Source organism: Natator depressus, chromosome 1 (genome assembly GCF_965152275.1).
Source record: "Natator depressus isolate rNatDep1 chromosome 1, rNatDep2.hap1, whole genome shotgun sequence".
NCBI lineage: Eukaryota > Metazoa > Chordata > Testudines > Cheloniidae > Natator > Natator depressus.
Window position 1 is genome coordinate 242092689 of NC_134234.1, and position 288358 is coordinate 242381046.

Genomic DNA, 288358 nt, shown 5'->3' on the forward strand with positions numbered 1-288358 from the left:
GGGGTCCAGGGCCAGCGGGAGCTGCAGTGCAGGGACGGGGCGGCCTTTGCTGGGGAAGGTCCCAGTGCCGCTGGCTTCCTTCCAGCCCGGCCTCCGCAGCGCTCCAGGGCTGCTGAGCCGCAGCTTGGCGGCTCTTCTCTGCGGCGGGCGGGGGAGGCGCCGTCGGCACCGAGCCCCGCGCCCGGGCAGCCGCCGCAGCCCCTCTGCGCGAGCAGGTGCGATGCGAGCCCCGCTGTGCCCGGAGCGCTGAGCAGCGAGGGCGCGCTAGCCGCCGCCTCCGGGCCCCGGCAGGATGAGCGGAGCGGAGAGCGCTAACTTCAGGCGCATGGCGATCCGGAGGAAATCCAGCCCGACCCTGCACAGCTCGGCCCTGGTCTTTGCTGCCCCCGCTGCAGGAGGCAGGCTCTGCCGGCCGCTGGGAGAGGATGCTCGGGAGGAAGCAGCAGGTAACAACCCGCGCGCGCCTCCCGGTTTTCTTCCCCCCGGCGCTGAGCCTGGCCAGCCCGGCCGCCTGGCTCCCCTCTCCGGCCCGGGGTCTCGCTCCGCACTGACTGGCTGAGCGCGGGAGCGCCTGTCAAACTGCGTACGCTTTGGAGTGGCAGTGTGGGGCCCAGGATACTAGACAAGGGGGTGGGGAGTGAGGTAACCTCTCCTGCGGGACCAACTGCTGTTGGTGAGCGACCCAAGCGTTCCAGTTTACACAGAGCTCTTCGGGTCTGGCTCCAAAGCTTGCCTCTCTCCTCAGTAGAAGCTGGTCCAGGAAAAGATATTACCTCCCCCCCTCCTTCTCTCAGGTTTGGCATGTCTCCTTGATTGCAAGCAGTCTGGGGCAGGGCCTTTTTATTCTGTTTGTACAGTGCCTAGCACAATGGGGTTCAAGATTAGGACTCCAAAGGGCTAGGCCAGGGGTTCTCAAACTGGGGGTTGTGAGGTTATTAGATGGGGGGTTGAGAGCAGTCAGCTTGCACCCCAAAACGCTGCTTTGCATTCAGCATTTATCATGGTGTTAAATATATTAAAAAGTGTTTTTAATTTATAAGGTGAGGGGGTCACACTCAGTCTTGCTATGTGAAAGGAGTCACCAGTACAAAAGTTTGAGAACCACAGGGCTAGGGTAGTACCAATAACTAATAAAAATGGAAACACACAAGCAAAAGCATCTTTCACCGAATAGCAAGACTTCAAAATGGCTCTGACTTTACAGGGACTAATGCATCCCTCCTGGTGCAGCTGGAATTTTGGCCATTGGGTCAATAACATAATACAATAATATCTTTAAATGTTTCTATCGTGTCATAACTAACACTGTTGGGTGTTAATAACTTTTTACTCTGGTTTTGGTGGTGTTTTGCTCTGTTCGGGCAATGAAAGTAGATTAGGTATTTTCTCTCTGGATGTCTCAATCGTTAGCATAAGGATGTTTTGTTTGCTTTTAAAATTCTCTTTGGGGTAAAAAAAAGTCTTAAGTGTTTCTCCCCCTTCACCCCCCCCCCCCCGAAAAAGTGCTTGTTTCTGCAAGAACTAATTTTTGAGGTTCAAAATTGAGTTGTCTGGGCCTTTTAATCCCCAGTGTGTGAGACTTGGCAGGTCCGGGTTAGTGAGTCTGTGCAAAAGTGTCTGGTTTGGAACTGAGAAAAGACTATTGGAAAAAATAGCACAATCATACTACGCAAATATGCTCCATGTGTGCATTCAGTGCTGTCTGACTTTCTAGTGATAATTTTTTATTGGATTCTCTGTTATCTCTGCAGAGCCAACATAGCTATAACAAAATGATCTGGGGATTCTATTTCATCTCATGCCTCCTGAATAGGCTTATTTATTAAATTTCCATCAGTCACACCTGTGCAGTTAAGGGGGGCGGGGGGGCGTTACACAGGTGTCAATTAAGCCTGCAGAACCTTTATTACTGGTGGTGATTTGGGGGGATAGAAGGGAGCCAACTTGGCTCTGAGAGCCCAGTCTGAATGTGCCGGGCTTGCAGGTTGAAAAAAGACTCTTGTATTTTGAGCACATCTGACATGGAAACTGTAGAAGCAGTAAACATGAGACTCCATCCTTGGTGATACTTTTACTATGTCTCGCTTTTCAGAGCACTACTCCTTGGAAGGAAGGAAGGAAAAAACTCACCTGTTGTGGATAAGCAACAAACTCCGTTTGTTAATTTGCTGTTTGACACAAATTCAGGCTTGAAATGCCAGCTGCCACCCCCTAAATTTAAAGCACAGTGTTAAAGGGAAACTGTCAACTCAGATTTGCCTGCACGTGTGAACCTCATACGAACAAACTTTTTATAAAACTCATGATCAGTGACAGTGGCTGCACTGGAATTTTAAGAAGTTGTTTATGAGTAGGTTGATATGATATGCTAGTGCTCTTGCTATTGCTACCAGAGAAGGATATTGTTGGGCGGTTTTGTTCTTGTTTTTTTTTGTTTTTTTTTTTAAAGCCTTTAATCCTCCTCTTTCCGTTTACTTGAAGGATTTTTCATAGGGCTTCTGTAGTGGGAGGGGAATTTTCATATTATGTAGTGTAGTGGAGAGGACTTGAGTAGTAACTCTTCTGCTCCTCCAAATGAGCAGCTAGCTCTGTCCCAGTGGCTGTAGTTTCCTTTGCAGTTTCACTAACCCTCTGCAGTTACCCTCTTTCTCACTACACTCTTGGATTAGTATCCCATCCTTCCCACCAGTTGTTCCTTACACAACATACATAGTATGAAGGAAACACATGAACACAGTAATCATGTTGACTGACTATATACATACAAGGCCTTGCTATACATTCACACACCACTACTCTGGTGGCTTCTGAAACATAAAGGACCATGAGAGCCCCTAGGGAGATCACAAACTATTTGAGAATTAAAATGAGGAGTACTTGTGGCACCTTAGAGACTAACAAATTTATGTGGGCATAAGCTTTCATGGGCTAAAGTCCACTTCATCAGCTGCACTGATTATCGCTGCACTGATTATCACTACAAAAGGTTTTTTTTTCTCCTGCTGATAATAGCCCACCTTAATTAATTTGTCTCATTACAGTTGGTGTGGCAACAACCATTTTTTCATGTTCTCTGTGTGTGTGAGAGAAAATCTCTCTCTGTATATTCCTAGTGTATTTTCCACTGCATGCATGTGATGAAGTGGATTTTAGCCCACGGAAGCTTATGCCCAAATACATTGGTTAGTCTCTAAGGTGCCAAAGTACTCCTCGTGTGGTTTTTTTTTTTCTGATACAGACTAACACGGCTACCACTCTGAAACCTATTTAAGAATTACTGCTTGATTCCTATACGCTGTAATATCATACATAAAAAAACTTTAATTTCTTTTTAATTTCTTGTAATGTTCGATGATTATGGGGATGCTTATGTTTAAAAGGGCTGTATGTTACATCTATAGTGGCCAAATAGGAAGGTCCCTACCCAAAGGAGCTACTCTCCAAATAGACATGGAGAAGTCAAGATGGGGGTGGGAATCAAGAACAATGTGACTAAGTGGTGGTGATCAGCGTTCCTCTTGTAGTCTGTGGGTCTTTCGTTTTCACTTATTACAACATTTCAGTGGGGAGAGGTGGGTTAAGAAGCCTTGTGTTAGAAGCAAGTTTTTACTGGGAGAAATTTGAAGCAGAAGAGGACAGAGTCAAGGTGAATGAGGTCAGAAAGGGAATTACAGGTGTAGGGAACCATACAACTGCTACTCTAACCTACTGCCTCAATCTGCACCTTATGAGTGATGCTGTTAAGATGAATTCATTATACCTTTTCCATGGTGACACTGTGTTGCAGTCGTAGGACATTGTTCACTGCAGCACTGAGTAAATGGAGAAACTGAGTAGTGATGGGGGGGCTAACTTTTTCACTTGAGCAAGAATAATATCAAAATTCAAGGAGAGAATAATAATGCATCAAATATATAGAGCACTTCCTATTCAGGTTACTTCCCAAATGCAGTCCACACAACGTCCTTGTATTAAGGACATCTTCATTTACAGGTAGGGAAATGGAGACACAGGTTACATTGACATACCCAAGGCAACAAAGGATGTTAGACCCTATCCTGCAGTTAGCCACCTATGCAACCACACCAGCGTAAGCCCCTAGATGAAGTCTGTTCTTCCTATGACTGTATCACAAGACCACACCAATTAAATGAACAGCCAGTTTGATTTATTTTCATTATCACTTGGGAAATTTTCTCCTTTTAATCTTGCCCAGGGAAAAGTGACTCAGACTAGCTCCTGTGCTGAAAACATACACTTTAGCCTTCAGGCACAACATAATGCATTGTAAAGCTGGGCGTTGGCATAATGGGAAGGGTGCTAGATCTTGTGCAGTTTATGAAATATAAACTGCACACTGGACCTTGAGGAAGCCTCCCAACCTAACTGCACTCTGTCAGGTATTGTGTGCATTGAATCATAAAAAATATTGAATTATTTGTCTCATGCCAAGCATTTGAAAATGTCAGCTATTTAGGTTACTACAAGGGGTCGGGAGCATTCTCACAACATTCGTAGCATCAGAAGTACTGTGTCTGGGTGTCAGACAAAAGGAAAAACTACCCATGGGCTTGTATGGAAGACTATGAAGAGATTAGAGCAGATTTTAGACTTTTTGTAATCAGCTGGTATTTAAAAGCTCTTCATAAACTAGTAAGTTTTTTGTGTGTGGCTGGTGAGCAGACTCAGGAACTGAAGTTACCACTGTGCACTTAACGTCTCTTGCGCAGACCTGGATGTCAGAATTTGTTCATGTAGGGGACACTGTAGGTTATATCTAGTCTTTGGGAGACATAGACTCTCTAATGTATATAGACAGACAGTAAGTATTCCAGTTCAGTGTTGTGCATGGAAAAACAGCGCCTCTAATAGTCAAGCTCTCCTCCTCCCCGCCCCCCGTAAGGATTGTACTGCACATCAGCATTTAGTGTAAGGTGAAATCCAGATGTGGACTTTTAATACAAGACCTTCCAGCTTCTAGACAAATGTGCTACGAACTAAGCCACAGTAACTCATAATGATATGTTCAATGCCAATCTGATTATATTAAAACTAAAGTGAAACCTGGCTTAAGTGACTACCCAAAGGAACAGTACAAATGATTTGCCTATTCATAGATTCATAGATACTAAGGTCAGAAGGGACCATTACGATCATCTAGTCCAACCTCCTGCACAACGCAGGCCACAGAATCTCACTCATCCGCTCCTGCAAAAAACCTCTCCCTATGTCTGAGCTATTGAAGTCCTCAAATCGTGTCTTAAAGACTTCAAGGAGCAGAGAATCCTCCAGCAAGTGACCCGTGCCCCATGCTACAGAGGAAGGCGAAAAACCTCCAGGGCCTCTTCCAATCTGCCCTGGAGGAAAATTCCTTCCTGACCCCAAATATGGCGATCAGCTATACCCAAGCATATGGGCAAGATTAGAAGTTGACATTTAATGAAAAGCTGAATAAAATTGTACTGGAAACTTAGATTTTAAAGGGGTGGCTGCAAATTGCAGGGCATATGATCTTCACCAGTGGTTCTCAATATTTTTGGGCTCAGAACCCATTTGTAAATGTTGATGGCTGTCAGGACCCAGTAAACAGACCCTGGGGATGCCCAGTATGGTGGCAGGCCCTAGGGGGTGTTTGCAGAGCCCAGTCCACGCTCACCCTGCAGTGGTGGCTTCTGTGGTTCCAGTCCCACATAGCTGGCTGGTCTTGACTCCCTGCTCTGGGTGTTGCAACCTGGTACGTGTGGTTTGCAGCGTCACTCACTCAAATTAGGCCCAGCTGGCCCCCTGGAGCCAATCCCAGCCAGCCCCACTGGACTGGAGCCATGGGACCCTTTGACATGTTCTGGGGACCTAATTTTGGGTCACAGCCTATGTGTTGAGAAACCCTGGCCTGTAGAAGTCTGGTTAATCACAGATTATGAAGAGCATAGCTAAAGGCTTGTCTTCGCTGCAGAGCTAACTTGAGCTAGAACTCTAGTGTTGCTCCTAACTTGAGTTCCAACCACACAAGCAAACATTTAAGTGTAGTGGTGCTTTTCATTTGAGTTGGCTGGCCTATCAGAGGACATAGGCTATGGCTCAAGTTCACAGAACCATCAGCTTCTAATCCAGTCACTCTGTGCAGTCTGAGTGTAATGTGGCTACTCTCAATCAAGGTAGGGTAACTTGAGAGGATTCATTTGAGTGTAGATAACTCAAGACATTGCTCAAAGCACACAGATCAGTGATTGTTTACTGTCATCAATGGCTTTTTCCCTGTCATACATAAATGTGAACTCTTTCCTCTAAAAATTGAATGTGGTGCTTTTTTTGTTTTGGTTTTTCTTTTTTTATTAAGATCTGGTGGGGAGGAGGGCCAATTATGGGTAGCATGTGCTTATTTTGGTTCTCTTCCTCTGAATAAAAAATTACTGGATCACCTCTGCCCCACTTACCTCCCCATGGTATAGGATTGCCTGCCAGGCTCTTACATGTTAGCAGTGTTTAGATCCTGCAGTATCATGTTATATCCCTGTCTTGCTCTTTCAGAGAACTGAGGTGACCTGCATTCCATACAGTATTGCTGCAGAAGGTATTTGCAAAGTCGATTGGAAAAGATTGTGATTTCCCTCTACTGCTGCTGTACCTTGGCTTGTCAAATGGATATGATCTCATGGGATTATTCAAATAATATTTTATGGGCTTTTTTTATATTTGTTACTTTTTGCAGGGGATGAAATAAAGGAGACTTCAGTGACATGCTGTGCAGTGCTTTAAGGAATGTCTGTGTTAAAACAGTGAATCTAATAGAGGCTGAGAGTTCTGAACAAAATAAACCATGCCCTGATTCTCTTTTCTGCCTGTGGAAATGAATAATTACCTTTGGGCATCCGCTCTCCTTGCTCCTGGGTGTAAGTCATCCGCTGCATTACGGTTGATTGGACTGTAGTGATTGAATATCTGATTGCTATTTGATGTGTTCAGGGAAAACAAAAATGAGCATTAGTTAATGCAGACAGCAAGTACAGTACTGTATCTAGACACAGTGGAGACAATTGTGACCTAAATCTTTCCATCTATTGGACTTCTCTGGTATGCATAGGATTTTTCTTTTTTGCTTCTACATGAATTGTCCAACAAATTCTGATAGGTGTAATATCCAGAAAGAAGTTGGGGAGAACAGGGGGAGGTTCTCTTCAAAATATTTTCTCTCCAAAAAAATTTGAAGAACGTACAAGCAATTGTTTTACGGGAAATCATGCTGGAAATTTGGCTATACAATTTCCCAGTCCGCAGTTATTTTGCAGATTATCACATGGACTAAATTCTGCTTGCAGATATACGTGCACATACCTCCCATTGAAGCAACGCAGAGTGTGAAGTTGCGTGAAAATAACAAAAATGCAGAGTTTGGTATCCTAAGTCTTGGTGGTCCTGTCAGCACTATAGGCATCCAACTTTACTTAAAAACATTGACGCTATTGGAACCACCCTGACTGAATTTGATACATAGTCTGTCATTGGTATATTTGGTACAGACGGCTTCTCAAACATTGAGTGTGCATATTTGTTTCCTGTTCGTGTTTTTGTTTTTCAGGATTTAGGACTAAAATAACCAGAAGCTAACAGCAAAACGCTCTTTGGTTGATTAGGTTGTTTTTTTCCAAAAAAGAGAGAGGCCAGATGTGTCCATTATGATCATCTAATCTGACCACCTGCTTCACGCAGGCTGTAAAATTTCTCCTCTCCAACCCATAACGCTAACTTGTAGGAGAAAAAGGATTTGGACCTTAATGAAGTCATTATCAATAAATCAATGACTGGTTAGTAAGAGAGGGAGTTTTGCATCATGTCAAAATAATAAAAATATGCCCATTTAGCCACTTCCTTTAGAATGTTTGGTAGAAGGCAGGAAATAGAGGCAATGGTGGTGGCAGGAGTTCCTGAACTAGCTGCATGCCTACAATGTTGAAACTGGATCATGCACGTAAAACCCTGTTACTCTTAACTAATCCAATGTGCAGGCAACATGAGAAGTTTGGATGTTGCCAAAAAAAAAGTGCATGGTTTGGAAAATAAAAGGAACCTGCTCAGGAAGCATGTTGCTTTTGTGCTGTTACTACTACAGCACAAGTTCCCCAGGTCATTTTGGAAAAAGCAAGCTATTGATGCGAAAGGAATGACTAATTTAGTCTCTAGTCAGTGATGTCCTTTTTCACGTGTTTGTTAACATGAGGTGTTCAAAACTGGTGTTGTCAAACTTATTCATATTGTGGACCTCTTAATAGTGCCTTGTGGAACACCTACCTCTCATTCCTGATCATGGACCACCTCCCCCCTAGCGTCTCAATCAAAATTCTGTTTACGATTATGCAATATTTGTACGCCAATAGGTGCAGGTAAACTTTTTCCTTATCTGTTCCTCCTGGTTAACAAGCATTGGTATAATCATTAATTAATGGTTGACCATTTTACTCACTGGACTCATCATATAACCTAAAACATGCACACAGCTAATGGAGGGATTTGGAAGAGGGAGGGGAAAACGCAGTTCAGCCAAACTTCAAAACCAAAATGAATGGCTCATTTTCCTTGTTTCAGTTATCTAGAGTTCTAGATACCTCTCAACATTTAAGAATGCTAGAAAATTTGAACAATTGATAGTATAATATTTGCATCAAATTATCAATTAAAAATTTTGCAATTAAGGCTTTTTTTCCATGAAGGACATTACTCCCTATTTCACCCATTAGAGGTATGGCCATACTCCCAAAGGTGGAAGTCTATGGTCTGTTCTGCAGTATGTCGGACTAGATGATCATAAATGGTCCCTTCTGCTCTTTAAAATATATGAATCATTCTTTGTCTCCAAAGGGCACATAACAGGGATTCTTCTTGATCATATTTGTCGCTGTTCACATCTGTCTAATTCAAGCACTTATGTACAAACTGGCATACTTCTGACACCTGAAGACAAGAATACTGTTCAGAGTAGGCATGTGTAAAGTTACACTTTGTCAGTAGTTCTAGGGAAACGGAGACAACATGTGAGTAAGCAGAAGAAATTCGAAGAGACTGTTAAATGTCCTCTTGAACTAGCTGTAGGCAAATGGTGTCTGTCTGAGGGCTTGTCTGTATGGAGAGTTAGTGTTTGGCAATCTGGGTCTAAGTCCACAACACTATAGCATGCCGCATGTTAACTGGCCACGTGGACCCTGCTACTATGCGATAAATATGTCAAAGTGTGCTACGGAACTTTTAGTGCGTGGTAGCAAGGACCACACAGCCAGCTAGTGTACAGCAGGCTAAAGTGCTATCAATTTTCACTTCAGCTTGCCACTCACTAACTCTCTGCAGACATGCCCTATCAGAGGAAGTGGCATTTTAAACAGTAGGTGGCTTTAGCAGCATAAACTACTGTTATGTTACTGTACAATACACCCCCATGTTCCACTGGGGCCGGGCTATTCCCTTGTTGATGGCCCTATTTCCGGTACTCTGACCTGGTCTGCCTTCTGCTATAAAATGGGTGTTTTAATCCCATCCAAAGGTTACAGTCAGAAATAGAGTTCATAAAACCAAATGGAATTAATAAATTTTATATATATGGATTGCCCCAAGTGTCAGTTTGTTAAAACAAAAACACTACTTGGGAGCAAGTTTAGCTTAAAAAGAGAGTCTGGCTTCATGTTGCATGAAAAAGGCACATTAGGATGTTTTTGTGGTGGAATAACCTTCTAATCTTTTGTCTGTGCTTAAAATGCCACAGTTCTCTGTGCAGTATGTGACACTTCAGCACGACCCAAGTAAATGACTATGAAGCCAAAAATAGTTCATTAAAGATTGGTTTAATGTGAGTAGGAAATGGATCATTGTGGCTAATGACACTAGCGTAACTGGCATTTGTGGGCCAGTAAGCCACTGTTGCAGAAAGCTAAACTGTTGTAGATTTAAACAAAAGTTCTCTTGAGGTTTAAGGGTAACTGTATTAGGTAGGTTTTTTTCCCCAGTGACATTTTTCAGTTGGGTCCATCTATACCACTTTTATTTTCAAATGGATACGCTTTACATTTCCTTTACTGTTTCATCATACAGCCTGCCACAGAGGTATTTCAGGTCCATCTAGAAGTGCAGAGTCCTTTTCAACTCTAACCAGTTGCATCTGATGAAGTGAGCTGTAGCTCACGAAAGCTTATGCTCAAATAAATTGGTTAGTCTCTAAGGTGCCACTAGTCCTCCTTTTCTTTTTGCAAATACAGACTAACACGGCTGCTACTCTGAAACCAGTCTACCACAGGGTCAGTGGTATTGCAGCCTTCAAAAATCATGAGTGGGACACCAAAATACTGTGAGACTGAATTAAAAAGTTAAGTGTGGGATTCTTTTTATTTGCGTTGTACTGTCTGAGCTTCTAGGAGTCACATTTCCCAGATCATCTCTGCAGCCACGAGGGCTAGAAGTGATCACTTTTAAAATAAGTAACTGAGATTTTCATGTAATAACTAGTATTCCATGAGCTGGGGCTTTAAGAGAAACACCAAAGAGCATGAGACTTGCAATAAAACCTTGAGTTGGCACCAGTGGGTGAGATCATTCCAAGTTTGAATTTTAGTTATGATGCCTATTAATTTAAATATGCCACTACATTAACTTTATTAAAAATGCATTTTGACTTTCTCACTTAATTGCAGCCTTACCTATTTGTATTACATTGACCAGTGTAGTCTTACGAGTTGAAAATGTGTCCACTTAGCTGGTGATAACTAGCAGCCATTAATACAAGAATATTTTAATAAAATAAAGGTTTACAAAGTCTTACCAGTGGTTTAAATCAACAGTTAGCCTTGTAATTATTCTTGCTCCCACCTACTCCCAGATTTGTAAGGGGTAATGCAATAACCATTGTTCCCTATAATTTGATTCCATTCAGAGTACTGCCTATGTACTCAGGCTCCAGTCCTGGAAACACCTGCATACTTAATTTTGAAGTTAATGGGACTGCACACAAGAGTAAAGTTAAACACAAATGTGGATGTTTTCAGGATCAGGACGGGGGTATAAGGAGAGAGTCCAGTGCTAATGTGACAGCCTGAGAACACTGGTGCTCTGTACAAATAGTATCCACTGCTATTTGCCACTTTCAGGGGCTTCCTTGTTTCTATTTCTGCAAAATAACTCTAATTCTAAATTTCCTAAAAGAGATGATCCCTGTCTCATACTGAACATGGGTGGTATCTTTAAAATAAAACTGCAGGAGCACAATAAGAAATATATTTTTAAAATCTGCCTCTCAATGTATTTTGTTGGCTCTTTGGCACAAATAAGATCTGAAGGGCCTAATTTTGCCCTTAATTGACACCTGTGTAACCAAAGATTGCCACTTGAGAAGCTTTAAGTTAAGGGCCACTTTCTGATCTAGTCACACAAGTGACTATGTAATCAAAGTACTTCCCTAGGCTTTTCTCAAGGCTGACATTGTAACATGATGTATGGGAAATGTTGAAAGGGGTAGCCTATTATTCATGGAGCTGAGAACAACTGTGTGTGTATCAGAGAGAACTTCAAAACCAAACAAGCTCTTTTGAAGGTTCTCTAGTTAGCTGCTCATTTCTGAGGATTTTTATTTTTTTCTTCCCTAAAATTAACTATTATAACTTGACTTGCTCAGATTTCTGCTCCCCTTCCCCTAAATAGTTATGGAGATCTACTTTGTTCCTGGTTTAACAGCTGGGACAAATCTATCAGCAGGTGATTGACAGTAATAACTAAATTGTTGCTGCTTTTCTTAATTACCCTCTATTAATTGTGTAACTAATTAGCCCATTGTGGGTTTTTCCTTATCTCTTGTACGATTTGTAGCCAGAAATCCTAGCATAAATCTAGCAATTATTTAAACTCTGAGCCTCAGCTAAAGGCTGAGCTGCTACATTTGGCAGCTACAGATAGCAAATGAATCCTATTAATATTAATTAATTCCATTAATATTTTACCTCTTCAGTATTTCCTGTATGCCACTAATCAGAACCCAGCTTCAGTGAGACTGTTTAGTTTCAAATCATTTTTTTTTTTTTTTTGAAAAAAAAAAATCTGGTACTACAAAATACAGAAAGTTTAAATGACACAGCAAGGTTTTCAGGTCTTGAAGTTTTAAAGTCAGTGATATTCATTTTCCAAAAGAAGTGAATCTAGAAAACACCCAGTGAAAGAAGCTGTACTGGGAAACCTCCTTAGACAACCTTTAAGAGAGTGTCTCAAATGTTTCAAAGGCAATTCTGATTTCCCTTTATTAAGCCAACTCTGTTAAACAGCCTTTTGCCAATCCCTCTCCCCATTGTTCTAATACAGATCTCACCAGATCAGGTTTTTAACAATACAGATAAAACACTTGGTCTTCAGCATACATATAGAGCAACATGCAGTACATGACAATGGAGAGAAGGAGCATTGATCCTCCTTTTTTTTTTTAAGTCATCTTTAATACCTCATACAATCTTTCAGAATTTCTTTGGCAAAATAATCCAGGAGTATGTTCAGTTATGTATGAATATCAGAATAGACTGGTTTCTATCTGAGGTACTCATATGGCTCCCATTATTAATCTAATATCTAAGCACCTTGGAATTTTTTTGTGTATTTATTCTCACCGCACATCTGTGAGGTAGAAGTGCTATTATTCCCATTTTATAGATGAGGAACTGAGACACAGAGGTCACAAGATTATCCAAAGTAACACAGGAAGTTGTCAGTGAGCAGGACTTGAACCCAGGGCTTCCCAGTCCTAGCCCAACTGTTGGAACATCCTTCCAATAAAGCAGAATGGAAGGGTCTTTAAAATTGATTCTGGGAGTATCCCGAGTCACTGGCTTTAGTAGCTTGACACCTGCCATTGCAAGGTCCAGAATATATATTAATTTTACTTTTCCCCCTTTAGTTTACCATAATTTCTTTCAAATGCAATTCAGATTGGAGACAATGAGAAGTGTTAATCCATTTGACATGGTGCATTTGACAAAATAGGCAAATTATCTTCGAAACATGCTATATTCTAGGATCATCAAATCCTTCTCAAGGCACATAGGGTGTGTGACTAGGTACAGTGAAAGCACAATTTGAAAACCCACTGTAAAGAGACATAACGAGCGCCACTGTAAATTCAAATTATGCTGGTCAATTGAGTATTCTCCTCAGGTCTATCATGCATGCTATAAGCTTTTTCATCACACTTCTTGATTGTTGTCCTTTGTCAGTCTGGACATGTTTAGGTGATGCACTACAGGTCAGCAGAAGTCAGAGGTGCTCAATTGCTATTGCATTTTACAAAACTGGCTGCAGAGGAAAATTCAGTTTTCAACTGTAGTCCTTCAGTGTGTGAAATGTATTTGTTTTTGTTGGACCAGCACCAGCAAAACACTTCCCTCTGTGTCCCATCTCTTTCCTTACCTACTCACTAAGGAAGGAGAGAAGAAAACTGGGCAGAAATAGTGGCTACTCGTTTTTGGGTTTTTTTGTTTTTTGCAATAAGTATTATGTAGAACATAAAGCTTGAGTGGGGTAGGCTATCCAAGTGCATGCATGCATATTTTTGGTAGTCCACTATGCTATATACAATGCAATTAGTTCAACTCTGCTCACTAGTTTAAAAACACATGTGACGAAAGAAAACTTAGGTAGGTAGAAGGGGGTGGGTGGGTGTGTGTGTGTGTGTGTACAAAATGCTCAAGGAATTCTTCCCCTTCCATAGCCCCACCTTCCATATACCACACTTGTGTAGCTTCTTTCGGTAGGGGTGGGAATGAAGGGAACCACAATGTCACTGTATGTAAATTTCCTTTAAAGACCCAGCTATTAAAATACATTTTAAAGTTATTTAGCTATAGCCTTGGTGTCTGTTTTTAATTGGATCTGGTGGATTATTAATTTATATATTCAAAGCCCAACTTTGCCCCCTTCACTCATGCTGACTAGTGTCTTACTCTGCCCTGTTTAAATCTGTGGTGCTACTTATGAAGTAAGGTATGAGTAAGTAGCAAAACTGGGCCTTGAACAAACAAATATATTAAATGTGGAAAAACCTCTAAAACATTTGAATAGTTATTGGACCAGCTCTAGTATCAGTACTAGTGTGTGTTTTGGGGGGTGTTGGTACTCTAGTTTGAACAATGTGTGTTGAGCCAAAGAAGTTTCAGCTGCACAATTGTTTGCATTTGCTTGTGCGTGTCTGCCTCTGTAGAGCTAGGATCAGATTTCTGATAAGTGTTCCTTCCAGATAAGGTGAACAGGTGATGGTTAGAAAAGCAGAAGCAGGTTAATGATTTGAAGTGAGCCGCAGACTGCATTCCAGTTGCTTGATGCCAGAAGAGCTCCTCAGCTGGAGGGAGTTTTTCCTAGATATGATGCCTCACACAGAAAGGCCTCTCTCTGAGGGGAGGCTGGTGACCTCTGAAAGCTGGTAAGTACAGCAGACTCATAAATGTATGTTTCTGGAGCTGGTTCATGGCAGATGGTAACAAACTGGCAGTGGCGTGTAGAGTACATGTAGCTACGGGGTGCAGGAGAACCAGACTGTCCACACTGTGGTGTATAGCTACGTGTGTCAGTGAAACCCTCTGGTAGGGGGAGCCAGAGGGGAAAGGCTCTGGTAGCAGGGAGCTGCTGAAGTCTTTCCCTGCTGCCAGAGTCTTCCCCTAGGGTGGTGGGGAAAGATACCGGTGGCAGCTCCCTGCAGCAGGGAAAGGCTTCAGCACTGGGACACTATACAACTAAAAATCACAGTGTAGACTGGGGATGCACTGCTTAGGTGTGTCTTTACTTGCCTAAGCAGTGCCTCAACATCTGTTGTTTATACCCGTGCTAGGCGGTATGCAGTGTATGTACTCTACGTGCTGCTGGAAGTAGTGTGCAGTGTAGATTAACTCTAAAACAAAACTGGCTAGGTAGTGCTTCTTCTGAGGAACCTCTGTTGCTCTCTATCATAGTGAGCGCTACATGCATGTGGTTTTAGTACATGTTAGCAAACCGTGTGTGTATGTATCTGACTGGGTATAGTCCCAACATATATACTAACTTTTATATTTCTTGACTGCACTTTTACATGGGGTTTACTGAGGACCATCATTAAACAGTAATTCATAGGCTAAGGCAGTGGTTCTCCACCAGGAGTCTGGGGCCCCCTGGAGGGCTGCAAGCAGGTTTCAGAGGGTCCACCAAGCAGGGCTGGCATTAGACTTCCTGGGGTTCAGGGCAAAAAGCCAAAGACCCACCACATAGGGCTGAACTCCAGGGCCCTGAACCTCACCCCCAGGGCTAAAACCGAAGCCTGAGGAACTTAGATTTGCAGGACCCAGACAGTTGCCATGCTTGCTACCCTGGAATGCTGGTCCTGGCTTTTATATGCAGAAAAACAGTTGTTGTGGCACATGTGGGCCATGAGGTTTTTATAGCATGTTGGGGGAGGCCTTAGGAAGGAAAAAAGTTGAGAACCTCTGGGCTAAAGTATTTCAGGAGTAATATACTTAACTGAATGAACACACATCTTTTGTTTTGCAAGCTGATAACAAGAGTTTTCTTTATCATGTAAAGTAATACCTGAAGCAAGGTTCCTAAAAGAACAGGGTGTGTGGTGGGTTTTTTTTTGTTGGTGGGGTTTTTTTTGCAAATAAGTAGTAAAGCTGCTGTGCAACAGTTACCTTTACAGGAATATACCCATGTAGGTTAAAACAAAAGACTTGTGATTTGGATTCTTATAAGTGAGTAAGGAAAACCCTGTGTTTTAGTTAAAAACACATTGCTGCAATGAATGAGATTTGACCACATATATTAGTGTTTCTTCTAACTATTATGTATATGCATTTCTTTGTACACTTCATAAAAGGAGCTTTGGTGCTTTTTCTCCCCACCCTAGAGATTATAGGAGTCTTGCTAAAACTAAAATAGAAAATCTCTGTATTTAACAGAAGTGAGTCAGTCTTTCTCCAAAAAGAAAAGGAGTACTTGTGGCACCTTAGAGACTAACAAATTTATTCGAGCATAAGCTTTCGTGAGCTACAGCTCACTTCATCGGATGATCACTTAAGATGAGCTAATACCAGCCGGGGGGGGGCAACCTTTTGTAGTGATGATCAAGGTGGGCCATTTCCAGCAGTTGACAAGAGCGTCTGAGGAAGAGTGGGGGGGGGGGGGGAATAAACAAGGGAAAATAGTTTTACTTTGTGTAATGACCCATCCACTCCCCGTCTCTATTCAAGCCTAAGTTAATTGTATCCAGTTTGTAAATTAATTCCAATTCAGCAGTCTCTCATTGGAGTCTGTTTTTGAAGCTTTTTTTTCTTGAATTGCAACTTTTAGGTCTGTAATCGAGTGACCAAAGAGATTGAAGTGTTCTCTGACTGGTTTTTGAATGTTATAATTCTTGACATCTGATTTGGGTCCATTTATTCTTTTACGTAGAGACTGTCCAGTTTGACCAATGTACATGGCAGAGGGGCATTGCTGGCACATGATGGCATATATCACATTGGTAGATGTGCAGGTGAACAAGCCTCTGATAAGGGCCTAATCACATCAGCCACACTACGATTGTGTCCTCTGAATAGATATGTGGACACAGTCGGCAACGGGCTTTGTTGCAAGGATCGGTTCCTGGGTTAGTGGTTCTGTTGTGTGGCGTGTGGTTGCTGGTGAGTATTTGCTTCAGGTTGGGGGGCTGTCTGTAAGCAAGGGCTGGCCTGTCTCCCAAGATCTGTGAGCATGATGGGGCGTCCTTCAGGATAGGTTGTAGATCCTTGATGATGCGTTGGAGAGGTTTTAGTTGGGGGCTGGCGAGTGGCGTGATGGCGAGTGGCGTTCTGTTATTTTCTTTGTTGGGCCTGTCCTGTAGTAGGTGACTTCTGGGTACTCTTCTGGCTCTGTCAGTCTGTTTCTTCACTTCAGCAGGTGGATACTGTAGTTGTAAGAATACTTGATAAAGATCTTGTAGTTGTAGGTGTCTGTCTCTGAGGGGTTGGAGCAAATGCGATTGTATCGTACAGCTTGGCTGTAGACAATGGATCGTGTGGTGTGGTCTGGGTGAAAGCAGAAAACACCCATTGTTTCATATTCTCTGTGTATATAAATCTCCCCACTGTATTTTCCACTGAATGCATCCGATGAAGTGAGCTGTAGCTCACAAAAACTTATGCTCAAATAAATTTGTTAGTCTCTAAGGTGCCACAAGTACTCCTTTTTGCGAATACAGACTAACACGGCTGCTACTCTGAAACCAGTCTTTCTCCAGCAGTTGAATACAAGCACAAGGGAAGTGTATGTTGTACACAGGCTCTCTTCCCATGACTATAACAAGAGATGCACACAGATCTTACCTACTGAATGTTCCTGAAAAATAAAGAATCCCTCACCCCTCTTAAAGTGAGACTAGAGAGCAGATGAATTAGCTGTAAATTTGCTGGGTAGACACTTCTAGTATTAAGATATCGGGCAGCTTCCAGTTTCTCACCACAAAGGCTGCTTAAATAAGTTGCTGTGCAGCATTTATGGCAGCAGATGGGAATGACTTTTCAGTGTATTGCTCTCGGCAGAGGCAATTCAGTTAAGCAGCTTTAATGGTAATCTTAAAAAATTCTTCATATATAAAACAACAATGGGTCAAACTAATTGCTTGTGTAACTCCACAGACTGAACTTGACCGAATGTGTTGAGCATTTCAATGTGATTAATACCTTCAGCTGTACAATATGTGATTTATAGACATTAATCATCAACTATTGTTCTTCATGTTGTTGCCGGCACCCAGTGCCGAGAGGCAAAACAGCAGCAGGGGTTGGCTCGCTACCCGGTGTGCTTCACCCAATAATCACAACAGGGTGGAGAAGCAGAAAAGTTTATTTGAAGCTTCAAAAAGGTACAGAGAGAATAGAATCTCAAATCCTGCACACAGAGCAGGAAGTTACACAGGCTTTTATACATCCTTTCTTCAGCATTCTTATCCAATAGCAAGCTGCCCTAAGTATCCATATAGCCAGCCAATCCAGTTACCAGCTAGTTCCCTTGTTTTTTGTATAATTTCTTAAACTATACATAAAGCTGCTTTATTCAGCATTTTTTCTTCCATATCTGCCCTGTTTGGTCTTGTTTAGTTTCAGGCAGTCTGACTCTGCAACATATTGCTGCAGATCCTCAGCATAACTGCTGTGAGTGCCTCCAGGCGGGGGGGCCAAGGACACTTGGGCCTAGTATGCAGAGCTGCTGCGAGCACCTCCAGGCGGGGGGGGGGGGGGCGCCAAGGACTCTTGGGCCTAGTGCGAGGGGGCTTCATCGACACTCGTGATCTTCCATCCCCTCGAGTTACCTAGTGGCCATGCCCCAGTGTCCCCAACAATGTCAACAAATAAAGGTAAAGCACAACGTCTCTTTACCATTACTAGCTGGTCTTAAACGTAGATCATTCATGGTTTTCAAATAAATATAAATTGTCCTTTGTTCTAAAATATGTTGTTTGCAGTATTACACATGTATTGGTCCCAGGATATGAGAGACACAAAGTTGGTGAGGTAATATCTTTTACTGGACCTAAATAAAGTGTCATTTTATTTTATTGGACCAACTTCTGTTGATGAGAGACAAGCTTTTGAGCTGCGCAGAGCTCTTCTTCAGGTCTGGGAAAAATACTCAGGGCTTGTCTACGGTACAGGTTGTGTTGATATAACTTATGGTTTGTGAATAAACCACCACCCTGGCACCGACCTAAGCACCAGTGTGGACAGCGCTACGTTGTTGGGAAAGCTTCTCTTGCCGACATAGCTACCTTCTCGTGGGAAGATGGTTTTATTATGCCACCGGGAGATCTCTCTCTTGTCGGCAGAAAGCGTCTTCAACAGACACGCTACAGTGGTGCTGCGCTGTAGTGCTTCTGGTGTAGACTAGCCCTAAGAGTGTCAAAGCTAAATACAAGGTGGAACAGATTGTTTAGCATAAGTGGTTAACACACAATTGCCCTGTTGTTTCAAAGGGAATGAACACATCTGGCACCAGCCACTGTTGGAGGACAGGAAGCTGGGCTGGATGAACCATTGGTCTGACCCAGTATGGCCATTCACAGTGAAGTGGCTCGTTAACACCTCTGCACCTGTTCTGGCATGGTCTGATGCCGCTTTGAGTTGGTGGGTCCTGGTCTGTGCAGAGCTTGCTTCTGATAATGAGTTTGGTGAGGTTGGGAGTTGTCTGAAGGCCAGAAGAGGTGGTTTGGAAAAGATTTATTTCAGGATGACGGGGGGCCCATCATGTATAGGTTGTAGTGTAATGATATCTCATATGGGTTCTTGTGTGGGATGATAAGTGACACCTTAGGGGTGTGCAGTCTGAAGGTTTTTTTTTTAGTATTGCCAACCCCAAATGTTCAAAAACATGAGTCAGGCTCACAAAAAATCACGATTGGTTTTAAAATCATGAGATTATGTAAAAATAGATTTGGTGTTTATTTGCTTCCTGCTTTGAGCCTTTAGGGTACACTGGGGTCACATTTTTGAAGCTTTCTCCACATCCAAGAGGGCTAGAAACTTACCTTTTTTAAAGAATGAAGGCTGAAATCATCAGATACCCATTTGACTCCAGGAGCTGGGGCTTTAAGGAAAACCATAATTATCATGAGACTCATGACAAAATCATGAGAGGTTGCAACACTGTTTCCCCTGCACCCCCAGCCCCATATTGAAGCAGGTTCTCTTGGGGTATTTCGGTGGCCCATTCCATGATGCAATCTAGTTCTCTGGTGAAGTGTCCTTGTTTGGTGTGTATCCTGGACTTGCTCTCCTGAGCATATTCTGTGGATCTGGGTGACTGGCTGCAGATCACAGATCCAGTAACCACCCCCAACACACCAACAAATCTGTTAAGGTAAATCTGGTCATCCATGGTTTTGTTGTATATAGGTGTCTCTAGGCTTCCATCGCTGAAGCTGATCATGGTGTCTAGAAAGTTGATGCTCACGCAGGAGTGTTCTACAGAGATTTATTTTATTACAACAATCTGTAATCCACTAACCCTACCCCTTGTTTTGCCCTATCATGCAGAAGTGTTAACTGGCCACTTCACCTTGAATGATCTACTTATGCTAAACAACCTGTTTCCCCCTTGTATTTAGCTCTGGGTAGCTCAAAAATTTCACCAACAGAAGTTGGTACAGTAAAATAAAATCGCACTTTATTTAGGATTATCTACTTCTTGATGTGCCCAAGTAGTAACATTGTCTTTTTTTACTTTTTTTCCCTCAGTGTTCGCAGTACCACTATGCCTGTGGCAGTGTGAACTGGATTCTGTTCTACTCACTTATCAATTAATTTGTTAGTCAAGTACTGACTTCAGAACCGTTATCTTTGGTGATGGTATAAAAGGAAGATAAGTGTCTCATTCAGATCCCAAATTGAATTTTCATAGCTCACCATTTCAACTTTATCCTATAAATCTAAACTGAGCAACTTTTGATATGGAAGCTAATGAGAATATATATCTGATGTTGTTTTTACAGGCCATTTTCTGGCTACAACTATACTCTAATACTCACTCACCAATACACATTTGAAGGAAAATTTCAAAATAAAAACCCTTCTAGTATAACTCAATAGACAGAATGGTATATGGTGTTTTGACCTGTATTTTAGCTTTGGTCCTAATTTTTCAGAAAAGTCAAGGAGTGTTTCTTGAGTCCTTTAAGGTTGAAAGTATTTCTTTTTCCTCTATGAAAAATAGAGTAACCAGAATATGCTTAGAAAACAGCCCTTTCCTGTAGTGAACAAATTAAATGAATGATGGTATTTACCCTACCTTATAACTTTGGGCTCCTGCATATATGAATTTTCAGTAGTGAATTCCTTGATCTTGAGCAGCTACCTAGTATAGTATAAAGAAAAGGAGTACTAGTGGCACCTTAGAGACTAACCAATTTATTTGAGCATAAGCTTTCGTGAGCTGCAGCTCATTTCATCGTATGCCATCCGATGCTGGCATCCGATGAAGTGAGCTGTAGCTCACGAAAGCTTATGCTGAAATAAAGTGGTTAGTCTAAGGTGCCACTAGTACTCCTTTTCTTTTTGCAAATACAGACTAACACGGCTGCTACTCTGAAACCTAGTATAGTATGAGCAATATAGAAATATTTCTATAAGAATTAAGTATGTATGGAAGGTTTCCCCGTACAATGTATCAACAGAAAGATAACTTGCCCTAGATTGGCAATGAGCTCTTAAATTTGACTTATTTCCTCAATCCATGATTTGATTTTTTTATAACTGTTGGTCAGATGTCACCCTTCTCTAGTGTTGGATTTAGTGAAGAGGAAAACTGGCTTCATACTAATTTTAAAGTCATTTGTTTTTCTGTCTTGATATAGCCGTGTCTGTCTGAGGTTTACCTGTGTGAAAGTGGCACTTTGCAATTTTAGGCATCATGATGACTGGCTGAGAAGATGCATAATTCTTGTCTAGGTGTAATTCCAAACAAATGGATTGTGTAGACCTAGTAGGCAGTTCCAGGCTGACTCAATAAACTCTCTAGGAGCTCAAAAATTGCAGGGGACGTTTCCTACTTTCCTCCCTTCCAGCATAGCCACTCGGCTTTTTAAAACTAGAATGCTGAAGATCATCACCTAGTTTATTCTTATTTTGTAAATACTTTTCTAGTACTAATCATATTCCTAGAAAACAAGTGTGTGCCAAGTGAATCGGAGAAAGTCAAATACAGTTGGAGAAACTATGCTGATAACCCCCCCCCCCCCCCCAATAAAACCCCAACACAACTTTTTTCACCTTGTAGAACTACAGCGGTGAGAGTTATGATTTCTAGACACTGACCTGTGCAATGCCATTTTCATCAGGTGGACGGGAGGCGGGGGAGAGGAATGTCAGTGAAGGCAATACTGAATATTGCTACTAGGGCTAACTACTGTGTTTCTAGCTTGTCATAAAATTTGATTTTTTTTGTATTTGTCACTGATTTTTTTTCTGTGTTCTTTGAGTTCCTGATGTGCAAATGGCATTTTTAGAATGTACTGATTTAGCCATTATTAGGGGAATAAAATTTGTTGGATAAAAAAGTTGTTTTAAATTATTGAGAGGACTATTCGCTTTACGTATCACAATGAAAAAGGGCAGCATTATGATGCATGTGATCATATGAAACAGTATTTGTAACTATGGATGTGTGTATACTTACCTGATCCAAATTTACCTGACCAATATGGTTGCTCCATGTTTTGCACACACTTAGGAATTTCCTTTACTTCATCTTTTTCAGTGTAGTTTTAATGTATCAAAACAAAGTGAATAAAATCACCAGCCACATCTGAGACTGAAGGTCATATGTTCAAGAACATTTAAAAATAGTTTAACATTATTCTAGAGCTCTTCATAATATGTAGTAACACTAAACCTCAGTATTGATAAATGGTAAATCATTTACAAATCTGTGCCAGACACTGGTGGTTGAAAAGAAATAATGTACATAGGCCATGTGATATAGAAGATAATCTAGTTTTATACATATCTAAGCATTCCTGTCCTTTCTTTTGTTCCAACTAAACAAAATATGATTGGGTCAGAAAATTGGAGTCTCGTTATAACTGACCTTTCTTTCTCACCCCCAATAACATTTCTTATGGATAGATTGATTTAGATTTTATAACTAAGCTTACAGTTTTCATAAAATAGCTACAGTCAACAGTTATGGTGCAGGTTGCTGTCCTGATTTCAAAGCCCTGTATAGCATTGGCCCTGTCTACCTAAGAGTGTCCATCTCTCCCCGTGGCCATGGCTGACTGGAACAATGAAGGGAGGGCAACACTCAAGGCTGCATGGCAGAACTTTGACCAAGACTGTGGAACTTGCTGGTAGAAGAAATAAGAGGTTGACCTCTAACCTCACTGCATTCAGAACTAAATGCAAAACTCTTCTCTTCAACCTAGCTTTCCCACAGTAGCCTTCTACACACCTCTGCCCCCACACACCAAAATGGGAAAAACTCCTATACTGTAAGCCAGCAAGAAGGGAGATAATATCTTAATCTTGGTGGTGATATTCACATATGGTGAAGGGTACCTATACAAGACCCCTAGAGAACATCCAGACCACATCACGTGTGATCCATTGTCTACAGCCAAGCCCTAAGATGCAACCGAATTTGCTCCAATCCCTCAGATAGAGACAAACACCTACAAGATCTTTATCAAGCATTCTTTAAAACTACAATACCCACCTGGGGAATTGAGGAAACAGATTGACAGAGCAAGATGGGTACCCAGAAATCGCCTACTACAGGACCGGCCCCACAAGGAAAATAACAGAACACCACTGGCCATCACATAGAGCCCCCAGCTCAAACCTCTCCAGCACATTATTGACGATCTACAACCTATCCTGGAAAACGATCCCTCACTCTCCCAGACCCTGGGAGACAGGCCAGTCCTCACTTACAGACAGCACCCCAACCTGAAGCAAATACTCACCAGCAACTACACACCATACCACAGAAACACTAACCCAGGAACCAATCCCTGTAGCAAACCTTGTTGCCTACTCTGTCCCCATATCTACTCTAGCAACACCATCAGAGGACCCAACCACATCAGCCACACCACCAGAGGCTCATTCACCTGCACATCTACTAATGTGATATATGCCATCATGTGCCAGCAATGCCCCTCTGCCATGTACATCGGCCAAACCACAGTCCCTATGTAAAAGAATAAATGGACATAAATCAGACATCAGGAATGGGAACATACAAAAGCCAGTGGGAGAACACTTCAATCTTCCTGGACATTCTATAACAGATTTGAAAGTAGCTATACTTGAACAAAAACACTTCAGAAACAGACTACAAAGAGACAGACAGCAGAACTAAAATTCATTTGCAAACTTAACACCATTAATTTGGGCTTGAATAGGGACTGGGAGTGGCTGGCTCATTACAGAAGCAGCTTTGCCTCTCCTGGAATTGACACCTCCTCATCTATTGTTGGGAGTGGACTACATCCACCCTGATCGAATTGGCCCTGTCAACACTGGTTCTCCACTTGTGAGAACTCCCTTCATGGGTCAGTATTTGTCTGCATCTGTAATTTTCAGTCCATGCATCTGAAGAAGTGGGTTTTTTACCCACGAAAGCTTATGCTCAAATCTGTTAGTCTTTAAGGTGCCACCAGACTCCTTGTTTTAGAGAGAACATGAAATTCTGTTTTTAAGCTTGAGTCATTAATATCTTTGTAGAAACAGGCATTCTTTGACCTAGTCTTCAATGTCTAAAGCAGAGATTACTGATCTCTGTGGACCACTGGTGTCTAGCAGAGAATAAACTGATTACGTGGTGTCGGCGCCGCCTCCTTCATTTCTAGCTGCCAAATTGCATTCCAAGGAGTTACATATATGTAGCACTTACATTATTTTCTCCATGCTGTAGTTGTAACAGGGATATTTATTTGATCCTGAGTAAAGGGAGAAGAGGTCCAGGGGGCAATCTCTCTATTAAAACATGGGCCACACTATGGGAAATGTTTGAGAACCTCTGGTTCTGAGTTGGGGGGGCTGTTACTCAGAGAATAGTAATGGCAGTTTTCATGTCATTCTGAGAATAATGCAGCTTAAAGAGAAGAGTAAGGTTCTTTCAGGTTCCTGTTAACTACTGGGTGATACAGCAGTTTGGTAGATCAGCACTGTGCAGTGTAGACATAGCCTAAGTGGGTTGGATGGAAAAGGAAACTAGCAAAGATGAACTTGGTAACCTTGTGAAACAATTGGATGAAACCTTTGCGAAATATGGTATGGAAATCAGTGCAGAGAAAACCAAGCTGACAGACACACATGATGGGATCAGCTCACATATCGCTGTCAGTGGACAAGAGCTGGAGACAGTGAAACAGTTCAAGTATTTGGGGGCAATCATCACTGATGAAGGATCCAAGGCAGAAATTCTAGCAAGAACTGCACAAACAGCAACAGTGGCAAAGCTAAAGCCAATTTGGAGGAACATTCATTTTCCTAGAATCCAAATTAAAACTGCTGCTCACGCTGGTCATCTCCATTTTTCTGTGTGCATGCGAGACATGGACCCTTATGGCAGAACTTGAATGGAAAATACAGGTGGTAGAGATGAGAGACTTCCATAAAATCCTGGGCATCTCCTCCTTCGACTACGTCACTAATGAAGAGGTCCGCAACATTATCACCCAATGCGCTGGGTCATATGAAGACACACCCCCCCCCCCACGACTATAAAGAAGCTTAGGCTGAAGTGGTACAGCCATGTAACAGATCATCTGGCCTATCCAAGATCATCTTTCAAGGGACAGTACAGGGGAAGACATGAAGAGGTAGACAGAAGAACAGATGGATTTGTAACGTAACTGTGGACCAGAATGGACTTCAGAGACTCAACCACTGACACACAATCGTCAGGGGTGGAGACAATTGGTTGATTGCTTATCAATGATGGTGCCCCAATGACCAATGCGGTTATGGGAGTGGTGGTGATCTGACAAACTAATCAAAACATGGCTTTAGAGCACTTTGAATTTTGAGTCTATATATTTAGCTACTTAAATGATGAGATTAGTCTTGGATCCTTCTCCAAAGTACAGTTCCTCTGTTAATTACCGATAGCTTTGAATTTAGTTAGTAACATTAAGGCTTTGTCTAAACTGCACTTTCGTTGTTAAAACTTTTGTCTTTCGGAGGATTCCCCCCCCCCCCCCCCCCAAATCCCAAGCAACAAAAGTTTTAATGACAAAAAGCGCCAGTATGGATAGTGCTTCGTCGGTGGGAGAGCTACCGCCCCTCATTGGGGATGGGTTTTATTTTTGTCAGGAGAGCTCTCTCTCCTGTCGACGGAGTGGGTACACTGCATGCTTTACAACGGCAAGGCTTTAGTGGCATGGCTGTGCCACTCTAAGGTGTGCATTGTAGACAAAGCCTAAAGCTCTGGGAAGGAATACTTAAATGATTTCTCTGTCCCAAGTTTTGTCCTCTTGCCCAATTTCCTACTCCAATACCTTAGTGGAGGGTTGATCCTTCCCAAATCAAACTAAGTAAAAGTATTGGCTCCAGTTGTATGGACTGGCCAGCAATAAACTGTCTCAGTAATATGGCTCTCATCCTGAAGAGGACTTGGAACAGTTTGTAATGTGCTATAATATTTTTAATGATTTGAAGAAGGTTTTGGGTTGACAGCTTTTGTAGACTGAAATTCATTATTCATCAACAGCCAGAGACGGTTAGTGCTTCCTACACTGGTGATTTTAATTAAGACTGGAGGTGGTGCAACAGATGGCTTCTCAGATGGACAGATGCTATATGGACTAATAGCAATGCAGTTCGGCAAAGGTCAGAATCTGGTTTCACATACACATATATATGAAAGGTATCAAATATATGTAAACGTGAGTTCATAGGTATGTGATAAGAGTTTGTAATATGTAAAAAAAAGTCTATTTTAATAGTATACCCTTTCCATGTGCAGCTCCGAAAGCTTGCCTCTGAATATGAAAACAAATTACAAAAACCAAAGGCCCGATACTTAATCTTCCTTTAGGCAAATGCTGAAACCTTTCTAGAACAGTCAGAACTGTTTTTGTTTGTTTGTTTGTTTTTTTCCAGATTTTTTTTCCTGTGGCAGCAAAATTGCTTTATTGTACTGTACATACAATGAAGTTAGGACAAACACAACTGAAACAGGAGGAACCCCACAAACCAGAGTGAATCAGAAATAACCTGAAAAGGAAGGCCTCATGAACCTAGAGTTTATTAAAACTTCTCCCTCGTGTACACTGGAAAATTAGGTGGCATGAGTGATCCTATATGAGATTGCCAAACAACTTCTGTCAGACATAACGGCTGGGTTTTTCAAAGGAGCCTAAAGGAGATAGGTGCCCAAATATCACTGAATTCCGGGATGAGACAATTTTGAGGTGGGGGGGGGGGACCAAATGGCTGGGTGCTGTGGGAGATTTTGGGAGAGGGGTTGGAGGGATATAACTGCTTTAAGGAGTCTAAATATCTCTGGGTCCATAAATCCTTATAGCTGTCTGTTTCTTAGCCAAGGTGGTGGTTGTGTGGTGCAATCTCACAGGTGCTTAAGGAGAGGGGAGTATTCTGAGAATCTTTCTTGGTTTGGAGGGCACTAGTGAGGTGGGAGAAAAAATATTTTTGGAGAAGACAACTTCTGCACATGGCGTCTTTGAGAGAGACCTCCCATCCTGGCTGCAGAAAGCCCTCCTAAGTGTCATGTGGAGAATCTGAGCCTCTTGCTTCTTTGAATAAACAATCTTTAGAGCATGTTACCTTTTTTTTGTAAAGCATAAAAGGAACAAAATAGAGACAGACCCCTGTGACGTTCCCCAGGTGTTATCTGGACCGGTGATCTGCTAGGTCACTCCAATCCTTGACTCTGGGAGCCAGCCTTACCCTGTTCTGCTGTGAGAACCCCCACTCCTGGGCTGTTCACGCACAGTCTCTGGCATGTAAGCATTCTCCAGGCTTTAAGTCATGTTCGTGTACCTGGCCATTGCCCATTAGTGACCCCAACAATAGGTGTTTGAAGGGTCTGGGGGAAATCACATAGAAAAGACAAGTACAGATCTGTGTAAACTTTTTGCTTTTGAACTCAAAAGGAGAAGGATATCCACTGGAAGGCCCTCCTCATGGAGGCTGTGCTTTGTCCTGTCTCAGAGCCCTCCCAATCGTACTCCATGACTAGTACTTTGGCATCCGCGCTCAGTGCACTGCTGACACCGAAACCCACCCGGCACGGTTCCCCCTCGCTGGTGCCCAAGAAGCAGGCTGTCCCAGGAGATGCAGACTACCCTTCAGGATCTCCCATTTGAGGGAGCAGGGCTCTTCTCAGAGCTGACCGATGCACAGCTCACAGCCGTAAAGACTCCCGTGCCACCCTCCAGTCCTTGGGCCTGCACACCCTTCAACAGGCTAGAAAGCCATTCCGTCCGCTGTCTCCTCCGCCTTCGTCAAGGTTGTGGAGTGTCCCCCAGTCCTGCTCTTACAGAAAGGAGGAGGTAGACAAGGGGTTTAAGTGACAGAGACCAGGGCAGCCAGAAACGGGCATTTTGAGGATGCGCCCGAGGACAGCACCACAGGCACTGCCCAGAATCCTGCTTTTTCCTCAACCCTCTATGCTCCTTCCGGTCGGCCTGGTTGCGGCTGATCTCAGACCGTTGGGTGCTTGACACTTTTTTTGGGGGGGGGGCCTACACCCTGCAATTTGTGGCTGACCCTCCCTCCCTCCCACCCCTCTTTCCGGTCCCTCTTCAGGGACCCTTCTCACAAGCAACTACTTGTGCAAGAGGTCGAGAACCTCCTGTTCCTGAGGGCAGTGGAGGAGGTCCCTCCAGACATGAGAGGGAAAGGGTTCTTTTGCTTTTGGAATTAGGAAATAACAGGAGTAGGAGGCCTCAGACCCATTCTAGACCTGCGACGCTTCAACAAGTCCCTCAAGAAGTTAAAGTTCTGCATGATCTCCCTAGCTTCCATTATCCCCTCCCTGGATCCTAAGAACTGGTACGCTGCTCTTGACTTAAAGGGCACATTTTTCCTGGGGCACAGGTGTCTATATATTTTTTAATTGAGCCACCACCATTTTCAATTCACAGCACTGCCCTTCAGCCTCTCGTCGGCTCAGAGTGTTTACGAAGTGTATAGTGCCAATGGCCGCTTACCTGAGGCGCAAAGGTATCCGTACCTTGAGGACTGGTTAATAAAAGACCGATCCTGGGATCAGGTACAGAGTCATCTTGTCCTGGTTTGCTCCACCTGTCACGACCTGGGGCTGTTAATAAATGAGGCTAAATCAACTTTAGTCCTGATGCAGTGCATGGAGTTCATTGGAGCAGTACTCGACTCTACTCAGGCCAGGGCTTTCCTCCCCGAGGCCTGGTTCCTGGCCATGGCAGACCTGATCTCGTGTATACAAGATCACCCTCTCACCACCGCTCAGATGTGCCTGCGGTTGTTGGGCCACCTGGCAACCTGTACTTACGTGGTTCGGCATGCGTGACTCCACCCCAGTCTGCTGCAGGCATGGCTGGCATTGGTCTACATCCCCAACAGACACAGCATGGACTGCATACACAAGGTCCCAGACCACATCCTGTCACTTGCATGGTGGCAAAATCCAGCATCAGTGTTAGAGGGAGTTCCATTCGCAGTCCACCCGCTAGCCTCCAATGCTTCAGACCTGGGATCGGTTACCACCTGGGCAATCTCAGCACACAAGGTTTAGTCCCACCTTGATTATTCACTACACATCAATGTCGGGGAGCTCAGAGCAGTCCGCTTGGCCTGCCATGCCTTCCTACCTCACCTAAAAAGCAAGGTGGTCCAGGTCCTGATGGACAGTGCAGCAGCTATGTTCTATATCAACAAGCAAGCCTGGGCCAGGTTGTCTGCCCTTTGCCGAGAAGCCCTCAGGCTATGGGACTTCTGTGTACAACACAACATCTGTCTCGTAGCCACACACACCTCCCCAGCGCCAGGAATACCTTGGCAGATCTCCTCAGCAGGATCTTCTCATCTCACCATGAGTGGTCTCTCCATCTGGAGGTGGTCAGCATCATCTTCCACATGTGGGGGAACTCTCCGGGTGGAGCTGTTTGCATCCAGGCACAACAGGAAATGCCATGTTTTCTGCTCCTTTCAGGGGTCCAACAGAGGTTCTGTCAGATGCTTTTCTGCTCCCGTGATCGGGGGCTCTAATGTTCGCCATTCCCCCAGTTCTGTTGATCCACAGGGTCCTTATGAATTTCAACAGAACAGGGTGAAGGTGATCCTCGTAGTGCTGGCTTGGCCACGCCAGCACTGGTTTGGCACACCGCTGGATCTCATGTCCATTCAGCTACTTGCCCTCCTGCCCCTCTGTCATAGTTGCCAGCAAGAGAGAACTGAAAGAGCGTAGGGTCAGTGGTGCCTGATATACTGATGCATGAGTGCGGCACTCAAGGGGGCGCTGCAGCCGACCCTATGGATACTGGTAAGGCAAAAGTCTCTGACTGTGCCCACAGGCACACATACATCTAGACTGGAATGGACATGAGCAATGCATCTCAAAGAACAACAGTTACGAAAGGTCAGTAACCACTATTTTTTTTTTCCTATTATAGTTGAGGTCTAAGCTGTCCATTCTTCAAATGAAAAGTTTCACCGAAAGTGGCCTCTTTCAATTTAAAAAAAAAAAAAATTGTTCACAAAATAGATTTTGGCATTGTCAGCAATTTCATCATTTGTGGAAAAACTCTGCATTTTTAAAGTTATTGACAATATCAAATGTTTGCAAATAAAAATAAATTTGCAAAACTTCAACAATCCAATAAATGGGTCCAATTTAAACAACTGGAATTGAAAACAAGTTTGAAATTTGGAAACTTATTTGTGGAAGTAGATTATCTTCAACCAGCTTTGCATAACAGCCTATGGAAATTGGAACCAATTTTAGACACCTTAAAAATTTCTTCTAAAAAGGCACTCTTTTCTGCATTGTGATTCGACTTTTCTTTCTGAGGCAGAACTTCAGCATTCCAAAGCTTCTTTGGAATAATTGTATTTTGTCCCACCCTCCAAAAAAGTCGTGCTTGTGACCTACTTACTATAGTTTGTGTTAAGGTTTTGTTTACCTCATGACCTAACTTTGAACAATTGCTACATGAAAATACATCCAAACGTCCTGCTAACCAGGTGTGACATTACCCAGGGTACACTCTGGAGTGATGAAAAGCCGTATCCCCTCAATTCCCAGCCTGGCTTGCCTTTTCACCTTGCTTCGCTGTGAGAGCAACCACTCCTGGTCTGTGCGCTCACAGCCTCCAGAATGTAAATCTCAAGCGGTATAGCTGGGAGAGTGCTGTAGTCCAGCCACTCGTAAATTATATTACAGGGCAACGCTAGCAAACTCCCAGTCCCAGACTTCTCCCAGAAATGTGCGTCTTGTACTACCCAGCACCTGTCTGGCCAATACAAGCTCATATGAAATAGAAAATGGTATGCACAAATCTTGTTATGCCGAATGGAGTTTCCCAAACACACTGGTTTAGATAAATCCACAAAACAAATGTGTTAATTACAGAAAGATTTATAAGTGACTACAAGTAATGAAGCATATAAGTCAGAATTGGTTACAAAGAAATGAACGATAAAATGCAATAACACCTAAGCAAATACAAAGCACAGGTCTCTCTCACCGCATGTTCCATCAGTCTTACAAGCTGAACCTCTTTCGATCAGGATCTTTTCCCCCCAGTCCAATGCTGCTTCCTTTGTTCTTTAGATGTTGATGCAGTTGTGGGTAGAAAGCAAGGAAGATATGATTTGGGGTGTGTGCCCTCTCCTCTTACCACCCTTTCTCTTGTGCAAGAATCATCTCCAGCTGATGTTCAGGAGACAGACCAGCAATGTGACCAGGAACCTTACTTAAGCTGCTTCTTTGTAAAAATGTAGATCTTTTGCCCACACCCTCTTTCCTGCTGAAGAGTAGCCACTTAATCAGGTGATGGTCCCTTTGATCCCATTGACACCTGGCTGAGGCATTGGCTAGCCTTTTGTCTGTGGGGAACTTGTTTGTGACTGCCCTCTGGAACATGTCTTGGTAACATTATAGAATCTTTATATCCTTGCATAAATGTTGCCACACACATTTTACTAGGATAGTAATCATCAAATCACGAGTTTTCAAATGATACTTTGTACAGTATTGTGTAATATGCCCAGAAGTGTGGGTCTATGTACAGGGCTGAGGTGGCTGCAAGGAGGTGCTGCTGTTTTATATAAAAGGCCATGCTGAAAGTTTCCATTTGGGGACATGATCCCCTTATATAATCTGTAAATTGAGAGTGCAAGTTGTTGCAAACCAGGATGTTTTGTTTTCACGTAAAGTTTATAATACTCCTTCCCACACCCTCCAAACAACTGGGAAGATTAGAGCATGTTTACAGCTGTGCAAAACTGAAATTGCTTGTTCAGTATGAATTTGTATTACTTCACCCAACTTGTGCCCTTCCCTCATCCAGAAAATTTTCTACTTTTTGTAAAATTATAGCATACTGGTTATAGGCCCTGAAGTTTTTGAAGAAAAAATGCAAACTTGTGTAAACTTTGAGCAAAGAGATTTGCATTGAATCTTGCCCATTGTTGCTTTGTAAAGAAAAGCAGCCTTTGTGTATCTTGGTGAAACTCTTCTTAGAATTAGCACTATTTTCAATTTTTTAAAAAAAGCCAACAAACAAGAAAACAAGTTTGTTTTTTTTTCTTTTTGGTTTGCTTCACGTTACTGATATTTTATGCACCTGTATGTGTTGCTGCTTTAGAAATGGTCACTTGTTTTTAAAGCAACCATCAGCCGTCAGGGATGGTTTGATGATATTCACGTTTCCCACAGAAATATTAAGCAACCTATAAATACTAGGTAACTAAATGATGGCATAATAATGAAGTACAGTCCAATGATGTAGCTGCTAAAGAAATACATTTAACAAAAGAATAGGCTTTCCATTCACCCAAATGTATGCTAAAATAAGTCCAGTTAAGTAAAATACTAGATAAAAATATGGATATGTTTTATAGTATAACTTGTCTTTGAATGTGTACCTGTCAAAAGCAAATTCTTAGACTACTAGCACTGACATGTTAATGGGAAGGTAGTAATTCTTAGATATTTCAATTGCCAGACTTGACCTATGAAATCAGGATCACAATTAGAGTGCATATGTCAGGTGTTTTACGTGTGATGCATCTCTTTTAATATGTAAATTGCCCACTTGGAAGGGCAGCTGTATGTTAGTAACATTACTGATTTTTAACCATTAGGATTTGAAGAGAAATTCTGAAAGGTTAATAGACACCCTTTATTTGTGTCTGACAATCTTATGACATGATACACTTGAAGTAGAAAAGATTATTTCCCTACACAAAGACCAAAATACGTATTTTAGATTCAGGGAAACGAAAAACAAACATCTGTTAGTGTGTGCGTCTGTCTCTCAGATGCTTTTTTTGAATCCCCTTGCAGCCCTGCCCTCTAGCAGAGAGGACAGGCACTTACTTACATTTAAAGACGCAGGACAGTGAAAAGTTTCGGAGTAGCAGTGAAAAGAGAATCAAAGCAATAGATACTGTAAGTGAAGAGGCTCCCACCCTCCTATTTGTCTTTACTCAAATATGTATGTTCAAAGGGTTTTATTAGTGTGGTGACTTCTTCTGAAAAGTGCAGTGATCTTCCAGTGGCAAGACTGTTTCAGTCTTGGTCTTGGAAGCCACAAAGGAAATGAGACTGCTAGCCCTGTCGGTATGTAGTTGTATGTATGTCCTGCTTTGGGTGTCTCAGTATTCACGGTGTGAACAGGAAGTGAGCTTAGCTAAGTTTAAAAAAAGAGCCATATTTGAGGTTAAACAGCATAAATGAATCCAGCTGTTTCTTAGCAAATGTTCTGTCTGTCTTCACTGGTAAGTTAATCTATTGTTTTGGCAGGATGAAGGTGCTTCAGAATTATAAGAGAACAATTGATCATTTTTCTGAAGGAATATTTGTCATACTATGGTTCTGCAGATGTTTAATGTAGAAAGTTATAATTTTTAACACAATATAAAAGAAATGCTATGTGTATTAACCAAAGTGTGACTAATACTGAGAGTAATTTACTATAAAGTGATTATGGGAGTGACTGCTTTCAGAGTGCTGTGGCCAGTATTTTTAGTTTGAATAACAAATCCATATTTAGGCACAGAATTAAGTGGCCTGATTAGCAGAGGAGCTGAGTGCTCTGAGCTCTTCCGAAAATCTCAGTTCCTCTGAAAATCAGGCTATTTAATTATGTGCCTAAATACAGATTTGGGTGTTCAGGCATATTCTTCTTTTGTTAGATGGCTGGCAATAATCAGATCTTCTAGTCTTATGGCTGCAGATGCATGACTTTAGAGCACAGGTCAAATACTGTACAGTTTTCTTCTTCCATCATGTCTGGAGCGTTACTTTTGTATTAAGATGGGCAAAATCCACTTCCAGGGCAGTAACATCTGAAGGCTGTTGACATTAATGATCCAGTGAAATTGGGAGGTCGAGTGGGAGATAGTAGAGCAGACATTCAATACCTTGTAAGAAAAACCAATGCTTGTGATCTGTCTTTTAAGTGAAAACAAATCAACACTGCAATTACTGTGGTGCCTTTTATTATTGACTCATGACAGCAGCTGCTGTCCAGTTACATAGCTCATCCACCAAGTCACTGGCACACTTGCTGTAGAAGTAAATAATCCGTTTTCCAAAAGCATGGGAAATAATCCAAAATAATTGGAAGCCTTCCTTTGCCATAGGGAGTCTTTCATAATACAAGTGTAGCACCCACGTAATTGGAATACAGATCCTGCTTGAAATCAATATCTATATGAGAGAGTTTAACTATATTTAAATAAACTGCATTTTAAAAATCGTGCCACGTTTATAGGTCATGACAGTATCAAGGGGGGAAAAACCCTTACAATGTTCCTTTTTGAGTCCTCTATTAAATTCATGTCTGGCTTTATACCTGAAGAGAATCTGAGGGAGGAGAGATCTTGATCCCAGTTTCTGCTAGAAAATGAGTATAGGCGTAGTGTTTCTTTTAAGGTGCTTCTAAATATTGTTTAAAGTAAGGGTTGTGTAATGCTGTTGAGGCCTTTGTGGATGTCCATTCCACTCATGCATTTTTCTTTAATTGTGGAATGGTTTAAGAATGTGAAAGAACAGCTTGCAAGATATTTAAAAAAAAAAAAAAAAAGGCTGTTGCTCTGTTTCAGTTCAGAGCAAGATTTGGTGAAATGAAAGGACCATGAATGTATTCCTGGAGGAACACCCGAAGCGTATTTTGCTATAGCATGTTAAATATATTCTCTCCAAAGCAAGTATATTTTTGTATTACCATAAACCAGAAAAGGCAATTCTGACTGTTTAGCACTCTTGCTACATTCATTAGCATGATTGAGCTTATCCTCTGAATTGTTTTCATGACTCTCTTTAATCCTAAGGACACTGTGAACTCCCTAGTTCTGAGTAAGCTCGTCGTATCACTGTATTTCCAGAGCAGTTCACTCCTGGGGGAATTCTGTAGCAAAAAAATTCTGCAACTTTTATTTGTGAAAATAACATACAGTCACTCCAGTTTCAGTTATTTTGGTAACTTATTTCAAAATATCTATCTGTCAGCAAGTATGTCTGTAATAATGCAGACAACAAAAGATTTCCCCCAGGAGTAGAGAGTTAAAGAAATCCCCACAAACCCTTGTTTTTCTGTTATGCTTTTGTTGGGCATCTCCGTCTGAGTGTGTCACATGTGCCAGCTGAGCACATCTTGAGAGAAAACTCTGCCCCTCCAGTCTTTTATTCTATTCTTTTTTTCGCCCTGCCCCTTTAGAGGCTTTCAAATAGGAGGAGGAGCTGGGGGTGCGTGTGTGTGTGTGTGTGTGTGTGTGTGTGTGTGTGTACACAGTTAGGAGGGGGCTGTATGGGGGCCCCGACAACTGCACCCCCCCCCTGCTCCCAAGCCCAGCCATGGGGCCACACACACACACCCCGCCCAGGGATCTAGAGGGAGAAACAGCTTGGTGCTGGTCAGACCAGGCTTGTATGGAGTTTCCTGTGACTTTTTTTTTTTTTTTTTTCAGTGCTGGGCTGTGGAGGGCTGACACTGCCCAGGGCCTTCATCCCTGCTGGGTTGGGCTCACTGTGAGGCTGCAGCCCATACATCGCCTCATTCCTTCAGGAGCTGCCAGGAATCCTCTGGCTCCCCATCTCCCTGCACCTGGCAGTGTCCTCTATTTGTGAGGAAGTTGGGTACTGCCAGGTCCAGCAGCCTCCAGTGGCAACCAACAGCCCATTTCTGCGGGGAGGGGAACGAAATTCTGCACAAAACTAATTCTGTGCAAATTCTGCACTGTGCAGTAGCATAGAATTACCCCAGGAGTAGCAATTGCACTTTAAAAGAAAAAGATTCAACGTCTGCTGGATCCTGGGCCTTTTCATCTGAACCATTACTGACTGTCTCAGCATTTGCAAGCCTAAACTTTGTGTTTATTGCTCCAGTTTTCTGTCTCAGAAAAGGCTTTATTTATTGAAACTAAAATCTTATGACTCAGCACTATGGACCATTGCCACTAAAAATCTTTATATTTTGTTGGAAATGACTTCTGCCATGCTTATGCTGTTTCAGCAGTTGTGAGGTAGGGCACTGATAGGTCACCAAACTTCCTTTCAGTGGGTCTCTGGTAGTACCATGGGGATTGAGAGTCTAACCCTGCCAATGCTTGCTGCTGCGAATACACTTACCCTTGGTAGTCCTCATGTTCAACTCAGCAGCGCTGCTTGTCAGAGCATTTGCACGATTTGACCCAACAAGAAATAAAAGCATTCTGGGAAATATAAGAAAGAGGAACCACTAAAAAGATTTCTGGGGTTAAGCAACTGTCTAATCACTCATCCCCACCCACTCAGTAGAACAGAATTTCCTGCTAATACAGGCACCATTCCATTGATTTCTATGCCACTGAAGTAGGGGACATTAAAAAGATGAGAGGTAGTAATTTGGACTTTCTATCTCTAGGAAGCAATAATAAATTTGTGGTGTTATTAATAGTAGAGAGGGGTCCAACTCTAATGTTGCATCCAAACACCATTGAATCCAAGCCAGAATTGAATTTGGTAGCTCAGGCCCATGTCATCTTGTAAAACTCTTGCTTTTCTCTGGGAAGAATACTTCCAGTATTTAATTTGAAATGAGGCTCAGACTGTGAAGATTCAGTGAGAAAACACCAGTTTTGCATGGCTAAAGAACGAGCCACGTAGTATCTATGTGCTTGTATAGTGTCTGGCAGATAAAAAGCCTTGTTAAATTTAGATTTCCCTGTGTCCATAAGTCATCAGAAGCATTAAAATCTTCTCCTTAGAAGTGACTAAATAGGAGTGAAGAAAAGGAAATGACCTTTAAACAAGACACTTGTGCTATATTAAGGCCCTGTCTACACTGGTAAGTTTCTGCGCAGTAAAGCAGCTTTCTGTGCTGTAACTTGAGGTGTACACGCTGCCAAGCCACTTAGTGCGCAGAAATCGCGCAGATGCAGCGCTGTAAAAAAACCCACCCCAACGAGAGGCGTACAGCTTCCTGTGCCGGGGCTACAGTGCTGCGGTGCCAATGTAGACACCGTAGTTGAACAGAGCGCTGTGATTGGCCTCCGGGAGGTGTCCCACCATGCCTGTTCTCACCTCTCTGGTCATTGGTTTGAACTCTACTGCCCTGCCCTCAAGTGACCAACAGTCATCCCCACCCCATACATTCCTTTGCAAATTTGAAAGTCCCCTTCCTGTTTGCTCGGTGATGCGTGCAGTGGTCTCAGCGCATCTTTCCAGGTGGCCATGCCTGCTCCACGCACCAGGCGATCCCCTGCTTGCAGCAATGCCGAGCTGATGGACCTCTTCAGCATTTGGGGAGAGGAGGCTGTCCAGTCCCAGCTGCGCTCCAGCCACAGGAATTATGATACCTACAGACAGATTTCTAGATGCATGACAGAAAGGGGCCATGACGGAGACACACTGCAGGGCAGGGTCAAAGTGAAGGAGCTGCGGAATGCCTACCACAAGGCGTGGGAGGCAAACCACTGCTCCGGTACTGTTCACACAAGCTGCTGGTTCTACAAAGAGCTGGACGCAATACTCGGTGGCGACCCCACCTCCACTGTAAAGGCCACTGTGGATACTTTGGTGGCTCCCGTTCCAGTCAAGAGTGGACTGAGCCAGGAGGAGCAAACTTGGACGAGGATAGGGAGGGGAAGGGGGGCCCAGAGGCAGAGGATGAGTCGGAGACCAGAGATGCATGCAGCTAGGAGCTCTTTTCTACCCTGGAGGAGGCTAGCCAGTCACAGCAGTCGGAGATTGGCGAAGCACAAACAGGACAGGAGACCCCTGTTAAGTGGATCTGATTTTTGGGAATTGCTGAAGCGAGTTGTTGGGGGCAGGAGGGTTGCAGAAAGCAGGCTTGTCTTCCACTGCATGCATAGTCTGAGTGGCAGAATAGGCTGTTGATTTGATTCCCTCACTTCATGGGAATCTCCCTCAGAGATCGCCAGGAAACTCTTGTGGAGATACTTGGCAATCCACTGCTGCAGGTTCTTTGTCTGAGCTGCTTTGTTTCTTGCCCCATTAACTGTAACTTTCCCACGCCACTGTGCTGTCACTGGGGACGGGGAGACCATTGCTGCATACAGGCTAGCCGTATAGGGCCAGGGCAGAAGCCGTAGTCTTGGAGAAAGACCCTCCTTTGATTCTCCGCTCACCCACATCAGCGAGATATCTTCCGTAATGATCACCTTCTGTGGAAAGTGTGGGGACAAGAATGATTCAGGCCCACCCTACAGTGCTGGCTCTCCACGTGCCCAGTGTACAGCAAGGTCCAGAAATAGTGATTTACCCTGTTCTTGCGGCTACTCACCATTTTGGGGGTCTTGTGGCTTGTGTGCTTGCCTGGAGTCCGCCAGTTAATGACTGGGGTGTGAGTACTGGCTGTGTTTTAAAGCACTGAAGTGTTGTCTATTGCAAACAATACTGCTTCTGTAAAATGTTGCATTTAAACTTCACAGAGCACAGCTTGCTTCTTTGTTAGCAGCAGCAGAATGGTTGCAAAGAATTAGGAAACGTCCAAGAAGAACTAAGGAGGACTTTATGCCTAAGTTTATGATGCACTCTGCCACGGAGAAAAAAGGAATTGAAGGAGTGGCGGGACAGCAAGAAGAGGGACCAAAAGGAAAACGTAGCACGCAAGAATGAAGCCACGGAGCGGCTCTTAACCGTTATGGAGCACCAAGCAGACATGCTCCAGGTGATATGAGCTCTTCAAACCGAGCAGCTCTGCGCCTGCCCTCCCCTGCTGTTGCAACACTCTTTCCTGTGCACCACACCCACCGTCCCCCCCCTCCCCCCCGCCAACATAGTCTTATCAACCTTCTGGCTCCACTCTCTAACCACAGCATTCCACTCCTCACAGACCAGCAGTGTGGACTCCCAATACCTACTGCACTCAACACCCATCCATCTGCAGTTTGGCCCTGCTGAAGTACAGCACCCTCTGCACCGTACTCCAAAGAAGAAGGTTTGGTATGATCCCTGGACATACACAAATCTGTAGCTGTCCCAGGACCCCTCCTCCTCTTGAGACCTTCCATTTCCCCCATTCCTTCCATTCTCCCATCCCCCATATCCCTACCTGCTGATGAATTTTTTCATGGTCCTGCACACTCCTTTGACTCTCTCCTTTGGTGGTTGTCTTTCAATAAAAGAATTGTGTTGGTTTGAAAGCAATCTTTACTCTATTAAGTGAAAGCAAAAAGAGCACTGCAAAGCAGCATACAATTATGTTAAACCCCCGTATTGCATCGTGTGCACCAGTCACCACCTCGCATTGCAAGCACTGCACTCCCGAGCATAGCCACAAACATTAGAGGCAGCAATTTGAAGCTGAAAGCCACAAAGCATCCCTGATCCTTATGGGCCCGCGCTGTGCCCCTCTAATAGCCCTGGTCTCTGGCTGTTCAAACTCAGCCTCCAGGCACTGCACCGCTGCAGTCCAGCCCTGAGTGAAGCTTTCACCCTTCCCTTCACAAATATTATGGAGCATACAGCACATGGCTAAAAGCATAGGAATATTGTCATCAGCCAGGTCCAGCTTCCCACAGAGGCAGCGCCAGTGGGCCTTGAAATGGCCAAAAGCACACTCAACTGTCATTCTGCACTTGCTGAGCTGTGATATTAAGGGGTAGGCAGGGTCTCCCAGGATCACAATGGGCATTTCGACTTCCCCTACGGTGATCTTCTGGTCTGGGAAGAGAGTCCCTGCTTACAGCTTCCTGAACAGGCCAGTGTTCCAAAAGATGCATGTGTCATGCACCTTTCTGGACCAGCCTGCGTTAATGTCTGTGAAATCCCCACGATGATCCACAAGCACCTGGAGAACCATTGAGAAATACCCCTTCTGATTGATGTACTTTGTGGCTAGGTGGTCTGGTGCCAGAACTGGAATATGCGTGCCATCTATTGCCCCTCCACAGTTAAGGAAGCCCATTTGTGCAAAACCATCCACAATGTCACGCACGTTGCCTAGAGTCACGGCCTTTTGGAGCCGGATGCGATTAATGGCCCTGCACACTTCCATCAACACGAGTCCAATAGTTGATTTTCCCACTCCGAACTGGTTAGCGACCAATCGGTAGCAGTCTGGAGTAGCCAGCTTCCACAGTGCAATCACCACATGCTTCTCCAACGAAAGGGCAGCTCTCATTCTCGCGTCCTTGCGCTGCAGGGCTGGGGTGAGCTCCTCACACAGTCCCATGAACGTGGCTTGTCTCATGCAAAAGTTCTGCAGCCACTGCTCATCATCCCAGACGTGCATCACACTGTGATCCCACCACTCAGTGCTTGTTTTCTGAGCCCAAAAGTGGCATTCCACTGTGGTCGGCACCTCCCATGAATGGCACAAGCAATCTCATGTCGTAGCTACTACACGTGGTGAGATCAATGTTGCAATCCTCTTGCCTTTGTGGTTTAAAGAACAACTCCACTGCCACTTCTGACATGTTAGTCAGAGCAAGCGGCATACTGGTCTGCAGTTCGGGATCCATTCCTGCAGCCCGAAGAGACAGGCTGTGCAGTACACAAACTGTTGAAAGATGGCGCTAAATGCGGATGGAAGCACAGAGATTTCTGGGATATGAAGCAATGCATCACGGGGCATTGGGACAGGACCCAGGATGGCCAGCAACCCCCTCCACCTTCCTATAACTGTTAGCAGCAGAAGAGGAAGAGGTGCTCTGTGGGATAGCTGCCCAGAGTGCACCGCTCCAAATACCACTGCAAGTGCTGCAACTGTGAACACGCTATTGCGTAGGCAGCTGATAGTGTGAACGCACAACAGCGGTTTTCCTTCAGCACTCTGAGTGGCGCTGTAACTGCCAGTGCTGTAACTCTGCCAGCATAGATGTGCCATAAGAAATTATTTTTACCACAAAGCGCAAGATGAGTCAATTCTGAACAGGAAATATTCTTGTGGGGGGGTGGGAAGATTTGTTGTTTTTGTTTACCCTCCACCGGAAGAACAATTGCTTAGCAAGAATATACAATTTTTTTGTTGTGCTTACTCTAGTTTCTGTAAACTACAAAGGACCGAGCCAGGCCAAATTTTGTTTCCCTTGTGTAAGTACAGAGTAACAGAGAAAAAACTTTAGCTGACTGCAGAGGATGAGTTTAATCACTGACTCTACAGAAAATGTTGGCTTATGTCGCTCCCCCTATCCCTCACCTTCTACTTACGTGCCAAATATTAAATGGCTTGGTGCAGTCTGGCTACACAGGCAAGTTGAAATGCTCACACCACTTCTATGCCACATTGACTTACACATCTTTAAAAGTCAGTTGTTAGTTCCTAGTGAAAAAGGCAGCTGCTATTTGGGGATTATTTTGAGGACAGTAGGTGGAAAGAGGGAAAAATAATCAGAAATGTTCAGCTTTTGAATTATTCAGTTGTGACCCAGAAGACACTAACAATCTGGGGTCAAATTGTACATCTCACAGGCATTAACTATAGTTTGCAGCAAAATGGGTTATTAAAGGGAAAGGGGAATAAAAGGAGAAAGCAGAGTACTCTACTAAACATAAAGAATGAGCAAAAAGAAAAGGAGTACTAGTGGCACCTTAGAGACTAACCAATTTATTTGAGCATAAGCTTTCGTGAGCTGTAGCTCACGAAAGCTTATGCTCAAATAAATTGGTTAGTCTCTAAGGTGCCACTAGTACTCCTTTTCTTTTTGCGAATACAGACTAACATGGCTGCGACTCTGAAACCTGTCATAAAGAATGAGGAGTCCTTGTGGCACCTTAGAGACTAACAAATTTATTTGGGCATACTGTGAAGGTCCCTGCATCTATAAGGGCCCAGTGGTGCATTCACTGCAGTACCATTCAGGGGCCACCCCTCTGCAATTGTGTGCCTGGTAGGGAAGGGAGTGAGAATGAGCTATCTCATGTGCCACTCCCTCTCTCATGAGGAAATGAAAAGGGTAGAATGGGGAAACTCTGCTCACCAGATTCTGCTTTTCCCTTGTTTCCGGTGGGGTGATCTAAGCTTCCTCTCCCCACACTGAAACTTTTTGTAAACCCAGTGAGCAGAGGTGTGGACAAGGGCAGAGAGGTAGGTGTGGGGGAGCAGAATGTGGATCGATGTGTGTACAGGCGATCCAGGGAGTTTGAGTGGGTATATGGGCAGGGCAGTCAGTACATGAGGGCATACCAAAGGGGGAGAGCCTGGGAGGAAAGAAGACTAGAAAAGAGAGGGCTGAAACTGACTGAGGGCATGGCTACACTTGCGGATGTAGAGCACTGTGAGTTAAACCCGCCTTCGTAGAGCACAGTAGGGAAAGTGCTGTAGTGTGTCCGCACTGGTGCGGCCACATTTGCGGCACTTGCAGTGCATTATGGGCAGCCAGGAGGTATAATCAGTCCGTACCACCTTGCAAGATGTGCGAGATTCCAGCAGGGCTGTTGCAATGTTTTGGGTGGATGGGAAATGTACCGTCATGACTGTCTGCCAGGCCCGATGTGTAGCGCTTGGCAGGCCTGACGGTAAGCATGAAGTCCAAGACTTTGGGCAAGTTTATGCTTTTTTGTTTAAATCCATTCCTGAAATGAAGCAGAAACCCCAGAGAGGGATTTTTGTTTAAACCTGAGCCTCTTGCCACTCAACCCTGGACCTGCACAGAATCCACTCTGTATCTCTGTCGGAGGCTGCATGTGGCCTCAAAATGGCTGCCGCTGATGTGGTGGGGTTGGCGGGCTGGAGGAGATGCTTTGCATGTAAAGAAGCGGTAACTTGAATACGTTAGAGGTGTAACATAGACCAAAATCTGTCTTTATAAATAAAAATACTTGTCAGCAAAGTATGCCTTTGGGTGTGCACTGGACTTCAGGTTTCCAGTCGCCTCAAACAGCCATCAGAGGAGAGAATTTAGTCATTAGCTTGCTTTCTTTTTCTTTGTCTCATTGCACAACAAAAAATAATTTAAAAAGTGCCATGTTGTATCTTAGCTCCCTGTTCCTGTCAAATTTAAAAGATTCTATTGAAAGGATGTGTTAAGTTTTTTTTAAAATGTACCAATTTCTTTAGTGTATTCCAAATGTCTTAATAAAAGATAATTTTGGCCTAAGCTTGAAAATGCACAGCAAGCATTTACACTTTCAAGAGAGACCTTCAAACTTGATCTCCTTTTTTTGGTTTCTATCAGCCTTGCCATATCCCTCTTCTTCATAGCTTGTGCGTTTGTGCACGTGTTAGTCTTTTGATATCTTCAGTAAGTGCATATGTGTATAGTAAATGAAAGAAATGCCTGGTAAACACTTATAAATATAAAAAAAAAAAGCCTATACTTACTTTGTACTGTGTGGATGTCCAAGGCTTTGCTAACCACTTCCTAATGTAGTCTGACCACCTAGCAAAGCAGAAAATAGTAATTACAAACCTCATTTATTTCTATTTGATCTCTTCAGAATAGCTTCATTCATGGCTGTCCCTAGACTTATGCTGTCTCCAAATCATAATTCTTGGGGCTCAAATGAGTTGCATATTCTACAGTGCTAGGAGTTCAGGTAGATGAAAAAGCAAACCACTAGCAGCTCATTAATTTCAAGAAAGGTTACCTTGGTATCTTTTTTTCAGAAGAAAGTGTACACAGCCTGTAGGTTTGTCTGACCGCCAATGAATAGTATCAGCCAGCCTGATCTCTATAGAGTTAGGATGAAGTTCTTATGTTTTGATCATGTCTACTATATTTCTTAGTGACTGAGAGAGGTGCTGTAAAATAATTGTAATAATCATCAACAGCAAAGATCTAGGACCTTGTATGGGCAGAGTCACATGGGGATTTAAGTATTTTTTTCTTCAACCACTGATAAAACGTGTTATATAGACATTAGGATTTCATAGCAACATTTGATGCTAGTGGTCTTGAATTCCTAATGTGACAAGTGGTGTCATTCAGTGAGAGATTTAATAATTTTTTTTCCCTGCCACTCGCTTCCATTCATGCACATGTGCTAGTGGAGGAGATTGAATGGGAAGACTCTTTCAGAACTATTAACCTATAGACTGTTCAGTTGCTTTTAATTAAGAATATAACCAATTGGATGCCTGCTAAAAGTTCATAGGCTGAACTAAGCATTTTGTAAACCATTTTAAAGTTTTAAAATAAAGGACAATGTAGCCATTAGTTTCAAGGGTGTGACTAGATGAAATGTTGCCCACTGTATGCATGGATCTGATGTTCTTTGGTTTCATTACACTTCTCTTCACCCATAAGATGTTCAAGGCAATGCATTTTAAATTCATTATTGCAGGAATCAGGTGTCAGTCATTTGATCTTTGATTTTAACATCTTTAGGTGACTCCTTCTACACTTTCTGGATGCATATGTCAAGTACTCAGAAATAGTGACACTTTTGTCTCTCATATCTTCATTTTTTTTAAAGCAGCCATATGACTCGGAGGCAGAATTTCTGCAATAGATTCCTAAAAGGCAACTTACATTTTTGAGTGTGTGTGTGTGTGTGTGTGTGTGTAATCCACTAATAAACAAATAACTATATTTTATAGGAAATCATCATGCTCTTTTGCAATTTAGTCTCAAATATAGATTTGACTTTACTGTAGACCTAAAATGGTACCAGAGCCACCGCCTATTGCCAACTCTTCTTTCTTATTATTCAGTGGGCTGTCCTGTTCTCATTTATGCCTGTGGGCTGTTTACTTCAACAGGTGTACTATCAGGCCTTACAAGAGTTGGGGTATGTCTACGCTTAAAATGCTATAGCAGCACAGCTGTATCACTGCAGCCCTTGAGGGTACACACTATCTACGCCACCGGGAGGGATTCTCCTGTCAGTGTAGGTAATTCACCTTCCTGAGAGGCAGTAGGTAGGTTGACACAAGAATTCTTCAATCAACTTAGCACTGTCTGCACCAGGGTTTAGATTGGTCTAACTATGTCTGTCAGAGGGGTGGATATTTCGCACCCCTGAGCGACGTAAGGAAGCCAACTTAATTTTCTTGTATAGACCAAGCATAGGCCTGTGCGAGACTCCTTTGTTAAAATTTCCCACAATTGCCATCACCAGTGCAGCTCTAATGGTGATATCAGTGGAGAGAACTCCAGTTGATAGGTGCTGGCAGATGCTAGTTTGTGAGGGGTTAGATGACATAATAGTTTAAACATCAGCCACCAGTGTACACTAGAACTTTCTAATATGAATATCACCAGCAAACTGTTGCTAACAACTTAAAACTTTTGCACGATTTATAGGGATATGTCTGGGGTTTGGGTATAAGAACTGTAGGAACGTAAAGATTTTTTTTTTCCACTCAACTTTTTTTCTTTTAGCAGCAAAGACATTGAGTCATATATCCTGCTTGCTTTACTTGCTTAAATAATTCCAGTGTCTTTTGTTGATTTCACTTGGAATCCTTCCTTGAACAAGACTAGGACTGTGAGCCTTTTATGTGCTGCCGCCTAATGCAAAAGCTCTTCAGAGCATGCACAATAAATAACTGTAAATCATATGACTTGTATTTTCAGTTTGTGGTAGGACTTTCAAGATGCTGCAGGAGTGAAACTGGACGCATGAGCTGATGTTTAGAGAGTCCATGGTATATGTATTGTTGGAGCCTCCAGATTCATGTTTATGGAACACTCTCTGCTCTTTTTTGTTAATCTCTATGTGAAAAGTAACTATTGAACTAGAAGAGGAATATTTCAAAGGTCCAGTAGGCCAGTGCAAGTATTTTTGCACATTATGGAAACATCAAGCTTTTTATGTTCAGGACAGATAATATATGAATTACTTAAAAACAATATTGGTCTTCCTACCATGCTAATTCCCTGCCTAGAGAGTAGTAAATCAACTTTTTTTTTGCAATGAATGAGTCCGATTTTAATAGGGAAACTTAAAAAGTGCCATCTTTATGGCAGTTTCCAACTTTGCTCAATAGGAATGGGTAGTTTGCTTCCCAGCTTATGGCTGCCTCTGCTGCTTAGCCAGAGGCCTTAGCCTAAGAACAGGGCCTCAGACTGTCACACTAAGAGAAGGCCCGTACACCGGCAGACAGTGATTTTGATTCTTTCTTTTATACCTCTATAACTAGCTAAGTGATAAGAATACACCTAAATTCTTAGAGTATAGGCCTTTACAGACAGGCCTGAATATCTATAGCCTAACAGTACTGTGTCCAATTCTGGGCGCCATGCTTTAGGAAAGATGTGGATAAATTAGAGAGAGTCCAGAAGAGAGCAACAGAAATGATAAAAGGTTTTTTTTAAAAAAAAAACTGAGCATATTTAGCCTTGAGAAAGGAAGACTGCAGGGAGACTAAGAACAGCCTTCATATGTTAAGGGCTGTTATAAAGAAGATGGGGCCTAATTGTTCTGTGTCCGAAGGTAGGATAAGACATAATAGGCTTAGTCTTCAGCAAGGAAGATTTAGTTTAGGTATTAGGAAAAAACTTTCTAACTGTAAGAGTAGTTAAGCACTGGAACAGACTTCCGAGGGAGGTTGTGGAATTCCCGTCATTGGAAGCTTTTAAGAACAGGTGGGACAAATACCTGTCAGGAATGGTCAGGGATTACAGAGGGGTCTGGACTTGACCTCTTGATGTTCCTTCCAGCTCTACACTTCTATGATTAGTTTGTTTGTTTGTTTGTTTTTTAAGAAAAAACAAACAAAAAATCCTGTGCAGAATCTAATTCACTGTGTGATAATGGATCGCTAATTACTGTGGAACACCAGGGGCATATGGAGTGTCAATAAGTTACCTTGAATATGTTTTATATTTTTCTCTACTAGAAAGTTCCAAACTTTCAGCTGTATACAAAGGCCTCTGCTGCTGTGAGTTCATGACCTGTGTAATTTACTGTAGCAGGCCACAAAGAGTTCCTGAACTTTCCTGCACATTAGTAAAACGATTAAACTTGGACACTCTACCTTCTTTTAAGTCACCTTTGAGGAAAATTTAGTAATATTCACTCTTGATCTTCCTGCTTTCTTCCCTCTTATTCTCATCAACAAATAAGAAAAAAAATAACGCTCTTCCCTCACTGTCAAAAAATCAGGAAGTTCACACATTTACAAATAGTCTGGTCTTGATCCTCTGACGAGAACAGTTCTTCCTCTTTTTGCACTTTTCCCCTCAACTATCCCAGAGACTGTCATATTATTTGTCTAACTTAGATTGTTAGATCATTCTGGCATGGATGGCATATTCCAATTGTACTTGTATTTGTAAAAGACTATTAGTATAGAGCAATGATACGGGAAGGATTTGTATTACAGTAGATTCCAAACTGAGATCAAGCTCCCATTGAGACAGTGTCTGTCCCAAATTGCTTAAAAGTAATATAGGCCAGACAGATAAAGGAAGTAGTAGTATCTCCATTTTACAGATGGGGAATTGAGGCAGAGCGTGACTTTACTTGCCCAAAGTCACATAGGAAGTGTCAAAGAGGTGGGAACTGAACTCAACGCCTGAGTCCCAATCCTGTCCCTTAACCAGAAGTACATCTTTCTTCTCTAGGAATGGTGTTCTCTCACAAGTTACTTGACCTGAGAAACAAAGATGTTTCTCTGATTCTATTTCAAGCCTGCAGCTCCCAGTCCCCACTTTGGTGTCCGTGCCTCTCAAGCTGGTGACCAAAGATGGAAATTTTTCATTCTTGGATAAATGTTTTTTCTTTTTTCTGTGTAAGTATCCAGGTGCCAAATGAAATGCAACATAATAAAATATTGACATGTACATACTGAAGCCAAAACTTACAAAAGCAGGTATCTTTCAATGGAAGCTGCAGGTTCTCACTTCTGGAAATTGGGCCACTGAGGTGCCTAAATAGGGATTTAGTTGCCTAACTTTGGCAACAGAGTATTACTGCACGGACAATTTTTATTTCTTACAGTTGTGGAAAAGGTTTGTTTTTTTGTTTTTGTTTTTTTTTAAAAGGTCCCTCTGTCCCCCCCTTCAACAATTAAATCTCACCAACAAGAGGTAGACAGATTTAGGAGGCAGCAACACATAAAACAGGTGAATTCCATGGAGAATAAAATAAATTATTGGAAACAGGCAAAACTTTCTTTATTTCTGTGCCATTTGTAGTTGGTTTTTTTTTTTTTTTGATGTAGAGTACAAAAAACTTTAGCAGTAAATATAGTGGTGAGGAAATCGGAGACCTTTTAGTTTGGAATAGATTTTTAATATTTATTCTCCACATGCAGCTTTCTTCAAATGAAAAAGTAAGATGCACTTGTAAACCATGAAATCTGTAAAACGCTGCCAAAAAGGAGAGGGAAAAGTAATGTTTGTCCTACAAAATTATGAGTCAGAGTCATGAGTGTATGTAGCTGTGAGCATGGCAACAACAGGGCCAGCTGTTCCAGGACTTGCTGTAATGGAAAAAACAGGTGACCAAATGGCAGAATTATAATTTCTCTTGCATTGTCCATCCGTACTACTCCTCAAGGGACAGGATCAGAGTCTAGGCCTGGCTCTACACCCATTGCCATAGTAAGGATTGTTTAGAAGGATCAGCCTTCTAGCTAGCAAGCTTTCAAAAAAAATGTTTAAACTAAGAAGTACAAGTGCTTCAGTTTTTCTGAGCCATCTGTGGTACACTTGTTCTATTAGGGTACCTACACCACTGCTAGAATGCCACCAGGGCAGGACTGTACGTGGTTGGTAATACAAATGGAAGGGGCTTTCTTTAAAACCAAAGCAAGCTTCCTATAGTTAAGTTCTTGTCGTTGCTCCAGCTTCGACACATGGATTCCTCTTCTTGCTGCTTTGGTCCAACTTTATCAAAGCTCCACTTTCTTTCTGAACACTTGCTGTTGCTTTTCTTCCTCTTCACTTGGCTTTCAAACTTCTAATTGCCCTGTTACAAAGTAGACAATGGGAGTTAAATTTCTGAGCCACTTCTGGTGGATTGGATGCATTTATATTATTTGAAATCTTGTGTAATCCACTAATACTGTATTCTTACAAGTTCACATTTCTCTTACCGATGATGGGGCAATGGCATATAACTAAAAATATATATAGAAAAATGCTGTTTCCTAAAATGCACTGAACTCTGGCTCTTAGCACATACAGTGTAAGTAGCAGAAACAATTTGACTGTCTTTGGAGAAGAAGCACTTCTACTGTGAAGATAAAAAGGCAAATAGTACAGAAGTCAAACCTCAACATTTTACAGGATGTTTTGCAAAGTGGTTTAGAAGATAAACCTAAATGTGTGGAGTTTTTTCTTCCTTCAGGAGAAAAACTTGAGCATGAGAACCTCTGGCAATTCCCATTTTTTAATTTCCCTCAACCTTATGCCATAGACATTGGTAAATTCTGGCAAAATATGGCTGTTTAACATGGAGTTTTTAGTTTTATTAAATATTGCCTTTATTGAAGGGGGAGAAAAGGCAATTGTGTTCATCTCTAGATGTATTTTATCATATGTGGAGATCCTGGAAGATTCCCCTCTTCTGCTCCCTTTCCCCCCACCTCCCCCCCCCCCCAAAAAAAATCCAACCAACCCACCCACTTAATCGGTCACCTCTTCTAGCCAATGTGCATGAGAGGCTGCTGAAGGAGATAGCAAGGCATTCTGAGTTCTGGTGTCATTGTCCAGGTGATATGTAGCAGTGTTTCACTTCCATCAGATTGTGTTCATGTTGCCTGACCAAAGCTGGGGTGTCAATGAGAACAAATGAGTTGAAGTTTCCTCCAGAAAAGATTGAGATGATGTGGACTAGAGGAGAGATGCTGATTAAATAGCTGGGGTGGTTCCAGCTGCCATTATTGAGGAAGTTTCTTCACATTTCACACATTGGGGATGTTTTGAGATCCCTGACTGTTCCTGGAAACTCAAGTGGAATCAGTAGCCAGAAATTGTGGCTTACTGTTTGCTCTCATGTGCAAATCAAGGCGGGGTCTTAGATTTATAAAGGCCTGAATAGCTTGGGACCTGGATACCTAAGAGGCCAGCTCTGTCCCCATGTTCCACTGTTGCAGCTGAGAGCAGTTTAGATGCTTCAACAAAATGATATAGATATAACTATCTGTGGGCTGGTGGTGTGGTGTTTGCAGTGCAGCGAAAGCCCGCTGGCCCTGTGCCAGCAAGGGAAGCAATTTTCAATCAGTCTGGTATTTAGGGTATGGTGTTGAGCCTGTCTCTTATCAGACTTTAATTGGAAGGGATGTGTGGGCTTTTTTAGGATGGTATTGATTTTGTTTTGAGCAGGCCTGTTACATTTTTCTTAATAAGTCCTATAAAATTCAAAAGGAAATTGTTTATACACCGTATTATTTGTATTGCAGTAGAACCTTGGAGTCCCACTCATGAATCAGAGCCCCATTATGCAAGGTACCCATCAGTTTATATTGGGTATATTTTATATAATTAAATGAGTACTCTCTAGAATATGTTCTGGAGAAACACTGGCAAATGGAAACTCTCTTAGGATGGGTTTCAGAGTAACAGCCATGTTAGTCTGTATTTGCAAAAAGAAAAGGAGTACTTGTGGCACCTTAGACTCAAATTGGTTAGTCTCTAAGGTGCCACAAGTACTCCTTTTCTCTTAGGATGAATTCTAACACTGGTGTGAGTTGAGTTCCCCTGCCCTCTACTGGATGGCATATTGTTTTATAGATTTCTATTCTGGTTCACCTGTTGGACCAAACTCATTTGTTAAAAACTTATTTTGTTGGCGCTCCATCAGTCAGGAGCTTTAAATGCTAAAATGCGATCCATTATTTAGTCTTGCCTTTCAATGCTAGAGATATCTAAGTACACTGTTGTAGTAATGTTCATATCCACTTACACGTAAGGCTAAGATCTCAATGCTTGACCTATGTATTGGACCTGTAATGCTATGTAAATAATTGCATTTAAAAGTAAAACTTACCTAAATGTTGAATAACCTAAACCAAAAGACACTGTCCTCATCCACAATATGTATTTTGAACTCTGCTACGTTTGAGGTTAATTTTTTGCTTATGTGTTGATGAACATTTTGCATGATGGTGGAGGTCCCTGTTGGTGTCATGAAAGACACTGTATTAAATTCAGCCTGGAAAATGGAGGCCAGAACATTCAAACTTGGGTGCCTTAACTTACCCAGCTACATGAGTCTTACATTTTAAAGATGCTGAACCCCCTCTGTAGGGCTGTGGTGGAGACATAACATCCATGTGGGGGGCTGAGGGGCGGTTTAGTGGCTGTATTGAATCATGTGTGACTGAAGTTTTTTTAAACAGATGGAGGGATGATATGGTAAAAAAGTAACCAAAATCTTATACAGTTAGATAATAGAAGTGACACAATAACGGGGAAGGGACAGGAGGAAATTTTGAAAGTGGGAAGGGAGTACACTCCAGATAATTAACGCTGAACGCTGCATAAAATATAGGAGAGAGAAGCAGAATATAGTTGCTCCATCTCTCTCTAACTGGTCCCTGGTGTGCAGTCAGGGTATGACCATAAGAATCAGATGAAAATAAAGAGGAAATCAAGTTGACCTAGAAGGACAGCAGAAAGTGCTCTTGAACAGGTACTGCACAGCAGCCCATTTAAACCACAGGTGTTGTAGCTGGCAGGTTCTTTTGAACACCCAACATATGCTGGCTCAGTGCCTCATTTACAGAACAACTGGGACAAAGGACAAGACTGTGGTAGCCAGCTTTAATATGAGGCTAAGGTGGTTTAGTCATCAAGTCATCACTCTGACAATCTAACTGAAATGAAGCTTCACTGAGAATCTTCAAGTATCAAAACTTGAAATACTTCTGCAGTGGGTAAGCCAACCCTTTCAGTCCTCATCCCCGCCGTAAACCAGTTTTGTTTTTGTTTTTTTAAGGTAAAGTGAAAAGGACTTTTTCCAATAGATTAAGCAGTCCATGTAAAAGGAGATTCCAGATGCAAGAACTTCTTTAACAGAGAAGTGGAAAACACATCTGGGTGAAATAAAAGAAATTATTTCATGCTTACAAATAAAAAGTAGCAATGAAACCAAATGAAAAGAGGACTCTTCAAAAGTAAGTTGAAGGGGAGTTGGAAGAAGAAGACCTAAGAGCTGTGGGAATGTATAACTGACATAAGAATGGACGTATCACCACAGAGAACCTGATATAGGAAAAGAGACATTTCTGGTAATCTGTGTGAAACCCTTACCAAGGACTTGCTTGTCTATATAAATGTTAAAGCTACCACGGCAGACTCAGGCATAGAAAAACTGGCTTGATCAAAGTCAATTGTGGACTGGTGGAAGGGATGGTCTTTGGTTAAGTTACTGGACTGGGAACCTGGGGTCAATTAATGGCTCTGTTTCAGGATTCTGTGTGACCTCAGGCAAGTTATTTAATCTCTGCCTCAGTCTTCTCATCTTTAAAATAGAGACAATATTTCTTTTATCTCTTTTGCTTACTTAGATTGTAAGATTTTTAGGACAAGGGACTGCTAGTATATAAGTGTACAGCACTTAGTACAATTAGGCCCCCATCTTGACTAGGGCCTACAGTTGCTACTGCAATAAACAGCCTCATTGAAGAATAGATCTAAAATTTAGATCTCAGATTCTGTTCTACCTAGGTTATATCATGTCAGTCATTGTAGAATATGAGCTTCTTAAGAACCAATTAATGTAAATTGGTGCAATGAAAATGGATTAGGGAGGGAGCCAAAGATGGATATTGTCTAACAGTACAACCTTAGTTATTTGAATGTCATGAGTGACCTAAAATAAGCGTGAATATAAAGTGTACTATCTGTATAGGAGATGTTGAAGCATTACTTTGTTTCAGATAACTGTGGTATAGCACTGATATTGGTCTGTATGCATTCAGATGGAATCACTCCTCCCTGTTCTTGATGTGAGCAATAACTCTAGCAATGACAGTGATTAAACCAAATTTAACTCAGACAGAAAAGTGTAACAAAGTGTATTTTTAGTGATGTTTTATTATTTATTGTGCCAGACACACTATTGCTCCTTTCAGAACGTAAAATTACCAGGGTGGGATGAAGAAGAATTTACTGTCCATGCTTTAAAAGGCAAAGGGAAGTTTTATAGAACTAAAATGTTGTTTGAAAAAGGCATTATGTATACTGTTTCTTTAAATATGTGGCATGAAGCCTAGAAGAAAGGGGCTGAAGGAGTGTTCTGGATCAAGATTCTCATCAGGGATGACCGAAAGTAGTTTAGTTTTGGGGAATAATAGTGTTTTTGCTTATTCTGACGAATTCCTTGTGTTAGAAGTGACTCATTCTTTTATTCTTTACTATTGTCACATGAGATGCTAGCTAGTAGGAGTTGCAGAAAAAAACAGGAATGCTAATAAATGTCATGTAATAGGCATTCTGTGCAAGCAGATTTCTTGGTGAAGGCACAGAGAAAAATAATTAGATTGTGAATCCATCGTTGACTGACTGGGTTCTTTAGATATAGTACATATTCTTTTTTTGGCATGATGTGTACAAAGGGTAACGTGGTCCAGCTATGCTTTCAGGGACAACTCTTGTTGATCATGGAATGAGTCTTTGGATTTCAGGAAAGCCTCCTGTTTCATAGACCAGTAAACCAACAGGAATCTGCTTAGCTGAGAGAATATGGGAATACTGTCTTGGTTCCTGGTACTTCCTGCTTCCATCCTTTGAGATGGAGGTAACTGTTGGGCATCACCAGATGGAACCACTGCAAATGGTCTTCCTAGTTCTGATTTATCTGAATATATAAGCAGTAAGTTCTTGGAGAACTGCTTATCAGCTAGTTTGCAGTTCTTAGAGACACAGGGTTTCATAAAATCTGTTCACGACTTTCATCTCTTGGTCTATCTCGGTATTGCCAACCCAACAAAATAATGTCCGGTCCTAAAAATATAATCTCGAAATTGTTTAAAAATCAACCCCTCAGACAGAGACAAACACCTACAAGATCTCTATCAAGCGTTCTTACAACTACAATACCCACCTGCTGAAGTGAAGAAACAGATTGACAGAGCCAGAAGAGTACCCAGAAGTTACTTACTACAGGACAGGCCCAACAAAGAAAATAACAGAACGCCACTAGCCATCACCTTCAGCCCCCAACTAAAACCTCTCCAACGCATCATCAAGGATCTACAACCTATCCTGAAGGACGACCCATCGCTCTCACAGATCTTGGGAGACAGGCCAGTCCTTGCTTACAGACAGCCCCCCAACCTGAAGCAAATACTCACCAGCAACCACACGCCACACAACAGAACCACTAACCCAGGAACCTATCCTTGCAACAAAGCCCGTTGCCAACTGTATCCACATCTATTCAGGGGACACCAGCATAGGGCCTAATCACATCAGCCACGCTATCAGAGGCTCATTCACCTGCATATCTACCAATGTGATATATGCCATCATGTGCCAGCAATGCCCCTCTGCCATGTACATTGGCCAAACTGGACAGTCTCTACGTAAAAGAATAAATGGACACAAATCAGACGTCAAGAATTATAACATTCAAAAACCAGGCAGAGAACACTTCAATCTCTCTGGTCACTCGATTACAGACCTAAAAGTGGCAATTCTTCAACAAAAAAAGCTTCAAAAACAGACTCCAACAAGAGACTGCTGAATTGGAATTAATTTGCAAACTGGTTACAATTAACTTAGGCTTGAATAAAGACGACTGGGAGTGGATGGGTCATTACACAAAGTAAAACTATTTCTCCGTGTTTATTTCTTCCCCCCCGCCCCGCTGTTCCTCACAGACGTTCTTGTCAACTGCTGGAAATGGCCCACCTTGATTATCACTACAAAAGGTTCTCCCCTACCCCCCCCCACTCTCCTGCTGGTAATAGCTCACCTTACCTGATCACTCTTGTTACAGTCTGTATGGTAACACCCAATGTTTCATGTTCTCTGTGTATATTAAAATCTCCCCACTGTATTTTCCACTGAATGTATCCAATGAAGTGAGCTGTAGCTCACGAAAGCTTATGCTCAAATAAATTTGTTAGTCTCTAAGGTGCCACAAGTCCTCCTTTTTCTTTTTGCGGATACAGACTAACACGGCTGCTACTCTGAAACCTGTCATTAAAACATATTGTGGCTCTGTTTTTATTTACTTTTTTGATTTCTAAGGTTTTAGCAGGGTCATGTTCTCAAGTTTTTCTCCACAACTGAGAAAAAAATGCATTTTAAATGCAAGCTGAAATTTTCACATAATCACATAGCTCCTGGTATATTATGATCAGTGAAATTGGAATCAGAGGGCCAGTGTTCCCTGGAATGACTGTTAATGATGGGATAACAGTGGAATAGATAATGGAGGGAATTAGGCAGGAAACAACTCGGACATGTGGACAGAATAGACCCCGAGGGGTTAATAAAATTTCACTTGTTCAACTTTAAGCTCCATTCAGCTTCATACTTTGTGAATGAAAAACCAGGAACTGAGGCTTTGAGAAGAATGGCAAACATTGTGAGAGCTGGCACCATTCTGTCTGTTCAAGTTCCTTACCTATGGCTGTTGCCTGTGTAGGTTCTACTCATGAAAGCAAATGTTAGAGTGCCAATGTTTCACAGTGGGGCTTCAAGGAAAGAGCAGGACTGTGTCTGACAGAAGTAGTATGTTACACTGAGTGTTCACTACAGTATGTTAGGTACAATATACAGCTTGCACATGTGGAAATCTATTGAAATGGACGTCCCTTTCCTTATGTAACATGCCTGAACAAATTCTATAAATAGATTTTTACAGACGTTCTATAGAAAGGATAGTCATTTAGAACAATTTCTTTAGAAACCTATTGGTTTCATCTCCGCATAATTCTGTAGGATTGTTCTATAAGGGTTGGCAACTTGGGTGTGTTGGAAGCCTGTGACCTTGAGGGAATGTTAAGTTGAAAGCATGGCTTGCTGGAGGAGCATTTTAGGCCAGCAGATCATTGAATCTTCTGAAAACAATGTTGCAATAACACTACAGCTTTAGTAGAATACTTGGCATTCAAAAGAGGAAAAGAATTGGGAGGTCGCATCAGTGACTGATTGTTTCTGTGTTAGCTTTTTGCAGGAATGAAATACATAATAGAGGATTCAAATACTATTGGTTTTTAGTACAAATTACATAAAAATAAGACACAAGAATGAAACAGTTGAAAATATAGGGCTGTCCTATTTACTGGTCGCAGCTAGTTGCTGAAGGGTAATTTAGCTTGTGTAGACACTGCACCTATTTCTTGGATATAAATTCAATATTTAAAATGTGAGCCTGGAAATGGAAGTAACAAGAGAATAAGCTAATACCCTAACTCAAGTCATCCAAAGAGCCCTAATTGCTTTAAAAACTGCAATACCACTTCTTGTGTATTTTGTAGTCATTTTTCACAAGCAACACTGCATACCAGGCTTTTAAGAAAGGGCAGTATAATCTGTATAGCTGTAATTGGACAGAACTTTTAAGTCAAACAGAACGTAGTTACCAAGATAAATTTGCCCAGGACACTGAGTTGAACTTGTATGAGATCTTCTGTGATGTCTAATAGACAGCTCTTAAGTTGTTGGGTTTTTTTTACAAATCCTTAAAGTATAATTGTTTTTTAATTATAATTCTGCTCCAGTTCCCACCCCTGGATGCTCTTACTGTGTTTTGAAATTTGTAGTATTGCGTATTTCCTGAATCACATCAGTGTCAGTAATGGTTATGAAATTCAGAACTTCCTTTTTTTAAATGCGTCGTTTGTAACTCTCTTTCTGTTGCTAGTTTATAGGCTAAATCCAAAATGTGTAGACTCATTAACAGGTAAATATTTGCGATTAAGGAGAAGTCCAGTTCACATTGCTGGTTGTAGTTTTTTGATGAAAGGCATGGGAGGCTGTAAGTACACTATTTTTAATCAATGCATCTTAAGTATAGTATAGTTCCTTTGTTATATTTAGCTAGCTAAATTTATAGCCTGTATCGCCATAGTATCTGAGCATCCCCCAAGAATTTGAAATGAGAGATATTTCCTCCTTTCCAGCCTTTAGGAAGGCTTGATTAATTTATAGATCTGATTTGTGTGAATGAGGGAAAGAATTAAATAATTTGAGGGAAACATAAGTCATATCTTCTGTATTTGTTGCTGGACGTGATAAGACCTATGTGGTCATTTTTTGCCTTTGGAGAAGTCCATTTCATATTCTAGGTCCCTCTCCCCTGAGACTTGTCTCCCATGCTCACATGTAGCTATTGAGGAGGGAGAGTTCATCTCTCAGGTAGATAAAGCTGCTCCCCCCTCACTTGTTGAGGGCTTTGAACATCAGGTCAGACACACTGAGTTGGATTCTGTGCTCACTGGAGAGTCAGTGCAGTAAGCAGAATGTTGGTGTGTTTTGCAATGTCTCTCTTCATAGCAATGGCAAAATGTTGTAAATATGCTTTGTGCTCAAGTCTTTTATATGAAACTGTTTTCTGCTACCAACATTTGAATGTTCTCTTTCTGCTTCTTCTGTTGCTGGTCGATCTCTGTGGATCACAGGATGAGAAATGGTGTTACCGCCTATATCTGTAGTTAAGGAATGATTGTAGTGCCTCATCTAAGTCTTCTGTTGGCTTCCTTAACAGTGAAGCCCTGTCTGCACTTCAAAGCCTTGCCATTATAGCTATACTGGCAAACCCTCCTACTGCAGACACAGCTAATACTGGCAAAAAAATGCTTTTGCTAATATAGCTTATAACTGTTTCCCAAACAAAACAAGCTAGATCTGCACAAGCTCCTTTTATGCCAATTATAATTACATTTTGCATTTGGGCTTTTGCTAGCATAGCTAAATTTAAAAATAAAAATAAAAAATAGGCTGGCAAAACTTTACATGTAGCCCTACCTGGTCTGAGAAAATGTGACATAGCAGGCTGTCTGGTGATGATGGAACTTAAACTTACACTATAGTAATTTAAAGCATTTGACAACGTAGCGAATTATACAGCTGCATCCACATACAGATGGGTAAAAATACTTTGTTTTCCTTTGACTGGGATAGTGCTTCACTACTGAAGTCAGACTATTGACAATGCTGAAAATGTCTTTCTGAAAAATTGTTTCTTACTAGCAAAAAAATATTTCTTCAGTTTATAATGTACTTCATTTTGTTCTGTGCAATCATTGGAAATGCAAGTAATGCTACTCTTTTTTTTTTTTTTTTTATGGTTTATTTTTTTTCATGTGACAACCCCCCGCCCCACTCCCGGCCAGCCATACACATGAGAACTACTACAGGTTACTTAGTAGGTTAATGGACAAATTATGAAAAATGTAAATTTCCATTTGCCAATTCTGCAAATGCTACCATGCCAATATCTGATTCTTACATGTTTGATGGAAAGACAGGTATTGCAGACCCTCTGGTTCTCACACTCTATTGTAAAGCTCCATGTAAACAACACTTTTTTGATGTATTCAAATCAGCAGAGGGAAATATTCTTTTAAACACAAAAGTAAATAGGGAGATTATTTTTAATGACCTTGTATCTTCAATGCTGTAGTTTCCTAAAGCTATTTATAATATCATGGCAGTATCCAGAGGCCTCACTCAGGATCAAGACTCCATTGTGTATGCATGACACCTAGCACACAGACAGGTGCTACTAAAATGTCTTTTTGCAATCCGAGAACTGCGTGTTCTTCCTTTTTTCTGTAGGGAGATTGCACAGGGGAATATGGAGCCACAGTAGTAACTAAAACTTTGAAATGAGGAAAAATGCTTTGATTGCCTTTCTAGTAACACACACTCTCTCTGTTATCACTTAGAGTGCACGAACAGTACTATACATGGGCTCTCTGAAAGCGAACACTGTGGTGCTGGCAGACCAGGTTCCAGCTTATGCCAGTGCTCCAGGCCTCAGTGAACACACTAATGCATAGCTGGTCTGACCAGTCTAGCTTATCTGTGGGTTAGTATAGTTTAAAATAGATATAAGAATGTGTTCAGTGTTTAGACTTTATGGAATTGCTTGTAGGATGCTGCATGTATTAATCCTACTTTTATAATATCTGTATCCCGTAGTATAAAGTCATATTCAGTGTTTGCATTGTAAACCTCTGCAATTATATAATTTACCAAACAGAAGAAGCATTAATTAAAGTGCTTGTCCAGCACACAAGATGACCCATTGAAGGCAAATGAGGCATTATGTAGCATCAAAGGAGAGGAAACCTTGTTGATTGTATTCCCCTCTCCCTCCAGAAGGGGAGGCCTGGGGATGAACTCATCCCATCAGCTTGGATTCTGGAGTGAAGGGGATAAAAATCCCTGAAAAGGAGAAACTGAGTCTCTTTATGCTGTCTGGACTCTGAGGGGCAAAGATTTGTAAACATAAGTAACAGATCCCCATGCTGCTTGTTATGGCTCAGCCCTAAAGGACGTATACAGCTGCTTATTATAGAAGCTTATATTAGCTTTTTTAAATCTATGACTGTAACTCATTGGTGTATGTATGTTTCCTGTTTTAACCTTGTAAACCTCTAATTTCTTTTGTTAGTTAATAAATCTTTAGTTTATTACAGGATTGGCTACAGGCATGGTCACTGGTTTGAGATCTGAATACACCTGACCTGTAGGAAGTGACTGGTGTTCTGGGACTGGTTGTAACCTGAATATTATTGTGATTTTGGGGGTGAAGTGACCATCTATCACATAGTCCAGCCTGCCTGGGTGGCAAGATAAACTGGAATGCCCAAAGGGACTGTCTGTGACTCCATGGTAAGACTGTTGGAGAGCTTTAGGAGTTAACACTTGTTACTGGTTTGGTGAAATCTTCTTATAGAACATACAGCTAGTTTGGTGTCTCTTCCCTGCTTTTTGACAGTTTGTCCTGAGGTTGGCACTCATGGTTGTGAGCCACTCCAGACAGCATGACAAACACAAGCTGTGAAAATTGACACACATACATGTACATGGAATTTTGAGCATTCATTCATTGGCACAGCTTCTGCTGCTATTAGCAAAACTTAAGATGTTGCTGTTCTTTTCCCCTTTGCCCCTGCCCCCCTTCTCTTGCTCGCTTGGCATTAGAGTTGACAGCTGTGGTCACAGATAAGGAACACTCTGCAGTTGCATGATTAAATATCAGGACCTGGTTTCCTGGATAATAGTACTACTAACTAAGCTAGCACCCACTGAAGGAGCTTCAGGCTAGAGAGTAGCAAGATGGCTTGCAAAATAGTCATGTGCCAATTTGTCAGAAAATTGCTGTGCAAGACCTTCATACCCTTCAGCAGCGCGGAAAGACTTTGTTAGATGTTCATGCACAAAGGCAGTTTTAAGGCCTAGCAACTGGTGGCAAAGAATTGCCAGTAGTACTTTCTGCATCGCTTTCCTCTTATGGCAGCTGGAATTTAGGCCATTGTATGACAGTCTCTCAGGTTTAATGAACAAAGATTTTATGTATATAAACACATACAACCAGCACTGGAAATACTTATAAATAATTTTGTTTTTGTGGTAACTATATTGGTGTTTTCCACATAAGATTCACCATTCTGTTGTAATTAATTTTTATTATGGGGTGTACCTTAGTACAGTGGTTTTCAAACTTTTTTTCTGGGGACCCAGTTGAAGAAAACAATTGATGCCCGTGACTCAATGGACCTGGGAATGAGGGGTTTGTGGTATGGGAGAGGGTTGGGGTGAGGGCTGCAGGGTGGGGCCAGGAATGAGGATTCAGGGTGTGGAAGGGGGTCAGGGCTCTGGGGTGGGGCTGGGGGATGAGGGGATTGGGGTGCAGAAAGGGGTTTCAGGTTCGGGGGGCGGGGTTCAGAGCTGGGGCAGGGGATTGGGGCACAGGGTTCGGGGTGTGGACTTACCTCCGGTGGCTCCTGGTCAGGCTTCCCACCTGTCCTGGCACCGTGGATCGTATTGCTCCCTGGCAGTGGCCAGCAGCAGGTCCGGATCCTAGGTGGAGGCGCCTAAGTACCCCCCCCCAGTTCCCATTGGCCGGTTCCTAGCCAATGGGAGTGTGGAGCCGGTGTTCAGGGTGGGAGCAGCTCACGGAGCCCTGTGGCCCCCCTGTCTAGAAGCCAGACCCACTGCTGGCCGCTTCCTGGGCACAGCACAGTGTCAGAGTAGGTAGGCAGTAGCTTGCCTTAGCTGTGCAGCACTGCCAACAGGACTCTTAATGTCCCGGTTGGCGGTGCTGACCAGAGTGACCCAGTGCCTGACATGCCATAACCCAGTACTGGGTTATGACCCGAACTTTGAAAAACGCTTCCTTAGAACATACACCTACACATTCCTTCTGATCTTCTTAAGGTGATGACTTCACAGTCTCTCTTCAGCAGGGTCACCAACTGGTAGATCACAATCGACTGGTCGATCCTAGAGCCTCTGACGGTCAATTGTGATCTCCGGCCACTAACAGTCCAGCGGTGAGCGGGGTTAAGGCAGGCTCCCTGGCCCCGTGCCACTCCTGGACCTGGAAGTGGCTGGCATGTCCCTGTGGTGGCGTGGCCCCGGGGGGCAGGGAGTCTCCCTGCACTGCTAGAGTCTGCAGGCACCACCCCCGCAGCTCCCATTGGCCGTGAACAGGGAATTGAGGCCAAAGGGAGCTGTTGGGGTGGTGCCTGCAGAGAGGAGCAGTGCACTGAGCCACATGCCCCCACGCCCAAGGAGCCGCAGGGACATGCCAGCCGCTTCTGGTAGCGGCGCAGGGCCGGGGTAGGCAGGGAGCCTGCCTTTAGCCCTGCTGACCAGGAGCTACCCAAGGTGAGCGCTGCCCAGCGGGAACCCGCACCCCAACCCTCTGCCCCAGCCCTGAGCCCCCTCCTGGAGCCAGCACCCCTGTGCCAGTCCTGAACCTGCATCCCAACACTCTGCCCTAGCCTGGAGCCCCCTCCTGCACCCAAACTCCCTCCCACAGCTTGGACCTGACACCCCCTCCTGCACCCCACTCCCACACTCAAGTCCTTGGCCCCAGCCCAGAGCCCGAACCCCTACCCCAGCTCGGTGAAAGTGAGTGAGGATGGGGGAGAGAGTGACGGATGGAGTGAGCAGGGTGGAGCCTCAGGAAAGGGGCGGGGTAGATCCTGGGTTGCACTTAAATTCAGATAGTTATCTTGTATGTAAAAAGGTTAGAGACCACAGCTCTACAGCGTGGCATAAAAGTGTGTGTGTGTGTGTGACTTGAACTCCTTAGAGCCAGAGAAGAATGGCAGCCCCACAGTTCCCATCCACACTTCTCACTCTCGTCAGCAAAATACTCCAAAACTCCTCAAGAACAGCAGCAATTCCTGTGCATTAATCAGCTGTTACCAATCTCCTCAACTTTCAGTCAGTTAGGGAATCTTTAGCCATTATCTGAGGTGGCTCATGTACTGGAGTTGGAGTGGAAGGATGGTCTAATGATTAGGGCACTAGGCTAAGCCTTGGGAGATCTGAGTGCAGTTACCTGCTCTGTCATAGTCTTCTGTGGGAACTTGGGCGAGTCACTTAGCCTCTTGGTGCCTCAGTTCCCTGTCTGTAAAATGGTGGTGATAGTACCCTACCTCACAGGGGTGTTGGGAGGATAAATACATTAAAGATTGAGGTGTTCAGATAATACAGACCTATATTAGTCTGCCGTATCTTCTTTTCCTTTGCTTTGCCCCTTTAGTTGGGATCAGTGATCCTTGTTCTTCCTCTCCAAAGATTCCTGTTGAGTGAGTCTTCCAAGCTGACGCTGACCTTCTTTGTGTCCTCCTTCAGTGTCTCAAATCACCTTTTTCTGGGTCTTCCTTGTAGTCTTTTTCCTGGGACTACTAGATCTTGTACTCTGACCAGCATATCTCACCTCTCATCTCACATTACCCAGCCATCTCAGTCGATGTTCCCTCAGCTTTTCCGTGATGGGATCTGTGAGGGGTTTGGGCCCTTTGGGGTGTCACCTGATGTGCCTGAGTTTAACCGAGCCTCCCCCTTCCCAATCAGCCTCTTCTGCCAGCCTGTGTTCCCTTTACCTGACCTTGCTGGGTTAGGCTCACAAGCCTCTTCCAGACAAGCACATAGGCAGAGCCACACCTCACTGCAGACACAGACTGAAGTCAGCTCTGTGTGAGAGGTCTCCCCCAGCACTCACGTTCCCACTCCCTTTAAGGGGTACAAACAAAAAGGTTTTATGAAATTTGCCCCCTCCCTCAACGTGGAGGGAAATATGCACAACTTCTTGCCCCCCCATTAGAAATTACATAAACTGGGTTCTATTATAAACAAGCAACAAGTTAATTAACAGCAAAAGGTGAGTTTTTTAAGTGAATATAAGAGATAAGACAGAACAAAGCAGATTATTGAGCAAATAAAACAAAGTACGCAAGCTAAGCTCAATATACTAAAGAAACAGGTTACAAAATGTAATTTCTTACCCTAAATGTTACTTTTAGGCAGGTTGCAAAGTTTCTGTGGTTCAGAATTCCAGTTATCTTTCTTTTCAGATTGGACCCCCTGTCTCAGTCAGGACTCTTTTCCCCCCCCCCCCCCCCCACTTTCCCTTCAGGTGGCTTTAGCAATCTTTCTTCTTGGGCAGACAAGCCATGGAGAGGAGGAGTCCGGTTTGCCTTCCTCCCCACCCTTAAATAGGATTTACATAAGATGGGAATCCTTTGTTTCCCACAGTATCACAGTGTTTGAGTCAGTGGCAGTATGGAGTGTCCGCAGGAAGGCCAGACCTTTTCAGTCCATTGCCCTAGCAGTGGGCGTCACCCAAAGTAGCATAGTTGAAATACAGATACATAGTCAATATTCCTAACTTCAGACACAGAAATGATACAGGCATACAAATTGGATAATTACGTTCAGTAAATTATAACCTTTCCAATGATATCTTATAAGACTCCTCTTGCCTAAAATATATCTGTCGTATTCATATCATAAGCATATTTTCATAAAGAATATGGAGTGAAACGTCACAGGGGCTACTTGCATCACAGCTTGTACCATTTCATTGTCACCTATCAATCCTCCTCTTACCCAGTTCCACCTGAGTATTCTCATTTCGGCAGTGTGAGGTGGTAGTTTCTCTGTTCCTTGCTGGCCAGCATTCTAACCTGCATGCCGTGGCTTTGGAACGGGAATGGATAGGAATTTGCGGAGAGAATTGTCTGAGGTCTACACAGACGTGAGGGAAAATATCAGGTCCAGTTTTGGGCTTCTGAAGCCCATTGTCACTTGTAAAGCATTTCAGCCATCAGTTAACATTGGGAGGCAGTGTGGTCTAATGAACAGGGTACTGCCTAGGTTTTAGTCCCAGCTCTGCCACTGATTGACACCATGGGTAAGCCACTTAGCCTGCCTGTGCCTCCTTCTCCTCCTACCCTTTGTCTATTTCAACTATTTAGACTGTAATCTCTTTGGGGCAGGGATTCTTCTTACATGTTTGTACAGTAGCTACAACAATGGGGCTCCAATCTCTCCAGCAGTCTCTAGGTGCTACCCTAAAACAAATTATTAGCAATAGTTTGGTTTATTTTAATTTATAACTATAGTTTTTTTGTTCTTTTTTTATATAAGCTTAGTTCTTTTATATCAACTTGTATAGCTCAGCAGTGCAGTGAGGATGAAAGGAATTGAGGATCCAGGAATGAAGGGCAGCACTGAGTGGTCTCATGGTGTGTAGCATCATCTGCAGGGAAACTGTAAGATTTATCACAGTGGGTTCCAATAGAGGGCTTCTCATTCTCCTATAGGAATTGCTAATAGGCCTGCAGGATCAGAGCTAGATAGCAGAATATAAGAGCAGTATTGGAGAAGGAGGGGAAAAGGTTGGCTGGTTGGTTTTTCTTTCGCCACCCCCCGCCCCTGTATAGTAAGTCTGTTGAATTGGAAGTTCCCCATGCTTAAGCTGGATCCAGATACTGGGTGGTTTGGCATCAGTTTACAAAAATCCTCTTCCATTTTCCAAAGCACTGTAAAGTATGAATGACAGAGTTTTGGAGGACGAGGCAGTGAAAGGCTGAACTTGTAAACCGATCCCACCCACAAAATATTGGTAAACTGACAGGCATGCTGTCACTAAATAGGGCTCTTATTATTTTGAATGAGAATGGCATGCAATTTAAAGCCTTAATGTATGCCTTCAAGGCTCTTTCTTCTCTGCAGGCAAGACTGCTATCAATTGTTCTTGAAAAACCACTTCCCTGCTCTTCCTGTCCTCAAAATAATGTCACTGAGGATTTTGCTAGGAGAGCTCCATTGGGCCGCTACATGTGTCAATGCAGGTTTCTTGCTAGATGGGTATGGTCAGGTGAGATGAGTAGGTTCAGTTACTACACAGTCCAAAGAGCGTTTTCTAGACTCTCTCCTCTGTTTCATATTCAGACTGCTTGTGGAGAACAGGTAGCTTTTGGCTGCTGAATCAGCTTTAGTCTTGCTGGATGCAGAGACAGAGAACCCAGCAGAGGCTCTAACAACAAAAGCAAGGAATTGCAATATTCTTGTGGAATAAAACCCTAAATTAGGAGATTAGAACATTTTTAGGTAAGGCAAAGCATAGTAGCTCCAGAAAATGCAGCAAGTGTTCCAACAGAGTAGGTATGAAACCTTTTCCAGTGGAAATAAACCATCCTTTAGAAAATTATTCTGGCAATTACTTTTGTTCCATACTAGCATTGACTTAGTTTACCTAACGCTCCTACATTCTTGTATTGTTTTATTAATAAGATTTAAATTTTAATAGCTGTTTTGTTTGCTTGTGACATAATATAAATCTCAATCTATCCAGTGTGGTCTGGAAATTAATTCATTAGAAAAAGACTGAATGAGTGCACTCAACCCTTCTGGAAATTAAGGTGAAGAATAAATCTAGAAGATAATTGTGTCCATAACTGTTGAAAGCTATTTTTAATAGACTTCAAGTTGAGCTTTGTGTGATCTTATTCTTGAGCATTAAACCTACCCAAAATATTAGACATAGACCCCATCAAGGTTAAATCCAGATGAAAGCTTTTGTTGTGGTGCAGTGCCTTGTTTAAATGGCAAAACACCTGCTTAGGCATGCCCAGTAAGTGCTAGAAGCTTATATGTCCCTTCGTTAAGGATTTGCAAGGCTGAAGCACAAAGAGTGATTGTTACCCAATAAGTGGTAGTCACACACTCTACCAATAGCCTTAGGAGAATTGGTTACCATGGAATCCACCATCTGTTCACTCCCCGCTGGAATGTGATTATCCTTACTGTGTTGGGGACTGGCAAAAGCAGGGAAGCGTGTGCTGTCTGCAATTATCTGCAATGGAGTGTGTTAATGGAAGCTTTGAATTAGTAAGCTGGAAGAGCACATAAAGGGATTTTACCAAAACTCTTAATCATCTTTAGCCAAGAGGAGTAAATGCAGCTTTTATAAGGTTAGTACTAAATGCACAATATATATACCTTTTTTTGTAATATTGATGCAATATATGGTTTCGTGATCTAGAGATGAATAACTATTAGTCATTCAGTCTAGCAATTTTTATCAGTAAAGACTGGAAATATTAATGTTCTAAAGATTCTTTTGTCTCATTTTAAGTAGTTGATTTTGGATCTCTGAAGTAGGAAATGAGAATAACAACTAGCCGAATTGGGGCAATTCGTACCTCTTTTCTATGTGAAATACTGTTCATTGCCCCCATTACACATTGAACTAATTGACTGACTGATTTACACATCTTTTAATGTTAGTTGCTTTTTCTTTAAGTGGCTTGTGGTAAGCTTCACGTTGTTCTGTTTTGGAAGGGGGGATTGGGATGGGGGGCATTCAAATGGAGGTACTGGTATAATAGATACATGGTTGTGACTTAGAACATGAAACGGTAGTCGAGTGCAAGATCAATTCCCCCCCCCTTCACTGCCACCCTTAACTCACTGACCGATTAAACGTTTAGAATCTTTATTTCGTAACAGTATGCGGTTCAATTATGCAGTGACTTTGCACGAGTTCTCAGGGTGCTGTGCGTGTGGAAACAATATGACAGTGCTTTCATTGCAGGGTTTCAGTAAAAGCAAGTGTAAAATTAGGGAGACGCACTTTCATTTGTAAGGCTCCTTTCTTCTGTATCCATGGAGTCCTTTTTAAACAGTGTTTTGGTTGTGCTGCCGGAGGTAGGTATAACAAATGCTTGATTTAACATTATTTATATACAATTAAAATTACTGTTGCCTTTATACAAGGGACTTCTTCTAAAAATATGTCTTAAAGCACTATTGTACCAAAAATAGTCATTTAAGATAGTGTCCCTTCTGCAAGGATTTCTGGCCATGTTTTGGGATTTTCTTTTGAAATAAAGTGCTTATGCTGCATGCATTTTACCAAGACTGCCATTTTTATTTTGTATGGGGGAGGGCAGCACTAAAGCCTTTTAATTATGCCATGTCAGTCTTCCTCATTCCACTGATCTGCTGTCTGTGCTCTTGAAATGTCAGTAGGTTGAAAATGACATGGTTAATAAGGTCAACAGCGGGCAAAATAACAGTTTAAAGATGGTGAATTTTTCATCTGGCAGTGTTGTGCATTTTTGTAAAGTCTTGTAGTACTGAACACTTAGTTCTTCTCCCTGGAGCAGTTATGGTGGCAGCGCTATGGTATATGGGTTTGTTATGTAGAACGCACAGTAGCATGACTGCATATGTGCTCTGGAGGTAGGTAGGTAGGCTTAAAGTCCCTTTAAATGCATAAAGGAACAATGCTGTGCTTATACATGGTGGAAGTGGGAGAGTAGTTTTGGTAGGGGCTGTACCACCTTTTGTAATAATTAAATGGTTTTGCTTTTGGACAGATCCCTTCCTCCTTAACAATTAAGTGTTCTGCAATTGAACAGTGTCATTTATCTAGAGCTTGTTTTATTGGACTTGTTCGTGTGTACCACTTGTGTTTCGTACTGTTATATTTGGGTGCTGTTTAAAAGACTGGCTCGTGTAGTTGGAAAGACATGAGACTTTCACCATTAGGACATTATGGACTTGAACCGGGTCAAAACGAATGATCAAAAGTTATGTCAAGGTAATTTTGTGGCTTATGTGAAATGAGTTGTTGGTCCCAGTTCGTTTCCTACGTTTCGTTTCGGTGTCAGTCATAGAATTCACCATCACAGTGGCCAATGAGATAACAACGGTGTAAGTGTAGGCAGAGAGGCCAACAATGGAATGGACTTAAAAGTGGCTTCTTGTGTGATTTTTTTTTTTTTTTTGGCTATATGATTTGCATGGAATCTGTACTGCCACTGCCTGTGTTCTGTTTCCAGCGTAAACAGAGGACTTCACAACTGCCATTCTCTCAGATGCATCTCTGAATTTTAAATGACAGTGATGAACATGGTGTAAATGTCTAAATAGACTTTCAATAAAATATTTTTTTAAAATTGGAATTCATAAAAGAGGCTGCAAAATGTGAATTTTTTTTTTAACTTTGGTCACTGGGTCAGTCTTGATCTGCAGACAGAGGGATTTAAAGACCAGTCAGTAATTAATCCATTAAAGCATCTGGCCATTCATAACAGATTTTTTTTCGTCTTCTGGATGCTACGAATGTTAAAATACGTGGACATTAAAGTAACTGATTCCATAAGAATCAATGTGTTGTGGACAACACATGTAAATGTCCCTGACCTTCTTACTTGATTCAGTGACAAATGAGGGCTACAGCAATGCACAGTCATAAGGGAGACCTATCCTGCAATGCTGGCTGTCTTGGTCAGCAGAGTCCATAGGTTGCACTAAGCCCCTCTGAGGAGGAGTTCCCTAAAGAAGGACTCTGTCGCCCCTCGGAATTCCTCCCTAAAATCTATCCCAGAGCAACACTGCTACCTTTATAGGAGATCTACATGAAGGAAAGATCACCTTTAGTGCATCTTGCCACAACCTCCTTCCCCTCCCCACCCAAAACCGCCACCAACAAAAACTACTCCAGGATGCATTTAATTAGTGAACAAAAAAGACATAACCAACATACTATGGCCAGAAATGTATGTATAGTGTAGGTACTTAATTGAGGCATTTCTTAAGTCTCATTTGCAATATCTCTGTGTATTAAACTATAAAGGAAGCCTGGCATTGAATAATGGGTTTGATTCAATGTAAAGGAGTCTAAAGGGCTTGCCAGCAAACTGACCCAATTGTTTCCCACAAACAGACAAGTCTTTCTGCTTTTTCTTTGACACATTATTCTGGAATGCTGTCTGACATGACTTGGATTTATGCATTGCATCCAGGCTGTTAGCTTGCAGAGTTTGTAAACAAGTTTAGTTTTGATACATTTTTCTACTGTTTACTGATATGTTTTGAATTAAAAAAAACAAAACAAAACCCAGCTTGTGGTTTGCCTCCTTGGGGATGCTCCTTAGCTTCAAGGTTAAAGCTGGCAATCCTCTCTCAACAGTCAGGGTTTTGGAAAGTCATAGTGTCTGTTTACAAGCCACTCTCTTTGCAACTTGTGTGAGATAATGGAAGTCTAGGGATGTTGGATGTGGGAGGAAAAACCTGCTGACATGGTTGTTGCTACTGCTGGTCTATTTGTAAGTCCTCTATATGAAATTACTTGTGCCTTCCATGCCTATTTTTCTTTAAAAATATTGCTGATGTCTGCATTTTCTCCCCTCTCAAATTAGAAATTGCTATACAAGGATTTAGGAAATTTGTGAAATAGCTTAATTTGGTTGAAAGCAAATCAGTGCTCTTGTTGTGATGAGATTTTGCCTAACTACAGCTAAATAGAAGAGACTCGGAGAGTGGCAGTGAAGGATTAAAAGTACACCTATACATTTATAATAGAATTTTTAGTGTTTTACAAGGGATTTGTATTCAGTAGGGAAGAATATAATGCTTTTTACCCTCCATTAGCAACATCTAACTGAAGATTTGGAGGACCTCCAAAATTGCTTTATAAACCAGAATAAATTCTCACAATTTACCTGTGAGGTAAGTAGCCTTCTTCCCATTTTGCACATAGGGAAACAAATACAGAGGGTAAGTGGGTTGGTAAAAGAGGCAGGAATAGAATATTCAAGTGAGAGTATAAAAATGTTGCTTTTTATCATCCAGTTGCTCTGCTATATATAATTAACTAGCAGTTAAATGCAAGATGATACTTAGAATGCCATGAACATGGAACAAAATAGTGTGTTTATTGCATGTAAGAAATGACTGAGCAAACTGGCTACTTGAGTGTTTAAATCAAACAGTCCTAAAACCTGATCTTGGAAACGCTTATGCATGATGGTAATGTGAGTAATCCCTCTTGAGTTCCAAAGGGCTATTCATGTGAGTAAAGTTACTCTCATGCTTAGGATCAGACTGCTAGTTAGTAAGGTGTTTTTAGATTGAGAAACACATTCATAAATCACAGGCACATCAAATAATGTTGTTGACATAGGTGTGTTCAGGCCGGGTCAAGAATTGCATAGGCAATGAAAAATAGTTGCCTGGCTTTTGGTTGGAGCTGGTCAAATTACATTCTCTCAACTGACAATTCAATTTAATTTGGGGTTTTTTGGCTTTAAGAATAGAGACTGATCTCATTAGTACTCTGTATATTTCAGACAAATTGGTTTTCAGACTGTGGGTCATTTGTGAATGGCTTATGAATATTTCATTTTGACTCTTCCCTATTCATGGCATGTATTTGGCTCGTGATACTTCTCCCTGATTGGCCAGCTAGAACTTAGCTGAAGAATGCCAAGTACATTATCAATTTGTGAAACTTCAGGGATTCATGACCATTTTTATGAATTCCTGATGGTTATCTTAATACTTGTAAGTAATAATATGACTCCACAAGTAGCAGCAAATCTAAATTGAGCTGTTTGTTCACAAATCTGTGGTTCATTACTAGACCAGCTTTACTTTTTACACAACTGTCGGGGGAGCTTAACTTTATTACCCAAGGCAAAAACATGCAAGATGGAAATTTTTCATTTCAGATATGATGACTGATGCCATCATATTATAAGCTGCCTTTTAATGACTAGAATTGTGGAAATAATCGAGCTGCAGTAATTGCTGTGCTGGCTATTTTTGCTTCATGCTAGGAGCCTATTCCTGCAAAGGGATGCTACAACATCATACCATAGGGATCATCCTTTAAATGAAAATTTTTCCACAGTTTTTTCTATTAGGAGCCTTTGCTGTAATTTTTAACCTGTTCTCGGCAGTCTATTTAGAGACTTTTCTATACAGTCACTGATGGGCTTTGGACCGTACTTTTTACTGATATCTGTTGTGTTTAAGAAAACAGCACTACACTCTGTTAATGATTTCGTGTAGCAAGTGGACAATCTGTTTTAAACCACATTCTGGATTGCCAAATTCATTTATACTTGTAAGAGTTATGGACAATATGTTTAAACTTGGATGCTGATTAGGCATCCAAATCCATATTTAATTGCCTAAATGAAAGTCCTGATTTTTTTTTTAAAGTAGTGCTGAGTACCCACAATGCTCTCGGACTTCAGTGGAAGTTGTTGGTGCACCACAACTCTGATAATCTGGCTCTTTGGGGTTGTAAGTATGGATTTGAATGCTGAGTTTGAAAATGCTGATTTGTTGTACTCCTGTACAGAAGTTTCCATCCACAGCTGTTACACAAACATCAGTTGCAAAACACTCTGAAGTAGGTATGCAATCTTTTCTCTGTTACAGAAGGGAAAACAAGGCACAGTTTGATTTGCCCAAGGTCATAAGTCTAACAGTCAGCACTAGACCTCAAACACCTGAATCCCAGTCCTGTGCTTGAAGCACTGTATCCTCCTCTGTATATTGAGGTTTTTCATTTTGGTTGACTGGCTTGGCTTTTAGCAACATGAAGTCCATGTACTATCCACTGGAGAACTGTAGGCCATCTTTACTGTTACCAGGCTCTCCATATATTTGTGAGCAGCAGGGTTATCTAAAGAGTTTCTTCAGATGAGTAATAGAAAAGACTAGTCCTCCTCCTACAGGCTGTTAATCATTTTGTAGTAACCTTCTCTTCCAGGGCAGTAATTGCAGATTTGGGGTTTCCCTTGTTAATGTCTCACCCCCCTTGTACTCTAATTCTAAATGCGCTTTAATTGTGTGATATTCAAAAAACCGATCAGGCTTCTGTGCTGGAGGATCTCTTTTCAGTGATACTAAACTTCATAAGCTGCCTACGCTTGCTTTTATATGAAAGTGTAAGTCTGATGGTCCTTTAATCTGCATTCCAGTACTTATGTACTAAATCTTTTCATAACAGAATAGTAGACTAGTAAGTTTCCCAGTTGCTCAGACTGAGTGTCTCAAGCAGAATACCTTATACTGGCTTTCCTTTTTTATTATCATTAATAAATAATTGTGCCTAGTGGATGAAGCTGGGATGGGACCCCATTGTGTTTAGGTACCTATACAAACACATAGTGACGGTCCCTTGCCCCGAAGAATTTACAAAGTAGACAAGAGGGGAAAGTGTGCACAGACAGATGAAGTGACTTGCCCAAGGTACTTCAGCATGTTAGTGGCAGAAGGAGATTTAGAACCCAAATCTCCTAATTTCTGTCCTGTGTCCTACGTATGCTGTCTCGCTTTTATTGTATCTATTACAGTAGAACTTCAGAGTTACGAACACCTCAGGAATGGAGGTTGTTTCAAAAGTTTACAACTGAACACTGACTTAACAGAGCTTTGAAACTTTACTATGCAGAAGAAAAATGCTGCTTTTTACCATCTTAATTTAAACGAAACAAGCACAGAAAGCTTCCTTACCTCATCAAATCTTTTTATAAATTTCCTTTTATTTTTTAGCAGTTTATATTTATCACAATACTCTACTGTATTTGCTCTTTTTTTTTTTTTTTTTTGGGTCTCTGCTGCTGGCTGATTGTGTACTTCCGCTTCCAAATGTGGTGTGCGGTTGACCGGTCAGTTCGTAACTCTAGTGTTTGTAACTCTGAAGCTCTACTGTATTCCTTCTTTTAATAAAGAAACTCCTGATGCTCCTGAAGATGAATAATAATTCAACAAATTTATGTGTTTATATGTAAAATTGCTTGGTGATAGCTCCCGGCCTGGTATTTGATCAGTTTTTAGTATTGGGATTGCCTTGGTTAGGCCTCATACTGGTGAGCTTTCTGGGAGGGGTGTCTTGACATGGTGTGTGTTCAGTACTGTGAATAATATTGCTGAAGTATAGGGGGTTGCTGAGCTATCAAAGGGCTTCATCTGGATGATCTGATACCATCCTTACTTTCTCAAAAGTCCTGTTTTATTACTTAAGACTAATGTAATTGCTCCTTGGAAATTGCATGTTTTAGGTTCTTATGCACCAGTTCTCTTCAATAGCTACTGTATGTGCCATTGCTTGGGGCCATATTCTGGTGTTATGATTGGACACTTACTATAATCCACATGACCCATTTTTGCCCTTTGGTCCTGTTGTGACAATTTTCCGCTTTGTCTGTAAATGACTAAATTTTAATCTACTGCAGAGCAGCTTATCTCTGTAGCTGTGAATGGGTGGTTTATTCTAAAATGTGTCTGGGTAGAGATCTGAGGTTCTCTTAAGAACAGATGTTTGGTAATAACGTGGTGGTCACGTTTAATTCTCTTGTATCTAAAAATGTATTGCTTCATAAATCCTAACACGTGGATATTGTGGTGGTCTGTTCAGGATAAAACATCCACTTTCCTTTGTAGATGCAGGGATCATTGTCTGTCAGTGCTTACTAACAAAAGAAGTTTGTATTACTGCAGTGCTCTTTCTGCCCGCATCCTGATTTTGCTAAATGCTCTTTTTCACCTGGTTCAGAATATGGTCGCTGGCTTCCTGCATGCTGCAATGATTCTTACTTGAGTTCTGATTTTTGCATCAAGCTTTTTGTATAAGATAGCACCAGTACCTCAAACGTGTCTTCAAAGCAGGGGTGGGCAAATTACATGCAGGGCTATGAATGTAGGACTGGGGCAGGGGGTTGGGGTGCAGGATGGAGTTCGGGGTGTGGTGTGCAGGAAGGGTCTCAGGGCAAGAGGTTGGGGCAGAGGAGGGGTGCAGGGTGTACGAGGGGGCTCTGGGAAGATGGGGGGGGTGCACAGTGCGGGAGAGGGCTCAGGGCAGTGGTGCAGGGAGGGGTGTGGAGTGCAGGAGGGGGCTCAGGGCAGGGGGTTGGGGTGCAGGAGGGATGTGGGGTTCGGCAGAGGGATCACAGCAGGGAGCTGGGGTGCGGGGTGCAGGCTCCAGCCTGGCGCAGCTTACCTGGAGCAGCTCCAGGGTGGCAGCGGTGCGCACCGGGGCCAGGGCAGGCTCCCTGCCGTGCAGCCCCTGGGGGAGGGGGGCAGATGGCTCTGAGCGCTGCTCTTGCCTGTGGGTACCTACCCCAAAGCTACCATTGGCTGCAGTTCCCTGTTCCTGGCCCATGAGAGCTTTTGAGGGAGGTACCCCAGGCAAGAGCAGTTCACGGAGCCCTCTGTCCACCCTCCCCCAGGAGCCACAGGGACGTGGTTCTTGACGCTTCTGGGAGCGGCGCGGGGCCCATGGTGCCACAGGGGTGGCAGTCCTGCGGGCCGGATCCAAAGCCCTGATGAGCCGGATCCAGCCTATTAGCCGTAGTTTGCTCACCCCTGCTTCAAAGCCTGCTGACCTTGTTTTACTTTTAGCTTTGCTGGTAAGCACCAGGCCATTAACGGAATATTTGACATTTTCACAAGTTGCAGGGATGCTTTTTCTCAGTACTTTGTGGAGCTAAAACTTTAGCTAGTAGGCCACTTAATCTCCAGTTCCCCTTTGTTTTCTTTTAATTGTAAAATGCCCTCTCATACTTTGCGTGAATTATATTCTATGCAAACTGGAAGATGTTGCTGCAATCTGCTAATGCTGACTAATGCACTTGCATCTTGAGTATGGCTGTTAGAGTAGAGCAATCTATAACCAGTTATGTAATGGACTGAGGTAAAGATAAAGAGGAGAAAAGCAAGCAATTTGTGAAAATCCACTTTATCTAACTAGGTTTTTCAATAAGATACAATAGTATGTTAGTCTGTTGATCATGTTTCAGTTTATTCAGATTCTTCCCATATATTTCAATGCAAATATAGCAAAACCAGTTTATTTAAAATCTATCTAGACAGATGTGGTCCAGCTCGGTTTCAGAAGAGAGTAAAACTTATATCTTTGATTTTGGTAAGAAAGCAAAAAATGAAATTTAAATAAGCATGTAGCTTATAGGAAACATATTTTGTTCAAGTTCCACAGAGCAGGGCCGGCTCTACAGTTTTTGCCACCCCAAGCAGTGGGAAAAAAACTGCCGTCGCGGACAGCAAAAGGAAGAAGCTGCCGCTGATTTGCCACTGCGGCCGGAGGAACTGCCGCCCCTTTCTAACTGCCACCCTAAGCGCCGGCTTGGAATGCTGGTGCCTGGAGCCGGCCCTACCACAGAGCTCCTCAAGTAGATGGCAGCAGAGCGAATGTGAGAAAAGATCATTGATTGCTTCTTTTGTTAAAATAAATGATAAAAAGCCATTATTGAATGGCTGATGTAGGCTTAGATGTAGACGGTAGTAATTTAAAAGAAATTTCAGTGTAATTACTGCTGAAGCTATTTCTGAAAACTGTTTGTGTTTACTTTATTCTTTCCTGTATAAAACAAAAAGCAGGGTGGCCCTGGAAATGTGGTCTTGTACCTTCATCACCACAAGAACTACAAATATAAATGATGTAACAATATTTAGTTTCACATAAAAGTGTTATCTTCTTTCTTTACATGGATTTTACCCTGGACTGTGTCTTATTAACATCCTCTCAACCATTTTTAACTAGATATTTAAATTCAACTGGGGTAGATGGGATGACAGTTGTAGCAATTGTGTATGTTAGGATGGCAAATTCTAGGACCCTGTGTAGAAATGCTGCTGTTTTTGCTCGCTGACTCTGATGCCAGATTATGTGGGTCCTAATAGAGCTAAGCCAGATGAACAAAACAATTTGTACATCTGAGAGAGAAGGCAATAAGGGCATGGACAGACAATAAGTATCTTTAGATATAAGCCCCCTTAAGAACAGTTGAGCTCAGGAAAAACGTAAGATGAGGTGGGGTTTTTTTTAGATTTATTTTTTATGGGGGGTAGAGGAGGAGAGCATTGTGCAGGGTGCTAAGGAAATTGATAGTAAGAGAACATCCTTACCGCAAGGAGTTTAGTTTAATTTAAGACAAAATATTAAATGTGGGCATAAAATTAGAGGAATGATGTTTACATGGATAGGAATATATGTATACTAGCTATATGCAAGCCGCTTTGTTTTTGAGTTGTTCATACACTTTGCTTACCTTATGTTTTGTTAACTCCAGACAACCACTATATTTGGATCAGACTCAGTGTGTACACTGTGTACTCCTGGGTGAATTCTGCGCTACTGTGCAAGCGCAGACTTGATGTCCTCTGCAAATTCTACTCTTTCCCTGAAAAATAATTGATTCATGCGCCCCTCTTGGGCAGCAGTCCCAAACGGGCACATTTGGTTTGGGTGCCGGGGAGACATAAATCACCACCTCGGGGCGCTGGGCTGGGCTGGGCATGTATGTAAGATTCTGTCCCTTTTGCTTGCTATTGCGGCACATCTGGTGCAGAGGGGCACGGCCCCGGGATGTGTTTGGGGCAGGTCCGGCCATTGCACTCTGTCAGGGTCTGGTGCATCCTTACTCAGAGTCCCTGTCCCAGGGTGGTTGGGGGCTGCAGGGTGATCACCCACCTCTGTGCAGGTAGTGGCCCGTGCTCCCCATTGCCAAGCTGGAGCCTCATTTCCATTGTCCTTCTAATCTATTGTCTGCAACAATTTAAATTCTAGACCAATGACTGAGTAGTGGTATGCTGAGTACTACTTAACCATGCCATTCACTAACCTCTAGCTTTAGGGCATTCCTTAAATGTCTCACCTGTTCTGGAGGTAGGCTTTCCCCACTCACCTTCTCAGGGGTTTTTTTTTTTTAAAGAGAAAACATTGCATACTCAAATGAAGCAAATCTAGTGAGGAGAAAGAAAAGGAGTACTTGTGGCACCTTAGAGACTAACCAATTTATTTGAGCATGAGCTTTCGTGAGCTACAACTCACTTCATCGGATGCATACTGTGGAAATTGCAGAAGACATTATATACACAGAGACCATGAAACAATACCTCCTCCCACCCCACTCTCCTGCTGGTAATAGCTTATCTAAAGTGATCATCAAGTTTGGGCCATTTCCAGCACAAATCCAGGTTTTCTCACCCCGCCACCCCCATACACACACAAACTCACTCTCCTGCTGGCAATAGGTCATCCAAACTGACCACTCTCCTTACAATGTGTTTGATAATCAAGGTGGGCCATTTCCAGCATAAATCCAAGTTTAACCAGATCGTCTTGGGGGGTGGGGGTAGGAAAAAACAAGGGGAAATAGGCTACCTTGCATAATGACTTAGCCACTCCCAGTCTCTATTTAAGCCTAAATTAATAGTATCCAATTTGCAAATGAATTCCAATTCAGCAGTTTCTCGCTGGAGTCTGGATTTGAAGTTTTTTTTGTTGTAAGATAGCGACCTTCATGTCTGTGATTGCGTGACCAGAGAGATTGAAGTGTTCTCCGACTGGTTTATGAATGTTATAATTCTTAACATCTGATTTGTGTCCATTTATTCTTTTACGTAGAGACTGTCCAGTTTGACCAATGTACATGGCAGAGGGGCATTGCTGGCACATGATGGCATATATCACATTGGTGGATGTGCAGGTGAACGAGCCTCTGATAGTGTGGCTGATGTTATCAGGCCCTGTGATGGTGTCCCCTGAATAGATATGTGGGCACAGTTGGCAAGGGGCTTTGTTGCAAGGATAGGTTCCTGGGTTAGTGGTTCTGTTGTGTGGTATGTGGTTGTTGGTGAGTATTTGCTTCAGGTTGGGGGGCTGTCTGTAGACAAGGATTGGCCTGTCTCCCAAGATTTGTGAGAGTGCTGGGTCATCCTTCAGGATAGGTTGTAGATCCTTAATAATGCGTTGGAGAGTCATTGTGGTATTATAGTAATACATGGATGCACATTGGATAAATGTCAATATTTGCAATTGTGTCCCAATACTTAGGGCTTGTCTATATTAGAAAAGTTGTACAGTCTTAACTAAATTAATTTGAAATCTGTGTAGTTAAATAGGTGATACCCCCTAATGTAGATGCACTTAAACCCATTTAATCCTTTGTTTAGCATATACTAGTAAACTACTAAATTAAACTAAACTGATTTAAGTGAGGATTAAACAGGTGTAAGTGAATCTACATTAATTGAGAAGTACCACCACCATTAATATCCAAAACCAAAGTTTAAAAATCTTCCTATAACTTGGTTTATATTTAATCAATACGCACTAGTGCTACTAAAATAGAATGGACAAGCATTGTAAATAATAGCTACCTTTTTGGCAAATCAGAAATAAAAACACATAAAAGCATAAGAATGGCCATGCTGGATCTAGCCCCGTATTCCAACAGTGGCCAATGCCAGGTGCTCCAGAGGGAATGAACAGAACAGGTAATCATCAAGTGATCCATCCCCTGTTGCCCATTCCCAGCTTCTGGCAAACAGAGGCAAAAGACACCATTCCTGCCCATCCTTGCTAATAGCCACTAAGGGACCTATCCTCCATTAATTTATCTAGCTCTTTTTGGAACCCTGTTATATTCTTGGCCTTCACAACATCCTCTGGCAAAGAGTTCCACAGGTTGACTGTGGGTTGTGTGAAGAAACACTTCCTTTTGTTTGTTTTTAAACCTGCTGCCTATTAATTTCATTTGGTGATCCCCAGTTCTTGTGTTATGAGAAAGGAGTAAATAACACTTGATTTACTTTCTCCACACCAGTCATGATTTTAGGGACCTCTATTGTATCCCCCCTTAGTTGTCTCTTTTCCAAGCTCAAAACTCCCAGTCTTATTTATCTCCCATCATATGAAAGCTGTTCCATACCCCTAATCATTTTTGTTGCCCTTTTCTGTACCTTTTTCAATTCCAATTTATCTTTTTTTAAGATGGGGTGACAAAATCTGCGTGCAGTATTCAAGATGTGGGCATAGCATGGATTTATATAGAGGCAATATGATATTTTCTGTTGTCTTATATCGAAACAGTTCTCACAATTCTCTGAAATTAGAGTTAGGTTAACGAGGAAGCCTAAGAAATGTTGAGCTATTAACTTTATTAACAAGCAGAAACCACTAATGGTAAAGTCTGCAAGTTAGATAACATTTTAAACCCAAGCTGACAAAGGCGAAGTCTGTCTTTGTTGGAGAGAATTAGCAAACGAACCACAAGTTCCCATTTTTTGTAGACGATGTGAAAATGTTAAAGTAGCGGAAAACACTTTTTGTAGTACTAATAAAACATGTATAGTAAATGTTTCAGGAGTGCTCACTCTGTTTTTTGCGTAACTAGATAAGGAGCCAGTAGTTGATAAGCAAGAATATGTAGCACAATTACTGGCTTTTGTAAAATCAGTAAAACTTGTTTTTTTTTATTTGTACCATGGTAGTGCCCAGGAGCTCCTGTCGTGGACCAGGACTCCATTGTGCTGGGTGCTGTATAAATACAGAACAAAAAGACAGCTCTTTGAGGCAGGGACTAGGTAAACTGTTGTATGCTGCAAATGGCTTTCTCTCTGCAGCACTTAACGAGCTCCATTTGAAAGAAGTTTGGAAGATGTACAAAGTAGCTCCACTCAAAGGTAGTATTAGCTCAGTAACTCTGATGTAATGATTACGGATCCAGTTTGTGCTGTGATACTTTTTTGTTTTATGTGCTTCCTGTGCACTGAACTGCAGCTGAAAAAGCTAACTTCTGTGGGGATTTTTTGTTTTGTCCTTCCTGAAAAGGCCCCATGTACTTGAATCCAAATTCTTTTTTTTCTTCCCTTCCACCCCAAAATATACATGGGGTTTAGGATTTAGAGTTGTAGTTTGGACTTATTTCTAATCAGTAGCACGGTTTTATTATCATAGAATCATAGAACCATAGAATATCGGGGTTGGAAGGGACCTCAGGAGGTCATCTAGCCAACCCCCTGCTCAAAGCAGGACCGATCCCCAATTAAATCATCCCAGCCAGGGCTTTGTCAAGCCTGACCTTAAACTTCTAAGAAAGGAGATTCCACCACCTCCCTAGGTAACGCATTCCAGTGTTTCACCACCCTCCTAGTGAAAAAGTTTTTCCTAATATCCAACCTAAATCTCCCCCACTGCAACTTGAGACCATTACTCCTTGTTCTGTCATCTGCTACCACTGAGAACAGTCTAGAGCCATCCTCTTTGGAACCCCCTTTCAAGTGGTTGAAAGCAGCTATCAAATCTCCCCTCATTCTTCTCTTCCGTAGACTAAGCATCCCCAGTTTCCTCAGCCTCTCCTCATAAGTCATGTGTTCCAGCCCCCTAATCATTTTTGTTGCCCTCCGCTGGACTCTTCCCAATTTTTCCACATCCTTCTTGTAGTGTGGGGCCCAAAACTGGACACAGTACTCCAGATGAGGCCTCACCAGTGTCAAATAGAGGGGAACGATCATGTCCCTCGATCTGCTGGCAATGCCCCTACTTATACGTCCCAAAATGCCATTGGCCTTCTTGGCAACAAGGGCACACTGTTGACTCATATCCAGCTTCTCGTCCACTGTAATCCCTAAGTCCTTTTCTGCAGAACTGCTGCCGAGCCATTTGGTCCCTAGTCTGTAGCAGTGCATGGGATTCTTCCGTCTTAAGTGCAGGACTCTGCACTTGTCCTTGTTGAACCTCATCAGATTTCTTTTGGCCCAATCCTCCAATTTGTCTAGGTCCCTCTGTATCCTATCCCTACCCTCCAGCGTATCTACCACTCCTCCCAGTTTAGTGTCATTATATGTGCTAAGTTCTTAGAAATCAGCTTGAATGGCCATAAAGATTCCCATTTGTATAATTTGGATAGGAACATAGGAATTGTCTTGTTGTCAGTGTTAATATAGTTGAAAATTTGTTACAGTAGTGCCCAGCGGCCAGTGGTCCATCTAATCCATTATTCAGTGGTGGCCAGTACCAGAGGCTTCTGTAAAAAGTTAAAAGAATCCCTGTAAAGGACAAATGTGGAGCAGTCTGCCTCGGGGAAATGTCTAACAGGCTGGTGAAAGGGAACTGAAAGACAACATCATAGATCATCATCTTTTGTTGTTGTTTTTTGCATTACAGATCATACCTAGGACTCTGATATCAGGGCCCTATGGTAAAAAAAAAGTAAAAGACTGCCCATGCCCCAAAGAGCTTACAATGTAAATAGACGACAAAGACAAAGGGTAGGAGAGGAAACCGAGGTTGACCAAGGTTACACAGCAGGTCATTGGCAAAGTTGGGAGGAGAAGCTAGGTCTCCCAACTCACACTCCAGTATCCTGTCCACTGGGTCACAGTACCTTTTTACATGTGAATACCTACCACCAATCCAAATATATTTTTGCTGCTGCCTTATTTTAAAATTGCTCACAGCTTTTATTAATATTACGATTTCATGGGAGTCTATGGTCAGAATGACTGGGGTTTTTTTTTTTTTGTAATTATTGCAGTAAAGTACATTTGGCAGTTACTGAAATCCATTTGTGTGCTTATGTATGCACATACATAACATAGCATGGGTAGATTTCTTAGATACACTTCATGGAGCCTCGAGTACTCTGCTGTATAATCTATTAGATGCCAATTGCTACATTATGCTGCTAGCTTAAAATCTTCCTATATTGGGACCATATTCATTTAAAATATGAATACTGTACCTCTATAATGGTCGAGGTGAATTACAATATTGATGAATGGAGAAGTCATTAAGTTTCACACTGAATCTCCTCACATTCTTCCTTTGATGAACCATGAAAGACATCAGGTTTTCAGTGCTACTGATTGCAGGGTACCCCAAAATTCAACAAAACAATAGTTTTGGCCCATCAGATAAGTTTTTCAACAGGGGCACAATCCTTAGTCATGGTGGGATGTGGGAGGATGCAAAATAATGCCCCCTGTCTACCTCTCCTCCATCAGATCCTGGGAAGAGCTGGTAGCCAGTTCGGCCCCCGCTGTGAATTAGAGCAGCAGTAGGCTTATACCAGCTCCACAAGGGCCAATATATAGGTGAAGACTTCAGAAGCACAGTGTGCTCTGGCCACGCCCTGTTTTGCTCCTAGAATGCTCCAAGGCATGCCCCCTGTGTGCTTGGGGGACTAGGACGAGATGGCATGGAGCCAGCCATGCCTGCCTTCACCAGTTGGGGGTTCCTCTGTGCAAGGGTGTCTCTTTTGGGGGTCAGTTTTAAATCCCCATTAGACGAGCGGAAAGGGGACTTAAGAAAGTGGGGTCTATCCTTGGGGAAACTATCACTCTCAGTGCAGAGCACTGGTGTGTTCAACACTCATAACAGCTCACTCCAGAAGAGAGACAAGCTGCTGCATTTGCCATCTGCTTGGAGCTACAGTTTGGGTTGGGACCTCTCAAGATTTGGTCTATGAAACAAAATCATTGTCTTGCAGCAGCTTGATACTATGGTGCAGTATTCTATGCAAAACTGTTCAGGAGTCTGCAATAATTATTCACACTGTAAATGCACAAAGTCTTAATTCAAGTGAGTCACTGTCAACTGAACTAATTTGTAGTCGATCAGATTACCCTGGGTGTGCATCAATACAGAATTCAAGTACCTATTTTATCCTTCGTTGTGAAACTTCCGTGTAGATTTTGTAATGAACCTCAAAATCATGTGACACATTAACTGCTAGCTTCATCAAAGAGCACCAGTCTACCAGCTCGTTAATTTGGCTTCCTTTTCAATGCTCTTAATTCAGATTAATTTTGGATGTGTCCATAATATTTATTTTCCATGTAACTCCCCTTGTCTCTCCCTCCCCCCCCCCACTTTTTGTGACCTCGCATTTATGTTCACTTAGTGTAAAGAGGTTTAGGCGGCACACTGGGGGATTGCAGCGCTATTATTTTTGCAGTGCAGTGGCTCCGTCTCACACAATGGATTTCGAAAGCTGGCTATTGAAAACTTCAGTAGCTGCAGAGTGTGGCTGGAAGCTCATCTCATGATCAGGGAATCATCGTGAGCATTGAATATCGGTTCCACAAATGACTTGAATGCAATTGCATGATGTGTACGCAATTGTGGAATGTGGCGCACAATGTTTTGTATCTCACGCATTTAGAAAGCTGAAAGCAAAACATGGTTTAGAAGGCTTGCATTTTCTTGTTCAGTTCATTTAGGGGGTAGACTATATCAGCCAGGTGGGCACGTTTTGCACAACATGCCACATCGGTGATCAAGTCTGTGTATGTAGATTCCTTCAAAGTTAAGAACATTTTACATTAGTCTCTCAGCTTATACAAATTTGAGAGAACTTTTCCATGGGGAAAACCAGCATATTTCTGTGTGCAAAAGTAAATTTGAGTGTTCTGCTCCCATTTCCTCACAAAACTGCAAGAAAAGGCAACATTTTAAGGACCATGATTTTTATTAAGTTCACTACCTTTACTGCTCCACCTAACACTAAAGAAAGTTCCTCTGGCAGTGTTTTGGCAACAAGAGCTTCAGTGTAGGAAACAGTGGGTCACCAACACAGCTGGGTTTTGTTCTTTGACCTTGCTTTCAATCCTTCATTTTTGTCAGTCAGAGAGGCTGTCCCATCTGTGCGAACACTAGAACAATTTTTCCAGTGCAGTTCTCCCTCTTCAGGGAAGGTTCTTGTCACCCTTAATATTGCGTCTCCAGTTGTGTGACCTGGCAGCAGTTTGCAAAATAAAAATATCTTATACTATCTCCGTGCATGTACCTGGTGTTAGCCAAGAGTTGAGCATGACCACTGAGATCTGTTGATTCATCAAATTGCAGTGTAAACCTTCTGCTTGATTTGACTCTTTCTTGGAGCAATCTGAATGTCAGCTGACACATCATCAATATAGTAACTTATATTATCTGAAAGGGGAACTTTTGAATTTCATTGACTGCATTTACACCTAATGTTACTTTCACATTTTCTTTTCTGTGATTGTATGCAGCTTTTTTGCCTTCACCACAAGCTCAGCAACCAAGTAGCTTGCATCCAGCACTTAATCAGAAACAGTTACGGTCTTCGGTCGTTTGTACTTGTTTATCATTATGGTCCTTCAAACACTCGATAATTTATTTTTGCTTGTTGGCAAGGGACAGATGTTTGCTTGTAAGGTGTTGTTTTAACTTATTTGGCCCCATGGCATGGCTTGAGAATTTCTTCCCACATAGAAGACATTGTGGAAGAGGGCAAGATGGTTCACCTGTAAATAAAAATCCAAATAGCAAATAACTCCCACAGTAGCGTCGGCTCACCACTTTGACTTTGCTGTGTTCACGTTCCGTTTCATCACTGAAAGTAGATGTCAAGGTGCTGGGCCAGAATCTTTCTTCAAACATTTCTCCATTTTTAAGTCTTCAATTCAAAATTCACCACTGAAACTGAACAGTTGATAAGAAAACACGGCTACCTGTGGTACCATGCAAGCACAAGTTCATTTGAGTGTAGCATGATGCAATGTCTGTCTAACGCACGTACACCCAAAGAGCAACAACTCAAAACGCAATGTGGGTCTGACACTAATTAAAATAAATGAGATTATTTTTCCCCACAAGTGACCATTCCAAAATTTTGTTCGTGCCTGACAGCACAATAGCGTGCCATGGCACACAAGTTGGGAAACACTGTACTAGAGTACAACAGGTCTGCCAAGGACCTACTGGCCCTGGAGACGGCACTCATGTGAGGATCCAGCCATTCGAGAGAGAGCAGAAGAAATGGACTAAAGCCTTTGTGAGGGGTGCAGTGGCACCCAAGTTATATGAGGTGACTACACAAGAATGGTAGGTGATCTGAAGGAACAGGAGATGCGAGCTTACAGAGATCATTAGAATGGAGTAACAGAGAACCATTGAGAGGCAAACTCCACAGGGAGGGAGGAGAGTTTGCTAGACTTACAGACAGGTGACAGGAAGAGAGAAGTCTTTCCCATGTTGGTTGCGTGCTGAGGAGTTCAAACTATCTCAAAGACGCAGTGACCAGCTGGGTCTGTGGTAAAGGCAAGATTCCATCTCAGCTATGTGCTAGTAGCCTGGGGCCAAAAGGACCCGGGGTGAGGTCCTGGGTGTCAATTATTTGTTTTTAATGTTTGTATTAAAATGTTCCTAAAATAGGGAAAATGTATCCTAATTGGTGGAACTGGAGTCGGAGGGCCTGTGTTTCCTGAAGGGACTCTTACTGACATGTCACCAGTGGAACAGGAAATGTGGGGAATTAGGCTAAAAGCAACTCAGGCACATAAACAGAGCGGGCCATGGTATTTAATATAGTTTTATTTAAACTGCAGTTAGCTTCACACTGAAACAAAATAGACTACTCAGGCACAATGGCCATGGAATATACATCTCCTCACCTGTGTGCTGCTTAAAAAAAGATTATCATGTGCATATGTTTTCATATTCATACAGATAAGTGCTACAGTATAATATATGTAATTAAAATGTGAAACTCAATATGAAGCAGGAGAACCATGGTCTAGTGATTTAAAAGCATAGGACTTGGCATCAGGAGATTTGGGTTCTGTTCCTTGGTCTAGCACTGACTTTGTCACTTAACCTCTCTCTTCCTCAGTTTCATCACTTGTAGAACGGCAGAATACAGAACTGAGTCACAGGGTGTTGATGAAGCTTAATTATGACTTGAAGACTGCTTTGAGATGGAAGGCAAGACAGAAGTGCCAAGTATTTTATCAAGATGTGTTTGCATTAACTCTTCCAATTCCTGGAGTGCTGAGGCAGGGCGCATTTTATTTAGCCAGTGGCTTCAATTTGTAGTGATAGTTAAACTAATTCCTGTGGAATTCGTGTACTGTGCATGTCCTTGAACCAACAATATGCTGTTTTATTGGATGTATATTTTATATTTTGAACAATTTCATATGGATAAAATTATCCATTTTAGAAACAGTCTCTCTTAGTTAACCAGTAATGAAAACATTTATTTGAATCAGAGTTAGAGATTTCATTTCATGACACTGTTTTCTATGTAGGTAGAGAACTTTAATCACATTGGTATTATTCTTCAATTCTTTACAGTTCTATAGTGACAATTTTGGGAGAATTTATTTCCCAGTAGCATGATAATTTTGGGGAAAATATTTCCTACTACCATGACAGTTCTGTGATCTTAGCATTGCTAACAAGGAAACTCTGTAGGAAATGTAACTGATGATGCATGGTCCTAAGAAATAGTGTTATCCCAGATGCTTGGTAGGCACATTACTTTGAAGACATTAATGATATAGTTGCATATATTGCCAATATGCTTCTAGTAAAGTCACACCAATATTTTACTATGTTGATTTTCAGTAGCACCATGGTCCAGTTTTATAGTTTGTACCATCCCTGCCTAGAATAAGGAATGCTGAATGTAACCTCAGTTGGAAGACCTGTGGAAATAAGTTAATGAGATGGTCTATTTTGTGGCTGTCTTAAATCCCTTTACCTGCTGTTTAATCATATGGGATAAAACAATTGATCTTTTACTATGTTTTTAAGGCCTGCCATGTATTTTGAAAGTTTTATAAAACCATAATTCAGGCTCAGTTCACTCTTCCAGCAAAATCAGTGCTAATGTCAGGCTGCTACTGAAAGTAAAATAATATCTGCATACAGTTCTTTAACTTCTAATTATCCCTTGGTTTTCCAAAGCTCTTGGCTTTCCATGTGCTATAGAAAATGCTGTTCTGATAGCTAGTAAAATTAAGAAATTTCCCACTATAGAATACTCCTGGGCAGGGCTATCCCAGGCTTGCACATTCTTTGTCATCCATTGCCTTTTGAAGGTCAGACTGCCCTAAAGAAATTTTCTAGGAAAGTAAATTCTCATTGACTCTGAGTAGGGCTGGATTAATCATGCGATTAATTGCACTGTTAAACAATAGTAGAATACCATTTATTTAAATATTTTTGGGTGTTTTTTACATTTTCAAATATATTGATTTCAGTTACAACACAGAATACAAAGTGTACAGTGCTCACTTTATATTTATTATTACAAGTATATGCACTGTAAAAAAACCACAAAATATTTTTTCAATTAACCTAATACAAGTACTATAGTGCAATCTCTTTATCATGAAAGTTGAATTTACAAATGTATAATTATGTAAAAAAACAAAAAAAACTGCATTCAAAAATAAAACAGTCCACTCAGTCCCATGTCTTGTTCCGCTAATTGCTCATACAAACAGGTTTTTGTTTACATTTGAGGGGGATAATGCTGCCCACTTCTTGTTTACAATGTCACCTGAAAGTGAGAACAGACACTCTCATGGCACTGTTGTAGCCGGCGTCGCAAGATATTTACTTGCCAGAAGCGCTAAAGATTCATATGTCCCTTCATGCTTCAACCACTGTGCCAGGGGACATGGGTCCATACTGATGATGGTTTCTGCTCGATAACAGTCCAAAACAGTGCGGATCGACTCATGTTCATTTTCATTATCTGAGTCGGATGCCACCAGCAGAAGGTTGATTTTCTTTTTTGGTGGCTCAGGTTCTGTAGTTTCCACTTCGGAGTGTGCTCTTTTAAGATTTCTGAAAGCATGCTCCACACCTCGTCCCTCTCAGATTTTGGAAGGCGCTTCAGAGTCCTAAACCTTGGGTCGAGTGCTGTAGCTATCTCTAGAAATCTCACATTGGTGCCGCCTTTGCATGTTGTGAAATCTGCAGTGAGAATATTCTTAAAATTAACATGTGCTGGGTCATCATCTGAGACTGCTATAACATGTGATATATGGCAAAATGCGGGTAAAACAGAACAGGGGAAATGGAATTCTCCCCTCCTCCCCCAGGAGTTCAGTCACAAATTTAATTAACGCATTTTTAATGAGCATCATCAGCATGGAAGCATGTCTTTTGGAATGGTGGCTAAAGCATGAACGGGTATACGCATGTTTAGCATATCTGGCACGTAAATACCTTGCAATGCCAGCTACAAAAGTGCCATGCAAATGCCTGTTTTCACTCTCTGGTGACACTGCAAATAAGAAGGCAGCATTATCTCCTGTAAATGTGAACAAACTTGTTTGTCTTAGCGATTGGCTGAACAAGAAGTAGGACTGAGTGGACTTGTATGCTCTGAAGTTTTACATTGTTTTGTTTTTGACTGCAGTTATGTAACAAACAAATCTACATTTGTAAGTTGCACTTTAATACAATCTCTTCGTCTTGAAAGTACTTGTGTGAGGTGAATTGAAAAATACTATTTTGTTTTATTTTTATTACAAATATTTGCACTGTAAAAATGATACACTTTGATTTCAATTATAATACAGAATATAATATATGAAAATGTAGAAAAACATCCAAAATATTTAATAAATTTCAATTGGAATTCTATTGTTTAATAGTGCGATTAAAACTGCGATTAATTTTTTTCTGCTAATCACGTGAGTTAACTGCAATTAATCGACAGCTCTAGCTCTGACATTACTCAGCTGTCCAGTCCCCCCCACCCCCCGGTTACAGTGTCTTTGACAGTCATGTTCTGTACCTTTATCTAATAGGCAGACTGCTAGTCTGTTTTCCTTTCTGACTGTTTAACTGAGCAGATCTCTATATTCTGCATCCCTTTCTCATACTGAAAAGTAGTTTACTATATAGATATATGGCTTATAATGTGCGGGAGTTCAGACTATACTGATGATATCTTTGTCTTTAAAATCAATCACTGTGTATAGTACTTATGACACCATTACCGTATTATCTGAGCACCTTGCCATTTTTAATGTATTTATCCTCAAAACACTACTTTGAGGTAGGGAAGGGCTATTACCCCTATTTTTGAGATGAGGGGCTGAGTCACAGCTGAGCCCAAGATCCAGCCTGAGCTGCAACTTCAAAGCACTGTTTATACAGCTATTTTTAGAGTGCTAGCGCAAGCCACGCTAGCCTGCATCTGTTGACCCAGGCTGGAAGGTTCATTCCCATGGGCCGATACCCTGAGTCATGGTCACACAGGAAGTCTCCAGTGGAACTGATACTGACCCTGGGACTCGCTCAGTCTCGTGCACGCACGCGCGCACACACGCACACCCCCACCCAGCGGGGAAGGGGTTGAGATCACCAGAGCCGGGACATTGTGGGGCGGGCTTGGGCCACATGGACCATTCAGGGGTGAGCAAGGAGCTCTCCTTTCCTGTCTCCACCACACCCACACACGGTGGGGAGGGAAAGTGGGATAGAGCCACCTTTTGGAAAGATTTTTTTTTTCCTTGTTTCATGAGTCTCTGAAAACAAGGCTGAATGTTTGTTTTCCTGTGGAAGGGGCGGAAGGAGGACAGTCAGGCCAAGCAAGGAGTGTGAAGAAGCTGGACACAGGAGGGGTTTTACATAAGTGAAACGGAAAATAAATTGTATTATACTTACAGCAAATTGCTTTTGTGGTGTTTGTTTTTCTTACATCTCTTTTGTCTGCTAAAGGATAGTCCCTTTGGAGGCAGGGGACTGTATTCTATTGTGTTTGTAGGGTCTACCACAATGGGCTCCTGACCCTGGCTGGGGCCTTCAGTCACTATTGAAATCCAGATGAAAAAATGAAGAAATGAACACAGGTTTCCTAGGCCAGCAACCTAACCACTGATCCACCTTTCATCTCTGAATGTGGCACTAAATTTGCAATACGTACTTGGTAGTGTTTGAATTACCTTTCAATTTAATTTCCAGCAGTATTTGTCTGTTTGGGCGGACTTGAGCTTCTCATTTAGAGCCTCAAGGATGGGGAATCACAGCTTCTCCTCTTTGCAGTTCTTCTAATTTTTTTAAATTTTACCCAGTGCTCGCTCCAAGGGTTCATCAATATATTGATATTCTCTAAGATATTTGTAATAGGTTCAAAACCTACTAAACCGGCTGGAGTGGACAGACCTCCATTTGATAGCAGAGGGGTGATCAACCTGTGGCTCTGGAGTCACATGCGGCTCTTCAGAAGTTAATATGCAGCTCCTTGTATAGGCACAGACTCCAGGGCTGGAGCTACAGGTGCCAACTTTCCAGTGTGCCGGAGGGTGCTCACCACTCAACCTCTGATTCTGCCACAGGCCCCGCGCCCACTCCACCCCTTCCCGCCCCCTCCCCTGACCCTGCTATGCCCTCGCTCCTCCCCCTCCATGCCTTCGGCACACCACAAAACAGCTGATCGGGAGGTGCGGGGAGGCGCTGATTGGTGGGGCTGCCGGTGAGCGGGAGGTGTGGGGGGGTGGGGGTGGAGGAGAGCTGATGGGGGGCTGCTGATATATTACTGTGGCTCTTTGGCAATGTACATTGGTAAATTCTGGCTCCTTTTCAGGCTCAGGTTGGCCACCCCTGTGATAGTATGTCTTTCTATCCTGCTGTCACTTGCCCCTAGAAAACACAATTGTTGGGGAGGTGTTAATTTCAAAACAAAGAAACAGTGCAATTTAAAATTATTTTTGAAGGAAACATGGACTCCTATTGTTTGCTGAAATTCAGTTTTCCTGTTTGTTCACCTTGGTGAGAGAGTTAGTGGGATCATCCCTAAACTTTTTGAATTAGAGGAAAACTAGGATTTGAATGGTGAAACCTCAAGGCTGTGTTCCAGTTTCAGATATATACGAATGGGACTTGCATTTGTGCATTCAAAGTCAAAATATGTGCCAAAGATTTTAAAATAACCAAAGCAAAATTGTTATAATTTTTACTGTGTGTTTTGGCAAAACTCTGTCTGCTGACATTACTCAACATCTGTACCAGAAAGGAAATAATTAGTGGCCCAGTTCCAGAGAACTGACTATTCAATGCAAAGATAGTAAGCCAATTATTAATAACTTGATGATAATAGCTTATTTTGCATATATATAGCACCAAGCAGGGCTGTGGGGAATACAAGTTTTAAGGTACTTGCTTCCTTAAAAATGGTGAAAATGTTACTTGTTGGGGATTAGTTACTCTTGGGGTTTTTGGATGTTCAAAATACTAGTTTTTAAAGCAGGTTCCATATCTTTTTGGGATCTAATATTGCATCCGTTATGGAGGCAAAACACCATTTGGACTGGCTTTTAAGTAGTTTCCCTACTAAAATTGCCTATGTGTGGTAATAGGAAATGTTTTTGTAATAAACTGATATTGTAGTGGACCGTGCCTTTTAAATACGCACTTTCATTACGAAGTAGTTCTATCTCTCAAAGCTTGGAGGTGGTTGACAGACAAATTTAGATTCAGATTTGGGAAGCGCAGTTCAACCCCACCATCTGCTTCATAACGCATCCAGATGTGAGGAGAAGATGGGGACTAAAACATATTTCAGAGTGGGGAAAGGGAAATTCACACCAGGATGTACAAGTGAGGATAACTAGTCAGTAGGAGAGGCACTTACCTCTTGTAATGCTGCTACTTTGGGGCTCAGATGCTGGTAAAATTCTTGAGCATGAACTGGGTATTAGATGAAATGTGGTGGTGGTGGTTTGTTTTTTAAATCTCTAACAGTGTATTTGCCATGGTACTGCACAAAACACGCATACAGTGCACTGCATGACCCCAAATGGTTCTGTCTTAAAGTGTAGCAGGATTTCTATGATAGATGAGTAAGGCCTGGTCTACAGTACGTGGTTATTTCAGAATTAGCTGAGTTACTTCGAAATAAAACTGATTCCGTCCACATGACCAAACCAGTTTTTTCGATTTAAAGGGCTCTTTAATCCGATTTCTGTATTCCACCTCAGCAAGTGGAGTAGCGCTAAAATCGAGATGGCAGTTCCGGGTTACAGGTACTGTGGACACAATTCAATGTTATTGGCCTTCGGGAGCTATCCCAGAATGCTCCCTTGTGACCGCTCTGGACAACACTCTCAACTCCGATGCACTAGCCAGGTAGGCAGTAAAAGCCCCAGGAGTTTTTGAATTTCCTGTTTGGTCACCATCAGCACAGGTGACCATCAGCACAGTCCACCATCACAGGCAACCGTGCAGAGTCCACCATCACAAGAGACCACACAGTCCCGGATTCGCAGACGAGCTCCAGCATGGTCCGAGCGGGAGGTAGTGGATCTCATCGCATGTTGGGGAGACGAATCTGTTATGGCAGAACTACGTTCCAAAAAAAGAAATGCAAATACATACGCTAAAGTCTCCAGGGCCATGACGGAAAGAGGCTACTCCAGGGACACAGAGCAGTGTCGTACAAAAATCAAGGAGCTCAGGCAAGTGTACCAAAAAGCCAAGGGAGGTGAACGGGCACTCTGGGTCACAGCCCCATACATGCCGCTTCTACTGTGAGCTGCATGCAATTATGGGGGGTGACGCCACCACTACCCCACCACTGTCTGATACCTGGCAAGGGGGAGTTATTGGAGGACGAAGAGGAGGACAGTGCACAGGCGGCAAGTGGGGAATCCGTTTTTTCCCCCCTAGCCAGGAACTAGTCTTATTGTTGGAGCCAATAGCTTCCCCCCACTCCCAAGGCGGGCTCCTAGACCATGACACTGGAGAAGGCACTTCTGGTGAGGTGAGAGCTTGATCGGAGCCACGCGGTGGGGGGGGGGGGGGAAACCCAGCCACACTTGGTTGTTCGTATTTAGTTTAAAGGGCTCATCTCTGTTCAGAGCCTCATCAGAGCCACGCGGTGGGGGGGGGGGGGGGAAGAGGACGGGGACAGTGTTGTGTGAAGTGATCATCCCAGAGAGCCTGCAGGCCCTCCTTTTATATGGCAAACCCACCAGGCATTGCTTGCTATGGGAAAGGGGAACCAGCAGTTTGAAAGCATTGAAATGAATGCGGAAGAAGCAGAACCCTGCGTGCCCCCTAGGGCTTACCATGGCTGCCTGCAAACTGAATTCTTTTGCCCAGCCGCATGCGGTGGCTTACTTGCTTCTCAACTGTGAGGGCAGCTCTCATTTTGGTGTCTTTGCGCTTCAGGGCAGGGGACAGCAAGTCACAAAGTTTCATGAAAGTGGCCCTACGCATACGAAAGTTTCTCACCCACTGGGAATCATCCCATATCTGCAACACTATGCAGTCCCACCAGTCTGTGCTTGTTTCCCAGGCCCAGAATCAGTGTTCCATGGCATGAACCTGGCCCAACACCACCATGATCTCCCAATCGTCACATGCCATGCTTCTAGGAACGTCTGTCAATGTCCGCATCACTATCGTAATCACGCTATCGTCGCTTCCTCGCCCAGTTTTGCAGGTACTGCACATACTGCTGGATAATGCGCGAGGTATTTACAATGGTCAAAACTGCAGCGGAGATCTGAGCGGGCTCCGTGGCTATGGTGCCTGCACGGGTAATCCTGGAAAAAAGGCGCAAAACGTAGGAGAGCAGAGTGGCAGCAGAAGAGGTGCTGTTCAGTTCACAAAAGCCAAAAAAAGGCAGGAAATGGTTGTCTTCTATAGCTTTCACAGAGGCGGGAGCCCAGGACAGACAACATGGAGAAGTTCGGTAGCACAGCAAGAGCGGAAGAGCAGAGTTGGCGGCGGAAGCTGTGCTGCTTGGTTCATGATGGCTGAGCAGAGTCGGCAGCAGAAGCGTTCGATGAGGAAGAGAGAGTAGATAGTAGAGATTACTTAGGAAGATGAGAGGAAATGTGAGGTGCATCCATAGCAGGAGAGCAGCAGTGCACCATCTGCTGAAAGCAGTATGGCATCTGCACTCCAAAAAGGCTCAAAACGATTGTCTGCCAAAGCTTTCATGAAGGGAGGAGCGACTGATGACACACACCCAGAAACACCCGCGAGAAGGTTTTTGCCCCATCATGCACTGGGAGCTTAACCCAGAATTCCAGTGGGCGGCGGGGACTGCAGGAACTGTGGAATAGCTACCCACAGTGCAGCGCGCCAACATTCAATGCTAGCCTTGGTACTGTGGACGCCCTCCGCCGAATTCACATGCTTTAGTGGGGACACAGAAGATCAAATGTATAAAATCGCTTCCGAAAATTCGAATAGAATTTTGAAATAACTTAGTTATGTAGGCGGCTTTGACTGGTGAGCTCATGGAGGAAAGGAATTTTAAGAAGGAATTTGAATGGAGGTGGTGATACCTTCCACCTTTTAGGGTGAAAGAGAATTCCCAGGTACAGCAAGAAAGCATTAAAGAAAATCTAGAAGAAAGCAGTAAGTCAGGAGTGGGATAAGGATACAAACGGAGTGGTGAAATAAGGGATTTGGACAGGGAATAATAAAAAAATGAGAGCAAAGCTGAACATGATGCAAGTCTAAGATACTATAATTTCTGTGCTCAGGTACTGAAAGAGGAGCTGAGTTTAAAGTATGAACTTTAACTAATTAAACCTGCAACAGAGGTGCTGGAACAATTTGTATAGTGGGGGTGTTGAGAGCCATTGAATCAAACTGTAAACCCCGTATATGATGGAAACCACTTCAAGCCAGGGGGTATGGCAGCACCCCCAGAACCCATAGTTCCAGCACCTATGACCTAAGCTGTCCTGTCAGTTGCTTTTCCTACTATATGCATCTCTTCTGTTCACTTGGTGTGCAAGTTACACCAATTTATACTCACTCGCACCATCTTACATATCACCTTTCAGTCTTCCTGTAGACAGAGGCAGAGGTGTGCCCTGTGAAAAAATTCAGAGCAAAGCAAAAATATGATCTGAACAGCTATTGAAAAGATTACTTCAGCTGTGTGAATTAAATGAAAGCTGCCATGTTCTGGTTCACATTATCCAAATTTACCAAGAACAGACAGTCTGATTTTAATCCATTTTGTTCCTCCTGCCCCAGAATGAAATTCATTCAGGGCTTTTAAGCTTTTTGTTTTTTCAAGCCTGGGGAGTATTTGTTCCTGTCACACCATCTATTTGGGTGAGGAGGGAACAGGGTAAGTTGCATTTATGTATCTATTTTGCTGACCACTTTTAGTCGTGGATACTGTTTGATATGGTCTAAGCAAAATTACACCTGCAACAGGGTAATTGTCCTACAAGGCCAATGGGGCATGAAGGAAAAGGAGAGGGGTTCTTAGCAAACTAGACTTAGGAATCTTCAACAGTTTGTATGTAAATAGTAATTATTCTTTCTAGTTCATCTCTCATGTCTGTACTTTTCTAAGATTTGCATTTACACAATACAAAATTGACTGATTTATCTCTTTACTTATTGTCATAAATATAAAGGGAAGGGTAAACACCTTTAAAATCCCTCCTGGCCAGAAGAAAAACCCTTTCACCTGTAAAGGGTTAAGAAGCTAGGATAACCTCGCTGGCACCTGACCAAAATGACCAATGAGGAGAGAAGATACTTTCAAAGCTGGAGGAGGGGGAGAAACAAAGGCTCTCTCTGTCTGTGTGATGCTTTTGCCAGGAACAGAAAAGGAATGGAGTCTTAAACTTAGTAAGTAATCTAGTTAGATATGCGTTAGATTCTGTTTTGTTTAAATGGCTGATAAAAATAGCTGTGCTGAATGGAATGTATATTCCTGTTTTTGTGTCTTTTTTGTAACTTAAGGTTTTGCCTAGAGGGATTCTCTGTTTTGAATCTGATTACCCTGTAAGGTATTTACCATCCTGATTTTACAGAGGTGATTCTTTTACTTTATTTCTTCAATTAAAATTCTTCTTTTTAAGAACCTGATTGCTTTTTCATTGTTCTTAAGATCCAAGGGTTTGGGTCTGTGTTCACCTATGCAAACTGGTGAGGATTTTTATCAAGCCTTTCCCAGGAAAGGGGGTGTAGGGTGTTTGGGGAGGATTTGGGGGGGAAAGAAGTTTCCACGCGGGCTCTTTCCCTGTTATGTATTCGTTAGACGCTTGGTGGTGGCAGCAATAAAGTCCAAGGGCAAAAGGTAAAATAGTTTGTACCTTGGGGAAGTTTTAACCTAAGCTGGTAAAAATAAGCTTAGGGGGTTTTTCATGCAGGTCCCCACATCTGTACCCTAGAGTTCAGAGAGGGGAAGGAACCTTGACACTTATATTTACCTGCAAGCAGAGTCAGAGGCTGAAGAGAGGTGGTTGAGACAGAGGAGAGCGAAGAGGAAAGCACAGTAGGCCTCTAGTGCTAACAGTGTACTGGCTTCATTCTCTGACCCTGTGCCTTCCTTCAGTATTTGTGGCAAGGACTGTTCCTCAAAAATTGGACTTTTTAGCCACTCACAATGCTCCAGCATGATACAAGTTTTTTTGAGATGCCATCAAAATATGTACCAGGGCACTGCCAAGCACATGGTTTAAGAGCCTTACTATTTTAAAACTGTATTCTTTCCAGTGACCCCATTCTATTACCAGTCTACACCAAAAAGGCCAGCATTTTATGAATACATTATGGAATCTTCTTTGGTTATACCTCTGCTCTGGAGTTCTAATCTTCACGTTTACTGTAGTTCAAAGAAGCAGTTTAAACACACTCTGTTTGCACAATGAAAAGGATATTGGAAACAAAAGTGACTTAGTAACAATGGGAATGCAAGTACCAACCAGAGGAAAGGGCTACTGATTTTATCATTTAACCTTGTTTTTTATACAGTGGTGAAATTAAAACAGTTGTAAAAACTTCCAAAATAGCTGAGGCATTAGATGAAAACCACTTACTGTGTTCCCCTGCGCTTTGCTCCTGCGGTTTGAAGGTTACATAAGTTGATTCCCTTGTTTTTCTATTTACCAGGAATAAAACTGCCTCCAACTGACTCTGTCTCTTCACTTGTTAGTTTTGCTTGCTGCGCTCGCTCTCTCGCTCTCTCCTACACAAAACAGACATGCCGTCAAAGAGGTGGGGCATATTACATGCTATGTCTTTGAACTGTAAACTTTCAGTATATACCGAGCATCTGATTAGAACTCCTCAATGGTCTGCAAAACTTGTAAATGGGGTATATGTGAACCTGTTGTATGATCTGAAACCTGTTATATGATCATTACCATTGTGAAATCGATTACTGGTGCATACAGCAGCATTAGAGTGAATTTGATATCAGCATACTGAAAACCATGTCCTTTGATCTAGGTAAGGCTGGCTTGTTTGGATTTTTGAATTGTTTTTTGTTGATTGTTAGTCTTTTTTAATTTGAGTTGTTGCCTGCGGAATGTGTAAGTGTTTTAGGCCAAAGACAAATGAAAAGCAAAGTTTTATATCTGGTGTCTTAGAAGTATATATATATATATTATAAATTCAGCTGCTTGATTGTGTAATACATTTGGAACATATTTGTTCAACTGACAGATCTGTAGATTTTTTTTTTTTTTCTTGGAGTGTTTGCTTAGTTCATCGTGCAAAAATACTTTTTCTGCTCATCTTGCTACTTTCACCTCAACTCTCAAACAATTGAGTTTGCAGATATTTAAGTGCTTTCTATTTCTGGTTTGCTATTGAGCTGACAGCAACAATTCTGTTTACAGTTGAAAGGTCCCTAGACTATGTTGCTATAAATCAGTATTGTCTGAAATGTTTATTTTCTCAGTGGTTCATGAATTAAGTACACATGGTTAATTTTGGGAGAGACAGGTTTGCTTTGCCAATTAATTCTGTATATGTGGTCTTGCAGTGGCCACTTTCACTTACTCTATGCTTATTTTTCGAACTTGGTTTGCAGTAAGGAGTAGTGTTTTAAAAAAAAAAATTGCATTGTAATTTCAGCCTTGATAAGTGCTTACTGTGCAGGACACACAGTGTAAACATTCTCTGACCCTAAGAGCAAACTAGAATATTTTTTGAAAATGGAATCTAATCCAAAATTAGAGATGAAATAGATTTGTGAGGGGGTACATTGTAAAGCCCATCACCCCTGGCTGTTCTGAAAAGCACAGAACCAGTTGGCAGGGGGTAGGAGAAGTGAGAACTTCTTCTATGTGCTTGGATTTGGGGTTTGATCTGGGGTTTTGATAGCAGTCTGCTGAGGAAGCTTGGGGTGAACTATGCAGCTAACTCTGCAAGACTCCATTCTCTGCAGGTCTGTCCACCCCAACCGCAGTCCTCCCGACTTCAGCTTTTGCTGATGTCAAACTTCTCACAGGTATACTGGGTGACATGTCACCCATATCAAGCAACTCCACTGGCTCCTCGTTCATTTCATGTACCAATGCATGGGCCCAGAGGTTTTTAAAACCATTCTGATTTTGTGTCTTAGCTCAGAGAACTGGTCTCTTATTCCTCTCCTAACTCCCTTAATTCGTGTACTATCTTCTGTGCACCTTTGCACAATCTCACCATGATGGATGCAAGAATTTTTCTCTACATTCTCTCCCCCCTCCCCCCCGCTTTTGTATTTTTATTTCAACTTTGTAACACCACCCTGTTTTGGGGACACAATGTGTGTGAAAGAATATGCTTCATAAAGTTGTATTGTGAAACGTTACTGCAGAAAGGAAGTTGGCAGGATGTGAACAGCTGTGCGTTGGAAGTAAATGATAATGCATATGGTCCTTGTACATAGTATGCATACTTTTTTTGCTTTTTGAGGGGAAAAAATGTCTAGGGTGGTTATTGTGGTCAAATTCTGTTCACATGGTATTAAGAGTACAATTCTTTGTTAGTTGCCATCAGAGTGATGTGCGATAGAACAGAGGTTCTCAAACTGTAATCCACAGACCACTGGTTCAGGTGATCCGCGGATAGTTCCCTCTAAGGTGTGAACCTGGGTGGCCGCACACGAGAGAATGAAGGGCTACCCACCTAATTAGTGGAGTCGCGCAGGCATGGCTCCACTAATGAAGTGCCTGGACCCGGGAGAAGATGCACATGTACAGTGAGGTGGTGGCCTTGGGGGAAATAAGGGGTAGGTGGGAGGGGGCAGTGGGGTGAGAAGAGGGAGTGGGGGGAATTTAGGATGTGCAGGGCTGCGGCGGCCAGAGACAGAGGTGACTTTCCCCAGCTCCGGAGCTGCAGCTGCCAGGGAGAGATCCCCCCCACTCCTTCCCAGCCCCAGCTCAGGGGCTGCTGCAGCGGGCGAGAGAGGGCACATCCATCACATTAGAAAGGTAAGACTACTGATATGAGTTGTGTGCTTTTATTTGTAGAACAAAAAAAGTTAGTTTTTTTTTTTATGTAGCGCTTTTATCCAAAGCGCTTTACAATCGTTAGCTAATGGTTCAAACAACATTTGGAAAGATCATTAAGTAGTCCACCGAGACCCTCAGCAATTTTCAAGTGGCCCGTGAAAAAAAAAATTTGAGAACCACTGCAATAGAACAATTGGTAAAGGGCAGCGCTTGCCTTTTAGTTTATGGAAACTGATCAATATTGGGTGATTAGGCAATTTCACTCAGGTTGTAACCCCTCCAGAAAAGTACTGCTACCTGCAGAGGCTTGCGTATACTAGTTCAAACTGGATTCTCCAGCAACCGACAGACAAAGAAGGGACTTTTGGATAAAAAGCCTGAGTTTAAACTGACTCAGGGTCGTCTTTCTTATCCAGCAAACAGGGCCTTCTGTTCAAGGCCCCCCGCCCCCCCCCCCAAATCCTTTCAGGGAGGAGTTGGAAGGACTTAATCTAGTGAGGCTATATAAGACGGGTGACCTCTAGTAAGCTTTTAGCATGCATATATTTACTATTTTTAATGTTTTCTCTGTAATGCTTTTACCTTAAGAATAAATGTGCTTGCTTATAAAGAGCTGTGTGGTAACTTGTGACTGCTGGCCATTACAGCTGCTCATAACCTTCAAGGAGAAAGCAAAGTGCAGGTGCTGGCCTGTTGGGGATATAACAATGTAGCCAGGCAGAACTGTGCAGCAGCCTGGAAAAACCCTGGTCAGGAGGGAGAGAGATGCGGGTCTCTGCCTAAGAGAGGTGATGTCTGAGAAGCTGTGAACCTAGAATGAGTGCCTTCGAGGGACCACAGTTGCCATTAAATGGTACTGGAGCTTCCAGAAGAACACCAAATATTGTGAGTTGGCAACAATCTTTTGGTTTTAAGTTGCCTTTTTTACCTGGCCTAAGGTTTAGAAGCTTCAATTTGATAAACCGAAGGAGGTTATTTGCAGAAAGAAGGACTTGGGAGATAGGCCACAGTGGATGCTGCATGGGCTCTGGCAAACCCCATACAAAGACGCTTGCCTTCATGAAACACTGGTAACTTTACAAGGAGACTTATTTCAGCGTTGTTTTTTTTCAGTAGCATGGGATTTTGTGGAAAGTTCCTATTCTTTTTTTATTTTAGGAATACTATAAACGCCAGGACAGGAAAGTGATTTAAATCGTCATATGACGCTTCAGCTGTTTTCAGTGTGCAGTGCTTCCAATAAGCAATTAAAGTCTTTTTGCATCAAAAAAACTTAGAAGTATTCCCAGTTTGGGAATTAATCAAGTGATGTGTGCTAATACTAGTTGGTGTAATGAAATAAGTACACTTTTTTTGAGTGGGGGCAGGGAGAGGGGTGAAGGGTTTGGATAATGTAAAAACATTAAACTGTTGACCTTGGTCGTTCTGGATTTCTATTATTACTGTCAACCTGATCGTTTAGTAACATTTTAAGCAGAGTAAATTAGCATTTAATTACACAGAGTAGTTGAAAGAATTGATGCAAATCTGTTCAACCTTCAGTCTGAAGTGAGTATTTGAACAGCAAAACAATATACTCTGGCAGATGAGATTGTTTTAATTTTTCTTTTGAATCCAAGACCATACTTAATGTGACTATGACTTACTTCCTTAATGACGGTCATTATGCTCTGACGATATATGGAGGCCTAAGTTTTCATAGGCAATGTCCGCATAAAAACGTACACCACTGTGGCAAGTTTAGTAGAGGAGAATGACAGGAGACTGCAGGAGGGGTTCCAACTGAACGGTTTCACAGGAAGCCCTAAATTTGCTTAAATCAGCCATTTGAGGCTATTCTTATGGTATTTCCAACCAGGTCAAAAGCAGGAAGTACTGGAATTCTTGTGAAGTTTGCAGCTTGAGTTCTTTATATTTGAGTTGGTGCTGCAGACGTTCCCAGGGAGCTGCTGTTTGTTCTGTGCTGTGTAGATGTTGGCTGTTAATTACTTGGCAGCAAGCTGGGACTACTTAAGTAGCCTGAAAATGGGCTGTGTGCCCCAGAGATGAGAAGAAGCGTGCTAAACAGAGCAGCTGTAGTGCTGCAGAGAGGCAATGCTGGTATTACCTATGTCAGGGGGCAGCGAGCACAGGACTCACAGCCTGCTTCAGTATGCTCTAACAACCGGGATGATTTTCTAAGGTATACTTCCCTTTTTAAAAGGATTTTTTTGGGGGGGGGGGCGGTCTTTCAGCAGTAAGTGTTAGTGTCTGGCCTTTGTTATGGAGTTAGCCCCAGTGGATGGCATTCTAGAATTAAGGCACTGCTTTTAAAACTTCTTTTCAGATTTGAATCCACAGGTCTTAAAGTCATGGTGTTCTTTTTGTGCTTGAGTTAGTGGGGCTACAAGTGGTTATGCCATACACATTCTCCACTTCTGCAATTTGTAAGAAGAATTTAGAAATAAAAGATAGTTCACGCTATTAACAACAGTTTGGGTCAAGTGTTGAGATTTGTTTTCTTTTATGGCTCTTTCTTTTGTGTCTCTTCTATATTTCAAGCAGATTTTATGAGTCTTTTTATATCATATAAAATAAACTGTGAGGTCATTTTCAAGACTTGAAATTTTGTATTTAAATTAATCAAAGGAATAGTCCGTTTTAAAACTTCTTTAATTAGTTTGTTTTTCTCTTCTTGGGGCTAGGTATTTTCTTGCAGCATCCTGTTTCTAAAAATATTACCTAGTAGCACAGAGCCTTCGATCAGTGAAAGATATCTGCATTCATCTTTTAAAATGTATGTAACTATTTTTAAAACAAGACTACTCTTAAGCAACTTGCTTAACTGTACAGATCAATAGCCAGTAAGACTGACGGACCAGAAGGTTACAAAAGACATTAGACAGACACATTAAAAATGTGTTCTAATGCAGCATTTTCATATGAGTAATAAAGGAATGAAGGAATTTGAGTTTATATTTAGCTGTTATTCTTTTTTAGAAAGCCTGTGGCCCAGCGTTTGAAAATCTAAAAATACCATTATTCTATATTAGCTTAAAAAAGGGAATGCAAATACACTAACATTTTCACTGTATTTTAGAACCTCAGCTACAATTGTAACTACAGCTATTTGTATTTCTGTGACATTAAGAACTCTTTTTTTTTTTTAAACTAGTGCTTCTCCAACAGCATTTGGGTGGCCATGTTAGATTTTACTCTGTTACAGAGCATAATTCCATGATAGGTGTCTTGTATATTACTGGTATCTAGGGTTGCCAACTTTCTAATTGTAGAAAACTGAACACCCTTGCCCTGCCCCGCCCCTTCCTCGAGGCCTTGCCCCCCACTCACTCCATTCCTCCTCCCTCTGTCACTTGATCTCCCCCACCCTTGCTCATTTTCACTGGTCTGGGGCAGGGGGTTGGGGTGCAGGAGGGGGTGAGGGCTCCAGCTGGGGGTGTGGGCGCTGGGGATGAGGGGTTTGGGGTGCAGGAGGGGGCTCCAGGCTGGGGCAGGAGTTTGGAGGGAGGGAGGGAGAGCTTTGAATGGGGGTGTGGGCTCTGGGGTGGGGCCAGGGCTGAGGGGTTTGGGGTGCAGGAGGGGGCTCTGGGCTGGGGCTGAGGGGTTTGGGGTGCAGGAGGGGGTTCCGAGGTGGGGCAGGGGGTTGTGGTGTGGGACGGGGTTCAGGGTGTGGGCTCTGGACGGTGAGGACCTCAGGTGGCTCTAACATTTCCCGGGGATGGCAGAAGTCCATGTGGCTCCCAGGAAGTGGTGGCCTGTCCCTCCAGCTCCTAGGCACCCCCACCCCCCCGCCTGCAGGTGCTACCCCTGAGGTCACATTGGCCGCGGTTGCTGGCTAATGGGAGCTGCAGAGGTGGCGCTCAGGGTGGTGCCTGTGTTATGCTTATAAGAAGCACAGAATCTTTTTAAAGGGGATAAGGCAATATGCCTCATTTATTGAGAGTACAATTTAAGCACTGAAATCATCAATGCTTCCATTTGCGTGCGCGCGCACACACACGCACCAGCTGCAGAACCTTGTGTGTATCTTATAGTTACCAGTCCTTAGTATTGCTCGGTCAGTTCCAGTGGCCAGCTGAAACTGCACATGAGGGAGGGGAGCTAGGCCTCTGTCGAATGAACCCAAAGTCCCATGGCAATACACCCTTCTTTTATAGTAATAAATTCCCATACAAGTCTATGTCACACCGGAGCTGTTAATCAAAGGTAGTCAAGGTTGTTCTTAATTAGCATTATTTTGAGTTGTTACTGGGAGGATCCGCAGCTGTTTATCTGTCCCTTTGACTCAACTTCTTATCTTGTCCTTGGGGTGTATGCCTTTGCTTTAGGGTCGTCAATCTGTCAGCTGGGTTATTGATGATAAAGTTGGTGCCTCTTGACTCCTCCACTCCTTTCTTGACCATCCCGCCCAATTGTCCTTTCTCAGTTAATTTTCATACATTCTTCACTCACACCAAACAGTAAATAAGGCAATTACAGCCATAAAACTTCTATCCTTCCAAGAACAAATATTAACACAATCAAAAAATAAACTCAGAACAATGTCTTTTTACTAATTCAAGGCTACAGTTTCTTTTTACTAATTCAAAGGTAGCAAAATGACGTATAGGGCAAAATAAGAAAAATGGAGTACAATTTTACTTGAAACAATTTCTTCCCATTAGGCTTTTGGCCTACACCTGTAGGTGGGGGCAGCATGCAGAGTCCCCTGGCTACCCCTCCGCCTACGAGCTGGAGAGACATGCCGCCACTTCCCAGGAACTGCACAGAGCTAGCCACGGAGCCTGCCTGCCCTGCTGCAGCCAACCAGACTTTTAGCGGCCCAGTCAGCTGTGCTGACCAGAGTTGCCAGGGTCCCTTTGAAAACCAGACACTTGGCAACCCTACTGGTACCCTGAAGAAAATGAACGAAATGGAAGATACACTTAGGGCCTGATTTTGCAGCCCATATTAATGCAAGTAATCCCACTGAGTGTAATGAGTCTGCGTGTGAGAGTAAGGATTCCCTATGTTAAGGATTGCAGAATTGGGCTCTTTAGAAAATGATAAATCAGAACATTTGAGGCCTGATCCAAAGCATACTGAAGTCAGTGGAAAGATTCTCCTTGACTTCACTGGAATCCTGGCTATAAGCATTAAGCAGAATATGTGTGTTTCCAGTGGGAAAAGTGATGTAGAAAGAAGACATTTGCAGAGTTATTCACGTTCCAGAGTAATACCATGAGGATAAAGGGAAAAATCCACTGGGTATCATTACAGAAATGCTTCCTGTTTAATGCCTTCCAGCAGAGGTATATTTTACAATGGAAACTACCATTGATGTGTAGGGAGAGACTTACAAAAGCAACTGAAATTTGACTGGTTTCCTCTTTTCTCCAGTCAAATGTGCAGGAAGCTATAAAAGCCAACAGAGAGCTAGGAGAGAGGAGGAGGAAGAAGAAAAACAGCCCTCAGACACAATACCCCAGTGACTCTCAACCTTTCTGGACTACTGTACTCCTTTCGAGGGTCTGATATGTCTTGTGTACCCCAACTACTAGAAAACTACTTGCTTACAAAATCAGACATAAAATTACAAATGTCACAGCATGCTATTACTGAAAAATTGCTTACTTTCTCATTTTTACCATAATATTATAAAATTAATTGGAATATAAACATTGTACTTACATTTCAGCGTATAGTATGTAGAGCAATATAAACCAGTGATGTAACTAAGAGTGGAAATTTGGGTGGGCCCCGACTTTCAGGCAGACAGGCAATGACAGACTATGCTAGCTCAGCTTCTCCCCTAACGCCACACCCTCTTCCTAGCCCCGGTGCACCCAGACAAAGGGCTACGGTGACCAGGTGTCCAGTTTTTTGACCAGGTGTTCTGGGTGAAAAGTGACCCTGGCAGCTCTGGTTGCACCGCTGACCAGGCCATTAAAAGTCTGGTTGGCGGTCCTGTAGAGCTACGGTCCTGGCTTCACGCTGTGTCTGGGAAGTAGCCAGCAGGACCGGCTCCTAAGTGAGGGGGCCACTGGGCTCCATGCACTGCCTCCGCCCTGAGCACCGGCTCTGCACTCCGTTGGCCAGAAACCGTGGCCAATGTGAGCTGCAGGGGCAGTGCCTGTGGATGAGAGTAACACACACAACTTCCTTCCGCGCCTCTGCCTAGGAGCTGGACCTGCTGGCCGCTTCCGGGGCGCAGCTCAGAGTCAGGACAGGGAGGGGACCTGTCTTAGCCCTCCCACTGTACTGCTGACTGGGAGCTGCTGGAGATAAGCTGGAGCCCCAACCCCCTGCCCCAGCTCTGAGCCCCCTCCTGCACCTCAACCCCCTGCCCCAGCCCCCTCCTGTACCCCAGCCCAGTGAAAAGTGAGTGAAGGTGGGGAAGAGTGAGCCACTGGGGGAGGGGGAATGTAGTGAGCAGGGCCTGGGGGCAGGAGGTGATCAGATTCAGTACCTCCTGTTTGGTCCATGCTGGAGCTTTTTTGCGATTCTGGGACTGCGTAGTCACCTGTGCTGATGAGCTCACCACTCTGGCCAAACAGGAAATGAAATTCAAAAGTTCTCAGGGCTTTTCCTCTGTACATGGCTAGTGCATCTGAGTTGAAAGCGCTGTCCAGAGCAATCGCAATGGAGCACTCTGGGATAGTTCCTGGAGGCCAATACCATCGAATTGCATCCACACTATCCCAAATTTGACCCTGCAATGTCGATTTCAGCGCTAATCCCCTCGTCAGGGAGGAGTACAGAAATGGATTTTAAAAGCCCTTTAAGTCGACAAAAATGGCTTCATAGTGTGGATAGGTGCAGGGTTAAATCGATCTAACGCTGCTAAATTTGACCTGAACTCATAGTGTAGACCAGGGCTAAAAGTTTGCATGATGCACAGTACATCAAGATTCCAGGTTTGGATCAAACACCTGTTGCTGAAAATCTTGATCATGTTGTTGATGCTCCACTCTATCCTTAAAGCTTAATCCTACAATTATTAGGAAGGCAAAACTCTTATTGACCTCTCTGAGAATTTCTGTGTCAAGACTGAATGATTAGACGTGATTATGATCAAGAAAACCTGTTGATTAAATAAGGACATAAGCAATTGATTAATATAGAAAAATACTCGACAGTTCAACTATTTTAAATTCCTCAGCTCAACCTCTTTCTGTGTTTGTGTTTTAGTACAAAATGAGCTGACTTGGTTTGGCAGCCTTCTTTGTATATCTGAGTGACTACTGCAGAAATAATCTTCTGCATATATTGACTCAAATATTTTTAATAAGTTAAATTCTTCTAGGTTTGTGTGGGGTTCAGGGTTGGTTTTTTGAGGGGAGGGGTGTTTGTGTGGGTGTTTTGTTTTTTGTTTGAAGTCCCAAAACTGATTTAAGCCCTTTTGGGGGTTTTCCTCATGATAATGAGGAGGGAATTTTTTTGCTTTTTTCTACATTTATGGAAAAGTATATAAGAGATTAGTAGGGATATTTTGTATTGTTTGAAAGTATTCTATAGAATTTGAGAACTTTATCAGTATTATATAAATTTATAGAATACTTAAAAAAAAGAATAGGATTGACATTTTCTTACATTTTTAAATAAAATTTTAAGGGTAATTTCTATGAACTTCTATAGTCTTTTCTCCATAAAGCTATAATGAAGGCTGCAAAATCAAGAAGCTATTGAAAATTCAACTTGATTAACTGTTATCACAGAGTTGCCACAGATGCCTACTATTTGAAGTATGGGACAAAATACGGCGACACCCATATGTGTTAACTGTTGGCAAAAGTTTACGTTTTAATAGCAACGTCTGTAAATAAAATCTCAGCGTTTCAGCTGTTCTCTTCCAGCGTGAGTTCTACAACAGGTTGTGTGTGCGTACATGCATGTACGCAATCTCCCTTATCCTCCTTTCTGCGTCAAACTTGTGAGCAGGAAGGGTAGTGAAGCTGACTGATCATAAAACACCCTGCCTGGTATCAAGAATTGACCGTCCTTGAAACGGAAAGGTAGTTTGTGGATGTTTGTGTCTCATTCACACCCTTAAACCAAATGCTCTGGTATCTAATTTTAGGCTTACCAGCTTTAAGTATGCTATTAAAATCCGATATTCCTGTTTGTTACATCTATATGTTGCACAACCTCTATTAAAACTGAATACTTGGTACCCTTCTGTTGATGATGCACCAACTGGTCATGCTTGGGTAATTGGGGGAGTAAAACACCAGATAATTATTTCTAGATTAAGTGGGCTGACTTGTGTACCCACTTGTTAAACATTTTGCCTCTCCCAGAAAATACTGGGTAGTAAGTACTCCACATCCAGCTCAGGCTTCAGCTTGAATATTGTTGGTGTGAAAACGAACCTCAGATAAAACAAAACAGTATTTTGGAAATGCACTATTAACATTATCAATAAAGGCGCTAAACATTGTTAGTAAGGAGGAAGCAGTGTAAATGCCTTCTTGCTTCCTCTAAGATGATATATAACAAACCTGGTGAGGATTGATTTATTCCCTGCAGCAAATGATATACAGCAAAAGAAGAGGGAATTAATGTAGCCCAGAGAACATTAGCAGGATGTATAACATACACTTAACCATTGAAAATAATGGTGAGGGAGGGACGGAGGAAGGGAGTGTACTTCTACTGTCTACTGCAACATATGAAACCTCTTTGCTTGTGTCTAGAGAATAGCGTAGTAAAAACTACCAATTTTCACATATCAGAACTAATATTTACTTGAATTTGCTCTTTGGCATATGTTTTGCCAATAAATATCTGTTCCATGCCTAAATTCAACCCTTCAAACATAATCCCAGATGTTTGCCCCAGTGGAAATTTACACAATGCTTTTAGCAAACTAGGTTTTTGCAGAGAAGCAAAACTAGTTTCCTCCTGAATATTCCACCCACTAGTCCTCTGATAGAGGACCTGGTCTATGCTTAAAAATTAGGTGAACCTAGCTGTGTCCCTTAAACTGTGAAAAATGTCACGCCCTGAGTACTGTAATTAGGTTGACCTAACACCTGGTGTAGACCCAAATAGGTTGTTGGAAGAATTCTTTGGTCGACATAGCTACCGTCTCTGAGAGGTGGATTACCTGCATCAACAGAAACCCTCCTTCCATCGGTGGAGGAACTGTTACACTACATTGCTACCCCCGATAGTTGTGCCGCTGTAGTGTAGATCTACCCAGAGAGTTGCTTTTCTCTTATTAACAGCATCATTGACTGCCTACAGCATTTCATCAGTTGCTTACCACTGCAAGCACCACCTTAAGTTAACCTCAGAACTCTGTGCAGAACAGAGTGAGCAGACTTTTTAAAGCATTTACTGTTTGTAACTGACAATTGCTTCAAAATACAAATGTGTAATCAATTTGAGGGCAAGTCAGCAGTTCTTTTCCTGCCCACCCCCAGCTGTTGAATGTGTAGATTCCCTGCCTCTCCCCCTGAGTTTTAGTTAGTTTCAGGTTCAGTTAAACCTGAAAAAGCCCTGTTTGGTTCTAACCATTACTGTTCATGAGCTGGGACTGGCTCTTTCTGGTTTTGCATCAGATGCTTGAAACTTCTCGCCTTCCATGGTTTCATTCCAAAACCAGTGGAAATCCTGCAGTTTCCATTGAATTTTGTCCTTGCTTTGTGGGCTTATTTGAACCCCAAATGTGAATATAGGATCAAATCTATGCATATCAAAGTTGGAGTAAATATACACACCCCAAAAGATCCAGAAGCAACCTCCTTTCTTGCATGTACAATTTAGCGGATGCAGCTGATGGGATTTACATGTCTACCTTATTGTGCTAGTAAATCGGCGACTGTAGTTAGGTGTGTAAATTATATCAAGTAACCCCATGCTTCTTTTTTATTCACAAACCTGCACTTACCAGATGTGAGTCTCAACTGAGGGATCTTCACAGATCAGCCTTATAAAGTTTTGGGAAATGTGCATCCCTATTAATTGTATTAAATAGAATAAAATGTTCATATGACTTTTTCATCCATATTTCTCTTACATCACTTTACAAAGTCGGGTAAGCAATGTTAAGTAACTGCATCTGGCAGATGAGATGTCAGGCTGAAATTTTCAGAAGTGCCCACTGATTTTTGGGAACTTTGCTTTTGGAGTGTCCACTGTGATACATACATCACTTTTTTTTTTTTTACGGGACCTAAGCAGGTAGCCAGGGGTAGAATCTAGGTGTTCTGAGTCCCACTACCTTTTGGGTCACGCTTTCTCACTTAAAAGTATTCAGAATTACCACACGCTCGCATTATGTGCTGTGGCTTGTTCTGGGTTACTGGATTTTCTTACCACAGATCTCACTCTACCAAATGATACCTTCGGGGAAAGACTTGTACCTTATGGAGCAAATCCTTCACCCACTACTGCAGTCCCTGGCAGTTGTAGAACTGGTGCAGTTTTCTTACATTAAGTTAAAGGCAGGATGCTGATGCCTCCTGTGTGCTTAATGAGCTCAGCTCCGTGGAAGCTCTGTATGTCTGTGTGGATCAGAAATTAATCCACTGGATTTCCTTTCCCATGTTGTGAATTCAGTAATCATTAATGTGACTTTTAAAAAAATCTGTACTCTTAAACGGACTTTGAGACTGTAATAGTTTTGCCTCCTGAAAACACTTGGCTTTTTCTTTCATTTGTGACCGAATAAGTCTGTGTCCCTGTGACTTAGTCCAGAGGTTCTCAACCTTTTTCTTTCGGAGGCCCCACAACATGCATTAAAAATTCCATGGCCCACCTGTGCCACAATCACTGGTATTTTGCATATAAAAGCCAGGGCTGGCATTAGAGGGGTCGCAGGCAGGGCAGTTGCCTGGGGCCCCATGTCACAGGGACCTCTGCGAAACTACATTGTTCAGGCTTCAGGCCTGGGTGGCAGGGCTCAGAGCCCTGGGCTTCAGCCCCATGCAGTGGGACTTTGCCTTTCTACCCTGGGCCCCAGCAAGTCTAATGCTGGCCCTGCTTGGCGGCCCCAGAGGGCCCCAGACCTCTAGTTGAGAACCACTGAGTTAGACTACACCCTAAAACATTGCGTGCTGTTGGAGACACGTAGGTGTCTTGAATGGGATTGAAAGTAAAAAAAAAATCTGACCTAAAACCTAATCTTGTTTCAACTTCCTATGTCCTGCCCTACAGAACCACAGATTGAGGATCTGCACCTTGCCAAAATATTTTTTCACTTTCTACAAATGCAAATCAGCCCTGTTTGTTGTTGGCACTTCTAACTGTGACAGATGAAATATGGCTAGATTCTCCTAATTAAAATTTTCTGGAAAATTAGGTTTTGCATCTCCCAGCCTAGAACAGATGGAGGATTCTTTTTAACCTCACTGCAGGTGATAGGCAAAAGTGATTAATAAAATACTCATCAAATTTTATGATGCCTAACCCTCTTTCCTAGTAGTGAGATATATAGATTGTAGAGAGATAAATAAAGATTGGAAAATCCTACCGGGATATGAAGAATGAGAGTGTGTTATTTCACACACTCTCATTCTTGCATATCCTGGTGAGATTTTCCAATCTTTTTCTCTTCCTTTGCCCTGCCCCAATGTATTTACTTTTACCATCCCCAAAGTTATTAGTGTATTAACACTGTACAAGTAACTAGCTATCATTCTGTTGGTACACAACTGAAATTCTGGGAGTTTCATTCAAGATTTGTAAATATTTGATGCAGAGAACAAATTTGCAGGTGTAAACAAATGTTTCGTTTTTCTCCGATTGAAAACAATTGCAATACAAATCTATTGCAGTCCACTAAAATCTGCAGCCTTTTGCAGTATGTTTTATTTCTTGCATGCCTAATAGGATTATAAGTAGCACTTCCGTTGCCTACCAGGCTAAATTAAGTTTGTTTTAAGACACTGGTTTGAAGCCAAAGCTGACAGTTCCTGAGAGTTAATATACATTAGATGTCCCCAGGGCATGACTACTAAACATTGTATAAGGATATCTTATAGCACGGTTTCCTTGCACTACTTCAGTTTTAAGTTCTGGGTACCCTTCATGAAAACAAAGCATAATCTATTAACGATGCCAGGATAAACTACATGTGCTTTTGAAGAAAATAGCACCATAAGCACACCTTTTTGTCAAATGTTTGAAATGGGCCATCCTGATCATCACTACAAAAGGTGGGTTTTTTCCCTCTCTTGCTGATAATAGCCCACCTTAATTAATTGGTTTAATTACAGTTGGTATGGCAACACCCATTTTTTCATGTTCTCTGTGTGTGTGTGTGTGTGTGTGTGTGTATATATATATATATCTATATATATCTATATCTATATATATCTTCCTACTGTATTTTCCACTGCATGCATCCAATGAAGTGGGTTTTAGACCACAAAAGCTTATGCCCAAATAAATTTGTTAGTCTCTAAGGTGCCACAAGTTCTCGTTTTTTTTGTTAAATTTCTAAATAACTTTTAAAACTCCAACAAATATTGTGTTGTAAACAGGACAAATGCTTCTTTATTTTGAATAAAAGATTGTTCATTTGACAGGAATCTCGAACCTAGTCTAGCCCATTCATAAAACCAGCCCCTTGATGGGATGTTTTTTCTGTCTGTGTGTTGTATATGTTGTTTTTTAAATCTTAAATAATTTATTAACCATCAACTTTGCAGTGGAAACCTTTTATGCTAGACTTTCTTTTATTACTTAGCAGCTAGGGTTTAAGAAACAATGATCAAAATTTTCAAACATAAAAGCCTATAATTAAGACCCCTAAAGCTGTATTTAGACCACCTGCCTGCCTTTCAAAAATGCTGCACACCTAACAACTCATACTGACCTCACTAAAGGCTCTTACTTTTGAAAAATTTGACTCAAGGTCTTAAATATCTGATCTAATTTTTCTATTAGATTAGTGGCATTGTAGAAGTAGTTGGTCTTGAAATTCTTACTTAGAATTAAATATTAATTGAAAGTGAGATTGAAAAGGGTGAATAATACTGCTAGCCCATTTGTAATCTCCAATGTGTTTTTGAAAAATTATCTCAACTCTGGTGTTGCATCAAGCTGTCTTTAGGCAAAGAAGATAACATACCTTTTCACGTGTTGGCATAAATCATATCTTATTGGGAGAATCATAGCAGGTTTCTTTTCAGATGCCTATAATAGAATGCTTGGAGAATGAAATAACAGATACAGTTAGATGAGATAAAAGGCAATTTTAACGTTCCTTCTTTATGTACATAACCCATTATCACCAGCATGGGTGATCATATAGGAAAGTTGTTACCTTTAATCAGTCAAATGTCCACTACAGTAGTCTTTATTGAAGTATCTATTTGTCAATCCAGGTAGCTCAGTGTGCTATCTTGGCAAAATCAATATAGAGAAAACCAAAATAGTTGTTTGGTCATTCTATTTGCATATCTAAATCAGTTCACAAAATATTGCTGGATATGAAAGCATTTGGGAGGCTGTCTTTATGTGGCAACGAGTTTTTTAAAACTAGACAATTTCTTTCATTTTACCAAGAGAGAACACACATCTAGTGATTCTATTTATAGACATTTAAATGGAACAATAACTGGAAATGTGAAACCCATTACCCAGGGCTGCCACGATATCATTCATAACTTTTTCTGTGGAAGTGAAATGATAGAACATACTGTGTAGAACATTATATCCCGACTATACTAAGCATTATTCATGCTTGCTTTTTTCTTTTTTTTTTTTTTCCCCCTACAGACAGCAGCACCTGTCCAAAGAGTCTCTTAACTAAATCTTGCTCAGCAAATAGCACAACCTGGCTAGTCAAGCAGAACGTATGCAATGAAGCGGCTCAGGGAATAAATGGAAACGTGCCAGTTAAACAATCCCCACGTTCAGCTTCAAATCCAAAGCCACAAGGTAAGTACAGATGCAAATGCTCTGTTTACATAAGTCATTCTGTGGCTAATTGACCCTGTTTCAAGAGGCAGGCAGCCAGGCTTCCTGGGAGGTGCAGCCTCCATTCCCCTTTGAGATTATTAAATGGTCATCTTGCTCACCTTCATTTACCTTGCAGGTAAATGTCCTTTTCATTGTCTTTGGTTTCACCTTCCTTAATTTACATAGGAGACACAGTCAAGCCAGCAAAACAATAATTTTAGGGTTTAGGCCCAGTATATTACCAGTTTGCATATGACACTTTTAGCTACAGATTACGACAAAGGTGATTTGGGGCAATGAGTGGGTCAGGCTTGATGAGTTATGGTTTGGTGTACCCTCTACCAGTTGGTATTGAGGGGCTCCCTGAGTCTCACGCTAGTTTCCAAAAAGGAGTCCTACATCCCTGAGCTGGAAGGATATGAGCCTATATTTAAGCTAGATGGTGAGTAAAACAGCCCAGCTGAGTAGGAGGAGTTAAGGGGGAATTTCAGGTTCTAGCAGAAATGGGAACCCCTAGGTAGTGAGGTGGGTGGTTGGGTGGGAGAAGAACACTTTATATTGAAGGTATTATTCTTTACTCTTTATTATGCAAATGTGCACATTGAATGGAGGAAGTATATTTCCCTCACTCCCACCACTGAATTACATATTCACTTTGATTTGCCTTCTAAAGATAGCTAAAGAGTAACAAGTAAACATTTTACAAATATGTGAGAAGCAAGAAGACGACCAAAGATAGGGTGGGTCCATTACTTAATGAGGAGGGAAAGACGGTAACAGAAAATGCAGCAGCATCTGAAGTGATAAATGCCTTTTTGGTTTCATTTTTCACCGGAAGGGTTAGCAGTAATCAGATGACTAATATAGAGAACATTAGTGTAAATGGGATAGGATCTGAGGCTTAAAATAAGAGAACAAGTTAAGAATTACTTAGACAAGTCGGCAGGGCCTGAGGAGATACTGAAGGAACTGGCTGAGGAGATTTGAGCCATTTTCTTTGAGAAGTCATGGAGAACAGGAGAGATTCCAGAGGACTGGAAAAAGGTACTGTATTTACCCATCTATTAAAGAGAATAAGGACAACCCAGAGAATTATAGCCCAGTCATAAAGGTGATGGAGCAAATAATCAGTTTGTAAGCACTTAGAAGATATTAAAAAGATAAGAAACAGTCAACATGGATTTATCAAGAACAACTCATGTCAAACCACCTAATATCCTCCTTTAATAGGGTAACAAGCCTTGTGAAGCAGAGGATGGGGTGGGGAAGCAGTACATGTGATATAATCTTGGTTTTAATAAGGTGTTTAATGCTGTCTCACATGACATTCTCATAAGCAAACTTGGGAAATGTAGCCTAAACAAATCTACTATAAAATGAGTGCACAACTGATTGGGAAACTGTATTCAGAAAGTAGTTATCAATGGTTCACAGTCAAGCCGGAAGGTCTCTCAGGAATCTGTCCTGGGTACGATTCTATTCAATATCTCCAAAAATGATTTGGATAATTGCATAGAGAGTACACTTATGAGGTTTGTGGACAATACCAAGCTGGAAGGGGTTGCAAGCACTTTGGAGGACAAGATTAGAATTCAAAATGATTTTGACAAACTGGAGAAATAGTTTGAAATAATGAAGATGAAATTTAATAAGGACAAGTGCAAAGTACTACAATTAAGAAGGAATAATTAATTGCACAAATACAAAATCAGAAATGAATGCCTAGGAAGGTGTATTGCAGGAAAGGATCTGGGTGTTATAATGGATCACAAACTAAATATGAAACAACAATGTATACTGTGGCAAAAAAGTGAGCGTCATTCTGGGATGTATTAGCAGGAATGTTGTAAGCAAGATGCAAGAAATACTGTGTCCAGATCTGGGCTCCACACTTCAGGAAAGATGTGGACAAATTGGAGAAGGTCCAGAGGAGAGCAACCAGAATGATTAAAGGTCTAGAAAACATGACCTGTGAGAAAAGATTGAAAAAATTTGGGTTTGTTTAGTATGCAGAAGAGAAGACGGGGAACATAAGTCTTCAAGTACATAGAAGGTGGTTATAAAGAGGAGGGTACTTCATTGTTCTCCTTAACCGCTGAGAACAGGCCAAGAAGCAATGGAAGGGAGATTTTACGTTAGACATTTGGAAAAACCTCTAACTGTCAGGGTAGTTAAGCAGTGGAACAAATTAGCTAGAGAAGTTGTGGAATCTTTTTTTGTTGGAGGTTTTTAAGCACAGGTCAGACAAACACCTGTTAGGGGTGATCTAGATAATACTTCGTCTTGCCTCGGTGCAGGGGACTGGACTAGATGACCTATCAACGTCCCGTCCAGTCCTACATTTCTATGATTTCATAGCTACAAGTTGAATTAGAATATATAAAACACAAACCATGTTTTTATGTGCGGTGTACATTCCGGTATACAAAAATGTCAGTGCTAAGAATGCTGCTAGTGGGATGTAGAGCTTTTCACCTTGAAGTCATTGGTTAACATTTAGCCCAGGTTGATAGTGACCAAAAGTCATTGCAATCTAAAAATTTTGTCCTCTAAGAAATAAACTGATCTCAATTTACTTCCGAATGGACGTATCCACAGTGCCGGTTGTGACCGCAATTTCTGTGATGATTAGTAACCTTTCTCGGTCTCCACAGAGAAATGAAGAAGTATGGAGACTAATCCTCTCTTCCTAAGATAATACCCATCCAGGTTAGCTTGAGGCACATTGCTGATGTGGCGGAAACTAGCATTGCTATTGCCTGTACTGTGGATAAATGAGGAGGTCACTCTCTAGTGGTGCCACTCCAGCACCTTTCATAAATATCGAATTTGTCTCTCATTTAAGGGAGGAAAAAAATCAGTGGGTGTTGAGGGCAAGTTTTGGTCTATTCAAGAAACATGAACAAAATAAATCTGTGCTATCTGTACATAAAACCTCTGGTAAAAGAACCTTGTTTATAGTGAAGAGCGTATATAAACATTGCTCTGCTTAATAGCCTTTCTGTATTGCCTTAACGTCCTGTTGTAACTTTTCTGAAACCAAGCTAAAAAAAATGTGGGTTTTTTTAGTTATTTTCCCCAAGAACAAAAACACTTAACAAATTAATGGATGAAAAGAAGTAGGAAATCCATAAAAATAGACTGATTTTTTTTTAAAAACACCAATTTGTAGTAACTTATTATAGATTACAAGGCCAACTGTTTATTGGATAACTGTGAACATGACTAATTCAGGTAGTTTTGCAGCTGATACTGCTCCCTCCTCGCTATGAGTCCAATGTGTTTATCTCAGAAGAACCTCCTCCAGACAGGGCCACTTCCAGCAACGTTGTTGCAAGATGAGGAGTACAGATTTGCAGCTAAAAAGCAATAAAGCTATTGCAAATAGTTTTGAGCCTGGTATGTTCAGGGCCTGCTCTGTGTGTCTCCCTCTCTCTGCTCCTCTGAGTGCATTCAGGGTATCAAAATTATCTTAAAGCATTTTGTATTGGGCTTGTCTGTTCATAAAAAAGAAAACAGGCAGAAATGAGGGATGGAATGAGGTGTACCCTCATGAACCAAAACAATCCAAGTGCCTTAAACTGTTTGGGTTGCTCCATTGAGTAGCTGAATTTTTAACAGAATTGTAACTTTAGTTTACAGGTACGGTACACTGTTTTTTCCAATACTAGCAGGAAATGATTTTCAAAAATTGTTTTTTGGGAGGTTGCTTTAGTCTTGCCAACCTTAAATGTCTGTCTTGGATTAAAGGAAATAAGATCTCAGAACTGAATTGCAATGCCAGTTTCTTTGCTGCTGTTAGATTAATCACTAAGTGACATTGATCTAACCTACCAAAGTTTAGGAGAGAGAGATATAACAAGAAGTAAAGATAAAGGCGTGTGTGTGTGTGTAAGTAATCAGCACTGTTTTGGAAATAAAGTGTAGAATGTCCAAGGTCCTACGTATTACCCAAGATTTGGATTTGAAACTAACCCTGGATCCTGAACCTGTCTTTGTTAAGTGTAATTACTTAGTGTCTGTCTGAAAAATAACTTAAATCTTTGGAAATAATCACTCATTACATACCAGTCCTGATGCAGCCAGAGCAAGTGAATAAACTGCTGAACAGAATCCAACATAAAATTCTTTCCCCTCAATTTTGGTTATATTATTTCCTGGCATTTTAAGTAGAACACAAGTTAGTTTGTGTAAGATATTGAGGGTAAAAGGCAGAGTGGATTTGATTTAAATCACTAGTCAGGAAGACTCGATTTAATCATGGTTTTCTACATAAAAGTGCATTCTTGTTGGTTGTTATAACCTTAATACATGTTCTTCACAACTCAGAGATAGATGTAGGTTTCATTTTTAGAAGGTACAACTATACGTTTTTAAGCAGTGATTTATTTTGAAAACTTTTCAAATTAGTTTTACAGTTATATCAGAAAATGAATGATTGTTTGGTTATTTCATTTACCAAAGGTAATTGAAGCAGATGTTTATGAAATCATTGGGAGGTGAACTATCTCCAATTCAACAGGTTAATGATTAATATTTCGAGGATTTTCTTGCCATGCGTATTAGGAGGAGAACACCACCAGATTTTAAAATTGTTTTATTTAACTAAAACAACAACGTTAAGTATTCTGGATTTTTTTCAACACCCAAACATATAATATTTTAACAAGAAAGCATATGTCCCTCAAGTCTTACATTTATCTCCAGACTTCTTCTTCTTGTCCAGATCTATTCCACCCCCAACGATCTTCTATTCATTGAACTTTTTGAAACGTTGCACTCTTTTAGAGAGAGGTAAGGGATTGACTCTGTGTACACAAATTTGCAGAGGTACAATAGAGTTGAGGTCTGTTGTTTCTCACCTCTTATTTATTTATTTAAAAACATTTTTGCTGTTAACAGGCATGTTACCTCTGGAGACACAAATCCACAGTTTGAGAACTGCAAAACTAAGCATCTCTGATGGTATCTTCTAGACTGAGCACTGAGACCCAGTAGATCAGATTATTTAGGTTAATCTTTCTATACAGAAGTCTGTGGAACTCCATAAGATTGGATCCCTAATCTATGAACTATTGGAACTCATTTACAAAACTTTTCTTAAACATTACAGGAATATATGGTCTCATACTACAGAATTAGAATTTATAATCTCTATTCCATGATGAGATATCTTTGAGCTATAGTGTATCTTAATTAAAACTGTCTTTAGATCAGTTTTTCCCTCAAAAAGCATTCTATCAAAAAAAATCCTATTTAAAAATCTGATTTTTTTTTAAATCATTTTTATCCACCCTGGTAAAAGGATAGTTCTTGCTGAAAGGAGTCCTTAGGAAAGAACACACAAACTCAGCAATTCATAGATCAAAATTCAGTCTTTAATGTTGTTGGGCTTTGATTTATTAATTGCTTTGAAAAATTATGAAAAAAGCCCTAAACTGGCTTCTGAAACAGACTGGAAGCCAGTGAAGGGACTTAAGCATGGTCCTGATGTGTTCACGGCAGCCTCCACCATAAAGGAAAGCAGGCAGGCACATTCTGTACCATCTGGAGCCTGCACATCGTCTTCAAATTCAGTTTAAAATAGAGTGAATTACAATAATCCGGCCTGGTGGTGACATGTGCATGGATCACTGAGGTCCTCACGGTCCACAAAGTTCTCTAACCATCCAGAGGTGAAACATGGTGCTCTAGGTCACTGGGACAGAGAGCTGTAGGTAGTTCGGAATTTGCTCCCACTACAGATATGTCTGAGCCCTAGCCTCGGTTCGGCTTCACCATAATCACACACAATGTTACAAAGAGGACAGATGGTCTGTCTCCTGGATGCTAGTGTTCCTCCGCTTGCGTGATCTATCTGACGCAAGTTCTTATTTCATACCTGATGAAATTTAAGTCCTGTTATGTGGCAAACCAAAAAAAAAAAAAAGTTGATTTACTGCATCTCTAATAAGCCGCCTTACAAAGACATCTCAGTACATCTGTAGCTCTGGAGGATGTTCTAACTACAGGTTAGTAGTGGTTTTGGATTCCTCGCTGTCACTGAGCTCTCACATAGCAGCAACTGTGAGTAATGCTTTAATACCATCTCCAGGTGGTGAGGAGACTCTGTCCTTCCCTGATGGCCAAAGACGTGGCCTCAGTTATACATGGTCTCAGCTGGACTACAATACTGCAGTATACCGCAGCATGAAGACTTCCTTGCTTAGGAAACTCCAGCTAGTGCCAAATGCTTCAACACATCTCCTCAGCTATGCAAACTGGGTTGCTCCATTGAGTAGCTGAATTTTTAACAGAATTGTAACTTTAGTTTACAGGTATGGTACACTGTTTTTTCCAATACTAGCAGGAAATGATTTTCAAAAATTGTTTTTTGGGAGGTTGCTTTAGTCTTGCCAACCTTAAATGTCTGTCTTTGATTAAAGGAAATAAGATCTCAGAACTGAATTGCAATGCCAGTTTCTTTGCTGCTGTTAGATTAATCACTAAGTGACATTGATCTAACCTACCAAAGTTTAGGAGAGAGAGAGATGTAACAAGAAGTAAAGATAAAGGGGTGTGTGTGTGTAAGTAATCAGCACTGTTTTTTTTAGTCAAACCTGTCCTCTGCTCTATACATTGGTTTCCCATAGAACTTCAAATAAAGTTCCAGGTCTCTGTCTTTATCTTCAAGATGCTGAATGACTTGGACACAGGAGATCTAAAAGATCTCCTAAAGCTCCAGTGTGGATACCATGGCATTCTTCTGGCAAAACAGAACGTTCCCCAGTAAAGCCAAAACTCATCTTTGCAGGAGACAGTACTCTCTTGGGAGCCCATCCAAGGCTGTGGAATAATTCAGTCACGCAGTTAACTCTGAGAGGTTGGGGTATAGCTGGCCTTTCAACACCCCACTGGGACTTAGTAGATGTCGTAGGCATTCTTGAGCAAAGTGACCCTGCTGGCTGCATATGGCACACCATGTTTCCCTGCCCATCCCAGGGCTTCTGGGAGATGGTTTCCCTCCCTGCTGGGTGTGGGTCTCTGCTTGGGTTCGATCCCTGTCTTCTGATCCCATTCCATCCCTGTTAAGTTTTCTCTCAAAACCAGGATGACTATCCATATCCTGGCCTGCCAGTTTTCCAGCCATCATAACATCTCTAGGATGTTAGGGTAGCGATCAACGGCTCAATGTCTAGTTGACAGTTGGTATCAAGTGGAGTGCCCCCGGGGTCAGTCCTGGGGCTGGTTTTGTTCAACGTCTTTATTAACGATCTGGACAATTGGATAGATTGCACCCTCCACATCTTTGCGGATAATACTAAGATGATGGGAGAGGCTGATATGCTGGAGGGTAGGGATAGGGTCCAGAGTAACCTAGACAAACTGGAGGATTGGGCCAAAAGGAATCTGAGGTTCAACAAGGACAAGTGCAGAGTCGTGCACTTGGGACAGAAGAATCCCATGCACAACTGCAGGCTGGGGATCGACTGGCTAAGCAGCAGTTCTGCAGAAAAGGACCTGGGGATTACATTGGATGAGAAGCTGGATCTGAGTCAACAGTGTGCCCTTGTTGCCAAGAAGGCTAATAGCATAGTGGGCTGTATTAGTAGGAGCATTGCCAACAGACAGAGGGAAGTGATTATTCCCCTCTATTCGGCACTGGTGAGGCCACATCTGGCGTATTGCATCCAGTTATGGGCCCCCCACTACAGAAAGGATGTGGACAAATTGGAGAGAGTCCAGTGGAGGTCAGCGAAAATGATCGGGGGCACATGACTTACGAGGAGAGGCTGAGGGAACTGGGCTTGTTTAGACAGGCCACGGGCAATAACCAAAAAGTCACAGATAGTGACCTGTCTGTGACTTTTACTAAAAATACCTCTAACTAAATCTTACCTGCTGCGGGGGGGCACGGCACCCTGGACTCCGTGACTTGTCAGTTCTAGTGGAACCAGGATTTTGGCTTGACAATATTGCTACCAGCTAGAAGGATGTCTGACCACCTCTGGCCGTGGTTTGTTTAGGAAGGATCTAGAAACTGATTTTCCCCCAAAATGGATGTAGAGTTCAGTGAGGGGAGGAAAAAAAGTTTTTTGCTCCAAACATGCACCACTTGTATTTGCTAAACATAAACTCCATCAACACCAGCAATTTTTATGAATTCTCACAATAGTATTAATTACTTATCAAACTGATTGATTTTCTACAATTGTACAAAGCCCATTACAGTTACTCGATGAAATGCATCACAGGAAATGTTGCTATACATCATTTTAATTGTGGTCTTAAATCCACCCAAACTCCTCTTGTCCTTCCATCTTTTCCCCCAGGGAAATTGGATTGCCCATACTCCGTTATCAGAGGGGTAGTCGTGTTAGTCTGGATCTGTAAAAGCGGCAGAGAGTCCTGTGGCACCTTATAGACTAACCGACGTATTGGAGCATAAGCTTTCGTGGGTGAATACCCACATGCATCTGACGAAGTGGGTATTCACGCACGAAAGCTCATACTCCATTGTGCCCTGCTTCTTCCCAGCCTGTCTGGTTTTTTTAGCTGTCTCATCACTTTTTTTTTTTTTTTTTTTTTTTGAGTTCAGCTAGCTATCTAATTATTCATCTCTGACAATTATCTGACGCTCACTGGCCTAGATCTGCCAGTCCTCCTGAGAACTGCATATGAGAGGGGAGAACGGTAAAGAGAAAACAGTGCTTCATAGCAGCAAGCAGGCAGATGGAACAAACATATTTAATTTCTTTGGCAAGCATCTCATTGTACAAAATGCTGGTGAGAAAATTGTGTTTCACTTGTTCAGTGATTATAATGCAATCCATTTAAAAATATGGCATGTTGAGTTACCCTTCCAGCGCTTATCTCCTCTCCACTGTTCTTAGACTAGTCTATATCCTGGACCATAGACATGTATATTAATAAATATAAATTTTAAGAGCCAAGAACAGTTGCATACCTAAGAAACATCTCATTTCTTACTGTGACCCTCATCCTTCTCCATTGTTCTTTCATACTATTGTTTCATTTATCATCCTTTGATGTTGGTATGATTGAAGTTATAAACTCTTTGGGAAAGGGTTCTGGCTATTTAAATAGATTAAAGTAACATGTACACTCCTATTTGTACTGAAGCTGTCACTAAAGCTACTCCTTGATAGCAAAGTTCTCTACTGGTAGTAGAATTCACTATTTCCTCTCATACACTAATGCAAGGTAGAGATGGAAAAGCTGCTAGGTCAACTGCATCTTTCTGCCAGGGCATGGTTGTTCCTGACAGTACAGTATATATGCAACTTTTACTCCTGGGGGAATTGTACACTACTTCTGCATGCACGGAATTTATATACTCACGGATGTCTTTGCATCCCCGCAGAAAAATGAGCTTCTGACAGGGCAGCAAAGGGAAGCCACAAGATCGATCATGCAGCCCTCCCAAGCAGTATGTGTCAGGTGCCTAGGGCAACCGGCAGAGGTAAATCACCGTGGGACAGGAGGCAGCACTGGCGAAGACCGGGCTGGTGGCTCTTACCCTGCGCCGGGCTCAGCTTCTAGTTCCAGCTGGGCTGCGGAGGACGGGACGCCTAGTGACGTAAATAGAAAGGAGCATAAACACTAACAAATTTAAATGTAATAAGAAAAGCCAAAAAGAAGTTTGAAGAACAGCTAGCCAAAAACTCAAAGGGTAATAATAAAATGTTTAAGTACATCAGAAGCAGGAAGCCTGGTAAACAATCACTGGGGCCCCGGACGGTCGAGATACAAAAGGAGCACTTAAAGACGATAAAGTCATTGTAGAGAAACTAAATGAATTCTTTGCTTCAATCTTCATGGCTGAGGATTTTAGGGAGATTCCCAAACCTGAGCTATCTTTTGTAGGTGACAAATCTGAGGAATTGTCACAGATTGAAGTGTCACTAGAGGAGGTTTTGGAACTAATTGAGAAGCTTAACAGTAACAAGTCACCGGGACCAGATGGCATTCACTCAAGAGTTCTGAAGGAACTCAAATGTGAAATTGCGGAACTATTAACTATGGTTTGTAACCTGACCTTTAAATCAGCTTCTGTACCCAAGGACTGGAAGATAGCTACTGTAACGCCAATATTTAAGAAGGGCTCTAGAGGTAATCCTGGCAATTACAGACCGGTAAGTCTAACGTCCGTACCGGGCAAATTAGTTGAAACAATAGTAAAGAATAAAACTGTCAGACACATAGAAGACCATAAATTGTTGGGCAAAAGTCAACATAGTTTCTGTAAAGGGAGATCATGTCTTACTAATCAGAGTTCTTTGAAGGGGTCAACAAACATGTGGACAAGGGGGATCCAGTGGACATAGTGTACTTAGATGTCCAGAAAGCCTCTGACAAGGTCCCTCACCAAAGGCTCTTACGTAAATTAAGTTGACATGGGATAAGAGGGAAGATCCTTTCATGGATTGATAACTGGTTAAAAGACAGGGAACAAAGGGTAGGAATAAATGGTAAATTTGCAGAATGGAGAGAGGTAACTAGTGGTGGTCCCCAAGGGTCAGTTCTAGGACCAGTCCTATTCAACTTATTCATAAATGATCTGGAGAAAGGGGTAAAGAGTGAGGTGGCAAAGTTTGCAGACGATACTAAACTGCTCAAGATAGTTAAGCAGACTGTGAAGAAATTCAAAAAGATCTCACAAAACTAAGTGATTGGGCAACAAAATGGCAAATGAAATTTAATGTGAATAAATGTAACGGTAATGCACATTGGAAAAAATAACCCCAACTATATACACCTCTACCCCAATATAACGTGGTCCTTGGAGACAAGAAGTCTCACCGCATTATTGGTGAGACCGCATTATATAACACTTGCTTTGGCCCCACCTGTTCCTTGTTCCCTGACAGCCCCATCCCTAATCACCCCCAGGACCCCACCTCCTACCCAACCCCCCCCCCCCCCGCTCCTTGTCCCCTGACTGCTCCGACCCCTATCCACACCCCCGCCCCTGACAGGCACTCACTGGCAGTGGCGGGAAGCGGAGCAACGCGGCCCCAGCCTGTTCCACTCCACACCTCCCAGCCACGGTGCTCCACTTCCTGCCGCTGGTGAGTGCGGGGAGGTTGGGGAAAGGACCCCCCCCCCCGTACTCACCTGCAGTGGGAAGTGGCGCACCGCAGCTGGGAGGTGGCAGAGTGGAGTGGGGTGGGGCCGGGCTGCTCCGCTTCCGTCACTGCCAGTGAGTGCGGGGGGGGGGGGGGCATCCCTTACCCCAAAACCCCTCCCCCCAGCGACACGGCTGGGGCCGGGGCAAGGGAAGCAGAGCGGGCTGCTCCCGGCCCACCGCTAATCCCCTAGGCCACTCTGGGATGGCAGTGTCCCCCCACAGCTCCTGTCTCCCAGACCCTGGGGGGGGGGGGGCGAGCCCCTGACCGCCCCCGAGACCCTCTGCCCCTTATCCAACCCCTCGGCCTGAGCCCTGGCCCAGCACCCTTAACTCAGAGCAGTGTGTCGGAGCTTTACCACGTTGTATGCGAACCCGCGTTATATCGGGTCACGTTATATCTGGGTAGAGGTGTACATACAATATGATGGGGGCTAATTTAGCTACAACTAATCAGGAGAAAGATCTTGGAGTCATCGCGGATAGTTCTCTGAAGACGTCCACACAGTGTGCAGCGGCAGTCAAAAAAGCAAACGGGATGTTAGGAATCATTAAAAAAGGATAGAAAATAAGACTGAGGATATCTTTTTGCCCTTCTATAAATCCGTGGTACGCCCACATCTTGAATACTGCATACAGATGTGGTCCCCTCATCTCAAAAAAGAGATACTGGCATTAGAAAAGGTTCAGAAAAGAGCAACTAAAATGATTAGGGGGTTGGAACTGGTCCCATATGAGGAGAGATTAAAGAGGCTAGGACTTTTCAGCTTGGAAAAGAGGAGACTAAGGGGGGATATGATAGAGGTCTATAAAATCATGAGTGGTGTGGAGAAAGTGAATGAGGAAAAATTATTTACTTGTTCCCATAATATAAGAACTAGGGGCCACCAAATGAAATTAATGGTAGCAGGTTTAAAACAAATAAAAGGAAGTTCTTCTTCACACAGTGCTCAATCAACCTGTTGAACTCCTTGTCTGAGGAGGTTGTGAAGGCTAGGACTGTAACAGGGTTTAAAAGAGAACTGGATAAATTCATGGAGGTTAAGTCCATTAATGGCTATTAGTCAGGATGGGTAAGGAATGGTGTTCCTAGCCTCTGGTTGTCAGAAGGTGGAGATGGATGGCAGGAGCGAGATCACTTGATCATTGCCTGTTAGGTTCACTCCCTCTGGGGCACCTGGCATTGGCTGCTGACGGTAGGGACCTTTGGTCTGACCCAGGATGGCCATTCTTATGTTCTTAAAGAGTTCCTCTTCCCCTGCATGGCATTTGGGGCTGTGTCAGACCCACCCCCAGATTTCTCCCCTGGCTGTTGGAAGCTCTGCAAACTGCCCCCCCCCAATCCCCCATGCTTCTTGCACCTATCACTTCTCAGCTGCGGGGAGGGATCACTGTATAGGGAGCTGCTCCCCCATCTGCCCAACTCCCGTGCATCCACACCCCCCTTCATATCCAGACCCCCCTGCCAAGTCTCTCTCACCCCCACGCCCAGAACCCCCACAATGAGCCCCACTTCCCCTGCACCTGGACCAGCCCAATGAGCCACCCACGCCTGGGTCCCCACCCTACCGACCCCGAACCAGCTGCACATGGATTCCCCCCCCCCTCGGAGCCCCACTATTTTAGATCTGGACCCCAAACACACACACCCAGACCCCCTGCTGAGCCCCAATCACCTTCACCTGGACCCCCCCTGCAGCGTCCCATTACCATTGCACTCACAACCCCCCAACAAGCTCCTGTGCATCTAGATCCTCCACTGAGCTGCCCACACCCAGATTGCCCCACACACAACCATCTTAACCACACCTGGATCCCCCCCATACTAAGTCCCTTCACACTTGGATCCTGCCTTGCTGAGCCTGCCTGCCCACAACTGGTGCACCTGTCATAGAGGGGTAGGGCCCTGGGGTGTTTCTGGGGTAGGCCCGGTCCTTGTGCTGTGTCATGGTTCGGTGCAGCTTCACCTCTGAGTCTGTGTCCCTGTGGGAGCTGCACAGTGATCTCCCACCTCTGTGCAGCCAGTGGCCTGTGCTCCCCAATGCCATGCTGGAACCTCCACGTTTATTTGACAAATAAAATTTGCAGAATTTTGCAGAATTTTAAATGTTTGGGCACAGAATTTTTAATTTTTTGGCACATAATGCCCTCAGGAGTATAACTGTTTTCTTCAACCCAGTCTTTAAATCTTGGGTGATAGGACTTATACTGTTTTCAGTGAGGAACTGTCTCAGGATCCAGCAGTAAGCTTTTATTGATAAGGGCGGGGAGGAGGGGACACTTGATCTGCCTATCCAGGTTGCCCACCTGTGTCTCATAAACTGCCTTAAATGATTGCCCTCCTCTTGATGTCTCCATCATTTAAATAGCTGTGCACACTGATTGTCCTCCAATCTGAGTTGTCCTTCAGCCAAACTATAATTATTTATGACCTAACTCTTCAGTCTTTCCTAAGAATGGAGTCCGTCTCCCTCTTTAATAACTATGTGAATAATTACAATTTGAAGGTCTGATATTCAAGCATAATATATGGAAAATCAATAGAATCACAGGGAAAGGAGTGTGTCCGTGCTGCTGGGGAACTGTGTGGCTTTTAACCATGTACAGTACCATACATCAGTAGCTTCTAGAATGCTTGCTCTTCTTAGTCACAGGTGACACATAGCCCATACTAGTGCCATCTCCTGTCCCCTCTTGGTGGGAGTCTTGTTTTATTGGGTGGATACAGGCTTTCAAGAGCTGATGTGTTTTTAGTGGAAGTGTAATTCAGGAAGTAACAAAATGGCTGCTCTTTAGACTTCCAATCAGAGAGAGAGAGTGTGTGTGTGTGTGTGTGTGTGTGTGTGTGTGTGTGTGTGTGTAAACTTTCTCCTTTTCCACTTCTGATGTTTCAGAGTAGCAGCCGTGTTAGTCTGTATTCGCAAAAAGAAAAGGAGTACTTGTGGCACCTTAGAGACTAACCAATTTATTTGAGCATAAGCTTTCGTGAGCTACAGCTCACTTAATCGGATGCATAAAAGTGGAAAATGCCTCTACCCACAACTGATTTTTGGGGCGTTGTTGCATGTGATTTCCCCTCCCCCTTTCCTTGCCATGCAAAAGCAGGTTTGCTGTTCTTAAATGATCGCAGGAAACAGTCAGGCCAAGTGGAAGCTCTGCCACGCAGATGTGGTGGGTGCTGGTTTCTGATAGGGATAAGATTAGTTTGAAAACTACCAGCAGCTGTGACTCTGAAGGGCAGTGCTTCTCATGCAGCTTGGCCTGCTGCCTCTTGGCTACGGCTGTATAAAACCAGAGCTGATTACTAACAATTCCAGAAACACTTAGCTATTGTAGGGATGAGGGAAAGGGAATGAAAGCTTTCTGAACACAGTAAGCAAATATCACTAACTATTTTAGTGGGAGAAAGGAGGCTAAACTTCACTGTAGAGCTGGGGATGCTGGGGTGGAGACTGAAAAGCCAGGATTTGAGGCAAATTCTAGAAAGCAAAAGGATCCATGTTGGCTCATTTTAGATTAAGAGACTGTACAACAGTTGCTTTATAACTAGCAAACTATCTGTTCTTACTGTTCTCTTCTATGCCCTGCCGTACTGCTGCTGTTGGTTAGTGACCTGTAGTTCCAATGGGAGGTGATAGCAGGGCATTTTCCTCTAGGGACCCATGACTTGGGAGCTCACTTACCCGTCTGGGTCTGCCAATGCCTGATTCTCTCCCCACCCCTCCCCCCCGGCCCCAACTTTCTGGATGTGCTGCAAAGCTTATCCCTTTTTGGGTGTTATGGAAATGGGGTGATCAAAGGGAGGGCCTTGCTGGATTTTTATTCATATCCAAGTTGTTATTTCTATTTTGCTTTGTATTGTGTATTTCAAAGGGTGGGTATTTATAAAGGTTTGTATAAATCTAAATTAGTTTATATATAGGACCATATTGTTAGCCACTGCAAAAGGGCAAAGGTCCAGTGAAGTAAATGGAGCTGCACCTGTTCATGCCAAAAGAAGAGCTCATAGACTTTAGCCTTAGTGCTCAAGGCAATGTCTCTTGGTACCGGACAACCAAAACTGAAACTTTCCTGAAGCAAAGCCCTTCTGATATCAGTTGGTGGGGGAATGGGGGTGTGTGCGTGAGAGATTGAGCACCAAAGTTTTTTGTTCAGAGCTTTTTTTAGCCCCTGCTGGGGAAGGGTAACTGGAATAACCCCTGTGCCCTTCATCACAGCTAGATCTTGGAATTATATTAGTTCTTATTTTGGGTAAAACCACTGGTTATGAGGATCAAAACTGCCGTCCTTTTGATTTCAATAGATTCTATAAAGCAACTTTATTAGATTGTTAAAGTAGCACATTGGCTGGCTTCTATCCAATAACTAACTAGATGTCTGACAGTATACAGTAAATGGTGAAATCTAGTATGAATTGGTAAGAGAACTATTACATTTAGGTGAACTTAAGGAACTTTTCTTGGTGCTCCTGGTATCTTTTTCTATCGGTCGATCTATCTGTCTTCAATTTAGCAATGTTAAGTAACAGTTAATGTGTGGTGGTGGTTTTCTTTCCCCTTACAGTGCCTCCAAAGCCAGTGCATCTGCAGAATTCATTTTTATCCATCACACACCAAACCCCTATGCGGAAAGCTTTACCTACTGCACAACCAAGAATGGAGGAAGTCACACCTACCTCTGCTTCTTGTGTGTCAAAGGAAAAACCCCACAAGGTGTCAGATCTCATCAGTCGTTTTGAAGGAGGCAGGTAAGTCACTTGCTTTCTTTTAAAAGTAAGGGGTAAAGGGCAATGTGTCCTAATTCTTTTAACAACACTCTGTGCAGATTAATGAACTATAACGTATTGCGTAAATGAATGGCCTATGTTGTGAAAGTATAGACTCTGGTATTGCTCTCACTGAAGTCAATGGCAGTCTTGCTACTGATTTAAATAGGAACAGAGTAATGCCTATGATATCTCCCCAGGATTAGCTGCAACACAGTGCTTCTTGCTTTGCAATACATTGTCTAATTGCAGTATTTCATTAAAAGAAAAAGTGTGTTTAAACAAACCTAACTTGTGGTGGTCTACCTAATACTTGTAAATGTTGATTTAGAATATTAATAATTAATAATAGAAACTTAACTTTTTTTTTTTTAGTCCTTGGAGTACACACTTTTTACAAGGTTAGTTTCTCAAGCACAATCTGAAGTGAAATAAATAATTTGCATGATTAAAATATCCTGAAAAATGTTCATAGTTTGGAATAAATATTTAAAATGAAATTGTTCAGGGAACCTTAATTCCTTTTGTGTTTATTAATAAATCTCAATTTATAAAAAGTGGAATCATTTGAAATCTTAATTTTTCTTTTGACTTTTCATGCTGGTTTGCCCTTTCTTACATCATTCCGCATACACAGGAAAACTAAATGGGTCACTTTCACTTACCTGTTTAAGGTCCGTTTCACTTTCTGGTTATAGTGAACTAGAACATTGCTGCTGTTCATTTTACAAAACTGCAGAGTGCAAGCAAATATTTAGAACACTGAAAAATGTCAGCTGTGATGACATTTACTGTCACTAAAACATCCTGTTCACATACCATTTTTTTAATCAAAATGTACATTAAGGGACTAAATGCTCTAAAAGCACACTTTGAAGCAGTGAGAAGAAACCTATTTCTAATACTATAGCAAACTTTTTATATTCATGTCCCAAGAGGTTTCCATGCTCCTGTATACAAATGAAAGGTCAGTTCCTCTACTCAGGATATATGTGTGAACATAAGTTTAAAAGCCGGGTCGGGGGGGATGGAATAACTACCATCAGAAGAGGGAGTAACTTTTTAAGTGAATGTAATCTCAGGTGTTATCTTCATCTTAAAAGGAGATGTATCAAATGAAAACAAACCCCAGGAAGCTCTTTGTTTAAACAATTGGATAAATGGTCATAAATATTCTACGGTGACCTTTCAGAAAGCAGTAAAACCTCAGACTGGGCCAATTCTAGGAGCAGTGAGAGTTGTCTAGTGGGTATATATGGCATTGGCCTTCCAGTACTTCAAGGACATCCGCATTCTGAAGGAACATTTCCTACATGATTGTATGATTTATTATGCATCGCCAGCCCACTAATTTAAGGCCAATGTGCACACATGCATCAGAGGGCAGAATCTGGCCTTCAGGAGGTGGAATGCATCCTAACATACGAGTAGTCCAGTGCTGCAAGAGGAGACTTTTATTTACTAGAAGCCCAAGACTATCACAGGGATGATGAGCTTGATCTATGAAAGGAAAAGGAGTCTCTAACCTATTTGAGATCTCATCTGACTGCTACACTGCCATGACAGCTGTGAATAGGGAAAGGGGAAATGCAGTGTTGGAGGATTTGCAGGAACTCTTTCAGTTTAGGCCCCGCCCGCAGTCTCTGTTTTGTTTTTCCTTTTTATAATTCTCCTGAAGTATCAGTCTCAGAATTCTTTTAACAGTCTGGTATCCTTAGGAAAACAATTCTTACTCTTCCATCTGCTTTAATAGTTATCCAGTTTGGCAGGGACCTACTATGAGGCCTGTTTAACAAAAGAGAGGAAATGTCACAATGGAGCTGCATGATACAGGATGGGTTAACTGACTCTTGTTACCCCACATGATGAATTTTCACCCATCCTTCAAACTGAACTGCTTCATTTTTGGTTAAGGAGGGAAATAAAAGAAATTAAAACATAGCCACTAGGACTTCCTCCCCTCCCAGCTTCTTGAGAAAGAGCTAAGATGATCTCATGCATCTCCTTGATGCTGGAAAAAAAGCCAGGGAACCTTCTAACCACCCTCTAATATCAGGATCTCCTGACTGGGAATTACACGGATAGCATGCTTTGATATCTGTCATCCTCAGGAGGAGGTATGTTGGTTCCATCTTTTGGGGATGTCTGAATGGTTTTGAGAAGTCTGTACTATTTTGGGACCAAAGGGAACTATAAATATTATTATGCTAAAGCCCTATTATTCCCTATTTACAATGTTTGTTCATTTTTACTTATAAACATGGGAATTGCCTGACATGAAGAGATAATTGATCCATCTATCTAGTGTTTAATCCCATACACTAGCCTGTACCTGACTTCTAGAGCAAGACTAATACTCCTTTGAGAAAAAGCCTCCATAACACACCTGCCCAGTTCTGTGTTATATTGTGGGCTGGGGAAAAGAAATTTTTTTTTCATATCCTCAGTTGGCAATGTGCTGCTGCTTTAAAGCAGGAAGACTGACACCCTCTGCCAATCTTTTGTCTTTGTATACCCAAACTGTGCAGTAGTACATTGTGATTGTGAAATACAGTAATAGGTTTTTGTTCGCTTGCACAGCCCAAAAGCTAATAGAAATGGGGAAGAGTTAGAATTATTCTTAACTATATGCAGCAATATAAAAAATATATATATTTTGGCATAAAAAAGCCAAAATGAATTTACAGGAAGTTAACTATATTTTTATAAATGAATGTAGCATAATATGCATTTCACTGACTTTTAAAAAGGGTATCATTTTCACAAAACAAATTGCACTGTGATTTTAATTTGTATACATGCTGAAAAAAACAAACAAACAAAAAACAAAAAACCAACTCACAGAAAACCAACATCCAAATGAAGTGCATTCTTCAAACCACCAATAAACCTGTTGAGTCTGTAATGTGGTTGTAATATTTATTTTAAGGAAGAGTTGTTTGGTTTCTGCTGTTTCTAACCCTTCTAAATTAATCTTGCAGTGGAATTAATGGTCTTCACATATTACAAACAATGCAGCAGGAAGACTGCATCATTTATCACTTTATGCAAAATAGTTTTATCACCACAGTTCTTAAAAAAAAATTGGGGGGGGGGTAAATATGAATTTCTACAGCAACATGCAAGTATTCCTTTTCATCCCAGTGATTTTACACTAATGCAATAAAACCTTTATTTTATAGAGTATCTTTAATGTTAACAGTAGCCCAGAGTAGGAACCCTGAAAGAATACCACTGAAAGACAAAATTCGGGGTACATGCCAGGGACAGATGCATGTTTGGGTCTGACTTGAACTGATGAGGCATGAACAGAAAGGCATCTTTCCTCTTGATAGCGACAAGGATCTGAAAGGGTGGCACTAAATAAGTTGACTGACCTGGGACTGGACTATAAAGATAAGCGTGTAGAGCTATATTAAGAATATAAAGCTTTTACTATATTCTCATATAGTAAGGAAAATGGAAAAATTAAAATGTTTCTTGCACACTTAAGTGTAGCCATGGGAACAGAGGGGTCTATGGACAGAGCATTGGACTGGGGTTTAGGAGATCTGGATTCTATTTCCAGCTCTGCTGCTGGCCTGCTGAGTGACCTTGGACAAGTCACTTCACCTATGTGCCTCCATTTCCCTGTCTGTACAATGGGGATAATACTGACCACTTTTGTAGTGTTCTTTTGAGTTCTACTAGTGAGGAGTGTCATATAAGTTGTTTGTTAACAGGCAGACAATGGACACCATTTTAATTTCTAGGAAGATGTATACTGTTGCCCGTGTGATTTGTTGAATTAAATATGACTTTACACCATGGAAGGCCTATATTAGACATGTTCTGCATAACTGAACATTTCTAATGTTAGCAAATAAAAATAGCTTTGCAGAAGTTTAAAGTTGTGCAGTATAAATGCCCTCTTAAAATTAAACACTTTTTTCTAATGTTGCCCTTAACTCTTTTTTCTTTTTTCTTTTTTTAACCTTTTAGTCCCTCAAGTCCTAGTGATTTGAAGAAAGAAACCTCTGTTTTAAAGGTTGCTAAATCTCAAGGAAGATATGGGTCAGCATCACCTCAGCCAAAACTCCTCTCCCAACACCCACTACAAAAGCAGGGAAATAATACAGATCAAACTCAGGTTGTACAGAAACACAGGGCCAATGGAGTAGTAGCACAAGGCCAGATGGAATTCAAGGACAATAAATTACTGGAACATAGCACCAATACATCCACTCCAGCTTCAGAGATTGCAGTCAACAGTAACTTAGTAAATGGGGAACAAGAAAGCACTACTACAGACTCACTCCAAGCTACAACGGTCTGCACAGGGCAAACTCTTGACTGCTGCAGGACTCCAAGCAGGGACTCACTGTTCCTATCTGAAAATGAAACTGTAGAAACTAATACTAATGTAGAGGAAAAACAGAATGAGGACCTCAATAAGGAAGAGGAGCATGTAGAAGCAAAGGTAAAATTACATTCTGTATTTTTTCCTTGCATACAACTGTGCCTGTGTTTTTCCAGGTGCTTCGAATAAATAAGTTTTTATAGAGCCATTCAAAAAAGAAGATATTTTTGATTTCTCCCCCCCCCCCATTTATTCTTTTAAACTTTGAAAAAATGTGACCAGCTCTGCAAATAAATAAAATCAAATAACCAGAAACCTTTCAACAATAGATTAGCCTTTTAATGAGGCACTTCTGAAAAGGCTGAATACTTTTAACCTGTGGAAATAGACCCAGATTATGTGCTGTGCAGTGGCATTATGTCCCAGTGCACCAAAGCTGGGACTCCTCATAGATCTTGAATATGCAAAATTTGGCAACTCTTCCAAATTGTTTGGTGAAAGAGGTAAGAGAGGGTATTTTTAGAAAAGAACGATAACTGACCTAAACTTGCATGTCTAGTCATGTTTGTGTTTGAGAGAAGGTGGAGGAACAAATGGTTGGAGTGGCAAAAAAACACACACTAACACAGCAGCATCAAGACATCTGGAGACAGAACTGGCTTGTGAGAGCTTAGCTCGAGTATAACCCATTGAACGGATCTAGCAAGACAATGGGAAGCCACTGGGATGTGCCAGTTAGACACCAGGGATGAAGAGATACATTTATCCCTTGTTGAAATCCCATTGAAGTCAGTAGAATTACACTTGGGATAAATCTGAGATTTCCGAGTAGGGACTTCTTTTGTTGTTGTTAAGAGGAAATGAGTGGGTGAAAGTGAATTAGTCTTGGAAAATGTAACTGCAAAAAAAATCACATCCTGCTTCCAAATGCAGATGACTTTTTAGTCCATGAGTCACTGTATTGTAACAAAACCATGACCAGCTAGATTTGTGTGATTGCCACTTTGCTGCACACCAGGGTCACTTGAAACTTCAGGGGAAGAGAGGGAGAGAACCAAGCTCTTGGTCTTGAAACCACAGCCCACTAATACTTGAGGTAAAAGACAATCTCTAGGGTCTGTCAGACAGAATTAGACACACATACTTGAGTGTTGCTATCTGACACACACCTTCCCTCTGTGTGTGTGTGTGTCTCTCTCTCTCTCTCCCTACCTGTCAGTTTGCTATAGGATTATGTATTTTAGCAGTTCATGGGTGGAAGCTTTCGTGATTTTGTACTACTTCTCCCCCCCCCCCCACACACACACACCCTCCCGATGTGTATTTTGTTCCCACAAATTTTGTCATGTGTATTTTCTTTTGGGTTTTCACTTATGGAAGAAACAGCATATCACCGGGCATTTAATTTTGCATAGTTGGTGATCCTGTGTGTGTGCAGGATAAACAGTGCATGGGAAAGGTAGGTCTCAAATTTTCACATATGCACTGTTGAATATCTTAGCCAGTGAATGGGAGGTTATCCTTGTTGCTGATGAAGAGTGTTAGGATCCCATCTGTGCATAGGTCTGATAGGAATCCAAGGTACCTTTGCCCTGCCACACCTTCTATTATATTTCTTTGCTTCCTGTTCTGTGATGCCTGTTTCTTTTTATGTGCATGTCTAGGCCAGTACAATACACTGGACGCTTCTCAGGCAATACAGAATGGGAATCCAAATTATGCAACAGGTGTTGGCAGTATGTACAGGAAAAGGCAGAAATATGAGGCTGCTGGAATCTAAAATACAGGAAGGAACTGGGCAAATGCCTGGAGAAAATGCTAACGAGAGCAATCCCATCTGTGCCTGGTCTTGGCCTCGTGGATAGCCAACAGATGTTATCTGACCTAACTGACCAAAAAGAATAGGTGTAATATTTGAACCAATTATGGCTATTTGCATTACCTTTTGATGCTAGAAGAATAAAGAAGCAGACACAAAGTCAGAATGGTTTAAATCTAGAACAGTAATACCAGCCTTGGAACATTCAACACCCAGTATATTACATTAGAGATGACAGCTGTTTCTGAACTATATATTCATTTGCAATCCAAACAAGACCTTCATTCAGTCCTGGGTGCAGACTTTGGTTACCATCTTCAAGCAACTGCAGAAGCAGATTATGTTGTGAAAAAGAGAATGGAAAAGAAAGCATGTGCAATTTTATTTTTGCCTAATATCCCAACTCAACAGCAAAAAAAAAACAGGACGGTGTAAATGCAATCTAACAATTAGCAATAGCAGTAGATATAAATTGTGGTTCCCAAATTGTGAACTGTGGTTTCTTTGGGGAGCCATGAAGGGGTCGTGAGCAAGCCACAAGTGTTTGGGAACAAATTTTAATCTATATGCCTGTTTTTTTGTTTGTTCCTAATTAGGACACAATTAAATTGGACTCGCAATTAAATTGGACCCCTCTCTATGGGTCTGTCTTATGCTGCTGTTGGTGCTGGGGCAGCATCTGTGTCCTCCACTCCTAGGGCGGGCTCTCAGCAGAGAGACTTCCTGCTGAGGGAAGCAGTCAGTAAGAAGTCTCTCAGCTTAGAGCCCCCTGCTGGAGTAAAGGGCACAGAACGTATGCCTGTAGTGCCCATGGACTCCCCATGGAAGCAAGCGCCCCCAGCCCAGCCCAGGGCTAGAGACTTGGACTAGTGGGCCTTACGCTAGCACTCTAAAAATAGCTGCATAGACAGTGCTTTGAAGTTGTGGCTTGGGCTGGAGCTCCAGGCCCTGAAGTCCCTCCTCCCCCTACTCTTCAAAGCTTGAATCACTGCCCATGGCAATGAACCTCCCAGCCCAACCCACAATGTTTACACAGCTGTTTTTAGCACAGTAGCTTGAGTCCTTCTAGCAAGGGTTGCCAACCCTCCAGGACTATCCTGGAGTCTCCAGGAATTAAAGATTCATCTTTAATTCCAAGTTTGTCATAATGAAACCTCCAGGAATACATCCAACCACAACTGGCAACCCTATCACCAGCCAAGTCTGTCTACTCGGACTGGGGGGTTGCTGTGAGAAGTGTAAACATATCAAGAGAGGCTCCCAGTACTGGTAGCAGCACCAGTGCCAGCAGATAGGGCAAGGAGACTGAGGTGGAGACAGGTGTGTCTTGTCTTGATAATGGAGTGATTTTTGCCAAGTGTTAAGCCTACATGTAAAATATCTTTGACCAAAGAAGGTGATTTTAATAAAGTTCAACAGCAGAGGAAGAAAAGTAGATAACACGATGATAGTTCTATTATATCTGGATATTCATGTCACAGTGTGACTGCAGAACGTCCACAGCTACAACATGTCATTTATTTTCAAGTGTTAGTAACTGAAAGCATGACGCCAAGAGCATTTGGAAACCAACACCTGGAATTCGTGAACAAAAGCCATGATTTTTCCTTCCGAAACTAGAAGAATTAAAGCATTCCCCCCCCCCCAAAGTCATGTCTAAAGAGGCAACTCCTCAGGCATCTTATGTGGCCATGCAGATTACAAAAAGCAAACAAGCACATACCATTGGCAGGACCCGTCTCATTCCAGCAGTAATAGACGTGTAGAATTCTAATTTGAGAAACAAGCAGCCATGACATGAAAAAACCATTCCTTTGTCAAATAACACCTTCCATCGGTGCATTGATGACCTTGCAGAAAACATCCAGGACCAGTTGATAGAACAAATTTAAGAAGAGTCAATATTTGCACTGTAGCTTGATCAACCACAGACGTAGCTAACATGGCTCAACTTCTGTGTTATCTGAGATTTATAAAAGTAAGTGCAATAGTTGAAGGACTTCTTATTTTGCAAAGAAACCCCGACCTGAACAACCAGTGAGGAAATACTCATGATCCTCAGTAAATTCATAGTGGATGAAGGTCTTAACTGGGCTATGTCTGAGGGTGGCTGTGCACGGATGCGGCAGCTGCTATAACTTGAGAGACCATTGGGGTTGCAGCCATGAGTAAAGAAAGTGGCAAGAGCAGCAACATGGAAACTGAATGATTCCTTGCCAAGCTTTGGCATCAAAGAAGTTGCACCCTGAAATACATGAGGCCCTCAACATTGTTGTTAAAATAATGTGTAATCCTGCGCAGTGAACATGTTATTTTAGTATAATGTGCTGAGATGGGTTCTGAGTACATTCCTTTCACAGTAAAGTCAGGTGGTTGTCATGTGGGAAAGTGTTACAACACATCTTTAAATTGCTTGAAAAAAATGAGAATTTTCCCTTGGGAAAACAGATGTTGCAGATTACGTTTGTAAGGGGGGCTTCTTGAGCACATTTGATTGATTTACCTGATGGACATATTTGGCAAATTGAGTGCACAGAACCTAACACTTCAAACTAGGAATACAGATATGCTAGATATGAAAGAGAAAATCAGGGGATTTATGAAAAAGCTTTGTCTTTGGAGATGCTGCATAGAAAAGAGAGTTACTGAGATGTTTCCAGACTTAGAGATGTTATCAGACTTTTTATCTTTTTTAAAAGAGGGAAAGTGATCAAAATTCTAATGAGACCAAATATTAACTCATTTTTTCTGGTTTGTATTCTCATTTTGATGAATACTTTCCTGGAGTTGGACATGAATCTGCAAATACCAATTGGATTTGAAATCTGATCTAGGTAACAGTTGACTCCATTCCAACCTTAGGTATTTCATCTCACAAAAGTCTTAGAATTGTCAAGTAATCACACTGAAGACCAAGTTTTCAAATCCGACAAACCAGGAATTCTGTATTTCTGTTGAAGGAGAGTACAAAGAAGTCAGTGATAAAGCTATGAAAATACTGCTTCCACTTGCTCCCAGTTATCACTCTAAGGCTGAGTTTTAAGCGGTGATTTCTGTGAAAACTAACCATAGAAATGGTTAAAACTTGGAAACTAGCAGATACTCAACCAAATATTGCATAACTATGCAGTTTGTAACGGGCCCAGTCTTCTCACTAAAATCTTATGGTGTCTGACCATGCCAAAAATCCATAAAATCAAATTATAGTTTTAAAAACCCAGATTAGATCAGTGTATATAATTAAACTGTAGACATTTAAAGTCACAGAACTGTTCAGTCTTGTGTCCTTCTTGAATCTAGTGTCAAATACAAAAAATAAAAATTGGCTGTGGCAAATCACCAACTTTTAAGATGGGGTAATGGAGCTGCAGTACTAAAAGCTAGAGAGCCACTATGTAAACTACCAGCTATATTCCTTGCCCAGCAACTTTGATGCTTTGAAATGTATTCCTAAAATTTAAGAAAAGGGAAGGAGGAGAGGGAAATATTCTTGCTTTCTGAATGTATGTATCTAAAGAAGATAAGTAGACCCATTGCTGCAGGGATGGGGCTGAGTTTGAGGCTGGGGACTAATGTGAAGCCAGAGCTCATAATAGAGAGCAAATTCTGAACGCTCTTCTGTTTCTTTTCTCAGTTCTATAGCAGGTAGATCTGACCAAGGCATTATGGAATTACAGGCTGTAAAGGGGTCCAGACAAAACGGTCACTTGACGTGGCAGAGTTGTTCTGTTATTGCTGCGAAAATAATCCTGTGTGGAACTTGTTGAGGTTTAAACACTTTACAGGATGTAAGAAAAAATCAAGAACTGCAAATAACACATGGCAGAAGACCTTTAAAGAGAAGACTTTAAGAAAATTGCCAGTCTTGTGTAATGGGATGTGTTTTTCTAACACAAAGGCTGAATAGTACAAAAATGCCACAGCTGTATGAGAGAACACTCTGGGAGAAGTGTTCCATTAGAACTAACTGAAGACACCCCCTCCCTCCCCCCCCAAAAAAAAAATAAAAAGAAAAGAAACAAGTCTGACTACCCCTTTTGAATGTAATGGAAAATCAGAATATAGACTATTGTGTTCTAGAGAGATTTAAAATCAATTGTGTATTTTCAGTAAACAAAGCATTTGTTTGACATGTGCTTTTAGTGGCAGTGCTACAGGCTGCAATATTATAGACACGCTTAAGTATCCCAGAGTTCATGCACGCTGCAGATGTGATGTGGTGTGCTTTTGGTCCGTGAAGAGGACGGGACAGTTTCTTGTATGATGATCTTTCTGCCCGAAAAGGACATGCCTTTTGCCACACTTGTGAGACAGAGAAAACAGCCCTCCTTTATGCCCTAGGTTCTGTAGCTTTGCCTTCCCTGAAGGGACAGAAGTCAGAGTGTGAACATTGCTACATTTCCCTAGGGAAGAATATTCAAAAGGTCATCCCTTTAGCATTGTGTATAGGGGTGACAGCAGTGTCTAAACTAGTGCGGTCACATCTTCAGGGGTAATGAAATCTGTATACCCTTTCTTGAAGGTGGGTAGATATACAATAAATTTATATTTGTAATATTTGGCAGCTTGAAGGGAAGCTGAAGAGAGAGATGTACTTAGTAAATAAGATGATATAATAATGTTGCCAGCTCTCATGATTTTATCGCAAGACTCATATTATTTGGAGTTTGCCTTAAAGCACCAGCTGCTGGAACCAAGAGATTGCATGAGAACATCAGTCTTCATTTAAATTATATTTCTAGCCCACTTGGTTGCAGAGAAAAGCTTGAAAATGTAGAGTCCGTGTGACTTAAATGCTCAAACAGAAGTCAAATAAAAAGGAACTTCAAATGAATTGTATTTTTAAATCTCGTTATTTCTGGGGCCCAACTAATGATTTTTGAACATGAGTTTGGCAGTACTGATGATATATAAAAATTATACATACTTGATATTTTTCTCCCCACCCTTCATATGTCACTTGTATTAGATTGTAAATTCTTTGAGGCAAGGACTCAGTCTGGAAAGGAAAGAATCATATTCTATATTCCCATACCCTCTTCATGTTTGCTGGCAGAAATGGAAAAGCTTTGTTGGTAAGGGATTGATACTAGTTTACTTCAATCTGCAAATTTCAGTAGAAACTGCCTCAAATAAATTGGGATGTAGTTCATAGAAAAAGTTTGATGTAAACTCACAGGATTTGTAAATCTATTGCAGGATTATGAAAAATGTCTACATACTGCTAATATTTTAAGTATGGAAGTGTAATATGTTTTTTAATCTCTGCAGGCTTTTTTCACATCACAGCTTAATGTCTCAGTTCAGGCAATAACTTAAATGCAAACTATTTGTTTTTTCGTTTTGTATCACCATAAAATTATTCTAAGGGGGAGAAACACTCATAACTTTGTAGTAAGAGGTGTGTACCCAGACCACATAGAATGCATAATTTTAGGCTTCATCTGTAAACTGATCAGTTATTTGCAGTCCTGTCTGATACATGGATTTTGCCAGTTGAGCTGGGTGAAACAGGAAAGGTGTTCTGGTCTGGGTGGCTAAATATTTTGAAAAAGCCAGCTGTTAAAAGACTGAACACAAAAGTTATCTATTCCAAGTTACTGATTGGAATAGATAACTTATAGCAGGATAGGGTTGCCAGGTGTCTGGTTTTCCACTGGAACTCCCGGTCAAAAAGGGACCCTGGCAGCTCCAGTTGGCACCACCAGCCAGGCCGTTGAAAGTCCAGTTGGTGGCACAGCAGGGGCACAGAGCTAAGGCAGCCTCCCTGCGGCTCCTGGAAGCGGCTGCCAGGTCCCTACAGCCCCTAGACGCATGGGCGGCCAGGGAGGCTCTGTGCGCTGCCCCCGCCCCAAGGGACAGCTCTGCAGCTTCAGGGAACAGCAACCAATGGGAGCTGCGGGGGCAGCACCTGTGGGCGTGAGGGCAGCACGTGGAGCCTCCCTGGCCCCCCATGCATTTAGGGGCTGCAGGGACCTGGTGACCTCTTCCCAGGAGTCGCAGTAAGCACCGCCAGGACCTTGCACATTAAACCTTCTCCTGCACCCCAACCCTCTGCCCCAGCCCAGAGTCCCCTCCCGCACCCAAACTCCTTCCCAAAGCCCGCACCCACCCACCCCAACACCTTGTTAATCAACATTTTGGAATCTTGTTGTTTTCATTTAATATTAATATTTTGTGTATAATAGAGAATATTTCTTTTTCTTATGTTCCTTTGTGATATTTCATGTAATAGATGATTTCCTGGAGCTATATCAAGCCGTCAGTTTTTTTTAAATAGACCTCTTTACTGAGGTCAGTGGAAAGTTCCGCTTAACCAAGAAGGCATGCTGTGGCCCTAGTACATTATCTATCTTGCTATTCTTATTTGTTCCATTTTTGTTATTTAAAATGTTAAGTTGTTTGTATACAACTAAAAGAAATCTAATTATAAGTCATTAGTAGTTTGGCACAATACTGATCATAGTCAGAAAAATGTGGTTGTTTTTTTGTTTCGCTTTTTTTTGCAAAATATGCCTTATTTAGAGTATGCAAAACTTCCATGAAATATATAATTGTTTATACATTTTCTTGAAAAATTCAGTATTTTTTCCCACTTTCACTATCTGTTTAACAATTTTCCTAGTTGTGAAGAGAGACACATGTTCTGTCCATATACCTGTACATATCATACTATGGAGACATTGTTATACTTCCATCATTAAGGCTGAGACTTGAATGTAAAGCAGGTCTAAAATCCCTCTTTCATCCTTTAATTAAAGATTTTAGTCATCAGATTCAATACCCTAATTCTTCAGAGCAAAGCTGAATTTCTCATAATTTTTGAGCTAACTCTTTGACACAGGAAACAATTTAAAATAGGCTCCTTCTAAAATTTCCCCTGAGATTCTAAGTTTTTTCCAGGCTCCTATAACTAAACAACCACAGGTTTCAGAGTGGTAGCCGTGTTAGTCTGTGTCAGCAAAAAGAACAAGAAGTTCTTGTGGCAGTTAGGAGACTAACAAATTTATTTGAGCATAAGCTTTCATGGGCTAAAACCTACTTCATCGGATGCATGCAGTGGAAAATACAGTAGGAAGATTATATCTATCTAGATAGATATATACACACACACACAGAGAACATGAAAAAATGGGTGTTGCCATACCCACTATAACAAGAGTGATCAGTTAAGGTGAGCTATTATCAGCAGGAGAAAAAAAACCTTTTGTAGTGATAATCAGGATGGCCCATTTCCAACAGTTGACAAGAAGGTGTGAGTAACAGTAGGGGGAAAAATAAGCATGGGGCCTGTCCTGTAGTAGGTGACTTCTGGGTACTCTTCTGGCTCTGTCAATCTGTTTCTTCACTTCAGCAGGTGGGTATTGTAGTTGTCAGAACACTTGATAGAGATCTTGTAGGTGTTTGTCTCTGTCTGAGGGGTTGGAGCAAATGCGGTTGTAGCAGTGCTAATAAGCGATGGTCACATAAACACCACCCTATACTGGAAACCTACTGACCGCTATGCCTACCTACATGCCTCCAGCTTTCATCCAGACTGCACCACACGATCCATTGTCTACAGCCAAGCTCTGCGATACAACCGCATTTGTTGGAAATGGGCCATCCTGATTATTGCTACAAAAGTTTTTTTTTTTTTTCCTCCTGCTGATAATAGCTCACCTTAACTGATCACTCTCGTTATAGTGGGTATGGCAACACCCATTTTTTCATGTTCTGTGTGTGTGTGTGTGTGTGTGTGTATTTTCCACTGCATGCATCCGATGAAGTGGGTGTTAGCCCACAAAAGCTTATGCTCAAATAAATTTGTTAGTCTCTAAGGTGCCACAAGTACTACTCGTTCTTTAAACAACCACAGTAATCGGAAACTCAACTTCACATCGCTTCATTTTCATAACATACCCACGTTAGGAACATGTTAAAAATATAACCTAAAAGTTATTTTCACTGATTCGTAATAACCAATATTAGATCTGCAAAGAAGATTCACTTCCCCTCTCCTACACTGCCCCATCTAAAAACTTACCTTCACTCATCTCACATGGCCCTAAAATAGTCTGAGACTGGGGAACCCATTTCCTGTGAGCCAAGGCATTGGTATTTCAGGTGTTCTCATTGTGCCATGGTGCATAGAAACTGGGCCAACCACATCAGGTCTTCCAACACAGTGGTTCTCTACCTGGGGTATGCGTACCCCTGGGGGTATGCAGAGGTCTTCCAGGGGGTACATTAACTCATCTAGATATTTGCCTAGTTTTAAAACAGGCTACATAAAAAGCACTAGCCAAGTCAGTACAAACTACATACAGATAATGGCTTGTTTAGATGGCTCTATATACTATACACTGAAATGTAAGTACAATATTTATATTCCAACTAATTTATTTTATAATTATATAGTAAAAATGAAAAACTAAGCAATTTTTCAGTAACAGCGAGCTGTGACCCTTTTCTATTTTTATGCCTGATTTTTGTAAGCAAGTAGTTTTTAAGTGAGGTGTAACTTGGGGGTACGCAAGACCAATCAAACTCCTTGAAGGGTACAGAAGTTTGGAGAGGTTGAGTGTCCCTTCCCTACAGTGTCCATATAAGAAAGTGAGGCTACCCCTACTAAATCGGCCACCACTTCCCACTATTTCAACGAGAGTGAAACCAGGCTGACCTTATGGAAATAGCTGTTGTTTTGTGGTTGGGGGACTAGTCAGGACACCACAAGGAGAAGGAGAATCTGGGGAGCAGAGGAGAGTGAGGACACACATGAGGATGGCAGTGGCAGCAGAAGGCTGAGAATAGCTGAATCGGGGTATAGAGTGGGAGACTAGGAGAAAGCATGGTTGGCGTTTGAGGGCTTGTCTACGTGAGCAAATTTACCAACATAATTCTGGTAAATTTTACTGCTATAGCTACACCAGTATAATTCCACACTTGGACACTCCCATTCTGGAATAAGAGCGCCTTTGTCTAGTTTACCTTATACCATTTCCAAAGCAACATAAAAGCAAATGATATAATTAATGATGGTAAATTAATGATGGTAAATTTCCCCATGTAGACCAGCCCTGAGTGGGGCACAGAGAAGAAAGGGGGGCAGCAGGAGACCGAGGAGGCGTAGGATTCAGGAGCATATTGAGTGGAGATGGGGCAATGTGGGAGCAGGAGAAGATGAGGGGAGGAGGAAATTGGGTGTCCATCTACCACAGGGTCCAGAGAAGAGATTGGAGAGGAGAATGTGGGGTGGAAGAGGGAGGCTGAGGTGGTTCAGAGGAACATAAGAGGTAGGAGAAGACTAAATGAGATGGGAAGATAAAAAGGTTTAGGAAGAGACTAATAGGGATGCAGAGGAAAAGAAGGCAACTGTGGGGGAAATATAAAGGGAAAAGGAGGGAAAATATGGGGGCAGGAGACAGAAGTCAATGGGATAGTGAAGGAAATGGGACAGGAGGAGAGACCAGGGTGGTGATCCAGCAGAGGACCAGAGAGGACAGAATGACAGCTTCTCCACCCCAGGAGTTAGGAGACGGCCCAGAGTGGAAATTGATACACTTGTTTGTGTGTGTTTCAGGTAAAATTTTGGACCTGAAATGCTCTCACCCTTTGGTTTTGGGAAGCTTCCCCTTAAAAGGGAAAAAGCAGATGGCAAACTTTTTTTAAATGTATTTGGCTTAAAAATGGTAGGATTTTTTTTTTAATCTCCCACATTTGAGGTCCCTAACTCATGATAATTTTAATGCTTTGTGTTGGCAATATCAGTTACATTATTTTAACAAGTCTGGTCCCTGCTTGCTTTTTCCTTTAACTAGGTTCTGTAATACATGCAAATAACATGGACCCTGAAAATATGTAGTGAAATGGTTCTTCCCTCAGGTTTGGGGAAACTGCTGGGATTTTGGCGGGAGGGAGGGGCAAATAATTTTTGCAGAAAAACCAAGAATCTTTGTAGCCTGTAAAATCCAAATGTAAGACTTTATCTGTAAATTATCATACTAACCTACAGTATCCTATAGTTGTTTTAAGCTTTTCTGGTCTCTGAGGTGCTTCTGAGTGCATGTAGACAGTAGGAGTGCTATTTTATAAGCTCCAATAATACAGTGGTCATTATATGGTTAAGCAGATTTAATGGAGACTATCTTGTCAAAGCGGCTACTTAAGTCTGAAGGGAGAAGTTTTGGCATGCAGCAATATGGCTGGTGGCAGCCCTGAAGCTTAGGACCAAAGTGTGTTTCAGTTGCTTGCAGATACTAACGTTTACAAGGATGGTAATAGCATTAAAGCTTGGGTGAATACTACAAAATATGAGCCGCTAACGGACTATCAAATAAAAGTGATGTACTTCAGTGTTCTGCAAACGTTTGCAAAGATGTCTGTAGCACGTGTGTGTCTTAGTTGTGAAAATGTGTTTGCTGGAAGATTCGCACCACAAATTACTTATTCAATTCCTCTTCTTAATAAAAGATTTACTCTTACAGCCACATAGTGGAAACAATATCTTGGATGAAATCCTAGCCCCATTAAAGCCAATAACAAAACTCCCATTGACTTCATCGGGCCAGGATTTCACTCCATGTGAATAAGGTGAACAGCCACACAAGTGAATAGTAGAGCTGTTCCAAAATTTTTCCATGGAACGTTTTTCCATTAGAGAATGCCATTTCATCAAAATCAAAATGTTGTGTGGAAATGTTGATTTCATTTTTTTTCCCCCCTGAGGTTGAAATGTTTTGTTTCAAGCCTTTTGTAATGGAGCATTTCAATTTTTCTGTTTCAGAATGACTCCGTTGCAATTCTTTTCTGGTTTTTAATATATCATATTTTTTAAAAATTGAAATTGGAACAAAATGATCTGGAATAATAATTTTTGGAATTTCAGTATGGGGGGGGGGAATTCAGAATTGTGGAATTTCCCATGAAACAGAAAATCCATTTCCTGCGCAGCTCTGGTGAATACTCTTACTGCAGCTAACCTATTATCTGGAATCCATAGCCTGATTGTCTACATAAAATGTTTGTGCAATAATTTTGATTAACTAACAGTCATGCAAAGAACAGTCAGTTTAAACTATATTGGAAACCAAAAAAAGAGCTGAATTCATCTGGCAAAAAATAAGAATTAATTCATCCAGCTCTGAAATGTTAATGGTAATTATCAGGGCACTAGTTGTTCAACTGGGTAGGAACCTGGGGATGGGGAGTATGGAAGGGGTTGGCAAATACCTAGTAATAATAGAAAGCCATCTGCACAAACAGGAAAACTGTTACATGTTTTGTTTGTTCTGCACTGCTACTGATTTTTACTTCCTGGTAAATCCTTTGGGAATTTTATGTCCTTTTGGATTACTTTGTTTGGGGGGGGGGGGGGGAGTTACTAATTTAATGTAGACCTTGAATTGAATTACCCTGAACTATTCAGAAAAAGAATCTTACATTTTTTCAGGAGACAGATGAGGAGAAACGTCATAAAATTGCTGATGAGCTTTTGCATACGGAAAGAGCCTATGTCAGCCGACTTGACCTCTTAGACAAGGTGAATTTTGCTTTAAGAAGTGCTTCATTCTTTTTTTTACTTATACTGCAGTTCATGTGAGCTTTATCTGTTTGTAAAAACCACATTAAGGGATTGTGGGTTTTTGCCTTCTGCTAATCCTCTCAACTAAGCAGTCATTTGCAACAACTACTTCGTTTTGTTTTTAAATAATTTCAATGTTTGCAAAATGTGAGCAATAGAAGTGCAAGGTTCCATAGCAGTGGGACAGCCTAGAAAGAGGAGAGGCTAATTTCACCTCTCTGCTCATTCATTTCTTGGCCTTTGCTGAAACTGCCAACAAGGGTGCCAATGTTTAGTGGCATGTGTTTGATGTAATCACCTGCTCACTAAGCCATTGAACAGTGTCTCTGGGAGAACTTTGGTGTCTACTGATGTTAGCCAGCTTTCAAACAGTGACCTAGAAGAGAAGCATCCCATCTTAAACCTTCTCTTCTCTATTTTTCCATCACATGGTCTACCTAATTTCTATTAAAATGAATGGATACTCATATTCTGTGATGGAAGAATTGAGTGCTTGCACTTTTCACAGCTTCAGACTATATTTGTCATTTCTTAAATGTCAAACTATCTGCAGTTCTCTAATTTTCTTTGAGCCTGACTACTTTCTCATATATATCTACTATACCTAGATATCTCTGATCATGCATTGCTTTGTCAGCTAACCGTGTTTTTCATCTTCATTTCATGTTGATGTTTCCTTGGTCTAGCACATGGGCTTGTAAATCAAGATCAGGTCTGAAAAGTCCTAATAGCTATATTAAACAGCTGGTAGCTGTCAGACTGCTTAGGCATATCAGTTTTGGCTCTCATGAATATGAGAGAAATGATTAACATAGCTGTCTTACATGAACACGTGTTGAAAATAGACCTTTCTTGCAAATAAGAGCATTGTTTTAGGGGCATAAGAAATCACAGTAAAATATTCAAATTTACTTTTAGTCTCTTTTGACTGACATTGTAGAAGTATTTTCACAATCCCAATTTAAGATGAATTTCTCCATGCAAGTTTTTCCAAAATATCAGGCAAAATTCAGAGAAAAGTTTACAGATTGCACCTAAAACTACCAGCATCATGGGGAAAAAAGGAGAATGGTGGAGGCTGTGTTTATATCCCTAAATGTAATTAAAATAATACTTATATAATGTTTATAAGCCCTTCCATGCCTACATTTCTATGATTCTGTAGGTGGTGGGGTTTTTTTAATTCTACTGCTGTAGTACCAAAAGGCACAGATTCAGAATCAGAGCCTTGTTGTGCTAGATGTCTTAAAACACACATGAAGGCACAGCCCCTGTCTCCAAAGCGCTTATATCCTAAAAGGACAAGGGGATCCAATGTACAGACAAAGTGCTCAGGGTGATGGCTGCAAAACATCATGCTGAGCTCAATGTTTTATGAGACAGTGTGGGGCAACAAGGGAGCATCAAGGGGATGAATTAACGAGGACTTTTCAGCTTGGAAAAGAGGAGACTAAGGGGGGATATGATAGAGGTCTATAAAATCATGAGTGGTGTGGAGAAAGTGAATAAGGAAAAGTTATTTACTTGTTCCCATAATATAAGAACTAGGGGCCACCAAATGAAATTAATGGGTAGCAGGTTTAAAACAAATAAAGGGAAGTTCTTCACACAATGCACAGTCAGCCTGTGGAACGCCTTGCCTGAGGAGGTTGTGAAGGCTAGGACTAGAACAGGGTTTAAAAGAGAACTGGATAAATTCATGGAGGTTCAGGCCATTAATGGCTATTAGCCAGGATGGGCAAGGAATGGTGTCCCTAGCCTCTGTCTGTCAGAGGGTGGAGATGGATGGCAGGAGAGAGATCACTTGATCATTACCTGTTCAGTTCACTCCCTCTGGGGCACCTGGCATTGGCCACTGTCGGTAAACAGGATACTGGGCTGGATGGACCTTTGGTCTGACCCAATATGGCCATTCTTATGTTCTTAAGAATACGGAAGTGGGAAAGGAAAGAGGATGTTGAGGGAGAAGCAAAGAAAAGAAGATAGTATGGAGGACTGGAAAGGAGGCCAGAAAGAAAGGCCAGTCAGCTGATAGAAAGAATACCTGTAGTCCAAACTGAAAGAAAGCAAAGTATGATGACATCACTTGCACCCAATGTGTTCTAGAAGTGCCTTATTCCCCAGGGCTTCACTGTTGCTCTGGCTCCTAGAGGGCACATTGGGGTGGGGAGTTCCACTGATATCTGAAGGAGGTGAGGGGAAGTGGGGGGACAATACTTCAATAATTTTGGATGCTCCCACAGTTTAGCAACAACAGTAACCATCTTGAAATGCTTGGGGGGGGGGGAACGGGCGCGTTTGTCTGCTGTGTACCACTTAAAGATAACAGAAATGCACATTGGCCTGTTAACTTTTAAGTCCTTCTCCTCTATTGCAGGTATTCTATGGCAGATTATTGGAGGAAGCTAACAGGGGTTCATTTCCAGCTGAGGTGGTCAATAAAATCTTTTCTAATATTTCATCGATCAATGCCTTCCACAGTAAATTCTTGCTTCCGGAGCTTGAGAAAAGAATGCAAGAATGGTAAGATTGTTTTGAAAGATACTAAGCCTTTTAATAATGGGTCTGAGCTAGCATAGAAATTGTTACATGACAGAGACAGAGGACACTTTACCGTTAAAATGCTCCAAGGAAGTTCTGCTCCTGGGAAAAAGTGTCTGCTGCTCTACTGTTCATCAGGGTTTCGTTTAATAGAGGAATTAAGCATGTCCTTAGCTTAAGCACACGCATTGTCTCAATGAAGTCAATGGGATTACTCACATGTGAAATCTTTAGTTGAATGGGAGCGGTAGCCCTTTAAGATTATATGCTACCCGGTGAGTCTGTTGCCTGAAATACAGGAATTGGTGCAAATGAATGTTTATACAGTTATTATGCAATAACCTGATGCATTAATTTTTATCGTTGCTTTCTACGCTATAATAAAGTAGAATTCCTTTTATTATTACATGTTTTAACTTTATCATTTAGTAATTAACACCTGGTTCTGAATTATTTTTAGGATGATGTTGTCATGGCATTTTTTCAAAGGAAAGTCATGTTAAAAGAGCAAGCCAGGGTGGTATATATGTTAAAATATTGTGTAATGGGCATTTTGTACTCTGGATAAACTTTTTATTTTCCTTCCCTCAGTGCAAATAACTAGAAGTGTGCCTGTGCTGTGATAACACTAGACATAGCGGTTGTCAGCACACACTCAATTTATTTAATTCAACCTAATTCTTCAAAAAAAGTAACATTTTCTATAAAGCAAGGAAATATCATAATTAGATAACACCTAAACAGCATAAAATAAAGTAATGCTTAACATTAGGCTTGGATTCCGTACAATATTAAATACTTTATTATAATGGTGTATATGAGAAATTCATCTTTTTGGATTCATCAGATAAAAAAATCTGATACTAAATGTGAACCCAAATATTAAACTGCTCAATTTTGGGGGAGGGGAAGTACGATTTACTTCAGTAATGCTTTAAAAGCTATAGCATACATAAACTACGTTCTGCCTTAGAGAAAGAGCACAAATTATAGGAGACAGACTACTATGTGTCATATTAGTAAAATACTGTGACAGGATCCCGGAGTACAACCTGGAACTGTGGGACAACTGTTCCCCCTTAACTCTCCAACCTGGGCTGTCTCTCACAAAGTTTTATGCCAGTGACAAACAGCAAACCCTTCTAGGCACTGTGATCACTTAGCCATCATCATGTGGAACCCCACACACACAGCAAAATTGCATGAATGCTCCCAGAGCCACTCATGAATAAGGCTATGATTTAGTCACGGGTTTTTTTAGTAAAAGTCACATACAGGTCAGGAGCAATAAACAGAACTGGCCATGACTTTTACGAAAAATACCCCTAACTAAATCTTAGGTGCTAAGGAATGTGGGGCGGGGGGAGGGCACTCCAGCATGTGGGGAAGATGCTCTGGCAGTCGCTGCTGCTCCTGGGGGCAGGTGGACAGCCCGGGGCCTCCCTGCTGTCGCTGCTGCTCCTCTGGGTTGGAGATGGCCCGGGGCACCCCTGCTGCCACTACTGCTCCTCCGGGGTGGGGGGGGTGGCCCAGGGCTAGCAGGCACAGCTGAGGGTATAGCCTGAGGTAGAGTTTCATTGCAGCCTGGTCCGGCAACCTGCCTGCTTTGCCGTGAGAATGCAGGCTAATCAAGCCCAGGTTCTGTTAGGCCTCCAGTGCTAACCCACAGTTCTACCTAGGCTGTGATTTCTTGTCTACCTCCTTCCTTCCTTCTGCATTGAAGTCACCTACACTGGCTCAGTACTTTAACCCCACATTTTCTCACTCCATTTTTGCTGTGCTTCCAAAGAATTTGAGCAGCGCTAGTCCATGAACGTGTGCTAAGAATCACTTTGTGGCTCGCAGACTGAATTCCTTAGTGATGATCTCATTAGAAGTTCTTGATGCCGAATGCCGTTTGGTTTTGTGTACAAAACAGTCTGCGTTAATAATGAGGAGCTCCGCTTGGAAGTTACTTAAAGTTCTTATGTCACTGACACAGGCAGCAGCTCCATGCCAAGTGAGAGAGAGCATCCTGCAAACAAATTCACGGAAGAGCCCAGGTTAATTCATACTAAGAACCATGGGATATCCCACCAGAAATCCCATCCCAGTTCACTGACTAGTGCAGCACCACTGGGGATACTATTGCACAAGGAGGACTTTGCAGTGGGGATGCACCAGGCTAGGTTAGTCTGGGCTAACGCTGCAGTGAAGCCATACACCCTAAATGGCACTAGAATTATAAGCTCTATGGACTTTGCTGGGTTGTGTTTGGTGGATTAACTAAGACTGTTTTGAACAAAAGGCAGTGAGAACCTGTTTATATTACAGCAGGCATTTAATCCTGGGTAAATGGTGTTCCAGTTGGTCATGACATCTTGAGACTAGGGTTGTTGAATAATCGCAGCTAACTTACACAATTAACTCAAAAAAATTAATTGTGATTAAAAAAAATTAATCTCAATTAATTGCACTGTTAAACAATAGAATACCAATTGAAATGTATTAAATATTTTGGATGTTTTTCTACATTTTCAAATATATTGATTTCTATTATAACACAGAATACAAAGTGTACAGTGCTCACTTTATATAATTTATTACAAATGTTTGCACTGTAAAAATGATAAACAAAAGAAATAGTATTTTTCAGTTCACCTCATACAAATACTGTAGTGCAATCTCTTTATTGTGAAAGTGTAACTTACAAATGTAGATTTTGTTGTTACATAACTGCACTCAAAAACAAAACAATGTAAAGCACAAGAGACTACAAGTCCACTCAGTCCTACTTCTTGTTCAGCCAATCGCTAAGACAAACAAGTTTGTTTACATTTACAGGAGAGAATGCTGCCTGCTTCTTATTTACAATGTCACCTGAAACTGAAACAGGCATTTGCATGGCACTTTTATAGCTGGCGTTTCAAAGTATGTACGTGCCAGATATGCTGAACATTTGTATGCCCCTTCATGCTTCGGCCACCATTCCAGAGGACATGCTGATGATGCTCTTCAAAAAAAAAAAAAAATGTTAATTAAATGTGTGACTGAACTCCTGGGGGGAGAATGGTATGTCTCCAGCTCTGTTTCACCCACATTCTGCCATGTATCTCGTGTTCAGTCTCGGATGATGACCCAAGCACATGTTCGTTTTAAGAACACTTTTACTGCAGATTTGACAAAATGCAAAGAAGGCACGAATGTGAGATTTCTAAAAATAGCTCTAGCACTCGACCCAAGTTTTAAGCCTCTGAAGTGCTGTTCAGAGTCTGAGAGGGACGAGGTGTGGAGCATGCTTTCAGAAGTATTGAAAGAGCAACAATCAGATGCAGAAACTACGGAACCTGAACTACCAAAAAAGAAAATCAACCTTCTGCTGGTGTCATCTGTCTCAGATGATCAAAATGAACATGCAACGGTCCGCTCTGCTCTGGATAGCTGTTGAGCAGAACCTGTCATCAGCATGGACGCATGTCCTCTGGAATGGTGGTTGAAGCATGAAGGGACATATGAATCTTTAGTGCATCTGGCACTTAAATATCTTGCAACGCCGGTGTCAAGGTTCCTTCCCCACTCTGAAATCTAGGGTACAGATGTGGGGACCTGCATGAAAAACCCCCTAAGCTTATTTTTAACAGCTTAGGTTAAAACTTCCCCAAGGTACAAACTATTTTACCTTTTGCCCCTGGACTTTATTGCTGCCACCACCAAGTGTCTAACAAATATATAACAGGGAAAGAGCCCGCGTGGAAACGTCTTCCCACGCAAAATCCTTTCAAACCCTACACCCCCTTTCCTGGGGAAGGGTTGATAAAAATCCTCACCGATTTGCATAGGTGAACACAGACCCAAACCCTTGGATCTTAAGAACAATGAAAAAGCAATCAGGTTCTTAAAAGAAGAATTTTAATTGAAGAAAAAGTAAAAGAATCACCTCTGTAAAATCAGGATGGTAAATACCTTACAGGCTAATCAGATTCAAAACATAGAGAATCCCTCTAGGCAAAACCTTAAGTTACAAAAAGACACAAAAACAGGAATATACATTCCATTCAGCACAACTTATTTTATCAGCCATTTAAACAAAACAGAATCTAACGCTTATCTAACTAGATTGCTTATTAGCCCTTTACAAGAGTTCTGACCTGCATTCCTTTTCTGTTCCCAGCAAAAGCAACACACAGACCGAGAGAGCCTTTTTCTCCCCACCTCCAGCTTTGAGAGTATCTTGTGTCCTCATTGGTCATTTTGGTCAGGTGCCAGCGAGGTTATCCGAGCTTCTTAACCCTTTACAGGTGAAAGGGCTTTTCCTCTGGCCAGGAGGGATTTAAAGGTGTTTATCCTTCCCTTTATATTTATGGCAGCTGGCTACAACAGTGCCATGCAAACACCTGTTCTCACTTTCAGGTGACATTGTAAACAAGAAGCGGGCAGCATTATCTCCTGCAAATTGTAACCAAACTTGTTTGTCTGAGTGATTGGCTGAAGTAGGACTGAGTGGAATTGTAGGCTCTAAAGTTTTACGTTGTGCTCTTAGCCCACTGAAAATGGGTATGGATGAAAATGGGTATGGCTTTGAGTCTATGGTAAATGGATAGATAGCATTGTCACGAGTAAACAAGCATTTTCAAACGGGCATATATTGAGGATAACGTTATGGTTTGGGAACTGGTAACAAGGTTCCGGTAGTTTTGATGAGCCAGCCAACGCACAAATTGTTTGAATCATTTATGGATTGGTTATCTACAGCCATCAGTTCACCGATGGCACTATGCGTTCTGTCATCAGAAGATTCTTCTTTCCAAGCTGCCTCTGCGCTGCATGTTCTTCCAGAGTACTTTGTGCTGTGCCTTATGGATAAGCCCCTGCATTTTCCATTTAAACTGATTTTTACCACACACACAAATCCTGGGTTTTACAAAAAGTATTATTCACTTCCCCCCAGCCCCAATTTTCACTGTACTTTTATATATTCAAGTATATAAAAAATAGCTTGTTTTATTAGGAAAATACAATACATTGCGAGAGATTAAGATATTACAATAATACGTTAATCTGTGTGTATATGCCACGCTGCCTGTTGAAGTAAGGCTGTGTATTAATCTAGAAGATACACACAATAAACAGACACACACGCAAGCTCTTAAGTACGTGCACATCTGAACGTACTGATGAATCTCAACCCACCATGTACATTTTTCAAGCTGTTAGCAGATAACAGTTTAAAGATCTGACACACTAAACGGGACAAAAATGAAAATCTGTATCAGAATACATTTCAGAACACAAGGAAAGTATTCACAAGTTTAAAAAAAACAAAAACCAGGAGAAAAGGATGAAGTTGAGTGTATGCGCTGCTAATGGTGTGGCCCAATTATTAAATGTAAATATTTGTAGGCTAATAGTTCTAAGTCTACAATAGTAAACTTTATTCAAATGGAAAGTTTTATTTGGGGATCAGAGATATATTATTTTCTTAAACTCAGAGGTGGCATTGTGATTTGAGTTCTGTTGTAGTTCTGCAGCAAACCACATTGAATTCCATTAATCTGCTGTACTTTTTCCCCTTTTCTTCCATCCACCCTCCCCCGCCCAATATTTACCCAGAAAAATTAGTAATTTTTTTCCACCAATTTTCACCTTTTGTTTTTGTTGTAATAAATACCAGTACATTCCTGGGAAACATTAAATAAAATAAAAAATGAAAATGAAGGGCCCTACTTATGGAGGGGTTCTGAAGTCATAGTAGACTTTTATTCTTGCCAAGACTTAATGTGCTTGACTTTTTTGGACATCTCTGATATGGCCTAGTGCCCAAGCTTGTAAAAATTGGACACCTTCAGGTCTGGCATTAGAGACAGCCTTGAAAATTTAGTTTCTCTGGAGGGAAAGTGAAATCAGACCACCTTTGGTAAACTAGCAGCTATAGATAAGTAGCCCATTTCATTTGTAGGCTATTTCTTGTTTGGCTCATAAAACTATTGGAACCTTGTTGCAAACTCTGTATGTTTGTGAAAAGGTCAGCACGAAGTGATTTTTCAAATTTTGAAAAGCTGCTAAATGCTACTTGTTTACTGTGGACCTAAAGCAACACGACATTCTTTACTACTTTAAGCTTCTAAGTGACTTAATTTTTTTTTTTCAAAGTATGAAATTTATCATAATTAACTTAAAACTGTCTGATTTTTTTCAATAGTTTCTAGCAATACTGGAATCTTCTCAGTTCTGCATTAATTGGCCTCCTGAGTTTTCACCTCCAGCTGAGAAGTGCAGTGTTGTATAACTTATAATGGCAGCTCAGAGAAATGCCATTCACTAAATGGAAATAATGAAAGAAGAATTAACATTTTATATAGTGCTTTATTCCTTACTTAAGGCCTTTATACATGATCAAGATAGGACACAAAGATTGTTTTCACTTTTGCAGGTCTCCTTTGAAGGTCAGACTGGGATCCTTTATGTAGTAGTATTGAACTTGGAAGATTCATTACTTTATATTTTTTAAATAATATTTTTCCCTCATTCTGTCAGCTAGTTAATACCTTGTCGGCTTTTACTTATTTGCTGTGAAGTTGAGACTCAATCCTCTTGCTCTGCAGGACTGGGACCCCCAGAATTGGAGATATTCTGCAGAAGTTAGCTCCTTTCCTCAAGATGTATGGAGAGTATGTGAAAAACTTTGATAATGCAATGGAACTGGTGAAAATGTGGACTGAGCGGTCACCTCTATTCAAATCCATTATTCAGGACATTCAGGTAATGTAGGAGACTATTTCTTGAAAAGCTACAAAGTAGTGTGTATGTGTCATTTTCTATATTTCTGAAAGACCGTTTTAATTCATTAAATATCCAGTCCCTTAGAAAGACAAGGTAGGTAAGGTAATAATATCTTTTATTGGACCAACTTCTGTTGGTGGAAGGAACAAACTTTCAAGCTACACAGAGCTCTTCCTCAGGTCTGGAGAAGGTAACCAGAGCGTCTGAGCTAAATAAAAGGTGGGACAAGTCTAAGGGGTTCACACACACAGTAGGAGACAACTTCCCACTTCACTTTAAGTAAAGGGTGAGCAGGCAGTAGGGTGTTTTACAAATTGGTTTTATGGCTCATTACAACTGTCTGTGTTAAGTCCATGGTTTTCAGTGTCCAACAGAGTTATGAATTTAAGTTCCCAGGCTTGTCTTTTGAAGCAGTTGTGTAGGTTTCCTATGAGGATGAGCACTGAGAGGTCAGATGTGGAGTGATTGCTTTGCTTTGTGAAAAATATACACCCATGGGTGATAGGTTATTTTTTGTCTGTTATCATTTTTCTATGCGAGTTTGTTTGAGAGTATAGTGATTGTCTGGTTTCACCCATGTAGTTGTTGTTGGAGTCTTTGATGCGCTGGATGAGGTATACCACATGTTGCAATGGGTATGTATAGGAACCATGGATTTTGAAAAGTGTGTTGTGGGGGGTATTGATCATTTTAGCAGTGGAGTTATGTCTGCAGGTTTTGCATCTGTTGTTCTCACAGAGTCTGGTGCTGCTTTGAATTGATGTTTCCTGGTCTGTGGGAAGCTTGCTTCTGATGATGAGCTTGGATAGGCTGGGGGATTGTTTGAAGCCCAGAAGAGGGGGTTGGGAAAGATTTCTTTCAGGATGTGGTTCCCATCAAGTATGCATTGTAATTGTTTGATACCCCTTATGAGTTCCAGTGGGGAGCGTTAGGTGACAAATAGGGCTATGCAGTCAGGGGGATTTTTGTTTTTGTAATGAAGCAGGTTCTCACGGGGTATTTGGGTGGACCATTCCATAACACAATCTATTTTTCTGGTCCCTTAGAAGCAAGTCAGGGTTCCATTTTGTCCTAGTTTTCCTTTTCCTTCCCATATCCTTCCTCTCCAGTGAAACGCATCATCGATCAAAGCATAAATGTTAAAACACGAGGACCAATGAATTTGCTTTATGTCAGTCAAAGATACTAAAAAGGAAATAACTTTTTTTTTTTTTTTTTACAATTACATACTTGCCCATCTCTAAATTCCTAACTTGTCATGTTGGCTGACATGACCTGCAGTTTTCCAAAACACCTGAGTTAGGAAGTACATTTACAATCCTAAAAATTGAGTAATTGAAGGGTATAGAAGCAGTCAGTCATGGAAATGTATCTCTTTGGAAAAGTCTGTAACTTCACCTCTCCAGGGCCCCTTCTTGATTTTTCTGTTAATTATGGATATCATTTCCAGCCTACAGACCAACTAGAAGTTTAGGAAAGGAATAAGACATTCCTGCAGTGTGGTGCAATTTAAGCAGAATGTGTGGCCCTCAGTAAGGGACTTCTTTTGTGTGCTTTAGTCTAATCTACAGTTTACTCCTTTCTAAGGAAATGGAAGTAAACAGACATTATTTTTCTCAAAATAGCTACCCTTGTTTTTACATCATGTATAACTATGTATTGAAAGACAGCATTTGTCATACATGTGTGCCATATTAGAGTCCAGAAGAATATGCCCTGATCTTATGACTTGTCATGGTAAATTCAGTTTCCCTTATTAACTGAATTAGATGTTTAAAATCAGTTATTACAGATGATATTAGAAAAATTAAGTTCAAATGCAATATCATTTGTGGTCCTATTTATGAAATTCTTTCTGCTTGATACAAAGAAAATAAATACAGTGATTCTCCCTGCTTTACAATAATTAACTTTACTTGCTTTTAAAGTCATTGGAAAGAATGTTAATTATTTGATTAGGATTTAGGTCAGTCACACCTTTATATTGTGTTATCACATGCTAAGTTATGGAAAAATATTGTCTGAACTGTGGTATCTAAATATATTTACATTTTCCTAGACACAAAAAGTCTGTGGGAGTTTGACATTGCAACATCATATGCTAGAACCAGTACAACGCATTCCACGCTATGAGATGCTACTAAAGGACTACCTAAGGAAACTGCCTCAAGATTCCCTAGACTGGAAGGATGCTGAAAGTAAGTATTTCATGGATTGTGTGATAACTTCATATAGCAATAAGAAAACAGTAATAAAAGAACCCTATAAATTAAAGCTATCCCAGTAAAAATGAGGTAAAGGAACACTATTTCAGGGAAAATGTTAGTGTAGAGTTGTAAGAGTCTTTGAAAAATGACCCATTTTTTATGTTGATTTCTAGGCTACCATTAGAGCAGTGAAACTTACAATTTGTCCTTCCTGTCATGGAGCACAAAAATTCTACTTTTGTTTCACATGATTTTGCACCCTTTTCTGAAACTATGCCATATGCACAATCCTTAGGAGAAGGCTAGTTTGGCATTTAAGCCCACTTTTGTGTGGCTTTTTATATAGAAATGGTCTTTGCTGAAGAAAAATTTGAAAATGGGATCCATATTTTGTTTTTTTAAAATACATATTTCAGCAATTTTTTTTGTGAAAATAGATTCCATTTTCAAGTTTTATCATTTTTCATGTATAAGTTATGCAAAATAGATCATATTTTTTCTTATTATTCAGAATTGTTGATCAAATAGCTTCTGCAAATAATTCTTGGCCTGGAGCAGTTTCTTAAAAGTATTTGAAATTGGAGCTGTTTTGGTTGGCTCTGTAGATCACACCGCCTGTTTCTGCTCCCTGATTGAAGGAGCCATGATTCTCCGAATCATGTTTTGGGTACAAGTACTCAAGTTCATGAATTTTGAAATTCATGCCACAAACACCCTACAATAATGGATTAAAACTGGCAAGGATTCCTGCTAAGCTTTTCAAGCATCTAATCTGTTAGCTCTAATTTTTATTATATTTTACATTCAATTAAGGCAAAAGTACCCTGTTGGACAAAACACTTGTACCTTACTTTATTGATAATTTTGGGGCTTGAGAAGGTTGATGTTCATATGAAATTTACAAGTATGCCATTCGACCTAGTAGTCTGTGTACTATAGTAAATAACAATGTATTTTCATTTGTTTTTCATTTTCGGTGCCATCTAGAATCCCTGGAAATTATTTCCACAGCAGCCAGTCACTCCAATAGTGCTATACGAAAAATGGTAAGTGGCTTTTGTGGGGTTTTCCCTTTTTTAATCCTCTGTTTTTAGTCTTGTGTATTAAGTAGCATGTACAGCTAGGAAATTCTGTGAATTTTACCAGGTATGTGAAATGCAGATTTTTCAAACAGTGAAACTTGTATACTTTGGTTTCTTTGCTCCAAAATGTTGCTATTTATATTGTCCTTTTTACTGTCAGCTGGAATGCTTGATAAAATATGATATTGTAACTAAAACTCGGGAGTGGGAATTGGGATTTCTGTGTATTATTCCTGGCTGCCAGTAAAAGGTTATACTGGTCACTTAACTTTTCTGTGTTTGTTTCTGCACCTGTAAAATGGAGAAAATACTTATCTCACTCGCAGGGATGTTGTGGTCCATAAACCATTAAATATTTGTAAAATATTTTGGACATGAAATAGCACTCTATAGAAGTACATTTTAAAATACTGGTTAGATAAATTAGATTACTAGAAACAGCTTATGCCCAAATATAAGCTGGTTCTGGCAGTTTATATGGTCGGCTCATATATATTCTTTCAAACTAGCGTTTTTCAGACTCTTACATAAGCTTCAGGTAAACCATTTTACATTGGCAAAATCACTTATTCATAAATGTAGTTTTATTTTAATTGAAAAGGAGAATCTAAAGAAGTTGTTGGAGGTGTATGAGATGTTGGGAGAAGAGGAAGATATTGTCAACCCCTCAAATGAGCTGATAAAAGAAGGACAGATCCTTAAACTTGCTGCTCGTAATACATCCGCCCAAGAACGATACCTTTTCTTAGTAAGTATCAAAACCTGTGTTTGTGTGAGTGATGTTAGGCTTGTTTCAAATTTCATGGAGCTGCCTGAAAGCAAGGGTGAAATCTTCTCTCTATTTAAGTCAATGGGGAAATTTTGCCATTAACTTCACCTGGAGCCGAGATTTTACCCACAACGCTTGCTGAAAAATGACAAAAATCATTTAGAAAAGAATGTTTTAAATAGAATTAAACCAGGGTCCAGTAACACATCTCAGAGTAAATGCAATATTGGTCTTTCTTAGTTGCTATAGCTACCATGGAGGCTAGTCATTTCTATTAATAGAATCTACTACTGTATTTGGGGTGCTTACATTTTGGAAACAAAAGTATTTAAGATTCTATTCTCATTAGATATTATTAGAATAGTATTTTATAGCAGTAGATTTAGCTAATCAAGTGGTCTGATTGAACATGCATGTGTGTTACAGGTATAGTAATTATTAGATGTCCTTCAAAATCCTTGAGTGTGATGTGACCAAATGAGTCACATAGCCTTGTAGGAAACTAGTACCCCGGGAAAGTTCATACCCTCTTTTGAAAAGCTCTCATTGCTTTACCTAATCACATTTCCTTGGTTCACATACTCAGTGCTATCTTTATTTTAGCACTGTTGGACTCCATCAGTGATTCTTCATTAATTCCATTGTGGAATATTTGATATAACTCACTGCTGCCAATATATTAAAATGGCAAATTCAAGCCCTGATTTTTGCCATTTGCTGTATGGGCCATTGGATGCTTCATGCTCTCTGGCTAGTAAAGTATGTAGTTTCTGAGGGACGGACTTCTGCTCACCCTTGTTTCTAGCAGAGGAATAAATGATTAGTAAAAGTCTCTGAATGGGGCTAGACATGATATTAAAATGAGGGACATAAAAAGTTCAGATGTGCCATATCTGTGATATAGACTTCAGTTGACATGAATGTGGCTTAGACCATCAAAGGAATCATATTGAGTCCTTCACCAGCCATTGTATGAAATCCATAATGATGCTTTTCTTGAGAGTGGTTTTAAAGTGTGCTCCAGAGATAAGCAAGCCCCTAGTCAACAGGACTTCTGAAGCACTAAGAAATATTAAAAAGGCCTTAAGTCATCTTAATGTGCTAGACTATGCTTCTATGAAACATCATGTAAAAATATGAGTTTCTGGTTTTAATACTAAGAAAAAACTGTTAACCATTATGGATCTGATTTTAAATCTTCAAAAGCACAAACTCATAGTAGTGGATACCCTCCCTAGGCTGAAATTCTAGGCTGTTAAACAATGATGATTTAAAAGCTACAAATAATAAATGATACTAATAATATCTAGCTCTTATATAGTGCTTTTCTTCAGTAGAAACCAAAGCACTTTACAAAGAAGGTCGATGTCCTCAGCTTGTCCACCTTGGCCTCATATAATTTTTCCCTTCCTTTTGTGGATTTACATAGTCTCAATGTAACTTTGATTTAAAAAAAAAAAAAAAGTACTGTGAAGAAAAAACAGAAATCTAGCATTATATGAGTTGACACAATAGACTGGAAATTCCTTCAGAGTCAATTTGCTGCTCTTCTACTATAAAGATTTTTTTTTAAAAATCTACTTACGCAGTTGTTCAGTGTATTGAAATCGGCTTGGAAAACTCGCAGCAAAAGGCTTACAGTGTTGCTAAACATCACATCCACTCAGTGTATTTGATTATAAACATTATGAAAATTACTGCACATATGCAGTAGCTGGCTTTTAAATGTATCAATTAGTTGTCTTTTAATTTTATTTCTAAATCCTATCCATAGTATCAGTTCTTTCCATTTTTATTTTGTCTGACATTAACAAGCCTAATCACAGTCTCCCTCAAGTTGTTTTTTAAGGTGATAAATGCGATTCATCTCTTAATATTGTACTTGCCTTTCTTTGTTATTGATGTGTCCTTTTTCTTTTCTTTTCTTCTAATAGTTCAACAACATGTTGCTGTATTGTGTACCCAAATTCAGTTTGGTGGGATCCAAGTACTCCGTGCGAACAAGAGTTGGTATTGATGGTATGAAGGTTGTAGAAACACACAATGAAGAGTATCCATGCACTTTCCAGGTGTCTGGAAAAGAGCGAACATTGGAGTTGCAGGCCAGGTAAGAGGTGTGGTCTACTTTCGAAGCATTAAAAAATATATAAAAATAGAGGAGAATTGTGGGACTGGTTGATTTTGGAGAACTGGTAAGGTGATATGGAGCCTTTTATTTGTAAACCTTTAATTTGAAAAATGGCCCAGGTTGGTGGACCTAGAAATTGTCTTCACTGCTGTTCGGCCGTTTTAATAAATTGGTTGCCTAGTTCTGTTTTAGTGGATAAGTTTCCTCTTTTCAGAAATCACCTGCCACATTTAACCCTTGTTGACAGCCTCTGCAGAAAGACCAAGGATTAAACCCGCGTGCAGAAGTGACCTTTCATCCTGAACAGTGGTGTTTGCAGTTCATGATAGAAGCATACTGTCAGGCACTGTAGAAAAGTTTTTGTGGGTTTTTTTGTGCACGTTGTATATGTTCTGTGAATAAACAAAGGCTTCACGGTCATCTGCCTTTTTAGCTTTATGGAAAAATCCTCTATAATTTAAGAGGAATTATAACACTGCTCTCTCTAAAAATGTAACCGATCTGTATAAATTACCTTTAAAAGCTTTAAAATGTAATTGAAAATTATAATCTTGATACAGATTTTTAACTGTCCAATATAATTTGATGGCAGGGATACAATTGTCAATTCTATAGGATGATTCAAAACCCACAGAAAAGTTATTTTGTATTAAATTGTATTAGGACTCTTCCATGAAGGTAAATTTGTCTTTTAATGTTTTGATTCAATAATAGATTATTTTTTATTACATATCCTACTGGTCAGAAATTGTTGTGTGGTGGCAGAAGTAACACCATACAACGTGTCGACTGTATTCCACCTGGAGGCAGCTGCATTTCACATGTGCAAAGCATTTTGTGACTGTGAACAAAATGCAGTTATCAACTATTTTTTATTTTGTTCAACTTCCAGGGTGGTTAGTACTTTCATTAGCACTAAAGTTATTTAGTTTAGGGGGGAAACTTGTCTAGTTTTTGTGAACATTTTAGGGTGTGTTTCATAAAGTTCATTCAAAATTGTGAAGTAATATGTACAAAAATGCCACCCTAAAACTAGATCAGTGAGACTAAAATAATCTTAGTTGATGCATACTTTATTCTTAATGTATCTTATGCATAAATCTCATCCTATAAACTTGTCATAGCTCTGATGAAATGTTTAGTTTGCCCCAGGAATTCCCTTTTCCAGATAATTTTATATATTTATTTTCAGATTACTGCTTGAGTGCATTTTAGTTTTTCAGTCACTTTTTTTTTTAAATAGATAGTAGATCACTTCCTACATGGAGGGATTGCTTGTCTGATATGGGGATTACATACTACTTTTAAAAGTTAGTTGAGTTGTTGGATTAGGGAGAATTATTTTATCTAATTAGAAGATTCATTTTTCCAATATTTACAGATGGTAAAGAATGAGGAACAGGACTCTGTCCTTCTATTTTAGGATTCTAGTTTTATTGCTAGTTGCAGTAATATTACAAAATATATAAGTGTCACTGGAGGCATTCTCACCATAGATGGGTGTGTGATCTCACCTGCATATCCCATCCAGCCGTAGGAAAAATCAAAAGGATTGTGTGAGTGAGAATTCTTTTTGTATGCACCTTACTTCATCAAAGTGAGGGGAGGAAGTGTTAAATGAGTAGCAGAACAAAAAATACTGTGATGCTATTGTAACGCCGACAGACCCTGGTGGGCAGGATTGAACCTGGGACCTCTGGAATTTAGTGAATGAGCCCCTACTGCATAAGCTAAAAGCCAGTTGGCTGTTAGCTAAGGCTGTAGAGCAGACTCATTTCATCTCTCTCTTTAAGTGGTCTCGGTGCCACTAGATGGGACAGAATACCACACCCAGAAGGTGTGTGGGTTACACTATTTCAAGTCTTTTTTTTTTTTCCTGATTCAAAATTCATGGGAAATTGGGTTTGTATTTACCCCATCACTAGATTACGGTAGTGTATTTACTTGGGGTACAAGGCATGTTTTCATAGGATTTGAATTTAGAGGCCTTATTGAGATGCTTTGAAAACAATTAATGTACAAGACACTGGGTGGAAAATGCTTGGCCCTGTTGTCTTCGAAAGACCACCTACGCCAGTGAATAAAAGGGAACATACGGATGCCTGGTTTATGGTGTTAAAACAAAACTTTCCTTTGTTTCTGTTAGATAGTATCACCCTATTATGTCAACCCTTTTTATTTCTGCTCTTGTTTACTTAACTTTAATTTGAGGAAGGGAGCTGCAGGGAAAAGTTGATATACTGATGCAGTTTCTCCCATTTTGGTTCATTTACAGCTATCTTAAATTCACACTGAAATGTGTGTGCTGTTTCTTTTATACATTTGTGCTTTAAGAAAGCTTAATGCTGGAAATGCCATTATTATATATGTTTAATGAGTGCATTTAAGATGATCTTTCACGTAGAACTTAATTCTAGTCCATTAAACTTACCAGACTTCAAACCACGATTCTGATCCATTTTTAACTAGACAGTTTCATGAACCCTACTGTTTTTATAAATGTTGGAATCATTTCAAAGTCTCTGCTTCTTTTGTAAGTTACAGCTTCATTCACCAACTACCATGAGCTAATGTTTCCTAAGCTAGTTTTATACTAATATGTCAATGTTTGTTTTAGTTCTGAACAAGATAAGGAAGAATGGATAAAGGTAAACACATCTACATTTTGACTTTCTTTAATTAAAAAAAAAAAAAAAACCTTTATTTTTGGGCTGTGCCTGTGGTATTTAAGTTGAAATATTAACTTCTGATGAAATCAAATGCTGATCGTAATTAATTCACATTTCTGGTAGTTTTGTTGTTGGCCATTAAGTAGTCTAATTTCAAAGAGTCTATTAAATTTGTATGTTTGAGACCTTTATCCATTGTATTTATAATAGGCTCTTCAGAATACCATAGAAGCTTTTCATCAGAGGAATGAAACCTTCAGAAATGCCATTGCAAAAGAATATGAGGACATGCCCATTGAAGTTTCTGTAAGTTGAGTTACTGTAGCTTTGTACAACTGGTGCCCTTTTTGTCCTTTTCCAGTTACAAATGGCATATTGCTGGAGGGTGTCAGATGCTGCATATTCAGGCTTAGGATTCTTCTAGAAATGGAATTACAAAGTAATCATTTTGCTGGTCAACCATTTCCCTTTATGAGCCAGACCATGCCTTATAAACAATCCTGTTCTTTCTAAAATGAATGATGGAGTGTCCTTTCGGCAATGTGTTACAATCTTTGACTGGATTCTTTGTTAGCTATCTCTTGTGTAGATTTCAAAACATAGCTTGAGCTGTGCTTTGCCATTTCCTTTCCAGAGGAAGAGAATAATTATTTTCTCTACTAAAAATACTGCACAATTGTCCTTCTTTTCCCTCTTCAGAAGGCTGAGCTTGGGAAGAGAGCACCAAGATGGATCCGAGACAATGAAGTAACAATGTGCATGAAATGCAAAGAGCCCTTCAATGCACTGACAAGGAGAAGGCATCATTGTCGAGCATGTGGACATGTAAGTGCAAAGCTACATCTGCTAGCTGGGTGACCAGACTCTAGAACAGATCTAAACAGTTGTTTAGAGTCCCCATCTGGTAGCTGGTTGTTGTTCATGTTACTGCAGCAGAGACTTCAGCTGTGACCTTTGTGGTTTGTAAGTAGCAGCTCTATTAGGTGAGCCAAAAAACGGAGCAGAAGCTGGGAAAAATTTCTTGTAAATTGTTCTTAGCAGAGCTAGGTATCTAAATGTGTAAGATATGCAAAATGCCTGAAATATCAGTCCAGACCAGATCAACTATGACCTATGCACTAACCTTGGGATGCACTATAAATAGAGCAAAACTACCGTGCTTCTTCCCTCATCTCCCAGTAAGTTATTTCTTTCTCCAGTGAGTGATGGTGCAACCCCTGATTTTAATCTTAGTCTCAGAGTTCATCCTGGGTGATGTTGCATAATGTACATTTACATGCCTTTACTGCATTCATAACTTTGCTTTTGTGCTTTGCACTATGCTTCAGGCATTGTCATTAGCTCTTTCTGATTAGCACTAACTCTTTTAGTAGTTTTTGGATTGCTTCCTCCAACTTAGAGGTGCCCAGTTAAACTTAGGATAATTCCTTTTCCTTCCACATGATTGGTGATTCAGGAAATTCTTAATTGACTTCTTTTTGTATTCTCTCTAATGCATGTTCTTCCATTTCATTTTAAAATGTTGTTTCATGGGGATATAAATATATTTTTAAAGGCTAATTCAGGTTGCTGCCAGAAGTCTTTTCTAGAAATGATACTTAATATTGCTCACTTACTTTTCATTAGGGGTTTTGGTTGAAGACCTTGTGATCTAGGTTAGTATGGGTTGGGCCCAACGAAAAACATTTGTTTTGGTGGTATATCAGAGTGCAGAATACATAGTGCCACTTATGTACTATTCCAGTTAGCTACTACAACCATTAAAAAAAAAGTTATTTTCAGTCTCTTCTGTTTTTCATGCTGGGCTTCTTTTTCTCCTCAGAGGAATATTTGCTGCTGAAAAATGTTTACAATAAAAGACTTTCCTCCTACACCTTTTAGGAGTCTAGCTTTCTTGTTTTAGTCTATTTAAAAGAAAAAAGTTCACTGTCGGGGTACAACATGGAACTGTTTCAGTTCTTCCCTTGGTATGTGTTTGTCGTTGTTGTTTCATAACAAACTATGAAGCTGTATGCTTAGATTTCGTAACAAAGTTAAAAGATGTTTGTTTCCGACAAAAGCAACAATTTCTTTTACAAAAAACATGGTATCATTTTATATGTATTGGAGTGTATAGATCAGTGGTTCTCAACCTGTGACCAAATCAGCACACAGCTGCAGCCCATGCTGGGCGATACAGGTAGTATATATATTGTGTGGATGTGGCCCCATGCAACAGAGAGCTGCATGTGCCACCTATAATGGTAAATGGGTTGAGAACCACTGGTATAGAGAATGAAATAGTAAGCGTACCTCTTGAGTGTTTCCTGCAGAAAAAGGACCACAAGACTAAACTGACTGGGGGCGTTTCTGCAGGAGAATTTATCTTATACTCAAGTTGTCCTTAATATTGATGTGAAGATATAAATTTGAAAGCTCTGATTGACCTCGGTGAGATTTAAACATGTGCTTAAGTCAAGCTCATTGTGTAAGCACCCATCCTGAATGTGGGTGATTTCCTGAATCAGGACCTAAATTGTAGAACAGTTAAAAGAATCCTAGTACGCATTTTATTCAGTCCAGCAATTTGAAAGGTAAAAAGCACTCACTTATTCAAGAAATAGTGAAGTATAATTAAAAATTAAGCTTTTCTTTTAAATTACAATTGGTATGATAGCACTGCCAGTGTCAGAAGACAGCACTTACACCTCACTTGATCTACATTTTAGGAGTTTTTAAATTGATCATTAGATTTTGCTGGTAATTTTTCTTAATCTTTTATTTCTTTTTCCTAAGGTGGTTTGCTGGAAATGTTCTGATTATAAAGCTCATCTTGAATATGATGGCAATAAATTGAACAAAGTTTGTAAGGACTGCTATCAGATTATAATGGGTTGCACAGACAGTGAAGAAAAGAAAAAGAAAGGCATCTTGGAGGTATGCTGTTTAAAGAATGAAATACTTGAATCTGTAAAATTCCTGCATGGGCATCTATTGCTACATACAATAAGAATCTGTTGGCTCATCACTAGCTGAAAAGCCCTATGAGCCAGTAAAATTCTGTTTTTTTGTGTGTGTTTTTTTTTTTTTAACCACTTCACAAATAAACAATATTGAAGTTTGGAGCAAGGCCACCCAATCGGATTGCGTACGCCAGTTAGGTAAATCATCGTAGCTGGCTGCAATGGAACTCAGTGAAAGTTACTCTTTACCTCTGAGCCAATCAGATTGAATATGTATCCTCAAAGTTGAATAATTTTTTTTTACTGGACTTCACCATATATATCTTCAGTATGCTAGTTCAAAAACCCCCCAAAATATGCTCTATCTTTGAAATTTGTGGCCAGAATGGAGAGAATTTCAGATATTTCTGATGACATTCAAAATACCCGTAACAAGACTTAGTTTTGATCAATTTATGTAGCAGTAAATCTCTCAATATTAGCAAAAACATATCATGCTGAGATAGATTTCTATTGGGGTGAACATCAAGAGAAACTGACCTAAGATTGATTGTCTGAAAAATTGACTGAGAAATGGTTGCATTCCAATATGACCTTTGAAAATACATTTCTGTTGGATGCTTTCATAAAATTTTGAATGCCAAAAGAGGAGCATAATTGTGATGGGTTGCTGGTAACATTTGGATGACTTCATGGTAGACATGCTAGAAATCAGAAAGATTGTTTCAGATATTAAAGAATCTAGCAACTATCCATTGGTGGAGGTAGATTAAGAGGTAAGGGTGATTCTGCCACCTGCACTTTAAAAATTCTGGAGGGAGCAAGACAGATTGGGCATATTTAAGGGTGGGAGGTTGAATATATATCTAGATACATTTTTATTTTTCATACACCCTCAGGCCCTTATTCAGTTTCTAATCAGGCAAACTCTCATGATCTTCAGCAGACGTTTGTCAGGATTTGGCTGCTCATTAGCACTTTAGAACATCTCTGAGAAACTTCCACAGATTGTTATTAATGGTGTTGTATTTAATTGTTCTGTTTTATGCATTCTTGTCAACATCATGAAAACTTGAATTTTTCTTAAGGAAAATATTTTCCTTCTTACACTTTGTACTATCTCCCCACAGATTGAATCAGCTGAAGTCTCTGGAAACAGTGTCATATGTAGCTTTCTTCAATATATGGAAAAATCAAAGCCTTGGCAGAAAGCTTGGTGTGTTATTCCTAAACATGAAGCTCTCGTGCTATACATGTATGGTGCTCCACAGGTATGTAGCGAGGAAACAGAGTGAAAACAAATAGAAAATCCCTCCCACTCCCCTCACTCCTTTGCCCCTTTGTGGCATCTGGGGAAAAAGACATGTAATGTGAGAATAAGGGGAAATCTGTGTAGGCAGTGGTGTTGTAGCAGTGTCAGTCCCAGGATGTATAGAAAAGGTGTGTGAGGTATCTTTTATTGGACCAACTTCTGTCAGTGAGAGAGACAAACTTTTGAGCTTTCACAGAGCCCTTCTTCAGGTCTGGGAATAGTCAAGGAGTTGTTTTCAGCCTGTATTGTGAACCAGAGCAGCAGGTTTTTATCAGGATTTATTTCTTTTTCCTAGGATGTTAAAGCTTTGGCTACAATTCCACTACTGGGCTATGCAGTAGATGACACTCCAAGAAGTGCTGACCTCCCGCATAGCTTTAAACTGACCCAGTCCAAATCTGTACACAGCTTTGCAGCAGACAGCGAGGAACTGAAACAAAAATGGTTGAAAGTCATCCATTTAGCTGTCAAAGGTGAGACACCAGAATGTCAAAATGAATTGCAGATGAGTTTAGAGGAGCAGCCTGAATCTTCTAAAAAATCCGAATGCTGAAGCTTAAGACCACGTTCTGTTTTAAAATAATCCAGTCAGATTCTTGGTTAATTTTTCTTTGTTCAAGCAAAAGAAGCAAATTCTCCTAATGACTACATGCATCTCTTAGCACTTTATGTTGAAAAGATACTGATCTATTTAGAGATCACTTTCTTATATTTATGTTCTGTCAATGAAGTTAATGTACAGACCCATTCCACAGAATTTTTTTTAAAAAAACATAAATGCCATTAAAAGAACAAAACCTATTAACTTTAGTGTACTTCTTGTTTGTCTCAAAGTAAATTGCATTGTATGATTCACTTGCTATTGGGTTAAAGTTTGCTACTTTAATAAAGAATGTGGATATTTGATGTATCCTTTACATGTTAGGACTTTATCAGTATAAAAGATATACCTCCACATTGCCAAAATAGATCTGTAGTGAAATATACTGGGACAGTTTGGTTTATTGTATCTACTTTATAGAATTACTTACACAATGCTGTACATATGTTATATTCACTTTTTTAATGCAAATTGCTTTTATAATAATTGGCTTTTGTCAGTTTATCAGGAAAAGAATCTAATTGTTTCAGTTTAGAAATTCATTGCTAAAATAAAAGTACAATATATGTACAGTGTTAGAAAAAATTGTACTTGATTTTGCTTCATGACAGTACATAGGTTCTTATTAGTCTATAATTTATTTAAAATAAAGCATGTCTTCTCTTGCAAATTAAGCAGAGGGTTCTGAATTGAAAAAAATCACTCTTTAGTGATTTAACTAATTTACACCTACTGATCTTATTTTTATACATTACGAATTTTTAAAAAATAGCAGTAATTTAAGTGGCATGTAATGGATTTGTGAATTCCAGCTGTGTTTTTAAAAAAGAGTAGTCTTCTCTTTTTTTTTTTTTGGTTCTGTGCCTGTTATCTTTTCAAGGTGCCGGTGCTACCTTTCTAAAATACAGTATGTGCTTTAGCAGTTAACATCCTGATCTTAAATGATCTTCCGGGATCATATTTTTTTTTGCCTTTATGGTCATTGGAACACTTGTACGTGTTTAAAGTGTTTTAACTTTCACAAATACACATATTGCATCAGCTAGTGATAACTAAAAACTATCTGCAAGGATTATACATCATACTGTATGTTAGAGCCTTTTTGTATGAACTCGGCTATAAAGTCTGATCCTGCAATTCTTGACTTGCATGAGTAGTCCTTACTCCTACTGAGTTCACTAGGACTGCTCTTGGGAATAAAGACTTACCTGTGTGAGTCAGGCTTTGACTATTGGGCCCGTGATGAATCTTCATTTCTAATAGTCTTTTATGTAGGGACAAATGACTCTGCTATAATAGGATTCCTCTGTAACATTTTAGATGGACTATAAGTCTTTATAGTGCATATGCAATGCCTGGCTCTCTAATAGAACAAGTTAATCAATTTCTGACTTAAAAAAACCAAATGAAATCTTTTATTTTCTAAAATACAGCAATTAGTTAAGATGGTCCCAAGACACAAAATTCAGATTTAGATAGTCTTCTCAAAAACTCTGGGGGATAGGCACAATCAAAACTCTGGATCCATCTTTACAAATAGATAAAAATCAGTAACTTGAATCAAGATTTACTTTACCCCCAAAATTTATTTTGTCACTCTGACAGACCTTACTTTTTTTTCTTTCTTTTTTTTTATCATTGAGGGTGAAAGATTATCCTTCAGTCAACTGTTGTACTTGGGTATAGTCATTCACCTAATGTCATTTACTTCTGTGCATCCCAAATCTGTCTGTATTGCCCAATACTTAGGGAGACCAGGGTGAGTGTAAGGCAGTCACAGCAAATTCTGTGCTAACTCTTCTGCACCCTCACTGAACTCAGTGGGCCAGATTCTCATCTCAGTTGTACTAGTGTAAATCTGGTGTAACCCTCTGATTTCAGCGGAGTTAGTCCAGATTTTTACCCAAGCAAGATCAGAATCTGGCCTCATAAAGTTGCCCAGGATGTATGTCATTGCAGTGTTTGTCCCTTGGTCTTCACTTAGTTTAGACTGCTCTGCATGTAATTCTGTTCACTACTTTATTTTAATGCAGTATATAATATATAGCTTATTTTATTTAAAAAAAAAATCCTTTGGCAGTGTAAAGAAATTCAAACCACTTCTACAGTTCATAGTATGTCCCTTAAAGTTGGGCCCTCTCATACCCTTAGATTCATGCTGGTGTACAGGGGCAAACTAACGCATGGATCTGCTCATCTCACTCAGAAAGTGCAGGGTGACTTGGCCTCCTCTGTAGTAGCATTGCCTTCTTTCCCCAAATGGTACTGTCTCCTGGGGACATCCAGGCTTAGGGCATGGAAACACATAGGCTGAGCTCTGGCCAGAAAGAACTACCTGGGGGTCAGTATTATATCTTTCCATGACCATTCTCCTCAGTGGAGATCTGCCTTCAAAAGGAGTTCCCAAGGCAACTGCTGATTTCTGAGAGCCTTGTCAGTGCATCTTGAGTAGGGATATCATTGCAAATACCCTGGAAATCATGTAGATTCTGCATGATCCATGAGGTTTCAGGACCTGTTCCATGAATGGACAACTCCCTCACCCACCCAATAGAAAGGAATCATGTAAGGAAAACCTCAGGTTTATTCTCCTTTGTCCCCTCCCACAGGAAGGGATGATCTGGACTGGAAATAATAATAAAGTGCTTCATATTTTCAAAGCACTTCCCAAACATTAACTCAGTCTTCCTTGTGAGGCACATAAGTAGGCAATATTTTCCCAGACAGGGAAAACTGAAGCAAAGAGATTAGGGTCTGACTGTTTTGAGAGAGGCTAAGTACGTGCTACCGCTTCAGTTGGAGTTGTGGACAGTAGTCAGCACCTCTGAAAGACCAAGCCCTAAATGACTTCTTCCAAAATCAGACTCTGAATTAGGGATTAAGCCAGAATCAGAAGTCAGGTGTTCCAGTACCTGGTCCCTTTCTCATTCCTGGTCCATGTTAGCTCATTTTGAGCCATTAAAGTTTGTGTAAATCTGTAATTAGGTTTTTGACCCAATAATTTATTTCACTTTATTATCATAAAACTGTCTGCTCAAAGCCTATTCCCTTCTCAGTCAGCACATAATGGGAGACTCTGAAAAGCAAGAATTATTTGATTGTTGTGTGCATTCTACAAGTATAAACACAGGCCAACCATTCTGGACAAAAAGATATAGACAGTGAAGGAGAGAGGTTGCTTTTCTGGACCCAGTGACAACTCTTCCAAGTATTTTACCCAGTACCTCACAGACTAATCCACATACCCGAATGCGAAAGCTTCTGTTTAATTTTAAGGTATATGTTCTGACTGCAAAGACACAAACTGAAAGTGGTAACTGCTATGCTTTAATTCCCATGACGTTAGAACATCTGAATTATGGAGGAAAAAAATTCTTTCCAACCCAACAGTTTAGATTGTGTCCAAATTTCAGCCCTGAGTGAGTTTTTTAAACCAAGTTCCCTAAAGAAAACATTGACAAATGTTTAATTTTAGTAGCATAAAGAGATGCTACATATGTGTAAGTGACAAATGGGCATTCATTTATTATGTATGTGAATGCCTTAGCTACAGTATTTAAGCTTTGTGACCCCTATATTCGAGAAGTGCTCATTTTAAAATGTTTTATGTGATGGAGGATATTTTTGTGCAATTTAGAGCTTATCAGATATTTGACTACTTACTGTTTTTGTCAGATATAAGGGGGTTTTTCTGTATTCCACTAGAACTATGGCTAATCAAAAAGCTTTAGTCACATTTATTTGGCAAATAATGGTAAAATGGTAAAATTTTACATTATTTTTTCAACATCTTTTTCCTGATGTCTGCAAGCACAGAATCTCATTTGGGTAACCCTTTGCATTATTTTTAATGTGTCTTAAACATTTCTGTACTACTGTTCCTGTCTATTTTATTATGGCTTCATGTAATTACACTTGAACGATTAAAGGCTGTTAAAGCCTGTAGTATCTTGCAGCTTCAACTCTGTTGACTTTGACAGGAGTATTTTTTGTATTTAAATCCAGTTTGACAGGAAAATATTTTTTTGCAAAAAGCAAGCACTGAAAAAGGAAAACATTCCCTTCCCATTGGAGTGGAATGTTGAAAATATGTAAAGTATGTGTGCGCATCATATAATTGCAGCTTTTTACAAAGAGGATCTCAAAGCTCTTTACTAACCTTTAATAAGCCTCATAATACCCTTGTGGGGTTAGAGGTGTATTATTCCTTCCATTTTAATATATGGGGTAAATTGAGGCAGAGAAACTAAATACAGAACACATACCCCAAGCCTGTATAGGTTTTAGAAGAGGTTACAGACAAGGATTCAAACAGGATCTAAGTAGAGTGGTCAAAACTTTGAAACTTGAAAAGATGGGAAAAACTTCAAAAACTTTAAATCTTTTCCCCATTTTTACTATGGCTGTAGTTGGTCAAACTTTTAATTTCAAAAGGAAAACATGGAATTCCAGAAAAAGTGGCCATTTTTTCCACTTTTTTTTTTAACGAGTTCTAGTTCTAAGAACACCTGTTTTCTTACAGGAAGTTTTAAAAATGTTAACTATGGAAATAATTCTAAATAATAAATTTGAGACCCATCCATGAAAGTATGTAGGGACAGATCCTGAGCTGGTGTCAATTGGCATAGCTCCGATGGAGCCTAAACAGCTCTGATGTTTTACATTAGCTCTGTATCTGGCTTGTATTCTCTGAAGGCATGCGCATGACAACCGGGATCGCTCCATCTTTAGATGTGCTGCTGCTACTGCCATTCACCTGGACTCACAGGACCAGAGCCAACTTAAAATTGATTTCAGTGGGAGCTGGATCAAGTTCATAATCCTCTATCACACTATTGCAATCTCCAAAACAACTAACAATGGCGTAGGTGAGACTAAGCAGGTGGAAGTCCTTGAGAACAAATGATTTGTTTTCAGGCAGATAATTCAAATAATAAAGAATGGGGGTGGGCAATACCAACAATTGTATGCGCAGAATCTTCTAATGCTTAAGAAAAAAAAAAATTGGCGAGGTGTGTATGGGTCTAACTCTGTAGTGTACGGTTTGTGATGACTTAAAATGAACTATAAAAAGGAGACCATGTTTTATCCCAGCTGTTATCTACTTCATGGCCATCTTGGTAAGAGGCAGTTAACTTACCAATATGGTTCTGACCAACTGGACTGCAGTGGAATATATTCTTTGGATGGAAATTTACATATGCCAATCAGATTGCTTTTTTTAGTCCTCTCTCCTTTTTATAAAACAATAGGGAAGCTTAATTAACATATATTTTTAAGACAATTATAATAGACTGATGTGATTCAGACAGCATTTTACAATCAAAAGTACACTGTGATTTAAAAATATGAGTAGTCTTTTGACAAAATTGTATATACCTTAAGGGGATAAAAATCAATACATAAGTAGATCTACTTTAGTTGCCTGTTTACTGTTTCCAACTGATTTACAAGCTGAAATTCAGTCTAAGTATTCAGCTAAATATTCAATGTGGTTTTTGTACTGCCTCTTCATTAAATTATTCTCACATTTATTCATGGCATTGTCATCCCCATCCCTCCAAATAAATGTAGATTTTTTTTTCTCGACAAAATGGTAAAAGCAGATGATTTCCATGAATAAAACATGTTTCTGTCAATGTGTGATACTAACCTACTTCAATTTATAGTTTATCCTTGTGGATTCATTAACTATTCATGGTGGCAATGTTCAAGAAAGGGAAGGGAACTCTGTCAAAGCCTCTTTTACACAGAGGTGCCATAATGTTTAGAGGAAGGAGAGCAAGTTTGTTATGCATGGGGAACAATTTGCAATAGAAGAAGGATATTTTACATACAGTAAGATATCTCCTGCTACCACTTAAGCTAATGGGAGTTAGACTGTTTGCTTCAGTGGGAGTTGGATCAGCCCTACAGTGTAATGTCCGCTATACATGCAGTGCATTAGAACCTCTCAATTATGAAAACACTGTGTTCAGTTTAATTTGGAAGAAACTGATTTTTTTTTAATTTAAAAAAACCCAACCCTAATGTTTCAAAGAGGTGTAAATTTTGCTCTGATTTTACACTGAATTGCAAAATTTCAAAAAAGAGGCAAAATTTAAGTTGTGCAAATATAAGTGGCAATTTTTCTGGTCAAGAAATATATGAATGTAAAATATTTGCAGATATTGTATATATTTTCTGTAACATATGTATATTTGGTCATAAAGATGGGAGCTGGTGTATTGTAAAATTAAGCACTTTAAATCCTGTTGAATACTTAGTTTGTATGCTGTAAAATAAAAGCATCATTAAGTACTGTTGACTGTCTTTCCATGATTTATTGCTGTGCTGATAAATGATTTAAAGTACAATGCCTAGCATATAGATGACTGTGGAGAATAAGGGTTTGTCTATATAAGAAACTTGTCATGGCTTAACTTAATATGCGATGTTAAACCAATGCAAAACATCATGTGGATGCTTATTTTAGTTTAAACTAGGCTTATTTCGATTTTGGAAGCTGTAGAAACATAAATTCTGGTTGATATGAAGCTATTTTGAAGTATTACTTCAAAAGGGGTAAACAGTGAGGTGGCAAAGTTTGCAGATGATACAAAATTGCTCAAGATAGTTAAGTCACAGGCAGGGATAGATGATAAGATGGAAAATACTACATTGCCTCTATATAAATCCATGGTACGCCCACATCTTGAATACTGAGTGAAGATGTGGTCGTCCCATCTCAAAAAAGATGTATTAGAATTGGAAAAAGTTCAGAAAAGGGCAACAAAAATGATTAGGGGTATGCAACAGCTGCCATATGAGGAGAGATTAATAAGACTGGGACTTTTCAGCTTGGAAATGGGACGACTAAGGGGGGGCATATGCTAGAGGTCTATAACATCATGACTAGTGTGGAGAAAGTAAACAAGGAAGTGTTATTTACTCCTTCTCATAACACAAGAACTAGGGGTCATCAAATGAAATTAATAGGCTGCAGGTTTAAAATAAACAAAAGGAAGTTGTTGTTTTCCACAGAATGTGCAGTCAACCTGTGGAACTCCTTGCCATAGGATGTTGTGAAGGTCAAGACTTTTACAGGGTTCAAAAAAGAACTAGATATATTCATGGAGGATAGGTCCGTCAATGTCCGTTAGCCAGGATGGGCAGGGATGGTGTCCCTAGCCTCTGTTTGACAAAAGCTGGGAATGGGCGACGGGATGGATCACTTGATGATTACCTGTTCTGTTCATTCTCTCTGGGGCACCTGGCAGTGGCTAATGTTGGAGGACAGGATACTGGGCTAGAAGGACCTTCAGTCTGACCCAGTATGGCCATTCTTAAGTTATGTTATTACTACAAAAACTGTTATCGTGAATGCCATTCCAAAGTGTGGTGGCAAAAGAATAAAAGAGGGTCATCAACTTAATATGTGCAAGCATTGAAATTTAATTTCTCTAGACAATATCACCTACCTAAGCATGGGTATGTCAGGTCAGAGGTCACCTTGGCAATGAAGTCACCTAGCAGAAAGGTTCAGGTCCTTTAATGGAATTGGCATATTTTGGGTATTTTTACTGTAAAAAAATAAATAAAATGGAATTCTGCAGAATTCCATGTGGTCCCTGGAGACCTGGAGGAGGTCTCCTGCATGAGACCACTTATCTCAAGCAAAAGACACTAAGAAATTTAAATTAAACATGCAAAACTCAGTTTAACACCCTGTTGTCATAAAAAATCACTTTCTCCCATTAACAAATATTTTTCTACATATTTGGATTGTGCAAACTATTAGAGTGAACATGGAGAACAATTGATCCCCATCTTCTTTATAACAACCCTTAACATATTTGAAAACTTATCACGTAACCCCTCAGTCGTCTTTCTCAGGACAAAACGTGCCCAGTTTTTTAAAATACTTTTTTAACCTTTCCTCATAGTTCAGGTTTTCTAAACCTTTTATCATTTTTGTGGATCTCCTCTGCACTCTTTCCAGTTTGTCCACATCTTTCCTAAAGCGTGGTACCCAGAAGTGGACACAGTACTCCAGCTTTTGATTGTCCCCATAATTTACAACTTTGCAATAACATGGAAGAAAGTTCTTCCCAGCCCCAAACAGTTAATGCATGATTTACATCTAGAAGATAGAGGGTTTGTTCGTAAATAGTGTAACTGCAGATGGTATTCTTAGTAGTCATATAAACGGGGGGGGTTTACCATTGGGGTATTCAAAGGAAGTTTGAATACCCCACTCAATCACAGCTTGCCACCATGTGAGAAAAAAAACTGGCAGAAGTTAGGGTTGCCAATTTTGGTTGGACCTATTCCTGGAGATTTCATTACATGACATAACCTTTAATTCCTAGAGACTCCAGGACAATCCTGGATGATTGGAGTCACTACAACTCAAGAGAGCCACGGGACAAGAACAGAGGAACAACTTCCTCTCTCCCCATCATCAATCTGCTGTTGATCCATCTTCAAGCTGAACTACAGTGGAGGTCTCACTCTTTTCTCCCTCCACCCTCATCGTGCTCAGCTCTGGGGCAAGATAAGCAGAGCTTCTGAAGGCTGTTGGGCTAACCTAAAGGAGCTCCACCTCAGAACTGAGGGATAGGGCAAAGAGAAGCACCCCCTGCAGCGAGCAACCTGTAGCCCATTGTTTCAACCTAGCCCCTGCAACTCCCCTCAGCCCCCACTCAGCATCTCCACCAGCCCCAAACTAATTACTCAGTATTTGTTCAAACTGAATTTAATCTGCTATTGTGCTGCCCAATGACCGAGCTTTGTTAGGTCTTTCACAATTCTGTTTAAGCCCTCGGACCTCTGTTCAAGGGTTTATAGGCTCCCTCTGCTGAGCATACAGTGTACTTTTGGAACTGAGTCATGAGGATTTTCAGTTTCCGATTGCTCTGACTCCATGTCAAATAGGGCATCTTTACAAATATGTGACCATGACTTGGAACAACAGACACTGATTGCAGTTGTCGTTATTTTTGAGATTCTCGGCAGCTTGACAATTTTCAGAATCAACATTTTAAAATGCAGAACACTCATTGCTGTGATACTGATACAAATGCAGTGATCTGAGGTTGACTAAACATAAAATTATGGTTGGCATATTACAATATTCAACAGATTCCTTCTATAAGTGGTGGCTCTCATTCAAGATCCCAGTAGAAGTTAAATGAATTGTTTGTGGTGAAGGTGGTGGAATATTTTCTGCAAAGGAAAATCACGCCTCCTTAATTTGTTGAATTCTTGGAATGTGTCAGTAAACTAGTAGGTCTTTGCCAAAGTCCCTCATAAGAGGCTACTAAAGAAGCTAAGTAGTCATGGGGTGAGGCAGAGTATTACTGCTGACCAAAAACTGCTAGGAGACCCCCAAAAAAGTAGGATTGAGCAGTCAATTTTCATCTGGGCAAGAGATTAACTGAATGGTGCCTCAAGATTCAGTACTAGAGTGTCATGCTGTCGGGTATGGCTTACAGCTGAAAGTGCCAGTCTCAGGTCAGACTGTTTAAAAAACAGGGCAGATGCCCCAAACTGATGGTGCATTCTATAATTAGATTTCACCAAGCTGGTAATGTGCGCTCCTGGATCACTATATTAGTCTTACCATGGAGCCACAGACAGGCCCTTTAGGCTCTCCAGCCCCTCTTTACCACCTGGACAAACTGGAATTGGTGATGAAAGGTTACTAAAAGCAAAAATCACCTCACATTAGATTTCTCCCAACCCTAAAGGGCTGGTCATTTACCCCAGGTCAATGGATATTCTGGAGCTCACACCAAAAACGAAGCTGACAGCCATTTTCTCTAGTAAACTAATTAAAGGTTCATTGGGTAAGAAAAAGAAATGAGTTATTGAGAGGTGAAAGCAGGTAAAATACATTGACGCGTGAGTCAAAGTTTGTAAGTCCAAAATGATAGCGGAGATGTAGAGTTGCCAACTTTCTAATTGCACAAAATTGAACACCCTTGCTCCGGCCCCGACCCTTCCCCCAGGCCCTGCCCCTTCTCTGAGGCTCTGCCCCCTAGTTCACTCCATGCCCCCCTCTTTCCATCACTTGCTCTCTTCCACCCTCACTTTCACCAGGCTGGGACAGGGGAATGTGGTGCGGAAGAGGGTGAGAGCTCTGGCTGGGAGTGTGGGCTCTGGGGTGGGGCTGGGGTTGAGGGGTTTGGGGTGTGAGAGGGGGCTCTAGGCTGGGGCCAAGGAGGTTGGAGTACGGGAGCGGGCTCAGGGCTGGGGCAGGGGGTTGGAGGGAGTGAAGGGTGTGGGCTTTGGGAGGGAGTTACGGTGTGGGAGGGGGCTCAGGGCTGGGGCAGGGGGTTGGAGTGTGGGAGGGGGTGCAGGGTGTGGGCTCTGGCCGGGTGGCGCTTATCTCAGGCAGCTCCCAGAAGCGGCCGGCATGTCCAGCTCCTAGGCGCATTGGCCAGGGGGCTCTCTGCATTGCCCATACCCGCAGGCGATGCCAATGGGAGCTGCAGAGCAGGTGCTTGGGGTGGGGGCAACGCGTACAGCCCCCGTGGCCGCCCCTGCACCTAGGAGCCGGACATGCCAGCTACTTCTGGGAGCCACGTGGAGCCAGCCTTAGCCCCACTGCGCCGTCTACTAGACTTTCCCTTTTCAACTAGGCATTCTGATTGAAAACCAGATACCTGGCAACTCTACAAAGATGTTGTAATCTGCTAGTGTTCCAGAAGTCTCTCAGGGTTACCTAGAATAGCTCTAGGTATCTCTGTTCAATCACTCAGTATTCCACCCCGTCAGAATCCAGAGATACAAATTGCTCCCTGGATCCATTCTTATAGCTGTCTGCCCTGGGAGGCAATCTGACAAGTGGCTCCAGCATGGGCTTTTCCTCTGATTAAATGCAAACTGGGTCTGTGGATTTCCCATGGTCAAACACAATGATCCATGCTTTGAAGTTAGCATGCTTCTTCATTTACAGTTCTAAGGCTCCAGTCCTGATTGATGGACAATCCAACTACAGATACACAATATGTTTAGTTACAACAATCCAAACAATCTTTCCTCAGTTTCCATGAAGTTTAAACATCAAGTAAATATACCTTTGATCTAGGATTAGCTAATTACAGGGTATCATAGGTGTGCATAGCACATTTCATTAGGGTGTGCATCCAGGGAATTTTATTTATTTTTTTTTTAAAAGTGAACATTTTGCACAGTTTTCCGCACTGAAAAAAAACAGTAACCTAATTAATAATAATAATTAATAAAATCAACTCACAGAATTAATGAAAAATGTGTATATTGTATATGAGATTATTATTTGAGAAATGAAAATGAGCTTGCTTTGGGCTTTTACAAGGCACTTATATCATTTAAACACATTTGGTACCCTGAGTAATGATAACACTTCTTGAAAATCACATAAATAGGGATCTCATGGTCCCCTTCCTTCACCCCATTGCAAAGACGCAGGTGTTATTGCTGGCTGCCTTAGGGCTGCAGCAAACCCTATGGGCAAAACACATGGAAAGAAGAGGATCAATTTATACAGAGGGTTGAAGGGGGACTCCCACAGTGCATTAATTAACACTTAATAAATATATCAAAATTAAATACATTACAGAGATAAGAACCTGTAATGACAACTTTACTTCATGAGAAGCTCCAGAGAAAGAAGACCCAGAGAAAGTACTGGCAGGGGGAATCCCAGGGAGACCAAAGGGGCTGGTAGAGGGAGCAGACAGAGAACAAGGGTAGAGGCAGAGTGGCTGCAGGGTTGGCCCAGTCTTCTGCATCTCCCCTGTGGGTGGCGACACTGATCTCTATCATTGTAAGAGGGAACAATGGAATGGAATGCCCAGAAGAACGAATGACTTGAGGACAATTTCCTGAGGGACCCATACCCTTGCAGAGCTTTTCTAGCTCTGACATTTACATTTCTACATGGTTTGGCCCACAGAAATAAAAATCTGCACATCTTCCGTGTGTTTTTGGACCAATGGAAAAAAACAGTTACAATTCAAGTGACTTTTAAAATGCCCTATGAAACTGAGTTAACAAAATAAATGAGCTTATGAACAACCAGAAAATATACTTCTCAAATGAAGAACTGTAACTGGACTTCTTTGCAAAGAAATTGTAAGTTTTCTTACAAGAAAAGCCACAAACTGTCTGGAAAGGAAGAGTAGATTAAATTACTTGCCTAAGTGAAATTAAATACCCAGAGAATTGCTGGGCCTGTGATGATGATGATGACCGAGGTTTGCTCACCTGTGGCTCCCCCACCCCATGCTGTGGAGGCACAGCCAGGCAGGTCTGCATCTGCAAGCAGGCCCCCTACCTCAGCTGCAGCTCCCATTGGCCTTGGTGGTCAACAGTCTGGGAGCCTCCTGGTCAATGAGCTGGGGACGGGAGGGGGAAGGCAACGGGGGTGATAGTAGGGAGCTTGGGAGCAGGGGAGGCAGGGGGGAGGGGAGTGGTCTCTGGAGGCACAAAGGGGGGGCTCTCTGGAGAGGGGTGATGGGGGCATAGGGGCTGGTGGGGATCTTCCAGGGGGGCAGATGGTTGTGTGGGGGGCGGGAAGGAGTGATGGACAGAGCCAGCTGCAGTCCAGGTCTGGTCTGTGAGGGAAGGGAGTGTTGCTATACCCGCCCCCAAGGAAGCCCCCTCTGTGCTGTGTATTTTATGCCAGCCCCGGAGTACCAATCGCTGCTCCTTTCTCCTGCCCCCAGCTCCATCTGTTTGTCTGCCCCCATAATGCCCCCCCCATCTGTGTCTGACAGTGACAGATGCCTGCTGCTCTCTCTGCCTGCAGCTCCCTACCTACACCGCCCCGCCCCCCCAGCTGGGAACTGGGTCAGCTCTGGGAGGGGGGCCGGAGGTAGCGTGCGGAGCTGCCCTGCCTCTACTGAGACTCTCCGCAGCGCGCAGGGTCGCCGGGGATGGGGGAGCTGCCCCCGAGGGGAGAGTGCCCCATGTTGCCGAACCGTGGAGCATGGGCACCACGGCCCATCTCACCTCCTATGTATCCAACCCACCCTGCTCCCTGTCCCCTGACTGCCCCTGCCCCTTATCCAACCCCTCCGGCCCTCCCTAACCACGAGGCTCCTAGCAGCGTTTGGCTCAGCGCGGAGCCAGACACGCAGCCCTTCCCCCCGCCCTCAGCTCTGCCCTGCATTAGGCTGTGCCTGGGCACACCCCGTGTGCACACCTATGCAGGGTATACACAATGGAACTACATGTAATGAGATAAAAAGAAAAGGAGTACTTGTGGCACCTTAGAGACTAACAAATTTTTGCAGATACAGACTAACACGGCTGCTACTCTGAAACATGTAATGAGATAGGAGACAACAGAATGCAGGTAGGTGAAAACAATACAATCAACATCTCCTTTTGATCTGTTCTAACAAGTGGATTGGCTTGAACACACTCTGACTTTCTTTGATATCTGCATGCAAGTGAATTGCCCTATTGCTCTAGCCTGAGCTAGCAATCTGGGATTTATATATTTATTAAAGATCTGCAAAAACGGTGTGCAGGTGAGTAGAGAAGGTGGCAAAATTTGCAGCTGACCCAAAGTTATTAGATTAATCAGAATTTAAAGAGGACTGAGGAATTTCAGAGACCTGAACAAGCCAACTAGGAGCAGCAGAATGGCAAGTTAAGTTCAGTGTTGACATGCAAAGTAATGCACGCTGGAGGGAAAAATTTGAACTATTCATATACCTTGCAAGATTCTGAGGAAAGGAATTGAGTGTCTTTGTAAACAGGTCAATTCAGACTTCTGCTCAATGTGCAGCTGCAGTCAAAAACCAACAAGATGTAAGGCTGCATAAGGAATGGGATAGAGAATAATATGGAAAATATGATCATGACATTATATAACTTAGTGATACAGTCTCCAGAATGCTGTGTGTAGTACAGGTCACTCTGTCCCAGAAAGAGGATTGCATAACTAAAGGAATTTAAAAAAAGGGTGACAAGAATGCTCAAGGTCATGGAAAAAATCACAGGGAAGAGAGATTGAAAATGCTATTTTCTTTACAAAGGAAATGAATGAGAGGGGACGTGATAAAAGTATATAAAACAATTAATGGTTTGAGAAAATAAATTGGGAATTTATGTTCTCTCTGACTCCTAACATGAGAACAAAGGAACATTTAATGAAATTAAAAGGTGGCAAAATCAAACCCGATGAAAGGAAATACTTTTTCACACAATGCGCATTTAGACACTAGAACACATTGTTACAGGAAGTCATTAAGGACCAGAACTTGGCAACATTAAAACAAAGATTGGACATTTATATGGAAAACAGAAATATCCAGTTATAATTAATTATGATAAAATGTTGGAAGGGATGTTAAACCTCCAGCTCCTGGGAGTAGCAGGGGATCCCAGACCCTCGTAGGGCCATCTGTGCCCAAGTAGGCTGGCCAGCACCACAGATGTCAAGCCAGGCAATGGACCCAGCTAAGGCCCCGACATCTAAGGGCAAGCTAGTTATGGGCCCGTCCTCTAAAGCAGAGAGCATGCCCTGTCTCTGGACCGCTGACATCGATCCCCATCACCATGAACTAGGACCTCAGCACCGTAGCCTCAGTCCTTGGTTAGAAGATCCCAGTCCCTGACACCAAGGTCCCCACCTACAAGGCATGGGACACCTAAATCACAATGCCGATCCCTGTACCCACTGCACCGTCGGGTCTCCCACCGGAGATCACCACAGTGCAGATCACTATTGCTAAGCGGTCTCCCAGGCGTCGATCCCTCCTGGTGTGGGATCATTCCCGGTCGCAGCACCAGTCTCTGGTTCCCCAATACCGCTCTTCGGGCAGCCACTGATCCTCCCCCTCTCCTTACCTGTTGCCGATGAGGGTCAGTCGGCAGACTCAGGCATCTACAGCACCGCCCTAGTCACTGGAAGGGCAATGATCTGAGTCAAAGGGGAAGTTCAGCCCCTCACCTATAAAAGGCGAATCGCCACCGGCGCACGAAACCTGTGCGGCTCCTGCAGTGGCGGCATGGAGGCAGGGACAGTGGCCTCCTCAGTAGCAGTATTGGAACCCATGGGGTGTATCTGTTATGCCGGTCCCATACTTCCACTGTTCCTCCCAGGCCACATCGGACAAACTGCCCCCAGCACAGCTGGCACCACAGTTGGAGCACAGTGCCGAATCTGACATGGTGGTGACACCAATGCCCAAGGAGCCATCCCCAGACAAGCAAGGGAAAGCCGCCCTTCCCCCTGCAGTGCAGTCATCTTCGTCATCTCCAGATGAAGCAGTGGTGGGCCCCTGGCAAACGAGCAGCCCTCCCCAACGACTTCAAGGAGCACCAGGGCCTGCTTACAATGGGGGCTGCCAAGCTGAACTTGGAGGTCAAGAAGCTAGTGGAGGAGTCCAATGACCTCTTATATCATACCCTCCTCCACCCTGGCCCAGGTCATGTTGCCCGTCCACCCAGGGGGCCAAAAAATTGCTGTGTGGCAGACCCCCTCTTCCATTCCATCTACCTCTAAGAAGGCAGAAAAGAAGGACTATGTCCACACGAAGGGATTTGAATACCTGTATACCCATCCTCCTGCGGGGTCCCTGGTCATGTCCGTCGTTAACGAAAGGGACAGGCCAGTAGCACACTGAAAAATGAAGACACCAAGAGGCTGGACTTGTTTGGCAGGAAAATTTATTTCGACAGCCAGCCTGCAATTTCAGGTGTCTAACCATCAGGCCCTGCTAGGCAAGTACAATTTCAACCTGTGGGACTCCATCAGAAAGTTCAAGGAGGGCCTTCCACAGGACCGAGCCCAGGAGTTCGCCACCTTGGTGGATGAGGGCAAAACAGTGGCGAGAGGCACCCTCTAGATGGCCTGGGATGCTATGGACTCTGTGGCCTCTGCGGTGGTCATGAGGCGCAGCTCTTGGGTGCAGTCCTCCAGGCTCTCCCAGGAGATGCAGGATCTCCCATTTGAGGGAGCAGGGTTCTTCTCAGAACTGACCAATGCACGGCTCCATGGACTTAAAGACTCCTGTGCCGCATTCTGTCCCGTGGCCCTACACACACCTAAGCAGGCTAGGAAGCCATTCTGTTCCCCACCTCCGTTGAGGGCCTGGGGTGTCCCCCGGTCCAGCTCCTACAGGAAGAAGGACAGAGACAACGGGTTTAAACAGCAGCTCCTTTCATCCTCCCGTTCCTCTGCCCAGTCTGGCCAAGGCTTCCTCTCCCTCGCCTGAGAGGGAGGGGGGAGAAGCGGAGCAGCGGCGTGTTCAAGGGAGCAGGCGGGAGCGGAGGTGAGCTGGGGTTGGCGGGGGGAGCCGCAGGAAGCAATGGGGGTGGGGAAATGTGGCATGCCCGGGGGAGGAGGCGGGGCCGGGGATTTGGGGAAGGGGTTGGGAAGGGGCGGAGTTAGGGCGGAGCCAGGGGCAGCCAAACATTTTTTTGCTTGGGGCTGCAAAAATCCTAGAGCCAGCCCTGGCTAGGGGAGGCTAGCCCCAGCCGCCCCAGGCCCAGAGTGCCGGGAAGGTGGGTGGCGCGCACAGCGCCAGCCTCCACAGCTCCAGAGCATTGGGAAGGCGGGCAGCGTGCTGCCTCCCCAGCCCCAAACGGAGCACTGGGGGGCTGGAGTAGGAGCCGGACTGAGGCTGCCGCTTGCAGGGAGCCGGGACCATGCCTGGCTGTTTGGGGAGGCACAGCCTCCCCCAGCCTATGCGACCTGCTGCTGGCCATGACATCAGTGTTCCTGCCTGAGAGGAATATGTGAGTGTTAGCATTCTAAGGGTTAATGGATGCCACTTTAGGACAATCACAATGGATTATTGTATCATTATTGGGAATAATACATTCCACTGGGACTTTTCCCCACCAGGTACAGTCATTCAAGCACAATTTTCTGCACTTTACCTTGCATGAGCTTTAACTGCTTCTCTCTTTCATGAATATATTAATTTATGACTAGTTAATTTTTTATTTAAACTTTTGTCGTGAAATATTAGTCATTCCAGCAGCACTGAGATTCCATGTGCTATGGATGTCTCACTTGTGAAAACATAAATGGATAATAAATCCAAATACAGCTGGAAAATGCATCTTACTGACTGGGAATAAGAATTGTGCAGAGAAGATCCCATGCTGATTGAGAAGAGAGGACTTACTCTGCTTTCTTTCCCCTTTTCTGTCTTTACCTTTCTGTCGCCCCTCCATGGTTGGAGGAAATGGGACAGGACTGACCAATTTACCCATAGAATGAATACAAAGCATGATGTCATCCAGCACTTAATTGTCTCAGACTCAGACAAGTGCTGGGGTGTCAGTACTAGAGCTGGCTGAATAGTGGGCTAAAAGTTAACAAAATTCAAAATTCAATTCCATTATTTTCATAACTCTTTCATTTGGTAGTTCTTGAGTGAACACTTGTATTCATGCCATAAAGTCTCAACAAGCCACCTTGTATATCTTCTATAAAACTGTTCTGGAGTGAGGATGTTACAGATAGAAAGAGGACAGGTGAAAAACCCAGTGATTTTAACATAAGCAACCAAGCTGCATAAATATAATGGACTGATCACTTAGCATGAACATCAGTAAGCCTAGGGAATAGGAGTGGGGATGCTCAAGCAACAGAAAGATCCCTTGCCTAGAGACACTTCGAACATGGTTCAGTGCCAGAACATCAAGCCAGTTGGTTTCAGTGTACTGTAGATATTTAGACAGAGATGCTCAGCACTTGGGGACAGTTTCCCTGTGGAACCATTTCTGTGTATAACAGAAGGTCATATGAGCTCCTGCTGGCAGGGATAAAGCCCATCAGATGTGATTTGATCGTCAAGGTGAAATGCAAAAGTTGGCTAGTAGAAGCCAGTTTGGGATGTGATTTGCCAGTAATTACATGCTATGGTCATGACAAAAGAACATTTAATGCAAAGTCTGTGAGCCAATAAATCTGGCTGTTAGCTTTCTTCTTCCCTCATCCATCTGATTTTAAATCTGGGATCCATCTCATTGCCAAATATTGTTGATGCCTTACATAGAGTCTGCTTATCGCTTGTAGTCTTTCTCTCCCCCTGTAAATTTCCCCAGTCCTTTCCTTCATAGTTTCCGGCAGTCTCCGTTTAGCCAGTCCAAATCTAAGTTTTTAAAAATGTTCCAAACCAAGGTGCCATGTGTCAGGACAGCAAGGTAGAGAGATTCCCTCCCTTTTACGGGGTTATTGTGCAAGCAGACAAAAGGCAGCTATGATGTGGTGTTGAGGGGCCATCAGGAAATTTGGTTGCAGACCAGGGTTTATTTTTGGAAGTGGAGTGGAGGGAGACTTTTTTTGAGGGAGTGGAGAGGAATTTTGGCAATAGGGAACACCTACTGGACACTGGGGATAAACAAAGGACATACAGGATTGTGTGTGTTTGTGTGTTGGGGAGACTAAGGGATGGAGGAAACCATAAAATTCCCTAACTCCCAGGAGAGAGACAAAAAAGGGGAGAAGCCAGGAGCCCCCACTTCCCAACAAAAAGCATATAGGAGATGCTGTCTGAAGTGCTGGTGAGTGGGGTAATGACCTGCTGCTCTTCCCTGAAGCCAAGAAGATAATTGCAAGTACAGGGAGACATCTCTTAGGAGAGAGTAGGTTTGTAACTCACTCAATTGCAGGGTGTCACTGTGAGTGCTAATGGTACACCAGTCCCCTAGATGTGTGGTAGCGTTCACTGTGTGTCATGAGTATGGAGGCAAGGCACTAGGTGTTCCTGGCATCAACCTCACAGCCCTTGGCGGGTTCCCATAAACACGTTTTGAGGAATATAGGACTCTTCTGTTAGGGCTGCCAGAAACGAAACTCTGCAAATACCCCATTCTCAATTACTATAAGTTACAATAGAAGATCAACACCCCATTTCTAATCCAGTCCGCAATGAAAGCCCAATACAGGAGGGTAAAAGTAGAAGACTCTTATTGAGGTCTTCTCCACATCATCCCCTTGCTGTGCATGTCCAATTGACCTCATAACTCCTGGTAAAATGGATCTGAGCTGAAGCACTAGATCAGCTTCACTTCTCCTTTGGTGAAGTTTTGGATCTGAATGTGGGAGTTTGGACCCATCTGCACTTTATAAAATGTGGCAAGTTATGAAAATTAATGCTATTAATTTTGTTTCTGTCCATTTACGGTATTTTCATATCCCTTTGGCCACCCTTTTGTCCTGTTTGGATGACCTTGCAGGGTCAATGTCACTGAGCAAGTGTACCAATTTGCCCTCAGGAAAGTTGCTTAGGAGGTAATGCCGATGCACTCATTTTTAATGACTTGTGTTAACAGAGCTCTAGCAAACTTCAGAGTTGTAATTCAACACCTGTGCAGCTGCATCAGTAGTAGCAATGGAAATTATAGCATAGACAGGGCACTTGTGCTTTTACAACAACCAGGTTGTCTCCCATGATTGCATTTCAGAGACATTGTGTACATATTTCTCCAGCATATCTCAGTGCGAGGGTTGGCACTCATCACTCCCCCGGTTGTGTTTTATGCTAATTTGCCATCTCCTTACAGTGACTGCTGAAAATTACTTACAACAATAAATTTAAATGAAAATGCATGCAGCTGAATTGAAAGACAGAGTTAACTTGCACATGCGCAAGACAGGAGTCCCGCAGCATTTTGAGGAACACTTTTTTGGGGGGTGTCTCCTGTGGGCTTTTTTTCACCCATTAATCTCTACATCTGCACCTTGGCGGGGCCAAGGGGGAGCTTTGTGAGTATTGTGAGGAGCCTTTCATGGAGGGAGTGGGGAAGTTGTGTGTAAACCTGGGGGTAGTCAATACACACTGTACAGCTGGAGACGGCCTGGTGGTTTGGTTACCTACTGCAGGGACTTTGGTATTAGTACAGCAGTGGTGCTGGAACAATATTTATAGCAGGGGTGCTGAGGGCAGAAACCCTGTATTGGGGCTGTTACTACTTCAAGCCGGGGGTGCAGGAGCATCCCCAGTTCCGGCACTTCCGTAGTACAGAATCTGTTGTTCTACTAGGCACAATAATTAATGACAATTCAGGGCTGTGGTTTGTTTACTCCGTGGTTGGGGGGGGGCAGAGCGGTCGCTGTGGCTTCTGCGGCACCACTTCCCCCTGCTCCAGGGGCGAGGCTTGGCAGCCTGCTCCGCTTCAGCCTGCCGCCGCCTCTGGGAGTCACTAGAGGGCGCTGCGGGGCGCCTGGCACTACAACTCCCGTCGGGCCTTGCGGCTGCCACCGCCCCGAGGAGGGGCGCGCACAGCCTGCTGGGGCTGGGCTGCGCGCGGGGCCGGCGCCCATGGTGGGTAGTGGCCGAGGGGCAGGGAGAACCGTTGGCTGCCGGGTCCATTCATCGCCGCTGCGTCCCCGCCGTGCCCGGCCGGGCGCCCCGCCGCCGCCATGGAGGCGCTGATCCCCGTGATCAACAAGCTGCAGGACGTCTTCAACGCCGTGGGGGCCGACATCATCCAGCTGCCGCAGATCGTGGTGGTGGGGACGCAGGTGAGCGGGGCCGGGGCCGGGGCCGGGAGCGGGAGGGAGGCGCCCGGGGAGCGCGGGGCGGCAGCCGCCCCTTTGTGAAGGGCACCGGGGGACGCGGGCCTGGGAGGGGCGCTGGCTTCGCGCGGGGCCGGGCCCCGCTCCCGCCTGCTGCCCGAGGGCTCTGCGGGGCCCCTCCGGGGCCTGCCAGCCGGCGCGGGGTGGCCCCTAGGGAGACCCGCCGGCGCCCTTCAGCGCGTGTCCCGCACGGCTGCGCCCAGCGCCCGTCAGTGACTGGCTGCGCCTCAGCCCCGGGGGGCGGGGGAGGCTTGTTCCCTCTTGGGCAGGTGGCCTGAGCGAGGGGGAGGCGTGAAGCGACCGGCTCCAAATGCCCCTGTCCCGCTGAAGGTGACTGCGCTGCCCACGCCAGCATCCTGCCGTGTTGGGCCACCAGCAGGCCCCCGTTTTATTCTGGGCTCGACCTTCCTGACGCTGCTTACGCTGGAAAGGGGGTGTAGTAAGAGAGGGCTGGGAAGGTAACTCCTAACACCGCATCTCTGTGACCCTGGCCCTCTGCTCTCATGTCCAGTCATTTAACATCTCTGGCAGTTACTTGGATTGATTTCTGTTAAATGGCAATTTGGTGCAACTGCTTAAAAACCACAAACCTGTGTTGGTTCAAAATAATTGCAGCAAATGACTGGTTTAGTCTAGCCGTGCTGGTAGGTTTTAAAAACCAAATTGATAGCATATTGTTGTTTAAAGGGATGATCTCAACTTAAATGGTTTCAGAGTAGCAGCCGTGTTATTCTGTATCCACTGAATGCATCCAATGAAGTGAGCTGTCGCTCACGAAAGCTTATGCTCAAATAAATTGGTTTGTCTCTAAGGTGTCACTAGTACTCCTTTTCTTTTTTCTTAACTTAAATGTGACCCATAATTTTTTTTAAACCAAGTTATAAATCCGTAAAAAGGTTTTACCTATCAGTCTGAAAATAGTTCTTAGACAAAGGTTCCTGTGCAGAGTTTGAAACCCAAATGTTGAGCACTAGGACACTGAAAGTAAAATGAATTAAAAGTAGTAGAACTGAATTTTTTTCTGTTGTCTACACTTGGAGAAATGCAGAAAGTAAAGCGCATAAGTAATTACCAACTAAATTAGATTTTTAAAATTCTTTCATTTGTAGTAGTGTAAGGCAGTGTTGTTCTTGTAGCTAAAAAAAAGTTTACCACAGCTACTTAAGGTGACCATATGCCTATGACAATAGCAACTCAAATGGAGATGAGGCAGAGCCTATATATTTTGGCTGCACTTCTGCAGGTGGATCTACATGAACAGATTCTTGAGTCCCCATTGACTTCAGTGGAGCTTTCTGCAGGTACATCAGTCTGTCCACATGGATCCAGCTGCACGACTGGTACATCTCCATAGCAAGCAGGATCCCATGGCAGCAAGTCTGAGCCTGTGTCTATAGACTTGGGCTTGAGCTACGGCATTAAAAATAACTGTGTAGACTTTCAGGTTCAGGCTGGATCTCTGGCTTTGAAGCCGCCTCCCCTCCCTAGGCTTCAGAGCCTGAGTTCCAGCCCAAGTCCTAATGTTTACAGCTATTTTTAGTGTCGTATCATGAGCCTGTTGATCTGGGCTCTGAGATTCACTACTGCAACATTCTGTGTAGAAGTACCCTTTGTTAAAAATTTTGGAAGAAAAAATTTGCTTAAATTTTAGGATTGATGGGTCTTTTTTTTGGTAAGTTATACCAAATCCAACGCAATTTCTGGATACTTGAGGATCAGTTATATTTATATATGGGGCAGATGGGAAATAGAATATCAGTAGCTGAGAAAATTATTTATTCAAGAGAGCTCTATACATTTTGAACTTTGAAATACTTGTACTACAAAAGCAGCTGTATTGCTGAAGCACATGATAGGTCTGCTCTCTAAGCCAGTTAGAATGTAGTGTCAAGAGAAGTACAGGAAGCAGCTGTCATTCTATTTTACCATCATTCATCAGATAGAATAATTATACATCAGTCATTTAGTATAATAGACATAAAATACTTGTAATAGAACACTGTCAAGGGTATATTTCCTGCTCTTAGGGAAAAAGTCTATTTTGCATTTACAGTTAAGTGCCTTACTATTTTTGTAGCAGAAAGGACACCATTATCCTCTGAAAACATTTAATCTCTTCCACTGATATGCTTATTCTTAATGTAAAAGAATTGTAAAACAATAGTTACAGTATTTTTCAGGGTAATTCACTTCCCAAAACGGGTGTAATTGTGGCATTCTTCCATCTGACCCTATGTTTGAAACTTTCCTTGCCTAACTTTGTGTATTTTATTGACATGGCAGTTTAGGGGCAAGAATCTCAAAGGATTAACAACTTTTCCTAGTTTACCATTCATAAATGCGTAGAGCAAATAATGGTCTTAATGTCCTTCTGTACAATGCATGTAATTTGAATAGTCCACTCTTATAAATATTCTGCTTTTATATTCGTAACAGCTCTGTAGTCAATTTCATAATGATCCTACTTACCTTGTAGATAGGGGTCTCATGACACTGTATTAAAGGCCTTTGTAAAGTCTGAATAAATTGTATCCTTCCTAATATTTTAACAGTAAAAATAATCATATTTGTTAGCTCTGATTGCTGTGATGTGAATCTGTGTTGTCTGCCCTCAGTGAAATTATAGCCTTTTGGGTGTGTTCTTGTTTTGTTCCTTTATTAAGGTTGGTTTATGGTTCTACAGATTTCTGGACACTCCTTAAATTTCTTCTTAAATTGTTACATTAGCTTTATTACCTTATTTTAAGTAAATTTTGAAATGAACCTCCTTCAGATTCTCTGTGTAGGCCAGTTACTTCAGAATTTTGTGGTTAAATGCCATGTGGCCCTGGAATTCTTCTAAGATGTCTAATTTCCTATTAGTTTGCTGGCAGATGAAGACTTTCTTTAATATTTTGCCTTTCTTCCTTTTGACTTTTCAAATCTGTTTCTGTATTCTTCACCTGCCTCATTCGTTGTGGAAAACGGACACTGTCAAATGAAAGAGAATTTCTCTATCTACTGTCAGTGAATTGTTCTCATTCTTTCCTTGTGTCTGTTTCTCTCCTTAAATTGCCTTTTTTTTTTATATACATTCTATGTGGACAGGAATATTGTTTTAATCTTCTGTAATTTTAATTTCACACACATCACTTTTGTTCTTCTATATTATAATGGTTCCACTCTTTCTTTGTATATAATATTTCATGCCTTGCTTATGCCTTCTTATCCATGATATATTTTGTGTTTTTCTGCATGCTGTGTGGATTCTATTTATTTCTACAATATTTTTAGCTAGAAATTGCCCATATCCCGTGGGCATGCATTTAATTTATCTTTGAACTCTTTCTATTTCCCCAGTGTGCTCCTTTCTTCCATTGCTTTGTGATTCAACATTTCCTGCATTCCTTGAAAATATGCTCTGCTGAACTTCAGTGTCCTATTTTTTCCCTTTGTAAACACATTTTAGTCCTAATTATAAAATATTTCCTAACTGGGCTTTGGGCACTATTATTCAGATGCCTCTGCCTCTCTAGTCATGTTCTGTGTTACTCCAAACAGTGTGAGAATTGTTCATTTTCCAGTTTTCTCTAGGTATTGCCCAGAGCAGCAATTCTGTGTCATAGTATAGATATTTTGCTAGCATTCTTGCCAGCCTTGGCAAAAGGAGTTGAGAGTTGTTACTAGTGGTTTCTGCCCTTTGAACCCTTCCCATTACACTAATCTTGTGTCACTAATTCTGGTTATTCTGTCATTCCTAGCGGTGAGTATGTGGTTCTATTTCTCCTTTGGTTTTATATGTTAGCTTTCTGCATTATCAAATTTTATGAAAAGGCACAAGCTGGAAATACTGTATAAGCAACACACGCAATACAATAGTGCAATAGCATCCAACCACTCTGATGTCTTCATCTTATATCTGTACTTTGCTCTGTGGTTAAGACTTGTTACTTATAAAACTTTATGATATGGCCTCAACCTAATAGCACAAAACACTACAGTAAAAAGAAAGAAGGCGTAATATTGATTGTTCCCAAAACAATGAGTCTATTTGAATGTATATACATACAAAATACATGTGTGATAGTTATTGCTGTGGTTAATTGCCTACACTACAAAATCAGGTCTGGGTTCAAGAAGCGGTCAAACATGTGGCTCATTATACGCAATGAGAATATTATCATATTTGGCCATCTCAGTAGGGCATTAATCCAAATGGCTATGAATGAGGTAGCTTTACTCTTCCAGGTTATTGTTTGCCTTCTACAGGGGGTTCCTAGAAATCATTGCCTCTCCCATTGATTTAAATAATGACTAGCTTAGTAGTAAACACCATTATACCATTACAGAAATGCATTATGGGCAACCTATGCTATGTGTAAAATTGTGACCTTACCTGTGCATCCCAGGCATGGCTTTGGGATGGTATTTTAGGTGAGGTATTGTAATACTTAGCTGCACATGTGCTCATTAGTAGCACTTCTGAAATTGCCTCTCAGACTTATGTTTGTCTTCTGACTTATTAACTATTGTTTTGTTGCTGTTTTGGGGTTTCCTATTGGAAAGTGCCTAAATGTACTTCCCACTATTTAACATACAGCCTTCCTGCATGGATCTTTCAAAGAGAACGGCTGTTTTATTCTATTAATGGCTGTGAGTGTCACACAGATTTGGGATTGCCTTAAATTTATTTTACTTTCTATTGATTTTCTAATCTTGCTGAGTGGATGTGGTGTGCTTAGTACCCCAATGGTAGAACCATTCTGAATGTCATAATGTGGTATGTCAGGTTCTGCATAACAGCTATCCTGCACATCCACTGTATTCTGTTAGATAAAGTTAAGATTATAATTCTCACAGCAAGATACTGTTGGGGGGAAAAAATGTTTGTGAAGCCAGGTGTATGCTGTCAACCACTGGGATTCAGGGGCAAGTGTACCAGATGTTATATCGGGATATCCTCCTGGAGAGTTGGTACTTGTGCTAGCCATGGTTTAGTTTGTTAAATTTGAGTTCTCCTGCTTAGCTGCTAAGGCCTTGTCTCGACTGGGGATTTATCCCAATTTCAGCTCTCAATTATAAAACAACGTTGTGCTTGCACTGTGTTGGTGTAAACCCCTGCTTTAGATAGGTCAAGCTGCAATTTGTCATTTACCCAGGTTTCAAGCAGGGGTATGCTCCACTTGGGAAAGCTCTGGTTTTCGTGTCTGTAGAAGAGGTTTGCACCTGTGCATCTTCACCAGTGGCTGGCCACAGATGGGATAGAACTGCAAATGCATAATGCAGACAACAACTGGCAAGGAGTGTGCGTTTGTCTCCCCAACTCCTTCCAGACCCGTTAGTTTTTATCTGCTGTTCACTGTGTCTGGTTTTATGTGTAGTTGTCTTTCTTCCTCTCAAGTGTCTCCTCCCTATGGTTCATACCCTGGCTGTTCTGGTGCCTGCTTTGAACAGGAGCAGTGATGTGAAATTGACATTAATTAGCTGTTTATTTTACACTTTCAAGACACTGTGTAATCTACTTCTGATGTAGGTTGGACTGAGGAGTACTTGATGGTATGCTGTTCTTGTGCCTCTCTGGCCCTATCATTAGTTTCTGCAGAATTTTTTTAGGGCCTTTAGGTTTGTGAAGAAAACCTTCAGAATGTGATCAATGCCTCACTGTCTCTCACTGAGTCTGCAGATGGATGAATGAAAGGATAGTTGTAACAGAAGCATGAACTGTGTCCCCTTCATCTAAAGCAGTGCTACTCAAAGTGGTGGTCCGCGGACTAGTGCCAGTCTGCGAGCCATCGGCTGCCAGTCTGCACGCACATTGGAAAAAAAAATTGCCGGTCCCCCACATCAGATAGCTTGAGAAGCACTGAACTAAAGGATTTTAATATTGAAGCCGATGACAGTGTTAACTATTTTACTGCTGATCAGTTTAGTGGATACATCTAGCTAGTTAGTGTGTGTGGGTAGAGCTGAGTATAGATAGACTTGGAAGGATTAGATTTTGATTGGTAAAAGCAAACATCAATTTTCCCACGAATGAATGAAAAGATATTTCCATTGATGATGATAAAAATCTGTGGATAGGCAAGAGAGAAAAATGGTGTTGAGAAGTTTAGAATTGGCTTTAAGGCAGGGTGGATAAAAATCAATGATTTAAAAAAAATCAGATTTTTTTTTATTTAAATCTGATTTTTTTTGATAAAATGCTTTTTGAGGAAAAACCCTATCTAAAGATACGTTATAGCTCAAAGATATCTCATCATGGAATAGGGATTATAAATTCTAATTCTATAGTATGAGACCATATATTCATGTAATGTTTAAGAAAAGTTTTGTAAATGACTTCCAATAGTTCATGGATTAGGGACCCAATCTTATGGGGCTCCACAGGCTTCTGTATAGATTATTTAGATTAATCTTTCTATCTACACAATGGGATTCAGTGCTCAGTCTAGAACAGGGATCGGCAACTTTTCAGAAGTGGTGTGCTGAGTTTTCATTTATTCACTCCAATTTAAGGTTTCGTGTACCAGTAATACATTTTAAAGTTTTTAGAAGGTCTCTTTCTAGAAGTCTATAATATATAACTAAACTATTGTATGTAAAGTAAATAAGGTTTTTAAAATGTTTAAGAAGCTTCATTTAAAATTAAATTAAAATGCAGAGCCCCCCGGTGGCCAGGATCTGGGCAGTGTGAGTGCCACTGCAAATCAGCTCGCATGCTGCCTTTGGCATGAGTGCCATAGGTTGCCTACCCCTGGTCTAAAAGATGCCATCAGAGATGCTTAGTTTTGCAGTTCTCAAACTGGATTTGTCTCTCCAGAAATAACATGCTTGTTAACAGCAAAAATGTTTTAAATAAATAAATATAGAGGTGAGAAATAACAGACCTCAACCCTATTATCCCTCTGCAAATTTTGTGTACACAGATTCAATCCCTTACCTCTTTCTAAAAGTGCAAAGTTTCAAAAAGTTCAGTGAATAGAAGATTGTTGGGGGTGGAATAGATCTGGACAAGGAGTAGAAGTCTGGAGATAAATGTGGGAAGGGAGGGACAGGCAAGAGAAACAAAAGTGAAACTGAGCAGTATATTCCAAAAGTCTTGTCTTTCTGAGTGTAGCCTTCATTGATTTGAGATCTACCATACCATTCTCTCACTAGAAGGGAAGACCTATAATGGCAGCAGGCCGTAAAAGAGACCCAGTTTGGGAATAAGAACCATTCAAGAAATATATGTTTGCTGATGATGTTTTAAAGAAAGTCACACCAGTGAACTGGTAGAAGTCACTTAAGCACTTGGATTCAGAGACTTGAAGTGATGATCTCGCTTTTAATAGCAGTAGCTGCTTCTGCCGGTGTAGAAAGAATATTTTCTTCCTTTGGACTACTTCATTCCAAATTGAGAAATTGTTTGGGTCCTGAAAAAGCAGAAAAGCGTGTTTTTCTTTTCCAGATTATGAACAAACAGGAAAATGAAGGTGAAGACAACTGAGTTAGCTGCAGAAGCCAATATTTTAAGTTTCTCATATTGACCTGGCTGACAGTCGATTGATTTTTTCTTAAATATTTCATTTAACTATTTGAGTTAAAAACAATTTTAACAAAAACCTGATTAAAAGAAAACTTGTATGTGTAACTAAATTCAAAAATTCATATGCTTGTTTTGTTAAAATATGTTTGCTGTTGAAGAAAAAAATCCAGAATACATAACGTTGTTTTTAGTTAAATAAAACAATTTAAATGTCTGTCTGGTGATGTTCTCCTCCTAATACAGCCTGGCAAGAAAATCCTCCAAATATTAATCATTAACCTGTTGAATTGGAGATAGTTCACCTCCCAATGACTTCATAAATATCTGCTTCAGTTACCTTTGGCCAGTGAAGTAACCAAACAATCATTCATTTTCTGATATAGCTGCAAAACTAATCAGAAAAGTTTTCAAAATAAATCACTTAAAAATGTATAGTGTGTACCTTTTAAAAATAAAACCTACATTTATCTCTGAGTTGAAAAGGATATGTATTAAGGTTATAACAATCAACAAGAATGCACTTTTATGTAGAAATCCATGATTAAATTGAGTCTTCCTGACTAGTGATTTAAATCAAATCCACCCTGCTTTAGGGACATTTACTTTTACTCCTGAGGGCATTCTGCGCCAAAAAAATAAAAATTCTGTACACAGTATTTTAAAATTCTGCAAATTTTATTTGTCAAATAAATGTGGAGGCTCCAGCATGGCATTGGGGAGCACAGGCCATTGGCTGCACAGAGGTGGGAGATCACTGTGCATCTCTCCCCCCAGGGGACACGGACTCAGTGGTGAGTCTGCACCCAACCCTGACATAGCATAAGGACCGGGCCTGCCCCAGAAACAACCCAGGTCTCTGCCTCTCTGGGTCAGGTGCACCAGGTGTGGGCAGGCAGGCTGAGCAAGGCAGGATCCAAGTGTGGGGGGGATCCAGGTGTGGATTGAGAGGGTTCTGTTTAGGGCAATCTGGGTGCGGGTGGCTCATTGGGGAATCCAGGTGCGGAGGGGATTGGATGCACAGGAGCTTGTTGAGGGGGAGGAAGGTTCTGGGTGCAATGGCAATGGGACTTCAGGGGGGTCCAGGTAAAGGTGGTTGGAGCTCAGCTCGGGGGAGGGTGTCTGGGTGTTGGGGAGATAGAATTTTGCAAGGGGGTCTGGGTGTGGGGGGTCAGTGTGGGGTCCAGATGCTGGGGGGGTGGGGATACAGGTGCAGCTGGTTGGGGCTCGTTGGGGTGGTCCAGGTTCAGGGGGAGTGGGACTTGGCAGGAGGGTCTAGGTATGAGGGGGTCTGGGTACATGGGGGTTGGGCAGATGGGGGAGCAGCTTCCTGTACAGGGATCCCTCACCCTACAGTTGAGAAATGATGGGTTCAGGGAGCAGGAAGCGGAGGTGGAGGGGGGTTGCAGAGCTTCCTGCAGCTGTGGGGGAAATCTGGAGGTGGGTCTGACCTGGCCCCAGATGCTGTGCAGGGGAAGAGGAAGTCCCATCCTGCCCAGCCAAGACTAGCAGCCGAGCCTGACGCAGGGTAGGAGCCACCAGCCGGGTCTTCCCCAGTCCTGCCTCGTGCCCCAGTGATTTACCTCTGCTGGCTGCCCTGGGCACCCAAAACATACTACTGGGGAGGGTTGCATGACCACTCTTGTGGCTTCCCTTTGTTTCCCTGTCAGAAAGTCATTTTTCTTCAGGGAAGCAAAGAAAACTGCAGGGGATGTAAATTCTGTGTATACGCAGTAGCACAGAATTCCTCCACGCATATACTTTGTATATGTTGACATAGATGTGGACAATTTGTGTTTTAACAGTTATGAAGAGTTAACTTTTTGAACTGCAACATGTCATTATATAATTCTGCCCCCCAATTTCCTGCAACTTATGAAAATTTAAATTGATAAAAATAAAAGCTTAAAACCCATAATTTTGTACAACTGTGAAAGTTTAAAATCAATAAAGTAAAATACTTAAACATTGATATTTTCTGTTGAAATTATTTAAAAAAAAAAAAAAAATTCTGCCAAGCCTAAGTTTAAAGTGCTGCCATTTTTTCATAAGAACATAAGAATGGCCATACTGGATCAGACCAAAGGTCCATCTAGCCCAGTATCCTGTCTTCTGACTGTGCCAATGCCAGGTGCTCCAGAGGGAATGAACAGAACAGGTAATCATCAAGTGATCCATTCCCTGTCACCCATTCTCAGCTTCTGGCAAACAGAAGCTAGGGACACCATCCCTGCCCATCCTGGCTAATAGCCATTGATGGACCTATCCTCCATGAATTTATCTAGTTCTTTTTTGAACCCTGTTATAGTCTTGGCCTTCACAACATCCTCTGGCAAAGAGTTCCACAGGTTGACTATGCGTTGTGTGAAGAAATATTTCCTTTTGTATGTTTTAAAGGTAAAAGCATTTTTTTTGTAGTTTTTCAAAACTGGAATTGTCATCTGTGAAGCTAACAAACCGAAAAGGATTATCACAATGGACTGCTCCACTAAGGATCTTCATGCTGTACCAAAAGCATTGTTAAGATTTCCAACTGCACTAAGAGGCTGTGAAATTTACCTGTCTTGAATGCCTTGCATCAGTTGTGCAAAACTTTTGATTCAAGGTGAGTATCAGAGATACAATACTTGTAACTAACTGGCATCATACCTGGCAGATAGAGGCTAGGGATGCCATCCCTTCCCATCCTGGCTAATGTTAGCCGATGGCCAGGGATGTTTGGTGAGGTGCCAGCTATGCCCGTTTATACCATCCGTGACTTTAACCGCTAGGACGCACTGTCCCTTCGCGGCGGGCAGCCCGGGCTAGGCTGACGGATGCCCCAAGGTCCTAACCACCCGTGACTTTAACTGCTAGAGCTCAGAGCTCCTTCGCAGCGGGCAGTCAACACTGACTGACAGGTGCCCCAATGGCAGCACTCAGAGCCTCTCCACACCCGTGACTTTAACTGCTAGAGCTCAGAGCTCCTTCGCAGCGGGCAGTCAGGATTGACTGACAGGTGCCCCAAGAGTTTGCCCCGTGGAGGCGGCACAACTCAACGCTAGGCTCTTAGTACTCTCACCTAATGGCCAGGCTTTATAGCCAAAATGGCTGAGGTTCTTTAATTGTGTTGGCTGCTTCACAGTAAACCAGAGAAACAAGTCAGGCTTATGCACAAATGGTTACCAAAATTTATTAAACTAGATTCTAATCATGTGGTTACAAAATTGCTAGTGCCTACTTATTTAAATGTAGAGATGTTACACACACAAACAAGTTACAAAACTGAAGCTACAATCCCAAAGAAAGAAAACAAAGTATAGAGCTCTATTTCAAAATATGTGTACACTAAAGATAGGAGATCAGGTGTGGGTGCTTCTTACCCTCCTTGCATCTCTCGATTCCAGCGGTGCCAAGCCAGGATCGGTCACTCAATTCCGCGGAAAGACGAATAAGGGACAAGGCTTAGGGACCCTCTTAGCTGCAGAAGCCTTGGGAGGCTGTCACTTATCTGACCAGCAGATAGATAGTGAAAAGCACTCAAAAATCATGGTGCTGTAGGTCCCCTACTTATACCTCTGTACTCCTTTATTCTCTTTCTCCTTTCTATGCCAAATTGGGGCTGGTCTGTCGGGATGACGCCAGCTCTCGCAAGAGTAGTTCACACTTGCAAGGGAGAGAAACAATAAGTGTCGACTACCGGACATTCCTTTTATTAGGGTAAATATTTTCCCACCTAGGATGTTGGTGTGTGTGCATCATGCTGTTTTAGTAGGGGCTAAGAGCCATGTCTGTCACAGCGCCTCTGCCTGCTGTGAGCCCAATTGTTGTATATGTTCCCAGTGGCACATTGTAGCAGCACACCTGTGCTTCTCTCAGCTTCAAAGGCTGTGCTGGAATTCATGTTAAGTGCCCTGTGGTTTTTGGCTCCCGTGTGTTTCCAGCAATGCTGGTCTGAGGGGGGGCGGCGGCTGTCTGTCTGGCTACAGCTAATAGCCATTGATGGACCTATCCTACAGGAATTTATCTAGTTCTTTTTTTGAACCTTGTTGTAGTCTTGGCGTTCATAACATCCTCTTGCAAGGAGTTCCACAGGTTGGCTGCTTTGTGTGAAGAAATACTTCCTTTTGTTTGATTTAAACGTGCTGCCTATTAATTTCATTTGGTGACCCCTAGTTCTTGGGTTATGAAAAGGAGTAAGTAACACTTCGTTATTTACTTTCTCCACATCAGTCATGATTTTATAGACCTCTATCATATCCCTCCTTGGTCGTCTCTTTTCCAAGCTGAAAAGTCCCAGTCTTATTAATCTCTCCTCAGATGGAAGGTATTCCATACCCCTAATTATTTTTTGCCCTTTTCTGAACCTTTTCCAATTCCAATATATCTTTTTTTGACTACATCTGTTCGCAGTATTCAATGTGTGGGCGTACCATGGATTTATATGGAGGCAATATATTTTCTGTCTTCTTATCTATATCTTTCTTAACAATTCTCAACATTCTGTTCGCTTTTTGAACTTCCACAGCAAATTGAGTGGATGTTTTCAGAGACCTATCCACAATGACTCCAAGATCTTTCTTGAGTGGTAACAGCTAATTTAGACCCCATCATCCTATGTACAGTTGGGATTATGTTTTCCAATGTGCATTACTTTGAATTTATTAACATTGAATTTCATCTGCCATTTTGTTGTCCAGTCACCCTTTGCAGTCTGCTTGGGGCTTAACTATATTGAGTAGTTTCTGCAAATTTTGTCACCTCACTGTTTACCCCTTTTTCCAGATAATTTATGAATATGTTGAATAGGACTGGGCCCACTGCAGACCCCTGGGGGACACCCTATTTACCTCTCTTCATTCTGAAAACTAACTATTCCTACCCTTTGTTTCCTATCTTTTAACCAGTTATCAATCCATGAGAGGACCTTCCCTCTTTTCCACTGACTCCTGCTTGCTGCCAGGGCTCTGTTCACCTTCTGAGTGGCAGAGTGCCTTTTCCAAATACTTGATAAGGTTTTTTTGGTTAATCTGTTTTACCCTGGTGCCTTAATCCTGCCCACACGTAAAAAAAATTGTTTCCAAAAGAGCTGAGGGGGGAAAAAAATCAATTTGACAACCACAAACATACTCTCTAAATCTAGAGAAATCTCTAATGTATCTTAGAAGCTGTTGGAGAAGATTCCTACACATGATGATCACAAGGCACAGGCTTAATGTTGTCAAATGTCTGAATAATAAATCTCTAGCAATGAGTTTTCTTGTTTGGAATTTAGAATCAGTTTGAGACTACAGTAGAATCTCAGAGTTACAAGCATCTTGGGAATGGAGGTTGTTCATAACTCTGAAATGTTCGTAACACTGAACAAAACGTTATGGTTATTTCAAAAGTTTACAACTGAACTGTGAATTTAATATAGCTTTGAAACTTTGTTATGTAGAAGAAAAATGCTGCTTTCCCTTTATTTTTTTTAATAGTTTACGTCTAACAGAGTACTCTACTGTATTTGTTTTGTTTTGGTCTCTGCTACTGCCTGATTGTGTGTTTCCAGTTCCAAATGAGGTGTATGATTGACTGGTCAGTTCACAACTCTGGTGTTTGTAACTCTGAGGTTCTTCTTTAGCTATTTTTAAGATACAAGATGGCTTGGTTTTTTTGCTATATTGCAAAGTGGAATTTTATTGTTTTAAAAAGGTTGAGCACAAATATTGTAATATGTTTATACAGTACTACTTATGAGTATGGAAAGGCCTTCCACTGGAACTTGTTTGAATGGTCAATATCCAACTTCACTGTTTCATGACACGACTTGGAAGAATTGCAGTCAGCTGTAGTACTGAGTTGAAACTCCAGCAAAGCAGAAGAGTATACTGGCTCAATTTGTTGTTATAGAATGTATTTATTGATGAAGGATTTGCAGTTGATACCTTTTTGCTGTATCTCACCTTTCTGCCAAAAATCAGAGGGCTGTGTGTGCATATGCACAGGGGATATAGATATGGGCTACCCCTTCTGAAGCCTGCTTGGAGTGCAGTTCTACTCTAAAAAGGAACTATATGAAAACTCATGAGTCCAGCTTCCTATGTTTTTAAGAGTCCACTCTGCTGCCTTTATTAAATATGCTTTACTCTTGTTAGCCCTGTAGAGTCAATGCAACTTAGGCTTGTCTACACAGCAAAATTGACTGGAATAGCTATTGTGTACTTAGCTATTCTGCAATACCTATTCCATAATAGTTTCCCATGTGCATACTTTATTCCAGAAATATTAATGCACTTCCAAAGTGAAGTAATTATTCTGGAATAACATCCATGTGGGGAGCTGTTCCAGAATAGCTATTGTGTAGCTACTTACTCTACAGTAGCTACCCCAGTCAATTTCCCTATGTAGACAAGTCCTTAGAAAAAGTGAACTAGATTCTATTGCTCCCTATGCATCAGCTATGGAATTGCTTACTAAATTCCGGAATATGGGGCCAAATAGTTACAACTGTGTAAACTGCTGAAAGATGATGGGTTTTACACAGGTGTTACAGAGAGCATAATCTGGCCAGCTGAACTTTTACTACTGTATTTGTGATTGTATGTAAGAAGGAAAGAATGCAGCTTTGCAAATCCCACATGGAATCTCAAAGCAGGGCTGGTAGTTAGTTTTAAGAAAATGTTGAGGAGATGATTCTGTCCTATAGTGAAAGCTTTTGGTATTTCCGAGTTCTCATTGCAGTTATCTCATATTGTAGGGAAAACTCTGATATTGACATCACTGCTTTGCTAAGTCAGGGCTATAATGCCTCTGCTTTGCTCTGTGGTCCTACTTTAAGCCTAAGTTATCTCATGCATCAATTCTGTACCTTTTCCCACTACTGCAGTTGTGTGTAACTCTGCAAAAGACGATGCATTTACAAATTATCCTTATTGAGGATTTGAAATTCCTCAATTGTTGCATTTGACAACTTATCCCTTACTGGAAACACTTTTTAAAATGAGAAACTTTATCTTGGAAGCTACAAAAGGACCTAATGATAAATTTAAAGAGCAACGATCAATTTAAACTGTTGTTTGACAATATCTACAGCTAGTACAAGTTCATTAGTGTTAATGTCTGAAGTGAAATTAGGTGAGGGTGCAGTTCTTGTCTGAAAATGACTGTAAACTGATATTGTAGGGTTTGTTTTTTATGTATCATTAGTTATTGATTGAGAATGTTTTGGTCCGAGAAAAAAGATGTCTTTCTCAGTCCTGCAAACTCATAATGGAATCTGAGTAAACCTGAGTTTATTCCTTCTTATGTAGTCTCACTCATATTAAGATTCTGCAGAAGAAATTCTTCTGAACCACTGCAACCCATCTGTATTGTACAAGTGTGATTTAGGAAAGAATTTGGCCCTATTTGGAACTTATGGTATGGGTACATCTACACAGCAATTGGGAGATGTGATTCCCAGCTCGGATAGACGTATGTGCACTAGCGCTGCTTGAGCTAATGCATAAAAATAGCAGTATGGCCATAGTGGTGTTGTCAGTTGTTGGCTGCATGTATTCTCTCTGTGTGCTGCAATGGGTCTGGCCAGATGGCCCATACAACAGACTTCGATGGAATTGTCCAAGAAGACTACAAACTTGGTTCAGTGGCAAAGGCGCTCCACCAGATTTATTGTTAAGGAAGGACCGTCCTAATGCCCTGGCTCAATGGTTACAGGTACAATAATTAAGGCTACATTTTTTCACGGATATTTTTAGTAAAAGTCATGGACAGGTCATGGGCAATAATGAAAAAATCACGGACGCCCATGACCTGTCCTTGACTTTTACTAAAAATACCTCTCACAAAATGGGTAGCCTGGGCAAGGGTGGTGGGGGCTGGGAGCTCCAGGGTCCCCCTCTGCTGGAGGCTCCAAGTTGTGGGGGACCCCCTGCCACCCACAGCATCCGGAAGCTCTGGGGGTCCCTCTTGCCGCCAGGTCCCCTCTGCTGTCTGCTGTAGATGGGCAGGGAGCAGTGGGGTCCCCTGCCTCCCGTGGTGGCCAGGAGCAGTGGCAGCGTGGAGCTGTGGGGGTCCCCCCTGCCACTCTGCAGGTGGCAGGGGATCCTGCAGCTGGCGCTGGCTGAAGTCTTGGGGGTCTTTGGAAGTCACGGAGTCCATGACTAAATCGCAGCCCTAACAATAATACATGTATGTTTGTTACAATGAACCAGCCCAGTAAGGGCTGTGACTTTCCGCTCCGCCCTCAGCCAAAGACACCTCCTCTGTGACTACTCTTTTATACATTGATACAAACAAGTTACATATTGCCCCTCTGATGTGGTTAGTTACCACCCTTTACATTGTACATGTTGGTTCAATCAAAACATCTTTATCCATCACCTTGTAATCTTTAGGAGGGGTCAGTGTGTCCCCATATCATCTTCGGGGAGTGTATTTACACCATAACTTTGTATCGGGGTGTTCTGGCATGATCTTCTGGAATATGTTTTTGCAAGTGTCCAGCGCCTAGCACTTTTTAGGAGTGTTTTTGCAACACCAGCCGTGTTCTTGCCAAGTTCATGTTCCGGACAGTGAACCTGCAAGCAGGCATGTTTTGTTACAGAGCTCAACTTTTGCTCATAGCCTGACTCTTGCTAACTTTGCATTATATAAGCAGGGCCTTAGGCTTTAAAGGAGGTCTTATGTCTCTGGGCTCTCTTTTTCTACTACAAATGCTATGGGTGGCAGTTTGGGCTAGCAGCCTGAGTATAGGCCCTTCTGACCCCCAGCTACATACTTGGCGGCTTTTGTGAGCTGTCATCCATGCCAGCTTAGCCACACTGCTACTTGTAGGCACTAATGTGAGCAGAACTTGTGTGTGTGTGTGTATATAGGTGTACCCTCAGAGTTAATGTAAATTATCTATGCTCAAGCTAACTCCTCTTGAGTTAACCTGGTTTGAGTGAGAGCATCCATCCTGCAAAATAACACTGGAGCTACACAGAGTGCGGGATGTGAGCTGCTGATGAGTTCTGCTAACTCCAGCTGTGTTCTCTTATCTCCTGGTCAGCCAGCCAACTTGAGGTAAAAACATCATCAGACTCAAGTTACGGATTTTTGTGTGTGGATAGACTTAAGCCAAGAGCTGCCTGTAACTCAATTTAGCAGTGAAGACATCAGTTGTGGATGGACGAAGAGAAATAGAATCAAGCCCCATTTTCTAACTGTTGGCTCTGTAGAGTTGCTTGGGTAGAAAGTAGTTAAAATGTACAAATCAGAAGATATGTCCAAAATTCACAGAGGGAACAGATCTGTGGAATGAGTGCCATATTTATGTAGTTATTTTTCAGAGTGGTTCCACATTCCAATTCAGATTATTTAGGTGTGATTATTTTGGACTTTTTTTCATCATAATGTAACTCCAACTGTGGTTTGCAAATCTGACAACAACAGCATAACTTTTAGTGTGGTTTTTAAGTCTTTCTCAATTTTTGGTAAAATAGCTCTCTCCCAGAGCATGAAGCTCTTATTTTTTAATTTTTTTTTTTTTTAATTAAAGTTTAGGCTGTTGAAATTCTCAGTAACGATTGAAGGTTTTGGCCCTGTATACTTGAGAAGGAGATAAATTCTAAGGTAGAAGTTGTATTCATAAATATTCTCTTTAATGTTCTCTTGCTGTCTGTTTTCTTTAGTGGGGCAGGTAGTGATTTGGTTGTCTTGTCCCATCACATCAATAAAAATCTGTTACTACTTTGCACTTTATAATTTAACGCCTTAGCAAGTCACTTTTTAATCCTATTCTCTTATCCTCCTTTCACTGTGTCCATCTCTCACTGTGGCACCTTAATCTGCTTTTGTAAACAATGATATGGTTAGGTTCATGACCTCCATATCAGTTCTTGACTTTAAACTATTGTTAAAGAAACAGCTTTCTATGCTGAAGATAATGAAGGGTAGCAGCAGTTTATTTTGGGAATAAGACAGTTGTTACCAAATTTTATTTACTATTTTGATTTAAATAGTACCCCCGTGACAGTGTACAAACCCTGCACTGGAAAGGAAGGGGGTAAGCAGCTACTTTGGACCAAGGCAGCCCTGCCCCGCCTCACCTGCAAAGCATGCATGGGCTGGAGGAGGAACTTAAAAGGGGAGCAGATCAGCTCAGTAGCTGGCTGGTGGCGGTGGAGAATTGACCTACATGCTGATCTCTTGGGAAGGAGCACTGCAGGAGCTGCTACTGGCTGTACCACCTTTGCCAAACCCACGGAGAAGGGACTTGCAGCTCTCAGAAGATCTGAGACTTTTTGATTTCAGTTATTTCATATTTTTACTTTATCCATTGGGAAAAGAGGGATTTGGTAGGAAGTGATCCAGGGAGGCGAGACAGCAGTCTAGCACTTTGAGAAGCAGGACTTAGCTTCTTACTACTGGGCCCTGGATTGGAACCCAGTGGAGAGGCTTCCGTAGAGCTAGTGTGTAGCAGGTAGACTTGTCAGTATGCTCAATGATTATTAAATAACTACCATGATGGTGGGTGATAATTTGGGGACTCAATAATTCACTGATTGCCAAAGACCTTTTTAGCTCCCTGTCCTCTATTCTTATCTCCTCAACTGCAAACTACAGAGAAATTGAATAGTGTAGTATGGTTGTATTAAAACAAAACAACTCGCAAAACCAAACCCGTCAATCCAGAATTGTAGTGAATTTAGGTGATGTACCCAGGCCTAGTAAATCTTAGATGTTTAACAAGGTATTTCCTCAAACCTCTGTATATATTTGGGGTCGGGAAGGAATTCTCCTCCAGGCAGATTGGAAGAGGCCCTGGAGGTTTTTTGCCTTCCTCTGTCGCATGGGGCACGGGTCACTTGCTGGAGGATTCTCTGCTCCTTGAAGTCTTTAAACCACGATTTGAAGATTTCAGTAACTCAGACATAGGTGAGAGGTTTTTCGCAGGAGTGGATGGGTGAGATTCTGTGGCCTGCATTGTGCAGGAGGTCGGACTAGATGATCATAATGGTCCCTTCTGACCTTAATATCTATGAATCTATGAATATGATTTTATTGCCGATCTAAGCAGAACTCCTTTGTTACACTTCTACCAACCTCATACACAAGTTCTGCAGAGGGAAATGCCACTCAGATGGAATATAGGATTGTGCAGTCTTAGTGAAAATATTTCTTAACTGCTGTGTTTTGTCAGCTGCTGCTGGTTGATTTTCCTATAGACAAGATGCATCAGGTTTGCAGTCGGTGGAGTTATCTGCCAAAAAGTGTACAAATAGCCTTGCAAAATTCTACTTGGGATACTCATTTTCATGTGTAAGATCCTAGTATATCAATGTAGAAAGGATAAGTACCCAGATCCAAACACCTTTTTTGGTGACACTTGTATGTTTCCATCATGGTGTAGCCAGGAAAATTAACCGTCTACTATACTGTTACTCATTGTAGTATTACTGTGAGATGTTTAAAATAGTCACCTCAAAAGATACAGAGTTGCTTTATAGAAGTTAAAGTACAATTAAGCAACTTTTCAGTTCTTTCCAAAAGGTTGTTGTGAAGATTAACGTTCTTAAAGTGCTTTGAGATCTGTGGATGGAAAGTGCTAAAAAAGTGCAAAATATTTTCTTAAACCCAGTAAGTTTCCCAGGGCCGACTATAGGATTTTTGCTGCCCCAATCAAAAAAATGTTTGACCGCCCCCACTTTTTTTTTTGCCCCTCCCCCCCTCCCAACCCCTTCCCCAAATCCCTGGCCCCGCCTCCTCCCCCGGGCATGCCACATTCCCCCCCATTGCTTCCTGCAGCTCCCCGCAACCCCCCGCCCTCGCTCACCTCTGCTCTGCCTGCTCCCCTGAATGCGCCGCCGCTCTGCTTCTCCCCCCTCCCTCTCAGGTGAGGGAGAGGCAGCGCGTTCAGGGGAGCAGGCGGAGCGGAGGTGAGCGAGGACGGGGGGGGGAGTGCAGGAAGTAATGAGGGGGCAGAAGAACTGCTCCCTGCCCCAGCTCACCTCCACTCCATCACCGCCGCCACCTCTGAGCGCGCCGCCGCTCGGCTTCTCCCCCCTCCCTTCCAGGCTTGCTGCGCGAAAGAACTGTTTGGCGTGCGGCAAGCCTGGGAGGGAGGGGGGAGAAGTGGAGCAGCGGCGGCGCACTCAGGGGAGTAGTCGGAGGCGAGCTGGGGCGGTGGGGGCTGGAATGCCGCCCCAAGAAATGTGCCGCCCCAAGCACCTGCTTGTTCTGCTGGTGCCTAGAGCTGGCCCTGTAAGTTCCTACTTCAAGGTTGGTGAAATAAATGAATACAATCTGTGGAGGCATTTGTTTTCCTTTAAATAAAATATAAAATATTAATATTACAGCATTGCAGTAATGGGTATATAAGAAAGTCACGGATGTGTTTCAATTTTCAGAGCAGTGGAAAGAGTTCAGTGCTGGAAAGTCTTGTGGGGAGGGATCTGCTCCCACGAGGTACTGGAATTGTCACCCGGAGACCCCTTATCCTGCAGCTGGTGCATGTCTCACCAGAGGATCGTCAGAAAACATCTGGAGATGAAAATGGTAAGAGTGATCCAAATGGGATTTTAATCTTCATGTGTTTATGTAGTTCTCCTTAAAAGGAAACACCTCGGGATATTTCTATCCTTTTTGTGCATTCAAACCAAGTGGGAAAAAATCACTTGAACTTTAAAATGTATTTGCACATTTTTTCTTATTCCTTTGAGGCTTATTTTATACATATATTGTGTTGAAAAAACAGCCACTGTAATCCCCTTTTCTACCCATACAACAGAAGCTGCAAAAACTCTGGCAATTAGGAGAATTGGTTCTTTCAATAGCTTTTCTTCTTTAACAGTTTCATATTTGTAGTCTTACCTCTGTTCTCTCCTTTGTATTCAGTGAGCACCTTTGAGAAGAGAGTATTCCAGTATGTGACCGGTAGTGATTGCATAGGGTGTGCAGAGCATTTTTGCTTATGTTCTCTGTTCCTGCTGATAAATAAAACCTCCCCAATAAGTGCATGACTGTGGAGAGGAGTTAAAGAATGTATGTACGCTGGAAAAAATAGTGGGCTGGGGAGTACGAAAACAAGCCTTTATTGGTTTAAACCTTAATTGGAACCTCCAGTGGCTTATTGATATCATTTACTAAGCTGTATTGAGAGATTCTAAGCCATGTGAAAGTAGGATGATTTAGATTATTCTAAATCTCGTCTAGTCTAAAGCGTTAGTCTCTTTTAGCGACTCCTTCTTATCCCTTGGCAGATCAAGCGTGTCACCTCAGTTGCCAGTTGGGAGCTGGAACAGTTTCACTTTGCATTAAGTAATACTTTTGGTCTATGTGAGAATGAGACCACTAGAATTAATCAGTCGTAGCAAAAAATATTTTCATTTGACAGTGGAACCACATACACTTCTGATAGCATGATAAACTTAAATATAAATACTAGAATTGTTAGTTTTCCCTGAATTTAAATAAAGCTCCTTTAAAAACCTTTAGTTCAAAACAGATTCCTGAAAATATTAAATCAAGGCTCTAGAAGTCTGTTACTTGTTATAACACGCAGCACAAGAAACTACTCCACAAGCATGGGCTCTGATATGGATATTAAAATAGAACCACAGAACACATCTGGTTTTTTTTAAAGTATCCATAAAATTTAATTTCACATTGTTTGTGTTTTATCTGCACCTAATGTTTTGGTACCCTTTCAACTGCTTTGACCTCGCACACTGTAGAATGAGATACATGATAATTACTAGTTTGTTTGTCGTAGTCTGCAAGTTTAAGGGTAGAAAAGATGGTTTTTTAGACTAGGACAGATTATTAGGAGTTCGTAGGCATCTCTTCTGTTCTCAATTCTGTTACAAATTTCCTGTGACCTTGGGCTTCAGTCTTTTCAACTATAAAATGGGGATAATGGCACCTACTGCACAGAGATGGTAAGTTAAATAAATATTTATAAAGCCCATTGAGATCTTTGAATGAAAGCCACTACATATGTGCAAAGTGTTATATCTACACTTTTAATTTTCAGAGTAAGGTAGGCTCATCTGATCGGAATGGACAGAGCTTTATGGCTTCTATCAACAAAGTTAAAATTTCTTTACTGAGGTGCAAATAAATTGCACGGATGCTCCAAGAAGCTGGGACAAACTAAAGCAAAATACACAGACGCTTTTCAAAAGATACCTTTCTTTATGTGTAGGGCCCTGCCAAATACAGGGTCCATTTTGGTCAATTTCAAGGTCATAGGATTTTAAAAATAGTAAATTTAATGATTTCAGATATTTAAATCTGAAATTTCACAGTGTTGTAATTGTAGGGATCCTGACTCAAAAAGGAGTTGTTGGGGGGTCGTTGTACTGCTACCCTTACTTATGTGCTGCTGCTGACGGCGGCACTCCCTTCAGAGCTAGGCGGCTGGAGAGCGGTGGCTGCTGGCCAGGAACCCAGCTCTGAAGGCAGAGCTGCCACCGCCAGCAGCAGTGCAGAAGTATGGATGGCATGGTATGGTTTTGCCACTCTCACTTCTGCGCTGCTGCCTTCAGAGCTGGGTCCTCAGTCAGCAGCTGTCCCTCTCTGGCCGCCCAGCTCTGAAGGCAGCAGCACAGAAGTAAGGGTGACGTGATATGGTATTGCTGGCAGGGCACTGCCTTCAGAGTTGGGTACCCAGCCAACAGCTGCTGCTCTCTGGCCATCCAGATCTGAATGCAGCAAAGAAGTAAGGGTGGCAATACCGTGACCCCCCTGCTTCTCCAATAACCTTGCAACCCCCCTGCAACTCCTTTTTGGGTGAGAACCCCCAGTTTGAGAAATGCTGGTCTCCCCCATGAAATTTGGTCTTTTGTGTGCTTTTACTCTCTACTATACAGATTTCATGAGGGGGAGACCGGGTTTCACGGTGTGTGACACATTTTTCATGGGCGTGAATTTGATAGGGCCCTATTTATGTGTGTTAGATATAAGTACACAAACAACTGTCTGTATATAAACCTATATGTAGCTAATTATGATGATCAGATGTGTCTTTTTCATTCCAGCCTCAAGGACTAAAATGACATGAAATAAAGAATAACCATATGAACTTTGTCCTTCCATAGTAGCTGTGACGCATAGTTGTCCTACAATAATTTTAGGGATTTAGAGAATTTTCTTGTTTGGAAAAAATAACTCATTTTACTTTCTTTTGAATATTAACAAAATTATATGCTGCTGAGTTCGGCTGCAGTATTACTGACTGTTTCTTAAATGAGTCAGCATGGTCTGTCTCTCATACAATGTCAAAGCTGTATGCTGTCAGAGGGTCTGTTTTGTTGATATTATAAAGCAAACACTGTTAAGGAGATGAAGTCCAGAGTTCGATCTACATTTAAAAAACAAAAACAAAACACTTTGGCAGATAAATACCCTCTGGAATTAGAATTTTATGTGTAATTTTGTCACCAAACCAAGATTATTAATATGAAGCTGAATGACAACACAGGACAAATACCAGTGAGGGAGAGGAGTGCTTAATCTATTGGACCTCTAGTACTGTTCCATAACAAATGCTATTCTCAGAATTAAATATGTTCCTGCTGACATCATTGTGCTAGTGCGTGTGCAAAATTATGAAAACCATTTTAGCTTTGAAATGTGTGAAAGTTTTGCCAGATGAACTAGGACAACTTGGTAGTTCATTATTAAGATTCCAAAAATAGTGCAAATAATGGATTATTTTCAAAATAATTAGAATTATATTCCACTTGCTAATAAGATGAAAGTATATGTTTCTAAAACTGACGTACAGTAGTTGCATATGGTGGCCATACAATACAGTTTGTAAATAAATCTAAGGATAGTTGCATATCTGAACTCTACACCTCTAACTCTGAAGTGCATTTCATGGAACTAACCCTGTGGCACTTGACTGTAGTTGATTAAGTTGGCTACTAGTTAGAGTGCCAGGTAATGTCATAGGCTAGCTACCAATTTTACTAAAGTTGTTAGAGGCAAGTTACTAGGAGACTTGTGAAATCTTATAATTTTTTTAAGTCCGGCCCATAATATCACAGTCCCCAGACAGGGCACTGGATAGCAACATATGACGTTTTTGCAAGAATGCTGGATAATCAGGAATGCTAGATATTTATTGTATAATAAAGAAGAAGAGTTTCATATTATCCGCAATGTTATAGCTGCTCCGGTTATTCCAGTTTAGTAAACTTGGTTTCTGTTTCAGAGCTTTTGTGAATATCTGTTCTCTCGAGCATATTTTAGCATCTGGTCATTAAATAAATTGACATATTTGCTTTTACTTCCGTTTTTAAAAAAATACACTAAACTTGCAAAATCTCCAATAAAAATCAGTAGCTTGGGCAAAAAATATTATGATGCACCCCTAATTAGAATGAATTAGAATTTGGAAAACAAACTTAATATTTGCCCGTCAAAATGACAGTGTCCTAAGTGAGGGGAGATTTTTCTGCTAGTTGAATCTTATACAAGAAGTCCTCCGTTTCTGCACCAGTGCACTGTACTGTTCTGAACATGCTGTTAATGAACTCTTCATGCTCATAAACGTACGAACACATAAAGGTTCCTTGTGCTTTCATTTGAATGCCTCCTTGTATTGTGCTGATCTTGACTTAACATTTTAACACCAGCTTTAGCTTGTCTATAAATCATACACATCTTGGTTCCAAAAGTGAGGCTTTATACATGATGTTTTTATAGACAGAAATTTATCTTCAGCATGGGTATATTCACCCAGAAAATTCCTCCCTTGTTTTGTAGTTTAAAGAGTTCAGAATTGTCACCTGTTGTACTTGATTTCAGATCTTAATATTGTTGTGCAGAATAATTGTTTTTCAAAAACAGTTGAAGGTAAATACATTGATATAACGACTGTGCAGGCAGTTGGAAATAACCTCTACTTTCCAGTGATGCTAATTTCATCTTGATATCCTTTGACAAGAGTCAGTGTGATTTACCTGAGGAATGAGCCCATATAATTTTTCTCTGGAAGAAGCCTACCTACTGTGTTTGAGTTTGATCCTCAGCACTCTGGTAGGGAGGATAAGTCTAAGGACCATGTAACTGACAATGTTTCTGATTTTCTTTTGTGCCAGACCAAAGAGCAACCATTTTTTGAGTCACTTTTGAGCCTTCCCTGACATGATAAAATCATACCGCTTCACTGAAATGAAGGGATAGTAAATACGATTGCTATTCAGTAGAACAGAATTTGAAGCTTCCGAAGAGCTTCTAACCCAAAATACAGAAAATATATTAACACAAAGGGAATAGTCTACTCCATTAGAAGTGAGGGATTAAGCACTGCATTTTCACATCATCATATCTGACAGAGAGAGAGCGTCTCTGTAACTCTCATTTACACTGAGGTCCGAGAGAGAGACCCTCATAATAGTTCTGTTTGTTGATAACGATATGACAGTTTGTGGCAATAGCACACTGCATTGTTTTCTATTGAATTATAGGACAAAGAAAGCAATTGAGAGAGCTCTGTGAAATTTCTGCCCCCCTTAATTATTAAATTGGCCTTGCAGCTAAGAATCATTTTTATAATTAAACTTCATCCATTTTGTGGGAGGATGGGATGGGGGAGAGGACGTATGACAGATCAGTTTAGTAACCTTTACTGTTTGAGTATCTGAGATGGGAAGTTAAATGTTGCAGTCTTACTGAACAGTTAATATGGAGCCAGAAGATAGGAGCCGGAGACTGAATCTAGAATCTGAAGTTTACTTAAGCAACATTATTTTATCAGCTTTTCACATGAGTACCTCCAAACACAGGATCTTGTGATATCTGAAGCAAGTGCTGTTTATATCTCAGTAGCAGGCAGAAGCCCCAGTCAGGTTTTGGGGCCCCCTGATGTGCTTGGTGTTGTACAAGCACAAAGGAAGACAGTTGCTGCTGCAAAGAGCTTACCATCTTAAAAGACAAAGGGTGGAGTAAGTGGCACATCATCATCAGAGTGGGACTGGGCATGTGTCTCTTCAGTTTCATTTCTTTATTTTTATTTGTTATAGGGTGGAATGAAGGGATGAGTAAACAGGAACAATAATGTCTAGATTTCAGATTGTAAGAAGTGGTCTACTGGTGTTTAGGGACTGTAAAGTACTGAAGAGGGAGAGCAGGGAGACCAGCTGGATCTCTTCATGCACCAGTGGTGCTGCTCCTGACCGTTTTGGGAAGTCCTTGCTGTCCCTGTTTCAACCTAGAAGATCTTGGGGTTCTGATGGTAGCCTTTTATGACCCTAGTGGGCTTCCTCCGCTCCCAGTAGAGGTTGGCGTGAGGAAGTAGCCTTCTTAGTGTAAAGGGAGATATAGGGTGAATAAAGTTTGTTTTTGAAATCTACATTTTTAAAGTCTAAATTACCTGGCAGTCTCTTCTTAAATAGTCTCAGATTTCTGGCCATTGTATCCTGCTTATTTTAATTTTCATGAGTTTCTCATTGATGTGGAGGAAGTTGTCATGCATAACTATGATTTATGCAGAAAAAAGTTAATAATCTCTCTACAGCCCATTAGCCATCTCCAGCAATACTTCAAAAAAATGCACCGATATTAAAACCTTGTTTTCAAATAGGTTTTATAGCTTATCCAGGGTGAGAAATGCCCTTCATCAAGGGAAGTTCTAGATTGCTCTGTTGAACCAAAACGGCATTGTTCTGTGTGTTTGAAATCAAAGTACTTCAAAATAATAATTCTGAGGTGAACAGCTATAATAAAGACATGACATTACAATATATTTGGTTAATGTGTATCATTTAGTGATCAAGATCTGTTTATGGTGTATTGTGATAATGCATTAAGCATTTTCATTAATTATTGAATAGCATGCATGTCTGTATGCATGCTTTTATAATCCCTCTAAGCCTGGTACAGAAAGGTAAAGAGAATGCTATGTAAGACTTAATGGCAAATACTAAACTTTATTCAATGCTGTTTCTGTTTAACTGCAGACCCTGCTACATGGAAAAATCCAAGACACCTTACTAAAGGTTTCTTTTAGCCACTTGCTTGTTGTCCCTACACATTATCTGCATGTTTATGTATTCTAACTACCTGCATTTCATGCCACTTCATTGCTGACTGCACTTTTATTTTGACACACTGGCTACTATATTGACTGATGGTTATTTTGGTCGGTCTTGTGGCTTTTTTTTTTTCATTTCAGTCATTTCTGTCTTTGCCTGCATTAGCATCTAAGGGATGAATTTAACTTTTCTTTTGTGATGTGTTGCTTTATCATATAACTTTCATAATTTTTTAATTTACGAAATGTGTTTTTAATATGTATTGGTGAGTGTCTTTTGGGACTCCTACCAGAATGAAATAGTTTGAATGGTACTTACTTTTAGATAAGCAGTATTTGGATGAGCAAATAGTAGGCAGAGTTCTTGTTGGTTCCTTTCTAGAACTGATTTCTGTATAGAGAAACTGGGAATTTGAAATGCCACATGACTTAAAAAATGGAGATCTAGTTGAAGGAATAGAGGTGTCTACAGATATGACTAAAACTTACTTTTTTTTAGTAGGAGCTTGTCATCCGGTACACTCAATAACAGAAATGGCCACTTCTATATCTCCTTTTCTGTTTTGGGGCCTGATCCTAAGAAGCACAGAGTATTGTCAGCCAACATGGAAGACTTTGTGGCTAAGGATGCTTGGCTGCTGGCAGAATTGGGCTTTATAAGACTTGTGCCCCAAAGTTTCATTGTTAAACAGTACATAAGCGTTCTATTTGGTTTTTTTGCTTGAGCAGATTTTTCAGCTGTAATCTGATCTCGCCTCTTATGAAAAGACCACTTTTCAAAACCTACTCTGTGCGCACTGTATGTATACTTAATTGTGTATATAAAAGGATGTTGCGAAAACTGTTTTTTTTTTTTTTTGGTCACAAACTGATGTTTAAATAGGCAAGGCATTTCTGGGGACTGCTAGGATAGGGAAATGAGTCATTCTTTTAATCAAATCCATTATTCAGAGACTGGAAATTAGGCAATGGATCTACAAATTAAAATTTGGAATGAGATGCAGAGAGTTAAATATATGTATTTAGAGCCATTTAATTTCTTACAGTAGGAAGTAGATTAACTTTTGCGTTTCTGCTGCTACTTTAAAAGAAAATGTATCTTGGTTTTCAACAAACTGTGCAAGTGAAAAAGACACCAGGATACTTAGGCTCTTAGTAGGGTGTCCTTGAAAATGAAACTTTTTTTTCCTCTCTAACTCAAGTAATGGTTTTGTTTTCAGGAATTGATGCTGAAGAATGGGGTAAATTTCTTCACACCAAAAATAAGGTATGTTTATTGTGGAGTGACAGTAGCTCATTCATAGTTAAAGTGAGCTAGCTTTCCATTATAAGCCTGAAGTTCAGTCCCAACCCTTTCTTCTCCACCAATTTCCCCTAAAAGGGATGAACTCCACATGCTACATTTCATGCCAAGATAGAATTTTTTTCTTGGGAAGTTTGTGGGGTTTTTAAGTTCAGAAAAGGAAGTTTAAAGTTATGGTGTCTCTGGGTTTTTTCTCTTCTACAGTGCTTGTCCTCACTATATTGGCTTGTATTGCCTGAATGGCTAGGCTTTAAAAATTCCAAATTTGTATGTATTGTTGGCTTTGCTTTTAGTGTTTTTTGGGGAAGCATTGAGTGGAAATGGCAAAGATAAGTACATATACCATCACAAATTGTTTTTATTACTGCACGTTAAGATAGTCAGGGAAGAAGTTAACTAGAGACTTATGTGAGCAGAGATACAAGAGGAAAGTAGTGGAAGACTGTAGGAGGGGGATTGAAAGGAATAGAAAGAGCTTCCTCAGCCCTGTGGTGAACACTGAAGGACTGTAATGCTTAAGAGTCTTTCTATGTTAAGGACAGTTTGTCTCCCTTGGTTGAAGCAAGCCATCCTTGATTTGATGACTTGCTTGTTCATTTTGATTTTGATTTTTTTGGACTGGGTTGAAGAGGGCCCCAGTTCTGACTCCCTGTACTTTGGGTCAGGGAGAAGAAATTTGTTGTGAAGAGGTGTGGCAGAATGCAGTTTTTTGTGTCATTGTGTTTTTGCCCCCTCTTTGTGTATTGCTTGAAGCTATGGCTTAGGCCACTCATGTAGAGGTGTTTTTTCACATTTATAGAATGCTGCTTAGAAAATAATTTCATAAGCGTTTAACTATTAGTTGATTTGCTGTTGACTCCAAACTGTTTCTACAACTTCTGGCAAAGCCAGAGATGGAGAAAGATGGAGAATGATGGGGGATACATACAGAGATGGGGAACCAGGAAGGACGGAAGACTGGATGACATAATTCTGTGCTGCCTAGTTTTGGACTGGGGGGTGTTCTGTTTAAGGAAGGAAGAGTGGTTGCAGAGTATGGAGGCAGACCAGGGAAGATTTGCAGGGTATGGTGAAGGGGACTGGAGAGGGGGACGAACAGGGTACCTGGGAGATGCACTAACATCATGTCGCCCTCTGTATCCTACTCACATTAAAAATTCAAAGACAGAATTTTATTAGATATAAAACTAATATAGTTTAAACACTTTATTGTGGGTAAATCTTTCCCCTTGATGAGATCTTGGTATCCAGTAGTAACTCCTGCTGCCCATTGTAGCCAAAGGTGAATGTTATTACTCAATAATCAGTTAGTTTCCAGCTATTAATGTTCACTCTGATAGCATTGTAAAATAGTGCAGAAGATTATTCTTGCTTTTTATGTGCATACTTACAGTATTTATCACTTTATGTTGGCAAGAAGAACATTTTGGTGATATATACAGTAAGTACATTGCTGTCTGACTTTCAATTACTTTTGCTTCTATATTTCAGCTCTATACAGACTTTGAGGAAATTCGACAAGAAATAGAAAATGAAACAGAGAGGATTTCAGGAAATAATAAGGTTGGTACAAGATGAACTAAACTCTAGTTCACAGAATATCATAGTTTCTGAAATTCCTTACTGTCATGGGGTCCTCACTGATGGTGGCACCTTTTCCTGGCTCTTCTGGGGATTAGCTCTCTTCCAAGTCTGACACCTCTCTTTGTGGGGTCTCAGCCTGTTGTCTTCTCTCTCGCTCTGCTGCCTCTCCCTCACTCCAGGGACTTCAGCTTCCTCTTTGTGAGTCAGCCCTCCTGCCAGGTCACTGTTTGCCTTTCTGGGGTATAGAGTCACAGTGGACCAGCTGTCCAGGCAATGCCACTCCATCAGTGTCTGGTAAGGGAACCTGGGCCCTCTCACAACTTTGGATTCCAGCCCAGGGACTCTACAACATGCAGTCAACTTCTGCTCAGTCCCTTCTCTCCCTGGGCTGCTTCCTACTCATCTCCAGCAGGCTTTCTTCTCTGCCAGTCTCTCTGCTGTGTACACCCTTCTCTCGGGGCCAGGACCACAGGATCCTACTCTTTCCTTAGATTCCCTCCTTTCCTCTCTAAAGCAGTGGGCTCCAAACTGGGGGTGCACCGTTTTTTTTCTTCGGCAGCAGCTCTGCATGTCCGTGGCTGGTGTTCCCATCTGGCGGTGCCCCTGCGGCAGGTCTTCCAGTCCTGTTCCGTCGGTGGCATGTCTGTGGCAGGTCTTCCGGTCTTCGTCCTGGGGGTGCACGAGCCAAAAAGTTTGGAGACCACTGCTCTAAAGCACAGAGGGTCGCTGCAGCCATTTTCTGCTCAGCTGAATGCCGTCTTCCAATCAGGGATTGCTTTGCCAGCCTAAACCTCTCGTGTAGCCACTAATTGGCCCTTTCTCAGCTTCCATGGCCCTTTTGGGGCTGATGTGGGGCAAACACCCCATCCAACTTGCAGAAAATTTGGGGGCTAAATGTTGGGAAGGCCTCATACAAGTCCAGTGTACAGTAAATAATGTAATGGATCCACTAGCACATGTAGTTCACGTAGTTCTGAGGTGACACCAGCACTGCTATGAAATGATTAGGCTGGCAGAATTCTGGGTATCAGACTTCGCTTCAAAACTTGTTTATGTAGTAATTCCACAAGAAGTAGCCTCCACCTCCCTAGGTTGAACCCATATGGTGTTTATCTATACAGCTTGGTGTGTATGTATGACACTTTGTTTAGCTTGTAAAATCAGCAGCCATGTATATGTGCAGTTTCTGAAACTTAGTTTTATCCATCAAGTAGGAGAAGGCAGGATTACACACACAAAGAAATTGGTTGGTAAACTGATTACCTTATTTCTGGACACATTCTTGTGTAGAGGTCTCTGGTTCAGGAGTTTAATTTTAATAAAGAATTGGCTTTCTGAGGGGTAAGTCTAGGTAAAAAAATCTTCTAACTCTAATTCTTGGTGATATTAATGTATTTCTAGGGGATCAGTCCTGAACCTATTCACCTTAAAATTTTTTCACCGAATGTTGTCAATCTGACTCTTGTGGATTTGCCAGGAATGACAAAGGTAAGTGACTGAATTTTACCTTTTGATTTGCTGCAGGTAGGTTATTTCTGAGAGGGGCAAAATAACGTTTGTTTTGACCATTTTGTACCATTTGATAAATCATCTAAGGTTCCCTGTAAAAACAGAAAATGTTGTTCCTCAAGTTGACCAGCAATTCTGTATGGCTTTGAAATTAAGTGTCCCCACCTTGTGATTAGAATTTGGATTTTTGGTAGTGCTGTACACTGATGAGGGGAGAGGGTTTTCTTATAAAGGTTATGTCTACATTGCAGAAAACAAATGACAGCAGCGAGTCTCAGAGCCCGGGTCTGCACACTTGGGCTTGCACTACGGCTCTAAAGATAACCATGTAGACTTTCTGATTGGGTTGGAGATTGGGCTCTGAAGACTGGGGAGGGAGTTGGGCTTTAGAGGCCAAGCCGGAATGTCTACATGGCTATTTTTAGTACTGTAGAACAAGCTCCATGAGCTCATGTATGTAGATCTGGGCTCTGAGATGTGCTGCTGTGGGATTTTTTTTTCTTTTGCAGAGTAGACGTACACTAAGAGGCTTACATGACGAGGAGTCCTTGTGGCACCTTAGAGACTTCAAATTTATTTGGGCATAAACTTTCGTGGGCTAGAACCCACTTCATCAAATGCATGGAGTGGAAAATACAGGAGCAGGTATAAGAGGCTTGGAAATGTTGTGGAGGTAGCATGCTTGGCTAATAGGAGAGGTGGTACTTTAGTGTCACCAGTAACGCCTGTAGCTAATTTGGTAAGTATTGACCAGAATCAAAATGACACCTCCCCCTCTTACAGAAGTGGCAATGCTTGAAGAATTGCGTAAAGCAAGGAAACAATGGAGGAAACCCTTTGAGCTCTGAAGGACACACAGGGTGCCCTGAAAGGGAGGAAATATTCAGGTCCCACATGAAAGTTTTTTTTATTGAACAGTGACTTTTTCTAGAGGAAGGGACTATTTTCTGGCTCCCCAATGGCAGTTAAATGCCTAACTTCCCTAGACTTGCAGTGCAAGTTAGGGGCAGAACTGCCATTTGTTCTTTTGTAAATCTCTTCAAAATTAACACGGTAAGTTGGAGTATTTGGTTTGGTTCTCACTGTGCACTGTTTTCATGTTTTTGTACCTTTCTTATAGTATCTTCATTAACCTGGTTTCAAACTTGATTTTTAGTCCAGAGAAATTTCATTTTATATTGTTGTGTATTTTAATAGAGAGAAGTGTGTGATTCGGATTTGCATGATTCACTCCCCCCTTTAGTTCTGTATTGTTTGTTTCCCTTCAGGTACCTGTGGGTGATCAGCCTAAGGACATTGAACTTCAAATCAGAGAACTAATCCTTCGATTCATTAGTAACCCAAATTCAATTATTCTGGCAGTCACAGCTGCCAACACAGACATGGCTACATCAGAGGCACTTAAAATTGCACGGGAGGTAGATCCAGATGGTAAGAAGCAAGACATACTGGCGTCTGCATTTTAGTATTTCTCTTAAAATGGATTTTCCTAGGAAAAAATAAGAATCAAATTAAAGTTTTGGAGAAAATGGTACTTGTTTTTCATACTAGTGGATTTTCTCTGGAAACAGTTGTATTTTAACAAATAACATTTTCCAGTTGTAGCTTGTGCGATTCGGAAGCTGTTAACAATGCTGAGATGAATTAGTATCTAATTAAGGGCCTGCTGGCTGCCAGGCAAGGCCAGTCCAGATCCTGTTACTCTTCTAATATGGTCCTGTAATCCACTGTTGTTTCCAAAGCAATATAATTGCATTGAAGAAGGCTGCTTTCACGAGAGTTGTTGTTGAGTATGGCCTGCTTACGTGATTACACATTTTATTCCTCCAAAATTGTGTCTTGTAGCAAGGAAAATGCATACTTCTATCGTTAGTAATTGGCTGTTGCATGTGGTTCTGTTCTAGTCTCAAAAGGGGAGAAAATGCATTTGGAAGCATTTGGAATTCCGATATTGCCCACTTCAGTGCCCTGTATTTGTCTGGCAAGTCTACTGATTTGAACTTCTTCTGAGCAGTGGATATATACTAATTTTATATTTATGTAGTGACTGATCCAAATGAGTCCTAAAGCACTCTACATACTTGCTGACTGTATTTATGTGAGAATCATTTTCACAACTGCTGAAATAGCTAAAACTATTTTATTTATTTGAAACTACAGAAGAAATATTTAGACAGTGAATGTAGTTACTCAAGTTAAAATTATCCCAAGACACCGGGATTAATGCCCTGTCACGCAGTTGTCTTACCTGCCTTGGTTTCCCCTCTTCTTCAGGGCCCAACTCCAAGTCCCCAAACAGAGTTGAAGTTCAAAACAAAATTCTTCTCCCCTCTCCCTTCCCTGTTCTGGGGTTTCGTTTATTATTAAACAAAATATATTCAATGCTTCACCCTTCTAATGTGGCTTCCCAAGTATTTTTCTCCTCAGATCGCAGTCTCTGCTTGGGCCTCTTGAGGCAAAGCCTCTCAAGGTATGTCTACACTGTGATTAAAAACCCCCATCTGGCCTGTGGCAGCTGACTTGGGTTTGTGGGGGCTGGACTAAAGGGCTGCTTAATTGAGGTGTAGACATTTGGGCTCTAGGACCCTGTGAGTTGGGAAGGTCCCAGAGCTTGTGCTGCAGCCCAAGCCTGAACTTCTACATTGCAGTAAAACAGCCCCTTAGCCTGAGCCCTGTGAGCCTAAGTCAGCTGGCATGGGCCAGATGCAAATGTCTAATTGTACTGTAGATGTACCTTAAGGGGCTCCATTTCCAGGCTCCACCTTCTTAACCCCTTTGGAGAACCTCCTCCTAGGTCTTTCCTCGAACCAGGGCTGACTGACGGGGCAACAGATTCTGCTTTTTATTTATTGCCTTGTTCATATGATCAGGCATATAACCCTAGGACTACTTTCCATAATTCCCAGCCTTAAAGGTCTGAGGCCTGTAACAGGTATGCTGGTCTGCAGCTATTATTATATTTGCATATTATTATATTTGCAAAAAGTTCTATAGGATTTTTTTAATGCCTACCAGTGGTCAGGATCTCTGATCTGTGTCCATTTGAAAGGTGGCACTTTCAATAACAGCTCAGCAACAGCTAACGGAGAGCTGAGATCCTGGCTCAGTATAGATTTGGGGACAGTACTGAATACTGAATTCTCTTCCTGCAGCACCCGGTTTGTCTACAGGAGCCTTCTATCCCAATACTTACCCAGTCAATCTCTGCTTAGTTTACCAGTTGCTATTTAAGATGTTAAGGCTCCAAGATAGTCTAAGTTTTGTTTGTTTCTGAAGCATTTCACGAAGGAAGCAAATCTAGTATACCGACACAGGTTTCTTTCCACATTTGGGTCTAGAGATGTTCGTATCCAAGTATAAAGTTCTTATTTTCCTTGAGAAACATCTGATCGTATACTTTAGAAACTGGTTAAATCTGTTTCATTGTGCACAGAAGAAAATTAATAGGTTTTTTTTCCCCTCGCCATTCATATAGTGGTGGTATTGCAAGTGTAGCCCTTGTACAACTGCAAACAAGTCAGGGCTAGCCCTAGGTATATACCAGGGCTCTCTTCTTTCAGCTCACACTTAAAACCTATAAGCTTGTGAGCCTAGTACTTCCTCGTATCTCTCACTCTAACCCCATCTCAGCTGACACAGTGCTCCTGTCACTGCTGTCAATTATCTGAATTTCCAGCCAACCCAGCAGTCAAACCTTTTTTTCTATGCAGGTTACTGGAGCCCTGTAGGGCCTAGAATCTTGCTCAAAGTTCTAGTCATCTTATTCTGACCATTGTGTTCAGCTAAGGACCTTCTTGAATACTCTAAGGCCTTACTAAACTGCTTGAGGCTGACAAACATCTTGTAAATGACAATTTTCCTGCTGTTTTGATAGGGCGAAGAACGCTTGCTGTTATCACAAAGCTGGATCTCATGGATGCTGGCACTGATGCTATGGATGTACTTATGGGAAGAGTGATTCCAGTTAAACTTGGCATAATTGGGGTAGTGAACAGGTGAGTGTAGGGCAGTGGTCTCCAACCTTTTTAGTACAAGATCACTTTTTGAATGTAAGTGCAACCCAGAAGCTACCTCAAAGAAACTGCAGAAATAACAGTATTCACACAAACCCAAACACCTTTGCCCCGCCCCTTCTCAGAGGCCCTGTCTTGCTCACAGAGGGGTTGGGAGTGTGTGAAGGGCTCTGGGCTGAGCCTGGGGTAGGGGGTTGGAGTGCAGGAGGGGGTGCAGGGTGTGGGAGGGGGTTCGGGGCTGGGGTTGGGGTGCGGGAAGGGTGTGGGCTTCAGCCAGGCGCTGCTTACCTCAGGTGAGGCATGACTAAAGCAGGCTCCCTGCCTTCCCTGGCCTTGTGCCACTCCCGGATGTGACTGGTTCCCCAGTTCCCCATTCCCGGTCAATGGGAGCTGCAGGGGTGGTGCCTGCAGGTGAGGGCAGCACGCGAAGACCTCCTCCTCCTGCCCATCCCCCCAGAAGCTGCTGCTGGACATGCCGGCCACTTCCAGAAGCAGTGTGGGGCCAGGACAGGCAGGGAGCCTGCCTTAGCCCCGCTGCGCTGCCGGGCTCTTAGCGGCTGATCTCCCGGTTTGGCTGCAGGACGGTTGGCAACGCTATCGCGATTGACTGGTCAATTGCAGAGCCTTTGACAGTGGATCTCAGTCTCAATGACTGAGGCTGAGATCCACTGTCAGAGGCTCCACGATCAACCAGTCGGTGACTACTGTAGAGGATGGCAATTAATGTGTTCTTTTGAAAGCTGGATCTTTCCTTAATACGAAGGAATGCTTTGGTTTCTTAAGCATATGGGTGTGGGATTTAGAGACAATAAGAGCATCTGTATTTAATTACAGAAAGAAATAAGCAGTGGGTGGCTTAGTTTCAAAATGTTGGCTGCTGTGTGGGTACCTGGATTCAGGAGCTTACTCTTCTTCCCATCTGCTTTACCCCTCACATCTTCCATGTGAGAGCTGATACCACTTTGATGTGGAGGCTGCATGCTTAGTCTACTGGGGATGGCTACTGCCCATACTGCTTTCCTACTTACTGTACAACACCAACCAGTCAGTCCATGGAGTAACGTTTCTAGTACCTTCAAAAGAGGTGACATGTCTTCATCCCTAGCACCGAACTATCATCTTTTTTACTGTCAGAGGAAAATGTTGACCAAACTTTGGGTAAACGTGGTTAGTGAAAGAGAGAAAATGGTTGGGGAAATGGGTTAAGAATGAAGTCAAAAATGGCAGATGTTCTGATGACTTAAGGATGACACTGTCAAGAAAAGTGGAAGCATGAATAAAATAATTGCACCTTACATTTATTAACTAATAGTTCTCTTTTTTACTCTAGGAGTCAATTAGATATTAACAATAAGAAGAATGTAGCTGATTCTATCCGTGATGAATATGCTTTTCTTCAAAAGAAGTATCCATCTCTAGCCAACCGAAATGGAACCAAGTATCTCGCTAGGACACTTAACAGGTACCACAGATTAGAATCATAGAATATCAGGGTTGGAAGGGACCTCAGGAGGTCATCTAGTCCAACTCCCTGCTCAAAGCAGGACCAATCCCTAGTTTTTGCCCCAGATCCCTAAATGGCCCCCTCAAGGATTGAACTCACCACTCTGGGTTTAGCAGGCCAATGCTCAAACCACTGAGCTATCCCTCCCCCCCAATGATTAATTGTCATGCAAAATGCAAAAAGTAAATGACAAATAAAAAGATCTAAAAAATAAGTGTGGTGGTAACACACACAATGTTTTAAAAATTATTTTTATCTTCAGCATCCCTTAAGTACTACTGCTGTACAGTGAAACATTAGGATGTCTCCCTTTGAAATTTGAAACAAAATTTAGTATCTGTGGTTACTGTACTCTTCCTTAGCAAATATCATCTTTTTGTTCTACAAGAAGATATTTGTTTAATCATAATTGTTTATATTTTAAGTTGTGCTGGAGATAACGAAGTTTGAAGAGGATTTCTTCCCTTTTCTAACAGAGGAATTTATACTTTCTCTATTTTTAGGTTACTAATGCATCATATCAGAGATTGCTTGCCAGAACTGAAAACCAGAATAAATGTGTTAGCCGCGCAATATCAGTCTCTGCTGAACAGCTACGGGGAACCCGTAGAGGACAAGAGTGCCACTTTATTGCAGCTGATTACCAAGTTTGCCACTGAATATTGCAACACCATTGAAGGAACTGCAAAATATATAGAAACTTCTGAACTGTAAGTATAATTGTTTATTTATAGAATCTAGATTGTGATAATTGGCATGAAACACTGGATCACATTACTTTAAAACGACAGTAGTAGTAGTAAAAGCAAATCATAATATATTTAAAGATTTTACACTCTGATAATGTTAACTTTAAAATATTCAGTGTGTTTAGGCATAGAAAAACCTTTCAGTTAATATTTTCTCCTCTTCCTCATTTGTAACCTCAATCTTAATTTTATTTTTTCAGATGTGGCGGAGCTAGAATCTGCTATATTTTTCATGAGACATTTGGACGAACTTTAGAATCTGTTGATCCACTAGGTGGCCTTAACACTATAGATATTTTGACTGCTATTAGAAATGCTACAGTGAGTATTATCTTAGGTTTCCTAAGGTTTTTGCTTGTTGGATTTATAATGGGATTTTAAAAAATCTTGTTTTGATTCATGTCTGTTGTGTTATGAAATTAAGGTTGTGCTTAAAGCAGGAATTCTTTATTTTGTGTGAAGAAAACAATATATCCTCCCCACATTTTCTGAGACCATACAAGTTAAATTAATTTTTACTGAAATTAATTAAAACCAGGTCCTTCAAGAAATGTAAAGGTGTCAGTTTTTTCTTGGTCTCAAGTAATCTTAACAGTGGAATAACACATGCACTTCAAACTTTCCTAATAGTTACAAAAATAATCAGTCTTGTACATACTTTATAAAGCAAAGAAACTAGACTGGAATTAAGATCAGATTAATGATTGGATCTCTCATGACTATGATTATTTAGGCTACAGACAGGTTCAGGTCAACAACACAAGCAACTCTTGAGTGGGGCCATTGTGGCATCAGAGGTAACTCAACCACTCACCACCTTTACTCTACAGCTAATTTGCATGCAGCAATTCTGTGGGGAAGACTGGACGACATCTGTCAAGAGTTTTCACTGATAGAATATTTGATACAACGGACACTGGTCTTTAAAGGTTCAATGGTCACATAATAGCTTTGACATCCCCAAATACTTGAAAGGCGCCCCGTAGCAACTCCTTTACCAGAGGAACTGAGGTATGAGCGCAGGGAAGAGACGTTAAAGCACAGAGATGTTGGGACTTGGGGACTGGGTTCTCCTTGCTTCCCCCTTCATAGTACAATTCTCACTAATCTACCCTCTGAACCTATAAATCAACTGCAGATTGAGGGCCAAATTCATCATTGGATGTTTTTTGTGCAGCGTTTGTGTACTAGTGAGCTTCTCTTTTAAAGTGAAAATGGGTTTATATTGCTTTGGATACTTATAACATCTTCCCTGTGCTGTTTTGGGGTTATTCTGTTTTTTTTTTTAAACCCTTAGGTTACTGGTACATACTCTCAACCTTACCTTCAGCTGAACATAATATTTTGTTGTGGGAATAACATGATTTAATTTGGGGATTCATCAACTAATGCCCCTTTAGGGTTCGTGGAGCACCTAGCACACTTTGGATGCTATTATCATACAAAAAAGATCTGCCCTTTTCTTCCCTTTTTCGACTAGGGTCCCCGACCTGCCTTGTTCGTGCCTGAGGTTTCATTTGAATTGTTGGTGAAGAGGCAAATCAAACGTTTAGAGGAACCCAGCTTGCGCTGTGTGGAGCTGGTTCATGAGGAAATGCAGAGGATTATCCAACATTGTAGCAATTACAGTACACAGGTAAAAGCAGAAGTTGACTACTAAGTTTAGAAATGTGTACAGGTATTTTTTAGAAATATCATAAACTCTTAAGATCTGGCTTCAGTGCATTGCGACTTGTCTAACAGTATTGAGCAACCTCTTTTATGGTAAAAATTCAGTATCCACATTATATACCCCCCCCAAAAAAAAAAGTCAGAGTTACTCTGTCAGTGTACATAAAAATCATTCGTGAACTTGTGTAAACAGCCTTGTGAAAGTGTATTCTCTGGGAAATGTGCAAAGGATCTTATTCATAGGGTCAGACTGTCACGGTGGAAGGTATTCATTGTTGGCCTAATAAGGCACTAATGGATTTGGGCATAAGGTTCAGATGCTCTAGTTTTGATAGAAGAGATGCAGATACAGTACTATTATTGAATGCCAAAAGTTAATACAATGGTTGAGATTGTTTAGACTGTGATTTTAAATGGGGTGGTCTGAAAATTCAAAGTTGTCATTCCCCACACTAGACAGAATTCTGTATTCTTGTAGCCTTGCAAACATTGATTCTCAGGTTTTGCAGTCCTCATGAAAATGCCGTTCTCATCTCACTGATTGCTCAGAATGAGCATAGCTTTTATCTTCTTTCCCTCCACATATATCTATGCTGAATGTGTTGAAGAAACTTTATTGGAAAACTTTACTGTGTTGCTTTCAAAGACTCTCTTATTCCCTTAGAAAAAAGTTTAAATGGTTAGCAATGTGTAAGACACTTCCTGTTGTCAGTATTTTGTTGTCTGTTAATAAAGTGTAATGAAGTAAGTTAATTACACTTTTGAATAATTTATTAAGCAACGAATTGCTGATGGCAGGGTTTACAGCAGATCACTAGAAACTCATGCTGTTGTGGCTTCAGAAAAATCTCCTGCTTACTAGGTCTCTTAACCTTGATAGGTTAGCCGATGTGTTGAAATTTCTCATATTCTGAATTAACACAACATGAGGGAAGGGCTGAGACTTGCAGGAAAGTGCCTAATTAAGAATAACTATTCTTCCTCCCTCTTTCATTGTGGCTTATGAGAGAAGGCACAGCAGATTTGTATGGGAGATAGGAAGGAACTTGGAGGCACAATCAGTTCAGTGGTAGGAATCAGTGTATTATTTTTGGATGAGGCATAAGCGAGGTCCAAACTACTGTGCATGTGGCTATAGAAGATCTCCTCACAGCGCTATTCATTAATGGAAGTGTTAACCCCAGCATCTTGGTATGTCCTGGTTGGGTGCTTTATTCTGACTGTCTACGTTTCTCACCAATTTTAATTGGATACTGTAAACTCTGGTAACTTCAGCATCTCCAAATTGTCTGCATGTAACACTGATTTAAATTTACATTGCGGGAGACTTTCAAACACACATTGTAGTTAGGTGACTGCCATTTTTGTCTTTGAAAATCTCCCCCAAGTGTGCCTAGTGGGACAACAAAATCAAGCTGTAGCTACAAAAATTATAAACGATAGTAGCGCATTCCCTGCTGTTAACTCTTATTGCTCACTGACTCAGTATTAACCCTGCTTTTGATTGAAATCAACAAGAACTGTAATCGCAATTCCAACTTTAAGGGCAATTTAAGTTGTTGGGTTTAGTGTATGAGTTCTGGGTGGTGTTGGTGGCCAGTAATATAAAGGGGGTCAGACTAGATGATCTGGTGGTCACTTCTGGCATTAGACTTTAACTCTGTTACATTGCTTTTCCTCCTTGTATTCTAGGAATTGCTGAGGTTTCCCAAACTACATGATGCCATAGTTGAAGTAGTGACCTGTCTTCTGCGTAAGAGGCTACCTGTTACAAATGAAATGGTAATTAGTGGTGTTACTTACCACCTTGTATTCCAGTCCTGCTTGCTAGCAAACCATTGTTTCTGTTGGTGGTGTCCTTTCTTAGTGCTTTTGTTTACCATATAATCTTAGTTTCAAAAACATTACACTAAACCAAAATTTTCAAAAATAGAAGCTAAATCCATATTTAGGCACCTAACTTTAGGCTCCTGATTTTGAATACCTTGGCCTAATTTAAAAAAAAATCCCCCTCCCCTCCAAAAAAAGTTTTACCTAGAATTCACATTTTAAACCTCTTAGCCTTCTCTTATATTTTCTTGCTAACATGGAAGCTGTGCTTTATCAGACTCAGAGATGCACAAAAATACGTTACTAAACTTCACTTCACTTCACTTCATAGTTGATTAGTATGCAGACACTGACGCTGCTGCTGTGGAGTGCTAATATAGCATGTACCACCATACATCTGATAGAGAAATGAAAATTCACTTTCTAGCTTCAAACAAGTCAGTGCTTGGAGAGTGTTAATGTTAAAGACTGGTTTCTTTTTGAGATTTTAAAGCAGTTTTTGGTCTAAGAGGAGGGTATTTAAGTCAGTGTAGTTAGCTATGTATGTCGAATGGCATCAGGGTCTCTGTTTCTCTTCCTTGCTGCTTTTTTGTAATTTTTTCTGAAGAAACATCAAGAAGTATAGCTTGAGGTAGGAAGGAGAAGGGAGAAGCAGAATCAAAGCAATTGAATGAGAAATTGAAGTAGTAATTGCTGTCTGAGTCAGTGTACTGTTTGACCAATACAAAGCTCCAGTGTCTAAACTTCTATTCTCTTCATAGACTCCTAGAATATCAGGGTTGGAAGGGGCCTCAGCAGGTCATCTAGTCCAACCCCCTGCTCAAAGCAGGACCAATCCCCAATTAAATCATCCCAGCCAGGGCTTTGTCAAGCCTGACCTTAAAAACCTCAAAGGAAGGAGATTTCACCACCTCCCTAGGTAACGCATTCCAGTGCTTTGCCACCCTCCTAGTGAAAGTTTTTCCTAATATCCAACCTAAATCTCCCCCACTGCAACTTGAGACCATTACTCCTTGTTCTGTCATCTGCTACCACTGAGAACAGTCTAGAGCCATCCTATTTGGAACCCCCTTTCAGGTAGTTGAAAACAGCTATCATATCCCCCCTCATCCTTCTCTTCTGCAGACTAAACAATCCCAGTTCCCTCAGCCTCTCCTCATAAGTCATGTGTTCCAGTCCCCTAATCATTTTTGTTGCCCTCCTCTGGACTCTTTCCAATTTTTCCACATCCTCCTTGTAGTGTGGGGCCCAAAACGGGACACAGTACTCCAGATGAGGCCTCACCAATGTCGAATAGAGGGGAACGATCACGTCCCTCGATCTGTTGGCAGTGCCCCTACTTATACAGCCCAAAATGCCGTTAGCCTTCTTGGCAACAAGGGCACACTGTTGACTCATATCCAGCTTCTCGTCCACTGTAACACCACGTCCTTTTCTGCAGAACTGCTGCCGAGCGATTCAGTCCCTAGTCTGTAGCGGTGCATGGGATTCTTCTGTCCTAAGTGCAGGACTCTGCACTCCTCCTTGTTGAACCTCATCAGATTTCTTTTGGCACAATCCTCCAATTTGCCTACGTCCCTCTGTATCCTATCCCTACCCTCCAGCATATCTACCACTCCTCCCAGTTTAGTGTCATCTGCAAACTTGCTGAGGGTGCAGTCCACGCCATCCTCCAGATCATTAATGAAGATGTTGAACAAAACCAGCCCCAGGACAGACCCTTGGGGCACTCCACTTGATACCGGCTGCCAACTAGACATGAAGCCATTGATCACTACCTGTTGAGCCCAACAATCTAGCCAGCTTTCTGTCCACCTTATAGTCCATTCATCCAGCCCATACTACTTTAACTTGCTGGCAAGAATACTGTGGGAGACCGTGTCAGAAGCTTTGCTAAAGTCAAGGAATAACACATCCACTGCTTTCCCCTCATCCACAGAGCCAGTTATCTCGTCATAGAAGGCAATTAGATTAGTCAGGCATGACTTGCCCTTGGTGAATCCATGCCGACTGTTCCTGATCGCTTTCCTCTCCTCAAAGTGCTTCAGAATTGATTCCTTGAGGACCTGCTCCATGATTTTTCCAGGGACTGAGGTGAGGCTGACTGGCCTATAGTTCCCCGGATCCTCCTCCTTCCCTTTTTTAAAGATGGGCACTACCTTAGCCTTTTTCCAGTCGTCTGGGACCTCCCCCGATCGCCATGAGTTTCCGAGAGAATGGCCAATGGCTCTGCAATTACAACTGACAACTCCTTTAGCACCCTCAGATGCAGTGCATCCGGCCCCATGGACTTGTGCTCGTCCAGCTTTTCTAAATAGTCCCGAACCACTTCTTTCTCCACAGAGGGCTGGTCACCTCCTCCCCATGCTGTGCTGCCCAGTGCAGCAGTCTGGGAGCTAACCTTGTTCGTGAAGACAGAGGCAAAAAAAGCATTGAGTACATTAGCTTTTTCCACTTCCTCTGTCACTAGGTTGCCTCCCTCATTCAGTAAGGGGCCCACACTTTCCTTGACTTTCTTCTTGTTGCTAACATACCTGAAGAAACCCTTCTTGTTACTCTTAACATTTCTTGCTAGCTGCAACTCCGGGTGTGATTTGGCCTTCCTGATTTCACTCCTGCATGCCTGAGCAATATTTTTATACTCCTTCCTGGTCATTTGTCCAATCTTCCAGTTCTTGTAAGCTTCTTTTTTGCTCTTGACATAGCCACAGCAGTTGTCTTATTTTCCTGTTCCTAAAAGTGAGCAGAAATATGTCCGTTCTGCAGGGAGTGGTCTCCTTTACTGAATTATAGTGTCAAAGCTAAATGTGGTACTATGCTGTTACAAATAACTGTTTTATCATTTATACAAATCTAACTAGGTGTTTGGGTAATTCAGCTCTAAATAAATGTTAGGAATTGACAGACATTTTTGTGCTAAAGACAGCCTTTTAAATCTTATTCTCTTGTACAACTATGTGTTCCCTCTTCTTATTGATTTACAGAATTGTATAAATGTTTGTTGTTAATAATTGGAATTATTAATATTGATATGGGAAATCACCAAACACGAATTTAATCATAAATTCCTTTATTAATTCCACAGGCCAAATAATATTTATTCAGTTGCTCTAAACATGTCTAACAGCCTAACAATAAGCAGTTACTACATCCAATACAGTAACAATATTTATAAACTTGTGATCAGGATACTTACAAATAGGCTACACCTAGGGATGACCGTCACAGTCTGGTATGCTCCAGCATGATCAGGTAGGGTCTAACAAAGAACCCCCAGATTCATGGCCGCCTTTATACCCTCCAGCTAATTTGCTAGCTTTAGCAAAAACCTAGTTTGAAGCAGTTTCTCCTTGCTACTTTCCATCCTTCAAGGTCTCCCCCGTCTCCCCCGCCCCATCCTTTCTGGCACAGCAGAACAGTGGGAAGGTGTGGGTTTGTTTCTTTTGAGACAATTTCCCTTTGTCTTGTTACTGCAGCACTTTTACTCTATTTGTTACTTTTCAAACCATACGTCCTTTCCTAACACTACTTATTCTCATGGCCTTCACTTACTTGCTGATTGGGGCCCTTTCCCTACTGGCACAAACTAAAGTGAATGGTATTTTGTTAACCAAACTTAGGCTAACTAATTGTGTTTTTATTATCCTACGATAAATGTAAAAGATAATGCTTGGGTTGGCTTGGATTCGATTTTGTAATTTCATTTCATTGTTTAAACCTAAATGTAATGGCAGTTTTGACTGATCAAGCTTCATAATAAAGAGTGACGTAGTCAGTGCTAATGTACAAAACCCTGTTGGGCTGTTGCGCCACTGGATGGCATCAGCAATTCTGGGGCAGTCTCTCAGGTTACTGGTTCAAATGTGGCGCAGATTGCATGTGATTGAAAGTTCCTATGTGGCAGCTCTTAGGTGGACAGTATGAAATGAGCTGGGACTTAGTCCAATTCCTAGTGGGCAGATGTCTGCCTGAAAGTGCCATCAAGAGTGCCAGTTTATGGGGCGCAGGGGATTCAATACAGGGAAAAGATTAAATATGTCATGCTCCGTGTTCCCTCTAATTTTTCCCACCCATGTGCGGAATGAATTTTATTATGTGCAGCAATATGGAGGTGATGTGTGGGAGGGGGCTCCGGCTGGGGGGTGGGGCCGGGGATGAGGGGCTCAGGGCTGGGGCAGATGGTTGGGGTACAGGGGTGTGAGGGCTCTGGCTAGGGGTGGGGGCTCTGGGGTGGGGCCGGGGATGAGGAGCTTAAGGCTGGGGCAGAGGATTGGGGTGAGGGCTCTAGGATGGGGCTGGGAATGAGAGGTTTGGGGTGCAGGAGGGTGCTCAGGGGTTATGGTGGGGAGAGAGGACCCCCCCTCAAGCGCTCTCTCCCCACTGTAGCAACTCTGGGGTTGAGGCTGCAGGATAGGTGCCCTGACCCCAGCAGGCCTTGGCTGGGGGAGGGCTGCCCCGGCCGCGCCAGGGACCGGGACTCCCAGCCCACACTGCAGCAGAGCTGGGTCCCGGGGTGGGGCGCCATGGCAGGTTGGGGGCCAGGCTAGGCGGGAGCTGGGACGGGGCGCCCCTTCCCCAACTGTGGCAGGTCCCCAGGAGGGTTCCTTGAGCACCTGTGTGGTGCTAAATACGCTGCTGCACGGCCGCGCAGCTTACAGGGAACTTAGGTTATGATGGATGAATTACCTTCTTGCCCGAAGAATTTGTCCTTTTGGGTCAGAAATGAAATGCAACCGCAGAGCAGCGTGGGCAAAGCCTGTGCTGTGGGTGTTTATACAGTACTGTGGATAATTAGACTGCAGTTTCTAGGGTTGCCAGTCCAACATGGTTTCCTAGCAGTAAATTAATTCATAAAATCTTAACTATGAATGACTTTTCTCCCTGTAGGTTCATAATTTGGTGGCCATTGAGTTAGCTTATATCAACACTAAACACCCAGACTTCGCTGATGCCTGTGGGCTAATAAACAACAACATAGAGGTAAGGAAAACAGCCTTCTAAGCGATGCACTGATTATTTAGAGGGGACTTAAGTTGAACCTTTTTTTTTTTTTTTTTTAAATCTGAGCATAAACTGACCTGTGCCTTTATATACTTGGTGTGAAACCCTTTATGATTACAGCCCATAAATATAAACTTAAGACCATTGCTTATATGTTCCCGTGGAGCATTTTGTCAAGGCATCGCTTATTCTTTCTTAAAACAGCGTGTTTTTAAAATATGCAAAGCAAAATGAACTCTGATAATACATTGTAAATACTAATTCCACGTGTTTCAAAACAAAACTGACTGACAAGACGCAAACTGCACAGAACACAGACCAATACTAACTAATGTACATTGTTTAGCACAAGTGATTGGCATTTTTCTCCCCTAAATATCTCTCTCTTTCTGAGAGAGAAAATAGCCTTATAGATGTTGAGAACTGACCACTTCTCCCTACCCTAACATTCATTTCTTCTCTTACTTCTCCAATCGCATTTCTCACCGACCATTGACTTCTTATAGTCTTATCTTGTCTTTTACGTTTTGATGCTCTTTATTATTTATTTTGTGTTATATAAATGGTAAGCTGGTTTGGGGGCAAGTCTTTTACCTATGGCCCCAATTCTGCAATCAGATTTGCGCAGGTGGACTCCCATTGACTTAGTGTGGGAACAAAGTCTGTCTGTGATGATCCGATTGCAGGAATGAGGACTCTGTAAGTGCATGTAAACTTCTATGGCATCTTATACAAATTCTGAATAGCCTACAATACCCCCTTTTCTAACATTTTCCTAAAAGAAATACTGGGTCTGAAATCTTTTGTTTTTTCTAAGTTTGTAATGTTTTGTCCTTACTAGTGAGAGATCTATTCTTAATCACCAGAAAAGTCCAATCTTTCCCCTTATTCATCTTGACTTGCTTCAACTGCTACTTTGTTGTTCTATAGCTAGTGCAAGTTCTCTCCTTTTCCCGCCGTCTTTTGGACCAGTAATTATCAACCTGACCATGCTGCTCTAGTAGTCAGTTCTTTATGGATATTATTTCATAAACACACTTCTTAATGAAGACTATAGGGAATCCATCCTGATCCAAGCTGTATCTTGGTTTTTAAGGGCTGTGGCTTAGAAGCTCAGTTTCTTGAGTGTACTGCAAAGGTCTGTGCCTTGAATACTTTGTTCAGTTCACATTTTATATTCCACGTTAGATCTGGCCACTTAATCCTTCAAAACTGTCTTGTCCACCTAACAGGCTTTGATTTAAAACATCATAGTGTGGGATACAAGCTACTTTGTGATAAATATGAGACATGTTGCTAGCATCAATCTCTACAATTTACGTGCTTATCCCTGAAGCAATAAAGCTTGACACAGAGTGATAGATAATCAAGGTTTTTGCTGGCTTTTTTTTAAAGGAGCAAAGGCGTAACAGGTTAGCCCGAGAATTGCCGCCTTCTGTGCCACGAGACAAGGTGAGTGAATATTGATTTAAAAAAAAAAAGTTGTTTAATGCACCATGTTTGATCCAAAGCATGAGAACTGTATTATACACTTATGGTGCATGAGCATCTTGTTAAGTAGGTGAGATTTAATGTGTTTGCAAGTGTTAAAGAAAAAGTGGGTCATAACTTGTATGCTTAAATGTAACTTGAGAGACAATCTGGAGATTTTAATCCGTCTCTATGGTGTAGTGGTGGTGGTTTTTTTTTTTTAAAGAGATCTGAAAGCCACCATGATGATTCAAACTCTTAAAGCCACTTCTAGAGCTACAGCTGAGAATGCAGCATTTTATTCTCTGGAAGAAGAAAATTAACCTGTAGCATGAGTTTATTCTCAGGTTTAGACATAGATCCTATCTGTTCAATTTCAACCTTTTGACCAGTACTATTACGTTACTGCTCTTTCAGCTGTATCCATCAGCTCATTCAGGTTTGCAAGGCTCTAAGAATAAGTTGAGTAATTGGTACACATGAGGCAGCACTAAGTGACATAGAAAAGTGCCCTTAGTTGTTCAAATGGGCAGTCTGTCATTATTTTACAGTATTTCATGCACTCTGTTTGAAATTATTATAAGCCCAGATTGGTGCAAAACATCTTTTTTCATGAGTCTCCAAAATACTGTTTAAGCTTTGCAGGAATTGTTGCAATTTGTAATGTAAAAAACAGTTAATGAACCAAACTTTAAAAAAGTGAGAGAAGCTTTGAAAATATATCCAGTATTAGTTTATAGGATCAACCTAGGATCTGTGTGAACCAGTTGGGAATGTTAAGCAGCAGTACAGAGCTTGCTTTGAATGCTGTTTGATCATGCCCGTTACATCATGCTTTTCTCCGATTTCATTGTACAGTCAAATTTAAATCTGCAACATGGGAATTGGCGATGGTTTTGAGGCCAAACAAGCCAGAGGTGTTTAATTTTTAATTGGCTGCTTTTTAAGGCCTTTGGGATTCTTCTCCTGTTCATGCGGGGCTGCTTGTAAATCTACAAGTTAAAAATGTCTTTCTGGCTAGCTAAAGATGTTAGTAGAGAACAATGCATGAATGTATTAGGCATATTCAGTGTCTGCCCTTAGTTGATTTTTTTTTCTGCATTTCTTACCTTCTTTAGTCTACTAAACCTGCAGGTGCATTGACATCTGCCTCCCAGGAGACCTCTACTGCTGCTTCTGCTGAGGCTGATGGCAAGGTCTGTCCTGATTCTTCCTATTAGCACTGCATGCTCATTCCTGTTGTGGTGCACCTTGGATAGTACAAAAAGTAGTTCACATGCATTGTGTTTTGTCATTGACACCGTGTCCTCTGGGTCTGTCGGATCATGTGTCCTGTAGTGCTGAGGTTGCCTAGCATTAGTCACATTCATTAGATTGTACAGGGCAGGTAATGTGTGAGGTACACTTGGATAGAAATTTCATTGCTTTCAGTATCTGTGTATTTGTTTGCAGTGAATTGTGGTGCGAATGTGCAGAGCCATAATTTGCAGGAAATTGTTTCACCAAAATAGTCTATTCAACTACCATACTGTAATCCAACATTTTAAGCATGTTTGTCAAATTACGTGTTTTAATATGTCTTAACGTTTAATGGAAGAAAGAAGATAAAATAAAAATGTGAGTCTCCTGCTGCCTTCAGGGAATCTCTAGGCTCTGTTCTAACTGAACCCCCTTTTTGTCATCTTAAAAATAATCCCTGCTAACCAATTTATTTGTATCTGTACAATACATCCTGCAATGGCTCTTTAACATTTCTGCTCCAGTGTTCTGCCTGTTTTATTAAATTCACAGCACACTTGTGTGAAAAGCCTTTTTTTTCTAGTCATCTTTATTTTACAGGCAGAAACATTTGCTGCTGAATATTTATATCACAGGAGCACCTAGAGGCTTCATGCCCCATTGTGCTAGGTGATGCATGTATATATGCAAAGACATTGTCGTGTCTTGTCCTCTTCCTCCCCCCCCACCCCCCACCACTCCGCTGATTAAGGAGTTAGAACCTAAAATAAATTCTAGTTGAAACTGGAGTTTTATCTGTATGCTGTAGCAAGTGATTTAGGGGATCTAATCCACCAAAATCACCTAAACAAACGCTGAAAACTGCTCTTCTTACACGAGGCTTTGTGTACTAGTGATGATGTGTGTTCCTTAGGCATTATGATGGCAGGATTGGTTGCAGGGGAACTGCTGAATTTTAGTATGTTCCTGTTCACTGTATAAAATTTGTATTTGTAAGTTTGATAAGGCTATGTGCTAATCTTAATACTCTTTCTCAGTGTGTTTAACAGAATGTAGTCTTTGAAATTGTTTCTGGAATATTTTGGACAGTGATATATGTGACTGATTCTGTGCTGAAAAGGTATGGGGTGCGTTTAGAGATCACTGTTATGGAGCACTATTCTGTGGCATAGCACCTAACCTGATGGTAAAATCATTTTTGGCAGAAGTCCTACCACTAGCAGAAAATGTAATGAGCCGCCTTAAGTCTTGTTCTGTCTTAATGTCTCCTGTTTTGTTAGCAGTTAAGATTACAACTGTAAAAATTCAAATCAGTGTGTTTTATGTACATTGACAGTTAACAGTTGTGTTTAAAAAAAATCCCTCAAACACATGTTTGAATCAGACAGTTGAGTTGGTCAGATATAAAATTGGGTTGTCTTCTGGTTAGATTGATTCATCATTAGCTTGTTGAGTATATATGCCATCTTTTTTTTTTGGCTTGTAGTTCTCTTTTGACCCATGACAAGCTTTGGTAATTAATTTTTTTAATCATGAGCACAGTAGGTGGGGTTTGGCTTGTTTTCCACATGCACTTGAAACAAGATATAAGAAGTATTTCAAGGCTGTCAGTGATTCAGCTATGAGATTTAAATTTATATCTCTTCGCAGACAGTAATCGCTTTGTCAAAGGTATATGAGCAGGGTGAATAAAACCGATGGTAGGGTTATAGAGTGGTGCAGGATGGATGATCAGCTTCTGTGAATACAGGAGCATCTAGCAATGTAGACTTCCAACTAACAGCCTTCAAAGTAATGTAACAGTATTACTTACTAATAGTTTTTCATCCAGCGTCCCTAATGTGCATCCCAGAGTGGGTGTTACATCCTTTCACTGGGAGATGAAGAAGAACAGCGTGCTGTCCTTTCTCTGTAAGGGAAGCTGTGCTTGCTGAGAGTGCCAGTTCTTTCCTGTCTTCCAATGGGTGGAGATTTCCTTTTGTTTTACTGATCTGGATTATTTAATTTTGGCTTATTATGTCACATTGTATGCCAGGTCTTGCACAAGGAAGGGATGGGCAGTTGGTCCCTTGGAGACAGATCCCTAAAGCTTTGTGGCACACATACAAGCTTTTAATACCTGGGAACCTGAATGCCTGGGGTTTTACAGCTGTTATTGTAGGGGACTGTTCTTGCTTCTACTTGAATTGAGGCACTAGAGAAAATCTGTTCAATAGTTTCAAGCCCTTCATAGTTGTTGCATAGAAGTATACTTACCGAATCAAATGTGTTCAACAAAAGCTGCTCCTTTCAGTTTTCATAGGTGCCTACTGCTACAAGATAGAGGGTAACATTTTCCAAACTGTCTGAATGATTTAGGAGCCTAATTCCCATTTTCAAAATGAACTAGGTACTTAAGAGCCTAAGGCTGATCTACATGGGAAATCTTAGGCTTTGGCTACACTTGCGAATTACAGCACAATAAAGCCGCTCAGAGCGCTGTACCTCACTCCCTGTCCACGCTGGCAAGGCACGTAGAGCGCTCTGACTCCACGGCTACAGCACTGCTGGTACTCCACCTCGGCGAGTGGAATAACGTTCGCTGCGTCCCCCGCTGGAGCACCGCCGCGCCAGTGTGGACACCCTGGCCTTATATTGCGCTCTGATTGGCCTCCAGAAGTGTCCCACAATGCCTGTTCTAGCCTCTCTGGTCATCACTTTGAACTCTACTGCCCTGCCCTCAGGTGACCAACCGTCAAACCCGCCCTTTAAATTCTCTGGGAGTTCTGAAAATCCCCTTCCTGTTTGCTCAGCCAGGTGTGGAATGCTCTCAGCGAATCTTTCCAGGTGACCATGCCTCCAAGCGCCAGGGGATCCCCAGTATGGAGCAATGGTGAGGTGCTGGACCTCATCAGTGTTTGGGGGAAGGAGGCTGTCCAGTCCCAGCTGAGCTCTAGCTGTAGGCATTACGATACCTTTGGGCAGATATCAAGGGACATGATGGAAAGGGGCCATGAACAGGATGCACTGCAGTGCAGGATAAAAGTGAAGGAGCTGCAGAGTGCCTACCAGAAAGCCCGCGAGGCAAACCGGCGCTCCAGTGGTGCCCCCGTGACCTGCTGTTTTTACAAAGAGCTGGACACGATACTTGAGGGCGACCCCACCTCCACTCCGAGTACCACCACGGACACCTCAGAAGCCAGTGCAACAAGGCAGGAGGAGGAGGAGCAGCAAAGCGGGAGCGAGGGTGCTCCGGCGGAGGAAGACACCCCAGAATCCCTAGATGCATGCAGCCAGGGGCTGCTCTCAAGCCAGGAGGAAGGTAGCCAGTTGTGGTGGCCGGTGCTTGGGGAAGGACAAACACCAGAGGAGGTTCCCGGTAAGCGGCTTTTATTTTGGGAAGGAAGTTATTCGGTGTGGACTCTTGGGGCGAGGAGGATTAGGGCCGCATGCATGCCTAGATGCGGAATAGGGCATTGATGTGCTCTCTCACATCGCGGTAATCGGCCTCAGTGATCTCTTCAAAGGTCTCAGCCAGAACTTGGGCAATGGGCTTGTGTAGGTTTCTTGGGAGAGCCACTGTGGACCTCGTCCCAGTAAGGATACCGTGTCTGCGCCACTGTGCCGTGAGGGGCGGGGGGACCATTGCTGCACACAGGCAAGCTGCATATGGGCTAGGGCAGAATCCGCATTGCAGTAGAAGACCCTCCCTTGCTTCCCAGATCACCCTCAGCAGCAAGATATCTTCCAGGACGAACTCCTGTGGAAAATGTGGGGACAGTGTTCAGTATAGGGGCCCTCTGCCGCTGTTGGCTCTCCCCAAGGCACGGAAACCCAGAGGACAGTACAGCCATGAAACAATCAGTCACGTTTGACCCCGTGCTTACTCACCATTTTGGGGCTCCCATGGGTTATGTGCGCTCGCTTTGGGATGGCCAAATTATGCTATTGTGCAGACTGTGCTTGCCCTTAAGTACGGAGGAAGCATTGCTCTGTCTGGTGTGAACAATGCTGCCTTTGTTAAGTGTTGCATTTTGCCTAACAGATGCAACCTTGAGATCTCAGCCGTCCGTGTTATCACCGGCCAAAAGACTCCAAAGAATCAGAAAGAGGTCACATAAAAGCAAGGAAGACGTTGCATGAAGTAATGCAGCATTCAAGTAATGAAAATCGAAAAGTGCAGGAGTGGCGGGACAGTGAAAGGAGGATCTGCCGGCAGAATGTGGATTGCCGGCACCAAAGCACAGAGTGGCTGATAAGCATAATGGAGCGCCGAGCGGACTCTATCCAGGCACTCATAGCCATGCAGGCGGAGCACTGCTGACCCCCCTCCCCCCGCAGCCCTTGTCCCAAAAACTCTTTCCCTTGTGCCCCCATGTCACCTCCAACCCACTTTCCCCAACATCCGGGTTCTTACCGCCATCAGCTGCCTCCAACATCTGTAGCTTCACCACCCAACCCTGAAAACTACAACCCTTACCTACTGCACTCAACCCCCATCACCATGCAGTATAGCCATCCTGAAGTGCAGCACTCATTGCACAGCACTCCAGACAGGATATACGCAAATCTGTGATTTTACTGTTCACCACCCAACCCCCTTGCCCTTTCTGTTTACCAAGCAGTTGTGTTTCTTTTCAATAAATGAATTTTCTTTTCAATAAATGGATTTTTTGGCTTTGAAAAGATTCTTTATTATTGCATAAAATAAAAGATTCCTTAGCCCAGGAAAGAAACAGGCACTGCAAGTCAGCTTAGCAAACACAGGTTCCTACTAACATTGGAACCACTGCACTTCACTCCCGTGCAGGGCACCAGACATTACTGGTGGCTTCAGCCTCAAATTGCTGCCTCAAGGCATCCCTAATTCTTGCAGCCCCAAGCTGGGCCCCTCTAATAGCCCGGCTCTCTGGCTGCTCAGATTCAGCCTCCAGGTGTTGAATCTCCGAGTTCCATGCCTGAGTGAATCGTTCACCCTTCGCTTCACAAATGTTATGGAGGGTACAGCACGAGGATATAACCGCGGGGATGCTGTCATTGGCCAGGTCGAGCTTCCCATACAGAGAACGCCAGCGGCCCTTTAAACCGCCAAAAGCATACTCCACAGTCATTCTGCACCGACGCAGCCTGTAGTTGAAACGCTCCTTGCTGCTGTCAAGGCTCCCTGTGTAGGGTTTCATGAGCCACAGCATCAAAGGGTAAGCAGGGTCTCCAAGGATCACAATGGGCATTTTGACGTCCCCTATGGTGATCTTCTGGTCTGGGGAAAAAAGTCCCAGCTTGCAGCTTCCTGAACAGGCCAGTGTTTTGAAAGATGCATGCGTCATGCACCTTTCTGGGCCAGCCTGTGTTAATGTTTGTGAAACGCCCACGGTGATCCACAAGCGTCTGGAGAACCATAGAGAAATAGCCCTTCCAATTAACATACTCGGAGGCTAGGTGGTCTGGTGCCAGAATTGGAATATGCATGTCATCTATTGCCCCTCCGCACTTAGGGAAACCCATTTGTGCAAAGCCATCCACAATGTCCTGCACGTTACCCAGAGTCACGGTTCTTCTGAGCAGCATGTGATTAATGGCCCTGCAAACTTGCATCAACACGATTCTAATGGTCGACTTCCCCACTCCAAACTGGCTAGCGACTGATCGGTAGCTGTCTGGAGTTGCCAGCTTCCAGATTGCAATAGCGACCCACTTCTCCACTGTCAGGGCAGCTCTCAATCTCATATCTTTGCGCCGCAGGGTGGGGGCGAGCTCCTCACACGGTCCCATGAAAGTGTCTTTTCTCATCCGAAAGTTCTGCAGCCATTGCTCGTCATCCCAGACTTGCATGACGATGTGATCCCACCACTTGGTGCTTGTTTCCCGAGCCCAAAAGTGGCGTTCCACTGTGGTCAGCACCTCCGTGAATGCCCCAACCAACTCGTGTCGTTTGCGTTACTCACGTCAATATCCTCGTTAGAGTCCTCACTGTCACTTTGGATCTTAAGGAGTAACTCGACTGCCAAACGTGACGCGCTGGCGAGACTCATCAGCATATTCCTCAGCAGTTCGGGCTCCATTCCCACAGACCGAAAGGGAAGACAGCGCGTGCAGTACAAAAAACATTGAAAGATGGCGCCAAATGTGGATGGAAGCACAGGGAATGCTGGGATGTGAACCGATGCATCCCGTGGCGTGGGACAGGACCCAGAATGCCCCACCCCCTTCCCATAAGCCACAGTGCCAGAATGGGGAGAGGTGCTCTGTGGGATAGCTGCCCATAATGCACCACTCCCAGTGCCGCTGCAAGTGCCGCAAATGTGGCCATCTGCAAGTGTAGCCATGCCCTTAAAGTGCTATAAGAGAGAATGAGTTTAAGGCACGATAGCTATACTAGTGTAACTCCTCCTAGGGACACTCCTGTTCAGAATTCTGGGGTCGCTTGTGTCACTGGGAGCAGTTTAAGCTAAAACCAAAAGAAGGATATCCAGGCAGGGTAGTTATACCAGTATAACTATAGCTCTTCAACTGTAATAATACCTTAATATATTGGAAAAGCTTCTATGTACACAAGCTCAAGTCTCAGAGACTTTTGTGGCATTGAGGCTCTGAAGTGCCTAATTCACTTTTTAAGTTGGGATGTAGACTAGTATGTATATTTGAAAAATGGTACTCAGTTTGTTTACTCTGACACTACTCAACATTGTCACATTGAATTGAACGTGTCCCCCCTACCATCCAAGATGAAAGGAGGGAGGGAAAAGTTGTTGGAAGCAAAGAATGAAATGAAGGAAGGGGCTGTACACTCCAAGTTGCAACTCTTGCCAGTGAGCCACATGTGATTGCTCGGTGGTGGTGGTAGTAGTGAGCTTCACAGGAGACTGCCTTGCAATGCCTGACTTTTGGCTGACCAATATTTCTTTGCATTGTCTTGTTTCAGCAGGCTGCTCCTGGGGTGGGAGATGTGACTCAAGAACCCGGAACAGGCAATTGGAGAGGAATGCTGAAACCCTCAAAAGCTGAAGAGCTATTAATGGAGGAAAAATCTAAACCAGTTACAGTCCTACCTGCCAGTCCTCAAAAAGGCCATGCTGTAAACCTGTTGGATGTGGTGAGTTGTGAAAGACATGATACAGCGGCACCTCTCCTGATTAGCTCAGGCACAGGAAACAGGATTTTAATCTGTATGAATTCTGTACCTGTAGAATATGAAACTGTTATTGGCATATGGACAGGTAGGTACCTTCTGAGGTCTTCTTCCATTAACACTTCCTTTCCACTTGTAGTTTGTGGAACAGAACTGGGGGAACCTGACTTACTTTCACACCCATCTAAATGAAGGGATTATTTGCCTACTTCATTAATGCTATAAAAAGATTAATCTCTTGTCAGAGTAGCAAAATCGCCCTAGACTTCAGCAGGATCAAGTGGACAGTCACTTTCACTGTCAGTAACCATGAGCTATTGTAAAACCTAAAGTCACTTGCTTAAATTAAATCACTGCTGCCTTTTTCTCTGAGAGGTTGTTTTCTTGAGAATTTCCTGTCCTTTGTACTACTTCTCAGCTCAGTTTCAGAGCTCATGTTTTTGACTTGTCAAAACAGCTGTAGTTCTGTTTTGGGGAGAGTAAACACTTGTTGCAAGACCAGTTGGAATCAAGCTGAAAGATGAATGGAGTATCCACTCTGCCATCCAAAGTAGGTAAAGTGTTTGTTTTAAATAAAATCAACCTGTAAACATTTAAATAAGTTTGTCTTTATTTTTTCCTGAAGCCTGTACCTGTTGCACGCAGACTCTCTGCCCGTGAGCAACGAGACTGCGAAGTGATTGAACGACTTATCAAATCCTACTTCCTTATTGTCAGGAAGAACATTCAGGACAGGTAATAGCTTGCGAAACTTCGTGTGATATAGCCATGTCATTTGTTGCTGAATATAACCGTGCGTTTATATTGCTTTATCTCTCTAGGCAGAGTTTAGTAGCTCTACAAGGAGGAGCTGTGAAATTTGATTCCTTATAAAATTGAAGTCCACTTGATAGGCAAAAAGAGCACACTTTTTCAAAGCCTCCAATACTAGTTCTTCTTTTTGAGTACTCTGTTGTATTGCACTTTAAACTTCATTTATTTTTAAAGAGAATGTCTGCTTTTGTATAGGATACTGCAATCTGTATTGATGGATTGGAGCAAATAATTGGCATACATCCAAGGTCCGGTCAAGCAGTCAAAGGACTTAGCTTTGCAGCCGCCAGCCTTCCTTCTGAGGAGGCTCATATAGAGTTCTTTTGACTGGTGTGTTCCAATTCTCAGCCATAAGGCTAGAGGTAGTAATGCCAAAGCAGGCTGCCTCTGCTGCGTAGACTGTCTTTAAAGTTGCTGTTGCCCAGTTTTGTTTTGTCATTTGGTAAGAAGAATGAAACGAAGAGGAGACTAACGGTTTTATTACTGAAGGCTTTACAGAAAAGTCAGCAATTTATCCCTTTTTTTAATAGGCAAAGTAAAAGAATTCTATAAGTTGGAGCTTAGATCAGGTTGTTTAACCCACACAATGACAATTGCAAGAGTGTTCTCCAGTATTTAATTTTAAATGACTCAAATGGTGTTTCCTCATTTTCCATTGCAGTGCTACCCAAAAGTCCTTTTACTTCAGATGTTCAACCTTAATTTACCTCTACTTCACTTTATCCTAGTACTCCAAGTTATATACCCTCTTATGCTCCCCTAAATAATTTTTCTCTCCCTTCTTCATGCACTTTTTTCCCCTATAGGCTCACATACTGTGTGTGTCATGGCTGTTTACTTTTGCACTGTGTAACTTTACAACATTTAAGAGCTTCTGTGTGTTCCCATGCAAAGATATCTTAGGAATTGGCCATTGAAAAGAGCACTCTATGCCTTGCGTTTCAAGTGTAGTTGCAGAGTTAACTCAGGCCCTTACTTGGATGTTTCCCCAACCCCCTATCATCCACCAATTCGCACAACCATCTGACCTGAGTTTAGTGGTGCTTTCAACCTAGGTTAGCTATCTCATCTGTGGCTGTAGGCGTAAAACCTGTTTTCACTCAGGCTGCCCGCTTTGCAATGAGGACGCAGACTAAATCACTTGATTGCTCACAGTCCTACAATGTCTTCCCACGTGCCCAGAAGGACAGACAAGTTCTCCCACAATTCACTGGGAAAGAATCAGAGTAGCTTGTCTTACTGCCGCACAAAAAACCATGGGATATGCCCCCAGAAAGTCCTAGTGACAGACACAGTATAGCGCCAGTGAGGACACATTAACTTGGGTATGGCTTTCAGTGTAGCTACTTACATCTAGGTTAGGCTATCCCAAGTGCTCCTACCTGGATGCTGATCACCCGAGTTAGGATATATTTTCACTGCACTTATCACTCCACAAGAAGTGCATGGTTTTTATCTTGCCAATGCCTATCTATATTGATTTTTCCACTTTGTCAGAAGAGCTCTGCTGTGCTGTGATCCTGTCAGATTCCATAAGTAAGGCAGGGACAGTACTTTGAATTTACTGCAGGAAGTTCAGGGGCACATGTAACTGTGGAAATCCATATTAAACCAATGTTCCTTCTTGGTATTTCAAGTGACACATAAAACTGAAATCTTGACCACTTGTGATCATTAAAGATTTAATGGCTTCCTTTTCATGACTAGGAGTCTTGATGCAGGGTCATGGCCAAACTGTGTTTTGGGTAATTATATTCTGTTTGTCTAAACTCTCCTTGCGTTTTGAAATTCCCATCACTTCTTGCTGTGTGGTGCCTTAGAAGCAGCATCGTCCAATGTATAGGGTACTGGCAGGGAATTGGTAGACCTGTGTTCTGTTCCCAGCTCTTTCGCTGACCTGGTGTGTGACCATGGACAAGTCACTGCACTGTGCCTCCATTTCCCTTTTCATCCTTTGTATTGTCTGTTTAGATATTAAGAGAGAGAACCTGCTGTGAAGAGCTTAGTGTTTTTACAGTGCCTAGCACAATGGGGCCTGATCTTGATTAGGGCTTCTAGGTGCTACTGTAATAAAAATAATTTAGACATAACAGTTGGTATAGAACCTTTCAGGGTTGTACATATGGGATTCAGTTGTTCACTTTGAAGTGCGGCCATCTTACAGGCAATAAACTCAGCAGCTGTTGGACTACACACAGTCACTTTACAGCTATTTAAGACACATGGATGTAAGATTCCTGTCAAGATTCTGTATAATTGCTTACATTGGAACATACAGATTTACTCAAACTGCATGTTGACTCTAGAATAGCTGATGCCCTAGCTTTATGTGGCTTGTTTGATATTTTATTTTTCGCTTGCAGTGTGCCAAAGGCGGTGATGCATTTTCTGGTGAATCATGTGAAAGACACTCTTCAGAGCGAGCTAGTTGGACAGCTGTACAAATCCTTGTTGTTAGATGACCTTCTGACGGAATCTGAGGACATGGCACAGCGCAGAAAGGAGGCAGCTGACATGTTAAAGGTATTGAAAATCAAAACACCCGATGAACAGTTAATTAAACTGAAGCATATTAAATCTGCTGGGATTTCAGGTATATAACAGTCTTCAGGTTTTTGCATGCTTTTTGGATTCAGGTCAGTTTTGTTTTGATCTAGTTTATTCTCTTATAGAAGAAGCCCTGCATGAGCAAGAAAGCAATAATGAAATACTAGTAATGTTCACTATACATCATTAATCTAGCTTCTGGAGTAAACCCCAAACACAGCTTTGTTAGATTGGTATTATCTTTCTTTTATAACGGAGTTTTAGAATAATGAACTTTGTTAGGTTTTCCAGCATACTCTTTTAAAGCTCTGTAACCCTCCCTTGACGGAATTTTCTTTTGAAGGTGGGGTTGAGTCGTCCCCCTCGTTTCCCCCCGTCCCCCAATTCCATGCTTATTTCTGTGAGTAGTACCAAATTATTCTGTCCTAAAGTATCCTGTCCTAAAGGTTTTGATTAGGGACATACTGCTGTGGATTTGGCTGTTACTGCAGATGCTGCACCTGTTTTTCTTGTACTGCAGTGAATTTGAACTAGTCATGAAAACAGTGAAATTGTTTTTTCCAAAGCTCTAATTTTGGGGTGTACCAAATACCGCCAGTTCCATTCCTCTGCACTGAATTGGCATAGAGAAATATGCTTTCTAAAAGATCAAATCAGCACAGTGAGGGAGAAATAGTGTGGGTCAGTTCTCTCATAGAATGCAGCAGGCATTGACTCTGGATGTTTGAGATACCAGACCCCCTAACCTGTCACTGTTCCAGGACTGGATCTAGCAAGTGTAATTTTAAATCTCTGCTCTTTCCTAACCCACATGTTTGAGTCAGAGAGAGAATCTTGTAGAGGGTAAACTCTTAGAGGAATAAGTGATCTGTCTTGTACAGTCCTGAGTGCATTGTTGGTACTTATCATAAACTGGTTTATTTGTTAAGTTTGTTTCAAATGACAGCTGTTTTAAAGCTGCCAGGATTTGGACATAGTCCAGTGGTGCATGAATTAGGCAGAATGTAAGTGAAGAGGTTTAAAGGTACAAAATAAGTGCAATTTATACTTTAGTTGCAGAAAGAAACTATTTTATTCTTTATTATGATATGTGGTGGCAAATATCTTTGTAGCTTACCTAAAGATTTATTTATCCACGTGGAGTGTTAATACAAATGTATTGGGGCCTTTGGGTAGGCGAGAACATCTTCAAACCAAAAGAAAAGTCTCAAAGTTATGACTGGAACAGAATCTTTTTGTTTTAAACTGAGATCTCTTTTGCATGAATTTCTAACACTTTCAGTTCTTGGATGAGAGGCTGGCGGGGTGACGTGGCACAACAACTGTGGGCTACAATCTTTACAATACCTTTGTGTTTTTGTCATATTTTGCAGTTGTGTAGTATGCTCCATCTGGGGATCTGAGGCCTCGACAAATGTTAGTGTTGGAAGGCTTTAATTCACTGTCACAATGATCTTGTTTTGTAAAACACTGCTGAATTAACATTGTCTTCCGTAGAATGATCTCCTGGTTGTCATATGAGAAGCAAATAGGGAAAAATTTAATATTTTTTCTTGTGTTTTTCCCCTCTGTGCAGGCATTGCAGCGAGCCAGTCAGATTATTGCTGAGATTCGAGAGACGCACCTTTGGTGAAGGTTATCTCTACCAGCCACACTGTTTATATCGGTGGAGAATCCTGATGACTTGAAAATTTGCTAAGCATTGTATACTTGGTAGAATTTTATTTATGAACTCTTATCTGTGTACTGCAACTATGTGTAAATTTGCTCATGTAAAGACAGTTGGTTTGGCTTATGGACAGAAAAGTATGCTGTACTTTGCAAAACAAGTCGTATTTAATCCACATAATAAATGGCTCTAAATGTTTCCTTACCAGTTTTCTGGTGCAAATAAAACAGACCAAGTTTACTGTCCTGTGACAGTCTCATTTAAACTTAGGCAAAACCATTAAAGTTCCAGTGCCTGGCTTGCTAAACAAGTTGCCTGTGGGTTAGATGGACAGTGTAGTCTTGTTGCATAGTTTTAAGCTGCTTTTACAATAGAGGTTTACATACCATGAAGAGGAGAAAGCACCAGGTATTCTTTCATGAGTATACTGCATGCACCATGGCAAACGGAGATCTGAATTTGATAACTGGCACAGTAAAAATGTCTTCTATATAAGTATGTGTGCACCCATCTTTTTCAGAATTTTAAAGAGAGCAGCATTATAAAACTAATTTTTGAACTAGATAAATGAATTTCACTTTAGGTGAGTTAGCCTGGAACTTTAAAAAAAACAAACAGGAGGACTTACTAAAGAATTGGTGCAAACCAATGAATGTGCACCAGAGTTTGCATTTCATTGCTGGAGATGATAATCAAGTGCAAGAACCCCTTCTGGGACCAAACCTCTGGACCATCCACTAGCAAAATTGTTGTCATAGAATTTAAAAATAAAATGAATTTCAAAACTGTTGTGGGATGATGATAAGTTTTTCTTTTAAAATTAAGTTGGACAGAAAGGTGGGATTTTTTTTAGTTCTTTTCAAATAATTTTGGGATGTATGAAGGCTAAGAGTATCTGTGGAAGAGACAGCAGGACTAGAATGTTTATACCAGAGTCTACTTTAAGTACTGCTGTCTGGGGAAACAAATTTTACTGTGCTGTGAGGAATTTTTCTAAGACAACCCAATTTGTTTTAAGATAAACGTAAGATTGGGAATGAAGTTGATGGTTATTTTCTGCTGGCCATAGCCAGCACAGTGCACATTGATCACACTAGCCTCCTTAAAAGTTAAAATCTTGTAATACATTATAGCTTCCTACAATTTGAATTTAAACTCCAGCACACTTGCATGTATTTTTTTCACACATTTATTTATTTGATAAAGTCGAAATGTTCACGATGCTGTTCCTGATGTTGTTTCTCTCACGTGCACATTTAATTGTAGAAGAATTAAATAGACATCACTGTCCACGTTTTTATGGCTCTTCTCTGTGCATCAGGTGTATAGTAAAACTGGTTTCTTCTCCCACACACACAGTTCCTTCACTATTTCATCACTTAACAGAAACTAAATTCCTGTTTGAGCTGCTAAAATTTGAAATGTACAAACCTGATCATTTGCAAACATTTAAGGGACTAGTTTACAATAATGGCTAATTCCCAGTTTTCATTTATCACTGATACATTCACACTGAATTAAGATCAACAGATGGAAACATTATTTGGCTTAAGAATCCTGTCTCCCTAATATGCCACCTTAAATTCCACATTTGTAAGCAGTCTAGAACTTTACATGTTAAATACCCTATTTAATCAACATATAGAAACCAATTTAGCATTCTTAATTACCAGGGAAAAATGCTTTCTGTGGTTCTGGAAACATGAGGCCAAAAGAGAAAGGGTGTCAGACTTAGTTTTCTTACTAATTTAAGCAACAGTTATTTTAAATGCCTTAAACTTCTTTTAATTGGAATCCAATTTTAATACAGTTCAGCTCTCTCCAACTGTGCTTCTTTCTTGCCTGTGTCTCCCCATCCACCCACCTATATACCCTCTTGGTTCAGAAATGCTACTTTTCAACATGTTAGTGGCTGACAGAGGTTAATCAGTGATTAATTGGCAAATATAATTTAGTCTCACATTAATCGTGAACTTTCAGAAGGTTGCACAAAGCAAATGAGTTCAGCTTACTCAAGAAATTCTCACAAGTGAAAGGTAAACTTCACAAGAAATGATACAGTTGATTAAGTGTTCATTAGCATTGGTGACCTGAATTCTTTTTGGAAATGCTGTGGTAATATTTTGGTATCACTGTAACTTGTAAATAAGCTGAGGATATATAATGATTTGAAAGAAATGAACTTGGTCTGCCATAATCACTGCATATTTTAAAAAAATCAATCCATGCTTTAACATGACTTCATCCTTTGATTAAATAAGCTATAGTGCAGTGGTTCTCAAACTATGGGTCAGGACCGCAAAGTGGGTTGCGATCCCATTTTAATGGGGTTGACAGGGTTGGCTTAGACTTACGTGGGGCTGAAGTCCAAGGGCTTCAGCCCCGGGTGGTGAGGCTCAGGTTACAGGCCCCCTGCCTCAGGCTGAAGCTTTTGGCTTTCGCCGTCCCACCCAGGGCGGCGGGACTCAGGCAGGCTCAGGCTTTGGTCACCCTCCCCCCCGGGTCGTGTAGTAATTTTTGTTGTCAAAAGAGGGTTGCAGTGCAATGAAGTTTGAGAACCCCTGCTATAGTGTATTGATTATACCAGATATGCAACTGTGAATTTTGAGGAACTAGGTGACATACCCATCACTGTCTGAACTTTAGGATTCTAATGTAGCTATATTTGTACAGCTTTTTCTATATTGGGGTTTGCTCTCTCAAGATTTCCCATCACTAGTTCTAGTACAGCAGTAGGAGTTTGTGTCAACAGGACTCGGGTGGTTGCTTATGTTTTAAGCAGTCTACAACTAGTTTAAGCAGTGCTAGATAATGGGATGGTTAAAATGCCAATAGTCACTGGCACTTTGTCTATGCTAGCACTCTGGTTGTTACTTACATCGATGGAAGAAATGGCATGGAGATTTTAGGGAAAGAACCCTAGTGTAGGCCAGGCTGTAGGTCTTTGGTTTTATTTGGTGGGGAGTAGGGAGGGAGTTTGACTTCATTTCCAACCGTTTCTATTTTTTGCTTTGTGCACATAAACTGTTCTAAGTTTTCTTCCATAGAAACCTAAATCTGTGGAAATGAAAGTCTAACACCTCTTGAGAAATGTAATTTAACATTTGTTCATCAAGAACAGCTACCATTTTTGCACACCTTGAACAAATCCATTATCCAATGAAATTACAATACTGGCATAAGCAAGTAATCAAGGGAGAAAAGTTAGAGAAATAGAAATTTGACATTTAATACCTGATGTATGTATGTTACTACTGTAAATAAAACTGATAGTGTGAAAGACTTGCACATAGCTTTCATATCAATAAATTACTTTTTTTAAGTGGTCAGTTTTAAATTTTACTTATGTGGGGGTAGGTGGGAGTGGGATGTGTGTGTATACTTAAGGGCATTATTCCCAATCAAATGGATTTTTAAAATACATGTGGTAAACACATCTCAAGTCCCACTTACGTTTATGGGAGCTTTTGCTTTTGAAGTGAGGTGCCAGTTGGGCACCACTGGAAACTGAAGTCCCTGATAGACACTTACAGCCATATTAAAAGCAGTTTACCTGTCAATATCTGTCTCCATTTTAATTTAGAGGGACCAGCTCTAGAGGCTGTTGTTTCTGTGCCTAGTAAATCCTTGGTATTTGTTGAGACGAGTGTTAACTGGTGGCTTTTATAAGGTGGATAGTAACACTTTCAAACTGGGTTGAGACCAGCTCATATCACATAAACTACTGTAACTAGATGTTACCAACCAAGGTCAGGTCACTTTGAGAGGGAAGGGTTGGGATGAATTAAATTCTGAAGTCTTATAAGCCAACCTAAGAATTTCCAAATCTGTGCTTCATGTTCAAATAGTTTTGCCATCATCTTACTTCCTATTGCTCCTCCATTGCAGTACCTATACGAAGTTGAGCACTACAGCAATTGTAAAGGTTAAGTTGGAATTTCATGTTTTGGATAGCTTAAAAATAAGCAGAAGATAAATGATTTTTCCAAATATTGAGGCTGTATTACAGGCCAAGAGAACCTTCCTTTTATTGGGGCTGTCAAATCCCACTCCAAGGAGTTACCAGGGTGGTCAACTGCTTAATTAGTCCTGAATGCCTACAGTGTGCATCAGAGCTGAGCACCAAGTACTGTGAAGAGTAAGGTTATGTTTATGTCACAGAGGTCATGGAAGTCACAGAATCCATGACTTCAAGAGACCTCTGTGACACTTCCTGCTTCAGTCCCAGGGGGAGGGACTGGAGCTGTAAACCAATGCAGGGACCATGTCAGGGTTCCAGCGACTCCCTCCTGAGAAGGCCCCTGCAGGGTTCCGGTGACAGTCAACAGTCTTGTGTCGGGGGAGAAGAGTGCTCAGGCAAGTGGCTGGGGTGTCCCATTTTCTCTTTGGGAAATATGGTCACCCTGCAGTTTCCAGCCACCTGGAGTGCAGGGGGAACCCTGCAGCTCCCTGCCACCATGATGGTGGGGGAAACCATGGAGTCGCAGCAGCCTTGTGTGCTGGATTCTCCCACTTCCCATTTTGTTGTTGTTTTTAGTAAAAGTCATGGACAGGTCACAGCTTCCGTGAATTTTTGTTCATTGCCCATGACATGTCCGTGACTTTTACTAAAAATAACTATGACAAAGCTCTTCACTAAGGCTAAGATTATCATCCTACTTTGCTGAGAAGACCATGCACATTTGGGAAGGCTTCTCAAATAGTACGGATCTGCTTCACCTCCACCAACCAACAGCCCATCCGCATTCACAGAGTTCAGTACAGTAACACATCAAGAAGTTCTGGACACCCTAAACGAGTCTCAACCCAAGACTTGTGAATCCAACCCATGTCCTTCCTGTCTTGTGAAAGTGGCTGGCGCCACTCCTGACCAAAATAGTCAACACCTTTTTCAGAGAATCTTCTCTTCCTCCTTCAAACACTCACTGATCCAACCAACACTGAAGAAACCCACTCTGAATACTTTAGTCCGAGCCAGCTGCCACCCAGTGTCAAACCTCCCATTCCTGAGCAAGCTCATTTAAAAAAAAAAAAAAAAAATCTAGCAAAGGGCAAACTACAGGCTTGTGTAACTGAAGTTAACATTCTAGACCCAGCACATTCTGGATTCAGGCCAGGACATAGAACTGAAACTGTTTTAGTGGCACTGATGTCCGATCTCTGGTCAATGGGACAGACATTCATTTTCCTCTTGCTGGACCTCTAAAGCATTCAACACTGTTAAGCATGAGATTCTGCTGTCTCGCCTGAGACAGATGGCAGGGGTCCAGGGTAATATGCTAAAATTGTTTGAATCCTTCCTAGAAGAGCAGTCCCAAGAAGTACTGATGAGTAACTGCACTTCTACCACTACACCCCATTTGTGGAGTTTTACAAGGATATATTCTCTGTTCAGTCCTTTTCAACATCTACATGCAACTACAAGGTGAACTGGTCAGATGAGACTAACTCAAGTGCAACCAATATGTAGATGATACACAGCTCTATGTGTCTTTCAGCACATTTCACTACATTACTCCCAGTGCTTGGATGAGATCAGCTAGTGGATAATGAACATTTGCCTGAAGCTGAACCGGAGCAAGACAAAGGTGATGCTGGTGGTTAGAGGAAAGTATTTTCAAGAGCTCATAGCCATTGTGCAGTCTCTGTTGGTTGAAGATTTATACCCACTATTGGTCAGTTCAGGAGTACTGCAGTCTAGGAGTACTCCTGGATTCCTTGCTGATGCTGAACTCTCACATAGCAGCATCTGTGAGTAACACTTTCTGCCATCTCCACTTGGCTAGGAAATTGTCCCATCTTGGCAGCTGAAGACCTAACCTCAGTTATTAGTACCTTTGTCACCTCTTGACTGAATTACAGGAATGCAATATACTTGAGCATAAAGCCTTCAGCATTTAGGAAACTCCAACTAGTACACAAATCTTGTAGCATGTCTCCTCAGCAATACAGGTTTCCAGGAACACATCAAAGATGTCCTATGCTCCCTATGATGGTTTCCCATAGAATCTCAAATCAAGTTCAAAGTCTCAGTCCTTATCTGCAAAGTATTCCATGACCTGGGCCAGGACATATCTAAAGCTCCAGGAGGAAGAGCGTGGTCTACAACTATGGCACAATGGAACTTTGTGTAATAAGAGTAAAGCTCATCTGTGCAAGAGACAGCTTTCTCCAGGGGTGGTGTGAGACTGCAGAATGAACTTGCCCAGGAACAAACGTCACTTTCCGCTCCAAGTGCAAGGTGCATTTCTTTGACCGTGCCTTTTTGAATATAAACACACAACAGGTACATTTTATATATAAAAAGACATCCACTACTAAACTAAACCACTATTCTACACGCATGTCTCCCTCTGAGAAGACAATGAGAGAACACACCTGTGACAGAGAGCTCAGAGACAATGGCAATGAGTGTTATAAAAACCTATATTGAATATAGGGGTCAAGGTAAGAAACTTTTTTTTTAATTATGGCTCTTACTATAGGCACAAGTGAGTTCAACTGTATTAAAGTCTAGAGAAAAATTAGAGGGAAACTGTAATGGAAGGCTCAGCAAACATCATCACTCTCTAGTACTAGACAAAGGAACACTAAGGAACCTGCCCCAGCCACCAGAAGACACAGTCTCTCCCACAAAATTGAAGGAATTATTCAAACCTGCAATCTCATTTTTTTTTTCTGTAGCTATACCAAGTACAAAGTTCTTGTTACCTGATTTCGAGGACTGACCTGTTCCCCATCTCGACTATTTGTGCTTCCTCTGTGCAGGTACTGAAGGCAGTTCCAACCTGGGATGGCAGCCACCATTATTATATTAACATTTATATTGTGGCAGCAGCTAGAGGCCAACCATACCATGGCCCTATAATCCTAGGCACTGTACAAACAAAAAAAACCTGTGCTGCCCCCTCACCCCGTGTTTACTGTTGCTTCTGCCCTTTCAAAGAGTATTTCTAAAGCTATATTAAACACTGAATTAGATAAATTTTTAAAAAATGAAATTGTTCTATGAATTGTATACATAGATCAATTAACCAAATTCTGAGCTAAGAAGAATATAGTCAGGATGAGATGAGTCCCAAAAAGGAAATTAGATTTGCATTATATTACATTCTGACTTTTCCACCAATGCATGCCAAACCAATCAATGAGAATTTAGATGAAGGAAACAGTGAAGGTGATTTCCTGAATTGGTCTATTTTAGAGTTCTTCATTGCCCAAGTCTGGTGCTATCTGCTTTCTGATGTGGCAAAATGACAGTAGTATGACTCCCATTTTGAGGTGTGAAGAGATGTGTTGATTTTGTGTAGGAATGATTCTTGAGTGCAAAGCACTTTTGTCTCATGCAATATGCAGTAGGGTAAAGGTCTCGGACTCTCCTTGCTGTTATGCTTACTACGTAAGCAAACATTAACTGACAGAGTTGAAGAAAAACAGACTTGCATCGACTCCATGGGGTGAGCTGTGGAGTACTTTGTAGTATCAAGGGCAAATCTTAGGTGTGGGAAAGATTTGGCTAGGACTGCTTCAGGAACCTCACAGGTAGGGAGCAGGCAACTAGTGATTTATAATGCTGAAATCTGAAATGATGGCATGGACTTTAATGCTAAAGTCCAGACTATCCTAAAGAAAAAAAACTAGAATGTCTGCTTTCCTAGCATTATTGATTTATGTAATACACATGGGAAAATTGGAAAACTTTTTTGTTCCATGTTTATAGAACATCTAGCACAATGGAGGCTTGGAACACGTCTGGGGCTCCTAGGTGATACAATAATAAATGAATTCAGATTTTTATATAGATAATGCAGGTGGATGACCTGTGAGACGCTAGAACATCATGATGTACCCTATCTGAGTTAGAAGTTGCCTACTAATTATCAGGTTCAGGTAGAGTGGGGGTATAAGAGGGTCTCTGTATCACTGCATCCAGGCTGCTTGCGATATGTACCGTGCTCTTTGAGGGCTCCATATTAGCAGAAACCCATCTCCTCTTTGCCTGTTTGGGCTCAGAATACCACAGAATTCACTATTTTTGCTACAACTATTCTTTGCTGCAAGTAGGTGACTGACTTTTTGTCTCTTATCCTGTTGTGGTTTGCCAGTAACTCTTCTTACACTCAAGCTTTCCCTATTAGTGGGAACAAATTAGATTACCATACATGCTTCCTATACTTTCCCATGGTAGCATGGGTTCTGGAAGACAAGAGTCCAGTTTATAACTATGGAATGGGGAACCGAAATCATGGGCTGGGTTTTTGGACCTTCTAGAAAACAATGCAATAGCTGCTACTCTAGGAGATGAACTGCTGAATCTGACAATGTGTTTGGTGGGAAAGAAGATGCTAAGCTAGGCCACCTGCAGCACATTGTAGGAAGAGAGGAGGCAGTCTTGAGAATACAGCAAAAACCTTTCAACAAGTTTTGTCAATCATGGACCGCATTCAGAACTACTCAGAAGAAACTTCACCACGATTACTGTCAAGGTTTTGTTGTTCTCCACACAGCCTAGCTATATGTATCTTGGGTACTGCTATGTTGTTCAACTCTAATTCTTATGTGCCAGGGTAGGGGGGAAGCTTAAAGTTGGCTTCAGTGTCTAGAAAAAGCCCTGCATGGGATTATTTTTTAAATCCCCCTTCTGCTCCTGCATTGTTTCTTGCATTTTTAGCCCACTCCCACCCACAAAAACATTAGCTCCCCAAATCCCAAGAGACAGATTCCCCCATGCTATTAAAAAAAAAAAAAAATTGGTTAATATAATTAATAAATATCTTGCCTAAACCATGTAAAAAACACTTTAATATAATAAATTGCAATGAGGGATAAATTTGATGTCTAAGTACTAAAACTTTTATTTAAAAAACAAAACCTTACTTTACATTGTCATAAATAAAATTTTAGCAAACTGATAAAGTACAATTTACCTGCTCCTTCTATTAAGGCAGTGGGTACTACAGCAGCCACGGGATCCCAGTCCTGCCGCAGAACTTTAGTGCCTAGAAGTTCCTTTCTATCTGCCATGCAAACTTAATTCCGTGTTAAAATTATTTTAATTCCCTAGGCAGCGTAGCCCAGCCTACGCCAATGGCTCTCCCTTGTTGACGTAAGCGACACAAACTCAGTGGAAATAGGCTGGAGTATGGGAATGAAAAGTATTTCATGGTCATAGAGTTCTGGGCCTTTGCATTACAGGGTCTTGACTAATTACCTCCTCCTTTTTTCTTACCAACATTACTGGTAAGTGAACTGGAGGGAAGGCACATGGGTTTGGTTATGGGATCTGGTCAGATAGCTGGGCTGCTTCTTTTGTGCAGAAGTGTTGCTTTTGTGTGTTGTCTGTATCCGAAGAGGCCAATTTATGGGGTCCACAATGTCACTGCTCCTGTGGAAAACTGTTTGTTTGGACAGCTTGCTTATTTGCATTGCAACAATATCTAGAGGCTCAGGTACTATAATAGACAGTACATACACAAAGATGGTCCCTGCTTCAGACAGCTTACAGTTTAAGTGAGGCTCAGCCAGTCTGCTTTTATGTTGCATCTCTTATGTAACTTGCCTGATGAAAACCAGATCTGCCCAGGAAAAGATCTCTATTGTCTTCAAGCTTGAGCTTGTTTTGCCCTGCCAATTTACGTAGACTGCTCTCTTAGGGTGAAGTCAGCTTGGCCAAGGATTGCTCATTCTGCAAGAGGACTCTGGTGGCTCTCACTTCCAATAGGTTGATGGGCTAGAATTTCTCATTCCTTGATCATGTTCCCTAGGTCACGCACAAGAGCCTCCATTGGTATTCATCAGCATCTTGGGATCCAGGTTGTGGAAGGAACAGATCCACTATTACATACATGGCTTCTGGCTGCCCCTGAGATCAGCTACCTTCATAAATTGGTATTTTTACATTCTTATACATATCCTCTTTACAATTGTTCCAGGAAAGAAGCAGTAGGAACTGGTGTAATTTCTCCAGTGGGATAACTCCTATGCAATCGGGTAGAAGTTGCAGGTGGTAAAGACAGACTACATCTAAGCGAATCCAACATCTGATATTTCATTCTATCCTTTACCCACACCTCTTCTCTCCAATCACCAAATACTCCATGAGTTTAGGCTTCTAAACATTTCTGTAATTTAATGTTTCCTGATGGGCTGAACAGCTACCTTCATCTCTTCACAGCTCACCTTTTTGGATAGTTGATTTGCACTGGTTGAAATGAGAGCCCTGTTTAAACTTTCAAATTCTGTTATTCAAAAACATTAAAGTCTCAAACTAGAACACAAAACACATCTTTTCTAGAGGGGATAAGGTGGGGCAGGGAATAAATGAGTTTTTCATAACCCTGACAGCAAATGAGTAGATTGCCTTCTGGGACATATTTATTACACTGAGAATTCTGTCTTGGGGAACTGGTTCTGTGAATGATGACTGCTCTATCCCCAAAGGAATCCTGGGGTAGACTAGATGGAATATTTTGCTCCGAGTTTCTTTACTATATTCTTCACTCCATGACTCCTAGTATGTAGCAAACCTCTCCAATTTATTAACAGTCAAAATTAAAACAAATACAAAATTATTCATCTTCATAAATTTAGCTGCTTTTATCTGAACCATGTGTAGTAGGTAGAATCTCACATTGTGAGAAGAACGAGACAAAAACTACTTTCCTGTTGTGCTGTTCTTGTGAGATGTGCAATATGCACAATATAGAAAAGACAAGGTAAAATAGAGGCTTTGGGAAATTTAGTGTGACAGTATGTTTTAATTTGGTATTTCCTTTTGTCACAACTGCAACCATTTTATAATGTAGAAGTTTTTCTTTCCAATCCTAAGTAGTGACACTCCATTCTTGAGGATATGTTGCCCAATGACAAGAACAGTTTCAGGATTAGTTACTTGAATGTAGTTTATAGCGACTCCACCATCTGTAATCTTCCGGTACCTTGAAACAAAACAGTAATTACAAGACGAAACTGATTGACTGTTGCTAACTCTCAAACATTCAGTTTAGAAAAAAAAATTACTGTATTAATGTTGGTGCAGGAGACTGGACAACTTGGGTAGTTCATAATGGAATATGAAACCATTTTCCTCTAGGTCACTTATTCAAGTTCATTTCAGGTCAACAGTGACTGGTATCAGTCACGTTCCTAAAGGATGCACCAATCCCCATCTCTGGCAATATGCCTTTGTTGAGAGGTGAGGTATAGGAAGAAACTGACTCTACTGCTATCTTTACATACATATACAACTCTACAGATAATATGATGGGGTCTAAATTAGCTATTACCACTCAAGGAAGATCTCTGAATCATTGCGGATAGTTCTCTGAAAACATCCATTCAATGTGCAGTGGTAGTCAAAAAAGCTAATAGGATGTTGGGGATCATTAGGAAAGGGATAGATAGTAAGAAAAAGTATCATATTGCCTGTATATAAATCTATGGTATGTCCACATCTTGAATACTGGATGCAGATCTGGTTGCCTCATCTCAAAATGATATATTGCAATTGAAAAAGGTACAGAAAAGGGCAACAAAAATCGTTAGGGGTATGGAACAGCTTCCATATGAGAGGAGATTAATAAGACTGGGACTTTTCAGCTTGGAAAAGAGATGACTAAGGGGAAATATTAGAGGTCTATAAAATCATGACTGGTATGGAGAAACTAAATAAGGAAGTGCAACACAAGAACTCGGTATCGCCAAATGAAATTAATAGGCAGCATGTTTAAAACAAAAAAATGGAAGTATTTCTTCATACAACACAGTCAACCTATGGAACTCCTTGCCAGAGGATGTTGGGAAGGCCAAGACTGTAACAGGGTTCAAAAAAGAACTAGGTAAGTTCATGGAAAATAGGTCCATCAATGACTATTAGCTAGGATGGGCAGGGATGTTGTTCCTCTGTCTAGCCTCTGTTTTAGAAGCTGATTCTATACCAGTTCTGTTCATTCCCTCTGAAGCACCTGGCATTGGTCACTGTCAGAAAACAGGATACTGGGCTAGATGGACCATTGGTTTGACCCATTCTTATGTGCCCTTCATCATTCATGGCTCTTAATCTGGTGCATTGCACCAGCAATAAATTCACTTATTTCAATATTTTGCTCTAGCCAATCAATTCTCTTGATGGCTCTTTTTCACTTAGTGCATTTGGAATTCATGTGTCATTCCTTTAGAACTCTAGAGAACTTTGTATGTTCCTGTGCACAGTAAAACCATACCAGACTTACTCATTTAATGAAATTTAGCAGATAGCAACATTCTACAACTCAGATCAATAGCGTGAAGGTATTTTAGCAGCACAGTTCAGACCTATCAAATTACTTTAGATTAATTTATAAGTTAAAGTGACGGTAGTGCGTTGTACAACTTTTACACCTATGCTTTTCTCCCACCTCAGTCTGTAGTATCAACCAACACCTCACTAATTGATTTCTCAGATGGATGACTACTAGGTGTTTTGATATAACTGAGGACTGAACAAACCAGAAATTCATTTCTAACAGAAGGTCTGCAAGTGTACAACTGCAGCCCATATAACAAACAAGTGGAACATACCCACTAGGTCCATCTGGAATGGCATTGGCTTTGTGACACAGGTCAAGTACACTCATTCCAGGTTCAAGCATCAATTCAGCAAATGGAGCTTCTCTGAAAAGTTCCTGTAATTCTTGGTCAGACATAGCCTCCAGTGCCTCCACGTTGCTGTAATACAGTGCTTTTGTACATCTAAAAAAAATTGTGGTTAACTAAATTAGGGTTCTCGTGTTTTCTTAATTAAAATTTTCTCCCCATGCATCTTTTTACCATAGTAGCCTACCTTCCTGCTGCCCCCCCCCCCCCAAAAAAAAAAAAAGTGAACTGAAACCCTTCAAACCTTGTCAATGCAACTCAAGGATAACAGTATCTGCAGAATTACATAACATATGCCTTTCTCCATTTTGTTGCCCTCCCCTCCCCCACTCAACTGTTCATGAATAAGGCTACGATTTAATCACCAGTACTTTTACTAAAGTCATAGGTCACGGGCAAGAAACAAAAGAAGTCACAGCCTGTACCATAAATACCCTGACTGAATCTTGGGAGGGTGGGGGTGAGTCTGGAGGGCCCATAGCACCAGCTGCCAGGGATGGGAGGGGGGGGGAGGGGAGTGGGGAAGCATCTTGGGGGGCCGGTCGCTGCTCCAGCTGCCTGGGGACTGCTGGTGGGAGCCACCGAGCTGTGGCAGCTCCTGCTGCCCCCAGGTCCAGCCGCAACAGCCACTGCTTGGACGGTCCCTGGGGCCAGCTGCCTGGGGCCGCCAGAGCAGTGGCCAGTGCAGCTCCCGGGCCGCTCCAGCACTGGCTGGCTGCAGAGCCACTCTAGCAGCAGCCAGTGTGACTGTCCCCAGGGCCAGCCGCATTGGCCGCTGCTGAAGTCACAGAGCCCTATTCATGAACGATCCACACAGTACCTCCCTCTGGTCATGAAAAGCACTTATCCTAAATAAGCCCGTAATTGGACAGAAAAATTAGTAAAACTTTACCTTTTAGCAGATTCCAGACCTTCTTTTCCATGAACAAGCTTAGTTACTTCTGCAGCAAGTCGTTTCTGAGGTCCCCACTTTTCAGGTTCTTTAGCATGCATTTCCATCATGTGCTCAATCTCCGGAAGAGGAAGGAAAGTGAAGAGTTTCAGGTACCTAAGGGCAGGGAGGGAATTATTTCATCTCTACATTGGTCAGTATATTAGACTTCCTTTCTATCTGCCATGCAAACTTAATTCCCTGTGTTAAAATAATTTTAATTAATCCAGATTGTAGATATTCTACTTTTTCAGACCTTTATTTCTGTTTGCAAAGTTAGGACAAACCATATGTTTTCTAGATTATTTCCTCAAGTGCATACTCATACACTTTCATGGTGGTGTCCCCAAGCTACTTAAAACTCAATGGTCCACTCTTCTGATGCTAACTTGTGATGCATCTACCAGTATGTGTGAATAAATGAAGTGCTAATGTCATGTACATTTATTAATCTGATGTACCTTATTTAATCAATAAAGACACATTTTCAAAAGAGTAATTCGCATGATGATAGTGGAAATCCATCTTACTGCATGATCTCATACTGTATCTATCTGTACAAAACATAGGCACATTTTCAGTGCTGCTGTTATATAGCGTTCTCTGGAGCAAATTTTGTGAAAAGTGAGGTTTAAGAAGAACTACTTGCCTTTCAACAGTGCTATCTGGCTGTCTAACAAAAAACTGATACAGCTCAAATGGAGAGGTCCTATCTCTGTTTAGCCAAACTGCATTACCAGCAGACTTTCCCAATTTATCTCCAGTGGTACTGGTAATAAGAGGCACGGTGATTCCAAACACATCTTCTCCCGTCACTCTGTGGGGAAAAGAATCACAATGCATTAAAATCATATTGCTTGGTAAGCTTAAATGTAACTTGTACTTGGAACTACTGGTCCTTCCGAGCTGCTTCTAAGCCTTTCACAGAGTAATTAGATTATACTAAAGTACATTTTTTAAAAAATTTGTCTTGCGAACTCACTGCCACTAAATGTTTGAGGCGACAATATTGGTGGGATACAAAATAAGCTATAGTTTTATATGTAATAATGAGACTATCCACTTAGGTTTTTAAAAAATTAGAAGTGATATATATATATATAAGCCTCAAGCTTCAGGGTAGAAGACAACTAGCAGCTAATAAAAGGTAAGGAAGAAACTTTCTCTGTTGGCAGGTTATTCCATAACAGGGAATTTGGCAGGTTCTTCTGAAGCATTTGGTTCAGAATACTGCATTAAGATGCACTGAATGTCAATTTTGATGTACTATAGCAGGGGTGGCCAACCTGAGCCTGAGAAGGAGCCAGAATTTACCAAGGTACATTGCCAAAGAGCCACAGTAATACGTCAGCAGCCCCCCACCCCGCTCCCAGCGCCTCCCCGTCCCTCCTTCCCCATGCCTCCCGACTGCCGCAATCAGCTGTTATGTGGTGCGCAGGAGGCTCTGGTGGGGAGAGAGCAAGGGCATGCCAGGCTCGGGGGAAGGGGTGGAATAGGGACAGGGCCTGGGGCAGAGAAGGGGGTTGAGCATTGAGCACCCCCTGGCACATTGGAAAGTTAGCATATATAGGCTCCAGCCCCGGAGTCAGTACCTATGCAAGGAGCCGCACATTAACTTCTGAACATCTGCATGCGGTTCCGGAGCGACAGGTTGACCACCCCTCTACTATAGCATATTGTAGATGTTCTTCTATGTTCAACATAACTTGTACAATACCTTTGAATGTTGTCTAGCTTTTTGAGAAGTGCCACGGCAGCTTTTATTTCCATTTCAACTACCAGCACAGGCTAGATCAAGCAGTCTGTTTGCATTTCACTTATTAGTACAGCAACAACACTCCACCACCATTGGTATCTGCAGTTGTTCCTTAAAAGCATTTTTCAGCTGCCTTTTCTCCTCTACTTCCACTTATCTATTGCAGTGCATGCTGCTATAAATCTCACAAACAGTCTTATATCTTGGAGACAGTCAGAGATGTTTAGAGGCCTCTTCTGTTCTTAACAGGCTAGTTGTTGCCATGATGCAGATTGCAATTACTGAACGTTAAATGCCTCCTGGTCTTTTATTATAGATTGTGACTTTAAAAAAAAAAAAGTCTGAGCAGCATTTCAATGCTGCTCCCTCAAAGTCTCTATATCTCAGGCAACCTGACAATGGAGGGTTGTACTGTCACCCAGACACCCAAGAGTTGTGTCTACTTATATATTAGAGATGTTAAAGAAAAATGATCATTTTTCATTTGGTGGAAAACTTGTTGAAATTTTGGAAAATATTGACCACTTTAGCGTTACCAATCCTTGCAATTTTATCAAGTTTCATATATGATACTTTACTTAACGCCCCAGATACTGGAGCCAAATAAGTATGAGACTCTCAGCTTTCATTTAAAAAATAAAAATTTCTAGCCCTCATGGTTACAAGGAAAAGCTTGAAAGTGTGATCCGTGTGTCCCTAAAGGCCAAAAAAACAGAAGACAAACACCCACCGTCTTTTTTTTTTTAAATAATTTAAGCCAATATTAACTATCTGAGGTCTGACTCATTATTTTTGAATACTTGAGCTTGGCCATCCTGAGTTCCTTGCATTACCTGACGAAACAATAAGGGAAAAAGCTTGACCCCTCCAGTATTTTAATATCACCCTCATCACTGTCACACTTGTGGATTAGGATGTGTGAAGCAACAGGCTTGAGCTTGAGATAGCCACCTCCTTGCTTTTAGATGACAGGTCCCAGCCTGCTAGGTGCCACAGGCCCAGGCCACTCGGCAGAAGACGGCACCTAGCAGGCTGGGACCCATCATCTCTCAGGGGCTTCCAGTGCCCAGCCCTATGAGACGAAGCAGTCAGCTATGCTTCTGCAGCCCAGGGCAATTTGGGATACGTGGTCTCTCTGAGGCTGCCCGTCTCTGAGAGAAATGAAGTGGGAGGCCAGGGTGATGCAGCTTGTGCTGGCACCTATCAAGGGCTGTCGAGCCCAATGAGATGAAGTGGTTGGACATACTAGCGTAGCCCATGATGGCACCTGGCAGGCTGGCCTATCGTCTCTCAGGTTGCCATCCCTGTGAGCGATGAAGCTGGTGGCCACAGTGGGGCAGCTCACGTTGGCACCTCAGGGGTTGCCAGTCCTGATAAGATGAAACATCTGACCATGCTGGCACGGCCGGTGGCAGGCCAGCCCCCCTCATCTCTCAGGGGCTGCCCATCCCTATGAGAGATGAAGTCGGAGCCTGCTGGTGCAGCCCAGTCACCCCCCTTGTCCCGCCGCCCGTACTTGGTGACGAGCTCATATCCGGACATGATGTTGCCCATCTGGTCGGCTCCCCCAAGCTGGATGCGACAGCCATGGTGGCGGTGCAGGTGCAGGAAGTCGTAGGCCTGCAGGGCCGGGTAGAGGAACTCGGCCAGGCTCATGCCCTCGGTGCTGCGGAGCCGAGCCTGGCAGCTCTGCCTGCTGAGCAGGGTGCCCATGCGCAGGCGCCGCCCGACCCCGCACAGGAAGCCCACCACCGGCTCGCGCCCCAGCCACCACGCGTTGTCCTGCAGCATCACCTCGCCCAACCGCGCGCCGCCCGCCGCGGGCCAGAACAGCAGGCGGTGGTTCTCGAAGAGCCTCCGCAGCCCCTCGCGCAGGCCCAGCGCGTGCGCCCGCGCCAGCTCCTCCGACAGCGGCTCGCGCTCCTTGGTGCGGCCGCTGGGGTCGCCCAGGCGGGCGGTGGCCCCGCCTACCAAGGCGATGACGTTGTGCCCCGCGCGCTGAAAGTGCAGCAGGCCCATGACGGTCAGCAGGTGGCCGACGTGCAGCGAGTCGGCCGTGGCGTCGAAGCCGCAGTAAACGGCCTGCGGGGGCTGGCCCGGCTCCAGCAGGGCGGGCAGCCCTTGCTCCGCGCCCTGCGCCGGGAACACCTCCTGGAACAGGCCCCGCTCGCACTGCGCCGCCAGCAGCCTCTTGGCGGCCGGAGCCCGCTGCGGCTGGTGATGGATCCGTCGGGAGAGGAGCCCGCAGAGACCCGCGGCCCGGCGGCCCCCCACTCGCCGCAGCGTGGGCGCCGCCATCTTGGCTGGCAAGGGCGGCGCGCGGGACGCTGGGGAAGAAGAGTCTGACGGAAGGGCGGGTCGGGGGCTCCTCCCCGATTGTCGCCGGAGCGGGCACGGCCGCGGGGCCGGGCTCCCGGGGCCCCGCCCTCTCCTGGGCCCTGCGTAAGGGCTGGGTACAGCAGCCCCTCCTCCGCCCCACCCCGTGTTCCGCGGCTCCTAGCACCGCATCGCCCCGGGGCCGGCTTCCGCCTTTTTTTTTTTTTTGCAGCCCTAAGCGGGGAAAGTGGCGGGCGCACGCTGCGCGTGATCAAGAAAAAAAATCCCCTTGTCAGAGAATGACCCTGTGCGCCAGCCCGGATTTGCAAAGCCTCCCGCCGTGATCCCCTCGAGCCCGCTGTTCGTCAGGCCCGCCAAAGGGCTCCTCTTTTCAGGACTCGCTCCCTGGCCAGTTTCATTTTTCCAGCCCCACGTGTTAGTTACATACGTTAAAATTACTGGAGTTTTAAACGCTTTCTTTTTTCTTAAAATATGTTTCTTGTTCTTAATATTTGGATTCAATGACACCACAATCTGATTTGATGAAAGTGGTTGGCTGCTGTTATTGGGGAACAAGTGCTGGCTGAACCTGCCAAAGGTGAGAGAGACTCTACTCCGGCTAGAAAAAGAGAAACTAGGGTCCCCCCTCCCGCCACTGGGCCATACCTAACCAAAATGGCATGCTTCTGGTTCAGCAAAGCACGTGCTTATTTTTAAGTTTGTGAGTGACTTCCTTGAAGTGATTAGGTAAGTACTTATGCGTGTGCTTAACTTTAAATTGGCGTCTAGAAAAGGGCAGAGGGGTTACAGACTCTGTCCCTATAGGTACCTTGAGTGGCAGGTGAAATGCTTTACCTACATAAAACAATACATTTGAGGTACTGGGGCATGATGATGTGTTAAAGAGTTATATTTATGACAATCAGTTGAAAAGGAAGTATGGAAAGACTCTGTGTACTAATATAAAATATAACTATCAGTGCTAAAAATGTTGCAATTTTATGTATAAATGATTTGTTATACTGCAAAATAATAAAGCAAAAGCAATTTAGCTCAGTGGTTTGAGCATTGGCCTGCTAAACCCAGGGTTGTGAGTTCAATCCTTGAGGGGGCCATTTAGGGATCTGGGGCAAAAACTGGTCATTGGCCCTGCTTTGAGCAGGGGGGTAGACTAGATGACCTCCTGAAGTCCCTTCCAAACCTGAGATTCTATGACATTAGATGTAATTTGTGGCCTTGGGATGCCTCGTGAATCCTTTCCAATAGGTCATTGTAGAATACTATGGAACTGCAATACAGTTTCCGTAGGAAATCAGATCAGCTTTAGGGAGTCACCTCTACTCCTGAATTTATTTAAAGTGTAATAGGATTTCACTAACAGTCCAAACCTGGTTGGTGGGCCATCTTTGGATACACAATCCCATGAAATAGGCTTCACTTATCCCTGTTTCGGTTATCTTCCTGATCACTTTGCTCCCCCTTCCCTTGCAAGGCATGCTCCAAATACCCTTTTCTTTACATTCCCTGCACATTTCCACTCCATTTCATCTGTCATGTGTTCTTTCTACACCTACCACATTTCTGCCCAGGAACTCAGGTCTTTTAGGAATGGTTCTTCCCTCCCCCCCCCCCCCCCCATGGGAATTATTTCTTTGCTTCTTGCTAGGTGACTCGCACTTATTCTACTCAGGTATCTGATTTTTACACCACTTGTCAGCTCAGACATTAACATATTGTAGTGAAAGTTCCTTTTAAAAATTCAAACTTTTAAGTAGGATCTTAGGTATTCTCTCTTATGGATACCACAGTCACAATGCTCTATTTGTAGCTATAAGATTCTTGAAAGAGGCTTCCATGTCTTCTGAGCCTTGGCACCTTTTTGGTAAAAGCAATTTCATTCATATATTACATATGTGGAATGGAATGCTTATCAGACTTTTAAAGACTGTAATTATTCTTAATCTCTTTTCTGAGGGAAGGCAAGTGATTTATAATTTTTTGTCTGCACTACCAGTTACATGAATTGATGAACTGCACTTTGCCATGCTCTGTGTTAAGCTTTATGGCAGGTCTGAATCAGGTAACATACTCTATCCACTCAAGTCATTCTGTCGGCTTATCAGATTGAAAATTTGATTGAAGACTGAACTTTAGTATTGACTTTTTTTTCTCCTTATGCTGGTTAGAGCTGGGAGGGAGTTTGGGTGCAGGATCTTGGAGAGAGTTTGGGTGTGGGAGAGGTGCGGGCTCTGGGAAGGAGGGTTGTGTGCAGGAGGGGCTGGGCCAGGGATGAGGAGTTTGGGGTATAGCAGGCAGGCTGCCTCAGGGCAGGGGGGCCAGAGAGAAGGACTCCCCCCAGCCCTCTCCCCAGCAGCAATCTCCACAGGAGGGGGGCCCCTCCGCAGCACAACATTCAACCAAGCCCCCCAGGCTGCTGATCCGGAGGTCCAGCCAGGATAAACCTTCCTCCACCCCAGAGTTGGCTCAGAGTCACCTGCTGGGAGCGCGGGGGGGCCGCAGCTGCCATGTTCCTCCTCCCCACCTTCCTTTGCAGGCACAGCAAGCTGCCTCAGCCTGCCCCGACACTACTCCCTTGTAGCAGACTGTGGCAGCTGCCATCAAGGGAGCGCAGCAGGGAGATTCATGGGGCAGCTGCCCACTGCCGAGGGCTGGCAGGGACAGGCAGGTGGGGCTGGGGGGAGAGCCCTGGCCCTGAACATTGGTGGAGCTAGGCCCTGAATTTGCTGAAGCCTGGGCACCATGGGCCCATACAACTCACCAGCCCTGCTGTCCAGTACATCACTCCATAGTCAGAAGTGAGGAGCAAGTCACTTGCAAATTAACATTATGGGGCGGGGGGGGGGGGGGAGAAGGCAGAATTTTTTTGCTAGAGATGCGCAGAGTACAAAAATAAAGTGCCCTCTGGTTCATCATTTTGAAGGGCATTTTTGGAGCTTATTTTCATACCCTGCATTAGTCTGGTCAACTTCCATTATTTCAGAGAATTAATCTTGTTTAATTAACACTGTGTATTTTAAATAGTTGTGACAAAGCTCTGTCCTTGTCTCCATGGGTCCCACATTCCCTGGCAGATTTCGCTAGCCTCAGAGGCTCACTGTGACCCTCCACGTAGCCCTTCTCTTTTTAGGGGCAAGGGTCACAGCCTACTGAGCCATTTTCATCACAAGCCAGCAAGGGAGGTGAGAAGAAGCTATCCTCCCTCACACAGTCTCCATTGTCTCAGTGATTAATCAGGGGGGAGTCCAGGCCTGCCCTCTACTCTGGGCTCCAGCCCAGGGACCCTAATAGTATCACCTATGATAGCTGACTTTTTTTGAAACAGGACACATACAATTCCCTGAGCTACTTCCCCAGAGCAGCTTCCCCACTTCTTTGAGATCCACTTCACCCTTACCTCAGGGCCTCTTTCCTTGTGCCTGATATGGTTTGTACTGCTCAGTCTCACCAACAGTGCAACTTCCTCCTCCAGCTCCTGACACCCCACCTGACTAACTGGGAGGTTTTTAATTAGTTTCAGCCAGCCCCTGATTGGCTTCAGGGGTCCCAATCAACCTAGCTGTCTCCACTGTTTTCTGGAAGGATCTTAATTGGCCCCAGGTGTCTTGATTAACCTGGAGCAACTGCCATTTGATTACTATGGTAACAGGGATTTGTTTAGCCTGGGGCTAATATACCTGTTTCTCACTACTTTCCGATAGCCATCTGGCCTTGCCTCTTCACATAGTACACACAGCATTATGAAATAGGATTGACCTATTACAACATCATCAGGAAATAGTTTGTGATCACGACAAATAAATGAACTGAAAGTAGTTTTTAAGTTTCACTTCTGCTCTTTAAAAGCCTTTTAAATGTCTGTGAAGCAAATGCTCTTAGTAATAGAGAAACAGGTAAAAAAAACGTAAATTTACTCTGATATTAAATGGCTTTTTATTTAGGTGTTTAGAATATACAAAATAAAGTTTCTTTCAGTCACCAATAGTTAACAATTCCTTTAAAAAAAAGTAGAAATTGGTGTTAATTACACAGAAGAAAATGGAGACGACACACCAAAATGATGGTGCAATATTTACTGAATGTGTTTCTTCTGCTTTGTGAGAAGTTGAAACATCGATGTTATTTTTCAGAGTAGCAGCCGTGTTAGTCTGTATCCGCGAAAAGAACAGGAGTACTTGTGGCACCTTAGAGACTAACAAATTTATTTGAGCATAAGCTTTCGTGGGCTACAATCCACTTCATCGGATGCAGTATGCTTGAATTAATCCAATTACAAGGAAGGGCTCAATTCTCTTATATTTTTGAAGGTTTACTTTGCTGGCGAACAGTATGAGGCTGTGATATTACATGTCAAAATTTTCTGTTCATGTACCTTTCATTCTTATGGAGGAAAAGCGTTTATTATACTGTTTTAGAACACGTTTGTAAGCACAATGAAATTATATTTTTTCATATATGTATGATTTTGATTCTGGACGTAATGATATAATCTTTCTTTACCACAGTAATATCAGATGAAAGAAAGAGGAAGGAAGGAAGGAAGAAATTCTTAAATATTTTCCAAAGGAAGAGACTTTTACAGTCAGACATGGAACGGGGTTTGTATTTCTCTTGGCTTACATTTTGAGGTGATTAATAGAAGAAACTGGTACCCAGTTAAACATATTTACACATTTGACAATTGGGCTCTTCCTGGTAGATCTGATGTGCAGATCCCAGCTGCTTATGGACATGCAGGACATTTGTGGCAGCCCAGGTCTATTATTATTATTATTTATTGTTTGTTTGTTTGTATTGTGGTAGCACCTAGGGGCTCCAATCGTAGATCAGGATCACAATTACTTCTTCTTGCTGCCCACCTATGGATGGTGGCTGCAGAGGAAATAATAGTAGGGAAGTACAACATCATGGGAAGGAACTCACAGGTCACAGGCCTACATGGTTCTTAGTAGAAGACTGGGGCCTTACTATTTATAAAGCAGTGTACACAATATGGGGTCTTAAAATGGGTAAAATATGATAAACAAAAGATAGTCCATGAGGCCTGAGAACTATGCAGTTAACGAACAAAGTGATAGGTACCATTGGTAAGTTTGATGAAAGATGTGGAATATTTGTAAGAATCAATTTCCAATGTAATTTAAAGGAAAAAGTGGGTGGAATAGAAAATAAGTTTTTAACCACTTGCTCTCGTGTGAACAAAACTAAATCACTAATCCTTATTTTTTTTTTTAAATTCTTTATTATATCTGGCGTGTGTACCTCAGTACTCAGAATTGCACTTACTTAAGACCCAATCCAACATCTGTTAAAGTCATCTGAAAGACTTCAACAGTGTTGTGACTGGGCATCAGCTGAGGCAAGGCTGCACATCTTGGACCTGATTCCCTACTCCGTTACACTGGTCTTATCCAGTGTAACTCCATTCTGGTCTGTAAAGTTAAATGGGTAAAACTGATGCAGTGGAGTGAGTATCAATCTTGTGCAGAACAGAGCATTTTATATCTAGCAAATTGTCCCACATAATGGATTATTGATGTTTTGGTAAATATAAGAAATTCGATATAAAAATTGTTACAAATAATGTAAAGGTTGTAATGTGAAGTACTCAGAATTCAGCAATGGAGCTATGCCAGTTTACATCAGTTGAGGATCTGGCCCAATATTTTTTCTGTAAGACCCTTGCCTCATCCAATGTATAGGCTGGTTGGTGAGCAGTGAAGAAAGCTGGAGGCTTTGTTTACACTGTGGGTTTGTGTTTTTTGCATACATCTGTGTAAAACCAAAGAACTCCAAAACCAAACAAAAAACCTGGAAGGGTCAGCAAGTCCAGCTTCCTGTGCTGAGGCAGGACCAAATAAACCTAGACCATCCCTGAAAGGAGTTTGTCCAACCTGTTCTTGAAAACCTCCAATGGTGGATTACACAGCCTTCCTTAGAAATTCTCAGGCTACCCGGAGTGGTTCATGAACATGGGTGCCAACCTCAGGGAAGACTGTCAAGAAGCAGGGCTACAATCCCCAAATTGGTTGTATGTTCTATACTTAGATTTCACAAACCAAGTAACAAGTGTGAACTCCACAAGCACTATAATAGCCCTAACATGGAAAGACTAGATCAGTGGTTTTCAACCAGGGATACGTTTACCCCTGGGGTACGCAGAGGTCTTCCAGAGGGCACATCAACTCATCTAGATATTTGCCTAGTTTTACAACAGGCTACATAAAAAGGACTAGCGAAGTCAGCACAAAGTAAAATTTCATACAGACAATTATTGTTTGTATTGCTCTATATACTATACATTGAAATGTAAGCACAATATTTATATTGCAATTCATTTTATAATTATATGTTAAAAATAAGAAAGTAAGCAATTTTTCAGTACTAGTGAGCTGTGACACCTTTGTATTTTTATTTTTGATTTTATAAGGCAAGTAGTTTTTAAGTGAGGTGAAACTTGGGGTATGCAAGACAAATCAGACTCCTGAAAGGGTACAGTAGTTTGGAAAGGTTGAGAGCCACTGGACTAGATGACCCTTTGTGGTCCCTTGTAACTCTATGGTTCTATGATTCAATGTTAACATGGAGTCACAGACAGTCCCCTTGGGCACTCTGGTCTATCTTTCCACCCAGGCAAGCCTGCCTTTGTGATAGATGGTCCCATACACCAGAAAGCACAACAAAATTCAGGTTACTCTCAGTTCCAAAGGACCTGTCACTTACCCCAGGTCAGTTGCACCTAGATCTCTCACCAAAGGCAAGCTTGTAGCTAATCCTGTAATAAACTAACTAAAGATTTATTAACTAAGAAAAGAAATGAGTGTTATCTACCACAGCGGTTCTCAAACTTTAGCAACCTGAGGACCCCCATTTTGATTTAAAAAATTTTGGGCACCCCCAGGCCCTCCCCCCGCTCAGCCCTTGCCCTGCCCCCTTCACCAAGGCCCCGCCCGCTCTCACTCCATACCCCCTCTCTCCATCACTGGCTCTCCCCCGCTCTCACTCACTTTCACCAGGCAGGGGGTTGGGGTGGAGGAGGGGGTGTGGGCTCTGGGAGGGAGTTTGGGTGCGGGGGAGTGTGGAGGGGTGGGCTCTGGGAGGGAGTTGGGGTATGGGAGGGTATCAGCATGCCTTCGTGGATCACAACTGAGAATACCAAATTCAGGACAAACTGCTGAGAAATAGGGCAGATACATCTCAAAACTGGTGGTTTGGGATGTATCTGATATACCAAATCAGCAACACAAGTGAACTTCTATTTCACCACACTGACTAATAAGTCAGAAAAGCAGTTTTTTTAGGCATTCCAGTCCTGGGTTCAATAACCAGACACTAGACTTAAAGATGCGTGGTTCTTTAAAACCAGTTTCATCAAACAAAGTGTTCTTCTGATCCCAAAGGACCAGCCACATATCCAGGTCAATATATCACTCAGATATTACCCAAAAATCAAGCTGTTGCTAATCCTTTAGTATCTAAAATCTAAAGGTTTATTTATAAAAAGAAAGAAAGGTAAGAGTTAAAATTGGTTAAAGGAATCAAATACATACAGCAATTGCAAAGTCCTTGGTTCAGGCTTGCAGCAGTGATGGAATAAACTATGGGCTTGTTAAGTCTCTGGTTGCTTCCAAATCATTGGAAGGGCCTCAGCCCCTTGGTTAGAATGCTCCCATTAGTATAAATTCATAGGCCATAGGTTTGAGTAGGAAAGAGGCAAAATTGAGATGTTTTCAGCACCTTTTATAGCTTCTGCCATGTGGAGGGAAATCCATTGTTTCTAACAAAGACATCAGGCCAGCTAGTGGAGAATTACAGGTAAAAGATGGAGTTTGGAGTCACATGAGCAAGTCACATGTCTATACATGATTTCGCTTAGTCATAGCAGGAAATTCTATTAAGAGTAAATATGCGTCTTCCATTGTGAGCTAAGTGTTCTTTTGATGGGCCACTTAACTTGAATAGTCTCTTCAAGATGTACAGGCTAAATACCTTGTGGGCATTGCCACAGGAGCAAACATATTTGAAATCCAGATATAAAGCCAATACTCATAACTTTAAATACAATAATGGTACATGCATACAAATAGCAAAATCATATTCAGCAAATCGTAACCTTTCCATAGACACCTTACTTGACAACCTTTGTACAATATTTGTTGCAATTATATAACAGTGGTAGCAACAATAATCTACATGGTTATATTTTAATCAGATAACTTCACAGACGGGATGTGGGCTCTAGGCTCTGGGAGGAAGTTTGGGTATGCGAGTGGGTGCGGGGTGCAGGCTCTCAGAGGGAGTTTGGGTACAGGGTGCGGGCTCCGGCCAGGCAGTGCTTACCTTGGGCAGCCCCAAAAGCAACCTGCATATCCGTCTGGCAGCGGTTCCTCGACGGGGAGACCAGGGGGTCTCCGTGCGCTGCCCCTGTCAGCAGACACCGCCTCTGCAGCTCCTATTGGCCGTAGTTCCCAGCCAATGGGAGCTAGGAAGTCAGTGCTTGGGATGGGAACAGTGCACGGAGACCCCCTCCTCCTCTTCCACCTCAGGGACGTGTCAGCTTCTTCCAGGACTGGTGCGGAGCCAGGACAGGTAGGAAGCCTGCCTTAGCCCTGCTGTGCCACCAGACTTTTAGCATGCAGGAGGCACTGGGAGGGAGGGGAAGGAGTTGATCAGCGGGGCCTGCAGACTTCCTGGGGTACCCTCGGGGACCCCCCAGGGGTTTATGGGCCCCAGTTTGAGAAACACTGGTCTACAAGGTTAAAGCAGTTAAACATACATACACAAATGAGTTACTGTCTTCGGTTTCAAAATATAATAGTAGTTGCTGTAATGTGCAAGCTTAATATGTCCTTTAGGACTAACCCAAGCTAAGCAGCTGGGGGAATCCCTTGTTTATTAGAATCACTGCCCTCTCCAAATTCCAAGCAGCATAGTGATAACAATTTCTCCTTAACAGAGATTTTTATTCCCTTACCCCAGCATTCAAGCTGTGATGGGAGGAGGGTTTGTGCATGTATCCACTTCCTGGGTGTGGTAAAGCAATCAACAAAGTCATTCATCCATTGGTGTTCCACAATTTGTCTGGTGTCTATAGGCCTTGTTTTGTTGGGGAGGAAATGACACCTCTTCCGGTAAACTAGTATTTCACGCTTGGTAATTCTTCTCTCCTGACTGTGGGGGTTTTCAGTTTCATAGCAAACACTTCCGTAGTACAAAGCAAACATTTCCATATTACCTTATAACAAGGGACACAGATATTAACAAGATTGAGATTGAGATTAATGCACGCAGCAACTCACAAGCATTCCGCTAAATACATTCTTATAAATTTAACATCTGTTGTAACAATGGTAACACACAGGTGAGTCAGACTGGTTTCCAGCTATGCATTTGTCAGTGTTCAGTGATGTCTAGGGGCCTTGGCAAGAGCTGGCACCGGTCTGCCAGCGTCACAGAAGCCTGTTCCAGAGATTAACTGTCCTCATAGTTAAAAGGTGCCCAAAGGTTAAATTTTAGCCCCATTTACTTCAGTGGTGCCAAGTTTTCACCCAAAATGTTTTTTTTTTCATGATAGATGCTCAGTAAATTACCTGCATTACAACAGTTGACAATGTTTTTAACAATATAGATTGGGGCTCTTTTTGAATATGTCTATTGAATATGTCTTTTTCTTTCTTTGAAACTATGTAGGTTACAAGATTGCCACACGTTTAGGAAATAAAAAAGACATGTGTATGTTTCTAGCCCTTCATATGGAGAAATCTCCAATGTGTGTTAATCCATCTGAAAAGGTATGCAATGAGAGAGATGTCACTGCAAAGAGGTGTTTCTTTCCAGTAAAAGGGGATGAACCCTTAAAATCACTGATAATATCAATTAATAGGTACCAACAGTAATCAATACCATTTAGTTTTCAGTCGGCAAGCAGATGAACAGTTACATAAAGAGCTCAGTTCCCTAATTAGATAACAGCTGAGATGTGATCATTCACAGGCACTATATCATATCAATATACCATAATCCTTAACACACCTGATGGTAGATAGTACAGTGGTAGGAGCTTTCTGGAAAAGGCTAGTGTATACAAGTCTTCTGTTTTAGTTTTCCTATCTGTTAAATGGGGATTGTAAAGCTTACTTGCCTACTTGCCGGGGTGCTTTGGAGATTTGTTCATACTGTATAGAGATTTTAAAATGTAAAACATTTTATGTATTAAATATTATTGTTATTGATCACTTTCCATCCTTCCTGTGCATAATGGACCAGATTAACTAGTATGCTACTGTTCTTTAAGATAATTAAATAACATGTGAAACCCCCTAGCGTAGATTATTCCAGTTACTGCCTCCAGAGAGAAGACTAGAATTTTACCTTTAAGAGTGAATTTGTTTGAGCTTAATTTATACACTAACTTCATAAGAAAGCTTTGTCAGATAATATCATCTATTATTTGAATCCAAAGCCACCCAGAAGGATTAGGTCTTTATTGTGCTGGGCACTGTATAAACATAAGAACATAAGAATGGCCATACTGGGTCAGACCAAAGGTCCATCAAGCCCAGTATCCTGTCCTCTGACAGTGGCCAATGGCAGGTGCCCCAAAGGGAATGAACAGACAGGTTATCATCAAGTGATCCATGCCCTGTCACCCACTCCCAGCTTGTGGCAAACAGAGGCTGGGGACACCATTCCTGCCCATCCTGGCTGATAGGTTAATCAATGGCTATCTTCCATTAATCTATCTAGCTCCCTTATACATGGACATTAGTTTCTCATCCAAAAAGCTTGCAATCTAATCAGTAGCACTGATGTTTCTCTGCCTTACTGTATCCATCACAGCTAATGTAATGCTGACAAAAGATCCTGATAGAAATGATTTAGACCTCTCACAAAGTCACGGTTCCTTTTTCTTCCTCATAAATTTCACTTGAGGGTGTTTTAGAAAACTATGGGTTGATTTTGCTTGCTTGAAGTCACTTGGAGTTTCATCAGTGACTTCAAAGGGAGACTGATTGGGTCCATTCGGAAACAGCATACACATATAAAGATAGTGAATTAATAAGAATAATGAACAAGTAAATAAATATGTATAGGACTGATAAAGCAGAAAGACAAATTAAGAGCCAAAGGTTATTAGGACTGAAGAATCAATGTACTTATATATAGTGTAGCCAAATCTGTAATACATTGAAGCTGCTTTTTAAAACGTAGGTGTTTGTAAAATAAAATTTGCAGACAAATAGTAAGTCACAATGTTTTCTTTCAGTTCAATAAAACTGGGATTGTTGTGTGTGAGTCAGACAAAATACACAAAGTGGTAGCAATGAGCTGCTCCAGAGAAAACTTACATGCTGTGCAACATGTCATGCTGAACGTTCCCTGTTCTTTGAGTAACTGCACTGTGTATTTGTCCAGGAAACCCTGCTCCACCTGTACTACATTTCTCATTCAAGGTAAATAATAAACTGACCAACCCTTGAAGTCAATGGGAGGTTTTTTCTTTTTTTGGGGGGGGGGGGGTGGGTAAGGAGGTCAGAAATAAGCCCATACTGAATATCAGATATGAAAAAGATCATGTTATCTTATGGAGCTCTGTCCTGCAAATCCTGACTCTCACAAGTAGTCCTTTATTCATGTAAGTAGTCCCTTTGAAATCAGTGAAACTACTTGCCTGGAAAGGATTTGCAGGCTAGGGTCATAAATTGTAGTTCTCAAGTCATGTAGTGTGAGTTTGTGTCAGGATCCACTTATGAAGCAGGTCCAAAAATATATAACTCTCAGTTTTCGGCTCCCCTGTCCCCAAGGGCCACATGCTACAGCTCAAGTTGATGGTGCAAAGCTTGCTTTTATGCCATCCCACTACTGGGCTGGCTGGGCACCAGGCCAACCCCTAGCAAAAGTTAGAATAGCTGGGTGTAAGGCTAACCTGGCCCTGGCTCCTTTTCTCAGCCATGCTCTCTCTACTGGCCTCAGGCATGACGGGTGGGATAGTAGCTGTTACAGTGATTCTACAGCATCCAAGGAGCCCTCTGTACTGGGGTGGGGATATTCTCTGTGGCCAGCTACATTAGTTTTTTTACACTAGAATGCACCAAGAGCATTGCACACACTGGCTGCACTGCAATAGAGAATTAGGCCCACCATTGTTATCGAGAAATGTGGGCATTAATGATCCTGTCTGGTTGAATTGTGCTGCAAATCAGTCTCAATTTTCATCTTTAGGATCAGTTTCTTCAGTCTATTACTGGCCAATGTCTCCAGAAATAAAAGGGGAAGATTCAGCAGTTCAGGAAGATCTCAAGCAAGTTGACCAAATGTTTCTCAGAAGTCATATAAGTAGCAGTGTTTTTCTACCAATCACAGACTCTGACACTGTATTTAAGATTTCATCTAGAATCAAAATATACAAGTGCACAGAATGCAGTTCCCATTATGCTGAGGCTGTCCCTAAAGACATGGAAAAAAATAGTTCATTGCTTAATATGCAAGGCCATATAAGGATATGTGCAGAGCAGATGAAGAATGCATTGTGTTGCCTTGATAGTTTACTGCATTGTCTCCATGGAGAATTTGAAAAAAAAGAAAAGATTGAAGTGGAAAAAATGCACACACATGCATTGCAGCTTTGTTATCTTTTAGCAGCAAGATCTGGTAAGTATACTGAAAATACAGAAAAAATAGCAAACAAATATGAAAACGAGGTATTTTTTCCTAATAAATTTAGTTAGAGCTAAGCCAAATATTTCATAACTCATGCTGATAACAAAGTAATTGGCATGCTTTCCTCGCCCAGGAGCTAAATAAATAATTTTTCATTTAAATAAGTAGATATGTTTATTGAAATCATATCCAGTACTACATTTGAGTCAAAATAGATTTAAACTCAAATCAGTACAAGCAGTGATGAGCTGCCAAAATCTTAACAACCAGTTCCCTCCTCACCCCATGAGGGGGTCGTTGCCCACCCCCGCCCCCTGGGACTCCTGCCCCATCCAACCCCCCGCATTCCTTGACGCTCCCCCTCCAAGGACCCCTGCCCCATCCACCCCCTTCCCCTGTCCCCTGACTGCCCCCAGAACCGGGCAGGAGGGTCTCGTGGGCCACTGTAGTGGGTGCCCACCCACCCCTAAGAGCCAGAGGGACCTGCCGTGGGGGCGAGGTGGGGAGTCCTGGTGGTGCTTGCCTGGGGCAGCTCCCAGGAAGCATCTAGCAGGTCCCTCTGGCTCCTAGGGGTGGGGGAGTGTAGCTGGGGGGAGCAGGGGGAGTGGCCGCTCCCCGCACTGATCACATCAAAAGGAGCACCCATGGGGAAAATTTGGTGGGCGCAGAAGCACTCACCGGCAGCTCCCCTCCCTGCGCCCGGCCCCAGTTCACCTCACCTCCATGCCACCTCTGCCCCTGAACGCACCACCCCGCTCTGCTTCTCCGCGCCCGCCCCCCCCCCCCGCTTCCTGTGAATCAGAAGTTTGGCGGGAAGCCTGGGAGGGCTGAGAAGCAGGCGGTGGCTTTGCGCTCAGGCCGAGGGTGGCGGAGGTGAGCTGGGGCTGGGAGCGGTTCCCCTGCGCACCCCCCCGCCGGGTTACTTGCTGCGGTGCAGGCGGCCCTCCTCGCCCCCCCCCCCGCCTCAGCTCACCTCCTCTCCGCTTCCCTGGTCCTGAGCGTGAAGCTGCCGCCTTCTTCTCAGCCCTGATTCGCGGGAAGCCTGTGGGGGGCGGAGAAGCAGAGCAGGGCGGAGCGTTCAGGGGAGGAGGCGGAGGCGGAGCAGAGGTGAGCTGGGGCCGGGGGTGGGCAGGGAGCTGCTGGTAGGTGCTCTGCACCTACCAAATTTTCCCCGTGGGTGCTCCAGCCCTGGAGCACCCGTGGAGTCAGCGCCTAAGGCGCCACTTTTGGCCAGTTGTTAAATTTAGAAGCCCTTTTAGAACCGGTTGTCCCTCACGGAACAACTGGTTCTAAAAGGACTTCTAAATTTAACAACCGGTTCTAGCAAACCGGCTCCAGCTCACCACTGAGTGCAAGTGAAATTGCAACAATTTATTTTGAATCACACTATCATATTTCAAACCCAAAAAGCTTTTTTTAAAAACAATGAAGATTACTAAGTGACAACCATGTCCTTATCTAATATCATTTATAAAACCTAAGCAATTAAAAGCAAGGAAATGGTAGTAAATCTTATAATGTCCACCTAATAAACATAAAAGTTTTTTTATCAAGTACAAAGAAGTGCACATTTCGTCACAACACAGCACCCATAACTTTGACTCTCTGGATTGTGTGTATGTGTGAATGTTTATATTTAGATATTTTTTATTTTCATTATTTTGGCCTCTGAACATTTTCTTGTGATAATGTCAAACGAAAATGATCAGTTAATCCACAGACACATTTTTTGGTAAAGTACTTATAATTGCTCATTCTTCTTTTGCATTTGTAGTTTACCAGGAAAAGTGTGTAAAATTGTTTGTTTATGGTAAAGCTATGTATGTAAGTGGCCTTGCATTTGGAGTTCATCACCATACCCAGTTAATGTGTACATAAAACATTTTATGTTCCATTTTCAGGGTTTTTATTGTGTTTATATTTTGAGATTACTAATCAAGGAAAAACTTTACATTGGGTTGTTGTGTTGTGATGAAATATGCTTTTCTTTGTATCTGATTATAATAATGCCTTTCCATAATAACAGTGTATATGTTGCTATCTAGATAATGTATTAATATAGTGTATGCTCTGTAGGGGAACTTGTGATAGTTTAGACAGATCAGTCTACGTATACATTCTGTTCCAATATTCTAAAGCGTGACACCTTAAGCCACAATATAATATTTAAAGTCTAACCACTAAAGTGATATAAAATGCTCTTTTTCTTATAAAAGATGATCCAGATCGAGGTGTGGGTTGCATATTATACAGTCAGAATGGATATTTTGTAAGTATGGCAAATGCTCCATGAACTTCCTTTAATGTTCACTCTCTCCAGTGCATTAACTAATGAGTATACTAGTACTGGTACTTCCAGCTTTTGCCACTGTTACCTGGCTGCTCGTTGCTACATTAATGTATCTACCTTACAACTAGATAATGCCTTCAGTATTTAGCCCTTAGTAAAGTGTATAAGGCACAGTACCCCATAGGAGCACAGGGCTTTTTGGCTGCACTCTCAACCACTTCTGTAACACAGTGATAATGCATACCCTAGTATTGGGCCTTGAACATGAGATTTTAATCTAATCTTAGTTACACTAGATTTAATTTTACATCGAGATAATTGAATCAGAATCTGGCCTTGAATCTTTCTCACCTCTTTGAAAACCTAAAAATTCTTATTAAAACACCTAAAGTTTCTAGAACACCACGTACAGTTCATTTAAAGAAACACATCTTCTTTTTGTGAAATTGCAGCTAACAATTCCTGGCACCTACTTCCTCTGATATTCTGGATTTCACTTACAGCCTCCTTTCCCTCAGAAGGCTAGCTCCTAATCACTTAACTATAAACACAGTAACAATAACGATATTGAAATCCAGACAAGTGATTCACCATGGCCCAGCAAAGAAGCTGGCCCTAACTATATTATTAAGGTAGGGAGGGAAAGATATTATGGTGGTGGAGGAATTTTGAGGTCATTGGGTGCAGGAAAAAAGTATGTGTTGTAGCTAGTGGTTTTGAATGGGATAGTGAGGGTGAGAAGGTTATTTGCTGGTGTAGTTGAGATATTTTAGTCTGATAAATTGGAAAAATTGCCTCAAAACTTTGGGAAGCAGTATATAATAATATACAAAATAGTGTATATTACATTCATTATAGGGCTCTCAGACTGTTGTATATATGTAAGAAATAATTGGTCTTGATACTAGACAGTGACTGGGTATTTGAGTAGAAAAATACCTGAGAAGTAAAAGTGATGTAACTATTGTATATTACAAACTTTTCTCAAAGATGGAAATTGTGTGTGTGTCTAAAAAAAAGGCAATTTCATGTATTTGTATTTATCTTTATTTAAACTACAGAGATACGTGTCTTTTTTTTTTTTTTTTTTTTTTTTTAGTCATTCTTGTTATCTTACAGCTCTGTTAGGGTCTACTAATTTTTTTTCTTAGTTTGGGGCAGGTTATAATGGATATCCTATTGGTGCAATATTTGCAAACCTGCCTTGTGCAGGTAGAAACATCAAAAAAGAGTCAGGAACAGCAAAAGGACCAGTCCTTATCCATGCTGAAGCAAATGCTCTACTTTTCAGGTTATTATTATTATTTTATTTATTATTATTGTATTATTATTATATTTGTTTAAAAATAATTCAGTGGTTTTACATAAATTCCTTATGATACTATATATCAATGCAGTTGTAATATCCATGTGATTAATTGTGGAGTCGTGATATAAATTGCATTCAGCATGCACCTTTGATCACCTCACCTGATATCTGCCCAGTAATTTATCTCCCCCTAGGACTACTAATATTCTACACCTCTGGGCACAGTAATATGCTGTCAAAATTTTAACAAAGGCTTTTTCACAAATTTTTCACCATAACACCTCACTGTTCCACTCTTCAGGAATAGTTACTCAACATGCCTACCTCCTCCCCACAACATGAAGCTCCAAACACCTTTTGAAAGATTTACCTGGCAGCATCAGCTGATCCTTAGAACAGCAATAGTAGTGGGAAGTGGGTTGACTTGAAGATTCTGGTGGCAATGGTAGTGGCTGGTGAATTATTTACATCTGTATGTGTGGGGAGCTGATGAGGGCAGCACTGGTACTATCGACTTTGTTGATACCAGAGACTGGCCATTTTGGGATGAAAATGCTCTGCTTCCATTGCTTAGCAACAAGCAAATGGCACTATTCCCTGTGCAGGCACTTAACTGTGGTACTGGAGAAGAAGGAGAGAAGATGCTTTGGCTGGCATTGCTGCTGCCTTAGCAATAGGCAAGCAGCTGTGTTCGGAGCAGATTAAGGCTAGCTGAGGTTCAGATACACTAGAAATACAGAACTCTCCTGCCCTTCAAAACAGACACTTCTTCTTTGAGTAGTGTCCCTATAGGTGTTCCACTTCAGGTGTGCATGTGCCACTCCTGCTCTTGATAGGTAATTTTCCATTAGGAGTGTCCGTTCAGCCCATGCGTACACTCTATACAATCTTGTGCTATGCTGCAAAGGTATATAGGGCTGCGTGGGTGAACCACCCTCAATTCCTTCTCTATCACCTTGGCTTGAGAAGGAGCTCTAGTATGTCTGCCTCATGTGTGCCTCAGCGTGTTTTGTAGTTGTTATTTAGTTAGTTTAGTGTTTCTAATTAGTATTAGTTGTTGCTAGTATAGAAGTAGTTAGATAGTTGTGAGAGGTTTCAGTTTTTCCTCTCCTCCTTTTTCTCTCCCACTTTTTCTGGGGAGCTTATTTGGCCTGACTGGGCATGCTTGGCTCCCCATGTTTCAAACTCTGCCTCTCTCATCGGGAGGCTATCGAGATCAGCGACAGCCACTCTACGTGTATTTGTTGCTTAGGAGATTCCAACATTATAGACAGAGAATCGTAGGACTGGAAGGGGACCTCAAGAGGTCATCTAGTCCAGTCCCCTGCACTCATGGCAGGACTAAGTATTCTCTAGACCATCCCTGACAGGATGTTGTTTGTCTAACCTGCTTTTAAACATCTCCCATGATGGAGATTCCACTACCTCCCTAGGCAATTTATTCCAGTCCTTAACCACCCTGACAGGAAGTTTTTCCTCATGTCCAACCTAAACTGCTCTTGCTGCAATTTAAGCCCATTTCTTCTTGTTCTATCCTCAGGGGTTAAGGAGAATAATTTTTCTCCCTCCTTCTTGTAATAGCCTTTTATGTACTTGAACACTGTTACATGTCCCCTCTCAGTCTTCTCTTCTCCAGACTATACAAACCCAATTTTTTCAATCTTCCTTCTTAGGTTATGTTTTCTAGACCTTTAATCCTTTTTGTTGCTCTTCTCTGGACTTTCTCCAATTTGTCCACATCTTTTCTGCACAGAATTCACATCTGCACATCAGATCACATCAGAACTGCACAGGTGCACAGAACTCACATCTCCCAAAAGTGTAACTTTTGCCTGGTTCTAAAATCTAGAGCTTGGAAGAATCAGGAGACCAAACTGAAGCTGCTGCTGATGGAGCACTCCCTTTGAGTTAGGTCAGGATACTCCCGTCCCACACATTTATCTCCAGACAGATCCAGTACCCTTTTGACCTTGGCTAAGGTCTTGTCTAAGAAGGGGAGGAGCTCAGAGGACTCAAGGAATGCTCTGAAGAAGAGGCACTCAGTCTCTCTTCACAAGGAGCAGCTCTCAAGAAGTCCCAATCTTTTGCCAGGTTTACAGTGTAAGAGGCTTTAACCTCTCGACTCAGTCCCATGGAGGCTAAAGACTTCTTCCGGTATCAGATTATGGAACACTTTGGAGAAACACGGCACTGGCAGAACCCCGGTACCATCCGCCTCAAGATTGGGACCATCTATTTCAGACTTACCAATGGTGCCTTTCCACATTGGTACTGACAACATCAAAGCACATACCTTCAGCCCCGACACCTGTGGGTTCCAAACCAATGATACTGCCCTAGTCAACTGCTGTATCATTGCTAACCCACTCAGTACCACAGGATTGCCATTACTCCAGGGACTTGCAAGTGTTTGAGTCAGAGCCTCCATTGCTTATGGGTACCGAACAACTCTCAGTTTTGAGACCCCAATCTCCACATTACTGGTGCTTCCTGGTACTGCAGGATTCTCCACCCTTTTCTACTGGGCCCCCCCTTTGGAGGACAATGAGGAGGATGAAAGAGACATTCAATCAGTTGCCTTCTTATCAGCGTGGGGTTCCATTTCACATCACTAAAGAAACCCATGCTTTGACGTTAGGGATAGTGGGCTCAGTCTTGGGTATCACCTGCTCTCCAGCATGGGTCTCCCCAGTGGCCATACTGGGATCCTTGGGCAGCACATTAGCTGCAATTTGCCAGATCTCCAGCTCCACTGCACCAGGAAATTAGGGTCACATAGTCTCCAGCACCAAACCCCCAATGTAAGGAGACCTTTGAGGAACAGGAAGTTAGGGCAGGAGGTTAAAGGCTCACATTACAAGCTCCTGGACATTTTGCAGTTGGTGACACCCACTTGGGTTGCGCTACCCGTTAATGAAGTGCTCCTGCATCCAGCAAAGACTGTGTAGCAAACTTCTGCCACCAAATCATCAACTTGTAAATGAGTGGATAAGAAATATTATCTTCCCTCTCGGGGACTCAGAATTTTAGTTTTCCTATCTCAACCCTATTTCCTGATCGTGGATGCTGTAAATGAGCAAAGTAGACAGCATTATTCCAGATCTACTTCTCATAACAAGGGCCATAAAAGGTTAAATCTTTTTGGACGGAAGGCCTAATGATCCGCAACCCTCCAATTTTGGATCACAAATTATCAGGCGATCATAGCCAACTATGACTATACGAATTACAAGTTCACATCCTTTATTAAACATCTTCCACAGGAGCATAGAGAACATTTCCAGGCCATCATTGAGGAGTGTCAGTTATTACCCAGAACCTCTCTCCAAGCATCCTTGGATGCCACAGACACTGCTGCTAGATCCATCTCCATAGGAGCTGACATGCACAGGGCATCATGGCTCCAGTTGTCAGGATTCCTGAGAGAGGCTCAGAATACAGTTGAGGACATCCCATTTGATGGTCAGAAACTTTTCTCAGGAACTACATATGAGTCATTGCACATGCTGAAGGACTCCAGGCCCACGTTGAGATCTCTGGGTGTATACACCCCTCCAAACAAGAGGAGATTTAGCAGGTCTCAAACTGCCCAGAGATTGTGCCAGCTCAGTTCTCTGGTTTTCACATAACTACCGAACCTGCAAGAAAAAGACAGATTTCAGCAGAAAAGAGCGTCCCGCCCTCCTTCAGCTAGCACCCAGTCATCATCAAAACAGCAATTTTGACAGTTCAGTTGACGGCTCAAGTCCTCCCTCAGCTCTAGTTTGCAAGCTGCAACCTTTTGCCTACCTTCCCACTTTTGGAGGCTGCTTTCCCATTTCCAATAGGCTTGGCAGCATATTACAACAAGCAAGTGGGTCAGAGAGGTTATAACAT

General features: G+C 41.9%; 4 protein-coding genes across 14 annotated transcripts in view; 3 read left to right on the forward strand and 1 right to left on the reverse strand.

Moving 5' to 3' along the window:
* Positions 1–320: 320 nt before the first annotated feature.
* On the forward strand, positions 321–175766 carry FGD4 (FYVE, RhoGEF and PH domain containing 4). 6 transcript variants are annotated; one of them, XM_074939608.1, is made up of 18 exons: positions 321–446; positions 112743–112904; positions 128617–128800; positions 132800–133277; positions 146408–146497; positions 148917–149062; positions 155662–155818; positions 157899–158037; positions 159034–159092; positions 159730–159876; positions 161832–162004; positions 164643–164673; positions 164905–165000; positions 165394–165519; positions 167470–167610; positions 168767–168907; positions 169244–169421; positions 174245–175766. In XM_074939608.1, the coding sequence occupies exons 1-18, from the start codon at positions 326–328 to the stop codon at positions 174367–174369; spliced, it is 2694 nt and encodes an 897-aa protein (XP_074795709.1). In that variant the 5' UTR covers positions 321–325; the 3' UTR covers positions 174370–175766. The 6 variants fall into 6 exon arrangements, with proteins under 6 accessions (XP_074795709.1, XP_074795752.1, XP_074795726.1 ...); XM_074939651.1 differs by lacking the exon at positions 321–446 and adding an exon at positions 33438–33455; XM_074939625.1 differs by lacking the exon at positions 321–446 and adding an exon at positions 66091–66421.
* A 13999-nt stretch (positions 175767–189765) lies between these two features.
* DNM1L (dynamin 1 like) lies at positions 189766–253858 on the forward strand. 6 transcript variants are annotated; one of them, XM_074939662.1, is made up of 20 exons: positions 189766–190013; positions 209925–210072; positions 216486–216524; positions 217780–217826; positions 219354–219425; positions 220848–220934; positions 222224–222386; positions 224830–224950; positions 226299–226430; positions 226976–227182; positions 227422–227542; positions 228702–228857; positions 230585–230674; positions 235610–235702; positions 237119–237175; positions 238312–238389; positions 245334–245504; positions 246166–246275; positions 248717–248876; positions 250477–253857. In XM_074939662.1, the coding sequence occupies exons 1-20, from the start codon at positions 189912–189914 to the stop codon at positions 250531–250533; spliced, it is 2211 nt and encodes a 736-aa protein (XP_074795763.1). In that variant the 5' UTR covers positions 189766–189911; the 3' UTR covers positions 250534–253857. The 6 variants fall into 6 exon arrangements, with proteins under 6 accessions (XP_074795763.1, XP_074795771.1, XP_074795789.1 ...); XM_074939670.1 differs by having other exon boundaries at positions 245337–245504; XM_074939688.1 differs by lacking the exon at positions 238312–238389 and having other exon boundaries at positions 250477–253858.
* A 5618-nt stretch (positions 253859–259476) lies between these two features.
* YARS2 (tyrosyl-tRNA synthetase 2) lies at positions 259477–268202 on the reverse strand. The gene is made up of 5 exons (XM_074939731.1): positions 267406–268202; positions 264783–264950; positions 264095–264250; positions 263128–263298; positions 259477–261506 (listed from the first exon to the last, which is right to left on the reverse strand). Exons 1-5 carry the CDS (start codon positions 268185–268187, stop codon positions 261347–261349), a joined length of 1437 nt encoding a protein of 478 aa, XP_074795832.1. The 5' UTR covers positions 268188–268202; the 3' UTR covers positions 259477–261346.
* A 124-nt stretch (positions 268203–268326) lies between these two features.
* LOC141977929 (uncharacterized) overlaps positions 268327–288358 on the forward strand; it is a 73525-nt gene continuing 53493 nt past the window's right edge. The window contains exons 1-7 of the mRNA XM_074939745.1: positions 268327–268952; positions 272729–272821; positions 277914–278014; positions 279490–279676; positions 280446–280874; positions 283100–283152; positions 284325–284464. Of these exons, the coding sequence (XP_074795846.1) occupies positions 272812–272821; positions 277914–278014; positions 279490–279676; positions 280446–280874; positions 283100–283152; positions 284325–284464 (920 nt within the window). The 5' untranslated portion in view covers positions 268327–268952; positions 272729–272811. The remainder of the gene's footprint in view (positions 268953–272728; positions 272822–277913; positions 278015–279489; positions 279677–280445; positions 280875–283099; positions 283153–284324; positions 284465–288358) is intronic.

Bases quoted from the DNA above. Each gene is read 5' to 3' on its own strand.
- FGD4 (XM_074939608.1), top strand. From the start codon at position 326: ATGGCGATCCGGAGGAAATCCAGCCCGACCCTGCACAGCTCGGCCCTG. The intron at 447-112,742 runs GTAACAACCCGC...TTCCCCCTACAG, and splicing joins TGCTCGGGAGGAAGCAGCAG to ACAGCAGCACCTGTCCAAAG. The intron at 168,908-169,243 runs GTATGTAGCGAG...TCTTTTTCCTAG, and splicing joins ACATGTATGGTGCTCCACAG to GATGTTAAAGCTTTGGCTAC.
- DNM1L (XM_074939662.1), top strand. From the start codon at position 189,912: ATGGAGGCGCTGATCCCCGTGATCAACAAGCTGCAGGACGTCTTCAAC. The intron at 219,426-220,847 runs GTTGGTACAAGA...ATGTATTTCTAG, and splicing joins GGATTTCAGGAAATAATAAG to GGGATCAGTCCTGAACCTAT. The intron at 220,935-222,223 runs GTAAGTGACTGA...GTTTCCCTTCAG, and splicing joins ATTTGCCAGGAATGACAAAG to GTACCTGTGGGTGATCAGCC.
- YARS2 (XM_074939731.1), bottom strand. From the start codon at position 268,187: ATGGCGGCGCCCACGCTGCGGCGAGTGGGGGGCCGCCGGGCCGCGGGT. The intron at 264,251-264,782 runs GCAAGTAGTTCT...CCCTGCCCTTAG, and splicing joins CCAGATAGCACTGTTGAAAG to GTACCTGAAACTCTTCACTT. The intron at 261,507-263,127 runs GTATGTTCCACT...TTTTGTTTCAAG, and splicing joins ATTCCAGATGGACCTAGTGG to GTACCGGAAGATTACAGATG.